The sequence below is a fragment of the Megalops cyprinoides genome, chromosome 1, assembly GCF_013368585.1.
Source record: "Megalops cyprinoides isolate fMegCyp1 chromosome 1, fMegCyp1.pri, whole genome shotgun sequence".
NCBI classification, from domain to species: Eukaryota; Metazoa; Chordata; class Actinopteri; order Elopiformes; family Megalopidae; genus Megalops; species Megalops cyprinoides.
In genome coordinates this window covers 43476445-43764802 of record NC_050583.1, presented here as the reverse complement: position 1 = coordinate 43764802, position 288358 = coordinate 43476445, and the positions used below count along the sequence as shown (strand labels likewise).

Below are 288358 nucleotides of genomic sequence, written 5' to 3'. Positions count from 1 at the left end.
CTTTTCGAGTCCACTCGCAGAGCCGCCGGGCTCTGCAGCCTCAGAAAATGAAACTTCGTCCTACACAAACAGCAGTGACAATAACCAGCCCACGCCCGAGAAGACACAACCAACCAGCCAGAAGCGTGCATCTGCTCCCTATAAATCTGTGAGATCCCGCCTGTATCAACCGCCCACTGTAGATAACCTTCCTACAATGGGCGAAGGCGGTACATCTGGCCCAGAGCACTCGTTTTCAGAGACGCATAATGCCTCCTCTCTCCCGGATTTGAATTTCTTTCCTACCGACTCCTGCCTACAGATTTCTGACGCCTTGTCGCCAAGTCTGCAAAGCTCGCTCGACAGTCCGGTAGATTTTTCTGAAGAGGACTTCGACCTATTCACTAGCACACTTTGTACAATAGATTTACAACATTTGCAGTTCTAACTCTAAGGCAATCAAATAAAGAAGACATTCATTTCGCTTAGTTACAATGTATACAGTGATTCTTGTGGCTTTTGGCTGCAGTATATGATTCTCGTATTTCTGAAAAATAACCAACACTACCTGAGTTCAATTTTAGTTTAAAAAAACCTGCTTATATTCCGAAAGAGAACGAATGTTTCCGTTTTCTACAACTGTAATCATTTACTGTATTGTATTTTCATCGGGACTGCACTGTCCAGATGTCAGGTATTTCATTGGTTTTAATTTTATGGGTTTTTACAAAATTGCATTAATTTATTGACCATATAGGAGTGCCGCAAAGGACCAGTGTAGCCTAAACTCAATCGTTGAATTCTCAGGAAAAATATTGCATAGCTGAACTGCTTTTAGATATTCTCACGGAAAGGGTGTTGTCCCTCTTTATGAGTTTTAGAACTAGTTTATTTATTCAGATTCTTTAATAGTAAATTTCAAATTATTTATTGTACATTATTTTCATAGGTGAAATAAAAGAAAGCATTTATAAGCCGGAGGAAGTGTGTGTTTGATTCTACGCAAAGAAAAAATGGGTTTTTCTTCGTGTGATTGGTACATTTGCTTTAAAGATGGTATTAATACTGGTGCTATGATTATTACTATGGTTTTCACCATTAATCAGTGATTGCAAAACAGATTTTTGATTACCCAGTTTTACGAGTTTTAGAAATAATTTTAAATTAATTTCTTTTCAGGTTTGCCTTTCAAATTGTCAGTTCAAGAAGTATAAATGTATCGTGGCATTTAGGCTCGTGTAGTAACATTGAACACTGCGTTAACATTTTAAAATGGTCGTTTTAGCGCTTCATTTAAATATTAGATTGTGATTATACCTAATATGCCTACTTGAGTTTGTTTCTCTCTAAAACAAAAAAAAGACAAAAAATAAATTTACTTGTTCATGTCCGAATATAGTTCTACATATTAGTGAACATATCTGAAAATGTTTGTTAATAAGTATATACAGGATATCAAAATGTACCGACGGCTTCGTTTCTGTAAAACACTGGCTTAGTATCTAACACAGTCATGGGTGATTCCATTTTTATATGTGGACACCCACGTGCCACGCTAAAGTGCTTCTTTCAGGCACGCAAAACTCATACATCAAACTACTTTGTGAATGAAAAGGGGGGTCAGAAAAGAATCAATCGCCATGACACCAAAAATAAATCATATTATGTCTTTGCTAAGTCACCGATGTCTCTACCTACCAGGACAGAAATTTGGTAGGCGTTCAAGTTGAGTTAATATGAGGTAGAGGTGCGGTTCATGTGACAGCAGCTGGAGTTGCTGTCGTCTAGTTGTAAAATGGCGGTGAGACCACAATGGGCGACATGAACAATAGGGGGGCAGCCATTATAGAACGCGAAGGGCCAGGATTAAGGACCAATACAACTCGATTTCGGCATATTTTGTTATTCCTCACAGATTTCAATTGATAATATTAAATAACCGACGTTTTTACTCGAACCACACGTAAATTTCATCCCACAGATAAGATATGTTAAGCAGGACATGGTTATGTTTTAAGGTTTCTTAATTTATTTCAGTTTGATACAGAATGAACGGCAACAACATTTTTATTTTTCAACATTCTAAATCAATGACAAAAATGCAAAAGAAAATATTTTAAAGTATGAGGACATATTTAATACAAGATAAAAGTGTAGATGGTTTAATGAGAGTAGGCTATAAGTAATTTAATAAAAAACAAATATATATATATATATAAAGTTAATTAGCCTGCTTAATATTATCGTTGTTGTTGTTTTATTAACATATTTTCTTTACGTAAGGGGTGTCCGTATGTGAGTGTATCGTAGAGGGGATTTATAGTAGGCCTACTATTCTGCTCGCTTTATTGAACAGAACAAAAACGCGCTCATGCTGTATTCTACTTGTTTACAGTAAGCCTCAGAGGAAGTTTTAGCCTTATGAAGTTCAGTTGGGGTAAATGCCAGTGCGAATTTCAACCGTTGATGGAGGACTTATTTATGATGAAGGAAATCGGCTAGCTTCGCTCCTGTTTAACCGCTGACATTTTATCAATAGAAATCTCTTAGCCCCTTCCTGTCGTCAGTGACAGGTAGGAATTAATCGTAAGCCTAGCCCAAAGAACCAAAGTCATAAATTGACCAGCGTTAGGTCAGTTCAATATCTTGAACTGACAACTGTTCACTATCATACCATGAAAAATCAAACATGAGGGATATGATCTTTGTAAGGAAGAAAGTGCTCATCGTGTCAGAGGAAGTGACAGACATAAGACTAGAGATCGAGCTTGCGACTTTTTGAGTGGGCCTACGATACACCTCACCGCCAAGCAACTTCCAGCTTCGACTCGGTCTCTTGCAGTTAATGTTTTCAATTCAACAAGAACGTTTTGCTGTCCTATAGAACAGTATGACAACACTGAGGTTTACTGGAATGCGCTATAGGACAAAGGATATTTTGCCTGCAAACAATTTAGCCTATTCCCTAGATTGTACTTATTCCGTAATTATTGAATCGGGTGAATGCATTATGATATTTTCCCTGACAATTGAAACTTGGTGTTGCTTCGTGCACTGTTTATGTGGGCTATATTTTGGATACTGTTAATGCTGATTCTCGTCGCAGATTCCGTTGGAGTAATGTGTTTTCATCAAATGTTCCTCCTGCAATGTTTTTCTTTTTCTTTTTTTGTGAAAACGGACATGAAGTTCGAGTTTTTCATTAGAAGGCTTTAGGTTTGGGAGAGCAGGCAGTGCGTTTGAGCGAAAAAGTGAAGCGTAGCTACTCCCGTTGGCACACGCTGCGTACAACGTATCTGCAGGTAACTGCATTATTGTAGTTTATTTCTTATGTAATTGTCGAAAAGCGATTTAATCATATTTAAATACACAGCCAAACAAAAAGAGGATGTATTGTGTTTAATCTGGCTATGAACTTTCATTCGGGTTGAATATCATCAATACAAAAAGGACCATATTCCTTCATTTTCTAAGTCCATTAAAACAGCCATGTGGTGAATAATGTTTCAAAGTAAGTTCTATTTTTTCAGACCTACGTGGAGATGAAACATATTTCTTGCAGGAAGTGGGGCTTGTGGAGAGTTTTTGGTTGAGTTTATTTGAAATTAACCTAGCCAACTCATTGTACAACCAATTGGTAGGCCTGCTCTATTCAAACTGACTACTTAAATCTCCAGGTGGTTCATAACCTTTGTTTTCAAACAGTTGGGTTAATTGAGATCACCAGACAGTTTTAATAGGGTTTAGTTTTTTTTCCAGTGTTGGCCTATGCTCATTGTTTCGATAAGTAACAAGATAACAAACTTTATAGGGTCACGTGCAAACGGTTCCCTTTGCCATATGAAAAAGATGGAGTAGACCCATTTTCTCCTGGGATCAAGGTTTTACAGGATATGACACGTTTTTACTTCTTTATATGACCCATGTATCACCTGCAGTTTATTTGTCATCAGTTGCTTTTATGTCAGGAAAACTCTCTCTTTTCAAACAGCTACTCTGTGGTTTTCCCTGTGCCTTTAGCCACTGGTGACACTGGCAATGCTACGACAGCTCTAAATTTGCACTGGGAGTCATTTGGTCCCTCCATTTAGGCACTTCTAGTGTTAAACAACATAAGCTGAATGCTGAGACACCAGCATGTAAACACTGCTGTTAGAGTTAGTCTTTTCAATGCAGTATCATGCTTTTTTATTTTCTCCCAGTTGTGTGAAAGACTAAATATCTGCAACTGTGGGCAATGCCTATGACAGCTGTAAGCTTTGCCTGTAAGGAATGTCAATCTGGTTACCACTGCCTCGCTTTGAATGCATTTGTGACGTGCAAATGTGAGCCAATATGGCAGGATTGGCTACATTTAAACTGCAACTACATAATTACTCCCGTAATAATGTTGCAAGTACTGCTCAAGTCTGGCCTAAACTGGAACCTCTTTGTGGTTATGGCACTACCTATATCCATGCTTATTGTGTTTTTTTATACATAATTCAGTGATATTGCTCACAAATTGGTGAAGTTGCTTGCTACCTTATGGTCAAGGAAGGCATCCTGCTATGTGTACCTTTGTTACTCTGGTTATGGAGAAACTACAACAAAAAGATCAGATGAATGATACTGATTATATGCAGACCTAGACATATAGCTTTTATAGGTAAAATAGGTAGGTAACTTTTTATAGGTAAAAAGTTTATCTTCTGTATGAACTTTTAATGACATGTGACCAAGTCAATGCCGCCTCGTTAGGAGAATGAGTAGTAATAATTTCTTTCTGGGAATGGTATTCCACACAATGTAAATATTGCTAGTTCGTATTGACTGGCCTGGGCTTAGGACAGGCCTACTATCATATCCAGGATGAGCAAACATTCTGTTAGCCTGGGTGATTTTGCTATAGAAACTGTTATAGCTTGTCCTAAGCTACCTTGTCTACTAGCCCGGCTTTAGATTCAAATGCAAGAAAAATGTAGTCTGCACTGTGTGAGCTTGATTGTGTGGCATGCTTCCCAGTGGCTGGAGGTGACAGTATGGGATGGCTATAAACCTACTAACTAATGGATCCAGACCTTTTAGAAAGGATGCACTTGTTTTTTTTCCTGTTTAAGAGACTTTCAGTTCAGTCTCATTTCTGCTAAGATTCTATATTAATTTGCTTTCTTACATTTCAACACAGCAAATGATTAATTTAGAATAAAAAAAAATACATTTTCATGCCAGCCAAGATAATGATTTGTACATGTACAGCATACTTCTGATCACGGTTGCAGCAGTCATATTTGGAATGTAACTAATGGCTGAGCCAGAGTCTTCCACAGTATGTTAACATCATTTTTGAATGCTTAAAACGTTTTTTGTGAGATAGGCAGTAGATAGATAGATATTGTACATTGGCTGTGGTTGTAAGAGAATGGGTCAATTCAGGGTTAAACTCTCATTCGCACCTGCAGCGTTATGTCATCAAACTCATTCATCTGCTCTTACTGCAGGGTGAGCACTTTGTGAATGGGTGCATTCTGAAAATAACTAAGGTCATTTCAACTTCTATCATTTCTCTGGAAAAAAAAACACTATCATTTGACTTCATGCCAATATTATTTTTTCAATGATAGCCGGATAGCTGAACAACAGGTCAGCATGAATGATTCCTGTATATTATGCAACAGTCTAAATGCTAAATGATATGAGAGGAGAGGACATGTTCTCAAAATCCCTAAAACAGTTCATGATTTTCTGGAAATGCTGTGAAGCTTTCCAGTACACAGCTTTGGGAATGGGAGAAACATGTCACATGACTCTAAAAGCTCCACTACATTCAGCTAACTTTGTTCAGTGCTTTTCTGGTCATAACAAAATAACAAGGCCAAATCAACTCAATGCTACCAAAGTGTGTGGCCATCCGACCGCTTTAGCCAGTAAATAGGACTGAAACCATACGAGACATTACAGACAGCAGATTTTTAGCATGCCTTTTGTCATGTCTGCAGAGTTGTATGCATTCACACGATGTTAAACTGGAGGCTTCACAGTAATCCAAAGGCTTTCACAGTAATCCAGGTAGTCACAGGCCATGTGATAAAGTGCTACGTCACTCAAATAGTACAATGCAGAGGACCCTCCACAGTAGCGTCCAGCACAACTGTCCAGTAAGCAAGTGAATGACATTTAACAGGAATCCCTTCTCATAGAGCAGGGGAAGGATTTTTCACTAATGGATTCAGGGTAATGGGACTAGACCAGCACTCAGGGGACCTCACAGCCTTCCTCTTCAAGGCTCACTAGAATGCATTAGAATCACATATATTTACGGTTTACAGGAAGAGTACAGTATCAGTAAGGAGTTGTGGACCCATGGAATGGACCTTGTGTTCTGTAATAAAATGGTGTTAGGAATACAAACCCAGCAAGCAGGTTTAATCCTCTTGTGATGGACAATATTTCCACAAAGACTTAATGGATGATTAAACTTGCTGTATAAAGTCCAGCACAATGACCTAATATGCTTTCTGGGGTTAGATACTGTATTTTCCAGTGAGTTGAACTGAGGGGAATGGCAATGTTTTATTAAGCAATTGTATAATATGTACAGTTATACAGTGTTACTGTAAATTAAATGGCCTACTAGGTAGATTTTTTGAAGACTTGGTTGGTAAGAGTTTGAAATCATTATTTGCGAAAATGCCTACAAGAAGATACAAAGCATTTGGTAGTCCCAATTTTCTTAGATAAAGTTTAATATATTATTGATATATATAAACTTTGTCACATTCCCTAGTATCTAGCACAGCATCATTATTTTTGCTTATAGTTATATTTTCAATATATGGCTGATTATTTTATATCAAGATCTTACTGCAACAGCTGTAGGAATTTCAACTACCATAGATGCCTTCACAGAGAAAATTGACTGTCCTTTTAGAAACTAGACAAATAATATACATAAATGAATACCTGAAAATGAAACAAAAGTAACATTAAAATTGATTTTTGAGAGTGAGGGAGTGTTTGCTCTTTTTGTTTAAACGTGTTTTTGGCTGTCGAAGATAGGCAGAAGTAACTTACACTTTTACTACCTTTCATAAATGTTTGAACATGATAATATGGTAAGTAGGCTTGGTAAGCATGTTGTGGATGTATCAGTTCTATGGGACTCCTGCCTTAGGTTAGAGACAGCTTGAAAGAAAGGATCCCATGAGTCTATTTCTTTCTGTGTTTCTGTGGAATGGGCTTGTTGCTTGCTATTTATGGGGTGGAAATGTGTTGTTTGTGTACTGTGCCTTTAACAACTTCCACTATCTATATCCATTTGTCTGCTTTTTTCCTTTAGTTGTATAGCTTGGTGGTTTACAATCATGCTTATAATCTGTGTATAGGTTGAGGATATGATACATGGTAATGGAAGAATTAGATATAGCACCATACCATCACATACAATACTGCAAGAATACAAACATACAACATTTAGGATATGAAAATAAGACCAAAAGGAATATGGGAAAAAAACATAGGGACATGTCCCATCCTCTACACCTCAGCTGATGTGTGAGCATTCTGATTCAAAATGTCATGCATCACGCAAGTCTCGTACTTGTACGGACAAACCAGTAGCCCAGGTGGCCTGTAAATGTAATTATTTATATATTTATTTGTTGGGAGGTGTTGTAAGCTACTTTGTGGCGGATTAAATCCCTCAATGGTACATGATAAAACATTGCAAAAGAGATGACACCCTTCCACAGAATTTATGTACCTCAAATACACAACAAGCAGTATTTCAATCAAAATAATCTCACTTCAGGCCTACTTCTAACCAAACATATAAGAGTAGATCCAAATATAATGCAGTTTACTTAAGTGCAAGGCTTAAAATTTGTATAATATGTAAGATGATATAAGATGAATAGCTTTTTAGTTGGCAAAAATGTGACATTACACAATGAATAAAACTGCTATAGTCAAGCGTTTCTTGCCTTTTCTTGATAGTGTTTGTGACCACTTCTGGGATTTTATCCCAGCAAGAGAGAAGTACATCTAGGAGTAATCAGGCCAATGTGGTCATCAGAGAGCAGTGGAACCACACACTTTTGCACATGTGTAAATTGACATATTTCAATGTGCAGGCAGGAGTCTCCCTAATGCTCTCAAAAATCATTTGTGGATTTTATAATACTACCTGCAAGTGCACACCGTGCTGCATGTATTAATTTCTTATGCAAAACACTTCAGAATGATCTCTGTGCAGTTTCAATGTGATTAAGGCCAGACTCTCAGAGGAAGCAAAAGGAGAAGTAGTGTGGAAACCCCATTTAAAAAAATAAATAAATAAGAATACTTGTGCAAATGCATATCCTCATTTGCAATTGTTAGGGACTTAAGCCACGTAGCAACCAACTATTGTATACTACCATAGGAAGTACACATTACTAATTCCTGCAGTTCTTCACTCATGATATAAGTAGTCAACATAATCTCACTTCCAGCCATATGTTAGCTCAGTTTCATCTCAGAGAGAATTACTGATGTACACCCTCCAATTAATGCAGAGTTGTTTTCCTGAGCCTGGCTAGGATGATGTGAAGGCTTGGTTCCACTCGAAGGCACATTCTCGCCCCCGGATGACATAATTTTATGGTTGTGTAGACAAGGCTAGGATTCATGACAGAAGGTCACCATGATTTTCCATGAAAATAAAACTGTTAAACAAAGCTATCATACTTATTATGTGTTAGCTAGCTGTCTTATTGTGGTTAGCTTGCTATAAATATATCAGTGTACCAAGCTGATCTTGAGAGTGATGATGTGACTGATAACTAGGTAGTTAGCTATTTGCTTATAGCTAACTTATTTAGCTAGCTAGTTACCTACCTTTGTGATTGACCACAAAAGCTTCTGAGGTTAAACACTACATAAATCTCATTGTGAATTTTTTGTTGTGCTTGTCTTATACACTATAATATCTCTTAATGTTATATAATGTTAATAGCATTGCAAAGAGTAAATTCATATTGCTCACAAATTATTGGTTTCAAAAGTATTGGTACCTTTAATGATTTTTGAAATAAATACTTAATAAATACACACATTTATATAAAGGCTGTAGGTCTAGTTAATCAAAAATTTCATATTTCTTTGAATAGAAATGATTACATACTTATATTTAAAACAATATGTGGAGTATGTCTTTTTTCCCACACCATTTAAATAATGTTCTATTCAATTGTTGAACAACTTTCTTTCCTTAACTATGTTTTTGCTGAACTATTTTATAGGCAGTTAAATTACAAACTGCTTTTTGTTATCCATTTTCTGTGAAAAAGAGCAGCTAACTACAACTTTCTGCTGCTTCCCTGTACTGATTTTAGAAACAGAACCAAATAATTGATGGAATGCTGCCGGTTTCTTTGCACTAAGAAGAATGTCTCTACAACACCACATTTTTGAATTTATAGGGAATAATTGCCTAATAAAATTAATATTTGGTGTTAATGATAAATTAATAAATAATACATCTATACATAACATAACAAACTGGCATGCATTGAAATCCAGGACATAATTCTTAATTCTTCTCTACATGTCTTTATGAACTGTTACCTTCATCTACGATTAATTTGCCATGCTCTTCAGTGTCCTTAATGTCAGACTCACAAATGATTGGTCTGAAGTCCAGGGTCCTCAAAGGTCCTCTAAGGTGGTTTGAAGAGGTGATACAGTCCTGACCCTGATGATGACATAATGTAACCACTCCAGACCATCACCACTGCAAGAATTTAAAAAAAGCATAAATGAAACTGAGTAGCATAAAGAGTTGTTATTCAATCCACTGCAGACAACCATACCAAACATAACGAGAAAATGGTAGAAAAACGAGCCCATTGACTACAGAGGAAGGAAAGTGAGGCAAGTCTGAGGACTTTGTTAGTTGGGGTAAGTGCAAGGACGTGTAATAGAGAAGGAAGGAAACATTAGGTGGCACCTCTCACTGATAGGTAGAGTCCATTGGTTATTGAAATTTGGGGTGAGGGAAACACTTTGGAAGTTACTGAAATAACTGAAGAAGATTTAATTAGATTCCTTAAATGTATAAATGTGTGGCAAATGTGTAAAGTTCTGCATGTGGGCAATAATAATTTAAAGCATGATTATTTTATGGAAGACATGCTATTATAGGGTGCACAATATAAAAAAGGTTTGGGAGGAATAAGTGATCCAAGTCTAGCTATTTCCAGACAATGTGCCAAAGCAATATAAAATGTTAAATTGGACGGTAGGATAGAGCAAACATTATTAAATATACATCAGATGGGGATATATTAATATTATACAATGCCCTTACAGTAATGTGTACAGTGCTGTGCACCATAACATAATAGAAGCTTTCAAGAAACTATGGAACATGGGAAGAAACTATGGGAACAAATGTCAAGGATTTAACTCATGAAGAGACATGTAATCTCTTTAGTCACTGAAAAATAAGACTTGAGGTGGGATTTAGTTGAGGTTTTTATAATTTTAAAAGGGGTTAATTGAGGGGATCATCCTATTTTTTTGAAGCTCAGTTTCGCCAACATGAAAAGGTGACATAGATGAAAATGAATTCAAGATAAATTTCACACTGACCCTCAAAAGTACTTTGCTACTCAGAATTATTAATGGTTAGAATATCTTATGCGGATTCAAAGTGGAAGCAGGGAGGTCTGGACTATATTATGAGCTTACATAGAATATCCTCTTCTCATGAATAAACATTTTATATTCAGTGATATATCCAAGATCCTTAGGTTAGGTACCATTAAGGGAAATAGTGTCCCAGTCTCTTGCGTTTTTGTTTCAGCCAAGCCACATTGTTGACAGATTTGACAGCCAGATCCCAGCTCTACTGAGAGGTAAGGATCTGTCCAGAGCTTCTATAAAAGTTGCCAAGTTGGTAAAATCTGCTTCATGTTTTTCTTTCATGTGTAGCCCAATGCAGCTGTAAATCCACAGTGCTAAAACATGGTTTACAACATGCCACTGCCCGCCCCGATGGTGCTAACAGTCCATTCATGAGGAGTAGAGTGGGCTAGCATACAAGCTTATCCTACATTATGACCACTGGGGACAACAGAAGTGAAGTGGATCTGTTCCCATAAAAGTGCATTTTAAATAGGTAAGATGTAAATAACTGAGAAATGGGGTAAATAACGAACATTTACATTCCAGGAAGCGATCATATATAGTTGTCTTTTTCATTGTTGCAAGAGAAGGTAGATTCTTCTAATGCTAGTTGCTCCACTGCAAGTTGGAGTGGAAAATGCAGCTGTATGCCACAAAGCAACGGCAAATCCTTTTAAAAATGATAAATTGTTGCTTTTGTCTTTTGTCACAATTTTGAATTAAGTGATTGGTTCTTCTTTCCTGAAGTTGGCAACATCAAAGGAGAATGAAACCTCTTTGTCAAGAGTTGTCACTTGTTCTTGCAGAGCAGTGGTACAATCATTTCCTCAATAATGTCAGGTTAGGAGTACCTTCTGGTCAGGTCAAAAAATATGGTAAAATGCACATTTCATTTTATGATTATCTGAAGATTGTTATTTAACTGTTCTGTCTTGCTGTTATGTGTTTCTTAACTCCTGCTCATAGATAGGTTTCTTCAAATTTTTGCCTGACTTCTGCTTTCTGTGTAAGTTTGATTTGGTTATTTTTATAAGCATAAATAATTTCAACGCACAATTTTAGCCAATTTATACTTAAATCATAGTGCTTCAACTGCTTTTACCCCAAAAAGTAGCATTCTTACACTGTTTATTCAGCCCACTGCCACAATGTCACAGCTATGTTTAGAGAATATCATATGGTGCCAAGGGTGTAGAATTACTAGTAGAAGTCCCTACAGATGCCATCCTGTTGCATGACAAATTCTAAAGAAGTATAATAGAAGAGCAGTTGGAGCTGGAGCATCTGGAGAGAGCTGTTTCATTTTCATATCTTGAAGGGGATTTCTCACCTAATCCAACAGCGAAGCTAATAATAACAGACTGAGCTGCTTCAGGTGTTATTCACAAAAAGTATTCCTTTCTCCTCTGCCCCCTGTATCATTGTAGGGTACTCAAGGCGAGCTTCTACAACAGTTAGTCAAATCTCTGTGAACAAAATGATCAAAGAGAATACAATATGCATCAATTATGAAGTCTACCCTTACTTTTTTTACTTTGATCGAGCCATCCTCTGTTCTCGATCAATGATGGTCCTCGAGGTGGCACGGTTGCCCATAACACTTTGGATCTCTTTGACGATGTTAAGCCATGTGTCCTGCTTTACTCAGTCAATGTAGTTGTATGCTGGTATCCCTTGTGCTCTGCTTCCATGGGTAGGGATGCGGAACAAGAGGTCGCTCACTGCTTCGTCTTTGCTGATAAAGCAGTGTCCTGCAAACCTATGCTTCTCCATCTGATCGTGCCAGTGAGAGGTGGTAGCTCACCACAGAGGTCTTCATTTGAGATGTGGTGCATACTTAGCAGCCTGGTATAGCAGCCATCTAGTTTGTTGGCTGCAGCAGCCGTGATGGTCCATGACTCACAGCCAAGGAGGAAGAGACTCTCAGCTGTGGCCTTAAAGACGTGGATCTTGAGGTCCCTTCTCCTTTTAGATTTCCAGACTTTGTTCATTTTCCTTAATTCTTGCCAAGCTTGGACCTTCCTGGTGGATATGTCCCTGTCAGTGCTTTCTGCATGGCCACCCAGATATTTGAAGTCATGAACGTCCTTGAGATCTTTCCCTTCTAGTGTGACATTCCGTTTTGCATCCTTCTGATTGCAAGACATAAACTTTGTCTTCTTGCCGTTCAAGGAGAGTCCTATGTCGCCAGTCGCTAGTTCTGTTCTGTGTAGGAGTTCTTGTGCTTGCGCTTGCTTGCTCTCTGATGTCTATCCACATTGAGTAAAATCAGCCTTGGTGTTATCATCATCTGAGCACTGACAAGAGTGTGAAGCCACCATTCAGATGGTGCCTTGCAGGACTTAAACCATCCCTATCAGAGTGAACACAATAGGGAATATTCCTCTTGGCTATAGCCCTGTGAGTTCCACAGTGTGATTATGAGTGACAGGCCTTACTCCTCCTCTCAGTTGTGTATATGTACATACCAATACTGACAGGCAGACAACTGAGTAAAGAATTACATACTGACACCAGGTTGAGCTATGGTTGTTATTACTTTTTAAATTTATTGGTCACTGTCACTGAAAATGGGGAGAAAAATGCCAGGTGGCACACAATGCAAGCTTGCTTGCAGAAAAGTATGTCACAGCAGGCCAAGATATCTGAATTCAAGCATCTGAATTTTGCAGAGTCTTACAATTTGTGATGCCGGCATTGGGGTTCAAATGTTAAAGCTCTGACTGCTCTGAATCTGCCAGTTCCTCTCTTCAAGATTACCACAGTGTGCTTTGTGTGTTTAGTGACAAATCTAAGGCAGTGTTATTATTATTATTATTATTATTTTGTTGTTGTTATTGTTATTATTATTATTACATAACATTTTCATTAATTTCAGAAAGCTCTGGCCTATTAAGGATGGAGAAAGCATGAATAAAGTAGCACTAACCTTAATTTGTTATTCAAAGTTACAGATAAAACACAGTGCTATTTGGAATAAAGCCTTGTGTATAGTGAGCTGGAGACTGTTCCATTGCACAGAGCTCTGAGGCATTCTATTCTGGCCAAACATTTCATAGACATTTGCTCTGTTTTGCATCTTTGCCTCTGCAATTTGTTTATTGATATCTAAGCAGTCATCAACAATTACTGGTAATATATGGCATCCAATTCAGTGGTGCAGTTAGAATATTACCATGAATACAAACTGCAAAGCAAATCTTTTGTGATCGTTATGTCACGGAGTTTAAAATGGCAGTGTTAGATTGAAATGGCCAGCTGGAGCTGGAATCTTGCCAGTCTCCTGTGGAATGTGCTAAGTGAGATTGCAGTTCTTGGTATCCTCTCTGATGTGGGGTCAAAAAGGGGTTGTGTACTTCCGGAGTCCATTCAACAAGATATTTAACATATCTTGAACCCACTTCCCCCTATAAAGTATACAAATGCCTCAAATAAAGTATGGTTAATTTTGAGGTTAAATACTGTTAAATTGAATACAAATAGCATATGAGAAAAATCTGTGCGCTTCTAACATCAGCTTTGACCTTAAATTAAAAGCAAAGGAAAAATAGCTTTACAACTACTTAAGTGGAATTTAAGGCCAGATTAATTCTAATCATGATTAAATAAAAAAATGTAACACTTTAGTCAATAGAGTGGAAAGTACAGCTATAATTGATAAAGAAATACTTACTGTTTCCAGGTAAGGAGTTCCTTTCTTGTTCATTATGTCCAAAGGTTTTACTTGAAAAAAGAAATGCAACTAGAAACCTGTGTGAATTTCCTTTTGCAGGACAATATCTTATCAAGGGAAATGAGCTAAGGTGTGGATATCTCTCTCTGTTTAAATTCTTTATTGTGGCGGCCGTACAAACGGACAAATCAGAAATGTCTATTAAAAACGCTCACCAGTTTCGCCTCTGTGTGTCTTGGGTTCTTCGGCAAAATGAAATTACCATGACTTTCGAAAGAAGTCAAGGTGATTACCCAACATGAAGGCAACCGACGCTTTGGCTGTTCAATGTATATCCTGCAGGGTTCGCTGTGGAGTGAAAATTCGTCACGTGTCACATGCTCGCATACTTCGCAAATTATTGCACTACCGAGCAGGTCAATTTACGCTAATGTAGGTAACTTATTCTTAGGTAACAGCTAAGCAGGCTAGGCTCATGTGTACAGATCGATAGGCTACATATAAACTGTTCAAAGTATTCAATATTCAATGTAGTTTTAACAGTTTTAAGATAAATTCCACGTGACCATTAGATAGATAGATAGATAGATAGATAGATAGATACTTTATTCATCCCCTTGGGGAAATTCAGGTGTCCAGTAGCTCCAGTAACATTATAACATTAACTTTTTATACTCTTAGATTGTTTTATCAAAATAATAATTTGTTGTCATTATTATTATTATTATTAATAATAATAGTAGTAGTAGTAGTAGTGCTTCTGTTGGTGAAGCATGGAATTTATTTAGCATTATTCATTGCTGCAGCTCGCTGATGGTAATCTGTCACTTTAATGAAATTGTAGTTTTGTAATTAGTCATTTTTATTTTGTATTTGTAATGAGTAATTTTGTAGTTTTTGGAGTTTGTACTTTTGTAGTTTTTTCACTCCTCATCCGTTTTCTTGTACATTGTTTTCATCGACTCTTCAGAATGGAAATAATCACATAAAAATTAAAACGTCGTAAGTACAACCTCTCTCCCGGAGAAGCTTTCATTCTCTTTAGCCTAAAGAACATGTTGCGTTGAACATTTTCGTAATAGGTAAATTGTATTAAGCTAGTTGTGATTTTAGTCTTTACAATGCTGTCATAGAGCCGTTGTGTGGAGCATATTATTAAATGTGGTCTATAAACAGTTCATCTGTCCAATGATAGATTTGATAAGATGGACCTCAACGGAGGGATTAATATTTCAGATGTGACTTCATCTAGAATGTGTCAATGAAAAATTTAGAGCGCAGTTACGCTTTGAAAATCCGTCCGTCTGGTTTAGCACCCCCTAATGGGAAAATTATCAGATGTTGCAGGAGAGTAGCTAATTTAGATCCACGGAAACGAGCATTAACACAAATCTGATATATATATAGAGTGTGTTTTGTGCGATTCTGGTGGCTGTATGTATAAACATTATAAAATATGTTATAGAATATCAACGATTGAATGCTGAATGATTTTGCTAAATCAACACTGGTAGGCCCACGTAGGGTTTTGTTGTTATTATATTAATTATATAATTTAATTATTTTCTAATGAACGCAGAAATTATAATCCTTACTCTTATTGACATTAAGTAATGATTTCTGTCTTAACTAAAGTCCACACATCGCTGTGGCGCAGAACTCGCTGAAATGAACGAAAAATGATGCATAAGAAGACAGAAGGCTTTTCATTAAACCACTTTGCTGTTCGCCTGAATTTCATCTTAAGTTTCAGAAAAGGGTTTCGTAACATTTATCATACACAAGTCCATTTTGCCAAAAATGTGGTCAGTGAGCTTTGCTAGCTATCCAATGTTGTGTATGAAGTCGTGTTAAAGCCCTCACGCTTCCTGCTGCGCTGCAGCCGGATAGATAACACAGTTACTCCCTCATTGCGGTTTGTAGACGCTTGGTATATTTATACATTTAGCAGCCTCAATTACTATGTGTGCTGAGAGGCATAGATTGCATACAGGAGATTACCGCGTGATTACTCGACATCCGATATAACAGGTTATTTCGTCTTCATGTGCAATTAGCATCCTCTAAATATAAGCAGGAATCTTGTTCAGGGTAGGATCTAGTGACGCGTGAGTGTGGTATTGAAATGCAGGGGAATGCTGTCAGAAACACACCTCTCTACACCACGTCGCAACTTCAGAAATAAGACCTCGCCCACAACTCATTTTGGCCTGTTTCACAATTTGTATCTAAGGGCAAGCTGAACAAAAACACTAACATGCCTACATGGAATTCTTTTGTATTTTATCCTCTCTTTTTGTGTTACTGTTTTACCGATCCCATTTGTATGACGTTCACAAAAAAAAAAAAAAAAAAAACATACATTCTTACAGGGTGCTCTTCATTAGCAATCTACTGGTTCAACAGGTTGAACCTACTCTGAACAAATGGACAGTGATAAGAATCTTTGACCTGTTTGAGTGTTTAGAGACAGATGACTGGGGATGCGGTTCTATGTGCCATCTTAAAGAAAATAACAATTTTCCATTCCTTACTGATTAGATTCGGTAATTATTGGCCCTCGGTGTATTCATGAAGTATGTATAGAACAGAATCTACTGCGTCTACGGAAACAAACAGGCACAGACATACACGTGCGCCTCATTAAAAGAGCGAGATGTTGCGAATACCCTTTTCGTGTAAAATGTAGGAGGTCTATAAGTCTATACATAGTCTATAAACCTCTTTGGACAAAGTAAAGTCATACGTTCGAAACAAAATTCTAAAAGAGGGACGGGATCAATAAATATTCGATAATTTTGAACAGAGACGATCTCACTGAAACAAACTAAGATACTCCCCCTCAGTCTGAACTTTTTTTCCCCAGCAGAACTCTTCCCAGAGATGTGAGCCAGCACTAAATCCCTTGACAAGAAACAAATTACTGTGGGCGTCATATTATAAGCTTCTCTTGTGCCCCAGTGTACAAACAAGTAAATAAATCCTACACACTCCTGCCCCTCCTTTGAAAAGAGATTCCTTCACGAAGCAGGAGACTTCCTTTGATGTTTAATTATCATTTTATTTCCCGTTTCCTTTTTAATTCGCCACACATGATGGGTTATTAATAATTTAATTACATTGAAAGTACGGAATGGAATGGAAACGATTACATTATGTTATGTTCTGTCACAGGGTATTATTTATTATTATTTATTATTTATTATTTATTTACTTTTCATTTCACTGTTTCTAAAGACGTTGTTCAAACCATTGTGAGTGAGTGAAAGTGGTTCTACACTAAGAAAGTCTTTTTTGTGCTTGTTACCAGAAGGCGAGCTGTCGGCCTAACCTTATTTCTGTTACAGATCAGTTTATTGATTCAATTAGATAAACCGGGTCCAGACGAGAGGCAGAGCTGGCAACCGCGGGTTCACATCCAATTCGGGTGTTAAACAGATTTTCAAGGAAAACACATATTGGATTGTACAGGGAGCCATCATTGTGAACAAAAAGAAACGACTTTTGAAATAACCACATCTGATACACACTGGTGGATCTTTGCTTGTTACATTGGTCAGTATCCTGGATTGTATGATGTGACGATAGCGTGTCCCCTACCTTTTGGAGCTTCAAGCATTCGCAGCTGTGGCTCAAATGTCTGTTCGTTCCTTGGGCTCTATCCTCCAACATAGCTAGGGATTTTTACACTTTAAAGAAACTTTTGGAGAGTGAGAGCGTGGAAAGAGAGAGAAGAAAACATTGAATTATCCGAACTTTTTCTTTTTCTCTGACTCTTGGTAAGAGAAACCTTTGAAGAAAGGCTTGACGTATATGTGTTGTTATCAGATTGATGGGTTGGATTTGATTGAAGTGGCTTTGTCATGCAAATGTCAGCGGTTTGATGGATTATCGCTGTGGACTGACAAGCTGCTGCAAGTCCATCGCCATTGGTGCAATGGGGGTCACATGACTTACCACTGAGGCGATATGTGTCTTGGGGAAACCCAAGCCAATGCATGGAGGGAAGTTCTTACAGCTTTGACATACTGCCTAGAGGTTGTAGGGCAGGAGGAATCCCCTAAAACGTAGGTTGACCCTCCTCCATCGCTAGCTTCTGGATAATACCAGAATGAACTCCTTCCTAGAATATACAATTTGTAACCGCGGGACAAATGCCTACACACCCAAGCCAGGATATCATCATTCGGACCATGGAATTGGGACTTCTTTCCACCCCAGTGCGGGTACAACAAATGACAGCTATAATTCTGATGAACGATTTTTCGTGGGAGCGAGCGCTCCATCCACTTCGGCTCAACATCAGCACCAGAACACTGCGTATCCTCATCACCAAACTCCTCCGCACCATGCTAGCATAGGCCTCCCGTATGCTAGCTCAGGAACCACGCCTTATGGGTCGCAGACATGCTCGAATCAGGATTACGAGCATCATCAATACTTTATCAACCAAGAACAGGATGGAATGTACTTCCATTCCTCGAGTTTTTCTGCCGCAAGTGTCGGTCCCAGCCTGGGCTCATTTGCCAGTGGGTACTGCGGGGCATCAGGGGCTGGTCCCAACAGCCTGTACCTGCAGCCCGGCTGTGGCACCCAGGAGCAGCAGCAGGGGTATTTGCACAGCACCTATGCCAGCATGTCCCCTGCCCAGAGTGAGGACAAGGACTTGAATTGCTGCCCCGAGCAAATCTCATCGGGGAAAACTTTTGACTGGATGAAAGTTAAGAGGAATCCCCCTAAAACAGGTTAGTGGGTTGGTGAGGAAGGAATCATGACGCCGTTATGCAACTACTCGGAGGCTCAACGAGAAAGTAAATGTGTGGATGTAAATGTCATCAGACACCTAAATGTGTTGATATTGACAGTGGTGTTGCTTCTGCCCTCCTCCTCTGGTGTAGAACAAATGCTGATTTTTTTTTTTCGCGAACTCAGTTTCCAGCGTATTACCTCTGACATGGCGTGCCGAGAGGTGGCCAATGTGCTTCCAGTGTTTTTTTCCCCTCTGGTTTCCCCGGACTAATGCATCGAGCCGACGTTCATTTCACACCTTAGGCCATACCCTTGTAGTGTTATCTTTAACTTCTCCCAGGTCTTGTTGCGCTTTTGCGACAAGTATGCCCATGTAGTCTTTCCTTACATGTTCAAATGAAACAGGGCGAATAAGAAAGTTTGCCTGTCTCCTTTTTATTGTACTTTACAATTTTAGATGCGTAATCAAAGCAACAAACTCCAATTTGTTCCTTTATAAAGCTGACAGATAGTATATACAAAAGAAAAGACACAAGTGCGCATTGGCTGTTTCCCTCTCCTATACGAGGACGATTGGCCTTTAAGATTACACCCTAAAAACAGCAACGTAAGGAGTTACAGTATTAGCATCTCTGCGAGTGTCACGTCGAGCAAACTTACATGCGAATAACCGAATGCCCGCCTGTATTCTATCCCCCCAAAACGATCTGCCTTCTTATAAGTAAGAAATACTGCTACAATCCTTGCCGCAGAACAATCTGCTGTGCAGCATCTTTTACAATATAATTTATAATATTTATCCTCATATAGTCCAGTGTAAAATCGGCAGCTTCGTGGTGAGTTTTAACAACTGTAGTGTGTCTATTGTGTTTTGTTCGATCGGATGATCACGCCCACCAAGCCATTCATTTATTTATTTTCTTGCTTGCTCACTCCCTCTCACAGCTAAAGTTGCGGAGTATGGAATCCCCGGCCAACAGAACACTATCCGCACCAACTTCACCACCAAGCAACTGACCGAGCTAGAGAAGGAGTTCCACTTCAATAAGTATCTGACCAGAGCCAGGCGCGTGGAGGTCGCTGCTACTCTCGAGCTTAACGAAACGCAGGTGAAAATCTGGTTTCAGAACCGCAGGATGAAACAGAAAAAACGGGAAAAAGAAGGCCTGGCTCCGGCCTGCGATCGGGGGTTGTCAAAAGACCAAGGAGACAACTCGGACCACTCTACTTCCTCATCTCCTGGTGCGTCTCCCTGTTCGGAGACCTCATGAATCAACAATCTTTGACTTTGAACTGCTGATTGTAAAGCAGAGTGATTACACGTGGCAAGAAATAAAACCCATGATTATTGGGTTTAGGAGTATATTTCAATTCAAGTAATTGTTTTTGAATGTGAAGGGGGTCTCCAGAGGAAATTTAAATGAAGCACAAATAAATTAAATGGCTGACAGGCTTTTGACAGTTTTCAGGAACATTAGTGGAATATGTGATTTCCCAATACATTTTGATGGTGACAGTACCTCAGAACTAACTCTGTTATTCATATGTTGAGGATGCACTTTTGCATGTTTAAAGAGCTGAAAACACGTTTGTCTCATTGCCACCATTTGCAAAAGTACTTGTACAATGTTTACAAAATTCATATTACAGGGGCCCACGGAGGAATTTGTCTTCCACTTTCCTTAAAAATATGACGCGGAATACAACACCACAGTTGAAAAGGTTAACGCTATTAAGCCTTTGCACTATGCGGTAACAGGGTATCTCTCCATGCTTTCTAATTTAAGAAAAGTGTGTGTTTTCCAATCGATTTTTTATTTTGTTGAGCAAATTTGTGCAGCCTATCCGTTTATAGTTTTAGTTGCCAACCTGAACCTGATTATGACGAAATGAAATGTATTTTGCATTTAATCAATTAAAATTATGGTGTAAAATATACATGTTATAGCTGTGATTTCACACATAAGTCAGTCGCTGAATGAAGAAGGAAAACTTCGATGAGTATTTATTTTATTTAATGTGTATGCAACAATAGTAGTACAGACATGGAATTTAAAATCACCAAGCAAAATTTGTGGTTTAAACGTGTAGCTGTCTGAAAAACGGCCTGAATTGCCTGCGAAACTGAACGTTTGAGAAGAGTGAAAATCGTAGTGGATCAACAGGCTTTGTGTAAATGAGTTTCACCTTTAGCACACATCTCTATACCTAACATCTTTACACCTATAATAGTCAATGATGGGCTGAGTTTTATTAGCTCATTTCTGTACTGCGTATTGGGTCTGTGCCTCAAAATGAAAAGTCTGTCCATCTCATTTCTGTAACTACTCAAATAAACAAACATTATACATATAGTCGTTGTTGGAGTGATTTATCCAATCTATTACATTACACATGAATTGATTGTGTTAAGTGTGCCTTATCGAAGTTGCTGAGAATAAGAGTTTGTTCATGTTGGTTTATAAAATTGTGTGTGCTTAATGTGGTTTAACTAGTCTTTTAAACAATCGACATTCAGCATTATTTATTTAATATAAAAATAGTGCACTTATGCACTTATGATTTTTTCATAATGAGGAGGTGGGAAGCAACGTTCAGTCATTTTAAGAAGACATTTATATGACTGAAAATAAAATAACAATGGTATTGTTTTCCGAGGGGTTGGTTTATGCCTATTCATATGTTGTATTTCGTTTTATGTATAAATATACGCTAATAACAGCAATGATCTGCAAAGTGTACAAATAATCACCCTTCTGCTCACCACTTTATATTGTGTACATGGCTTCGTTAAAAGAATGATTCTCTCAGGTATCATTTTGCCATAAAAATCGTAATGTTTTACATGAAAAAAAGAGACTGTTTTCCCCTGATCGCTAGCGAGTAGTTATGAAATTGTGTTTGCATCTGTGTGCTTTGTGACGTGTGGAATGTTGCAGTGCACTGCGGATGGCCAGCACTGACCTTTTTACCTCTGAATGCCTCTGGGATTTCTAAACATGTAAACATACTTCCGGGCGCCGAGACTAACATCCATCGACTCTCTATACAGGCCTCATACAATCCAGTATAGCACTAATTCAAGGCATTGTGTGCTTAGTTCCACAAACAACATCTCTGATTCTGTGGAGAGGATAGAAAGGAAACTCTCACAAGAACACCACAGTTTGGCCCCTTTGAAATCTGTAAGCAGGTGGTCTACATATGCATTCCGCTGATTTAATTCTTAAGATTGCTAAAACGCAAATACATTCAGTTGGTGCTTTTTCAAACAATTCCTGTACTATCAGTTTTACACACCGTATTTATGAAGAAAATAAGGTCTCACTTAAGTTTAATTGCGAGTCAAAGTACACACGTTGATTGAACTAAGAGGATAGCCCACTGTTATGTTAAAAATATTCATACATATAAATACACTTGCATTCCCCCATGACTTGACAGTGTAGTGCCGCTTTCTTGTTGAGTGGTTTTGTCACATTTTATGGTCCACTTAGCCTTCCAGTTTTATAATTTTATGATGTCCTTTACTTAAATAACATACTATGAAGGTTATAACATCCTTTAGTGTGCATTTAGCAGAAATTATTTACAATAGCGCTAGAGTGATAATGACTTAGGGAACGCTTGACTCGTGCGGTTAATTACTCACCGCACACACTTGAACAGAACGTTTGAACGAAGTACTTTCCTTTTCGAGGCTTTAGTGGAAAATTACCGGGGTACGCATTTATGAATGTGAAAGTTTCTTTCAGAAATATGTGCCAATCAAACGATTAAAGCCAACTATAAGCCAACTAATAACAGCTCTGGTGTTATTATGAATTCAATTGTCCGAAATAGTATCCATAAATAATAACGATAAAGTAGCGTACTTTCCCCAAAACTCTTGTTGGAAGACCGCAGGCGAATGTGTCGAAAAATATTTCTCTTAGAACGAAAACACAATACGTCGGTTTCTGTTCTCAGTAACCCAGTTCGGTGGCCCACACATACAGTGGCATGTACATGGTGTTCAATCACAAAATGTGCCTTTCTGCTTTGACACCGGTGTGCTTTTTGCACCAGCCTTATGTTTCAGTTGCTTAAAAGGACGTCATTATTCGTAATATCAAAAATGGTGTCATTAAATAAGAAACGCTACAACTGAAGCTTCTTCCTGCTAGCAGCATATACATCCGATTTGTGACTTAATGAAATGTATTAAATGCACCTTATTGTAAGATGTTCTTAATGGGGCCGATGCATGGGACAGTAGTGTGAACTCTCGCCACCGTCTGCCGCTGAGCAGTTGGTGATAATTCCAATCGTGTTCTAGCATGTGTCCTCTCCCCGTGGTGCCCTTTGATCCGCTTGGAATCCCAGTGTACCATACGGGTCAATTTTGGTCGGATTCGCTGTTGTATAATTTCTCGTTGACATTAAAGTCCAATACTTTTTGATGACACCTAACAAGATTACCCTCACGAAACAGTCCATTTATGGTACCGCCAGGACAGTGGCACACCTCACGCCGATTTAATGTTATGAATTACATTTTTGATTATATGGAAGTGTTTTATAAACTCTGATTATGAAAACAGTTCGAGGGGCTGCTTTTTACCTTGGCTGGAAATCTGGTAAATGTTCTCTTAACATGGAAGGAAAAGATACTTTAAATTATTTGAACAGTTAATTGCGTTGACTGAATAGCCGTTCGAATCAATTACCTCAAACAATTACATAAATGTAAAATAACACAATCACATAATAACCTTCGTAAGCTACTCAAGAGATGCATATATTAATGATTGCAAGGTGACAGATAATAGATCTAAAACTACATCCATGTCTTTTGCTTCAATCCAAAGTACGATGAAATTATTCAACCTCTAAAAATACAGTCGCTGCCGTGTTTGAACCATTCTTCGGTTGTCTAAACGTTTATTATGTGTTCAATTCTCTGTAAATTCCAGGGAGTCTTTTTGGGTGACTTGCACTTACAAGGAAAATGATATTGTAGAATAGGAATGAATACAAGACTGATTCTTTATCCATCCGAACCTGTATTATTACTATATTCAAAGGGTAAGAACTCTGAAATTCATCATTAGTAATTGACTGATCTTGATTGGCATTCATTTTATACGCATGCCATTCGTATATTAGCAAAGTGTAATGTTAAAACAGCAGGATTTAAATTTATGTATGACAACCTGATATTCTATTAGGCATTAAATAGCATTAGAAGCATATTATTATTATTATTAGTAGTAGTAGTAGTAGCAGTAGCAGTAGTAGTAGTATTAAATATGCATTAAATATTTGTTGTTGTTTAGTATAATATATAATAAGAATGCTACATGAAAATTTCGTACTGATGCTTGATTAAACCTAACCGCCCGCTTCAATCCCCCCTCCACAATTCAGTCCCCCTTTTCAGTAAAAAAGATCAAACTATCACAGAACCTTTAGCCTCTTCCTGAACTTTAGATGAATTATGGAAGGAAAACAGAAGTCAGGGGTTGTTTAACCCGGTGAGTTCACCCTGAAAGAATTCAACTCTCTCCGCACCCCTCACTGACTTCCATCTTCCTGGGCGCAGCTAGAGCTGAAGTTACTTAATTAACTTCAAGTTGCTTGGGCTCAGAATTTTAAGTTGGTTAAGGGGACAATAAACAGTCGAGGTAGCAAGCATTGGGGTTGCTGGAGCAAGGATAAGGTTCTTCCAATTGTGGAAACAGGTTTGCCAGACGTTTTGTGCTTTCTCTCGTGCCCTCACCTCTTCTTAAAAGTTTACACAGACTCGACAGCCCCATTTCATCCCCTGGTCCTCTGATGGACTGCTTCAATATTTACACAGGCTGATAGGTTTGCCCAGGGCCTGCCTTTAACAGCCACAGCCTGCCAGTCCACTCTCCCCAAGCCCAGGTTCATGCAGAGTTCAGCCCCAAATTAATTCATGGGAGGCATGGTTCAGGCTGTCAGGAGCCAAGATGAGCTTCCATCTCTTAGGGTTAAACGGAGGTCTCTCCACCTTCTCGCGCCCTACTGCTTGCTTTGTCATGTAACAATTCTGTAGAATCTTCCCGATACCCCCCTTTCATTTCACCGTCAACCTAGGCAAGCGGTGATACTTTCCGCACTGCCCAACAGCGCTGTTTTCTAATACAAACCCGGATGCGCGCAAACCCAGTGTTTATCTTTAAAAGGTCATAGTTCAGCTTTTTCTGAATATATGCATGGATAATTGTCCTTTATTGCGGTCGGTATAGCCACGCCTCCCGTCGCTGAATTCTAACTTGTATGGTTTCCAAATTCGGAGTCAACTTACTGGAGTTGAGTATTTTTTTTTTTAATGAATGCAATCAACATAATGGCTGCGCCAAACAATGACCAGGAGAAAAATGTACATAACATCAACGAGTTACTCAAATGAATAATTAATTCAATAATTACTATGTAGTATCTATGTACATTTACATCTATGCAGATATGTAGATATGTACATCTATTACAATGTGTTGGGGGCAGGTATATTTCTTGCTGTGCTTGAAATATTAAATTCAGCCTTTTAGTTTTTACAGTATCTTCAATTAGTATTCAAATAATAATTATTCAATCAATACATTTTGCTATTATATACTTGTTTTTGTTTTTTTATTTATTTGTGAATGGAAATGTTCTTTATATTCGATTCTAACTATGAAATGGGTTTCAAAAATGGCAGACAATAGGTCAGATTCTTACGAATGCAAAAGAGAATCTTCATATTAACAAATTGAGGAGGAAACATGAAGAAAGCTCTTTACAAAACGAAATCCTTTTTACTCTTACCATAACCTATTAATCTGGTTTTACCTTCACTACAAATTCAAAAGCCTTCCTTGTGTCCTCTGATTAACTGAGAGGGAGAAAAATGGCATTGAAACAAAACATTGATTACACATGGCAAGAAACAGGTTGTTGCCTACACATTTAGCTTCACTGCTCTTATTATTATTTTTTTTATCATATCCACGAGGAAAATAATTGCCGAACTTGTATCGCCTGTCTGTTTTGAAAGATTAATTTTAAACTTTATTGAATGAGATGGAATGCGTATATCAATCACAATGTTGGTATTCTCTTTGTTGTATTGTTTTATGGACAGTCGTTGACTGTCATGTCCAACGTAGGCAGGGCCATGATCATTATTTTACATTTACATTTATTTATTTAGCAGATTATATTTACTTGGGCTCTCTGTTATGAAAAAATACGGACAACTGTTGTGGCTATTTGAGCAGCAAATTCACGCCCATAGTTAGTGTACGCCCAATCAGCCCTTGTTCACGCCTTTCGTTCAAGGTTATTAATAAACATGAGTGCAACAGCCTATCAGTACTTCTATATTCGGCTTGTTGATTTGATTATCTATATCGTCCTTTGGGATATTCGATTATATTTCGTTAATTTTCGTTGGTAGTATGCCAGACGTAGTTGTAAAAAACAAGACCTCTAACCTCAAAACAAAAATATCGTTGAAACTTATGATTAATTAGATTATTAGGCTGCGTGTGGCCTAAAAGAAGTATTCAATTGAAGGTATTTTTATCAATTTGTATTTTTATTAAAGTTTTCAGTTGATAAAGCATGTTTTTTCCAGAAACAAAACTGTTTTATAATTGCAACATATCTGAAATGTTGAGTCATAAATTGCTATAAATAACTCCCGTACCCTTATTTCGACGATTATACGAAGCAATATTTTACGTCTAGTTCAAACAAATTCGTCAGGGTGCTATTTTCAGTCAAATCAAATAGTGGTTTAGACAAAAATCTTATTTCAACATTCATTCCATGCGCTTTTTTTATTACATACATATGAATCAAATAAGCTACACTTAAATTATGTAAATCAATTATGACAAAGCGACAAATTCTACAAAACAAACACAGAATCCTTTGCGGCGCTAAATATTCCATTGGGAAAAATGCATGACAGAGAAAAATAATAGCGTATAATTTTGTTTTAAAGGTCAAAAAGTTCAGCTACAAATTTGCTCCTATTGAAGAACAACTTCATCGTATTGTTTTTCTTTTGTTGCTTTTTCTCTTTATGTTACTGCCAATATTTTGATTACGCGAACTGCACGCGCGTGAAACCAATAGCTACCTATTGCTTTTTAAAAGCACGGGTCCATGTTAAATCAAAATCCAGTTAGACGATAAATTAACAGATACACCACGACTGCAACATCATATTGTGATATTATAATCTTAATTCGTATGTCCTACACATATTGTTACCCTAAACTGTAAATTCAAATTTGGTTATAACCTATGCTCCCTAACCCCAGATTTGAGCATATATTATTGGAGCTCTAAGAGAAGTTCCAAATCTATAATGCTGTTAAAATCCTTTGTTTCTATTTGGCTCCAAATTGTATAATAAAATGCTGGGAAATCGAAAAAAGATGCGTTCATAATTGCAAAAAATAATCACATGCATGAAAATGTATACAGTGCTTTTTTAATGAAATCAGCCCGTCTCTGCTTAATATCACATTCCTAGCTGATTTCGGATCAAAGGGTTATCAGTAAGGAATTCCTGGCTGCTGCACACGAGAATGAAGAAGTCCAGATGACATATTAAAGCATAAACGCCCTGCTGCTGCACACAGGTTGAATTACCACGAGAGCTGAGAAACAGCACGATTCTTTGGGAACTGAAAACCAACATAAATGTGAGACACATGCAGCTTGGACGCACGGAACACCTTGTCCATGAAGTAATAATTTTGTTTGCCTTCTCTCTAGAATGAATAATGATTGTGGGAAAAAAAGGAAAAGAAGAACGTATATAGGGTTTCCTCAGAACACCACAGATTTTTTTGAAAGAATTGCTATAGTCAATCATTTCTGTTTTAGATTTACTCCATTATGAAACAATTTAATGTATTTAACCTGTCGGTTTCCTCTTTGGTCTCGCTGAAACCGATTGTATTGTTCGGTAGTGTACTTATAAGTCTGTGTTGACACGATAATATTGATTGCCTCGCCTCGATCAGATGCTAATCACTTGAGCTCTGTGGTTCATGGTGTGGAACGTCCTGCTCATATCAAGTACGTCAAACAGTTAACAGGTCCACATCCTACAGTAAGAAGCAAGGATATCCTGCCTGGACCAAGCACAATAAGAAAAAAGAATCCATTGCCATAGGGAGTAGTTCTGCACCATTTGATAACATATTTTTTGTCAATATACATCTTTGTCAGTACACAGATCTGCAGGCTATATACAGTTGTGGCAAACGTAAAAAAAAAAAAAAAAAACTCAGACAAGAGAACAAAACAAAGGCAGGCAGTTGCCCACACTCCTTAATCACATTGATGGGCCTTGGTTGCTGGTTTAAGTAAAGTACTACCTAATCATACATGTATCTATGGGCCAGACCATGTTGATAAAGATAACTGGTGGTTTGAATCATTTTCTAATTTGAGATACCGTAAGTCAATCTTTAATAATACAGGGAGTTTCTTATTGTGTGACTTCGTAAAAGGCAGAAGACATGTTTTCCTCTCTTCTGGATTTGGCTTAGGTGAGTGGAAGTGTTGATGGTTGTGATGAAGTGGTTGCCTTGGTGAGGAGGTCCATGGATGTAGCCCTCCCAGCACAGACACAGGCAAGATTCTTAACGCACATTGAAAGGTGGTGGGGAGGGACTGTGTGGGAAGGCTGAAACAGCATCTGTCACCTTGCCCACGTGAAATGTTTACCTTTCCCAGGTGAGTTTACAAAGGCAGACTGACTGAAAGAACCTTGTACAATGGCTGTATTTACTGCTGGCCAATAAATTGTTTGGCCTCTTTCTGTTGTGTTTGTCCTGCGAGCAAATAAAAATTTGAGGGCATTGGAATGCCAGTCTAGCTTTGATACATTCTCTTCCACCCTCTGTGGTTCAGCTTGGAGTATACTTCAAATAGCGCTCTGGAGTCCTCTCTGCCATTGTATGTTGCACTCATTGGAAATTCCAATTATACTCACTCATTCATTCACTCACTCACTCACTCCAATTAAATTCACTCACTCACTCACTCACTCACTCACTCACTCACTCACTCACTCCAATCAAACTCTATTTTCATATCTCCTTGCCTTGACTTTAAAAGACAAACTCCAACAAAATGTATGATATGAGATGATGTGACATTCTCATAAATGTGTTTGCAATCTGAAAAGGTTATATTTCTGTTTTGGTTATGCTTGCTGGAAAATGTATAATAAACTGTCTTTTGAATAAAAACACTAAGAAAACATGATACAATACTTCTGGTCTCTTGGTCAAACATGTCTGCAGTAAATCAACACCAACAGTATGGGAGACCACCTTGACGTTCCACACATGCCCGTAACTATGAGGTCACTGAGGTCCGGACCTCGGTAATTTTTTTAGAGTTAAAAATAAAATTTGAAGCTAAATACAACTGGATAAAAAACAGTGGTTGAGAACCACTCCTCCAAGACGAGTGCATGCTTAATTCAGTTTAGAATTGTTATTTAGTGTCCGCTGTGTGAGAGTATTGTGAGAGAGGCCTCGAGCGCAGCCCCTTGCATCATCAGCACTTCCACTGACAGCAGCAATTGGAATTTACGCACGTTGGCAGCAGCAGGTGGCTTGTGTGTGAACTGGCAGCATACCATTCGGTAAGACAAAGCAATGATCGTTATGCCATTATTTGTAAGAAACGTTCAAAACAGTAACGTGGTACAGTATCTGGACCAAGGCAATTGTATGAAACATGTTAAATATGCGTACTCTGACCATGATGAAGGCTAGGCTATCTCTTTCATATTAGTGAAAAGAAGGGGAGGGGGCAATCCCCAAATCCCCAAATACAGAACTCACATGAGAGGTTATTCTGTACAATCCAGTTCAGATGGTGTACCTTACAATTAAAACACAAATAAAATTTGTTTCTTGTAAATAGCAACGGGTCTCTTTCTGTTTGTTTATAACGTTTATATTTTGACAAAACCTAACCTCCCCCCCGGACAACAACATTGACAAAACCTAATCACCAACACCACCCACTCCCACGGACCTCACTATTTTTAAAACCTTGGTTACTGCCATGGTTCCACAAAGTAACACGTATGCTATCTGAATTACTTCTTAATACAACCAGTGGCATCCCTTCTGTAACAGTACCTTCTAGGAGGAAGTCTGTGAATATGGAGGGAGAATTTCTCACATCCAGTCATAACAACCTGTCTCAGCTTCATAGTGGAAGACTTTTTGGAGCGAGAGGAGCAAATTCTATTCATTAATGTTTCAACATGAAAAAGCAGGCCTTTTCTTCAAGATCGTCTGAAGCTCAGAGCAAGGTTTTTCATCCTTGATACTGTGGCTTTCTGGTAGTTCGCCCTACCGCAGATTGAGTGATGTCATAGAAAATAACCAAATTCCTGATTGTTGCAGACTCTTCCCTCTCTTCTGACTTCACCCCCAAACCATACGCATCGTCAATATATTCCCAGGGTGTGAAGAAAGATCTCCTATTGCCAGAGCCAAACACAGAGCAGATATCCAGCTGTAGAGACGTAGGCCAGGGTGTAAGTCAGCCTTGAAGAGGACACCTGCCAAGCAAATACATAATAAGCAGTCTGCTGCCAGGCAGGCTACAACACTCTGACCTCCAACAGGTTGATCCCTCTCAGTCAAGGCCTGACACTTAATCTGTCCCAGTGCTAAGGCCAAAAAGAGAAAAGCCCATTTAACTCCCTGCCGTGAGATTGGCTCAGGCTTTACAGCGTGTCTTCTGCTTGGCCCACAGAGAGTGTTCATGTATTTTTCAAAGGGAAACGTAATGTACAACATAAGATATTATAAAATTATATGCAATATGCATCAGAATGTCCTTTGTATGATAGAACAGATCTCAACATTTTAACATTAACATTTTATTGATAACATTACCTTTGTAAACTACATTCTGCAAAAAATGCATTAAATTGAAAATTGTCAGCAGCACTAATTTGGCAATAAATGCCACACAGTGTGCCACATACTAAAGCATAGCTCTTATTTTAGATTGAAAACCTGTATAGGTATTTTATGTTTCACATTTTTAAACATGTCTTATTATTGTATGCCATTGTTTAAGTAGGAGCTATAGATATGACATCCTGTTTAAAATCAAAAATTAGAAAAGAGAAAAATCCAGAGCCATCTGAAAAATGTATTTATTTTCATCAACCGAGCAGCTGAAATTGAACTCCATCAAATCAAATTCCTGTTCACACAAATGTGTGAACAGTTAGGCAGCCAGTGTTAACAGGTCAGTCGTTCATTCACTGGTCTCCATTTAGCATACTGTCACAATGCCCCTGACTACTGGGTGGATATGTTGGATGCATTATGATCAGGTTCCATCTACCACTGTGCCTGACCTTTGCTAGGGCACTTTCTGATGTTGAATATTCGATCAAGAGTGACTTGTTTATTGGTTCACATTTTCTGTTGATTCCAGTGACTGTAAAACTTATCACATAGTGTAAGAATTGAAATGATGTGATCTTTGCTTAAATTCATTAGTCAAGGGTAAATACAGCCCCGAGTGTAACACTGAAAAAATGTTAATATGTGAAATATTTTATTATTGATGAAAAATGTATCCCCATAATCCCTAGAAGTGGAAAGATGTTATAACATGTGCGTAAAATAGGTGGGGCCATCCTGAATGTTTTCAGAGCTGCCTGTTCTTTCAAGTGCCTCACACAGACGGTGGAGAAGATAAACCTCTAATTTCCCTTCAGTTTCCTGTCAGTATGATTCAATGGAGTGTACCCTCAGCCAGGAAGCTCTCAATGGGTTCCTTGCTGAAAGCTTTAGACTTGAAAGAAGAGGGCTGGGCAGGTGCCCACTCGTCTTCTTTCACCAGGACTGTGACTGGAGCCCTCCTGGCCGGAGGTTTGGGGATGTGGGCGTAATGATTAAGCCAGCAGTGACCAAGTCAGGAGCCTGCAATAGCCAGCCAAGCAGGGGGGTCACAATGGTAGCGGCTGCAGGGGAGGTTCCAGACTCTTGAGATCCAGGAGGGCCAGACATGGGGGTGTAGGCTGGGCTGGACGACACACTCAAGAGTGACACTGAATCAGTCTGTGGACTGGAAAGGGAGCAGCCAGCATATCTGAGGTAGAACATTCAGCAACCGTGCAAGGATCAGATGTCCCATCGATGCAGCTGATGATGTCTGCTGAATGCAACAATGGCCTCCAAGGGCCTGACCCAGTAATGCCAATTTTGTTACACCGTCATGGAGAGCAAATTGGAGAGCGTCTGAGGAAAGCTGGTTGCTGTGGTCTGCAAAGACAGCTCAGACAGTGGGTTTGAGAAAAGGCACTGCAGTGTAGCAGCACAGATACAGAATGTACATTTTCATGTTCACAAACACTCAGGAACAGCAACCCCTCCCAACCCAAAATCAATCCCTACCATCAATACCCCCTTCCCGTGAGATTGCCCAACGGATACCCTAAAATCCAACTGACATACCTGCTCCCACCTCAGCACCCCTGCCAGCCCTGGCCTCTCTCCTCCTCTCTCTCCTCCCTCTGACACACTGTACCGAACTCCCCCTTCCCACTCTCTAATCTGCCGCATGTATAAACAAGACACTCTGCCTGGCACAGCCGGCCTCCAGTGATGCATGAAGTGTTGAAATCTATCCGCATGAGCTGTCAGTTTTCTCATAGCTATCGGTATCAATAAACAATGAGGTTCCCCCAATTATAGCTGTGGCCGAAACTCTACACCAGCCTGTGCTAAAAGCAGGGGAGAGAGACAGGGAGATGGGTCAAACAGAGTACGTTCCCTCTTCTCCTCTGAAAAGACCAGAGTTTACAGGATCAGTGGGAGTAATGATGCAAAGTGAGAGTATGTGTGTGTGTGTGTGTGTGTGTGGTGAGCATGTGTGTGTTTCAGAGGAATGTTCAATTCCCATTTCCTGGCCTCCCTTTTCTTGGCACCAGGGGTGTGCTTGTGCCCCTGGAACATTGAAAAGCCTCAGTGACAGGTCACTGTCGGAGGCCTGACTCTACAGACCGGCGCATCCAAACATCCTCCCCAAGCCCCCTCAAACCCCCACTCCCCCCACCCCCAGCCTCCTCTGATTGGTATTCTCCACCAGATAATGATGCTGTCAGTTACCTTTCTGAATTTCCTCATGCAATTTTTTTTCTAATGCAGCACAAGAGCCTTAGGGTTGCCTGATGGAAGAGCTGGCAAGGCAGAGCAGTATTCAAAATTGTCTATGTGCGTTAGCTTGTGTACGACGAGCCTTGTGTGTGTATGTGTGTGTGTGTGTGTATTAAGAGCTTTTGTGTGGCTGTTGGAGTCTGTGTAAAATGACGGATAAGCTTTGACCAGAATGGGGTCAGGGCTGTGTGATAGTAACACCCCCTCTTACCCCTACACCCCGCTCAGACGATGCCATGTTCCTGCCTCTTCAGCACACCTATCCGGCCCAGAGTGACACATTCTGCTGGTGCCAGAGGGAGGAAGGAACTAGGCTCTGAGAATTCTGTAAATAGACCTGGAAGTGTGCCCCCCCGGAATCCTGTAACAAATCGGGCTTGTCAGGAGCCCAGCAGGGAAGAATTAGATAGCTGGCTTGGGGAGCCAGCCAACCCAGAAGCTGGAGAGAAGAAAGATGTGCTGTCCTTCGTAACCCGGCTCAGCTGCAGACTGACGGGGAAGCCAGACCAAGCCCGCTGGCACTTTGCTGCACCAGAGGAGAAGTGGCAAGCACACCGTAAGCTTTGCTCCTGCACATTCCAGCCCACGGGTGGATTCACTCTATCAGGAGCTCCATTTCAGGTTGGCTGCCCCCTCCAGCCTGAGTCTGATGGACTGTTTTTTTTTTGATATTGATAGCACCCCTTGACTGTGCATTTTTCGGGAGTGTGGCTGGACATGTCGACAATGATGACGTGACACGTGATTGGCCCTTGAAATGAGATCTCTTCCCTGTCTGCTCAGGATCCCAGCACCTGGTCCTGTTCAGAGTTCACCACCAGGCCATCACCCCTTCCTTGCTCCCACCCCCCACCTTGTTCTGTGTTTGTGGAGGGTGTCCATTCCCTCACCGGCCCACGTGGACCCAAAACCTCACCGACATGTGATGAAAAGCGGCTCTCTGTTTCATCGCGACTTGTCGAGGTCATGTCTGTCACGGCTGCTTCTGTGCTGACGGCTCTTACTGTAGAACCACCCACCAGAGACCAGGCGCCTATTGGAAACAGACGGCCTCTGAATTGGGGAAATGGTGAATGCCAGCTCTTTTTTTTTACCTTTGAACCATTACCTTCTGTCCTCTATTCAACCTCCCCACACTTCTCAACGTATTCTTAGATAATTAACCATTTATTCGTTGTGTGCATTTGCCTCTTATTTTTACTGCCAAAGTTTAGAGTCTGGAGTATGTTTTCATGAATTACATCCATACTAGTAAAACTATTATTAGCTTAAATTTGTCTGCATTCCCATCTAACATACCAGTTCTCTCAACTTTCCTGTGTTTTGAGACATCAGTAATGACAGGTTCATCCCGACTTCTCAGTGTTATTTGAACCTTTCTTTTACATTGTAAAACATTTACATTTACAAGCAGTATTTTTGGAAGTAGATGTTTTCTGTCTTCCACAGATCACCAGCTATTTCCTTGTGCCTCTTGTGGTGTGGTATTTCTATGAGGTCTGTGCTAGTGAGGCGTATTTAGTGTCTTGTAAGGCTGACCTTTTCCCTAGTACTGTTTGTATGTCTGCACTTGTGCAGCTGATCTGTTTGCGATCTGCATTGCGTGTCTGGATGGCACTCTCCTGATGGGAGGAGCCTGCAGTCTGCCAAAACAGCGGGCCAGCTGCTGCCTGACCACTGGAGCTGGCTGGGTGTCAGCCCGATCTTTTCTTCTTTTCATCATCGCCAGCACTCTAATCAGTTCACATCTGCTTCCTGGGGAAGTGCTCTGCAGCATTAGCAGCCTGTTTCTGTCTCTCCCTCTTTCGTTCTCTCCCTCCCTCTAGCTCTGCCTCCTTCCTTGTATCTCTCTTTCTCCCGCCATTCCCTTGCTTCTCTCATCATGTTCATGGTCAGCTTTGAACACCCTGTCAGTGCTTTTAAAACAAAGGTGCAGCTTTCTCTTGAACTTGGAGCGGCACAAAAATGACCAAGTGTTTCCACATTGCTGCAGGAGTGACTGTTCTGAGATCTGCCCCATTTCAAAGAATCATTGGTTTAGATTTAGATGACTCACTGTAAATGTAAACAATTTTAACTGCTGTAAATGAAATACCAGTTAAGGGCTTTCAGAATAAACCTCAGGTGACACTGAGTTAAATGTAAATTCCAGGTTATTTTTCTGAAGTAGTGTGCTATGTTATAAATTTCCTCAATTTCCTCACGTGGACAATGTATATTTGCCACAGCTCAAGCTGGTAACTTACACAATTTGTTGTCAAATCTGTTTCGCAGCTGATTCGACATATAACTTTTACTTTTAACTTCAAGCTTTTACTCTGCAGCTATTTCCAGGGCAGTTGGGAGGACAGAAAGGGTGACAGAAGTAGGAGGACCTTCACAGCCCACAGAATGACAGTGTCCCCAGATTGTGGCAGTAATGTCCTATGCCTGAAGTGTTTTCTGGTTCTTCACCTACAGCTGAAGAACAGCAATGGTACATTTATGGAAAGGGTATAAGATGCAGTGGGGGAAGCACTGAAGGAAGGAGGTACCAAACTGTGAAGAAGATGGGGAGAAGGTCCCACTCAGTTCTGCTAGCCTGACTTGCATGGGCATGGTCTGCAAAAGGGAATTCTTAAACTGAATGTCTTATGTCAACATGGCCTCACTGCAGTTTCCCATCTGGAAGCTTGAATTCAGTAGCTGGTAACTGGCATCCTGAATAGTTTCTCCATTTTCTGCATGGTAGTTTGGGTGAAAGCTGTCAAGGTGCTATTTCACATGGCACCTTGTTTGCATACTTACCCTGCTGCTCTGACAATAATGACAATAATTTAGTGTAATGCCCTGTATGATTTGTCAGAGTCAGAGAGAAATACTGACAAGAAGCCATGCCCCTTAGCGATGCTAGTTGTGGCCCATGCAGATTGTTTTGCTTGCAGCAGCCCCTGGTTGTCCATTGCAGCAAATAACATTTTATAGTTTGCTCTGCAGCAGTAGCTATATGGTGATGTTCACAGAGGAGGAACTCCCATTGAATGTACCCCAGTAGTTTGTATTCCTTGATATGCCACATTTTAGCCCAAATGTCTCTCTTGTGTTTTTTGTGTTGAGTTTAACTTACAAATATGAAGTAGTAGTTTCATATGTGCAATCTGATGTGGTGGCCTAGTAATTATTTTGCTGGCAGGGGGCTCTGTTGTCAGCTATGTACCACGTATGTAAGGTACCAGACCTAGCATCTCAACAAGGCTTCAGTCACAAGACCTTCCCGACATGCGTAGAAGGAAGTAGAGACAGAAGCTGGGTTTCCAGACTTCTCTGCCCCCCCCCCCTTCTCCCTGACCCAGAGGCTCTGAGAATAAAAAGTGTCTTAGGAAGGCAGAATGGACAGACCACAAACACCTGCTGTGCACATACTTTGCCTTGCTGCCACACAGATAGCCGAGTTTGTGGATGAGAGTTACTGCGGAAGTCAAAGGGAAATGGAGGGACAGAGCTGTGCTAGTTTGGTAGTAGACAGTTGATATAACACCATGCTTCTCCAGAGTCTGGGAATAGAAATAGTCCAGAGAAATGGAGAGAAACAGAAAACAATATCACCATCCTCTGTCTGATCTGTCACCATTCTCACTTCTGGTTCTGGGGGAGAGTTAAACAATTGCTGAAAGTTAAACAAATACAATAAGGAAAATGTTTGGTTTTGATTTTAGATTTACAAGGAATTTTCACACAAGGGTAAACGGCTAACAATGACATTATAAATACATTACGTTTAATCATTTAGGCTGATAACACAAGAGCTGTTTTATCCACAGTCTATTTATGACCTGAAATAGGTACACCTATAAGTAGGTACAGTATAAGCATACCTAGGTACTGAAGCAAAAACAGCATATGCTAAGCCATGGGAATTGAGTTTTACACTCCTGTCATGCAGAATTACAGTAGTGGAGCAGCTTTGCTCTCATTACAAAGACTTGTTTCCTATTAGGAGTGGAGCAAATCAGACACCATGAAAGGACAATTAAAGGGTACAGATGTGGCAAAATCAGGCCCCAGTACTCATGCAGAGCCCTCAGTGTCCAACCCCCCACCCTGTGGGCGGTCTTCTGGGTGGCATAACGCCTAAGCCAAACGGAGTAGATATACACGTGCAGGACTTTTATGTCTTCTATGAAGGTGTGATCCCGTTTTCCTTGAAGTTAGCGCAATAGAACTCCCGCTGATCCTCCATCTGGAGGTGCCAGGGCAGGAGCAACCGCCACAGAGACAGATGTTCTGCCGGGGAGGGGGAGGATGTTTCACCAGCCTGTCAGCATGTGGTTAAACCAGAGAATGGAGAGAGCACAGAGGAGGGAGAAATAAATGAGTTTCAAGGGAGGGAGAGAGAGGCAGAGAGAGTAAGAGAGGGAGAGAGAGAGAGAGAGAGAGAGAGAGAGAGAGAGAGAGAGAGGGCAGCGACAGAGGGAGAGACAAGAAAAAGGGAGTGGAAGGAGGGAGTAGGGAGACAAGGAGAGAGAATAAGGAGAAAGGAGGAGGCTGAGCTGTAGGCTGAGAGGAAATGCAAAGGCACAGGGAGAGGAAAGAGGGGGGACAGGGCGGCTGAGAGGAAGATAAAGTGGGGAAGAGACAGGGGGATACGGGGACAGAGGAAATGAGCAAGAGGGAGTGGGACCTATGCCAGGTACAGCGTAAATCACAAAAAAAAACGGGCGAGGGAGATCCATGGTGCGACAGCCAGTTTCCATAAATCAGGGGGATAATTAGGTGCAAAGAGGACCTTAAGTAGGCTCATCAAGTTGATTAATACAGCCACGCTCCCCAGGCAGATGCACCTTAGGTTGTTTATGAACATCAGCTATGCAGGAGTGCAGAGTTGGTGGAAGAGGGGTGATGGATCACTGAATATGACTGCTATGCCTAACCAAACTACCATTCAACATCACCCCGCCTCCACCCCCCAAATCCCCTCCCAGTCTCCATGGGTAACTGTATCCCAGGGGCCCCAGAACCACAGGGGCCCTCTGGGGGCTACTGTGGGGGCCTGGGGTGCCGGACATGGAGACACAGTGACAGATGGCACAAGAGCTTGTGACAAAAATGGAATACTCATACTCCTCATACAAAATGATGTACATGTGCAGTTACATAACTCCCTGTTCCCCTGATCCTCACACTGTTGTCTAGTGACTTCAGTCTTGTGTGGCAACTAAGATTCGTGATTGTGGTGGAGCAAACAGGTATACTGACACCCCCACTCCCACTCAATATCAGCACAAACACACACACACACACACACACACACACACCAGTTTCCCTTGCAGTATTGCTTCAGGAACACTGAGCCATTGGGGCCAGCATTCAGCTAATTTAAGAAAACTTTGGAACTTACTTAGTTGTCAGCCAGAGGCTGCAGAGAATTGGCACCTGGGGAGAATGTGTGGGATAATCGGTATGGCATGCGCATTTTGCTTTCAATAGAGTGTTTGAAGGCCCAAATGAATGTTTTCTATGTAAGCAGGTAGTGGGAAACTGGGACAACCTTTGGTTTTCATGTGTGTGTGTGTGTCTGTGTTTACCTTTTGTCTAGTTTGCTTCACTTGAGCCTCACACAACACAGACCTTATTTTTAAGGCAAAAACACTGTTTAAAAAGCAAGAGTCACAGCCAAAGAGTAAAGTACCAAAAATCAGATGCTTGCATCTACCTGGAATTTACAGTTTGTTCCAATATTCCATTGAGATTTTGTCAAAATGTAATACCGGCAAGATCATTTTACACACGCTGCCTTGTTCTGCTTTAAACAGGAAAAGGAAGGATCATTATTATACTTATAGATGATCAATTTTGTTTTTATCATGTGGCATGAAGAGTAGCTGTGTCATTGCTAGACATCTAGTAAAAGCACCACACTGGAGGTTGATGGTGATGGCTTTTATTTCTACAGCACCTTTCAAGGATAAGGATCTCAAGGCACTTTACAGTGGAAAGGATAATTCACTGCCTCTACCGCCAAAGTATGGCATCCCTCTGGGTGGTGACAGGAAGACCATTTTGCCCTGTGAAACACCACATCAGAAAAACAAGAGAAAGCACACATAAAAAGCGCAGCTGAGCAAGACCAATCCCCATTTTAACAACATATTACATTACTGGCATTAAGCAGATGCTCTTATCTAGAGTGACTTACATCAATTACAGGTTTTTACAACATTATCCATTTACACAGCTGGATATTTACTGATGCAATTGCGGGTTAAGTACTTTGACCAAGGGTACAGCAGCAGTACCCCCAACCTTTTGGTTACGAGTGCTGCTCCTTAACCACTATGCTACACTGCCTCCCCATAGTTATGGCTTTGTTGTGTCCTCCTGTGTCCTTAACAGAAAAGGGAGCAGGCAGATAATGCAGCAGAGGCACCAGACACAGGTGAAACTGTGTCAGTGTCAGCTCTCTGCTCCCAGGCCACTGCACTTAACCAACGTGGATCAGTCAAGGTTTATAGAAAGCCTGGACTGGCGCTACTAATTGGTTGCAGTCAGGCAATATGAAGAACAATGTAATAAGGACAGAGTGGGACTTTCATTCCCTTTTGTATGATTTTTTTCTTTACTAGTGAAAATAACTGTCTCTGATTTTATCCTTGCCTATGCTTACTGTATCTACTGCTACTATTCCCACCAACCATACCCCTGACACTACAATTATAACCAACTGTGTTCATAACCTCATTGTTCATACCTAGGTTTTTCATTTAGGATTTATATTACAGCCATTGTGAATATGGAATTTCTATTGTTTCTCTAAGTATGTCAGATAACTATGCAATAAAGGGATCAGACTTGAATGTGTCAAGAGTAACGCTTGATTTCAGCCCAAATCTGGTCACTGAGAACACACACCAGCTGTTTTCTGCAGATGGACAACAGTTTCCTTCAGGAGGATAAAACGGCTATACAGAGCAATATACTAGCACAAAATATTCAAATAGTCTATTGGCTTTTCCCATTACTCCAGTTTTGCCAACTGATGAGAAAATTCCCAGGTTAGACACTGACTGCCTTGGATATAGGACATGATAACCACTCTTTGCTCAGCTTGTTTTGAATGACTAACACATCCATTATTGTTATTTCTGTTGGATGGAGTATTTTTACTCAACAGCACCTCCCTCTGCCTCCCAAAAAAAGTCCTAGGTCCTAGGGCACTTTTCGTCCCGTGACTCGAGGCCCCCTCATATGGGATGCTTTTGCCTTGATGCTACATACTGTACAGTCCTGTCAAGGAGCTCCCGCACAGCTTGGCAACTCACACTCATCCAGCTGAACTTTCCCTCACCCCCTGACACCCCCACCCCCAACCCACCACAGGAGTTCAGAGGCCAGGGCAGATCAGTCCCACACTGGCCATCCTCCCGCCCCCAACCACCCTAGGGCAGCCCTCCAGCTTGGGGCTTAGCAGCTTCCAACCCACACAATCTGGCCAGGTAAGGCACGTGAGTGAGCCCATCCTCTGGGCAGGTCCCATGCCATTAATCATGTGTCTGACACATTCCAGCCATGTGTCTGTGAGGGCGTTTGGAGTTGCTCCTGCTGCCTCTGGCCCAGCGCTCTCTCTCAGTGGAAGGCCTGCCCCTTGGGTCTCACCGGCTTCCTCAGGATAGCTGAGCCCCGCCAGAAGTGACCAGGGCATGAACTCACTCCTGACTGAGATCTTAATGACCCAAGACAATTCAGACATGAAAATTAATTTCTGAAGGCAAATCACTATGGCAGATATCAACAATTCAGGCACCAAGTGAATGTTTTTCTGTATGTAGTTGCACTGGACTGGTGGGAAAAATATAGTAATTGTGCTCACATGTGCATCGTTGACAAATACAAACAGCATTACCGGATGGATTGCATGTATGAAATGAATTGCAGGTTGATCACGTGACTCCAGTTCCAGTTAAATTAAAGAAAACGATACTCAGTGGTTGTAGCTCTGTGGAGAAGAGTGCTGCTGCCATTTGTGACTTTTAGGGAGGTGTAAGCATGGGTCTTTCCCTGAAATGGGAGCTCAGGTGAGCTGAATGTTTCCTAAAAAAATATTTTGAACCCCTTGTCCACTCAGCCCCTCATCTGTTTTGTATATAGACAATTCCTTTGCCAAGCACATACTGTATCTTGTGTGTGGGTCAGCTGTGTTCACCTCCTGCAGTCTGACCCAAACTGTACACCTACAGGGCTTTCACTAGAGTGAATTTCTATCACTTAGTAATGTGGCGATTCATGCCTTGCTTATCTACTTGAACCAATTTTTTGCTGATACAGCTCCTTAAATAGTACTTACATGCATAGATTGCCAGCATGTCTGGACCTAGGACAAAGACAGTTCTGTCCTGTTATCCCACAATGCATCTGTTCCTGCCCTGTTCCTCTTGAAATGCTCCTCTGAAACACAAAGCCATTGGAGATTACATAAAAATAGTCATCTCATATCCTTTCATGTCCTGTCATATCTATGCCAGAAACACACCAGACCTGTTGAGCTGGAGAACGAAGGGTTGTCTTTGTTTGTTTATTTTCATTAATGTTGCCTCTCTGTGTTCTCCCTCGCTGATGCTGACATGTTCGTGATATTGCTTACGGCGCTCTATTTCTTTTGGGTGTCTGTAATGAGAACCAGCTGCACTCATTCCAGGCAGATTCATCACTGGACATTTTCTATCTTGAGTTCGTGTATTTGGCTTAGAGGGTTGGCTTTTCCTTTTGTGTGGAAATTTGTTTCTTATTAGCAGAAGCCAAATTTTTTGAAATACAACTGTTAGTTTACTTTACATGGTTTGATGCACCCCTCCCCTCACATTTATTTGTATGTTTATTTGCAATCATTCAATGAGGCAAAGTCTTGTATGTAACACAGTCTCACCACCAATCCATCAAGTGCCAGACCCAGCCGACTCATCTGTGACCGCAAACACTGGGGCTTCGGCCTCATTGCTGCGCTATAAAGAGATACCTTTATCATTTGGAATATACATACATCTGAAGAACTAATTGTCCTTCTTCGCTTTGTTTATTTGGGTCTCATAGCTCAGTCCAGCAAAACGATTAAAGGCATTTTTCCTGCTGTTTTGGTTTCTGCTGTGCGCTGGGATGTTTGCTCCCTCCCCAATGATAAAATGAGAAGCAGAGAGGAGAAGGGGCCATGGAGGTAGAGGCTGTGGCCCAGATGTGGTGGAGTGGGACCAAGGGGTGCAGCCGCATCCCCAACATGGAGACAGCAACTCCACTCGCGGCTCCTCCAGGTGGGAGAGGGTCTTGGAGGGATAGTGCAAGCAGCAGATGCCCCCTTCTTCCAATTCTGATTTTGAGGGGCTAGGAGAAACACCTGGAGGTACAGAGGAGGAAGAGAGAGGGAGAATGGTACAATTAGATTTTTGTCTGAAAAACAGCTGCCAACCCTGAAAACAAGTGAAGATGGGTGCTTTGGCAGCAGGATGGTTTGGGGCGGGGGGCATTGTCCTTAAAGATGGCCCGGTGTTTGAGGCTGCTGTTCCCTAGCTATGTGGGGTGCAAGCTGCAGGCATTGTTGCCTGATTTCAGTGGCAGGCCTGAGGCCAGGGCCACTTTGTGTGTCCTTCAGCCCTGTCAGTGTGCACATTATTGATGGGACAGGGAGGCAATGGTGACCTGGCCAGCAGACCCAACCCCTGCCACCCCCACCCCCCACCTCTCCACACCCTTACTTCCGTCACAGGGAGAGCCAGAGAACAGTTCATGAACCCACCCTGTTGAATAAGAAAGAGCCTGTTGAGGGCTGGCTGAGAGAAGGGAGGGAGAGATGGCCACCACACAGCCAGATTTAAATGCAGGAGCCTTTGTGTGCCAGTGTTTTCTTTTTTATGGCATGGCAGGGTATGAGTATTAAAGAAACATAACAGGACCAAGAGCAACAACACATACTGCAAAGATAGAAAAAAGGGAAGTTTTTTCAGTGGAGTTTAACCAGTGCATCTTCTTTGAAAAAGTCACAGCTATGTAATGTTCATTTTCCGGTTTTCTACTCTCCTGGAGGGTACAATGAACTGACTCTACAACAGGATGAATCAAAGGGGAATCAAGCAATTGCATTGTTTATTCATGTGCTTCAGCTGAAACATTTTCATTATCTTTCAAATATGTCAAAGCAATAAAGTGGTCATTGACTACATACATGTCAAATATCGCTGTTTATTAGTGAATAGCATTTCACACTCATGCAAGCTGGCTATTTCAGACAACTCATATGGGGAGGCAATGGTCAGCGACACGTTGTTGATGAAATCAATACAGGTTGCTTACATCAGCTCCCATGATGTTGAGAATGATCCTCTCTGTCCTGGACAAGGGCTCATTGAATTATGTTCCTTTTTCAGCTGCCGACAAGCCAACACAATCCGACAGACCTGTCTGGGGCTGGTGGCTGGTGCTTGAATATGTCATCTTTTAACCATTCACTCTTTGTTCCCTTTCCTTGAGGTAAAGCCAAGACCAAAATCGTTTCCATCAAAGCCCTTACATGTGCCTTGATTCCCCCCCACCCTCTGATTTGGTCTTGTTGTTGTGCCTGCATCCGTGCTTTAAGTGTACCAAGTGAGTGGCTGAACATCTGCCTGTGTTTGACGGCTCTCTATTTCTTGGCACGATGGTCTAATTTTTCCAGGTCTGCTTTCAAAGCGAACTACTCTGAGCCTTTGCTGGAGAGGGTGAGTCTTCAGTTGAGATTGAAGTATAGAGAATGAATTCCAGATTATACTCTCACTCAATTCATATACATCTCTCCTTGACTTATGGCACCATAATCATAAATACAATAGTATGAATTGTGATAGTTTTACACTCTGTTCTACACATTGAGGGATACAGTACATATTGCCTACATATGCAAGTGAATTTTCAGGGATTTACTTAATCTATCCAGGTAGTGTTCTGGGTGATCCAATCCAAAAATGTTTCCATTAGGATACCAGGTGTTCTGTTCCATTTAACATGGGCACTGTGTATGAGTCTGATGTCTTATTCTATCATCCTGTGGTATCCTCTGTTGTGAATACTCTTATTTATACCAGTGAGGATGTCTGTTCATACATGGTCAATGAATGATTTACTCTCCGCATGAGCAATTCAAGGACTGAATTGTCTTCCATGGCCTCTCCTACTGCCCAAGGGATTCTGCTGATGAAAAGTTTATTGGAAAAGATTACAGAAAAGAGTTCATTCAAAGATTTCGTAATCCACATGAAGAATTGGTGAAGGCTGGAGGAAGAATTCAAACATCAGATGTCAGACCTATGTGGTCATGTTTTTTTGTATGCATGGCATATGTACCATGTGAGTATGTGTGTGAATGTGTATGGATGTGCATACTCTGCATCCTTGCATGTGTGTGTGTGCCTGTGTATTTATGTGCACACGCAGTTGTGTGTGAATGTGTTGTTTGTGTGTACACATGCATGTCTGGCTTTGTATACAGCATAGGCCCCTCTTTCCCCTCAGAGAGCGTACTGTAGTTTATAACTGTTTTATTCCTGTAATTAATCTTGCGGGTGGATAATTCATTACTGTTTTGAAGTGAAATGGTGTAGGACTGAGACAGATGCTCAGTAACGATATAAAGAGAGCTGCAGAGGGAGCTGTGCGTGACAGCAGAAGAAGAACTCCAAGTTTGTCATACAAGAGGATCATAATTGTTTGTTATTTATGACCTGGCTATCGGCGCCTGCATATGGCTCTGAAATCTATGGCTCTGGAAGTGGAAACCACTCGTGAGACTGGTTATTAAAAACAGATTTATTCCCGCAACTACAAAGTAGGCTGAAGTCAACGCTTGCCACCCTAGATTTTTACACATGAAAATGTACACCTACTGTATAACTATAAAGTCATTCAGCATAGAGATAATTGTACCAGAAAAGAAACAATGGGCCTCTTTAATATGGAAGCAATCCTGTTATGTGATAAAAAAAACATAGAGATATGTAATTTATGGCCTATTGAAACAATCCTCAGGGATTCTACATTTTCTTTCTCCTTCAAGTCAGTTTGATACATTTATATCTAACCAGCCCAATCATTTTCAGGGAGGGTAGCAGAATCTGAATTTTAAAGATAACTTCAAAGGGGTTTTTGTGTTTCAATAATCGAGTGGTGCTTTTGATGACACTATGAACAGTATGTAAGAGTGTGTGATAGCTGTGTATAATAAAATGAAAATATATAGCTTGTAATACATCACTAAGATATATGAGGTGGGATTACAGTATAATATGTTGGTGCTTTAAAAATCATATCCTTCTGAAACGGACCTTCTATTTGTCTTCTCATCTCAGCAAGATTCCACAGCATATTGCATAACCTCCCTTCTCCTGCTGTTGTCTGAGAAGCCTTTATCTCTCTGGGCAGCTAGGCTGAGAGCCTGGGGAAGATCTGAGAAATGCCGTAGAAACAGTGTACCCCATGCTGGGAGCAGTTGTCATTGGGTCTTTTACAAGTATAATCCCAGGCATGACTTCCTGGGCCTTGTGCAAGTCCCACTGCAGTAAGGGCTGTCACTCTGCAGGGAGACCCAGCTTCAAAGAGACTCAAAAAGTCTTATATACAGTATTCAAGGGCTAAGGCTGGAGAGATTTATCTTTGAACTGTGTTCTTAGACCACCCTCTCACAGAACTCTCTCCCTTCCATCATTCTACATGTTTATGAAGGTGGGAAAAGTCTGTGAAAGTAGATTGTATCACCAAATAAGAATCTTCCACCTGATGCCACTTTAAAAATAAGCAACCAGATTCAGGATCTGGTTTTGAAAAATGCAAGGTCTGATGTGACTTCATGTTATGCACCACAAAACCTTGCTGTTTGAGTTCAGCTCAAACAGGCATTCTACATTTTCTTCCAGGGGTATACTGTATACTGTATGTGTTACAAGAGTAGCTCCTCAAAGTTGTCAGAGCCACTGCTGTGAAAACTTCTTAGTGCCTCAAAGCAACAGGCACTGCAGAAGCATTGTAGAAGTATTTTTAAATTCTTTTATGTCTCTAAAATAAATTGCAATTATAACTGGGATTGATTGCAAACACTCACCATTGGAACCTTGATCTCTTCTGCCAGGTAATCTTGGGAGCAAGGATTGTAAAAGTAGAACATGTATGGCTGGATGTGTGTAAAACTTACATGAGTATCAGACCATATATTAGGAAAAATGTATTGCAGATCAGGATGCTGTCATAGTCTATATATGTCCATGCCATGTGACAGAGGCTGGCATAACTACAACCCCTCCCTCTCCTCAAGATACCTCGGCCCAGGTGTCTCCCGCTGTCTCCACCCCACCCCCCAACCTCCACCCCTCCAGGATGAGCCTGCCACCCCTCCACAGCCCTCTCCCCACAGCGGAAAGCTCCACCATCTGCATCGATCCCCGTCCCCATTAGCAGGGAAACCAAGAGGGACAGGAGAGCGGCCTGGGTTAACAGCTTAATTCAATCCCTGGGATTGTTTCCAAGAGCAGGCAGCACACAGGCGATGGTGCTGCGTGGGCGGGGGCTGATGTTTATGGAGCCGGACAGGGAGTAAGGTGACCAAGGGACTGCTCCTTAGCGCAGGCAGAGCCTGTGGCGTCACCAAAGCGGGTACAGTTCTGCAATTTTTAAAAGCCCCTGGAGTCTGCAGGGGGAGCAGCACCCTCCCACCACTGTGCCCTGTCGCTTGGTAAATCTGTTTTGAACAGATGTAGCACTTTCATTTATGAGAATGTGTGAAGCTGAAAATTGGCTACATTGAATGACAGAATGTCATAAGCTGCTTTACTTGATATTAGTAGCAGTTAAGGGATACAAAAAAGACCCCCCACACACACACACTCACACATAGCTACACTCACTATTTATGTGATGTAATGTATGTGATTTTACAGAACACAAGTGTTCCACAAGACTGGAGGTCTCCTTCAGTAAAGCAAGCAACAAGGCATCAACGAAGCAGAGAAATGTATCACTGCTATTCATTATTAAGACAAGAGCTCAGTCAGTGTCTTCAGCTTCCAAAAACTGGAAAGATGAGGGATGAGGATGAGCTGGATTTAAAAATTAATAGGTTCAGTACCTATGGCACATAGCACGGCAACACAGCCAAAATCGATTTACATGTGAGTTTAGCTCAAATCTGTCCATATCAGAAAATTGTCATACATAGCTGTGTGCAAGCAACAAGCAAATTAATGCCTTCTGAACAACAATCCAGCAGTGTCAATGAGGTCCAATCAGGCTGTTTGCTCACAGCTGACCGGAGATGGCTCAGCTCTGGGACTGGAATTAAAATCAGAAGGGCAGTGGCAGTAGAGGCGGATAGGCTGATTGTCTACGTAAGTTGAAATGATGCAGTAGCTCCATCGCATGTCTTCTCAGTTGGGCTGAAGCGCCAACCGAAGCTGAAGCAATCACTTCTGGTCAAAACTCTTGTTTGTTTTGGCAAGTCACTTGGATAGATATGACTATGGTTCCAGCGTCAGGGGAAGGGCAGGTTGGGGGCGCTAGTAAACAGTCCAGGATGTACCAGCCGAACAGAGGAAGGGGGAAATGAACAGGACCAGGCTGGGGGAGGAGGGGGGTGGAGACCGTGGGTTCCACCCCCCTGACAGTCTTCCCCCCCTCCCCCTTCCCCTAAATTGATAAGCAGCCGTACATCAGTTTGAAATGAACTGGCTTGTTTGCTGGGGCCCAGAGACGGGAGAACTCAATCAGTGCTAGGTCACATGGTTCAAAGCGGCAATTCAGCGCTGCCAGGGCATTGAAAAATGCGAGGCGACAGTTCATTTTGCTGGTGACAGTTTGTCGGTCTCGCTCGCTGGCTCCCCAGTCAATTCCGCTGGTGCAGTGAACGTTGAGCGTCGGCGGAGATCGCCATCCCCCCCATCCTCCCCATCCCCCCCAGCTTTGTATTCCAATCAGTGGGACAGGGGGAGACAGTGATGTGCCGGATCAGAGACAGGGAGCCATAACAGCCTGTGCTCCCTCCTTTCACCAACACCTCTCTGTGATAATTAATACCCCTGTCTATTGTCTCACTTCCCCTCTGCCTCCCCAGGCCCTCCAGCCAGCATATATGGATTGCCCACATGAGCATGAGCCACCTGTGCTGGGAGAGACATCTTGAGAAAGAAAGCTAAGTTCAGATCATTTCCATGGCAGCCTTGAAGTACACAGCACCCGCACGACGAAGAAGTCAAGGTTGAATTGGAAAATCGGACCTGGTTCACACTTCACAGACGTCTTGCTGAGTTGTCTGGATTTGATTGGAAGATGATAACCATGGTGACACTGATGAGCTCCTGCAGCTGTGATTAAAGTGCCAGGGGCTCAGCTCTGCCCTACAGACTGCACTCCTCCCCAAGATGAATGCAATGCACCTCACAAATCTGATCAAAATGGCTGCTCTCCTGGAGGGTCCTTTATTACTGACCTACACAGGTTTTCAGGGGAAGTCAGTGCTTGCGAATGCAATCAGCACTCCGGCTCACTCCTAGCCAATAGGGTCCCATGATGAAAGAGAGAGAACCAATTCAGAGGTAACCTCCCACCCCCACCCTAACTCTATCACTGAGGTCTTAGCTGCTTCTCTTTTTCCACAGTATTACATGTACATATAAATGAGTTTATTGATTGTGGGAGTCAGTCAAACATTTGATTTTTTCTCATGAATGGTGATTGCATAGGTGCCATCATGTTATTGAATCTTCATGATTCAATAAGGTGATTTGAGAGGCTGAGTATCAGGGATGTCTCTTAACAAGCAGATTGGCTGCTCAGAGAAGAAGCAGCCAAATGACAGTGAGGATCATGTGTTTGAATCCAGGGAACTGTTGTTGTGGCCTTAAGCAAGGTAATTTACCTCAATCGCTAGCTGTAATACAGAAAACAAGACTGCATAAGTGGTAAAACTGAAAGCATTTGAGACTGCCCTGGATAACCATCTTCACTAATTAAATAAATGGATATAATAATCTTAATGACAGGGACAGAGACCTGTGAGTTTTGGGCATGTGTCAAGCATCCCAGAGAGAGAGATGTATGCTTGACTCCTGTCATAACTTTCCGTGCTACTTGCAGATGACGGGCAAAGAGACTCCTTGGTTCTGTGTACTAGGTGTGCTGACGTCCATATCCCACATTGCAAATTGTGACAAGAGAACTCAGTTGTTGTATGGGTGAGTGGAGGTGCGATCTGGTGGTTTCAGTGCGCATGGCTTTCATAAAATCAAACTGGTCCCACAAAATTTCATAGAATGGGGATAAATGTGAGCCCAAACCCAAATTGCAAAGGCACTTTCATCAGGACTCAGAGAGAATGGCCATCAAATGAAGCCCGATCTCTTCCTCACCTCATCCCTCTGTGCTCATCCCTCATGCTCTCTCACCCCTCTCTGGTCTCATCCCAGCTGACAAATCCCCTGATAGCTCATGGATTCATTTCTGTGGTCAGGTGGTAAGCTGCCATTGTGTCTCACCTAGTTGGTAACACCACTCAGAATTGCCACTGCCACCAACAAGTGATCATAGGTCACCCAGCCAGTAGGTCAGTAGGTTACCCAACCTTAGTTTTCAAGATAAAAGAGACCTTTGGTTGTTTATATGTGTGTGTGTGTATGTGTGTGTGTGTGTGTGTGTGTGTGTGTGTGTGTGTGTGTGTGTGCACATGTGTTTTTGAGTGCATGGCTGCTGATGTGTTTGTTTTTTTATGGCTACATTAGATGAAATACTTTAACCACAAATCTGAAATTCATGTATCTGATACCTCACAAATGGCAGTAATGCAATGCAGCAGTATGCAGGCCTCTGTCGTATCTAACAGCACCTGTTTAAGTCAGCAGAAGAGCAGCTGCCCCCCTCCCCAGCTCTCACTCTGAGTGCTGGGATATGACAACATTATAGCACATAGCCCCTCACAATTTGCAGGCAGCATCTGCAAGGGTCATGGCCTGCAAGGATAGTTGCCATGGCAACTGTTGTAATGGTTAAGGGAAACATTTCCAAAGTCCTTCTCTTTCCCTCACCTGCGTCTCTCTCGCTCTCTCTCTCTCTCTCTCTCTCTCGCTCTCTGTCTCTCTCTCTCTCTCTCACTGCATCCTCCTTCTCTCTTCTTTTAAGGAAGAGGTGGAATTACATCACCTCATTAAAAGTGCTTTTTACCTCATTGTCTCACAAGCTTGGCAGTTTGGATAACCATTAGTGAGTGTGTATGTACGTACATGTGGATATATGTATGCTTGCGTGTGTGTGTGTATGTGTGTGTGCATGTATACATGTTTGCATGTGTATGTACATGTGTGTACACATATTTGCATGGGTGTGCTCTGTGTGTACTTTCTGGACGTGTGTGCGTGTATTTGTGTTAGGTTATCTTACCTCATGAAAACAGAAGTGGGCCAAAGGTCAAAGTATTAGATGTTTGCTCCTTTACTGTGACTCTGATAAGGCTGGATGAGATTGGGTCACATGACTATGTGACAGTTATCTCTCCACTGACTGATGCCTGCTGAGATGTGGGTGGTCACTGGGGGGCCCGCCAGTGCCTCCGCCGCATTGACAAGTCTAGGCCAACAACACCAGGCAGGATTATTGTTTGGTATCAAGAGGGGAGAAAGGAAAGGTGTATCAGTGTCATGGTGATTGCAAAGGCAGACAGTCTCTTTCACATTATTTATGCTGAGGTATGCAGCAAAACCATGAGTACTCCAGTGCAGCATTAAGGACCATGGAACTGGATTGTATGACCAGAGATTGTACACCTTTGCCGTGTTAATATTGATTATACATATGCATCAATTAACTCTGAGGGCACTATAAATCAGAGAGTTGTATTGCCGTGATAGCATTGCCTCAACTCTGCAAAAATCTTGAAACAACATTGCAGCAACATAATGTGCTTGCTTCTACTGATGTAACCTGAAACAGAACACACTATACTTGCCAAGGCTGAGCACTTCATTCCCATGTCATCATTGGAACAAACAGCCCATTTCTCATGTCACACAGAGAGCTAGAGAGTGTGGACAGCCACACATCAGGCTGGAGATGGCCTGCAGACCAGCTCACTAGCCTTGTGGGTAGAGCATCGGTCCCCAACCGATCCATAACTAAGGCCATCCAAATGTTGCGGATACAGATTCCAGACACAGATTTGGAGTAAAGGAATGATGCTCCAGAATACCTTCCTCTGATGCACCTCTATGTATCGAGGTCTTTCACACAGATGGATTCAGAACAATCCTAGCCCTATGAGATATTCATCTCAGGACAGCTTCTATTGGTCTGTCTAGGGAGGAGGGAGAGTGCAGAGTCCACCTGCCACTGTAATAGCTTAGGTCTTCCTGGGATTGAATTTTCACAGCTTTAATGCACAGGAGAAGCTAATTGACAGGCAGCCATTTAAGTCTTAATATTCTTTAAAATTGCTCTGTTAGAACAAAGAAGAAACGGGAGGGGAATTGTAATGAAACAGATCTACCACGGGACCCAGACTGGCTCTCAAAAGTGATTTCTGTTCTATGTACTCAAGGCGGCGGCCGTTATTACAGTGCATTTTAATCTTCAACAGTAATTGCTAGCAGCACCGACCGTAGAGCCAGAGTGTTTGTGCCTGCGAAACAGTGAAAGTCTTCCTCTCTGGGTCAGGTTCCAAGTGAATCTGGCTCTTTGCCCCCTCTCTGTCTCATTTATTCTTTCTTCCTTTCATACCCCCTTCCTCTCTGTCTCTTTCTCTCTCTTTTTTTCATAATTCCAACACGTTCACATTTTCAGGATCAAAGACTGCAAAGAACAACAGAAGAATGAGAGGAAAATAGAGATTAAAAAAATCACTATCACAAGTGTAGTAAAATCTCCTGGTTATGAAAATTGGAACAGACTAAATGAACAGCCAGCCATCTGATTATGTCTGCAAGCGTTCGCTTTCTCACTCTTTCGACATGGCTGCCTGTTTGAGCTCTGGGTGGAGACCAATGCCCAGCAAATGCCCAGAACAAACCTTCCTTCTTTAGTCTTCATTAGCAATATGGACACTTTAGCACCCAAACACCCATTCATCCTGTACTCATGGTGCCCATAAGATGGGTCCTGAGAGTAAATACTGGATTACTGTTACTAAAGTTAAGTATAAGATGGTCAAAGCTAGAATTAAGGTACACATTTGGTCCACACCTTTGTTTACCCCCAGGCTCTCCTCCCATCCTGAACCCTGGTGAATGCTTGGCCAGTCCTTCCAGAATGACCTGGGGTCCCAGCCTGGAGTGTGTTTGTGTGTGTGAAGGAAGGTGATGGGGGAGGGGCTGCTTAATCTACATCTGATCAGAAGAGCTCTTTGCCCCTCCCCTGCAGAAAATGCAAATGAAAAGACATGCAGAGATAAGAAAAATCTTCAGTTCCCGAGAGAAGAAAGGAAGAAAGAAGGAGCGAATTGTAAAGAGCTCTGTCAGGGAGATCAGAGACTGGGGTGCAGTGGTGGTTGAGGTTGAGCAGGTTCCACTCACTACACAGGGACTTGTTTGATACTGGCCTTTTGTCACTCCTTTGTGGGTGCATTGTTGGTCAATATAATCCTGGGGGATTACACAGGGCCATACTCTTTCATATGTGAACACCCAGCAGGTGGGTGACAGGGGGATTACAGCGGCACGACCGTAGGTACAGTGGAGAGAGAGGTCAGAGGGGCAGCTACCCTTTTTTGAACCTTCCTGCAAAAACAGGAGAAGAATATGTTGCTGTGTCTTTTAGACAGGTCACTCTGTGATTCATCGAATCTTTCCAATGGTGGCTAATACCACAAAGTGGGCCTTTTCCTCAGGAGCTGAAAAGCCAAGAACTGAAGATAAAGGTTAAAGTTACAATTATTAGAGATTTTGATTTCATGTACTACACAGAAACATTAAAATATTAGACTAATCTTTTGGCTGGCATGATCTCTGACAATGAAACTTTTTTAATGCTGAATGTCTGAAATGGTGTTGAGGTGGTGTTCAGGTGTTTTTTGATGTTCATTAATGTGACTACTGTTTCTTTAAGTATGTTGTGTAGGTTAGGTTCCTTCCCATACACTTCTCTGTCCCACTCTCAGTAATTATTTAGCTCCCTCCCACACCCACAAGCCTATCACACACATATACGTAAAGACAATGTTTCATTGACTGCCAAGCCTTTCTGTTTGCCTAGGTGTTGCTTTTTCTGATTTGCTGTGCAGGTGCAACCAATCTCCTTGTAATTGAAGAGACAGCCTTGCTTTGTAAACTACATCTTTCCTGTACCTCTGTGGAGGACACGCCTGCAAATTTTCCCCTCTAAATTCCATAGGATCTGCTCAGCCTCTTACGCTGTGCTTTCAGAGCTTTAGCCCCTATTCTGCCATTGCTCCCTGTGAGTCCAGTGATCCGAACAGCCCAGTGAGGCGACAATGTGAGGCAGAGAGAGTGAGACCCCATGGGGAGGTGTGTGGTGTTGTGACAACAGGGCTGTGATCTCTGCCTCCCACCTGGGCCTTGTGTTGGATCTTGTCCCTCTGATACTGATGGCGATCAGACTCCACTGCAGATGAAACAACAGAGATAGGGGAGCTGGCCCTGATGTCATTGTGATGCGAGGATCAGCCATGTCACAGTCACTCTGGGCTCCCAGCTTCTCACTCTTTTTGGATTCCTGGCCTCTCTTTTCTCTCCTTCATACATAAACAAGTACACACACCCCCTACTCCCAGTCCATACCAGCATAAACACACACACACACACACACACACACACAATTTACCTAGTGCAAAATGGCATCTGACTGCCCACTGTTGATTAGTTAACAGCTATGCTCCTGTACTGTGAGTGGTGAAAGATACTTGGTCAATGTAACACATTTCTAAATGAGTGATTTCACGATCAGGCTAATAGAGCAGGTTGAGAGAAGGATGGTGGTAGGAGTGGGACTCCTAATTTCACACTAAACATACTTTAGTTACTCTCTAGTTGATTTTCATTAAGTATGTTTGCCTTGGCTCTCACTGCCCATGGATACATTGCTATATTTAACCGCTCACTTTTACTGACCAAAGGCCAAGTCACAGAAATCTTTCAGAAGGAGGCTCTTACTTTGGAGCTAATTTACTGCCGGTTAAGGTGGATGCAAAAGTAGAGATCGCAGCACGGAGGCATTAAGCATCACTGATGGAGCTTGACTGTCAGGGGGAGCATTATCTTAAGTGCCCGGCAACACATTATGGCTTTATGTGAATTGCACTGAGGGACTAAACCAGTTTTTGTTATTCTACACCCCCAAGTCATGGCTGCTCACTCACTATCTGCATTAAACAAACACAGGATAACAGTCATCACAAATAAAAACTGATTAGAACACCCTGCTTCACCCACAAAATGTGGCAGACAGAATGCAGTATGGCTGTCGTGTCATGGAACACCGTGATGCAATGGGGAACCAATGTCTGCGAAGGAAATCAGAACAACAGTGTGTTCCAAATCGCATAACAATTTCACAGCGCTGTGGTAAATGTCACATGAATGTTAAGATAGCAACATGTGTTTCCTGGGACTGAAAGGGATTTTAAAAAGCCAGTCTTTAAAAAGGAGAAAGGAAGAGAAAACTCCAGCTACATAGGCGGTTTGTACCCCCCCCCCCCCCCAAGTGGTGTTCCTACCCCTACAGTGGTAGGAATAACTGATGGGTGATTCAGCTTATAACTAAGAATGGCCCCACGTCCTGTATCTGATTTGAAGGGTAAATCATGTTTGGTTAACCAGGCTACATTCAGATTGTCAAGCCCCTATACTTGCTTCTTCCCTTCTATAAATAGCCACTTGTTGATTTACCTTGAGTGATATCCTTAACCTGACATACTTTTTACACAACCCATAAGTTTACACTATGGCTGCCCACTTGGACTGACCTGAAACATTTGTCATCCCTCTGTTGAACTAAAGGAGTAGAAAGCAACCTCACCAACATTATTAAAATAGTTACTCTCCTGCCTCCAAACAGTCAAAATATATGTTGTTGCTGTTTTATTTTTGTCACTGTATCAGTATGCGTCCAAACCAAAATGGGGTTGTGATTTTTATTTATTTATTTATTTATTTATTTGCTCTGGTGTCTTGATGAAGGTCTTAATCCCTTCCATTAACTTAAATCGTGGAACAGATTGAAATAATATTACTTACAAAATAAGTATGTATTATTGTTGTACACATGCCTTAAATACGAAAAACTGACAAAAAATAACACATCAAGCCGGTTTTCCAAATGGCAGTTGGCGAGGGCTACAAATTTGTTCGAACGCTATGGTCCCTTTAAGGATTTGTCTGACTACGTTAACTGCATTTTCTCACCATGCTCTAATGAAGGCTGAGAGTCACAGACAGCAACGATTGCCCCCTAGTGTCTGGTGTGATGTACGTCAATGGTAAAGCCCTATCTCTTCAACAGAGGTAAATACACAAAATGCGGCAGCAATGGACCTTCAGACACGGAGTCAGAGCCTTTTGCGTATGTCCGTGAAGCTACTGGAAGTCAGAAACGTAAAAGTCGATGAGAAAAATGAGATTTCAAACAATGTTGTTGGAACCAAACACAAAAAGTTTGAGTGTGTTTTCTGATATCCAGTTTTCTTATATGTGCAAAATGCCAAATGACAGAGGCATCCAATACCATACAATGCCTTGTAATATGAATTATTTGCATTGATAACGTAAATTGCATTGACACAGTGATTCAAGGACTGAATTAAATCTGTGTCTGGCAGTTTTTTGGACTTGCAGTCAGCATGTGTGATTTAGGGAGTGTGTTTAAGTTTAGTTAGACTCAACCATTCCTCCCTTATCAGTCTGTTTACAGCCTGAACAGTTGAGTTTTTATCGCCCCTGAGCTCTTCTGCCTTCCAATGAGGATATGATATCAGCAGGCCCCTTTCAGAGTCACATCACAGTGCGCCTGCCTTTCTGTTCTGTTTTGTTGGGCAGAAAGCCTCTGTGTCTGAGGTGTAAATATGGCCTCTTAGCAGCAGCTGTGGGAGTCAAAGGCTATCAGCCTATCCTTGTAGCAGACCTCACGGGCCACACACACGCACATATGTTACTATGGCAACCCCTCTTTATCAGCCTGGCCTTAATTGTGTTCTCTAACCTCAGCATAAAAAATACATTTCAAAGGGGAATGGGGAAGCTATATGATGGGGAAGGAAAGAGCTCAAATTCTTTCTCAAGTATGGGTATACTTGCCTTTTATCTTGAACAAACCAGTTTTGAACAGAGAGGATATGTCTCCCAACAGCGAGGTTGATCCTCAGTATTGTAAGGCAATAAAGTTTCAGTGCTGAGAGTGGTAATGGGACTGGGTGCTTCCATGTGTAAATCAAAAGAAAACATCAAACATGGACATTGTTGTGATTGATCTCTTTATGAGCAGCAAGCTCATATAATGAAAGTGTTTATAAAGTGTTTCTTTAATTTCTTCCTTACAGCACCTTTCAAAACAGACTTGGCCTATGTACACTTAATTTTTATATTATCCAGCCAATAACAAGGGCAATTATAGTATGGCCACATTAGATTAAGAATATAACTCCTTATGGTTATTTGCTTGTGTTGTACTCTACCTCACATCTGCCAAATGAATAAATCTAAGTGTGAATATACGGATCTTATTTGGTCATCGCATAGAGTATAGTACTTAATGGTAATGCATCCTGATGGATTATAGAAAGATTCATGCAACAAGAAATGATGGTGGACCTTTTCACTTTAACTAGTGGAAATTCACAAGCTGGCTTCAAGTCGCTCCTATGTGCCAATCAACAAAGGATGGGGTCTGACTGGCAGTCAAAAGCAAAACATGTCAGTAATCCAATGACCTCTCCTCAAAATCTCGTTTTAGTCTAATCACTTAATTATGTGTTAGATTTGTTAGATGAGTTAAGTAGCATGATTAGAGATTAAAGTGTATTAACCATCTCCTGCATACTGTAAGTATCCCTCTGTTAGATTACCCCAAATTAGTTCTCTTATGTGACTGCCCACTTCACAAGAGGGATCCTTTCTCCATTCACCAGTGAAAAAAGCATGATAACAACATAAATAATATATATAGGCATGAAATTAATAAGCAGTGTATACAGTGAGAGGCAAATTAATAAAAAATGATTCTAATAACATGTGGCCGCAGTAATCATCCACAATACTATATGCGACACCTGAGTGGGCATTCAAGAATTTCATCTTAGTTTATATTTTGTAAAACACACAGTTTTATCTTTTCACAGCAGCAATAATGGTAGTTTAATCTGAAGTGTGATAATCTTGTTGACATAAGGATTTGCTTAGAGAAGCTAATCTGTATTTAAGTGGCTGTTATCTACAGAGGAATTATTACTCTTCTCTGATTTCCTACTATTTCACAATTTGTGACATATCAGTCCATAGGTTTGAGGAGAGTTGTTTAAGCAAAGTAAACTCAGAGCTCAGTTGACCAGAAATGGTACCTGAATATGGCATTGAAAACAGCAGTAATATAAACAATAATAAATTCCATAACAGTTGCAAAAATGATGATTCTATGTAAATTCTATGTAAAAAACCATTTTCGCTGTAATCAGAGCTGAAGATGTGCAAGACCACACAACTGTGCCATGTGTTGTGACTGTGTAAATGTAAGTAAGAGGGTTGCTATGAGAGGGGTAATTTGAGTATCTTTGCCTCAGGCAAGGACTACAAATTAGCAAGTTGCCAGAAACACTTTGCCCTTAACTATATCAAAACATATTGTTTGTGTTGGCAAAGCATTTCATAGAGTTTCATCAAACTAACATTAAATCCATGCTGCTTAAATGTAGTCACAGCCAACATGCATATATTTTTATTGGGTGCCTCAGGCTGCTGTTGCCTGGCTTGCACAAATCGTGAGGTGAGACAGGTGTACTTCTTTAGGAAACTCCTTCTCCTGCGCTAAACCACACATCAATGGGATTACATCACCAAGGAAGGTGAAAGAAAGAAAAAAATGGGGGCAAGATGCTGCGCCTCTGGAATATCATAGTTGCTCCCCTGAGATGATGAAAAGTTCTGTGGCAAAGCATTGAAGTAATTCCTGTTGTGTTCTCACAAAGAAAAGGCCACGTGAGGTGCTTCAAAAATGTGGTGGAACAGTCACCGCAGAGAACACGCAACAGAGCAGACAGGCAACCAAAACAAAGCCCCTTTGAGTCTAAGTGCTACTCAGCCTCTGTACCTCAGACATGCCAGAGAGCTGTACTGACAAAGCCCCAACCCACAGGAGGACTGAGACCATCCCTTTGACAGGTGGCTGTCAACACATCTGCATTATCTCACAGCAAACCTCCAGGCTCCATTCTTGATCTTGGCTCAGTTTGAGGTAATAAGATTACAAATGTTTTTGCAAAGTCTAGAGTCAGGCATTACCCCAGTCATAAATGCACACTTGAAAATGAAGAGAGCTACACATGCTAAAGCCTCCTCTTGGCTACTGTAGTAAAATTTAAAAGAACAGCGACAGGGAGAAAAAGTTTGTTTTTTTTTCCTTTGAGCCAATGAATTTACATGGTTACAATTTATATAGTAATTAGCTATATAAATATAATTAGCTATCGTTGTTGTTTTTATAACCTGTAGAGTGCACTAATTTCAGGGACATGACTTGCGCATTGAGGTACATAGGTAGAAGATGTCTAAATGAACGGATGGTCGAAGAAACAATAACATTATGGTTTCATAAAACGAATACTCGTTTACATAACGTCTCTGTGCACCTGGAGTATGTACCACGACTACACCTGCCCCCAGTTTGTGTTGGTTTGTGTATGTATTTGATGCACAAACCTACTTTCGCTTTCGGTTTTAGGAAGCAGGTGCTTGTTCTTGTGCACGCGTTTGGCTTGGCTCAACCGCCTCCGTCGCAAGGGCGAGGAGCGAACGTGCGTCGAGCGAAAGAAAGGGTGCTGAAGTTCACTGAACAACAGTTGCCTATTTTTTCCCATCAATTTTTTTGTTTTGTTTTATTTAAAAAAAAACTCCCTATTTGGCTCTCTCAACTCAACCTTTGACAGAAAGCAAGTGGAGTTTAATATTTCAATAAGGGAGAAGACAATGGGGACATTCTCTGAAGATATGAGGAGACTTCTGGACGGTAACTTAAATTGAACTTTTAGACTAGTGTGCAAATATGTTATATGTAAGTGTAAATATTCTTTTGCTTATGTGGCCAGATTTATTTGAAATAACAGCGAACGCAGATGGAAGAGCAGGCCTGTTGTACGTTAGAGACATTTCTAAATACGGTGTGTTGTAGCAAGTCCAAAATCCAGCTACATGCTTTAATAAAGAATTCAGCCAATTATGTAATGTCTTTAATATATCTCTGTTCATGCCATTCATTCTATAAATGGTTACCTATTATGTGATGATGCAACCTATAAGGACCATTTCACGACCACTGGCATTGACAAGTACCAGAAATGCTCGTTTGTGATGAATCACAGATAATAAAGGAAGGCAATCCGATGATTATTCAGTAATGATTTGTGAGAATTACGTAATGACAGATCTGCTTTTAAATTGGACTTTTCATTAATTGTAGAAATCGCTATTGGTTGACTTTGTTCTATTAAGGTGCGTGGAAATACAGTTACTGTACAATTAGACCTAGTGATGTTTCATGTTTCCATCTTCACAAAGGTTGCCTCTAAGTTTTGACGTTTTAAAAAGTGATAACAGAAAGTAGATGACTTTAAAGTACTTTCTGGTGGTTCACAACATGGATGCCTTTTGACTGTGGAGATTCTGGGGCATAGGAGACCTATTTCACGGACCGCAGTTTTTAATAATTTTGAATATTACATTTCCCTGACAAAGGGAAAACATAAGTAATCTTGATTTATAAGTTATGTCTTGTGGGGCTGAATGTGAGTACCATATTACCTCTATTAGGTAGTAGGTCCTTTCCAGCCATTTGTTGTGATTTACTTAAATAAAATGACATATATTTATATAAAACAGTTTTGTGCAGCATATGGAGCATATATTTCAGTGGTTGTCACTCAGTGAACAAAGACCTAAAAGACAACATTTTAAACAGTGAAATGTCATCAACACAATTTGCATATGGGCTACTGGATTTTTGGCCTTTGACAAGTATTTGCATTTCAATGTATTGATGTAACATTTCAGGGAAGACGTTTTCATAAGATATGCAGAATTATCTGAGTTTCCCTGTGACATCACTGTCAGATAACATCTTGCCACCTAGGTCTCATGCCATTAAAATCAACAGTGTGTGGAACATGCTAATTGCATGTATAGCAAGGAGTTCAACAATTACAGGCCTCTTTAGTTGCTTGAAGAAATAATGTTGAAAGCAGATTGTGACAGGGTGGTAAGGTTACTCGGTTATCTGTATTGTTCAGTTTTACTTTCTCAGAGTTTGCACATATGCAGAGAAAGAAGCTTCAAAGGCTTTCATATGATTGTGTTCCAATACATCCAATGTAGATATGTTCTAGTCTGTTGTTTTGTAGCTTTGCACTTGGCTCTTCACTGTTGGCAGGTTGGTGAGACATAAGCAGTGAGCACATTTTAATGCAAGGCCCACTGTGGAACAGTTCAGTGTTGCTTGACTGGACATGTACAGTGATATGAGAACTGTAATATGAAAATTCATATTAGGCTAAATGGCACAAATGGCACAAAATAGACAAAACTAACATTAGGTATTGCAAAATCAAAACAGAAGTCATGAAAGTTTTTGAAATGGGGGCTCCTAGTTGCCTAGTAGTCTGTGAATGGGTTATATTAACCAGTTAGCCAGCTGTTAACTTTTTTCTGATTTCTTTTTTTTTTTTTTGTAGCTCACTAGATTCATTACCCTATAATGAGAATGCTGGGCTGCTGTACACTAGATTGTTCAGACAGACCAGACCAAGGGTATGTTGTGGTTCAGTTATTTTCAACACAGATATAATGGATATACTTAACTTTCTTTCCTTATTACTCATTTACTGTTCACATTTGGATTAAACAGTCCAACATCTTATCCCTCTGTTCTCTGGAGGCTCAGGTGTTTGTTGTATGTGTTATATCTATGCAGGAGTACACACTGGGATGGCTGTTTTTGTTGTAGAAGCAAGCATTTATAAAAGCTCAGAAGATTTTTTTTTTGGGTGGAATACTTTAAACACACTATAGTAAGGCTATACTAGGAGAGGTGTTATACTCCTGAAATGGCACTACAGTGAATCATTGCTAGTTGTGGATATATGTGTACATGTATGTGCAATGGATGAGTACCTAAGCTTTTATGTGAAATGTGATTGTATAGATAATATTTGTTGAAAACAAATGATCTGGTGACAGGGGCAAGTGTCAGAAGCATTCAGAGCGTTTCAGCTGTCAGCAAGTGGAGTGTGGACCTTCTGATTGCTCTGTCAGTAATTTAACTTTCAGTGATGCGGACTGCGCAAATATAGCACTCTGTAGTAATTTTGCTGGTCAATAAATAACTATGTCAAGAATACTGCCAGCATTCTAATATGTACAACAATATGTGAAATATTTCACAAAAGAGAGGGAAAAATATGGGGACTGTTGTTGGATTGTTGAAACTCTTTTTCTCTAGAACTGCTTTTGTAAAGGGAGCATTCCGCCAATGTCATACAAACTGTACTGGCAAGCTGTTTATTTTTCTGAACTATGCACTTACAACTGTATTCTGACTCTGTTCTAAACTGTACTGTAACTGTAGCTGAATCTGCTAACTAGAGGTGTGTACACCATAACATATGGGTTTTTTTTCTTCTTATATTATAAAATGACACAGTGTTACTCTCTCAATAAGGGGAAAGAGGTGGTGGCATATCAGCTCTCCACATAGCAGGTTTTTAGGTCAGTGGTGAAGCCCAAAAAGCTACTCTCAGAAACCTAACAGCAAACCGTCTGAAAGGAGAGACACCGTGTCATGCACACACATCTTCCATCTTACGCTTAATGAGCAGGCGAGTGTGTTTCGTTTTTTGATGTGGTGCAGCTCTTGTGTGAGCATAGTTCTACTTTTAGAGAGCAGCAGCCTTTCTTATATGTATATATATATATATATATATATATATATATATATATTTACACACATTTATATAATTCTGAATGGATGAGGGCTTTGTAATTCTTTAATCTTCTTCTTTTTATTTCTGTTCCAGTAGTAGAAATAGTAATAGAAGAAATTTTCAATTGTGCATTCACATAGTAAAAATGATTATTTGCAGGCATAATTATAAGCCTGCGTAAAGAAATTAGCCAGAGGTTGATTAATGACGTTGTCCATTTTTTGACCAAATATAACTGAAACAATAGCTGTTGTGAAGCATGAGGATAACCTTGTGGATGAACTTTTCCACTGCATTACACCGGAATGCTAGGCAACAAGCCCTTTTGTGGTGTAGCGCAACAGTGATGGAGTGAGTGTACGCTTGATTCTGGGGCCACCAGGAGTGTAACAGGAGGGATGTGGTGGGGTGAGTCAACGTTAGGCAGATGCAGAGCCTGCCTGCAAACCCAGCACTCGAATATGCCTGCTCTCTGAGGGCACACAGCTGAATACATCTTCCACTCTTCTTTGTTACCACTCGAGATAAATATTGTTCTCTCCCTTAATAAGCTGCATGATATAATACATAGAGTCAGTGGGATAAAAACAATTAATTCAGTTGAATTGTTTATGCTAGTTTCTATATGATTGGCTACATAATATACGTCTGTGGAGCAACTGTTTTATAATCTTATTTAAAAAACATTCTAATGTTAAAAGATGGAACAAAGTTAAAAACTTTGAATAGGAAAAAAGTACTCAGGCAGTAGTATTCTGAAAAAAACATTGATACCATAAAAAAGAGTTGCAGGGAGGAGATGAAGGTATGGTTTCTCTGTGTCTGGCACCCTCAGAGAAGGCCAAGCTATGTATTTGAAAGAATGACACCTTGCAGTTATTGCTTCTGTGAGCTTCAGTGCTTAGTGAGAGAGGGCATGTCCAGACTGTCAGTGGTGATGTGGATATTGCCGGCGTGTTTAATCTGATATGGTGTGCCTAAGAGCACAACCTCTGGTTTACTGTCATTTAGTTGCAGGAAGTAGTACACTGTTCATGGGCTTATCTCTTCCAGACAGTTATTTGAACAGAAGATGACAATGGAGATGTCCAGTGCTGGTTGAATGTAAACTTGAACAGTATGAAAGTACATACTGTGTTATATGACCAATAACTAAGATGGGTACTTGTACTGAACCTGACAGAATACCAGATCTTACAGGGTTGACATTATATTTCCTTGGTTAATAGACTGGCTCCTATAGGAAGGGTTGGAGTAAAATCATTGTGCTAATGAGACCTGCAAGGCCTGTGAGGAATTTTAGCGGTATGCCATAGTCCATCATATCAAAAGCTCATCTGAGATTGAGCAGAATGAGGACAATGGGAGGGCCTGAATCGACAGCTATGTGTAAGCTGCTTACCTAAACATAAAAACAACACTTTTCCTGATGTTTATCTTACACTTTATTTAGCATGTATATTAAACTCATTTTTTATGGTGAAGTTATTCTGTCCTGAAATTTCAGTTGAAATGGACACCAGTCACTTCAGCATCACTGCTGTCTGCCTCTGGCCTTAGGTCCCAGCAGACATAGTAAGGTAGTTTGAGCCTCTTTTCCCCATACAAATGCAAAATACGTTCAGTGACCACTTTATTAGGTACACCTTTCTAATACTAGGTAGGACCCCCCCCCTTTGCCCCCAGAACGGCTTGAAATCTTCGAGGCATGGATCCAACAAGGTGCTGGGAACATTCCTCAGGGGTTCTGCTCCATGCTGACATGATAGCATCACGCAGTTGCTGCATATTTGTCAGCTGCACATTCATGCCGCAAATGTCCCGTTCCACCACATCCCAAAGGTGCTCTATTTGATAGAGATCTGGTGACTGTGGAAGCCATTGGAGTACACTGAACTCATTGTCATGTTCCTGGAACCAGTTTAAGATGACGTGTGCTTTGTGGCATGGCGCGTTATCCTGCTTTAAGTAGCCATTAGAAGATGGGTAGACCGTGGTCATAACAGGATGCACATGGTCAGCAACAATACTCAGATAGGCTGTGGTATTTAAACGATGCTCAATTGGTATTAAGGTGCCTAATGTGTACCAAGAAAATGTTCCCCACACCATTACACCACCACCTCCAGCCTGAACCGTTGACACAAGGCAGGATGGATCCATGCATTCATGTTGTTTACAGCTAATTCTGACCCTACAATCTACATGTCACAGCAGAAATCAAGATTCGTCAGACCAGGCGATGTTTCTCCAATTGTCTACCATCCAGTTTCTGGTGAGCCTGTGCCCACTGTAGCCTCAATTTCCTGTTCTTAGCTGACAGCTACTGCTGTAGCCCATCCACTTCTTTGTTCGACATGTTGTGTGTTCAGAAATGCTTTTCTGCATTTGACTGTTGTAATGTTATTAAGGTAAGGTTATTTCGGTCACTGTCACCTTCCTGTCAGCTTGGACCAGTCTAGCCATTCTCCTCTGACCTCTGTCATTAACAAGGTGTTGTTGCCCACAGAGGTGCCGCTGCCTGGATGTTTTTTGTTTTTCGCACAATTCTCTATACACTCTAGAGACTATTGTGCGTGAAAATCCCAGGAGATCAGCAGTTTCTGAGATACTCAAACCACTCTGTCTGGCACCAACAATCATCCCATGGTCAAAGTCACTTAAATCAGATTTCCTACCCATTATGATGTTTGGTCTGAACAGCGACTGAACCTCTTGACTATGTATTCGTGATTTTATACATTGAGCTGCCGCCAGATGATTGGCTGATTAGATATTTGCATCAATGAGCAGGTGTACAGTTGTACCTAATAAAGTGGTCACTGAGTGCATGTTCTGAGGGTTGTATGAGATTAAAACCATGAATGAATTAAATAAGTTTATTACTCAATAAAAAAATAAACAGTAAAAGTGAAAAGCAACACATACATTTATTATATTGCAATTGACATGGCTGACTAGAGCTGTTTCTTTGCTCTGGTTAGATGTGAATCCAGATTGAAATACCTCACAGACCTGGTCAGAGTACAGATTGAAGTCAAGTGGGGAGATTAACACCATCTAGAGAGGTTGAGAAAGAAAATTTAGATCAAAGGGCTATAATAAGGGACATTGGTCTCATGATTGTTTCATCATGAGATTATTGATGGCTACTGTTTTTAAAGAAGAGGGAAATAGTCTTTTTCTGAGTGATTTTGTTGTAATTATTTTTGGTGGACGCTGTTATCATATTACAAGGCCATAATTATAATGGCAGCAAAAGCAGGGGAAAATTACATTTAGGCTGACCTGAGATGTATAGAAAAATAGTGATATCAGTCTAATAAGCTGGTTTCGGTTTTCATGTAGGTTGCCATCGCAAAACGTAAGCGTCAGTATCCTACAATAGAGAGATAGTGTTAAGAGAAGGGTTTGTGATGGAGGACAGCAAGTGCGTATATCAGTAGGTTAATTGGGTCTGGTTTTATTCTGGCATGTGTTTGTGCATATTTGGACACTCGAAGGCATCACAGCCTGTTTCTGAATGTATATTTGCTCAGCTCCGTGATGCAATCCACACAACAACTGCAGTATTTGTTTGTATTCAAGGCTGCAAACATGACATAAAAGCAGCAGGAAGCAGCAGAAGCCTCCCCTTTGTTTTCCTGCAGCGCGCTGCCAGCCTGTGCAAAAAGATGCTTTGCCTGGAAATGCAAATTAGTCACAGTTCCGCCATATGAGAAACTGATACAATCATGTTAGCTTGCGTGCATTCAGTATCATTGTCTGAGTAACACTGATGATAAGTAGCAATTATGAAAATTTAAAATTTAACATTGTGTTCTCAGGTTGCGAAAGTGTCATGGGTACAGTTCGTTGTACTACATGTGTGTTTCCCGTTTTGACCATTGTGAACTTAATGCTGACCCGTATGAGCATAGGTCTGACCCAAATTACACTCATTTTATTTATTTTGATTGAATAGTACTTACTCTGATGATGAGTCAGCAGTTTTGATTGAATGTAGGGTTAGTTCATATGAGGCATATAATGTTGCAGTTACTCGTATAATAATCATATTTGAATTTTTGAACATAATTAGTGGGCTATTTAACAATATATACTTGTTCATGATAAGTGCGTGCCATGAATCATCTTTCTAAGTTGTAGAAACATAGATGTAAGTGAGGACTGAATCGAGCATCATTGTGCAGCCTTATGCCACATTACACAAAGACACAGGCCTTCTGCTTTCAGCAGACTGTCAAAGTAAGTGGCTTGAGAGCCACAGCGTTCCCAGAACCAACCAAGTAGCCATTATCAAACTCTTAATTCAGCTCCCAGATAATAAGCAGCCTTGTGTGCTTGTAATAATGCTACACAAATTATAATTTACATTACTGCATAGCAACATAGTACAAGAGTATCAAGAGTGTTACCAATGTCACATTTTAGTTGGGTTATCCAATGGCCTTCATGGATGCTTTAACACAGCATGTATTCTCAATGGCTCCTCTCCCTGACAGAGATCTTCAGCATCACTGATCTTTGGCATCAGGCCAGACTGACACTCCCTCTGTACAACTCCTTTCCTTACTTGCCAGCCCCCTTTTAGCTCATATTATTCCCACACAGCTGACTGTCTCCCACTGAAGAGGCTGAAGTCCTTCTATCGCTTGCAACGCATTGATTTCTTCCTTTTCTTCACATCCCTTTTCTTCTTATTTTTTCCCTGACGCTTACAGCTGGTGCCGAATGGAGATTAATTGTGTGTCACATATCAGTATATCAGATGTATCAAAGCTGGCACCACCTCCTGACAGGCTGCACGTAGTCAGGCCAGCACGCGCCCTGTCTGTCTGCTGATGCACAATCACATTCCACATCCCGAGTTCCATATTTCCCCTGCTGCAGGAACATTTCAGTACTCATACTCACCCAACAAAGAAATGCCTGGCTATGGCGTTTAATGTATAGGCAACATAAAGAGGATGTTGCTTACTTTATCTAAATGTGATGTTATCTTTTGTTATTTACATACGCAGTAGATACTGGATCAGTCTGGCTGACGCAGCCAACAGTTTGTGTTACACTCTTGTATGCTGCTAGGATTGCATGCCCTAGAAGACACTGAAGTAATGAACACAGTTTACAATAGCACAACAAATATTGTACATTCAAAAGGCAAGTTTAGTCTCATTTTCCTTTTTTGATTAAGATACACGATATGGGAAAACACTGATTTCAATTTTAAAGGACAGTGGTTTGGAGATAAATGAGTCTTCTAGTGTGCCAGTTCCTGATATGTCTGTGTTCGCACTGCCACCAGGCGTATACACCTTACTGCTCTCGTGCTGTATTCATGTTCAAGGCAGTAACTCAGGGAGAGGAAATGAGCGTCCTGCTCATAAATATGTAAACACCAAACTGAATTATAATGTGATTGGATGTGTTCAAGACAAAAAAATCTCATTTAAAAGGTAGTTTTCCATTTGGACATTGGCTCTATAATCCTTGTCACCGTGGGCTTGAGAGAAACGCAATTTCAATCCTCCGTATGTCCTGTGCATATTGGAGAATTGACAATAAAGTTGACTTTGACTTTTACTTTGATAATGGCTTTACCTATATTTACCTGTCATTGAATGAGAGTTTAGAGCAGGGATAGACTCGCTGGTCTCTATGTTGTGTAGACATGTTTGTCTAACATGTTTGTCTGTGCATTCATTATCAGAAATGGTTTTCTTTCTTTTTTTAAAAAAAAAAAACTGTTTCCCATCACGCTGACTGCTTTGGAAATGGTAGTTTTGCTTTGTGCTCACAAGCAATTTGAGGTGAGAATTCACACCTTAAATCTCTGAATGTATAGGAAAATGGTTTTTCGTGTGTGTGTGAACGACATGTGAATGTGATGCGACTCATTTATAGTGTATTCTGATCAGCTGTGTTGATGTCTCACTATATAATACGTCTTATTGCCCTCTCCAGACTGTGAGCTGTTTGTGTCAGAGATCCTGCAGAATGAGAACCTCAGCAAGCATGCCCATGAGACGCGTGAGATCCTGCTGCGAAACTTCCATGTGGTTCATTCCAGGTGAGGGCACGTCCTCATCAATCACTCACCCAGTTACCTCTCTGTGCTGCCACTCAACCAAAGATGACACTGACAGCTGTCTGTTAGAAGTAGGCTGTCTGTTGTCAGGTAACAGTTCAGGAGCTGGAATTGCAGCAGGTACTAGTGTTTGAAGTTATTTTAACACAAACCTTCTTCTACCTTTGCTTTATAAACACACTGACACTAGGGGATCAGCCACATCCTCATATGATCCATCACACATCAGCTGGAGTAGTGCAGTTAGTGCAGTACCTCAGCATCCTGTGCTGCTCGTTTCTCGTGACTTGAAGTTCTGCTCTGCTTTGATGGATTTCTTTCCGGAAGATTTTGGAAATAACATGGTCGGCCCCAACTCACATGTACTTATATTAGATTGCTAACTATATCCTTGAAGTGGTGCAGCAGTGCTTGGGTAGCTACAGGAGAGACATCCATGAAGAGTATGTGACAAATACTGTTGAAGAGCTTAGCTGTAGTTTACTCAGTGAACTGCCTGTTTTTTATTGCATTCAAAACATGGAGTCTGTTTCTGCCTAAAGGAATGAAATCTTCAAGTTCGATTTGTGTGTCTTCACATGGGAGATTATGACTTTTTTTTTTTGGGGGGGGGGGGGGGGCATCAATTAACATAACTCAGTGCCTGCTATTTTTAACTGCATTTTTGTAGTTTTGAAAACGTGAAAAGTATTAAACATTGAGCATATAAAAATCCCAAAGTTTTTTTTTTTCTGTGACACATTAAAGTCTTTGTAGTCCTACATCATCTTTTTTTTTTTTTCCTTATGCATACCATTTTATCAGTAAAAGTAAAGTCTTGACTATATCCACATTGAACCTTTCAACCACTTAGTGCCTAAACTGATATCAACCTGTAATTTTTTCTGCTTAGTATCAGCTTTCTAATATTGCAAATATTAGTGACCAGTACATCTTGTTTGCGACAGTTAGGCAGCGTTCCCTTTTTATTGATGTTAACTAGCTGACCAGGTGGTAGCTAGCATAGCAGTGCTGACTAATGCATCACCTATAAAAAAAAAGACTGCTTCACAAAAGAGACAATATGTTTTAAAATTTTAAACACGGACCATGATCCTTCCCCTTTGGAAGGTTGTTAATGAAACATGTGGAAGCAAAATGTAGGCAGGGGTCACGTTTCTGTTACTGTTTGTCTCCTGCTAAAAAGGGAAACTTATAATCATATTTCATATGAGACAAAGTGGCATACATGTTTCCTTCTTGCTAATTGGCCAGGAGAATTCTCTACAGCAGAGAGAAATAGTAATGGGGGATTCAGTGTAAGTTATTAACTTGTCTGCAACAGTTTTATGGGAATCATCCATCAACACAGACACACTTTTTATATCTAAAGTTACGCCCAGCCCTGCAGAGCATAGATAGATTTAAATTTTATAGGTGCTTAAGGAGTGCATTTACAAGACAAGATTTAGGGGTATCCCAAGTAGAGGTTAGAGTGAACTGCCCCTGCTGTAAATTTTCCCCAGTCTATGAATTCAGGTAGGAACTAACTTCATCATCATTACTCTAATTACCTCCAGCACTGGGAGGTGGAGTGGGGGTTGTGTGATTGCCCTTTGTTGTTTTTTGTCTGTGTCTTTATGTGAACAGGAGACTTTAAAAAAATTGAAATGATGTGGTGCAATGGGAGGAAATAAGAGGGAGGAGGTGAATGGAGGAGGAGGCCTGTTGCTATGACAACTCTTATGCCCACTACATGTCAACCAGACAGCTCCAGAGTAGCCAGGATTGGCAGTTCTTGAGGACTGTTTTCTTTCTGTTTTTAGTCCATGACAGGGCAGGGCACTTGGGAGCGAGGGGTATCTGTACAGGGAGCCTGCAGAGGGAGGACAAAATAAACTCTGTGGAATCCTTTAAAATAGCCTTCCTTATATGAAGGTAAATATGTTGCAAAATGCGAGAGCTTGTAGACTTGACTTTGAGAACTTGTAGAATACGATGTGAGAACTTGTAGAACAGAAATCTGAACTCGTACGTTTAAATTTTCACTTGTAGAAAAAATGTGAACTTGTATGTTGAAATTTTCACTCGTAGAAAATATTCACACACCCTTGTTCTGAATGTGAAGTCACAGAAAAATATTCACAAATGTGTAGGTTGGTATTTACATAAATACAATGACAGCTGCAAACTTGTAACCCAACATTAACTCATATTTATTTTTTTTACTTGAGTCTATTTTCCAGTACAACCACAACTTGGTGATTACAACCACAACTCGGTAATTACAACCACAACTCAAAGATTGTAACTATGATTAAATTTGACGTTTGCACCCTGATTATATCTATTAGCAGTAGCTAATAGTAATAATGTGATAATCATTAATAGTGATAATGATTAGCAGTAGCTGTAGTAGTACTGTATCAGAACTATAATTGTAGTAGTTGTTATCATAGTTTTGAAGTACTGCAGTAATTCTGGTTGTGCGCTACTCATCCTCGCTATTGTGATCATATGGCCGAATAATATCTTCAGCATCAAGGTTGAATTTAACGCTGCTGCACTAAAGCAACACTGAAAAACTGACTTGGATTATGATCTGTTAGAAGACATTTTTTTCTGAGCTGAGAGCTGAATGAGAAGAAGAAAAATGAACCAATGCACCTTAATGAAGCACTCACTATGACACGAGAGCTCCTCTGTCAGGGAACATCATAATTAAGTTCCAGTGGAATGATGAAAATTAACCTTTTATTTTTCAATAAAAAATCCTATAAGCTGACTGTGTTCAATAGCTGATACGTCATTACATTTTCACAAAGCATTTCTTGTGCACACACAATAAACCTATGCCAATAACCTATGTTGCTTCCTCTCTGCCTGGTTTTTCAAGGAAATATTTGCATGTTCTTACCCATTTTAGATGAATCCTATATCTCTCATGAATGTGATGTTTTAGAGGCCTCTACCAAAGGGTCTTCATGTTGATCAGTGTATGCCCTTTGATTGTTCTACATTCATGCTAATATAGCTAGCTATGTCAGCTAGCAGCCCTTTGTAGTTTATCTGTAAATTTGCATTTAATATTCAAAATGATTTGGTGTCAAATTTTAGCCTTATGTGACTTACATAGAGAACTATAATGGTAATAGAAATGTATAATTTATTGTCAGTTGCCACTACTTTTATTGTGTACTCCTTGCAGTCTGTAGTTTAAAATAGTACCTATCATATCATGTCATGTAGATTGGACATTTACTGTAGTCCTTTTAGATAATAGTGTCATATTAACTTAGATGACATGTAACATAACTGGTAGAGCACATGCTGGGGTGGCTGTTCCTTACACCTGCTGAACAGGCATAGAATAACTGAAGAAAATGATATGGCCTTAAATACTGACTTCCTTTTCTGTCCCTTGAATTTGTTAATGGCAGTAAATTCCTCTGAGTTATGGATTCATCAATGGGCCTGCCGATAAGTGCTCTAGTTCCTGCTTTGTAATGTGCAGACATAAACTCTTAATGAAGATGTTAGGAACTCCCACATGTTAATATTCTACATCTAACCCCCTGCATGTATCACACCTTCACCAGCTGTTCTCAGCTTTGTATCTAAACTTTATGTCTGTGTCTATCTTGTGCAGTATTATCCACTGCGATGCCATAGAATGGGTCTCTACCTCATGACATAGATGCACTTAGTTTATTAGTTTGCGTTTATTAGTTAGCTTATTAGTTTGCACATAACCAAGGTCATGCACAGATTTGACATTGTAAGAATCAAATCTCCCCTTATGAGCCATCATCAGTGATTCCCCTGTCAGCCTTTGAGGTGCAGTTTTGTGCTGCAGAACAGGTTGTCTTTTTTTGTCATCTGCATAAATACTTATTGTTTCATGTTACAAATACCAAGTGCCCTGCATTTTTAGTCATTTCCTCAAATACACAACCCCTTTCTATCTCCCTTCCTCACTTGAAACATACCAATATAATCCTGATGAAAATGACTGAAATGAAAAATTTTTGCCTTCTGTACTTATGGAGGTAGCACAAGCAAGTAGATCGCCACTTGTGCTGCATTTTTGTGCATTGGAAACAGGGATTTGTGATACACACAGTGCAGCCCGCTGTGCTCACATTCATTTAGATCGTCTTTTGTTTTCCACAGCTCTCTTGCTGCTTCTTGACAGAAACAGCTGCTGAAACGTTATGTTGCTGAGTGGTCATTTTTTGCATTGTTTTTTGTCAGTCCTTCTCAGCTTGGCTCAAGAAATCCCCCACTGAATGTGATTCTGGCATATCTGACATGCTTTAAATTGACCTGAATCTTGTAGGCACCCAAAAGAGAGATTATCATTGTTTATGAGCACCTAACACAACACAAGATTGGAAGTTCTTGACCTGAGGAACGATTTCATACCTTACATTTCATAAAGAATAGTAACAAACCTATGGTAAAAATGTAATGCCTGCAGTGGCTAAATCAGAATTAAAGTTGTGGGTGTTGTGAGATCATGTTTGTAGGGCACTACAGTGTCTGCCGATGGATGCTCTTTGTTCTCCAGTACCTGGATCCTCTATGCATAAGGCATGTATTGCAGATAAACGCTGTTGACTTTTGGTTGCAGTATAGCATACCATTTAGCATTTTTTGAATATTCATTAGTGAGGTTAACAATGGTTGGCCCTGCTGAGAAGCTGGCTGACACTTCTCCCATAAATGAGCCAAAAGAACAAAAGGTTTAAAACAACTACTTTTAAAACAAAACAAAGGAAAGGAACCTACACTAACCAACAGCAGGGACAGCACCCCTGCACTCCAGCCACAAATCAGCCTTCAATTACTCAGGTGTAGCTTGTTAACCAATAGGCTGGCTTCCCAAACAAATCAAAACAGGTGAACACAACTAACAAATGATTGACAACAATTTACATCCAGGTTAAGGGACAGGTGGTGATGGCTCTCATTCACAGGCCCCAGAGGCACTTCTGGAGCCAGAGGTGACAACGTAAAGGGAAAAGGAATTTTCAATTTGTAGACATAATGGATGAAGAACAATATTCACTCTTACAAAAACATATTCAATGTTTAACATGAAATGAAAGGTAAAGTTTGAAATTAGGCCTTATATTTCATGAGGTTAAACAACCTGTGGGTCTTGAGTTTGTTCTTAAATGCCTCAGAGTAGAGACCTTGCTGTACTCGGTTTAGTGTTAGAAAATAAATATGTAACACTTTGTGGGCCGGATGCTGCTTTGAGTTCAGTTGTTTGTCTTCTTTTGTCTCTCTACGAGTAACAATGTTCTTGCTGCACTCTTTTTTTCCTCAGTTGTTTGTGGTAGGAAGTGGCTTTGTGGCTGGGGTCCCGGATGTTAGTTATTATCATCAGTGGTGCTGCAGTGTATCCTATGTGTTAATAACACAGTACTATATTTACTCTCTCTCATACATGGCAAAATATTTGTGGAGTAGCACTATGTAGATTCCAAACTATTCAAAACTGCTCAATGTGGTATCACTGCTATGTCAATCACATGTGAATTTTTTTCCTTTACTGTTCCTCCACCTCACTGCCATTGCTTTCAGATAGGTTGTTCAAAATGGCCTTCTCAGACTCTGACTGTGAGATGGTTTGTGACCAGTTGTGTGTCACTGAGTGGATAGTAACTGCCCTCTTTTGTCTCAGTTCATCATAGCCTGACAGTACTATTTATTTTTCTAGATCCTGCTAACACTTCATTGTCAATATAATAGCAAAAAGAAATTATTGGGCACATTTTCTTGGATATTTTAGTTTTTCTAGGATACACCATTCCTTTCATCAAGAAAATAAGTTCTGCTCAAACATTGTTCATTGCTGTTAAGAACTCTGTACTTTGCTGTAGCACACAGCTCAGTTAAATGCAGCTCTCACAGCAATGACGCAGAAGGCTTTGTCTTGCTGTTCTCCATAAAGATGGCAGTGCACTGAGATTTAATGTAAGGCATCAAAAGGTCACACTAGAGAGTTTGGTTAAGGAAAACGCAGGGAGGTTTTTGAAACGTAATTTATGACCTTCAGCCTGACATTGTTCAAGTGTTAAGCCCTCTATGTCCATGCTTGCAGTTATAATTGTTGCAATAAAATACATTTATGTTGCCCTTGGGATGGAGAAGACATTAAATGTCCTAGAGAGGATTGGGTCTCATGGGCAGTGCAAGTTTGGGTGTGTTTTATCAGCAGGGTACAGAACGACATAGTTCTGTTAATTAAAAAGAGACATAGCCACTCTTTCCAAAAAAATTGAATATTGTCAGTTCACTGAGAAATTTCTCTAAGCTCAATATCAGTTTATCTAGTATTTCGATTGTAATGCTCCTTTGAAAATTAAATCCATTTGAAAAGGTGAAGGTCTTTGGTTTTCTGTGTTCTGAGAATGATGAGTTTATTAACCTAAGTTGTTTGTTGAGAACAAACTGCTGTTGTTCTGTGAAATGGTAAAAATAGTTTAGTTTTGTTTTAAGGAAAGCATTTGTCAAAATGTCTTTCCAGACTACAGTAATATGCATTCACTTTAAAAAAGCTTGCTTGCAGGACTCTTGCTTGTTGTTGTCGAACAGGATGTACTATGAGTGACAAGTATGTCTCTCTAACCAGAATGGGGTTTTCCATGTGTAGGTGTGTGTCTGTTCCTGTAAGGTAGAGAATTTCAGCAGGGAAAAACTCCAAATTCTTTGGAAACTGTGCTCGTTTATCAGACTGCAGAAAGATTGAACTAAAACAGTTTACATTTGAAGTTAAAGTATTACTTACCGTTGTCTGTCAATAGGGGTAATTAATTTACTGCCAATAGGGGTCATTAATATACTGCAATACCTCAGTTTTTATTGATACAAAAAGTACACACTGCACTGTTTCACCCTACATGCAAACAAGGGCTATTCACAGTTAAGGCAAGTGACTGGATTTTTTAAATACATGTTGTTCATGATTATTTTAGTAATATAAGTGAAAATAAGTTAAAATTCAGGAATTCTATTGTAACATTCATTACTGTAAATAGTATGGATCATTTTAATGGAGGACATGCCGTGATGTATGTAGAATTAGTCATTCTCTCCATGTCCTTAATAATGAAACTACTGTGAACGCAGATTTCAGTTGGCAGAGAGAGTAGTCACAAGCCTTATGGGGTCTGCTTTGGATCAGTCTAATTTTAGCTGAAGTAGGTCGGTGAAGTCATACTCCCTCCCTCTGTGGGGTGAAAGTTATTTTCTAATTAGTCAGATTCATCAGATTCTTCAGAGATTGTTTCTGTTAAATCATTCTACTGCTTAAAGCATTTAATGAGCTAGCTACATGACATTTAAATTCTGGAGATGTGCCCTCATTCTATCCCAGTACCTTCTATCCCCCTAGCCCCCTCATATACCACCCACCAATGCACCAATTCCCCAGTTGACCCAACTCAAACAAACGCAGAAATACCCACATGCACTCATGTTAAGCACAACACTGGGAGCTTCTCTGAAACCCAATCGTGGTAGAGTACCTATTATACTCCAAACACAAATGCATATGTACAGACACACACACACGCACACTATCTCTCTCACACTGGCTTACTGACATATACACACATGCAGTTTTCCTGTATTGTATGTATGTGTGAATCCTGACTGCCGTTCTTATTTTTGTAGTTTCAAGCACAGTAACACATTGACCTCCATTTTGCAATTTTACTAATGTGTGCACCTTATTTGACAAAACAACAGCCATCTCGCTGTCACAACTTCCACTCACTATGGCAATGCAGCCTGTGTTACTGTAACTGTTACTGCTTCTGTTTTTAATATTCCCAGGAATTCAGCCTTATTTATTAAACTGTAGTTTTAAGTTGGCCTGTTAGTAAGATACTTCACACAATACTAATTTTGTGTATTCCTACAAATGTGCCTAAGTAAATAATAGTGGTGTAACGGACCGTAGTTAATCCGTGATCCGTACGGATCACCCCCCCACCCCCCGGTTCGACACGCATGTGAACAGCGGATTAATTGCAAAGTTTAACCATAATAGTGTGAAATACAGTTTTACTGCCGCTGTTACTTTTTAAGGTAATAATTCCCTAAATCTCGATACAGAGTTGCTGTGAAAAGACACAAGCGCCATTTTAAAAACCAGCAACCTTACTTAGCAGAAGTGTTGCGAAGACGAAGGCTGCATCCGAAATCGCTCACTCGTTCACTCACTCACTCACTATTCACAGTCATACAATAAATGAATAATTTTCTGGACATAGTTCCCTGATTTAAGTGTTCTTTAAGTTCTTTAAGTAAATAAATGGAAAGCAAAGTTATATTTGTCTCCCTTTTTTTTTTTTGCTGATCCGAAAAATGATCCGATCCGTGACTCAAAAACCGTGATGCGATCCGAGCTGTGAGTTTTGTGATCCGTTGCACCCCTAGTAAATAACTAGCTGGCCTTACATCCAAACACTGTGTGAAAGACTGAGCTTATATAACAGTATCAATTCATCTTGGTCGTTTTTCATCCTATGCCAGCTCTGAATGATTCTGTAGCTAGCTTGTTAGCTTTGATCAGTAAATACTGTACAGAGTAAGATTCCAAGCTAGTTGGATCATATTTTCTTTTCTTAATGTGTAACTACACCGCAAGAGAGTATGAATAAAATATTTTGCCAATTTAAAAAGTTTGTCATCAGAATATTTTAGTCTGTTGCAAAAACGCTCTTCTGCATTACTGGGGAATTGGGATGCACTGGATCATCCCCTGGATTCAGTCACACACACTGTGCCATCTCGAAACTAAAAAAATAACAAAAAACTTCCCAGTTAGTCTGGTGCCATATTGGATCAAAGTGACCTTTTTCCCTTAAGATGGCATGTCGGTTTTGATAGAATACAAGGATGTTCGAATTTTTTTTATCTCCACCCTTTGACGTTATGTTAAGTTGTGTTGATTGTGAATGCAAACCACATCTAACCACATGAAGTCAAATTGATTTGATTTCAACAGCTGACCCAGCTCCATATTTATAGTGGTCAGTTATATCCCCACCAGGTCAGTGACACCTCTTGCTGTCTGCCTCCGATGTGCTACAGCACCGTTGCTCATACTGTTTATGACACTGCAGAGTCTCTTGTTTCACAGTGTGCTTTAAGACGTGTAATTTATGCACCCCTTAAGTAAATGTGCTTATCTCGTTTTCTGTTTTGCAGAAATCCCCAGGAGTTTCCATACAGATGTAAGTGACACATTTTTATATTTCAATTTTACTACCCTGTTTTGTGATCTGAATGTCATTTTATGCATTTCCTGTGCATTAGAGTTAGTTTGCAACCTACTATATGATAACAGGAAGGAACGATTCTAAGGAAAATTTGGTCAAAAGCAGGTTAAAATCCAAACTTGAATTTGTGTCTGAAAATTTCCTCCCATAAGAATGATAATAAGTATTTAGCTAGTTATGAATAATAAATATATATTCAAAAATAATACAACTTTCTGCTGTAAAGAGAGGGAAATGAAAACTGTTAATAGTGATATAAAGCAAATTTTGTTTTTGATTCCTTATCTTCAGCCTTCATAGTGAGCCCATAACATTACAATATTTATTTTCAGTATCACACTGTTGTCAAATTATCCCTGTAATTGTCAAGATGGAGTGAATTATGTTTGAGATAATACAAAGTCTACATTTATTGTTAATGCACAGACTACTGCACTTGTAATGCATCAACCAAATACTTGATGATTTTGCTTATCAATGATGCCTGAACTAAGACAATTTTAAATCATCGACACAGACTGTGCATGTGTGCATAGCTTAGTTCTGATAATATTTACGTGTGCCCAATAATTATATCCTCTGTATAAAATTTTTAGTATACACTAGATAGGGTATGGATTCCATGCTACTGATTATTATTATTTAATTCTGAAACAGCAAAGAAACAGAGGGTTTACCAGTGTCACACCTCCCCACCAGAGGCAGCCATTTTACACTGGATATTTAGATCACAGCCATGATCTTTCTTTCACCACTTGTCTCAAGTTGTGAATGAGAAATTGAGACAGTGAGAAATTGATGAGACAATCATGAGTCGGCCCTATGTGTACTGGCTCCTGTTTTTTGGGAAACTTGGATACCCATCCATCTTATTTCACGACCGTTGACAGTCTGTGCTCCTCTGACAAAAATGTCATAGAAGACATTGAGTAGACAATAGGATTTGGCCAATTATCAATGCAGTAGTATTAACCTGTAAGTGGGCCCATCTTGCTGGGCAGCTTTGAAAGAGAAGAGACAGATCGTATGAATGAGGTCATGGAGACCTCCCAGTATGTTGGGTATGTTTGTGATTCATCCTCTTAAAGTATTTTTGGCAGCACTTAGAGGTGTTGTGATAGATTGAAATACTGAAGGGATCAGGCATTATCCAGTTATCTGAGTAGGGAGTGATGACTTGTGCGTGTATGTGCAAATGTGAGTGTGTCCGTGTCAGCGTGCACATGCGCACAACTGTGTGTATCTGTGGAAATGCGCACATACGTGTGAACATTAGCTTGTGCACCAAAGTGTGCGGTGTGCATGTGAGTGTGTACAGCAGGGCCATAAAAGCTCAGATAATGAATGTTCTGTGGGGCTGAGGCCCAGCTCCCCTCAGAGAGAATATCTGTGTTACAGCCCATAGATTAAGTTAAAGTAGGTGACTGAACAGTTAAGTTAAAATGTGCAGTCAGGGAGGGGTAAAGGAAATTCATTCTCTCGCTGCTTTCCAGATCCAGTGCTTGACTTAAAAAAGGGTGTACGTGGTGAAGTGACTCATGGCGTGTTGATGTATAATGGGGCTTCCTTTCACAAAAGACTACATCATGCACAGGTTGTGAATTACGATGCATTATTACACAGTACACATTACAGAGTGCGCCAGTACCATGTCTATGTCTGCCAAATTACACTTGAGCAATGAGTAGATTTAATAAATTAATCATGCTAATTTATGTTCTGTGTCATTTTTGAAGCCCAGGTTAGCCGTATACACCCACTATACACTTTGTACCACACAATCTGTCCTCCCAGAGATGAATTGTTATACTTAATGTTCCCCTGACATAGGGCAGTTTTTCACTTCAGTCCTTGTAGTAAACTCAGCTGCACAGAGCTGCTACCCAGAAGTTAAGGAAAGAACTACATGAGTGGGATCTTTTGTATGAAGAGTTGGAATGGCTGGGGTCTGTTCCTTCTAAACAAACATTTGGGCTGCCAATTGTGGAGCTGTATCCAGCATTTTAAAGTGCAACCAGAGAGGTTGGTTTTACTTGCGCATAAATGTTTATGGTGCTTCCAGAAGTCATGACAGCTTTATGAAAGACCTTGGCCCTGAAGGGGCATGTTCACACAGCTGGCCTCAACAAGTCACAAGTTCCCCCTATTCCAACATTACAAAAGTCTCAGCTCAATGTGAATATTTCTGGCCACTATGTTTGGAGTGGAAAGCAGGCCTCATTCAGTTGCTCTTGGACTCGCTTGGCTGGTATAGTGTGCTGTTGAGTATCTGAAGATTATTTATTGAGACAGTTTGGGTTGATGAAATATAGTGATTGCATTTTGATGAAAATCTAACATCTCAGAAACGTGGGCACAGCAGACTCTCCTATTTCTGGTGAGATTTATGAGATGCTGCTCTTAGGCATTGTGATCACTAGTTTCAAATTACAGCTAGGCCTATAAGGTACACCTTGTCTTGGCTTACGCAATTAAGTGTGCGGTGAACCAGTTAAACCGTAACCGTTTTCCAAGATTGTCAGTTTTTTTTTTTCCAGTTGATTCAGTTCAGTTTATCAATACTTATTTTCAGGAAAGGAACAAAGCAATAATTTGAAACATATGCACTTTGTTTTGATGAAAAGTTTTGATGAAGTATGTATTTCTACTTGCTGCTGAAAGATAGAAACACATACGTACATACATACACATGCAAGGTCCAAAATTAAAATTTTTGGTCCACCAGTAAGGGTGGTTGGTAGGTGAAAAAAAAATAACCAGCCGAAATGATTTACAGCAAGTCAAGCTACATTTTACTTGCATCCTGTGTGTTCTGTGTTACTCCTGCACACACTTCTGGTATAGTGCAGCACATACTTAATTTCACAAAATCAACCTAATAATCACAAAATAAACCCCAATGGAACATCAACATGTTTCAAAAGTCTGAACAATCAAAGTACCTTTTTCATAAAAGGCTGTTGATAGTTGTTTTATATTCCAAGAAAGGCCTGCAGTTTCTAATACACCCCATTTCTTTTCTGGTATCCAGAGCTTGATATTACGTTATTAATGTTTCCTGATTATATGTCATGTAAATTACTGTTGGTTAAACACTGTAATATTTACATTTACCTTTATTTATTTAGCAGATGCCTTTATCCAAAGTAGTGTACAAAAGTGCATACAGTGAGTATAGCAACAGTACGGGGACAGGATGTGTGCAGTTCCACAATGAGACAGTAGTTCTCAGCTGAGAGCAAAGTTTGTTTGAGGACGCAGTACAAGCTAATTTATACAACTACAGGGTATAAGGCAACTAACAAGATCTGAATTCAGGAAAATGTAACAAGGAAAATGTCAATATTAACCATTTGAAAACAACTACATAATGGAATCCTGTCAAGCCAAGGATGTATTTAACATTTTCAGAAGGGAAATCTTTTAAGATGGATAGACATTATTACACCTACCTCTGAGTGGCAATGAAAATCATATCCTGCAAGTGAGTGTGGACTTGCTAGGGCAAAGAGTGCCCCCAGTGGTAGGAAGCAGAACTGCATTACCATGGTTCTCTGAGGCTCCAGTGGCTTTCTCTCTGGGCCTGACTGGAAGCCTGACCCCAGCTCTAACAGCACAGCACTGAGGAATGCTCCTGCTGCCCCCACCCCTGCAATGTGGGAAAAAGGCAAGGGCAGTGTGACCTGTAATGCCTCGCTCTCCTATAAGTCCTTCCTCATATCAGCGCTAATGCACTTCTCCCACAACACCCCTTGTCCACATGACCACTCACTGGCAGGAGGCTCCACAAAGTGCCACCCCCAAAAAACATTTGGGCATCATCTAGTATCATCAGCAAATATTTCTGACTTGCAGGGAAAGAAGGTCAGAAAATGACCGGTATTTACTGTTGTGCTACACTATTGTAAATGACATCCAGCTTATTGTAAATGATGGGAAGTATGTGTCCCGTCTAAAGTCATTTTGAGTATTTGAGTATTTGACAAGTTCAACAAACCCTGATATGCTGTTTCAAATGTTAGGTGTATTAGCAACCAAAACACATTGTGTGAAAAAGATGCAGTGGAACAGCTACTGTATATTTGGTGTTTTTCTCAGTACAAATGAGCTCTGACAGATTCCTGCTCCACAGCCTTAGTCAGTGCCTCTTCTCAGGCTGCAGCGCCTCCTAAGGGCCCTCCAGTAAAAGGCCATGACCCCACCCCCATCCCCCATCACCATCAGTGACTCCCACTGGTTTAGTTCACCAGAAGAAATTGGAGCATCAGTGATTTTTATAAAATGTTATCAATTTGACATGAGCAACATGTAGCGCAGCAGGACCATTGCAGCGTAAATGTAATTGGCTTTCAGGAAACATTTTTGAAGCAGACTTACACATTGTATACATATAAAATTGTCACATAAATATATCATGTGTGGCTCCTTGTTCCTTCCTTGTTTTTTCTAAAGAAGTATTAGTATCCATAAATACTTTTATTAACATCAGTTTGTGATTCACTGGAAGCTGTGGGCAAAAACACTGGGTGATCTAGCTGACTGACTCAGCCAAAGCTACAGTAGAAAGGGGAGTGCTTTGTGGGTGAGCGGGAGAAAGGCGAACCCACACCCAACCAGCAACAGAAGGGCTCCTTCTTTTGGGGAGACAGCCATTTATTACAAGCACAGGATACATCACCCAAAGAACCAATAAATAATGCCCTGGTGTAAGGGCAGAGTCCAGCTGTAGATGTAACCCTATTATGTTACAAGCAGCAGAGCACTTCCATGGCTCTCCCTTTTCCCAGTGCAGAATGCACAGTAATAAAATCTCCACAAATCTGGCCCGGTTAGGCTTAAGAGTTATTTCTGAAGAGGCGAGCATTGACGTTTCTTTAATTGCCTTATTTTCCTTCTAAAGACCTGTTTCACTTATTGGTCCTGTCTTTTTAGTGTTCCTCTGGTTATTTTTCCTTCCCCAGAATTTATTTGGCACATTGTAAATTGAATTGATGTTTTCTGGCAAGCAGTGAGACTCATGGAAAAAATAAGATAGAGAAAAATAACATAAAACATGTGTGGGGAGAGACATGGCTGCACCAATACTGTGATCTGCAAAGCAGCAACCTTAAAAAAGGCTTAAGGGGGTTTACAGATATGCTTGAAAGATATTTCACCATGACATATCATGTAATATGTGACGTTAATTATTTTCTTTTCTGCAAACATGTAATGTGCAAAATTTCTTATATACCTGTCTAATGCCTTTGTTTGAAAATGTATGAATATTATTGGCATTTAGCAGATGCTCTCATCCAGAGTGACTTAGGTTGTGAATAGTTTTGGTTTATGCACATAGTGTTCAGAAAATTGCGTACAAGTGTTACGTTCAGCTTGTAACACTTGTAACACACAGCTTGTAACACACGCAAAATTTATTTGAAATAGCTGAAGCCTCAGATTATTTCAAGTTAAAATGGTAGCCAAAAATATTTACCACTGTAGGTTGCCTGTGGTGTGGAACAATGGTTGAAGTTGCAGGATTGCGGATAGTGAATACATATGACTCTGTTTGGAAATTCCTCACTTGGTGGAATTAATGCTCCATCAACACAAAATCATTGTGGGCATCCTTGTCTTTTCTCTGCATCTTCTAGGAATCATAATAATAGGCTTGAGACCTTCAGCTGAAGAGGTCACTTTTTCTTTTACTTTCTTGTGCAAGTGCTTGTTTATTGTACAAATAAAAACCTCACTTTTTTTCTCTGACTTCTGAGATATTGTTTACTCTTGTATTTGAAAATCTCTGTGTAATTAAATTGTCTCATTCATGAGAACAGCCCTACAGTGTACCTTTAACTCTTTGTGGTAGCTAAGAAACTGATGAGTGAATTCGTTCAAACCAAATTATTTAAGCTTTTAAGACAGTTGGACATTAAAATTGATTAAATGGATTCTGACATCAGTGCTCTTATAAGCATGTTTTGAAAGCATAATTTAAACCTCCACGTTTAGTAATGGAATGTTAAATGTGAATTCACTTTACAAACAGTAAGTGTGTGTGTAATAGCATAAAAATACTATTCATCACGATACCCACTTTTATAATGTGAGTAGAAGTGTAGATGCATGCAGCCGTAAACTGGCTTCATCAATGTTTAGCAGTGATATCATATGTTTTTTTGTTTTTTTTTTCTGAGACCCCCATTAGGTGCATGAATGATTTTAAATCACTGTTTGTTGTAAGGTACTAGACTCAATTGTTTTAGTTTGTTGTCCATAAATACCTTCAGTAAAATGGCACACAAGTAGGGAGTTCTGTGTATTGAAGTATTTTTAGAATGCACAATAGAATAAATGTATAATTAGGTTTGGTACCTAAACAAAATGCACCCAGAAAAAAGGAAGCTATAAAGAGGGTTAAATTGCTTTAGCTCTGGGGATGTTGTCATCAGTTGACTAGTATGTGCTTGCCACATGCTAGAGAAGCTATTACTGTGTAGATGTTTTCCTACTGTAGACATGGGAAAGACTAAATTCCTGTCCTGAAGCTAAAAATGATCTCAGTTTTCTTCTTATGGCAGAGCCATAATTCTTGCTACGCTGACATGTCTGCATGTATATAGTTAGTTCTGAGTGTGCTGACCTGGGCCAGAGAGCAGTTCCTCTCCCCCTGTCCCTTCTCAGCACTAGTGATCATCTTTGATTCCATTTCCACACTCCTTGCCTTGTTTTATTCATAATCAGTAGGCACGTTTGGACAGTACGTCCACAGGCAGAGCCTTGATCATGATGAATGTTGAAGTAGTCTTTTATGTTCTGTGTTGGATGTTGGGTTTACGCCCCTTGCTGCATGTTCAGAATTGGGCTATTCAGAAGCCTCTCTCTGTTTTGACAAGACTCCAAGCCCCTGAGCCCTTCTGGGGAAGCAGACAAATTATTTGTCAGGGATCTTTGTTGAAGTTTGTTGATTCGGTCGCACATAATTTATCTCTGCCCTTATCAGTAAGATGACTGTGTTTGAGTAATGGTGAAAATTGCTGATCATATCTTAAAGCCGTTGTTTATTTTAGCTGATTACAAACTATCTTTGTTCATTCATTTGTAGTTTTATTACAGCTAAAACAAATGGACTATATTTTATGTCAGACTTCAGTTCTGCTAACACTGTGTGATCTTTGCCTGTCTTTTTATGCCAGTAACTACATGTATATATTCAGCTATGAATGATTTTAAGAGAGGGCATGATATCAGAGGCAGTGTGCATGGCAGTGTCCATGGCAGGGCCTATAGGCTGGTGCACACAGCAGTATTCACATCTTGTTGGCTGGATGCTGTAACTAAGTGGGTTCTCCGGCAGTGTGCTGTCCTTTCAAAGATTCAGCCCAAACAAATGAGGCAGAGGCCGACCTCTTAGCTGAATTCAATTTCGTGGGGTGGTGATATCTACAGGCACTGCACAGTCACTATGGATTCTACCTACAGGATGGAACAGGGCTGCCAACAAAAGGTGTTTATAGAGTAGACCATGAGTTTACTCAGTCATTACACCATTAAATTGACTAATCAGTATATAAGAACAAAGAGGCATGGTGTGTCCTTCATAATGAAGGTAGTGTGGTTGTGAGGGTGGTGCTGGTAGCTGTGCTAGCATTAGGGGTTGCCGTGGCCTTGGTGGTAGATGTGGGCAGTGTGTAGTTTGAGCCACTGAGTGAGCGAGTGTAGCCTACATCTGTGCACTCGGTAGCATCGCAATACTAAACAGCCTTTCTAATGACTCCGGGCTGAGCACAGCCACTTGCTTTTGCCCTTGTGGTCAAGTGGCTTTATTACATATCTCCACAAGTCTCTGATAACTGCTTGTCAAACACATACTCCGATAAGCCATTCAGTTTGTTAACTCTCTGCTTGTTCGCTGATGTGCTGTCTCATTTGAGCACTCAGATGCGTGGAAGAATTATAATCTGCTCATCTGCTCTTTTGGATGATGGAAGTTTAACAGCATATTCTCCTTAACTCATTGCATGAATGATTACACACATGTGTGGTGTACCTGATCAACCTAGAGAAGGTAAGAGAGAGTGATATTCTGTTACAAATGATTTCACAGAAAGAATCAGCAAATATGATTTTTGTAGGTAGGATTTTATCAATATTGCATGGTGTCATGTTTGCTGAAGGCCATTGAAATTTTAAGTAGAAATGTGCATTCTTCATTGGCTGCAGTGTGAGCTGCATCATCCTCTTGTGCGACACTTTCCTTTGACTGTTTGGTTTGAGTACGTATTATTTGAGTGCAACATGTCATGCTGTTGGGTTGCAGTGAAACAGTTAACATGATTTGGTGATTTTTTCCTTTTGGTCTTGTGCACTGCAACGCCCCCCACTGTATGGTTCTTACAACTGCAGAGCTGACCGGTGATACTGCAGAAACAGAAATAACCTGGCTATGATTCCCCTAGAGCCTAATCACAGGTGAGATTGTCTCCCACTCATAAATATTTCACATTAATGAAATTTTTCAGTGAAATATAATCAAGTATAACTTCTATCTGATTGGAAGATCAACAATACCTAAAGTGATAGAGTATTCATGACACAACTCTGACACAAACTATGTGTAGGATATCATCATTTCTATTTATAGTTTCCTGATGAAATCAAACTAAGGGACGTTTAGTTATCACTTCAATATCTATTTTAAATAAGGGTGAAGTAGGTTGGTCGTATGTGTGTGTGAATGTGTACATGTGTCTATTTGTGTGAGGACAAGTGCAGAATTCCATTATGGGAAATGGACACATTTCCTGTCTTGTGCTACGGTCTTGCAGGATAGGGAGATGCGATGAGTCACAGCTCTGGAATCAGAAGCAATCTGTCGGTTAATCCCTTCCAACACGCACACCCATGATCTGTCAGTGCTAAAAAACCTCCCTTTATGCTGTGGGGCTCCTCTCGTGTTCCTTTTGAACTGTCCTCTCTCTGAACAATGCCAAAGGCGCATTTAGACAAGAACAGACTGTAAAAAAACTGTCAATTTATCAAATTCTGTTTGGTATAGAGCATACAGAATTAAAATGAATTCAGCCTACTTTATAGAAGGCAACACAGACAAACTGCTTTAAACTCATTGCAATTGCCCCAGTGTCAAAAAGGCATTGCGATAAGAATAAATAAACATTAATATCATTGCAAAATGGTTAAATTACACAGTAATGATAGCACAAAGGCAGTTGCCTGCCATGGCTTTTCTACGTATAAGATGTTTCTGCTCGTCCCTATTCTCACTGTACAGATTCATGATAATGAGTATGTGGCGCTTTCTATAGCCTTGGTAAGCTAACACACATGGCTCCTTAGTAAACACTCCCTGATAGTAACATGATTCTTAGGATTAACCTTTTTTCACATGACATGGCTGAGTCTATGGCAAAGTTCAACCCATGGATGCATTAAATGTATGCTTACATTAAAAAAATACTCAATTCACAATTCTGACATCTTCTAATTAATATTATTACTACTACTACTACTAATAATAATAGTAATAATTTATTTTATTTAGTTGTAAACAGGGACCTGAATTTAAAGAAGAGAATGCAGTAGGCAGACATAACAACATGGATATTCCTGACACTGCCAGAGAATGGTCATTCTGTGTACTGAAGGCAGAGCTCATATCCTTCTGTTCCATGGCCTGGCACATGGATGTCTGGACTTCAGTGAGAGTGAGTTTCACTCTTCTCTGCCCTGCCACACTGACCTGAACACAGGTTATAGTGTTTATGTACCTCACAGTGCGTAACACACAACACAGACTGTGCATCAAGTGTTACAGGTCTTTCAGAAAACGGACAATGTGAGCATTATCACACTTGTCTGCTATGTTGTTGCCTTGTGCTGTGGTGAGAACTGTGACTGTGCAGGAGAAACCTGACTGCACAGATGGATTTGTGACTGCGCAAGGGGGTTGGTAACTGTGTAAGGAGGCTCAGTCAATGGGGCTGGCACTGGTTTTGGGTGGTTTGCACTAATGAATGGATACAATGGCTATAACACTATGTGGTCATGGCTGCAGGGGTGAGTTGTGATCACTGCTGAGACCCAGTCAATTAAAGCCACTCTGCTGGGAAGGTGAATTACAGTCAAATGAACTGTAATTGGGGGCGTAGGTTTGAGCTGAGAACCATACCTGTGGTGGAGAGCAACTGAGAAGCAAGAATTTGAGTTAGCGAGGAAGAGACAGACACAGAGAAATGTTAATAACCTCTTCAATGCACTGCCCTTAATCATCTTTACCAAACTGAGAGCCCAAATTCTGTCAATTAGTTTCAGTTCCTAGTGTGAATTGCCCCACTAGTGCTAAGAATGAGACAGCTGACTCCACTTTTCCTTGAGTGTGAGAGGGGAAATGTTATTGACTTCCTGCTAGTCAGTGGAGGCCATGAGATGAGTTTTATTTTGTAATTTTGAAGCATCTCTTTCAGTGATCTTATTATTGAATTATTGCATTTTAGATTCAAATAAGTGTATTAGTGAATTCTGCAGATTCAGTGTCATGGTGGCTTTGATGTCACTGTTTACTGTAAATTGTAAGATTCACTCAGCAGCGCTGAGGTGGCCTTGACAATTGTGGTTGTCATGTGAAAGGAACTATGGGACCACAGAAGCACAATTCAGTTCTTACCAGTGCTGTCTGCTGCTTTGTTTGCTGTATCACTTCCTGTCACATGATGTGCCCGCTGCCCTCTGTTGTCTCAGTGATACCACTTAACACATGACAGCTAATTGCAGTCTTTTACCCAGCTGGGACTATGGGGAGAAGACTGCTGTTACCAGATAGATGGGGCACAGCATGCAATTTGTAGCATCATTATCAAAAGATAGTGTATCTAATGAGTAAACTATACTTATTCAGAATAGAGATCAGAGGTTAGTTTTTTTATAATTATTTACTTATTCAAACATGCTGTTTGTTGCTTAAATAATGGTACTGTTAAATCATGCCACTAAAAACAAATACTCACCTACTGAGACAGGCTGCAGTAGTTGTCCTGTCCTTTCTGTGCTGTACTATTAGGATGTGTGTGTGTGTGTGTGTGTGTGTGTAATGTCATGTTTGTGGTTATGGTTAGTAAATAATTTCTACTTGAAAAAACAGGGCCAATGAAGCTCAACTAAAAACAAGACCATTCATTGCGCTCTGAGCGCCTGTTACCACAATTTTCAAATGCATTCATAAAGTCAACAGGTTTTATGACTTGGAAGTCATTTTTATACTTATAAATTAGCTTGTGTTTATTTTAAAAACACATATCGGGTCCCTGCAGACATCTCTGTGAATTATCTTATTCAGAACCATCTGGGTAATGACTGTGTGCAGTTATTTGGATCTTATTGTGGCATTAGGCTTGTTGACCTTGTAGATTAGTCTGATTGCATTTCTAATGCTGTTTACTGTACGTCTAAGTAGGATAAAACAGTAGCAATTGAAAGTGATAACAAGTGTGTTAAAACTCAGATTTGACTCTTCTCTTTAGAAATGAAAGAATATACAGTGCTTGTAATGCTTAATAAGTCATTGATAAAAGGAGAACCATTGGAATTAAACACAGGAGATAGTGTACTCCAAGATGAAGGTATATGCCATCTTTTTTGGTTTTTGGAAAGAGCTGCCTGTCTGACATAATTGTACTTGTATTTAACAAGTGAAAAAATAAACTTGTAAAAATATAGCATTAAGATGTTATCTGATCTATTGCACATTATATTCACCTTAATTCCAGTGTTAGTGTCTATAGTGAAAATTCAGTCCTCCATTTCCTCATCTCAGATATTCAGATTGAAAATCAAAGCACCCACAGTTTAAAATACAGTTTCTTTATTGTTTCCGGATTTCAGAGGGCTGAAATGCAAACCCAAAGCAAAACTGTCAAATGTGCCAGCTTTGTAATTTGTGATAGGTGGTGCTTCAATATTAGGTTTGAATATTGGAGGAAAATCTTTTGTGAGCAAATTCATTATTTTGCCCATCTGCAGGTCTAGTTATTGTGGAATCATTCAACATTATGTATTCAGATTATTTTACTGAATGTCCTTCAGTTTTTTTGTGTTATTTTTTTTTTCGAGAGTCGCCCTTATTCCCAATATGCCGACTCTGCTCAGAGTGACCAGTACCAGTGTGTTCCTCCGATGTTTTTAGTTTTAGTCACACTAAGCCTGTAATGGAATACAAGAATAAAAAAAATAGGTATCCATATCTGAGATTATTATAGCACTCCTACAGAATCGTCTTTCTTAGTCCTACTGTCTATCTCACCAGCATCTTTTTTTTCTATTACAAGGATGAGCTGATATCTTCCTTTAAAGGAATATAGGCCACTTGAGTAAAACCAACAAAATCCAGTGCCTTCATATCTGGGTTGTCACTTCATGGGCCATTGCTGGATCACATGGGATAAATATACTATCTCACTCTGTGTCAGTGTGGAGTGCCCCCAAAAGGCTCTAAGTGTTATTGCAACTCAGTGCTATAATGGTAAGCTAACACACACGGCTCCTTATTTACACTGTTTATGTATTGATGAATTGACTGAATGTTTAAAGCATGGGTATATTTAGCTCCCTAACAGCTCAGTGTTTTCTGGCCTACTAAAGCTCATCCAGAGACACCAGAGCGGCCGTGTTTGCAATCCATCTGCTAATGAAATTAAATTTAAACCAAAGAGGGATGGGTATGAAGGGGGGGGGGTGTTATGTCCCCCCTATCCTGTGCTCGTGCGGCCGTGCGCAGGGCCTGATTTAACGCTGCTGTGTCATGTCTGAAGAGGGAGAGAAACTCGCTCTCTGTCTGCGCTGACAGCACAACCATCCGTCTCCCTTATTTATGCCCCTGACGAGTACGGGAGGATGAAAACCCAGAGAGGAGTGAATGATCTGCTCAGACGGATCGTAATGGCATCAAATGTGTAATATTTGTATTTACTGTGCGCATGCCGGAGGGAGGGGATGGTGTCCTGTAGCATAGCACTGTCCAAACAGGCATGTCTATTTTTGTAAATTACTGGAATCAGCTGTAAGACAGCTTGCAGTTTCAGACATTTTATCATACCATCAGGAAGTTTACTGAACTTGATGGATCTCCAGGCAAGCATTTTGTTTTGCTTTAGCGACTAAAACTTTAATAATGTGCCTAGATGGCTTTTTAGGCTGCAGTAATATAGATGTACATGTGATCAGAGTGCTCATTATTTTAACATGTAGAGAGCCTGGGTCAATCTGCAGGACCTGACTCTCCAGGAACATGGTGTTGCATGGAGTACAATCACTTATCAAATATAAATTCACTTGGGTGAAATGACAGTCTGTGCCGTTGTCTTGTTTCGTCTGAGTGTTGATTTGTCTACATTGCTGACACGTGAGGCACGGCCTCCATACTACAGCTGTTCTTTACCGAACCTCTGGCAGCTCTGTGTGTAAAGAAAGACAGAGTAGAAGTAATCCCTCCAGTAGAAGTAGTGACAGCCTTGGCTGGGAGCTGTTCTTGTTTGACTGAGTGTGGGGTGCAGCTTCAGTTACGGGTACATAATACATACTAATTAACCTCTCAAGAGGATAGTGTCACACTATATGAATTCTTGCCAACCAGAGAAGCTCAACGATTTCCCTCACATATTGCCTATACTCATGTATATTGCTGCCAAAAGCTGTCCCCCCCTTCCTCCACAAACACAAACACACACACTCACTCACGCACATACACTCACACACACACACACACACACACCCGTTCGCACACATACACACACAAACACACACACACATACACACATACACACACGCAGTACACACATCCCCAAAAATATAAGCACACTAACGCACAGATTCGGAGGCTTAAGAACACATAAGGCTGTCATTGCTGCTGCTGTAGTTTGCCACTGTGAGAATGTTAGTGCTGAGCTGGGGGTTGGCTGGGCTGATGAGGTGAAGTGGACCTTGGAGCGCATTCCTATGGATCGGGGACCCAGTGCTGATGTGTGCACTGGACCCTGTCCCTCACCATCCCGGTGCTGCTGCCAGACCTAACACTGCGATGAGCGCAGAACAGGCCGCCACTGTGCGTGTTTGGTTTAGGATCCCATCGGACTTGGGCCTCTGTCTATGTTTAGCAAGAATAATATCCTCCTCCTCCTGCTCTGTGATTCTTGGCATAATTGCCTGTGTGCTGCACAAAGAGCTCCCTCCCCCCCTCTGCCCAGGGTCCAACATTCCTGATGCTGAGCTCTCCTTTTTTCCAGCTGACTCCAGACAAGAGGACAGCTCGGACGACAACCAGAGCTCCAGCCTCGGCCGCTCAGTGCCCTCTGATGACGCGTCAGTGGCCTCCGACTTCCAGGATGAAGGCTCTCAAGAATGTGAGTACAAGCCTCGCTATGTGTGTATGTTTGCGCATGTTTGCACATATGTGTGCGTGGCTCCAAAGCAAGTGCAGCATAGCATTGATATTACATTATGGACACAGTGACAGAATGGTAAGTGAGACTTGAGAGTATAGGGGTGGTAGGAGGAAACATGGGGAGCCACCCTGTGCCCCTGAGCGCTTACACCTCCTGAACTGGAACTTGGGGCAGAGCACCCCCTACTGGATATCCGAGGCTATGCTACGGCTAGGCCGAAAATGGCCCTGCCCCAGCCTTGGGGAAGGCTCACTGTGTAATGGGGGTCTGATAAAAACAAACTTATAAATGGTTGGGATTCAGAGTATTAGAGCAAGTCCAGATGTGATCAAACTGCTCTCCGGTGTCCCACGAGCACTATACATGGAAAATACTACAGCTGAGCTGCTACAGAGGGTGAAAATAACTGTAGTGAACAAGGCAGAAAATATCACTAATAAAGGATTACTGTGTTCTTGTCTGCAGCACCATTGGGTGTGCCAGCACATGAAATAAGAACAGTATTGCAAGGGATAATGAAGTGGCTGGACTGGGCAAGGCCAGAGAGCACAAAGCACCATTTTATTTACTACAGATTCACACCTTCCACTGCTGTAGACCATTTCTCGTAAACAGCATGAGCAAAGAGCACTTCTGCTTACCATTAAATATTCATGGCAGTTTATCAGCTGGTGAGTTCTGCTCACCCTCCCTGTTCCTGTCTTTCATCCCCCAACCATCCTCTTTCACTCCTCCTTTCTGTCACTCTTTTTCCGCTCTCCTGTCAAACTCCCTCTCTCATGCTCTATCTTCTCTCTCTCCCTCATTGTCTTGTGTTATGTACCATTATTTTCATGCAGTTCAAAATCTTTACCCTGCACCTTTCTGCTTATGGACTTCTCCGGTAACCCGGTGGAACATTTTGGCAGGGCTAATGTAAATCAGTAATCTTCATGTATAGCACTCATACCTAAGTAGATTAAGCTGTATTCATAAGATGTAGTGATCTGTCTGTTCCGTAGCACTAATTGTTAAACAAGCAAAGAACGTTGACCATACTTGGACTGACAAACAGAGGGCCCACCTTTCTAGCTGAATAGCTGTTTCATAACTGTGGTAATTGCCTGTGCACTTGTTTTGTCAGAATGTGGAGAAAAGTTGTGACAAGAGTATCTGTGGTAATTCTAGATACTCTTGGCAAAATTGCACACTGTATGTAGAGTAAGGAAGCTGTCACTGTTGTTTGTAAGAAAAAAACAGGTAATTTTGCACACATACACACACACACACACACATACCACCTGCTTGTCTCCCTGGGCCAGCTCAACCATCAGGTATTTTTGGTTAATTCATGTATATACAGCCATCCATTCACCCCTTTCCGCCTCAGATATGCCCGTTTAATTTTTACCTCTCTGTCAGAGTTATGGATGTGTGAGAGCCATCATCTGTCTTCCTTTGCCGTTCACTAATTCACCTTTGTGAGTGATGGCTGTCGCAATGATGGGCATGTGAGGCTAGAGAGGGGGTGGGAGGGACTGCAGGGCCTGTGAGTTTAAAAAGGGGAGGGGGGTGTGCAAGAGGTGGTGGAAGGGGGAGGCTAGATTTCTGCAGAAAGGTGTTTTAGAGCTCTCTCTAGTGGTGAGAAATGGTGAAGAGGCATGTGATGTGCCCCACACAGACCCCTTTAGCTCTCTCTCCACCTGTGGGCCTATTGGGTTTTTGGTCTGCATTCAGCATTGGTCTTCCTTTCTGCTCACATGTGTCTGTCCGTCAGACTCACATGGTTCTGCCAAATTCAGTGTTTTCATAGTTTGTTAAAAAAGTAAAACGGTTTAACAATGTGAAACTTTGATAGCAGATACACCGTGGTGAGATTTGCATAATAATGGTGTGTGTTCTGAGACAATGTAGCCCCATAATTGTTACACACAATTCTTACATACAGCCGAGTTGAAGAGGTCATGAAATGTTATGTGTGATTGAATAAATTAAAACTACCTAACTGAATTCCCATAAACCTCATATTGATCATATTGTTTATATTGTAATACCAGAACAAGGGCATTAAAGTGTTTAAGTGTGACTTAAATTAGAATGTAAAGTAAATTGCACTTTGTAGTTTTCAGCATTTTAAGCATTGGTAAAGTATATAAACTCATTGGCTAAGATGTTTCCTTGGTGTCCAGCTGAACAGCTAAAAATGGACGTAAAGTGTCTGTAAATGCGGCAGCCCATTCCAATCCTCACTGCCTGGGAGTTGTGTTGCCTTGAAAAGGGAGAGCTGTAACACGAACTGCTGGAGTCTTTTCCTAAATGTCAGTGATGAAATTGGGACAAAGGACTGCTGTTCTGAAGACACGTCATTTCAGGAGAGGTGTTAGCATTTGAGAACCCGGCACCCTCTCACAGAGTCATACTTCCTTGTGCTTGCAGGATAAGCCAGCACACAAGACAAGCGAGAACAATGCCTCTGCGTAACCATGCCATAGCTAGTGGTAATCAAAAGTCGTTTTTTTGTGTGAATTGATAATTAAGTAGATAGCCTACTGTAAGCTTCTATTTTGATAAGGAGACTTTTTCACAAGAGTGAAAATAGATTTGCTATTGTTGTGAAGAGCTTAGTTTCCTCTAACTGGGCATTGTAGTTGGTAATGCTATTGTTTAAATGACAGCACTATCAGATGCAATCATCCCTGAGCAGAGGAGCAGATATTCCCTTGAAGCTAATTGACAGCATTTCCCTAAACCCAAAGGCATTACATATTGCAATTATTTTCACCATTACGATGCTGTCTGTTGCTTGTATGTTTGTAATTATGTAAGCCAGTACTTACAACAAATCAATAGAGTAATAAAAGTCATTATTATTATTATTATTATTATTATTACTATTACAACTACTACTATTATCATTAAAGAGAATGTCATAAAAAGCAGAGCATTCAGTTACAAGAGCAAAACAGTTGTAATAAGCATTCTATCAAGAACTGTTTTCACAATTAAATACAATAAGTATTGAAAAACTACAGTTTGCCCTATCATTAGTCATGCAAGAGGTGTTTGTGATTAGCAGATGGGTGAGAGTTTATTCTGGGATGAGCTGTGACTACATGGTAGAATTTCAACGTGCTAAAATGGGAAAGAAAAGCTCAGGATTTGGTTGTGGCCTTTGGCTGGTATTATGCACGTTTCTGCACAGTTGGAGTGTAGCACTCATGGAGCCAGGATGACTGGCCTGGAAAAACACTACTGCCGGGCCTGCAGGTTCCATTGCCTCACCAGGGCAATTTCATTACAAATTCGCCCAGCCCTGCAGCCCAGCGCAGACAGCATCAATACAAAATGTACTGTGGCTGTCACCCAAACCCTCACTCTCATGCTCAGGTCAGCAGTCAGACTTCAGGGGGACTCATTCATGAAGTAAATCAGTGAGGAACCTGGATTACTCTGGGTTTATGTGCATGACCTGGTAGTGTATTTGTTCAGTTAATGGAGATGCAGAATTGAAATGCAGAGACAGCCAGGTCAAAGTGTCTACCGAAGAGAGCAAGTGTGTGGTGCAATGTCTCCCCATCAAAGGGTCTACTGAAGAAGGCAGATGTGTCCTGTGATATCTCCCCATCACACAGCGCTGACAAGCAGGGGTGAGAGATGGGACAGGGGAAGAGAAGGAAGAGAAAGCAGGAGATGTACAGCAGCGGGACAGGGTTCAGGGGAGGATAAAAGTTGTGGCTTGTTAATCCCTTAGTCCTGGAGTTGAGTGGCTGTGGCAGGACAATCAACATCATTATTCACGGTGATAAGGTTTTCCATCCGGCTAATGGCCCCCGCTTCATTAGGGAAACAAATGACAGCCACTGTACCTGCCCGTGGTTGTTACCATGCCTCCGTTCATCCCGATGTTATCAGACACTCTGCTGACAGAGGGCTACAGTGCCACGGGGGAGGTGGGCTAAGCACTGAGGAGGGTGACTGGGGCAATCTGGTCAATACACTGAGCATGCCAAGCGCACCTCTTATTCTTCCATACCTGATGCCTTAGCCCCAGTGAAAAAGGAAGTGGCAGGTCAATATGGTGATTATTAGAAAAGACACCTTTTTCTGTCCACCTAGTGTAGTGTCTCTTTTTTGCAGAGCCCTGACCGGTTCACACAGAGGCCATATCTCCAGGGCAGTGCTTTGACTGATAAATGTGCCCTCTGCTCTCTCTCTCTCTTACTTTCTCTCTCTCTCTCTCTCTTGCATTTTCCCTTACCCTGCTCCTGTCTCTCTCTCTGTCTTGCTCTCTGTTTCTCTCACTCTCATGTTGAAATGTAATACTGTCTGAGGGGCAGCGCCTGCTCCTTTTCTCTCTCGGTTCATGTGAGACACGGCTGTCCTTGTTTGGTGGGTCCCACAGTCATAAATCAGGAGAGGGACTGCTGCTGTCGCACACCTGGCTGCCTGTGGCTTGGGGGCACATGTGGCCCTCCACCCTCCTCACAGCCTTGACAGCCTGCCCCCTCACTCTCCCTCAGTGCTTCTGTCGCTTGGGCGTCACGGCCGGGACATTGAACAAGGGGCCCGTGGGTACTGCGAGCTGACTGATCGATGGCGCCACCTGTAGAAAAGGAAAAGAGGCAGCGATGCAGGTGATGCCTGTCAGAGCAGTGAAGAAGTCACCCCATCAGACATTTTAAACCATCATAGTCCACAGTCACAAGGAAGAGAGAAAGAGCTGTGGGGTGAGGAGGTGTAACAGCAGCTCAGAATGGAAGACGTCCTTAGGGTGAACATTATGTAGATACTCCTGTCCGGGCTGGTCTCATGGGAATATGGTATAAATATTTAATTAACTTAGACAATATTTTTACCCCAAAATGGGTATTGTCCTCTTTTTCCGCAGAGTTATATAAGTTTCTAAAATAACATGGGATTTAACTACATGCTGTTGTAAACTAGTCATGTAGGTTTAAGAGTTGTCTTTCTATTAGCGAATGATTTATATCTGGCACACCAGTTGAGGTGACTGCCGGTCCAAATAATGGCATCAAACAACCCATCTGAGAGCAGAGGTTGACTCCCGGGGCTCTGTGTTTGTGTGCTGATATAGAACACACAGAAATGGAATACACGGCATCGAACGATCATCAGTTCTGAGGTTTTCTTGATAAAGCTGACAGCTCACGGAGCTCAGAATGACCTTACACGTATCATACATTTTTTAAGAAAAGGAAATGGCAGCAGACAAAGAGGATGTGCACGTAATGCTCATGCAGCCTCACAGCCAAGATCCCAATCTGTCATTCTGCTCTGTTCTGAATTTCACACTACCTAACAAAAATGGGGGTATTAAGAAAACACATATGAAACAGCCCCTGGCTTAAGGTTTGGCCTTCAAAGTGGCAGGAGTGTAAAACAAAGCATGGTAGAGAGAGGACCTGACATGCAGTGAGTGTTCAGCCAAAAACTGCTCATGTGTTAGAGCCACTTGTCAGAGTCAGTCAGGCTGAAAATGGCACAGCTCCTTTCAAAGGCACATGTAGTATTACAGAGCGGGCACAAGGGAGAAGGGAAGAGCCGTGTTGGAAGGGCCTGTGTGATAATACCAGAGTGGATGACTGGCCCTGACTGGCAGCAGGAGGAACACTGTGGCACAGAGATAAATGCAGCACAGGAGCTCCATCTGCACACTTGTCACTCAGGTGCAGCACTGCCACACAGTGGGGGCGGGAGACCCGGCGGTTTCGGTCTCGATCTGAGCACCCATGTGACCTTTCACCGGGGCAGTCGTGGCCTCCAGCACAGTGGGCCGATGGATACGAGCTTCAACCTGAAAGATCTCCAGGGTCCCGAGGGGTTTACGCACCTGGATCTGAATACAGGTGTCCTGTTCAAATGTGCTGGTGGGGGTGGCGGCAGGGGATCATTCCACGACATTACAGTAAACTTCATCTCCACAAAAAAATCTGCTCTGTCAAAAGCTTTTACTGGTAAACTTGCTTACCTCTGTCTCCCTTTCATTGACTACTTTCCTTTGCCAATAAAAATGGTTGTACAAATTTCTAAACAGAGGACAGTCCTTAAACTGGGCAAGCATTTGCAGCTCTGAATCACGCCACGGCTGTGCTTTGGTTCTCATTGATGACATCACAGGGCAGGTCAACATGCACCTGCTGAACTTGGTGTGAACCCAGGTGTGTCTTCTGTGAGATTGATGCTAGACAGAGATGGAGCGGCCTGGCAGAGATGGGAGATAGAGTAGCCGGTGCCAAGACCCATCAGGAGCCTTTGGCTCACAGAGCACTCCTGATGGTGCTGCAGCAGCTGCATGCTGTGATATGTATCTCTGCACTTGTTTTTCTAATGATAAGATGGTGTTTGTTTCAAATAGGGAAGAGCATTACATTGTGAAGATTCTAATTGCACAGGTAATTATTCTTAATTCAGTTTTAGTTTAATGACAGGAGGTGAGTTTTTCCTGTATATATACCAATGTCTGTTAAAGACAAAATGTCTAATTAAATAGTAATCATCATAGTAATGTGTGGTAGCTGGATTTCTGTGTACACTGAACTCATCATAGCATGTCATGACCTGCAGGACACCTCCTAGTTGTCAGTAGTGTGAACACACAGTCACTAATCTCCCTGCCCTGCTAACACAATGCAGGAATAAGCCTGTAACAATAAAGCACCCTGAGTGTGTGTCTGTCTTGTTGCGTGTGCATGTTTTGATGACATGCTCCCTAAAGCGAAGTCACAGAGGCCATTGTAGGAGATATAACTCTATGTGTGTGTATGCCTGTGTATGTATGTGTGTGTGTGTAGGAGGAGGAGGAGAGTGGGACTTTCTCACTGTTTTTACTGTGTGTTGATCAGAGTCATACATGCCAAATACCTCCAATGCTCTGCATTCATATCCTTGCATTCATATTCAGCCATTTTGTGTGAGGGCCAGGCATGCTTCTCCTCCCAAAATGGCAGGGCAGGGACACTGACTCCTGACAGATATTGCTACAGAAGTTTGGAGTCATGGAGAACTGTATAGCAATCACATGAGCTCCCACAGAGCAGCCTCCTGTTCTGTGATGGTGCCATGCTGCAAGCCGCCAGCTTGCGCCCATCAAAACCCAAACCTACTAAACAACGCCACCATGTGACCAACCCACGCAGTGCCTTATTTTTTTCTGCTCCCCTTTTCTCTTCCTCCTTTAAAGCAAATATAATCTGACTTATGTAAAGGTGCAGGAAATATGGACTCATTATGATAATTATCCCCTGAAAAAGGGTACATGGAGTTCAGAGTTCATTTTCTGTTCACAACCCTCACAAAATGACAGATACCTTCTCTGTAACCCTAACTAAGGGGTGTTTGATTTCAGTAGAGGGGGTGTTGTGGGTAGAAAGGAAAAAAATTGCAATGGGAAGACCCTCATCCTACTAATGAAATTGACAGCACTGCAGGAAGAAAATTTCATTCATGGCTGAATTTCATTGCAATTAAACAAACAAACTGCCCCATCACCCCCAAACCACTCACCGCATAGTGCATCCTTCTTCCCACTGCATCTCTAAGAGCGGTGGAAGGGCAAAAGGGGGTTAATGACATTCCCTCTTGTTCTTTAAAATCCTACACCTCAGTGAAAGTTTTCTGAGGACCAGATTTGTATGGGGTAAATAAAGAATATGTGTCTGTCGCCCCTGCAATAAAGATAATGACCAGAAAGGGCAAGTGCAGTTCAGGGTTCATATTTTGTTCACTGGATGGGAAATCTCTCATCAGTTCCTGTGTCTTTGCCCGGTAAAGGGGCAAATAGAGGAATGTGGAACATCACATCATAACTGAGCGTAATGGGGACAATAACCCAAAGCATGTCAGGGAATTAAGACCAGCTCACAAGAGACAGCAAGCAGATAACCCCACATTAATGTTGTTTGTCTGTTTCACTATTCAACCATTGGTTTATTTTGTCATTTTATTCACTCAGGCTTCCCTGTGCTATGTAATCATAAAAATGTGTATTTATATATATTTGATTTTTATACCAACACAAAAAAGAAAAAAAGTGAATCCAAAACACATTGTATTGTTTGCCTTTAACTGGGCTGACAAAAAAAAATAATAATGCACCCACAAAATGAGCAGGGTAAATTAAGTTGTGACTATTGTACATTCTCTGTTCTGCAGTATCTCGAAATATTTGTCATCCATATACATTTGTAAACTGCGTTTGTATCTCTGTATACTCTTTTCAAACTTAAAGGAAAGCAAGAATTCACTATCTTGCTCTCAAAAATCAGTTATAAACCCCCAATGATTTTCAAAGTAATCCTTTGTAAATTATTCCATTTTTAATCACTGCACTCCATGTGTGCTGTACTGCGTATTAAACAGGCTTCAGTTTGGAAATTGAACCTGTCAATGAGCCACTGAAATATCTCAATAAAGTGTTTTACTTAGTGGTCATGACACACACGTCTGTTCCCCATATATTTTTCCCATTGCCTCTGAAAGAAAGATAAAATGGAGAGACATAAAGAGTTGTTATGTGATCAACCATAAGGAATAGTACTAGCTGATATTTTAAAAGATAATGCCTCGCAGGAGAGGGTAAATATAGTTCAATGGTTCAATTTTTGTTCACCTAGCAATTGGCTCCCGTCACTTATCAGGTTTTTAACGTGGAAATTGACTGTCTCTATTTCCCCGCGCTCTAACTTGAGTGGCAGTGAGGGGAGCTGGCCCGCAGGAGCCTGTGTTTTTTAATTTAATGCCGTGGCTTGTTGTCTCCAGCGAGGTGGGTGACACCAGATTTGTAATCACTGACAGGAACAGATGGACCCTCCATTGTCGGGCCCCCGTCTGTATGTAAATGTGAACTGAGTTTCACCCGTAAAGCACACAAGTGACCTGACCATGCACGCAGCTTTACCCCGGCCTCGTCTGGGTGACAACACCCCACATCACCACCCATCGCTAGCTCACTCATCCCCCAGAACTTTGGAAAAAAAAAAGAAATGGAAGAAAACGACAGCTAGGGAGGGGAAGGAGCTGAGGGGAAGGGGAAGGCAGTTGAGGGGCTGTATTTGGGGAGGGGGACTGGGGGGGGGACAAAGTACCAGAGTTCCAGAGGCAGGTCAAGTTTACAATCCATCCTCAAAGAGGTAAAGAGCGGCGCGTTTGTTTTGTGACAGGGTGGTGGTGGCAGAGAGGCAGAGGTCATCCTTCAGTGAGGACCCTTGGGCATTGGGCCGTGTGGCTGGCCCCTGCACTCTGGCTCAGGCCTCTGGGCCTTACAGACCAAAAAGCACAGCTGTGTGCTGCCCACGGAGCAGCAGTGTCCCTCTGATGGTGAACGTCAAGCGACAGAAAGAGGCAGGGAGAGCGAGTGAGAGGGAGTTTTCAAAATATGTCAGATTTGCCAGAATTGACATAATTCCATTTTTTTGTATGCAAAAATATCATTTTTTTTAATGATATCTTAAAGTAAAGTAAACATGTGTTATTAGTGTAACTGTGTCTGTCCCAAATGCAAGTGTCCATATTATTCTACATGCCTTTTCACAGAATAACTATTTCCTTTTAACTATGTCATAATATACAGTGACTGGGATCTGCATAAAGGTGCTAAATCAGTGTTGCTGTTGATTGAAATGGAATCAGATAGACATCAAGGATATAATCTTAGAAGCGGACATATACCGTAGCATTTTGTGTTTGTTGGCTGCTGTATTATTTTTATGTGCCATCTGATGCTCCCATTTTCCTTCCTCTGATTTAAGGTTTTGCGTAACAGACACCAATACATTGACTGCTGCTTTTAAACGCACTGTATTTTACATGCATTTACACTGAGAGTAACCATATTTTTTAACTGGAGGGAGACATGGTCTCATGAAAGCCGGCTGAGGAGAAACAGGCCAATGTGAAGTTTCAGCCTTATGCTGTCATTGATTTGAGACACCATAAACAGATTTCTGTTAATGTGACAGTGAAATTATCTGTGTGGTAATGCAGTGGGGTGGACACACGCTGCTTGGCAATGAAAGAGAGCAGCTTCATAACAGGAAGCAATCGGCTCCAATGAAATTATAGATTCCCCAGGCTAATTAAGTTACCGTGCAACTCTGTTCTCGGCTTTTGTGACTTTTGGGCTTCTTCCAGCTATGCCTCCTTACCGCACAAGCAGCCTTTCATTATTTACACAGAATTATTGAATCACTGTTTAAATCCATAACTGAACAATCAGTGTTCCTGTGGTTCTGCAGTTCTGTTACATCATTCCTATTTGGCTCATTTTATGTTGTTCCCCTCTCTGTGGTACTTATGCTGTATGTTGATTTACATTATATGCATTTAGCAAATGCATCACATGCATTTCAGGATTGCATTATATTTTGACTGTATAAATTGTTTTTCTGAGGATTTTATTTTTCTATATTACTGCTTGTCTTCCACATTATGTTAAATGCAGTTTGCTTTGGTTAAAAGCAATTGCTAATTGAGTGTTCTGAAAACATGCTTATTGTTTTACATTTGTAATGCAAAAACAGGGTGTTACAGAAAGCCTAGTATCCAGTCGTACTGCAATGATGGTAATTTAATTTATGAAACAGTAGTCATTTAAAACAATGTTTGGTTCTGGGTGTTAAAATGCATTCATTCAGATGCCTTTTTATGCATTATGTGGATATAATGACAATGGTTGAAATGGGTCAAATCTACAGGTCTACTCTGTGAGAACTATATACAAGCATTTACCATTTCACTCTATATTTAGGTTTTTTTCCAATGGTGGTGTATTATGATGGAATAGGTCAGGTGTGAATGTTTTTTGAGATTGGAAGGGATCCATGTGCTTGCTGTATTGATCCTGTCCATTGGTGTATATTGATGAGGTTGGTCCTGGAGCGCGGAGGCTGTAGGACAGGGAGAGAGCTGGCAGAGGTCCTCTGAAGTATCAGACTCTGCACAGGGCAGCCTCTGACTGTGATAAGTGTGCAGAAACATGGGTTGAGCCACTCATTCTGTTGCAACACTATCTTACATCAATTAGGGCTTTCAGCAGTGGTAAACCCTTCCGACCCTGCTGGCACAGCCAGAGCCCTCACTGAAAGACTGAAACTGGTCCAGGCCTGTGTGTGTCTGCCTTCTAACACAGATGACCCTTTATTCTCTGAAAATATCATTTCAGATTGTACTTGTCCATTGCTTCTCAGTGAAGAGGAGATCAATGTGTATAAGTTTGCACTCTGTTGTTCGACAAGATTAGTTTAAATAATTTTGTAATAATATATATAATATATATAATAATAATAATTATAATAATAATAAATAGCCTAGTAAATGATGAATAGGTGTGTGTTCTTTTGGTTAAACAAGTTACAATTTAATTTAAAGGAAAACTCTATTAATAATGATTTACTGTAAAGTTGAAAACAATAAAAACAGCAAAAAATTAATTTAAAAATTAATTAATTTAGCTTTAGCTTTTTGGACTATTCATTAATACCCTACATCAAAAGTAAAATAAAAAGAAGCAAATTTTTTTTCAAAATATTAGCGTTGTAATAAATATTATAAATTCATGATAACAGTAATACTGTTACATAGTGTTTCCAATAACAGTTAATGTTGATGTTAATTTTGATAGATATTTATATTATTCAATACTTTTGAATTAGTACCACATAAAATTAATGATATTTAATTTAATTCATGAAGTTAAAATCAAAAAGATCAAGGTTAAAAATACAGACAGCAAAATGACATGAAATTCAAGGAAAATTGAATTTTTTTCCACAACATTTTGACATTTCGCTTTGAGAGCAACAGATGCAGGGAGAGCCTTTGCATTGTGTTTGTACATGGCAATGTGCTAGATATCAGAATGGCTCATAACTCATTGATGCACCATTAAATGGAGCAATGAGACTTAAAATGACCACACTTGTTTACTAATAGCACAATTAAATGTATTGGAAAGTGCTGAACGTTAATAGCAGCGAAATGGTGGGGGAATGCCTGGGTTGATGACAGGCATTACCTGATGTGAGGTAGGGGTGAAATGGGAAATCCTCAGCAGTGATAAAATGTAAGTGTTCTCAATGGTATGAAAATTGAAAGGGTATATATGCAATATAATTTTCTATCATTTAATTTGCATAGCCACAAATTTAAGACTTTTACAGGGGGTCTTTGTAAGTATACAATGGCACCAAGCCACATACCAACACACAGGAAGAAAAGAATGAAAATTTCCCAGCATTAAAAGGATACTTTTCAAATGACCCCCAGTTATTTATGAAAGGACCCTTTAAATACAAAATTACAAGGAGAATTAATCAAAATCATGTTTTCTAGAGGGAGAAAAGGGGGAGAAATTAGTGTGCTAGTTGCACCTTGTGTGACCCCGTAGTGTAAGTGGTTTGTGTGGTGGATATTGTTGCATGAGGCAAGCAAGTCCATCTGCATCAGCTGGTGCTAACAGAATTTGCCTGCAATCTCATCAGAGGCTTCTGAAGTGAATTGAAATAAATGGAGGTGGGTGCCTCTGTGAGTGGCCATATTGGCTTTCGAGCTGCTGGCTGGTGAACTTTTGACCCAGAGGTTTCTGGCAGGTCATCCTATGACCTGTCTGAACTCTGACTAGTATAACCATGTCTACATTATTGACCTTGCTGCCATGGTGACCGCAGGGGTCACACAGAGAGTTTCTCCAGACAGGAAAGTGACCAGATCAAGGAACCTCTGTTTTGATTTTTTTTTTTTTGGTAGAAGAAAAAGGAAAACTCTGGAGGCTGGAGTCCTTATGGAAATACACAGCAAGTACATACTTTTATTAAGATGAAGTCATTGCCTGTGTTACACTGATTAAAGTTAAATAAACTCCACCAAACATGCTCACTTCCTTAATTGTTTGAATCAATTACAAGGGAGAGAAAGAAAGTTTGTTTTTGTATTACTTCAGATGCAGTAATTTATATACTTCCTAATATTAGTGGGAAGAATGGAGGAAGATGATGAAATAATTACAATAATGAAAATAATTCAAATGAAGAAATATTCATTGTTTGTGCTCTTCTCTGAGGAACCGATGTGTATTCGGCACGATGCTCGTGACTCAGTGTTTGGGCACGGCTTCACCTGTCATCTCCGGTGGAGACAGATCACCCTGGTGTTTGCAGGGTGCCTAGATCAAGTGTCATAGCCCACAGCTACCTTCTCCATGGTGGCCACTAATGGGGTTAAAATTAAAGATGAGATTCACAGAATTTTCCTCATTTCCTAGTCCCTTGTCATTCCCTTATTAACAGGACAAGAGTCCTCACACATCACTTAATCCCCTTGAAGGACCCCCAGAGACAAAAACATATTTGCTTAACACTTATATATTGCACATTTCACTGTGCAATTTTTCTTGGGGGGTGGGGGGCTTGGGGACATTGATGTAGGTCTCGTTTGGAACTAAATTTGGAGGTTTTGGATCCTGTGCGGCTAGAAGTGTTGATTTATACATGAATATTTGTCACCCATCAGCCACCCTACAAATGTCTTGGTGGGTGTTTTGTCATTAGAATCAAAATTGTGAAAAAGTTTAGTGTAAAGCAGCTATTTTCTTAGATTTAAAATTATTTGAAATGGTACATTAACAAAATGCAGATTGCATTCTTTCTCTTGTTATTATAATGGAAATGGTTGTCATTTTATTAATTTAAGAATTAATTTAAACCACAGAATTGTATTGATTATTAGAATTTAGTTTCTTATATATTTCATTTTACTAGTTTTATTTAAAATTGTATTTTATTTTGCTCCCGCAATGACTGGTATTATAATTAATTTTGGTAGAAATAGTTACAGAGGAAATGTAGAAAGGTACTATTACTACTACCACTACTACTACTACTAATAATAATAACAATACTACTACTACTACTACTAATAATAATAACAATACTACTACTACTACTACTACTAATAATAATAATAATTTCACTTTTAAATATATAAATATGGATTAACCTCATTCTGCCTTTTTAGTCTGGCCTGTGCATTTTCCAGTGACTCTAGTAAATGTGTTTTTTCACTGTGATGAATTCCTGGCCCATTATAAACACAGAACCTCAGTATAAATATTGGCAGGTCCAATCGTGTTATTTCACTCTTGGGGATATTCATTTTCATCACATTCATGATGGAATAGTCTTTTTCACATTTCACTGATGGTGTCAACCCAGAGTGGGAGATGGACTGGGTTTTGATTGAGGAAATCCTTAGGTTCTAAATTAATTCATTACAAATTGACCAGTTGTACCGTGTTTTTTTTTTCCGGTTGGACACAGCCCGAATCACCCAAACACATTTGTAATTGGAGTGCTTTTCTTGAATGATTGTGTGGCCAAGGAGGCAGCAGTGTTAGAAACACGTGTTTGACAATGAGGTCAGTGTTAGCCAATGCATTTTGCATTTCAGTTCCCTTCCAAAGAAACATCCAGCCTTTTGCAAGGTGCCATTTTTCAAAGCCGTTGTAAGGGTGGCATTGTAATTGCACCCTGAAAAAGAAACTGCTTTTTCCATTTCCTACTCCGTGGCATGATGGTCTGCTGTCTTTAATTTTTTATGACTTTTTTTCTCTTTCCCACTGAAAGAAATGGGTGTATAATCAGCCTCATTGCCCTACAGAGGGCTGCACAGCCTGAACTACATTAACACTGCGTAAGTGTAAAGACACACTGAACGCATTTGTTCTGAACGAACTTTAAGAGTGACATTTCTCAGGGCCATGTTTTATAGCAGCTGTAATAAAGCAGTTTCTAATCATCAGCACTGCTTTCCATCAGAAATTGTCCCTCTTTAGTTGGCATGGAAAAAGTTGTTGTGCGTTTTACACACAGAAATAGAGGTCAAATATATGTTGTGTAGCAACAGAGGTCAGAGTTATGTAAAAATGATAACATGGAATGAGAATTGTGTTTACAGTAGCGGGCTGTGTCCATGAGCTACAGCTGTGGTTCCAGAGAGTACCTGCTTGTGTGAGAGGCATGAACGGATTTACAGCTCTTTGTGTAATTACAGTCATAAATTGAATTTTACTAAATTACTTACTGAAGTTTTATTATGATTCTGATTCTGGTTATTGCTGAGGTCATTCAAATTGTGATCTAAAACACACAGACACTTTGGGAATTTACAAGCCATTCAGTTTCCACAGTATATTCAGAAAATACAAAATTAACAGCCAAGTCAAATAACACAGTTCAGCCAATATGGCCGTGTTGGAAATACGGCCATGGTACTGTGTGGGACAGCGCCTACTGAAGCCAGCGTTTACAACCAAAGTCAAACTCCATGTGAAATGAATCTACACAGTAACCTTTTGTAGAAATAGTTGCAGAAGAAATGTAAAGCAAGTATAATAATGATAATAATAATATTGTTAAGTTCTTCTGAGAAAAAATGTATTTCCAGTATTCAGATAAATCACCAATAACACCAATAAAAACTAATGGTCAAAAGTTAAAACTGTCAAGTCTATTTGTATGAATAAATATTGTTTAAAATTCATCTTCTCCTGAAAGTTTTGTGTAAAAGAGAGGTTTAAAAGATTAGTTGTTAACAGATCATTTGCGAAACATATCGATAACTGACAGTGTAAACCGTGCAGCCCATTGCATGCCTAGTGGTAATACAGCTGTGTAATTTCAGACAAAGACATCCAATTTTTGATGGAAAATAAAATTTTTTCTGATGATATTAAATATTTTTTCAATGTCATCAAAACAGGGAGAGGGAAATAAAGTGAACTTTTTCCTTTTAAATGTAAAAGGTTTTTATGGAGAATTATGCGCTAAAGTGCCTTCTCTTATGTTGCCGTTACACCTCGGTGGTTCTCTAAAGCAGCAAAAACAACAACCATATAAAAAACATAGCTTTTTTCCATTTTCATTTTTTATTATTCTTAATATGCCATTTATTTATTTATTTATCACCCCCCCGGTTTCATACTCTAGCCCTCTCAGAAGGAAAACAGTGAGATTAATTTTCCTGGGTGCATTCGTGCATAGATTTAATAAGCATCTGAAGGTATGATCCATCTGCAGGGTGCACAGAGCATGGTAAATGACTTCTGCTGAGATGACGCTCCCTCCTCCCCCTCCCTCTCTTCTCTCCTCTCCCCTCCCTCCATCTCCCCTGCCTTAATGAATTGAAAAAGACCCCTTATTAGACTTGGAACAGGCTCCGCGCCGTGCTGCTCCTGAGATTGAGGTTCAAAAGTTCACTCTGCTCCCTGAGGGCTACTATGCACTGCTGCTGGTGCTGCTGTTACTGCTGCTGCTACTGACAATTTTTTCCTCTCTCTCTCTCTCTCTCTCTCTTCCCTCCTCCTTTCTCGACCTCTATCTCTCCATCTTTTTGCTGTTGCTCCTTCCTTCATTTTTGATATCTATCTCTCACTCTTTTTCTCTCTCGCACGCACTTTACCCTTGCTTGGTGTGATGAAGCTGGCCGAGAGCGCGGGTTAGATGTCTTTAACTGCGGTGCATCAGTCACGCTATCTCCTCGGGTCCCCCTCCCGTTACACCCACTCTGCGGTCTTCCTGCGCCCTACATTCCCCCCTCCACTCTATCACAAGTCATCCAAACTCACCCACTCTTTCTTCCTGCCTCAGCTTGACTGATTCAAGATTGGAAAAGCTGCCATCAGGCATAGATTTATAACTCCCTGCAACTCTGCAATGCTGCAACTTTGCAGTTTCAGTCTCCAGGAGGACTAGTTAACCTTCAGTTTAACCAATGTATGATCTGTGCTTGTATGTTGTTATTTGTTTACATATCCTGGTTGCAGTCTGATTGTTTCTGCTTGTAGCCTTCCTCCTTTACTTTTCATAGTTGAGCTGTTGGAAGGTAGTAGTGTGAACTTTGGGGCCCCCTGATTGTGTATGTATTTGTTTATATCATATATACAAATACATCCTATTCACTGTGATCTCCATCCTTCTGTATTCAAGATGAGGAGAGTAATGTGATTATAGTTTGAGTAACAGGCAATGTTTTGTGCTTTGGGCTTCTGTAAAGCATCATCCTTCTTGTGTTGTTGTTTCTCTTTTTTACCTTGCAGTGATTTGTGTTTTATTCAGCACATTTGGTGCATGATTCTTCACAACACATCAGATTCCACCCCAATCTTCATAGCTAGCAGTTCGCATCATTTTCTTAGTCGTGCATTTAATTAGAGTTTTTCTTTTCAAATTTTTAAAATATCCCAGTAATGAAAAAGATACTTTGTGGTTGATTTTGCCACGTGTAATTGTTTGCTTGCAGGCAGTATACACAAGATATGAATGTTCTTTTTTTCACACTCTCACTTTCACACACAGTAGGCAGGGTCGCAATGTGAGGATCCTGGGTGTTATGATTGCACGCTCCGTTGAGTGTCCACCTCACATTTCCACAATGCAATCACCTGGGACCTTAGGGACAAACTGTGCTCAGAGCACTTCCTTCACACAACTCTTCTACCTGGGTTAGGATGATGCAGCTGTAACCTACACAGCAAGCAGCCTGTGCTCACGCCGCTCATGCCTTAAAAACACAATTACTGTGGTGTTAAACTGCATTTCAAGTACTGCAGAGTACATTTAACCCACAATCTCAGCCCCACATTGCAGCCATTTGTCCCAGTTAAGCCACTATTGCAGGGTTTCTGTCTTTTTTATGGACAAGCCTTAGCTGGGCTTTTCCAATTTGGTAGCACTTATAGTACAGAATGTCACCTCCTTTGTGTGCTGGAGAAGCAGCTGGGAGAGCCCTCAAAGTGCTCCATTTGGCATCAGCACAACTGAGCAGTGGCTGCTGGCCTCTTTCCAAATGGAGGAATTACAGATTAGCAAATGGGTTATTATTTGTCCATTGTTGATGTTAAGCAAGCCGCAGGAATAGAGGTTTAGCTAGCACTTCACAGAAACATGCTTACGGAATCAATAAGAAATTTTGGCCACTCTTCAAAAATGGCAAAGCTAATGATGCTGACTTGTACTGTGAAGCTTGAAGTTAGGCAAGTGTTTACAAAGTATTTGTATAGTAATGTACAGTAGCATTACTGCAAAAACCCAAAGGTGATAGTTATGATTTTTTGACTCTCCATAACCATTTGTCCGTCTGAATAAAATATGAAATGATATTCTTTTTCCCTAAAAACCTTTTTTTTGTTTTACTGAAATCCTTACAAAAGTGGGTAGTAGGAAATGAGAAATGAAACTGGCTTTCTTTACCTTGATTGCTGTTTTATTATATCATAAATTAGTCTGTTTAGTATCACTGCAAATCTTTAACTGTTAAGCTGACTTTAGCCGTCTGATGTATTGTGTATGATTTTCTTTTTCTTGTTTGACTGCAACATTGAACTGTCCTATAAACAGTTCATTTTTTTTGCTTCGTTACTGTTTTTCTGTTATTGCTTCCTTGTTTGGCTCAGCCTTACTTTTAAAGGAGGATTCAACCTCTGTGTCAAGGCTTGACAGAATAAATTGTGAATGTTATTTTACATGAACACTGTAAATAAAATGAGCTCATGAAAAGCAGTTGCTTTCTGCAGCTGCCTGTGTTCCCCTGGTACAGCTGTAAGACAAGTGGGAAACAGGACATGGTAAATCTGAATTAATCACCACCAACCGGGGCAGATAGAAAACAGGCTTTCCAGCCCCTTGTTACATATTCTCATTTACATGCTTTTCAGCCTTGAGAACTCTGCAGTCTGCGTTGTGTGGAGAAGCAGTGGAAATGTCATTGTCTCCCTTGCGTCTTCAGTGGACAGGAAAAGCAAGAGACCAGGCAGCAGAAAAAAAGCAGAATCCAAATCTCCATCTGTAACAAAGAACAGAATAAAAAATTCAAGCCTAGCGGTTCTAATCTGCCTCAAAGCTGTCTGTTTCACAGACTAATAGCACAACTATCAGAGGCAGCGGGTTCACCGAGAGGTTAGTGTTCCCAGGTACCTTCTGCACCCTCTCCCCCTTTCCCTTCTCCTCGCAAATGAGAATTTGATTTTTCTCTCCTTTGGACTCCCATTCTTGGAGATTAATGAAATTTCAATGCAAGGCCCAGGTGCCCCTGCAGCTTTGTTAAGAAAATAAATGGGGATTCTATAGGCATGACAGCCTGCGCTCAGACAGTGAAGAAGGTGTATACGTCGCCACATTGCCAAAAAGGGACTGTATTCGCATTGATTTTTTTCTTCTTTTTCAAGTTTGTACGTGGAAGGGGGTGAGAAGAAGCAATTGGATTTTTCTTAATTGTAAATGATTGATCTACAAATATTCCTATATTGTGAAAACCCATTTTTCTAGTGGACTTTGTGGAAAGTCAATTTTTTTCCAATGACATTAAAATAAACAACAACTAAATGTTGTTCTCATATGTATGCAGATGTTATTGGGGTGCGGATTCTTTAGATGTGTATGAGTTCATGTTTCTGTTAAGAGAGGGGGCACGTATTTGATGCTGACCATGCAGTGCTGTAATTATACTCCAATCTGACCGATTACTGAATCTGCCCCCAGTGGATTACTCAGAGTAAAATGGAATGGCCAGATTACCTCCAGGTTTTGTTTGTTTAATTGTAGTTGTGTGCATAGTGGGGTTGTTTTTTTATGTCTTTAATGTGTTTACAGGATTGGCTGGGCTGTGCACCACCTTTCACTCAATACATTTAATGTCCTGCCAAACTTAGCATGCAGTGTAGGCTACTCTTGATGAACTGGGTGTTTTTAATCACTGAAAATCATTAATCCATACTTGATACAATGTGCGGCGGTAGATGTGTGAAAACGAACTTTTTACTATTAAACAACGCCATTGAATGCATTTGTGTGCACAGAACATGGAAGAGAGGGAGCAAAGTCCAGCATATTAAGTTCCAATATGTAAATGTTTAATAAACATTAAACGACAATGGATGGCCTTCCATTTGAACCAGAGTGATGACTCATTGCGGGTTGTAGGGTGTCTTGTACAGATCAGGTGGTGCAACAGAATCGCCTCATTGTTTCATGTTCCTCAGTAGTGGCTTTTTGAAAGTAGACTGATGGGAATTCGTTAAGCTGTTGGTATTTATGTAAGTGAGGCATTAAACATATATTTGAGATGGCTTTACAACCACTGTATGTATTTAAACAATAGACTTTTCCATGCCGTGCGGCTTGGATGAGTCTCTCCTCGCTCAGCCTGCTCCAAATGGGCATACATTTTGCATTTACTGCAAGTAAGCACAGTTTTATTGGAAGGTTCATCTAGGTCGGTAAAGAGGCTTAAGGGTTTCAAATTTAATAAAAAAAAAATAAACAGGAAAACACCTCAACAAGGAATTATATATTTTCCTTCATTTTCTTTTACCTGCCACTGGATGCTGTAAAGGCTCACTGGCCCAGTGTTCTTGTATTCCTCCCCTAACTCCTCTTTTAATTGGACAGAGAACCTGTAATTTCTGTTATTAGCAATAAAGTGATCTGTGTTGTCTTTCCTTAATCTCCTTTTAGTACGTGGTTGAATTATAACAGTAAACTCAGCATAGGACTTTTTATTGCATTCACATACATGCACACACACACTATAACACTGACATACACACATAAGCACACAGAATAAATTACCAAAAGGGCCCACATGCCACTGCTAAAGCTAAAGCTCTGGGTTATTACAATATTAGCACTCTTGGTGCTTTTAAGATTTAAGACTAGCTCAACCTAATCTCAGCCCAAGCTACTGAATGTAAAATTTTGCCTACATAAAAAAAAGTACACAAAAAAGTAGCCTACATACATCATTTGTACAGCATTCATATGAATTGGTTCAAACAATTTGAAAGAGTCAATGATATAGCTACTTAACAAAACAAATAGCATTTTAAAGTGTGCTTTGTGAAGTTGACCCTAACAGAGAAATTAATTTTAAAGGTGCTATTCAGGACTAGCTTGCTACCTATATTAGTATGGCAAGCTGGTTTAACTGTCTGATCAACAGTTCAGTCACTTGTGTACTTAATTATGTTTCTAAGCCAGATAGCTAGTTAGGTAGCTTTAGCCAACACTGAATTTAAATAACTTGTCTATCTACCTAGCCAGTACTAATAGATTTGAAGGTATTCTAAAATGGTAACCTTAATATTTGTTCAGTTGACATTTTCAGCTATCCTTTATATGCACTGTATGTTTTATTTAGCTGGGTAGTCAGCCATATAATATAGCTGTGTCACTCTAGGTTAAAATCAATTTTAAAAATATGCAGTTTTATTATGTAAGTGGAATCCAGCCAATTATGACAAGGTGGTCTATCTTAAATGTGAGGGATCTGTGTTTTATCAACAGACTGCATTGTAAAGTGTATTTTTGTATTTCATTTTTTTTTTTTACAATGACTCCTCTCTGTGCTTGTTCATGGGCATCTGTCACTTCACATATCTCTATGTCATCTGGATGGACAAAGGTTCACAAACTATTAGATTAATGCATCCATATAATATTAAGTAAAATGGATCTGAGCAATGCTTAAATGCTGAATATTTTCTAATTTTGACAGTGATGTTTTCCTTGATGTCATTTTCTTATTTCAGTTAGCTGGCTACCCACCAAAGAGGTTTCAGATTTGCATATAGTGGTCATGTGATCAGTTATCCCCATCAGCAAGGAGTTCCAGCCTGTGAGGAATCAGTGTCCATTGTACAACAAGCAGGGCAAGGCCAGTACTTTATAACATCCTTAGCTGGAATTCAAACATTGCCCAGCAGTCATTATTGAAACAAGGCTATGCAGTGTCTTGTTTTAGCAGTGTAATTGGCTATATTATCCTACCTAATGTTAACTTTTTGTTGGGTATTAGGCTCTTTCCTTATGGTTGTTGGACAGTGCCTTGACAGGAAATATTTCATTTCCTTTTGTTGTTGCTTTTATTGATTCCTTGTACTGCTTGTGTAATAACGGAATTAAGTTGCTATTTGTTTTCAGACCAAAAAGAAGGTTCAGTGTTTTTACCTACATTGGGGTGGAGTAGGGCTTGGTGTGGTTTGGGGGCTATCCTGGGCACATGACTAATGTTACTCTTCCTGGACATACACTGCACATATAGACAGCAGGGGCTATGCAGACAGAGTTTCAACTTCCATAAGGTTTGCGAGACATTGGGGACTCTTCTTGATTGCCCTATTTAGTCTTTTATAGAGCAATTATAGGAAAAAAGGCTATCAGAAACATGATGCAGTGGAGATGGTAAGGGCTGTTCATAGCCACAGCAGCTTTAAAGCTGCCCATCTCAGCGCTCGAGAAGTGTGTGCAGAAACCCCCCAGCATGCTCTGTGTGGGGACGGATCCCTGGTGGCGGGGAGCAGTTGTGCTCCTGGTATCATCAGCTTTACAGCCTGGCTGAATCTGTAGGGAGCTGCACTGCTGATTAAGAAAAAACACCTGGCACAGAATACAGGTTTTAGCCATATCCTTTCTGTTCCTGACAACAAAGTGGTTTAAATTAGATCAAAACAATATCAGTGATTATTTGGTATGGATTGTAATTTTTGTAATTAAGACTTTAATGTTAGCTGAATTCACAGTGTAAGACAAAAATATAACCATCCCTTACACATCTTGTTCAAGCACATTGTGGTTAGATGGAAAACAGCTCTTATTCTCATTACTGTTCAAATAAAAGCTTTATTATGGTGAGCTTTAGAAATAAGAGTTCTGTATCTACAATGTAGACATACCACTAATTATTGAAGACATTAAAAATAAGTTATGTTTGGCTGCTTTTCATGCTCCTTTCTCTGTTTTGTAGCATATATAATTAATAATACTGTATGCAGTATTATTTGTTAAAGTCAGTAGATAGACCTACGAATAGTTCATTAGCATAACAATATAATATTTTGTTTGATTTTGGGGACATTTTGGGGGTAGTTGATTTGATATCTGTTTTACATATAGCTCACTGTTTTAGTTCAGTTTTGAACTGTTGATATAATTTTATAATTTTAATATTTTTATGTCAGTTATGTCTGCCTATATATATATATGTATATATATATATATATATATATATATATATATATATATATAAAACATCTTGTGTGAAAGCAGTAAATACGGCACTTACGTCTCTCAAAGACAAGTCCGTAAAAGACAACATTTATTTTAAATCAAATGATATGTAATATTTTTAAACCCAAATATAAAAGCAGATTAACACAGATACAACTGGAGCTATCCAAAGGCTTAAACAAAGGCTTTTATATTTCATACTGCTATAAGAGAACACCTGTGTTATGAAAATGATGATTGATTTTGAGTATTTTTATCATTAGGTAAAACACATAGTTAATAGTTTTAAATCCCCTGAACAATTGTCCTCAACAGCGCAGTAGATGCCTGTGCTAAATCTAAATGCACCACTCCTCAAGATTTTCAGGAAGAAGACAGCATTCTGGAAGACTCCCTAATTCTTTAATCCCATCTCAGATGTTGCCATGGGAGAGCACTGGTGGGAGTGCTCTGATGTTATCTACACAAATGCTGATAACACTTAAGTAGACCGTGCACAGAATCCACAGTACAAGTCTGTGAGACTGAATTAACTCTCAAGGAGTAATGTGAATGTAGTAATGTGGCATGTAAATACATGCCACATAAAGATGAATGCAGGTGACTACTTCTTTGCCTGGACCATGAATGACCTTTTTTCCATCAGTGGAGGTGGGGAGGGGGGTGGCAGTGTGGGACTTATAAAGGGATATTACATGACGAATGTATGAACTCAGGCGGCCTGTGCCAGAAGGGTGGGGTCTTTGAGATCTCAGACTGTATAACAGTTGTTGACATTAAGGGTGTGTGCAGTTCGATGAAATAGCTCAACCCCTTTCGAAGTAATATTCTTTTGTGCGGATGGTTTAAATACATAATGCTACAGCAATGCAATTTAAACAGAATTATTAATATATTTTTCAATGTCACACATATCCTGAAAAATATTTCAAGGCAATACCTGATTATTATTTATGTTCCTATCCTTTACATTGGAATTGTGTATTTTGTAATCCGCTGAGATGGGTTTTAGAATTAATCTGTTTTCTCTGTAGTAGTGAAAAAAAATAAAATTATGCAATGTAGTTACTCTGCAAAAACTATAAACATTTCAGATCTATTGCAGTAGCCCATTAGATGTAAGCTTTTAAGTTAAAACACAAGTGCATGGATTTTAAGGTAGTAAAATAATTTAGAAACATATAATCTAAAATTAGACTTTAATACTATCTGACATGAAAATAAGATTCATATATTTTTTTTGGTACAGACAGTGCATGATATATACCTCAGTTGTGTTCATTTAAGAAATAATCACTAAGTATAAATATACACTGCATAAATCAAGAAAAACCTTTATTATTAAAATATTTATTGAATTAAAATGTTAAAGAGAAATCAGCGCATTATTATAAATATCCCATCCACTGAGAATGCATAGACAGTACTTGGAAGGTAATTCACCAGAGTAGGATAAATAAACTGCAATATCATATTAATAAATAATTATTTGTTTAAATTATAATAATATACTATGTCGTCGTTTACAAACAAGAGTCACCCAGCTCATACCTGGTGTTTGTTTTTTTCCTGCTGACAGCCAGTGGGCCTGAACTAGGTCCAAGATTCTTTTGCTTTATATTCAGTTGTCAAATTAAAGCGTTTTTGTATTCTGTTTTTGAGAAGAACAAAAAACTTTTAGAAAGTAAATTAAATCTGTCCATTGTTGTTATAACAGATAATAATTATTTATCTCTGACTAATACTGTACTTGTCCCTGTCATAAAATGCAGTAGTTACCTGGCATAGTACTTTTAAATTTTGGCCTTTTGGTTGTTGATACACTCGACAGTCAGATCACAACCTGTAATATAGTGATTCCCCACTCATTTGTTACAATAAGGATTTGTTTTTAATATGTCATTTTGTGCCTCATTTTTAAATGTCAACCTTTCTTTTATTGGAATGTACAGTATGATGGTGATATTCAAACAACTTATAGATTTTTGTACTGTGTTAGTACCTGATGTATTCTCCTATTGAAAGTAATGACTCATATGTGAGCCATAAAAGAATGTAATTGTTAGCTAAATGTTGCAGAAAACTTGTTTCACTATAAGCTTTCCCACTCAGCCCCAACTTATTTCCCATCCTTGAGGACACAAGTCTATTTCTTGAACTGAAGTCCCTTTGTGTCATGTGTCTGTTTCAGTCAGATAGTTTATTGGACTCATTATGGCTTTTCACAAAATACACCTAAATTACACGGGCTTTTCTGGAAATAGGTATGGTTTGTTTGATCACAGCCAATTCAATCACCCAGCTAAAACATTTTAAGTGTTTTTTTCCATCTTAAGTGGAAAACGTCAGACTACTTCTGGCTCTCAAAACATGTTCTGTTGGCGAACAATGTGCTACCTTGCATTACGCCAAGGCAATGGGCAAACACTTTACTCTTTACGATTTACCCTTTAGGTCAGCCCGCTCTGGCCGTCCGCCAGAGTTCACGCCCTGGCATGTGAGCAAGGATCCCCCTCATTCCCCTCCGGGCTGCAGTGGCTGTGTGGGTTTGTTTAGCAGCCAGCACTCTCTCTGTTTTCCGGCAGAGGAAGGATGCTGAGAGGCTGGGTGTGGATCGCACAGGGGCAGCCAGCCATGTCGCCTGAAGAGGAATGCCTGGTCGAGGGTCACTCTCTATGCTAACAATAGGTGGATGGGGACTGGGGGACTCCCAAACTGTCATGCTTGTGAAATATGAACTTCCTGTCTGTTCACAACAGCAGGAAGGAGTTGAGGAGACCAGAGCCACAGTGTTCTTGAGTGCACACTCACCCCAGGAGAGAAAGAGCAGAGGTCCTCAGCTTCAGCAGGCATCCTGCTCTCTCACATTTCTGGCTATGTGTTTGTTTTGGCTTGGGATTAAATCTGTGCCCATGGTTTAAATTAAATCAGGCTGAAGGTGTACAGTAAAGCAGACTGTTTATCTAAAACATCAAATGTAGATATATGTTTTCTCTAAAGGATTGTAAGCTATGAGGGGTATGCTAGGGACTGAATTATCTATAAAAACACTTCTAGTATGTTGTCTGCACAACATAATTAGTTCAAGTTAGGATTTTTTTCAAAGCCTATGTTTTTACAGTAAGTTAATGTAACAATAACAACAGTGTGCTAACATCCAGTCAAACTGTAAAACACTATGTTTATTTTCCAACTTCATTGGTGGTTAAAAAAAACTTATGAGCGTCCATTTATCTTCCTGCATGTGATTCACACATGCATGTCTTTACTTGTGATCTTATGTCTTGCAGATGGTGGCTATTTTTGCCAGATCCAAACAGGATTATTAAAAGGGATATCCTCCATTGTTTTACTTTTATATTAGCTCTTATACAATATATTAGTATTAATTTGTGGTGTTATTGCTACACAATTGTCAAAAAATGGCCATATTTTTCAATCTCCACATTTTTCCAGGTTAAAATTGTATTTGTTCTAAAGTACAGTTGAAATAATGCACTGCATTTTCATACTTATATTAGTGTTTACAGAAGAGAACATTTGTATTTATATCTTTTGGAGGGAGTTATTTTATTAAGCTATCTGTTTATTTCCTTGATTGTAATTTCTGTATCAGTTTTAAGACCAAAAAAGACTTTATAAATTACTGAACGTTATAAAACCTGCAGAGAGGTCAAGTGAGTCCAGCCCAGTTTCACTTTTGTCAAATATCTTTTATTATTCATATAAAGAGCATACTATTCATGTTCTGAAATGGTTATTTGAACTAGATGGTTATTTGAAGTAGAAATAACATAAGAATAATAAGAATAATCAAATGATCATAAACCTTGAGTGACAAAAAGTACATCACACTTGTTCCAAAATGTCAGGCCAAAGATAAACTGTCTTGTGGGCCAGGCAAACACAGGTTTGTACGGAGTGAGGTAGGGAGAGAGGGAGAGCAGAGATGTCTCTGTTTGGGTGTGTTGAGCTGACCTGGCAATGCACTGCCCATGCCCCGCTTGTTCAAACACGGCAGGCATAGATGGTCCCTGAATCACATGATTAGCACAGTGGCGGCAGGGTAAAGCGGTGAGAGGGGCCACAGTGGAGCACAGGGGTGGAGGAGAGAGAGGCCAATGTGAAGTGCTGGTCACGGCATGGCAGGGCGAACATTAGTGCAGAAGCCAGAGTGAAACTCTTTTTTCAGCCTGACAGTGCAGGCAGCAAGTGTCTGTTCAGCACACGCCTGCCACACACTCTAGGAACTCCTTGGTCTGTCTTCTGCAACTCCGCGGCCATTTCGGAAGCTGTGTATGCTGTGGAAACGCACATCGACTTTGTAGATCTTTGCCTTGTTTTTCAAATTGCAGATTGAGGATCATTCTGGATGCTGAGAGAACTTGGGCACATACAATCCGCATCGAGGTTTTATCTGATTGTGTTGGTCTTTCTGGATAATCTGAATGTCCCGTCCAGCATACCATGCCTAGAGAGATGTTGCCTTGCCCCTAGGCTGAAAAAACTTCAGCTAGAATTTGTATTTTAATAAAACATTGAAGATATTTAACACTCTCTGACAAAAAAACAGCTGTGCATGTGCAGCTTGCACCCATATTGCTTTTATTTCCTATCTTAAGATATTAGATTATTAGAATTGTATAGGATGATGGCCACAATAATGATAATGATGACTATTTGTTTGTTTACCCCTTTATCCAAGACTTGCATTTTACACATACTCAATTTCTTTACCAGGACATTTATTGAAGCAGTTCCCATTGAACTCCTTGCTAAGGAGTGTCTCCACTGTGAACATGGAGTTACAGGTTCTTGAACCACAATGCCACCCCTTGATATCATTCACATATTTCTTTATATCATTCACATATTTCTCTAATGTGTGAGTCCTCCTTGGTGTTTGCTTAACTAGCAGTGCATTTAAAGCACAATGAATTAACAGATAGATGCAACGTCATAGGCAGAGCAAAATATTCCTGGCAAACAATTTCCTCCGTTCAAAGTCATGTCGTGAATAATTTGAATAATTTTTGTTTATTACACTAAGAAAGAAACTGACATTTTTTTCCAATGTCTAATTGCAATGTCCTCGAAAATACTTGAAAACTTGATGTAATTAAATATTGAATCTACTTGAAAGAACTGTTCAAGGTCAAATCTCACATAATCTTAGGTCCTACAGTATTTAAATGCCACCTTACCTCCTTAGTGCTAATTGTTTTACTCTCAAACACAGTTTTGATGTGCTCATACCTACAGAGGACTGCAGTGCACAGTATTGTTGCTGGAAAAGAACTTTATGGCTGTCCTCATAATTCAGTCTCATTCTTGGTTGTAAGGTATGTCAATGTTAATGATGTCAGTCTATAGGTAGGTGTTACTCTCACACATAAAATTTACACATGCATACAATAGATTAAAACCCAATGTAACAATGGTTCATAATGATGTATGTCTATGGGTAGGTGTTACTCTTACACATAAATTTTACACATGCATATAAAAGGTTAAAACCCAATGTACAATTCTTCAAAATGACTATAAAAGAAACAGGTAAATCTTTCCTGTTTAAACAGAAGACTTTGGGGGCAAAGTAACCTAAGGGATTACTATACCATAGAGTCTGTGTTCTGAAGTGAAAGCTGTGCACTTGAGTGCAAGGACCCCTCCATTGTGCAGTGTCCTGCCTCCAGGTCCTCCTGCCATGCATTCCTGGAGTAGGTGAAGGCAGTGTCAGTGAGACATGAAAGAGACTTGATAGACACTTTGCCTGATGTGGGGAGGGTATAAGGCTGCACTTAATGTATGAATTTAAACTGCTCCTCAGTGGTGTGCATCATACATCAACTCTTGTCTCCTCCTGACTCTTGCTAGCTTTGAGGTTTTGGACATTAAAGAAAAAATTCTCTCAGTTTTTCACTTCCCTGATCTTTCTTCACCCCCCCCCCCCCCCCCCATACACACACACACACACACACACACACAATGGACATGAAGTTCAGTGTGTAGGTCATTAATCCCTGCTTAAAGCCATTTCAAGTGGCTGAAGGTGGTGCTGGAAACAAACTGCATTGTAATGAACCCTCCTCATATCAGGCTCACTATCTAATTAAGCCTGCCTTAATCGGGAATGGAGAACAGACACACACGCAGAAAGAGTTATAGTCCTGACACATTTTGCAGAAAAAAAAAATTCCCATCACATCATTCTAACACTACCAACGCGGGTGAGGTTTGTCTGTCAGATTTCTGGTCTGGTGCTGGTGTGAGGACATACATGTGTGTGTGTCTGTGTGCGTGTGAGTGAGTGAGCTGGTGTGAGTTAGGGAGCAGAAACAGGTGGAGGTTAGTCTATGCACTGGTGCACATGCAAAGCATTGTACTACTTTTAGATGCTGTGAAGAGCTGAAAAGGAAGGAATACTGAAAAAAACACAACCCCACAATACTCATACACACACACACACACTCACAAACACACACACACACGCACACACACACACACACACATATCCTCCTCCTGTGCATTGATTGTGTGGAGACGCATGTGCGTGACAGCGATAACAAAATCAATGGAGGGATGCTGGTCTGTTTGTACCCATATCGGTAAGGTGCCTTTTTCAGTGGGATGGCCTCCCTCCCTCCCTCTCGAGGCGCGAAAAGCATTTCACTGTGAGGCGAGCTCAGATAGCAGCAAATCAGGGACATCCAGATTGAAGGGGGCGATCATTGCCTTCAAGTGCCTCCATAAATCTGATTGCCGTTTACAATGCAATAGAATACATTTATTGCTCGAATGCAACTGCTTCTTCTGCCATTGATCTCCCTGATACCATGCAGTGCAAGTGTTCATGCCATCACCTTTTCATCTGTTTGATATTTGTGTACTTCCACTTAAGTGTAATTGATGTTAGTGCTGTTTGCCTTAGTAGTATTACAGTATTGTTTTTTCTTCATCCACCATACATTTGAATTAATCAATTAATCAATTAATCAACAGCTTGCATTTTACACTTAAGTTCTGCACAGTTCAGAGAAAAAATACAAAAGAGCAAAGTGTGTCATTCAGAGCCAGCATGGCAAAAATACAAAGGAAATTTGACCCCACTCTTCTTTTTGTGTCTGCATCATTATCAATGTGTGATTGAATTCCCCCCAATTGCTTTTAGCTGCCAAAAGAAGAGCCTGGCTTATAGCCCCACATCTCCATTGTTCTATATTGTTTTCAGATTCAGCAGGGGTGTCTGGTTTTAATTGATTAATTGATTTATTTATCTATCATTGATAGAGAAGCCAGAAGTTTATTTCAAAGGATGATGTCGTAAATCAAAAGGGGTGCTATCCATATGGAGACCATTCTTGTAGTGTCAGTCTTAAACCAACCGCTGTTTCCTGTCTGCACCTTATGGTTCAGAGAACTATCTTTTCCAAAAAAAAAAAAAGAAAGAAAAACACTTGGCAAGAAAGAAGAGAGGGAGCAGGTGTCTGCCATACCTCTGACAGGCTGCTTATTTTAAAAAGCACAGAGAAGAACATGATTTATAGATGAAAAGATAACAATAATCCTGTGAACATTAAACTTTTAAAATAGTTGATATTGTACATGCCGAGGTTAACTCCTTGTGTGGGGGAGGATGTAGATAGGAACAGAAAGGGCCAGAAAGAGAGGAGAAAACAGAGGGAGCAAGACAGAGATGTCGGTGCTGTGTTTGGGTGTCAGTGCCAGGACTTTTTAACACTTCTACACATGCACATTTTTGCACTTCTGCACCAATTTATTATCATTTTCAAAAGCAATTAAAAGCATTTTGTGACATGCTCAAGTTGCTGTTTTCTTCCTCTTACTTATCCACTCTCTTTTTATGCTTTTATATTCACAATTCCTATAATTATTTTCAGTAAGCAGATGTTTTAAAAAAAGACAACTTAGTTGCCACCTAATGGTGACAGAAAAGGATGATGTGTTCCAACGTAAATAACTCACAAGGTATGAGGAATTCCCTGTTTCTGTGCTCTGGATCCACTTCATAATAAGCCCTTTCGACAGGACACCAGCTCACCAGAGGGCCATTGCCCAAAATCTGCTCAACCAGCAGAACACAACACATGTTGTTTTTCTAGGATTTTGGTGAACTGAAGTAATACATTTACTTGTCCCGCTCACACAAAAATAATTTATTGTCATGCATATAATTATCTTCTTGTAAGTCCACAAATCCAATGCTATTCATTAGTGTGCCATGATGTATAATTTATGCCCCTCGAGCCAGAATTCAAGGAGATACGGCTATGTAAAAAAAAAAAAAAACATTGTTCAAAGCCAGGAGTGAAATCCTCCCTCTGTTCACTCCTATACTTTTGAATGGGGTAAATTTAGAGCATTTTAAAAAAAAATCTTTAAAACTATAGAAGTACAAAATTATAAATGTATAAGCACAGGGGGGGAGACAGCAACTCCAATAGTGATATTAACCCTTTCAAGTGTATGGTCAATAATGCAATCAGGCAACCACATATTGCATTTTCTTCAGGAAACGCACACAAATCTAGTTAATTAATGTTCTCTTCACTACTTTATGGGAATATTACATTAAGCCCCATCCTGATTAGAATATGGCTAATCATTATGGTCAATCAGTATGTTCAGGCAATGAATGATTGCCATTTTCTCCTCAATGTTAAATATTGAAAAAGTTTTTTAGAGCTGGAGCAATTAAAATAAATTCATTGTCACTGTTGGACTGACACCAGTGATAATGGTGGGGATGTCTTTCCTTGTTGTTAATTGCATTATTTGTGTTACTGTGCCATAAGTAGATTCTTGTGGTGGAGATTTTGCAGTTATTTAATATTAGGTAGGGAATCAACAAAGTCATCATAAGTGTTCAGTCCAACTGTATGGCATTGACAATACATTACATAGAATTTTCCAGGTAGGTATTTAGGCACAATTAATAAGGTTTCACTTAGGTCATTCAGAGAGGAAGCATGTTTCCTCATGTATGTGGAGCCTTTGGTAGGAGCTGTTTCTTGTATGTGTTTTTGTGAGTCCTGTGAGGTGATTGGGAGTTCCATAAAGGAAACATTTTCTTGTGCAGGTTGTACATGGGGTGCAATATATGACTTGTTTAACAATTTGGGAATATAGCTATGGTTTATTTGTTCCAAGTGTAATTTTTATTCATTTTATTCTTTCAAAAGAAAAATCTTAAGCAATAATAGTGACACCTTATCAAATCAATAATGAAAGGGACTGTGTAATTTATTATTAAAATACGAACCATTTCATTACTGCTAGTATTGATCAGCATTTGTTATGGAAACAGCGTGTGTGGGGTGGAGTCCCTGTTGGATCAGCCTGACCCTGTGTAGGTTCTGAGATGTACAGTGTGGGAGTGCCAGAGCACCAGAGATCCCCTCCCTCCTTCTCAGGCAGCGGGGGCAGCACTCTGCTGTCTCCCATTCAGGTGTCAGAGTCGCCCATACTGACAGGTACAAGTCCACCACTTCCTTTTCACCATGTTTTCTTCTCTCTAATGATTGTGTAATTGTAAGATCCGAACGGTTTGCTAATTGTAAATTGTGAAAGAAAATTGCTTGCAAGGGTTGCTGACAGCTACTGCAGAGTGGCTGCCGGTGATGCAGACCGTAGTGTAACCAGTAGGGGCTGTAGTGTCATGTGGTGTAGACGATAGTCTCTGGACATTGGCCAGGCTGCACACTTTTGGAATTGCCTGTATACCTTTGTTGCGTCTCTACATACAGTGATTTTAGGGGCTGGGTGAGATGAAACAGTTGGATGGTGTAACTATGCTGGATGCACCTCACAGGGAGGGTCGAAAGGCCCTCTGTCCACTGTAGTATTTCACTGCGCATTACATGCCGTGGCTTCACGTTCACCCCTTTGAAATGACAGGGCCACAGAGTAATGTGTTTGCACCACTGCATGTCTAACATACCCAAGGACATTGCTGCCATTCTCAAACCCAGTGACTGCAGCAAAGCACAACCCCCCTCCCATGCAGTTTCAGGCTGGGGCTACAGTCATCTGCACAGAGGTGGACTGGAACAGCAGAGCGGAAACATGGTACAATATATAATTTTCGTTAAAAAAAAAAGGTCATATTAGGAAGAGAATGCAATGATGGTCGGGGGGGTAGGGGGGGCACTTTTACAGATAGGGCAGTGTGCCTGCATGATTAAAAGCTGTTAGAGAAAATTAACCTGTATTCACAAAAATGGGATCTTCTGTTTACTCTGGCTGGGAGCCAGGACCCGGGACCCAAATAGCAGTCCCTGTGTGGCCCAAGATGATCACTGTATAAATAGACCAAACCAATCCATCTGCTCACAAGGCCTGGGTCATGTGTTCACCACCTACAATGCAGGATCAGTTGCACTGTAGATGCACAAGGGACTACAGCTGTGACTGGCAGCTGCTTGTTGATTATTGCTTTTGCATCTTGTGCGTAATAATAATCTCAGGACCTAAGCCCACTGGTAAATAAATGTGCTTTGTACCTGCACGTTTAGATTGGACTGTGTGAACTTTGATTCACTGCTGATCAAAAATGGCAAACCCAGTGTTACTACTGCTTAAAGTTTTCTTAACTCCTGAGATCAGAAAGGTTTGGGTAGTGATTAAAGGCTGCTCTGAAGCTTTATTCAGGGTTCGATCGAGTCTAGTCTGTATTTGTTTAATGATGGTTGTAGAAGAAAGGAAGGTTCATGGCCATGCCTCTCAGACTACACACTTGTGGGTGATGTTGGGGGCCGAGGGTAAGAAGGCATTTTTCTCCCCTGCAAGGCAATAAGGAAATGCTTCTAGCATGTTTAATATGGTGTCAGGACAGCCCAAGTGTGGCTGTGGATGGATGGCGAAGGGCATAAATTGACAGCCCAACCCACAGTGCAGCCCTCAGAGGTCCCTGATCTGCCTTTCACAGCATGAATATGTAAAGCAAATTCATTACTGGACTGTTAACTCCTTCATTATGATGATAATTTTAACTGGAAATCAGCGGTTGCCTGGTATTACCGCCCACTGAACTGTTCAGGCCAGATCACCTCTGAAACAGTCATGTCAGCCAATGAAGACATATTCTTCCTCCATGATGGTTATCATCCCCCCAGTATCATGCGTATTTTATGGCCCTGTTGAAACTCATTCTCTCTCTTTTTTTGGGCAAAATTCATCACAGAAGATTAAGGGAAACTATTGCCATATTTAAGGCAAAGATACTGCAGGCTGGCGTTTTAGCCTGTTCAGCCTTTTCTCAGTGGAGTAGGAATGGCCTGGAAATGTGAATAGAAACTTAACAAAGGCAGACAAAATCCCCAAGGTTTTAAGTTGAAATCCTAACCATAAAAACCGGTAGACAAATTATTATTTTTGCAGGTCAAGTCATTCAATTTCCTGTTACACATCTGCATTACATACATATTGTAGGCAGAGAGAAACTGAAGAGAAACTTTTGATTTGAGCAAATATTAGATGTTTCTGTCATAGGAAAAAACCTTGTTTTCATTAGGGCTTCATATTCCCCTCACTTTATCAAAGTAGCCATAGATATAAAATACAGGTCTGGTTTAACTATATATTTGAAACAGCAATGACATGTTTATGCCCTGCTCTAAAATAAAAGGAACAACAAAAATGAGTTTCTGTTTTAACATTAACTAACAACCATGTCTGAGCCTCTCTACTTAAGTTCATTGTCTCATGTGCTGGTCCTTGCGTGGTTGAAATATCTGTATGATCCTCTGCCTGTGTTTCATGCTCTACGAGACACCTACAGGCCACCTGCCAGCAGTGTAAATGCTGTCCTGTACGGGGAGGAGTGGGATCCCCCCCCCACCCCCCAGTTCAGCCGGCGCATCGGAACAAATTCCCATGGAATTCCAGCCACAGTGTGGAAGGGTCATGGCTAGTTTAGGAGGTAGTCTGTGGGTTAGAGGGGCTCTGTGTGAATCAGCCTTCAGGAAAAGAATGTACTGTGAAGAGCCCCCGCCAACACGCAAACACACACACACACACACACACACACACACACACACACACACGCACACACACACACACACACGAACACACACACCCACTACTCAGACTCTATGTCCAATAGTCGAGATGAGGGGGAGGAGAAGGTGGGGGGGGGGGGGTGTTGTCCAGAGGGGTCATTCACCGGTCAAATCCATCTCCGGTCACTCCTCCTCACAGTCCCTTGGTATTACTGCACGCCAGCTTCCTCTGCCCTGCAACCTGCCACCAGCTAGATCTAGAGGAAGGGAGGGAAGACAAAAAAGCACATTCTCTTTTTTTGCCCCATAGCAACAGAGCTGGCAGGACGTAGACCCTGAGCTATGCACTAGTGCCGCAGGTTTTGGGCTCTCCCATAAAAACACACAATGATTCCCTCTTCTCTGATGAATGCACAAAGACTCTTCCAGCAAGGAGTATCAGAAAAGATGACGCTGTGTGCTCCTGCATACTGAAAGGTCTTAGAGCCTCTCAAAAAATAATAATAAGCAACGAGTGTGGACTTTGGCTTTGCTCCTTCCACCCATACCTTTGGGCTTACTTATTCAAGCACACCCACAAATTAAACCCCATGCCAAAAATGTGCTAGAAACACTTCTACATCTTAGTCTTCTCGTGCACGTCATTGAAAAAGAGACCCATTCTCTTATGTTGTTCTTTCTAATTCTTCTTTCAGATTCAGCCTTTACTAACTATGCCGCTATTGTCCCTGTGGCTCGGGGGAAATAAGACACACGGCCACAGTGATTTAAGCGTGCTAATCAGTATTAATCCATCAAAGCTAGTGGAAGCTAGCAAGCTAGTTCCAGACCTCGTTTTACTATATTTACTTTTCCCTGTATCCTGCTTTAAGGTTTGGACTGTAATGGATGACTTTCAGGTGCATTCCGTGCATCTTCTACACCCACATGGGCCCCACTGCAGCTACCCTGCTGCACCTTCATAATTAAGAAAACGTGGATTTTTTTACAAGGGCAATAAGAGCCGTGCTGCTAGCTCTCATTGCTCATCTGTTTGTTTGTTATTCTGTTTTTGTCTTGATTTTGAAGGGCCCATCAGTGAAGTAGTCTGACCCCTGCACAAGCGCAAACACACACTCACACACAAATACATACAAACACACATGTGCGTGTGCCGAGTTACTCAATCTTACAGATCTTTCCAGTCTTCCACAGGTGTTCACTAAAAGAATAGGACAAGTGAACTATGAAACAAAGACCAAATCTTATATCACAGTCGTCTCCTATTAATCCTTTGTATGGGAGTGGGAGTGGGCAGATTTTTTTTTCATACTGATCAAATTAAATTTCTGTTTCAAACATTTTTATTCTTTAAAATGGAAAAGATTACACTGTGATGATGCAACAGAGCTGACAAATGTTTCAGCATCTGTCTGCACTCAGATCATAGATGGAGTGCACCCCGTTATTGATGGCATGGGATTATCCTCCCAGATCAAACAGACCTCAGAGACAGGGCTGAGAGGGGTCAAATTCACCATGGCCATTTCTTCAGGGATCAGATGCCCAGCTTTATCTATGCAGAGTATCAGCTGTTACGACACCTCTGCTGCAGTACAAAGGAAATGCCCTCCTTTTAATCTGTAGCGCCTTTGCCAATGTCAAAAACAACCTGGCTGTGTTGCATCTGGAAACAAATTAAAACCTTGTCTACAGTGCCCTGAGTAGCCTTCAATAATTGTTTTATAGGGTTATTTTACATGTGAATATGAGTAGCACTACTTGTGTCTGAAGAGTCCCAACAACACTTTTAAAAGGCCTCTGTGTCTTCGACAGCTCAGCCTTGCCTGTAGACATCTGTTGGCTGTGTATTATGCAAAGCACATACTGTATCTCATAGAGTGGCAAGGCTGACAATTAATTACACATCTTAAATGAACTGCATTTTTAAAGAATAGAAAGGAATTTGAAATTACTATGATCCTGCAGTACAGATGGTGTTTCAGTTTCATATACAGGAAGGGCTGCAGAAGGGGAGATTAATTACTGCAGAAGTTCTCATCTCACTCACTCTGCTGACACATACTTTCTCCTGCCATGTATCTTTTTAAATTACTGCCACAGGTCTGATTTTATATATATATATATATATATATATATATATATATATATATATATATATATATATAGTTTTACTGTTTTTATTGTTGTTAATAATACACATTAGTAACATTCATTACCAATTAACTAAACCAGCAATTAATCATTGCTACAGCTGTTGATGTATGATTAATGTATTTATGGATAATATATATTTCGAAAGGTAGAAAAAAAGCCATGAAATTACGTCCACTTCTCAATACGTCATAATACAAATGTAAACCCACCTTTGAAAAGTAAAAAACCAGCTTTTATTAATACACTGTATGTTACACAATATCACACTTATATTACAAATAGTCGTCCTACTTTTCATTTTTTAATTGAAGTGGAGAATATATTTTTTCGTTATATGTGATTAATTTCAGCACATTTGTTTCGAATAAAATTGTTAAAAATAATATTTGTCAACTGTGTTCCGGATATTTAGTGAACATGCATCAATACTTTATATTGGTAGTGAACGTTGCCCATGGGTGAACGTGCTCGTGGTTTACCGCCCTCGGTCCTGTTTCTTTTCGAGAAAGGAATTGATCATCGAGAGCGCTGGAGAAACTGAGTCAATGAAGTAATGCAGGTCAGAAACAACAACTGTGCCGAGTTTGTATCTTGAAACCGTTCCCTGTACACCGAATATAGTGCTTTGCGTGTGTACGCTGAGCAACAATTTATCGTAACTTACATTTTACGACAATAATTTAACCATTACAAAACAAAAATGTAAAATATATTTTGTTCAAGTACGTCAAGACAGACGACCACGCATAAACATTGGCATCGTTTAAACATATCACAATAAAATGATAAATCTCGACCTCGGGTTTGTACGTAAGTTCAGTAGGCCTATAGATGTTGTTTAATGGGTAATTAATTAAACATTTCATCCCAAAAAAATCAACCTTTACATGTGTTCTTGATCTTTCGCGCTTATTGTGTGACTATATATGTTCAGTTAAATTGATGCCGAACCTGTTGAGGGTTCCGAAGAAGCACTAGTTTATGCTTCTGTAGCCTACATATCGAGTGCTTTTTATGTATTTTAATTCAACAATTCTAACGCTTGCAAATGGTGAATTTTACATTTGGATGCTTCAGGCTACGATTGTAAGCCTTTTTATTTTCGTTCTTTTCATCCAAAAACAGATTTTCTTTATTGGCAGATTGGCAGTCTCAGAAAGCACCCCTAGACATGCTAGTAAACATGTTGTAAAACCTACCTGCCCATGCTCATAATGTTCGAAAGCTCACGGAGATTTTACACCAGCAACGCTGGATATATATTTGGGTATATTAATATCTAGTAAGAATTTTCTTTGAGTTGTGTTTTTTCCTCTTGAGTTTTGCATGAATAAGTAAAAGTTTTAAGATTGGCAGTGTCAAACGATAATGAAAATAGTAGTGCATTAAAATATAACGAAATGCGTCAGTGTCTCTTTACTCTAAGTCGGAGGCCATTAGATTTCGCTAATTTTGCAATAGATCATATACGGTGCACATTTCCGAAGAATCCCGTTTTCAATTAAAGCAGATTTTTTTGTAACTACAAATGAGGACCGTGTAGTTTTCACCTGAAACCCAATCTAGCGCCACCTGCTGCGTGTTAGCTCAACTTTAGCCCTGTTTTAAAGCCCTATAGTCTCAGCGACCTTTGTGATAAATGGCCTAACATATATCAATAATACGTCCATAGCACAGATCACATACTTGTCGGGTTTTGGTGATCTGGTAATATAGCTACCGAGAATAATGATGTTTCCTTTCTGTGTTATTAATATTGAACTTGCTCTACAATATCCAACATTCTCCAAAACATATTTACCCCTAGTGTTCATTAAGTAGCAATAAATATGTCGAACTTGTTGGACACTTAGAAATCTGGAATGTCAATACATCAAGGATTGCAATCCACACCGCATTCCTCTTTGTGATAACCTACATGTATTGCTGAAGTCTTGATGTACTGCTTCCGGAAAACGACACGTGCCATTTTTGACGGCAAAGCTATAAATTATGGCCTTTGGGTATAGAATACTAGTGTTTGTGGTGCAGTCATTGCCATGTTTTCCTTAATAAACAAGGTCAATATAAAAAGAAAATTAATTATTATACGGCCTGTCTACAAATGAATGTTCATAATTTCTTTGTAAATTAAGGCCGACCTATGTTGTAACACTGTACATTTTAGTGAATTCATAATTACCACCTTTACTTTGTAAATTAGAGTATTCGTATTCGATATAACTTTGTGATTGCTGAAGTTTTTATGTATTTATTTATTTATTTTTGTAATTGTACCGCTGACAAACTAAACTCATTAAGACAGTTTGCATTTTTGTGACTGTGTAGGGGTATTTAGTTTTGACTTCAGAAATTGCATTCGATTTACGTTATTTTCAAAGAGCAAATATTTTATCTCCTTCCTTGGAAAGTGCGTGTAGTATTCATTGAGGATTAATTTAATCTTCCTTATAATTATTGATGTTTTTTTTTCCTTTTACATTTTCGTCGAAAAATATAAACCTCTATATAAACTTATATAAATGCGTGTATAAACCTCTGGAAATACGAAAGTGTTTAAACGTTGGTATGGGATCAGTTTCATCAATAGAAATGTAACTGTTTGCGAATGTCTGCTCAAATTTTATTATAAATTTGTTTTTGTAGATCGACATATAACCACGTATACAAACACAAGCTACGTAGATAATTAAATATATAGCTTACCTGTTTGTCTTTCCCCTATCAACGCACAATTACAGCACATAATGGCAATTATTCCTTTTTTAAAAAGTGTATGGAATTTCTTTTGAACAAATGAATGAGTAAGGGCACGGGATACAGAAACCTCTACTGCCACCTAGCTACAAAACTCATGTTGCTACTTCGGTTTACCAACTGTAGTCAGAGCACTATATTTGAAAACGAAATGAAAGCTGTTTTATTGAGAATTGCTAAATATACATCATACTTAGTAATATATGATACAAAAGATTTTTGTGATTTGGGTGGGATATGCCTCCTTTTTATTCTTCCTATATGCCCGTGTTTGGTATACGAAATACGAAGATAATATGTTTTGATTTAATTTCATTACAACTAAAAATTTGTCGTTTTTTGTCGAATATAAATGACAAAAAGAACATAATTTTCTAAACAGACTGCACGTCATTCGATATAAAACCAACTAAAAAGGGATAGACTGCTTAAAGTAAATTATAAATAATGCGAGTAATGCTCGACTATAAATGAGCGTTAAAACACTATAGCGCATAAGAAATGAAACATTGTTAATTTATGTAAATTAGAAGAATATAAAGTAAACGGCTGTCTTGCAAAATAATAAAGACGGTCGAACGGAAGGGAGAAGCAAATGAAAGGAATTACAAGTTGTAATAAATCGACGTAAATAATCATTAGAAAATTGCCATGTTAAATAAACTTCATTGTTTCTTAACGGAGGTGTTAAGTAAAATGTATTGAAATGACGTTGCAGTAATGTAGCCTACTTACAGTAATTACAGTAACGCAGATAGTTGTTAGAAGTGTGTGTGCGTGTATGTGCGTGTGTGTGTGTGTGTGTGTGTGTTTGAGACGTTATCGCATTTATAATACCCATGACATTATCCTCATCATTTTTGTTAAATCATTTGTTGATCCCGATTCATGCGAAGGAGTAGGAGCATGTGTAACATTTTCATCTCATTGGCATTTAAAGCTGTGCTACAGAAACTACATATATGATAGAAAAACAAATTTTTATTATTTGTATGCCTTAAATATATTTTTCATATTTTAGAAAAATAACGATTTGCATAACAGTACATGAAATGTAAAGAAGTGCTTTGTTTTATGTTATAGTATGAGTGTTTTCCAGTAAATTTACACTCCTTCTGTTGTATCTGTACAAGTTACTATAAAATACACTGTCTAATTCATTGCTCCTGTGGCTAGACTATCTGGAATGCATTATGAATGATGGATCCCAGAAGTTCCACATGTTCCTCTTGTGTTCACTAAGAAAACAGTATTAATATAGTTAGCCTAAACTTCCCATAATAAATCATTTTGCTCTATATTTACAAACGATTCTGTAACCATTAAAAATGTGATACACCTCATTAAAAAAATCAATGACATATTTAGAAGGTTTGACTACTGTTTTCAAGTATTGTGGCTGTAAGAGTTTATTTATTTATTTATTTGATATGTCTATACATTTGAGGTTGTCACATTCATATAGTGTACTCATGTGAATGAAGTGAATATTTTTGTCTGTGAATGAAGAACAATCTTACATTCCCCATGGATGCTGCAAGCATTTTAGATCTACATAGCACTCTAGAACATAACTTGTGAAACTGAAGTTGGCTTTATCAAGACTCTGCAACTGACTGCCTATATATCCAATATAACAGTGTTTTGAGGTGCTGGGCTGATTATAGGCACCGGAGCCCCTTGTTTTGGGGTGACTGTGGTGGGGCAGTCCGGCCATAGAGAGTACCCAGGCAGGGTCACAGATGGTGAGAGTGAGCCGTGTCGGGATGTTCTCCCTCTGCGCTCCGTTTCTCGGGGAAGCCAGGCATGCCAGTGGCTCTCATGCTCTCAGCTGAAAGTGATCGGGGGGAGGATGAAGCCATTCACTTTTTTAATTGATCAATTGGTTTTGGGTGTCATGTTTCTCGTAATAGCTAAGTGCTTGTCGGTAAGTTGGATTTTTAGATTGTTGAGTGATTTAAAGTTCTCTGTTTGACTCAACTACATGTTTAAAAGTAAATGTTTTGTCCAAAATGTCAAAATGGTTGTGAACTGTAGGTCAGTTAATATTTGCCTATAATTGTTATTATTTGCACTGAACAGTAAACGGCTTTATAAAGATAGTCATTTTTTTTAAAAATGTTTATAGTTTTTAAATAGTTAAGATTGTCAGTATAATGTCTGTGCTTTCAAGAATATAAATTAACTTAAAATGTAATAAATTAACTTAAAACAAAGTAAAATTGTTCAGTTTGATCACATTCTCTGAACTCTACAGAATGTCACTGTCATCAAGAACAATATAAAAATGACTGTTTTGCATTAGATCTGAAGAGCCAGTGTCATTTTTTCAATCACTACCTTAAAATAATTCAGTGTTTAATGTAGTACATATTATTCAATGTATTTAATGGTGTCAGTGATGACAGTATTGTAACACATATAGGTACGCACTTCTTAATCCTCAGGTGAGGGCATTGACATAGTACAAACACAGCTTGGAGGAAACAGGTAATTCCCAATGTTCGCAGTATTTTTCGCAGCATTTTGAATATGATGAATAATATTTTTCTGCCTGTTTATTTCAGTTAAATGATTTAAGATTAATTTTATTCTTAAGATTAATTTTATCTTTTCTAGTTACATTAAATGAACTTTACATGAATTCAGTAATTTAAATATGAGATTGATGTGGTTTTTTTCCACTTCATAGTGTTTTTGTTTGCATTTATGTTTTTTTTTTTTTCACAAAATGTGTGGAGTCTTTCCCAGGTGGAAATTTATCAATGAGTTGAGCCTATTTATAAGAGAATAATTTGAATGTGAAAAAACCATTAGTTGGAGATGAGAATTCAGTGCAAGATTAGTTTTTGTGTCCTGCATTTCTTACAAATGTAGAAGACATTAAGTGTTTATTTATTGTAATAGCCACAGTGCTTGTTTTTAAAAGCAGAGGGACAGAGATCTGTCTTGAAAGGTCTTTATGAATTTGAAATTAAAAAGTGTTCTCTACATTATTTTCTCTTTACATGTAATTGTGATTGGAAACTACTGCAATACACTTCCACTATTCCAAATGGGGCATTTTTATATCAGAAACAGCATTGTTCTTTGAAGGTACTTTCATGTTTATGAATATTTAACACCTGATATAACAGAAAAAATAGATATCAAATAGACTTATAGATAAAGCAGTATTTTTACTAAAATGTATTATGATAGTAAGTGTGCAAGAGCACAGTAAAGTTCATTACTGCCATTACATTATAGTTATATTAATAAATCCATTGATAAAAATTAGGAATCCAACTTACTTTATCATTTAAGTGTGTCATAACCTGGCAGCTGCTAAGGGATCTGTTGACATTTTCCACGTTACTACTTTCACAGAGCTCTTATCTACATCAAACATACAAACAGGCATACAAACACACTTAAACTCATGCACAAATACACACATGCCAAATACTGTTGATAAATAAGAAACATGGGAAAATAAATTTTAATGACTAAAGTGCAATCTGCTAATCTCCTCGCATCCATATATTCCCACCTGAGAAACAGTGATTTGTTTTAATTAGCTGCAAATGATGGAAAGGTCAACATCTGTGATTTTCAACCCAGGACAATATGAGTTATAGCTGATGGAGCTGAAACATCTTGCCACTTTATGGGTGCATGCACACGGACATATATTAGCTTTTGTTGGCACAATGAAATGTTATTCATTTTATACCCCTCTGTTTCAACATTTTCATTTGTGTATTAATTATTGTAAGGGTTTTTTCTTATCTGATCAAAGTCGCTCAAAGCATTTTGGGACATGTGTCCTTTTCATCTTCACAATAAGAATGGTTTGGAATGGAAAGTCCAATAAACTAAATGAGTTACCTCTGGCAGTGATGTTTCTGTCAAGAGCTACAGTGAGGCGTAGCACAGCATCTGCTCAAATACGCACTGCTATATTGTGCTTCATTTCCCCTCAGTCTACCATATTCACTGCCTCTGCCTTCACCCAAAGTGAGATGGGAGACAATTCAAACAGGACACTTAATATAACTGCCCAAAAACCATGAACAACCAGTCACCTGGCTGACAACCACCCCCAGCTGGGACAGGAAAACAAACCAAACATGAAGTTATTCACACACAACTTTTCTTGTATTTTTTTAAGCAATCATAACTGACAGAAGTAATAACTGCCTGTGTCCTAGGGTGCTCCTTTCCTCCCCTGGAGAGCATTGCGGTGGTCAGAACCAAATTCTGTGCCTGGCCATCCCATGTGGAGTCACACACTAGAAACAAAAATAAGCTTTGAGTTCTCAAAAACAGATGGCACACATTATAAACTTGGTTAAATCAGTGTAATGCCACCAAAAACAAAGGACTCATTTATGATAACTTTGAGGTGCTAGTAATTTATGTTTGCAAGAGCAAAACAGAAAAAGTGACAAAGAGTGCTTTTCTGTCTGCCAGTGGGATACAGATGCTCTGGGTTTTGCAGAAGGACCGAATGGCTTTGGAGGGACATTAAAGTTTAAGCCCTTGTAGACTCAGTGAATACAAAATCACTTTGCTCTTAGATATTTATTTTTCTGAAGAAAAATAAACAATTCTTGCTTTTCCTTGAATCAAATTTCATTAAGTAGTGCTGCAGAATCATCTTAAACTGTGTATCAGATACATTGAATTTCAAATTAGTCAACTAATCACTTATCACAGTCTCTAACATCATACACCTAGTATTAAGACATGGTGGTGAAGCTTAAAATCCCAGCAGTGAAACAGGTGGGCAAGACATTTGCTGATGTGGCCAAACTCCCTGGAGCCAAAGTTTGTATGACTGTAATTTGATTGGTGCTGCACGTAGGAAAAAAAGGTGTGCTGGTTGTGTGTGGCTCTTTCCCTGGCATCTGTGATATAGTGTTTGTAGCAGCGCACCGACAGCGAGCATGCGTAGGCTGGCTCTTCCCCTTGTTTATTATGTCTTCCCCAATGCACAGCAGATCACATGCTGGTCCTAAATCATCTCCTGAGGGAAGCACATAGGCCGGCAAAGGAGTGAAATAAATCCCGATGACACACTGGCATAGATACACACACAACACACTCGTTTACATACTCAAGCGCACACGGATGCACACAGCACATGTATGTATACGCGCTCATTGGTACCCCTCTGTCTGTTATCATTGTTCTTTCAGGGGGAAGATAGCGCCTTTGGTAAGTGGAGAGGGGAACATTCGGATGGTGCAAGCCCTGCTGGCTCTCATATCTGACAGTGTGCATGTGTGTGAATGTGTGTGCACGCACATGGGGGGTGGCGGTTAAAGGGGGGTGAGGTGACAGCAGGGACATCTGACATTGGCCTCATAAAGAGATAGCCCTTTGATTTAAAGATCCTATTCGGAAGCACACATAAAGGAATAAAGGGCTATAGAAAGCAATGATGACTGTAATCAGATACACTGCTATTGAAATGGCAGTGGTTCATAGAATGATGTATACCAAACACAGTTTTGATATTTATGTTAAATATTGTGTTCTGTTTGAAGTGATACATATGTCTGCAGCAAAAGTAGTTTGCTTCATTGAAGGACCTTATACAAAGAGAATTTAATGCTTATTTATTTTTAGATGATTCAGAAATGAATAAGCATCATAAGGACAGAAACCAAGTCTGGTAGAAGGAAATCATTCTCATAGCTTTGTGTTTTGAATGATGTTGCAGGAGGACACTTTCTTTTCAGCTTATTCAGGTGATTCAGAGTAAGACATGCCACTTCATTGGTTCTTCTTTGTAAAATTGGACTACATTTAATGAAGGAGCCCCTTTATGTGGTTCTGGAACCAATCATTTTCTCTAATGTTAGTGTAATAGTAGATTCTCTAACGCTGGCCTTGTAGAGAATGGGAGGAAGGTAAAGATGTCTGACATGAGATGAATGGCCACTCTGGGAGCAGTTCTGTTTCCACATTCAGGGTCTCCAAACAGTTGGATAGAAGCATGAAAATGCTGCAAAAATGAGGTCTACAATATACAATTTCTTAGGGCAGTTTTCCCAGCATTGCCGCAGCATTGCAGAAATGGTGTGAGATTGTTATGGGTGAACCTGTGGAGGTGCTGGAGGGAATGATCGAAAAACAGACAGATGAATATGTCACCAGTGCCATGCCACACCTGTCCAGGACCCTGAGACAGGCCTGGTGGGTTCCTTCTGTATTTCTGTCCTGTTATAAGTAGAGAGGATGCACCTGGATGCCCTGTCCACTGTCCCCAGGATCACAGTCCAGCTGGGTCATCTCTTCACACACAAGCGTGGAACTGCCCCACCAATACTTTGCACATTCAGGGATTATCACTCTCCACATCAAACACAACACAGACAGATTTACACTCTTTCCTGAGTGCAGTACACCTTTTGTTTCTGATGGAGGCACTTACTGTAAAGCTGTTGAATGATGCCCTTCTTTTGCCAGTGGGCAAAATGTTAGACAAAGCTATCACTGGTTTAAGAGAACTGCTGAGGTTTCTGTTATTTTCTCTTTATATTTTCCTTTTAATGTTTCCCAGCAGAGAATTGTAACAAATGGCCCAGTTTACAGAAAATTTATAAATGTGTGTTTGTGTGTGTGTGTGTGTTGTGTGTTTGGGGGGGGCAGTGTGGTTAGGAAGTGCCAGACTGGGGTTACACAGATGATGTAATGCTTTTCCCCCGCACAGTGAGGCCTGATGCTCTCTTCTTGTGTCACAGAGGAAGTGAAACAGCCTCATTTGACTTCTTGTGCTGTATATCTACTCTGACACTTTTTTCTCTAACATGGGACACCAAAGTGTTGTGGCATAAAGCACAGCATGGGACTGCTCACAACCAAATTATTCTTCATTGTTGTGGTTTTCAGCAGCAAAGCTCACACGTTTGGTTCAGACCTGAAGCCCTCATATTTACTTGGCTTTTGGTTTAGTTTGTGGTGTGTGCTCATTCATTTAAACTGCAATCGTAAAGATGGAGAACGAATGTACACACTTCAAACATGATCGTGAAAGCTGAAGCTGGTTTTACTGGAGAGCACGGTATCTGGTCATGTTTCTTTTTTTCTTTTTCATTCATTCTCTCTCTTTCCTTTATTATCCATAGGCCAAACGGCTCCCTGGGCTCTTGTCCGCTATGGAGGGTTTTTATTTTCCCAGAATAGTTTATTTAGCTGATAAGGGTTTTGTGTCATTTCTGCACAGCAGCACCCAGCCATCTTTTACAGCTGTTCTACCATTACAGGATTATTGTATTTGCCGTTAAACATTTGAATGGGTGCTGTAAATCTGCGCGGGGGAGATTTAGGGAGCTGTAGTCACTGTTCAGGGCTGTCCAAGGGGAGCCTTTTCTCTCCCTGACTCAATGATGCACCGTAAATTCCTCTCCAAACCCCAGATCAAAGGCAGCGGCCCTGCCTCGCTCGTCAAAGCGTTTTCCCAACACAGAGGCGCACAAAGGCTGCTGCTCCGCACCCTCTCACCCGCTGAACACCAGGTGGAGGTCTTGCTTATGTGGCTTTGTTTCAGTCACAGTCACAATCGTGTGCACCTCCTCTGTGTGCATGCGTGCATGTGTGTGTTCCTTACTCTGCACACTACTCACGAACTCACTAACTCCAATAGAAGCACACAATGGTCAGATGCAAGACTCACTCCAGTCCAACAGAAACCATCCACCGATGGGCCTTCATACAACTTATATTTCCACCTTCCAGTTTTCCTTTCATTGATAAATCATTTGTGTTCTTACATGATGAAACATTATTAACTATTCCTCTTAATGGCACCTGCTCTGTATTTAATAATAGGTAGACATTGTGACATGTTAAAAGATGCAAATTAGATATGGTAGTTATGTACAGTGTAATGCTTCATAAAGTCTGAAAGGAAACAAAAAAGCACTTCTGGACTGTGATGGATTTATTAGGCACGTGCGGGTTTCTTGCCACGCATAGATGCAGTTGAAGCGGGCACAGAGCATATGTGCTGGAAGGCATCTCTCTTCCTGTGCTGTATTTGGCTGACATACAACAATACTGTATTCAATATTTGAGGTTAACACATCACCCTCTCCCAGTATATCTCCCTCTAGAAGTTTATTATTTGTCTGGTCCACCTTTTTTCTGTCTCACATTGCTTTCATCGGTGGCTTTTCAGTCTCATAATGTTTCATTGAAGACACAGAAGGAAAACAGCCATTTTCAGGCAGAAGATTAAGTTGTACTAAACCATCATGCAGAATTGTATATCATCTAATTTTCTATGCATGTACATGCAATATGGGTAGAGCCATGGTCATTTTACTCTCTCCTTCCTTCCTTCCTTCCTTCCTTTCTCCAACTCCTGCTCTTTTTCTGCTTCCCTTTCTGTCTGAAACAAATGTATTACCATTTTAGGTCATGAGCATGCAGTGTATGGATGATCCTCCCTCCCCTCCCTGTCTCTGTGCTGCCTCCTGATGGCTGCTCTAAAGAGGGATGCACACTTACTGTAGCCTCCTCCTCTAATGAGGAAAAATGTGTCAATTTAGCCTTGGTCGTATGCAGATTGAGCTCAGGGAGGAGAGGGTGCAGGAGGGAGGGGGTAGGGGTGGGGTTGAGTAGATTTTATTTTCCTAATGAACAGCAGCAGTGGCAACCATTGCAGTCACACTTACTCTCTGTCTCTCAAAACCCCATCCCCCCCCCCCCCCCCCCCCCCCCCCATGCCCCACCCCACTCTACTCCCAGTTCCCGGACCCTGGGGGCCCCTGCCGCCTTCTGTTTCACCTCATCAGCTGGGTTCATGCAGAGGTCAGGTTCCACTATGCACTTCCTGTAGGAGCAGTAGCTTTCCTGGTGAAAAACAGAGGAAGAGGCTGTTAGCATGGCAACCGGGCTCAGGGTGGGGGTATGGGGGGCTATTGCTCTAACCTCTCCACATCCAGCACAGAACCATAAATTATACCCACCCCCCAACCCCTACAGCCCAGCTCCCGACAGGACACTTCACTCCTTGACACACACCCCACAAAAAGATTAGCTGTGGTGCTGAAAAATGGTCCACTCCATGCAGGAGCTGATGTGTGGAGTATGCTTTGTACAGAGGAGTTACAGGGTGATCCATCTATGCTCAGCCAGAGGTGAAGCTTAAAGCCTTGTTGGATTAGTTCTTAGTGCTTCAGTGTGAAGGGATGCTGAGGCCAGCGTTGACGTACGGGAGAGATCCGCAGTTCACTCATGTCACAACTGTGTACACTGGCCACTGTAACCACCACTTCAATGGCCGGTGCCACCCCGGGAACAGGGGTAATTAATTGGGTCTAATGTTACTGCTCCCCTCCTCACAGCACCCCTGACTGAGCTGGCGCCTGTTGATACCAGGACGCCAGCACCAGAGCTGAGCCCCAGCCCCCTAGGTGGAAAAGCCTGACAATAACACTGATGATAATAATGATGGTAATAACAGGGACAACAGTGTGTAAGAATTAGCAGAAAGCTTTGAAATATGGTTGGGAGCAGAATATAAATCTTCTTAGCATTGATTTTTCAATTTTGATGAAAATGCACAATGTACCTTGAGAGCTTCCTTAAATCAATTGTCCCAAGCAAAGAGGATTTGCATTGTTTTTATGGACAGAGCTGATGCGATCTTGCCAGACTTCCTAATCATCCTCCTCCCTGGTTATGACGCCAGCTGTGTTCTAGTTACAGGACAATATTGTGTATGTATTGAGCACGGTGGGCAGTTCGGCAGAGTTAAATGTTCAGCAGACATTTTCAGCATTTCTTTGTGCTGCCCCGCCAATCTCTTGGAAGTACTGTAGACTCAATGGCTGCAGGTTTTGGCTCCAGAGGAAATATTGTGTGCGTGTGCATGTCTCTCTGTGTGTGGGTGAGGGAGAGAGGCCATTTGTGAGCATGTTCTAGTATAACCTCTGAAAATGCTTACTGTTCAGCTGGTAGCAATTTTAGTGCAAATTCTTTACTGTTAAATGTGTCTACGGTATGGCAGGACAGATTAATTTGGCCTTTAGTGAGCTGAATTGAGTAAAATAATACAATTCCTTGTTTCATATGAGCATGATCTTTTGCTGATTTATTTGTGTTTGGTGCAAATTAGTTGTATTAGTGATTGGTTTAAAACACAAAGCCATTATCTTTTGATGTGTTACTACAATCATATCATATTGGATTTGCCTAAATAATGTTGTGCACTCATTTCACACTGTATGAAGTTAAGCAGTTAGGGTGGTTCTTGTCTGGAGCTATGTGAAGTGCTGCTTCATGTGACCTTCCTGGCATGACCTCTCAGTGACTTGCTCTTGTGCCCTGTAAGGATGAGGACAGAGGGGAGCAAAAAAAAAATTGTCACACCCCTGTGCTCACAGCATGCCTCTTACTCTGAAATATACTGAAAAAATGTAGCTAGAGATATGTGCATAATTGAACACAATTGTACAATGACTTGTCTAACTAGTTATTTTAACATATACTGTGTTTTTAGAGAGATGTCTCCTCATCTGGTCTTAATAACAGACCTCCTCCTCACTGTAGAAGTATTGGATTGCCCGTTTTCCTCCAAGCCACAGCCACCAGCTAACGCAAAACACTATCACAACATTTCTGTAACATTAAATTAACACTGTGACAATGTTATGTGTTAGCTGTGCACAGGAATACTCCCCACGCATTGTCCCCCTTCATTTTAATTCACTCCAACCCCAGTTCCTGATTGACTTGCAGCCCAATTAAAGTGGAATTTAATAGAAGAATACATTAACTCCCTCAGGTCATCATAACATAAATCACTTTTTTATAGCAGCAGCAGCCATTGAGCTCATAACGCCATGCTGAGAGTATAATAATAACTAGGTGAAACAGAATAGCCAAATTTACAGCTGTCTGGGTGAGGAAGGTGAGCATTGTAACTGCAACTCAGACCCAGTATATCCACTTCTAACCAATGGCATATGCATATATGTATTTCTCACAATGTCAGGACATGACATGATATATAACCACAGCTTTTCTCCCTAACTCTTTTTGCATTTTTCAATTTAGTTTCTTTTGCATTCACCCATGTAAGGAAAGGTATTGGTCTCAGAAGGGCCATGAACAACGTGTGGACAGATCTGATCCTAACCACTATCACGCAGTGCTGTTACAAGGGCTTGCGGTATATGCACTGTTTGAGAGAACGAAATCAGCCTCCACTACTATATAGGCTGAATATGCAGCGTCTGTGCGGGACCTCTGACAGGCAGACACCATGTCACTGTCAACAGTGATACTGTGGAACAGTTTGTGGAGAGGCTGTATGTTACTTATGACGGCCTCTGGTACCACGAATCATTAACGATTAAAGAGGAGTTTCTGTTGTCTGTGGTCTGCATATATCAATGTGGGATAGTGCGCCATTCTTCTTTAGACAGGCACACACAAAGGAAGCATGCTCAGGAATCCTGTTACCACTAGTAACTGGTAGGAAGACACCAACCATGGGGCAGGGGGCAAGACGACCAGACTTGTAATTGAACAGAATTGTGATCATCTCAGCTGAAGACCATTTTACTCAAGGCTGTGTAGAAAGGTCAGAGGGAAACGGAGAGGAAGAAGGCAGGGTAGTTTGTTAAGCCTAATTCTGCCATAACACAAGGGTAAAATTTTAGCTTCTGTTTTATTTTATTTGGATTTATTGCACACAAAGAATAAAGACTCAAGGTCAGAATGTATCAAGCAGCTCAAATGAACATTCTGTAAAACTCTTTTTACAGGGGTGGTCTCAGACTGACTGCGTGAAACAACATTAATAAGAATATGACAAATCTACAAAACATAGCCACAGTAGTTTTGACAGTAACAACCTTGAACACAGCTTTTCACAAAGGAAAGGAACCTGACTATGATACAGTCTGAACATCCATCACATCTCATTGAGAGCAGCACTGTCAATATATGCAAATGGAGGTGGCAGTGCATCTTGAGGCGTGAGGTGACAGCTATGGAGGCGGGCAGAAGCAGGACCGATAATTGGAGCCGTCCTCCCAGAGAAGATTATGGATGACTCCTGCGCCGCGCAGGCGACTCCCTTGAGGCCAGTCCCACGCTGGTCACTCCATGTCAAGCTATCGAGCAGCCTGACCCACCCACCTACCCCCCACAGCTTGTTATTAATCCAGACCACCATTGGATGTGATGTCAGGACAAGCTATCTGTGTCTGAGGGTCTGGGCAGACAGGGTTCATCCCTAGATTACTCCACAGAAGTAACGGCCATGCCTCTGTCAGGTTCCCCTCACCGTGGAGCAGCACAGATCAGGATGTTCACAGAGCTTAGAGAACCTGCATATTCTTGCACAGCAGCAGCCAGACCCAATTCTGCACATCCCAGCCCTGGATGGAGACACAATTAAAGCTGTTCCTTTGCAGGCCTCTGATGGCCACATGCCTTTGTGTTCATCCCTCACCCTATGACAGCACCTCTGGCCGCATGGAATGCATGAAACAGAAGCATTGTGAACTATCCTACCTTTTGTCATGTATTAGCATAACTAAACTAGCGTACGTCAAGACACGCACTTTCTTCTTATACTCTCATCACAGCATAACCTACGTCTGCATTACTTATCAATAGAAAAGGCATGGCAGAAAAAGACACATATTGATTGCACCATTTGCATTTAGTAGATGGCTGATGCTTCAGTATACAAGCATGCTGTCCTTTTAAAATCCTAATACTCTGTAAGAACATATTTAACATATGTGCAGGTTATTTAGAGGTTGGTGAAGGAATTTTAATACATGAATTAGGGTTGCTTATAATCAAATCAGCCCAGGTCTTTTTCATTTGGGTGAAGAGGAGATAATGCGTCTATTATTTACCTGTCTGTAAATGGGTGATAAAGGGGAGGTCTCATTCTTTTCTTTACTCGAATTTCCCAATTCAGCAGTGGTACTAAAACATGCTAAGCATTTCCCAATTAAGCCATTTTAAGGACTTTTAATGGTGCATTTGGGGGTCTGATGGGGGAAACAGAAGGAAAGAAAGAAAATCAATCTAATTTTACGAAGCTCAATAAAGGTGTCTCTCATAAATTGCTTTGAGACCCTGTGTTCTCCGGGTGCTCTGCACGACAGCCGCCGCAAACCAATAATGAAATAGCACCTTATAAGCAGAATAAATCTCCCTGCCTCCACTTACAAGTGTGTATGCACACATACACGCCCACACACAAACACACACACACAAATAAAAGAGACACACATACTCTACATACACACATTCCCACAGTGATTCTCAGGTGGTGGTGATTCTAGTTGTAAAAAAGTGACACAAAACAATGGCTTGTACTTCCAAAGCGGACAAAGTGTGTTTTGTATAAGGGATCAACATAGATACATAATCAAGATCTGTAATGTAATACATGGCATGTTAACATATCCTACCCTCGCTGTCTGCACTCCTCTGGTAGCCCATATCAGAACCCAAGGGGCCTCTAGCTGGATGAAGTGTGTGGACTGGTGCCACCCTACACCCATTAGAGGGGCATGCACGCTGCCCGCCGGGATAAGTAGTGTAGTTGGGACTTCCCAATGCCACAATTATTGCTGCATAGTGTGGCTTCATTAAGAAGCAATGTCAATCTGTGTGCCCTTTGTGTGATGGCAGCCGCATATCTTGGAGCTCTACCCTGTGGCCCACAGGAGAGCCCAGCGTCACTCACAACTGCATTGCCAGTGTTACACTGATAAAAATCACCAGCAGGTCATTTCATTGAAACGCATACCCTGTCCCCACCAATCAAACTCCACCATATCCCTGTAGCCATACCATGTATCACGGCCCTGCCTCTGGCACACACCAAGGGCTTCTGTAGAGGATGGAGTCCTTATGCTCCCCTCTCTCCCTCTCCCTTTCCCCCTCTCTGTGTGTGTGTGTGTCTCTCTCTCTCTCTCTCTCTCTCTCTCTCTCTGTCTTTCTCTCCCTTGGGATTCAAATTCAAATTCAAATGTCCAACTAGCATGGCTGTTTCAATGATTTCAGTATTGCCAGAGCAATAATTCTTACAATCTTTCTCTCTCCGATCTCTTGTTTTTCATTCTTTACACACCGATTTGTAGGTGAGTCTGCATTGCACAGTTTTTGCCCAGATAGTGTTGATCACAGAACAGGGGCAGCAACGTCTGTTATATGTCCCAGAAATGTAGGAATGTTGCAGAAGTTTCTTAGCTGTCTTTTCACCAACACAGCTAGCAAGTAAATCATAAGTTTCAGATGGATGCATACACAGATTCACTGCTTTAAACTCAAATAATAGCACATACCCATGTTGTTCCATCAAACAGTTTCCATAAACATTCTTCCCTTAGAGGCACTTCCCTTATCTCTGAGGCACTTCCCTTATCTGTGCCCCGCGGGGTCCTTCTCACACACTTCTAATGATACAAACCCAGCCTCTGTAGAAGTAGGACTATTATTTTTCCACATGGCATTTTAATCAATGGCTCAGTAATGCACATAAGTACAAATCACCAAAAATTAAGTTTAGGGTATGCTGATGAGCTAATGGGAAAGCAGTCTGATGTTATTGCACTGTATCACTATCACAATAAATAATAATGGGATTATAGCCATAGGTAAAGACTGATTGAGAATGTAATGTCAGGGAGAGCACAGAGAGAGAGAGCAGTACTAACCCGCCAGTGCAGTGATATATGGCCACAATACATATTGATGTATCCACTTCCTAAGATCTTTTTCCGTAATGATAATAAACAAAAAGAAATGGGGGATAAAAATTAAGGCATGGAGCAACAATGAATAATTAATAATACAATTTACAATTTAATGCAAAAAAGCACAGCACCATTTGCATTTTCAATGATGTGGCCTCCCCTTCATTACATAGCACATAGCAAAAAAAAAAAAGTCCTTCATTCTCTCCTGCTTGTTTCCCATGTATTTCTCTCATTACCCTTTGGCAGCACTGTCCGAACTTTAAATAGACTGGGGCTCTGTTTTTGTTTTTTTCTTTGTGGGTTTAATTAGGTGAAATTTCATACAGTTTGAAACTGTCGCGTTGATTTTAACCATCTCCTCATGCTTCCTTTACGTCCCTTTTTCCAAAATGCCCACAGCCCTGTCTTGCAGAGTTGATTGATAATGTTGGTAATAGGTAAACTTAGATTGTGATTTGTTTGAAAGAAGCATTAATAAAGATGAATTATTTGGGATGGGAGGCTTTTTTTAAAGTAGGCATGATAGATCACATGCTGGTTTTTCAGGGACCTAATGGCCTTTGGTCTGCTTGTTGCTGGTGCGACCCCCCCCCCCCCCCCTCCCCGCACTCCCACTCCTTGTGATGGGGGGGTTATCTCTGGGACCCCATTGCCTATGTGTGAGAATACATGCTCACCTCTTGGCCAGTTGCTGGCAGGCTCAAAGGTGGCCTGATAACCTTGCCTTGTTAAGAAGGACCTTTTTAATGGGTCTGAGTAAAACTGTACCGAGTAAAATTTGGACTGAAACAGACTGCAAGGTCACAATGACTATTATGTAGATTACTTGAAAAACACATGAACAAATTGACAATTTATATTCAGTATTCTCCTTATGTGTCTCTTTAAAGAACGTACAATTTCTTTGTTGCTTGAGAATAATAATACCATTAACATCACACTACGACAGGGATTTACAGACAGTTCTGAAATTGTTTTCATGCTGTAAAAAGCCATTTTGTGATTGGCTGGAGTTGGGTAAATGTGAGTACCTGCTGAGGAAGAGTGACAGGATGAATGCTTGGTGGGGGTGTGGTCTGTGTGTGAATATGCATGAAAAGGGGATGTGTGTGTCAGATGTGGGGGAGGGCGGGGTTAAGAGCACATGAACAGCAGGGAATTTTTTGAGGAACTCTGAAATTTGAGGTTACACTGCTACCCTGTGGAAGAAGCAAAGAATACAGTGTCCCCTTATAGTCTAAATTTTCTCTCTGCATTTCATTTTATGCAATATTAAAGGATTTTCTCATGCACAAAACTTCAAGACTTTGTGCATCCCTATGTATAATGGAAGAAACGGTCATGATATACAGCAGATATTGATTACAGCTCCTTTGTTAACATGATCCTTGTCTGAACTTAGATCAATACTTCCCACTGCACCTTCTACACTGTTTTTGTGTTATGCACTGATTATTTTCTTTTTGGTTTGACTGACTGAATTACTATTAGTCTTGCAAACCCAGTAGCAATGCTCCCTGTGTTTTTGAGGAATATTTCAAAGAAATCAGAGCATATGTTTCTTAACACTAATAATTAACTTTTGAACTGAGTGGTTTCAGTTTTCAAGTGATTTCTGACTTTTTGTGTGAAAGTCTACATATGTTTGAAGAGTTTTTACTTATTTAATTGTTTTCATTTTTTCAGATCTGGTAAAGTTTCAGAAAGGAGTTAGTCATGCTATAGACAAATCATAACTTCAGTGAAAATATGTTTTTCACTCATATTGTGACTCTGTGAATAACACTGTGTTAATGAAGCAAATCCAATCGGACTGTGCTGCTCATTTAATCCTTGTAGATTTTCTATTCAATTAGACTGTGAAGACACTCATACATTTTAATTATCTCTATTGTGGAAGGGATGAGTCAGGTTTTGAAAGAAGAAATCTGTTATAATTCATCTTTGTATTAATCATTATTATACCTTCAGGCAAGATTAGTTTCTTTCCTCTGTTCCCGATCCAGTACAGTGTATTGAGAGAAAAATTGGATTCCCATATCAGGCAATATATCCATCTTCTTTCGAATCCAGTGATTCAGATTTGGAAACTGTACATTTAGCGCGGCAGAACGGTAGTTTGTATTGTGACCTGCAGGGGGTGCTGTGAAATATCAGAGTGGGGTTAAATTGCAGAGTTGGACTTACAATTAGAACACTTTTCCAACAGAGCCATACTAAAAATCATCTTTCATTAAAAAAATCTCACCTCTGCGGAGACTGTGTGCTTCCTTATGTTTTAAAATAGATCGTCAAACGAAGCTTTCTGCATGAAAGAGGTGAAGAAGACGTGGGGTGTAACATCTGAGAGTGTTTCCCACCTTGCTCAGTTTACACTGTTCAGATTAAACGTCAAACATCCACCTCTCGTCCCTGATTGATGGCAGCGCTGCCTTGTCAGCGCTCGTCAAGGTGAATTTTCAAGTGTGAGAACAATATTTTTTATCATCATGTTTCAAACCATGATTTATTGCCCCTTTTAACTCAAAGGACTCGATTCTCACGCATCTCACACAGGGCTGCAGAGATCACATGCAGCCGGACAAAGCTGATGTCAGTCCTTCTCCCGGCACAACAGCCCTGAGACAAACACAATTTGGGTATATGTCTTTTCTTTGAAAAGCGAGGTTCAGAGCATGGAGAATCAAAGCAAAGGAGAGGGCTTATCTGTTTTGATTGGAAAAGCAAGGAGGTGATGCTGTCCTTCTCGCCTGCTGATGGATGGTGTTGATCTAATCTTGACCATTGTAATATTCTTTTTTAGTTGGTGCTCATTACTGGGAAAATACAGGATGCCTAAAGGGAGGACCATAAAGAAAATATGCTAGAATCTACAAGCACAATTTAAGAATAGTTAGCCAGTACAACATATTGGTCTATTTGTTCATTTCTTTGCTGGAGGGTCACAGCGCTTTCATCAATGCCAATGCCATACTGAACTGGGACACTAGTCTCTTTAAGGTATGGGCCCCTTTCTTCATGCCTGCGTCCACTGTATAGTTGATTGCAAGCTTTAGCTGTTGTTTAACATATGAAATAAAAATGACATTGTTGGGTGAGTGCTGTGGTGAGCATGCTTGGTGCAGTTGTGAAAAGATCAGGGTGAGGGTCTCCTTGGGCCACATGGAGATCCTAAGCAGTGGGACCCTTGAGCCTAAAGGAGTCCTCAGCGTGCACCACTCCTAATAAATCTTTAGCAACATATTTCCTCCAAAGTTGTGGAATAACTTCCTCTGGGGTAGCCTAGCTCTCAGTAGCTCCCGAGATGGGGGCCTTCTGCACCCTTGTCCTGGTGTGGAAATATTTAGGTAAGCCCAGAGGAAAATATTAATAATCTCTAGCTGTACTTCAAACACTGACCATCACTTCAGAGCAAAGGTTCAATGGATCAGGCCCCTGCTTTGATCTTGCTGCCTTCTTGTTTTTAATTATTTGAATTTTGGATCCATCACCAAAACGGCACCCTTTTCTGTTGCAAGGCCCAATATTTGAAGTGAGTGTGGGTTGCGGAGGCGTCTTTGAGAATGACTGCCCCTTTCACACAGGTCCTGGGGAAGAGGAGAGGTCCCGGTGTGGAGGGGGCTGACATAGGCAGAAGAGAGGGCTGATAAAGCAAGGCATTGACAGGGTCAGTGATTGGCTGAGGGTGTTATCAGCGTGAAGTGAACATGGTGGCAAGCGGCTGTGCTCCTCCACTGAGATAAGCCCATCACCAAGGTGAAGGATATGCCGGTGGTGATGGCCTGCCTCTGGGGGCCTGGGCAGAATACTGGGATGCTGCCAGGTAACATCCTCATGTGATCAGCGCACTTCCTTCAGATACCACCCAGTGATCCTCACAGCATTGCTACAACTACTACTTTCATACCGTTTGTAGTCTTTATCCTTTGGCCTTGATAGGAAGAACATTTACATTTATAACTTTCATTTAATGTCCCCCACTAATATTAAACCTGGTGACTCCAAATGATCTCATGAGTATACATTCAGACAACTTACAGTAATTCTGACAAAAAGAGAAAAATGGAGACATGCTTGATAATAAGCATACATCTGGATGCTGAAATGTTATTGCTGTGACAGCTTTTGAATTAGCTCTGATATTTATTGCATAACAGAATGCAAATTACAGCTTGTGTTTGGATGTGATAGATATATATGATGCAAATTACAAATATTATGTAGTTTGCTATACAACCTATTCATTTTTGTTGTTTATGTCCTTATGTGGAGCAACTTACAAAATTGACAAAAATCAATATCTCCACACAATAATACTCTCCAGTAGAATTTATGTGCAGCAATTTTTGTTACATGTTAATGCAAAAACACAATATTAGTTGTGGATGTGGAACTGTAGTTGCCCTCTATTTCTCATTCAAAAGTTTGGAAGAAAAAAAAGTAATGCCTCCTTTTTTCTGAGCATATGTAATCTGCCACATTACACCCTGAACTTTCACCCCCTCCCAACCCCTGCCAGATTTGAAGTCAAGCCCAGGTATTGCTCTGGAGTTCCCCATATCCTTCAGCTCCCCCCCCTCCTGTGTTTTTGATTTTTGGGCTTATCCGTAATAGGTCAAGACATTTGCGATCGATTGAGACTAACATTTAAGGACCCCTGTGGAAGACCATGTAACCCCCAAGTTCAAATCCCACTTTCTGACTCAGGCCTCTGTCGCCACAGTGGTACAGGATCCTCTCCTCGCTCCCAGAGCAGCAGTAATAGAGGGAAAGAGGATGCCAAAATGCTGGGGCCTGGCACTTTATAAATCTCTCTGCCTTGTTATGACTACAGGGTTAACAGATAGGCTGGTCATGCTACACACAGTGAAGTCCTGGCACTAGCTAATGGGGTGAAAACATCTGCACATCAGACCCGTACCTCACGCCTCTCATGTCTCCTCTGAGTTCAAACAAAGGGCTTCCACCCCAAGTGCACTGCCCGTCCATATAATATCTTTCACCTTCTCTCCCTCAGCACTCACTGCACTGAGGGATCCTTAAATCAACCAGACTGGCATTGCTCATCCCTATTTGTCAAGCACATCACCTGAGCCAAATCTACATGGAGAAGCCCTGGAGGGCTGTTCAACCACCACTCTCTAAGTCCCTGGTGTGAGATAGAGGACACAGAGGTGTGTGTTACGGAGGGTTCTTTTGTGGCCCACTCTTGGCATCTCTTAGCCTGATAGAGCTGATGTTGTCAAATTTGTGGAGATCTGCTGGCAGCAGGAGGCTCCATGACCATCAAGTGGTTTGCCAGTACCCAAAAAAGTCTTGGCTAAAACAAAATTATTTGATCTGTGTTGTGTGTGTGATATTGATTGGCTGACATTCTTTACATAACTTTCCCTTCATTGCCAGTATTCCCACCTTTCTCCTGCCATGTGCATTCATTTTTAGCAGATCCCAACAGCCCCGTGTTTATTTTTTTGGCCTCTCATTTTTCCTGGTGAGATAGATGGCAAGATGCAGATGTAGACAAATGAGGGGATTAGAGGGCGTCCACACACAGAAACAGGATAAGAGTAATCAACCTACTGGTGGATGGACGACACGGAGGGCTTATCACCCTATGTTTGTGATGATATATCAAGGGGTCTCTGAGAAATCGGCTTTAAGACTGCTTAGTAGAGCCATATTTATGGTGACACAAATCTCACTGTCCACAGAGGTTGATGTGTGGATCTGTGAGTGCTGTGAGGAAGCAGGCCTTTCACCCCAGGGCAGCCATCTGTCAGATCAGCAAGCTCTCCTGGCACAGACTGATGATGTCACATGGTGTTATGCACAGCTGCGTAGAGTCCCAGATGAAGATGGCTGATGTTTTTCGTAGACTACGTCAAAAGTTCCAGTTAATAAGGGGCGTAGATTAAAAAATAATGCCATCTTTTATTTGAGCAAACCTTTCCAATGGTTAACAATTTTGCATAACTATGGACTGTTGGGATGGTTTGGGTGAAAATGATGTGTAATCTTACAATGTGTGAACACATATGCCTGATGATTAATATTCAGTGTTATCAGAATTCTTGACTATTGTTTCATCACACTCCAGTAAATGATTCTCCTCATGAATGAAATGTAACTTTTGACAACTGTGACTTAGCAGTTACTCTTTTCCAGAGCATCATATATATGATGACCTCCACTTAAAATTGTCCCATATCATGATATTGTGTTTCAAACCGGAGGAACAGGCTATGAGGCATGTGGTTCCACAAGATGCACACAGATGTGTAGTGGCCCCAACTCCCACCCGACTATTCCACAGATGAGAGGGTGATAACCCCTGATGTAGGGAGTCATTCGTTATCTGCTGTGCAAATTTCAAAGGTCCAGGGCTACATGCAACACCTTTCTCCAGCAAATTCATCCTCCTGGTGTCTGACTGGTGAGGGCAGGGTCAGGGGAGAGTCATCTGTCTCTCCCTGGAACAGGAGACGTTCCCAAGGTATGGAGGTGAGGCTCCCCCAGGACAGCACTTTCCATCAGGAGCTTGTGAAGTGAGATATAGATATCTGCTCAAAGTGCGATCATTCGCGAGCAGAGGTAATCTACTTTTCTGTCTGCTCAGCTGGAACCAGCTCATGCAAGCTGTCCCCCAAGGGGCACATGGAAAATGTATGTGGGGCTCCTCTGCCTTTGTCTGCCTTGTCCTCTCACTCTGTCTGCTGCCAAGAACCCATGAGAGGAACTTAAGTGGCTAATTAAACCTGAACCAAATGCTCATTTCAACATTATGATTGTATTGATTCAAATGGAGCTGGCACTACGCTCTTTGACATTGAGTGAAATATTTCTTCATTAAATTTTTTTTAGCAATTTCAGCAACTCAGCAGAACAGGTTTTGTTGATATTGTGTGAATACCAGACAGAAGATCATTCGTGGATACTGTTTTTCAATTTGTGCTGAATTTCGCAAATGCTAAAGACAAATACTTTTGCCTGAATTGCAGAACTTAACAAAAGATGTAAAATGTGACTCATGATCAGATTTATGTTATTGTTATTTTTTTTGTTGTCATTTTAGGGGGAGGGGAGGTGGACTTTGCATTTAAATTTTGAAACAAAATATTTATATGTAATATACCAGTTTTACTTTTAAAATCTGAAAAAATGACATTTGAATAAACTGCAGATCTATCTATCCATAAGCCCTGAGTCAACAGTCTCTCTGAGGATCTGCTCACTCATTGTTGCATCCTAAATCACAGATGACTCTCTCTTATCCAGAGGAATGTGTCACTCAGTACTGGCCACAAAAGCCAGTCCAGGAGGACAGTTACGGACTATAGCCAAAATATACCTCTCACTGTGTTGCCCACTTGAGCTCCTCTACTTCTGCACTATCCATTTCCTGCTGTCTCTCATATGTGTGTGTTTTAGTCTCCCCAGTTCACAGGTGAGAAAGGTGACAGTTTGTCTGGTGCTGTTGGCAGAATAATAGGCCTGGTGCAGAAGTGACAAATGCCAGGCAACTCTCTCTGTGATCCATTGTTTGGCGGGAAGGGAGTGTGGGCAGTAATGGATGGGCTTTAAATCGCGCCTGTCCTCCTCAGCAAGGGGGCCACCTGTTCCTCCACGCTCCTCTTCCTCAAAGGCCGCCATGTGACAGGAAATGAAAAGTGGGCCGGCGGGAAGAGAACTGAGCTACCTATTCCCAGTCTCACAGCGGCTGGCACTGTCACCTCTGCTTCCTATTCACCTGCAGTATTGATGCTGTGCCTGGGGTGGTACTGACCCAAGACATGGGAGATCAGTCATCTACATGCCATTGACCCTTACTGAATTCACTCCTTAGCTGCTAATCAATGCATAAATCTCTCCAAATGTTCACTTGTCTCTCTGTTCTCCGTGTACATATCAAAGACAGACCTCCATCCCTCATAGGTGTGACAGCGTGGTTGCAGTGTGTGCTTGTGCCACTTGGTTCCCATGGAAGGGTGGTCGTGGCCTGGAGGCTCTTGTGGGTTGCTTTGCACAAGGAGCCCCAGGCAGAAATCAGGCCAGTAGATGAAAGGGCAAGAGGCAGAGCCTTCACAGCTAGGGTCACCATAACATCACAGGGGTCAGCTGACCCCCTGTCACCTCCCTGCAAAACTAGCCCCGCTCCTTCTGCTGCTCCACAATGTGGTCAGTGTGAGTGACGCTACCCCTTAATTCAGTCGTCTGCTTTATCTCCCCATAAATTCCACCTGCATGATATCTCTGCAGAGCTGGACATGATTGATAAGTCACATTGCTGAGCCAAGCCTTTGTTTCTTCGCTGGTGTTGGGAATGACCAGGTGAGGCTAAGCATTAGATAGACATGAGGCTATCCCAATGGTGGAGCTAAAGGACCAGAGCAAAAAAGTAGGCCTGGCCCTGTGGGGAAACAGGAGGTCTCTGCATTGTGGATTGCTCCATCCCTGTGGGGCCCAGACATTCGTAGCTCTTTTAATTATAAACAACTTAAGAGCTGAAAAGAAGATACTCTGATTGAGGAGATCATTAGTCAAAGCTGGGATTAAAAGGATCAGGTTGTACAAAAGTCTGAAGGCTATCAGGATGTGACCTGCCTGCTAATTCACAACAGCTCAGTTCAGTCATAGATTTGCTTCCCAGTTAATTCCCAGTTAATTAGTTCCCTCCAGAGATGGACCAACACATCCATGTTATTTCTGAGCTTTTTATTTGTCTACTGTGTGGCCATGGACTGATTGAACCCACTTGCTTTAAAATGCAGACATTGTACAGGTGAAAGAGAGGCAGGAGTAGACAAAAGGTGGTGACAGAGTCCTTTGGAATGAGCGGATTCCTGGGTGTGAGCAGACACTGCAGGCTCACGCTTGAGCTGCAGCAGAGGATGTGCAAGCCACATAACTCTATTCCCAGCTCAGGCCAGGGGACCTGTCACCGCTCTTCCTCATTGGCTGGGTAAATGGGCTGTGACCCCCCTCCCCAGCACCGGCTCAGTACTTCCTTCAGCACGACGCAGAAGGGGGGGGCAGCCCATTGTGCCCCAGTGCCATTCATTAGCAGCCTGGCTGATGGGAAGACTTTAACCTGGCCGCAGGTGATGACATGCGGGGGGGCCATAAAACAGAAACGTCTGGGCCACAAGACAGCTAGAAAAAGGGCTGTGGAAAAGGGCTCTTCCGCCCTGGCTGGCGTGCCAGACTGGAGCAGGAGTACATTGTTAGGCTGTTTGTCTGACTGAAGGTCTGACAGTCTGGTCAACATGGCTCTGTTTGCTTACCTTGGCAGAGACAGAAAGGAGTGCTTCAGTGTCCGACAGAGCATGTTTGTATATCAACAACACACACTTAGCCACACCATTCCTCGAATATGTTTTTTTTTTTTTTACTGCTGCTAAATTGTGTTTTCCCCCCCATATTACCATATTGATGTTATTACACCAAAGAACAAATATGGCATTTGAACAGGCTGAATGGTCTAATTTAATTCCATATTTTATCATGGGTGTGCAACAATGAGATTTCCAGTATAGGAAGGCCCAACATCAGATTTCTCAATACAGATGCATATTAGATTTAATGTGCCCCGTGTTTCTATGTTTCTGCTGTATTCCGTGATTAGATGAGTGAGAATTGAGTATCCTCTGTAGTGACTGTGACAAAGAAATTTTCCCTGCGTTTTTTACTGTCAGCTCGAACGAAGCATGACTTCAGGGTCCTGTCAGTCACCCTCTCTGCCTCCCCTCAATCCCCCAGGATCACGGAAGCGATGATATTGTTCACCTTCCTCCAGACTAATAGACTTTAAATGTTCTGGAGAAAAAAAAAACATGAGTTTGATTTTACTAACACAGCACCAGAAATGTTCCCTCCAATCCCTCGTATGGCATTCGCTGTGTAAAATGATGTGCATAAAGGAAGAGGAGTGATGATTCTTGTCAGGTTTTACTAGCAATTCATTGCTGGCTGTACCTTTCTATGGGATCTGCTTGCTCTCTGCATGCTTACATGTGCACTATATTAATACAACATTAAAACATTTATCAAGAGCATAGCCATCATCGGCCAGACAGGTGTTCACTAAATGAGCGATTGCTACCATATGGGTTCCTGCATATCTGGTGGTCAGAATTATATTAAAACATGGTAGTGTACAGAATAATTAATCACTCTATGCCTTGATTAAAATTCTTATCTCCTTCTAGTTCTCTCATGTCTGGTTATTTTCAAAAATTTACTCCATATGAGCTGCTTTGTCAGCCTCTTGAGGTTACTTATCGCCTTCCAGGTTGAGAGACAGGAGCTGCTAGTGCAAAATTCTGTGAAGTATACCAGAAGTAAGCACAAGCTCACAAGTCAACAATACCCCAAAAAGCCAGGGAAAGTTGCAGTGTGACGTACGACCCAGAAGGATTCGAGTCCTGCCGATCCTGACGTTTTCGCTGATTATGGCGCTTCTTCACTGTAATGCACCACAGCAGAAAATGTATTGATCTATAGTTTCCCAAAGCTGCGGTAGAACATTTGATCCAGGCTCAGGGATGTATTTACACCTTGTGTCTGCGGCAGCAGCGCCCATTTCTGCTGTCTGGCTGGGACATCAGTGCTTTTAAAGAGGGACATGACCCGAGCATCCATCTTGTTTATACTGGCTGCATCGTGTGTTATGCTGCAAAGGAGAGATTGACTGTTTCTGCACTGCCTGGTGTTTTGTGATGATGCTTCAGGTGAAAGACATTAACAGTACCCCCTCTCCTGTGTCAGCACATGTGTCACACAGACACATTGTTCATGTTGTGGCAACAGGAAAGTTTATGTGTCCATTGTAAGAGTCTGTAAAAATGATTTGCAACTCAAAATGAAGCGAATAAAAAGACTGATGTAATCAATAATACACATTTTTTTTCCTTCATAGCATATTGTTATCACATAATTGCCCAATGTAGCAGTCAACAAGATGATTTAAATTCACCAATAAGAATATGGAGAAAATTGTTTATCATTTATTCTTTTAGCTGAATTTCTTCACACAGTATATGTACTGAAAATTGTTAATAGCATATATATTGAGCATTTAAATCATATGCTGTTGGATTTCTCAATTAAACCATTTGTTCCATGCTAATAGGTGTATTTATTACTCACAGACAGTGCTGCAGCGGGCCAACCAGTGCAAGGCAACAAACTATTAGGCCTTTGATAGATTTCACACCATTAGGGAGGAACACAGGGAACGAGGTGCAGTGGGTTTTATTAAATAACCTACAGTCCAGGTGCCAAATAGAACAAGAGCTTCATCAGCCATTTTATAGCTCAGAGATTTATATCTGTGTTGAATTTGAGCAGCAGACAGCCTCTCCATACTGACATAATTGGCTAGCTTTTTTTGTTTATCGTAATTGCTTGATAATGTGACCACAGTTAGGCGCGGTCCCTATGAGGATGCTATGTGTAAAGAGAGCTGTCCCTGACTCCGAAAAGAAGGTAAAATTTTGTAACCTGACTGTATTGGAAATAATGAATTGTATCTTAGGAATAGCATCCTAAGTGTGATATGTTTTAAGAGCACTTGAACTATACTGAAGAGGGTACACCCCATTATAGTCCAGGGCGGGTACAGTAAATATGGACAGGATGACAGAAGAAGAGACATGTTTAGACACAGATTGTATGCAGTTGAAACCCAAAGAAGCTGCACTGTGAGTTCAGTGAATTGGAAAATCTGTAACAATCCCAAAATGCTTTGTGCCTTTGCAGCAGTGTTTTTTGCCAAGTAGATGCTGTTTTGCATGAAACCTGCAAGTCTGTTGGACAGCTGGTGTTAGTACCAACTGAGTCAGTAAAATTTGTGGTGTACAGTAATAGATTTTTTGATGTGGAAAATGAGCTTAAGTTATCTGTCCTCATTTTAATTTCTCTAATTCACAGTTGCAAACATTTAAAATGCACCAAGATAAGGGTTTTACTGAATTCTGAAATAACTTATTATTTTGTCATTTAGAATCTTTCTACTCTGCTGTTTCGAAAATTAGGGTGTGTATTTAGCGTACCCGCGGATCATATGGTGAGATATAATATTACAGTTATGTTTAATGGAATACTGATATCCTTCCAAACCATGTGATTGTATTGAAACATCAAAGAGGGTTTTTCATTTTTCATTGTGGGCATTTTTTGAGTTCTGACAGTGGATTCAGGTTTCTGAGGGAATCTGAGGCGTTCCCTTGTATTATGACCCAGCAGGACTCCAATATCCCTCAGAGATAGCAAGGTGCTGCTCCTCTCACAGTCTACTGGAAGAAGGGGAAAAAGAAAACAGTGATTCACTTCCAGAGCTCTTCAGAGACTCCTCCTGTGCGCTGGTCATTAAGTACTTCCAATTACAGTCATTATTATTAGGGCATTATTAAATGACGTCGTAAAGGGCAAAGCTTGTCTTATTACTAAGTGCCTGGGTAGGGCTGGTGTGGAGGGGTGGAGGGAGTACTGGGGAGATAATAATGAGGCTTGTGAGCCTCCTGTTTATTCACTCTATGAATGTTTAGATATTGGTGCGGTCCTCACTCACCTCATTTGTTTGGATGGTGAGTGAGGAACATGGATCTCCATTGGTTTGAGGAGTGTGCATCATTGGATCTTATAGAAGGACAAATCTATTCAACCATATCAAACCTATCCCCATGTTCTGATGAAAAAGCCAAACTATGCTTATTCAGTTTACTGTTTTTTAATTGCATTTCAGCCTCTGTGTTGATCTACATTTTCCCTTTATAAGGGCGCTAATATGGCATGTCTCCTTACTTCCGTTTGCTTGTCTAGTAAATGAGACAGGATTGGTAGCTTTTTGGGTGCAGTTAATATTTATACTGGTACATTAAAGGCATCTTTTCCAAAAATGATTCATATAGATTGCCAAAATAATCAGCTCATACTGTGTGACTACGCAGGTAAAGATATGTCCACGTATGTATTGCTTCTTCAACTATGGAGCTGATTATACTGTATTGTGTCTACAAATCTGTAGTCCAGAAAACAGTTCAGTGTAATAAACTGATGGCTGAAAGATTTGGATATTGCTGTACATTCATTTGACTGTATGCCAAAGATAGCTCAGGGGTAGGACAGGAATGCACTAGAGTAACATTGCAGTGTACAGATTATTGTTTATTCTGAGTTGTACAGCGCATGAACATAGTGTAACACTTATATACAGTAGTATGTTATCCACAAGGCTGACTATCAGAATATGCATAGCAAAAAATAGAATTAACATCGGGCACTTTAAAAAGTGCTGCTGTTTCTCATTCCATCCCCTCTCCATTTCCTTGTGCGTCTCTGTTTCTGTGCACTCTGGGAAACAGCATCCCCCATGCTGCTAATGTTCCTGAAAGCAATGAAATTAAACCAGTGAACCAGCACGTGTCACAGATTCAGTCCCCCCCCTCCAGGGTAATTGCATTCTGGCATGCATACTGATGAAGGCTGGCAGCCTCTTCCTCGAACACCCTGGTGGGTCTCGCCAGCATAGCATCTAAATAAAACTCCATGCGGAACGTTCCCCCTGTTTCCCAACAGCAGGCTTCCCACAGCTGGAGGGGGTTTAGCTAATGCAATATTCATGCTTAGAGGGGATGGAGGCAACATTGAACATTTGGCCACTGAAGTTTGCAGCTCCTGTTTAGGATTCCTGTATTGTGTATGTGTATGTGAGGAAGAAAGTGCACTCAGGAGTGAGTGCAGTGATGTACACTGCTGGATCGCAGTCAAGGGCGTGACCCCATAGTCACGCTGACGCCCACTGCACTCCTCCTAACCCAGCGTGGGTGAGCTAGACAAGCAGACCAGAGACATACAAACACACACACTCTCTCTCTCTCTCACACACACACACACACACACACATGTGCATGAACCAACACACAAAAAGCAAAATATACACACCACACACATGCAAGTACACACACTGGAATACATTGAACTCAAGGCCTACACAAGACAATTTTTAGTACTGATTTATGATTTTTTGGTTTTAAGGGGTCAATGTACAAAGAATGTTAAATTGTATAGATTGATCTGATTGAGGTTAGTTCATTAGTGTGTTGGTTGTCTATCATCTTGTCTTGTAATAGCAAAAGAAAACGTTATGCAAAGCACAATTTTTGAGCTTAGTGTAACAGTTGCAGGCTGCAAATAAACCTACAGTACAGAATGTACACTCTTCAGTAAAGACAGTCAGAGTCACAATACAGACCACACCATCCCTACATTTTTATGTGTGCAGGTTAATATGGAAGTGCAGTAGGCATCTTTTCAATTTGTGTTAAATTCATGACTTAATGGATTTGGAATCTCAAATCTGTGCTTTTGTGAATCCTACTTAAAAATGCAGTACCCATCCCTTTCTAACAAGATGTCCTTAACAGACTTTGAAGAGATCCCTGTGGTGGCAGCTCAGGAGCTCAGTAACATCTTGAAACAAGGCTACTTGGAGAAGAAGCGACGAGGTAGGAAAACCTTTACTTATGCAAGCGAATTGTCACATTATTAACCAGATATTATGAAAACGTCCTGAACAAAGCTGCTCCCTGCTGCATGATGGTTACCTGGCATAGTGCATAGACAGGCATCTCGATGAAGCAGGCCCTGTAATGTAATGTAATGAGCCCCTGACAATGTGTGAGGTTTGTATCTGCCCCAGCAGCACTGCTTGTCTGTCCCTTGAGTGTGTTAGGCATACACAATATGATCAGAGTGCTGAGAGATGAACTGACTGGAAACAGATGTAGCCACTGACAGCGGTCGTATTGAGACTGACTGCCTTGCCTCTGGGGCTCTGCTGCCTTGTCTCCTGGTGTGAGTGTGTGCCCTTGGAGCCAGACCTTTATCAGCTCTACGTCTCTGCGCTACTGAACCTTTGAATCCGCTAGCCTCTGCTGACTGCATGCCATGCAGAGGAACCATCATCCCTGCAATCCTGTCAGCAGCTCTTCACTTGTCTCTCACAGTCTGCTGCCTTTCTGCAAGGAGTTTTGGAAACAAGCTACTTAAATTTGGGTCTTACATAGCCCACATAGTGTCTCCAAAGGCATTTACCAGTATATATACCCACTTCGGATGACTAACAAGAACAGACACAGAATTAGTCACAGCCATTCCTCTTACCTTCACTCAGGGTAGAAAAAGAGCAGCGGTTAGGGTGTGGTTTGCTTTATAGCAAAGTATGCCACTTATCAGGGGTGGATACCTATGGAACCATCTGTTCACTCCTATGAGTTAAATCATACAGATCATAAGTGTAGGTTATGTAAGCCATGTATGACCTGCTTAAAGTAAAATGGAGATGTTAAATAAATTAAGGACAACAGTGTCTTCACCTCAGTACTTTCAGTCAAATACAGAAGGCCTCTCAGAATGTAGAATGTCCTTAATACATGGTTACTTAGGATGAATGTTGCCTCTGAATGTCAGAGTACTTATGCATGGTGACCAGACATAATCACAGATTGAGTGGTATGACTTCCTTACCCTAGAACTTTGGGCTATGCTTGTGTAGATAAACACCTCCCCAGCAGCAGCTGATGGCTCAGTGGGAGAATCTGAGTTTGATTCAGTTAGAATTATAATAGTGGTTTACTCAAATTGTCAATGGAACATTAATAGTTTACCAATAGGATATGCAGTAACAGTCCTCCTAATGCAGTGTCTCACATAGGCATAGTTTGTCATACATCATGTCTTTAAATTATCTATTGCTTTTAAGGAAAACATGACATGTTAATCAATAATTATTCATGTTTGCCTTCCTGAACTAATTTCTTCAACTTAACAGTGCTAGTTTGGTGCAGCATTTTTAATTATTGAAATGACAGTTAAAATCAACAGATAGCAACAGTGTTCAGTGGTCAGACGCACCTCACTCAAACCTCTGGACTATGATGACCATAGTGATAGACACCTGTTTTCATTGATTGTTTTGATGTTTATCAGTTCATCAGTGAGCAATACAGATCTGCCCCTTAAAGGAGCAAACCTACAGTGAAGTGCTGTCAAGGCATTTTATAAAACAGTCTCACGCAGTGCTATGTTCAGAGCAGTTCCTGTTGTTCCAGCTGGCAGATGTGCGAACTCATTATTCTGCAAGGGTATGGGCACCAGATCTTTTTTTATATTAAGGTTTTTGTGCTTCTTTGCACTGTGCTACATCATTGCAGGGATGCACTGAACTGCCTCAGTCATGTTATGAAACAGAAACCATCTTTCTTTTTTCTGATGATTTTCTTAAGCTACTTCAGTACACATCATGTTGTTTTGTCAGTTCTCATGTGCTCAATAATGTTTTCTTAACAATAATGTAATCAAGACAATAACTAATACTTTTTTCATGATGCTTTTAAAATTACAAGTTAAAGCTTAAATTAAATGTTCTTGTCCCACTTATGGGGTGGCCATATTGGTAGTAAAGCTGAGAAAAATAACATGTATGCAAAACATGAAAAAATCCATTTCACTGAAAGTACTGTATGTAACTCTAGTCTAATGTTATACTTCTTGTACTGTGTAGATCACAGCTTCTTTGGCTCAGAGTGGCAAAAGCGTTGGTGTATCCTCAACAACACCATATTCTACTACTTTGGGAGCGAAAAAGGTTTGTCTTCTTTTATTTTTTTTTTGCATAAGCCTTACCAGCTAGTAGTATCTGTACAGTACTGCTTACTTTTATCATTGGTTAGCAGGTGCTGTTACCCACTATGCAACACTGCTGCCTGGCTGAAACAGTTACTGATGTACTTGCGCCTGTACAGGGGTATAGACAAAATAGTGGAAACGCCAAATGAAGACTGACTCATATTTTGAAATAGCTAAGTCACAGTTTAAAGGAGTCTACACATGTGTTTCATGTTAAGGTCAATACTAATTGCCAACATGTTTCTGCTGTAAAATACATTTTAAATTCAACAATTTATTATGTAAGTTTCTGAAGCAACACGAGAGATCTAATAGATTTTGAAGAGGTACAATAGTTGGTGCCCGAATTGCAGGTGTGTCAGTCACAGAAATGCCAGAAATACTTAATGTTTTAAGGAGAACAGTTTCAAAAATCATGACAGCATATGGCAAACAAGGAGAAATTATGTGAGGAACAAGGAACAGTGGTCAGAAGTTGAAACTCACAGAGAGGGATAGATACGCACTAAACAGGACAGTTTCTACTGTACAAACCACAAAACAATGGCCTTAGAAATTACCACTGAACTGAATCTTCACCTCCATGACACAGTAACAACAAAAACTGTACATTGTGAGCTGGTCTTTCTTGTAGGGACACCTTCAGATAGTCTAGCTAGTGATCCCAATGCCATAAAATGAATCATTAGTATGCTTGATGGATGGAAGAATTTGTAAAACATGAGGCTGATGAGTTAGTCACTTTGTCCCATCAGACAAGCAGCAGAAGGGCTCATTTTACATCAATGGCTACAGTGCAGAGATGGTGACTAATCTGCGCAAAGACTCCAAGAAGAGCGCATGCTTTGAGCTGACTGCTCCCGGACGACGCTCCTTCCAGGTGTGGACACATCTCTGTAACACTTCATTTCAATTGATTACTGTACATGGCAGCAGATAAAAAGCTGATTTTGCCCCAAGTTCTTTGAAGCATGTAGTGGAAATGTTGACAGGAAATTACTTTTGTCATGATTGAAATCATATACAATATGACAATTTGATTCTGCTACATGAAGACAATGCAAGTCAACATGGTTGATGGTGTGATATCACAAGCAGCATATGCAGCGTTGCACCAGACACAGATTATGTTTCACAAATTACTAAAAGTTGACAAAATTTTGACATCAACAAGGAGAGACGAATGTTAGTATTGGTCCTTTTGAAGTGCCGTTCAGCTGAGGTTTTTTAGAGGTTTGTCTGGTCGTAGAGAAGCACAGCAGGGGAGCCCATTACTCATCTCTGTAACCATTGTAAATGGGTTTCATCATGGCAATGGGACATTAACCATCTTTCTACCAGAGGCCAGTGCTAATGCTACCATCAGACCAACATTATTCTGTAATTAGTTCTCTTCTTTTATCTCTGTCAGATGAAGCCGTAATGATGCACCAATATGTTCACTCGGCTAGGAAGTTTTTGGGAGGCTGAATGAAGGGCTGGTGTTGATGAGTTGCTTATTGTGTTGCTCTGCTCTGTCACGTTTATAATTTGTGAGATATTACGAGATTTGGAGAATACTATATGGCATATATACATACAGTACATTGTGAGCATGTAGGTTGCTATTCTAACATGCTGAGGTATTTTAGATTTACTTATTTGGCACCATAATAGAGGGAATTGTTTTATTACTCAAGGAAACCTGATTGCATTGTTCTGTCCCCTGTCTGTTCTGCAACTGACATATGAATGAGTACTCCATTATTGCTTTATTATTGCAAAATATTATGTAAGGGAAGATATTTCATTAATGAAAAATAAAAATAAATACTAGTATATACTCATGAAAACTACATAATGTGTCTATACCCAATGACAATAATGATGATGATAATGATGATGATGATGATGATGATGCCCTTAACAGTTCACTGCTAGCAGTCCACAAGAAGCCAGGGAGTGGGTGGACCAGATTAACTTTGTCCTTAAGGGTAAGTCACAACCACAGCATCTTCAGAAACTCTTTGAAATATAGAAAATGATATCTTATCAGTCCGTTCTTTAATGTTGCAATGGTAGTCTCAGCTGTTTCGCGAGTATAGTAAGGTTTGTTTATGGCAAAGAATTCAATTCTCTGCTTATGGTGTTAGGGCAATAAGATTCGGCTAATATAGCAATTAACAAGTGAATTAGCAATAATGATTTGTATTAATTACATTATTAATCATTTGTCATTTTTCTCACTTGCTGTTTTTTTCCCCCTACCTTAGCTATATGAACTGAGCATACATTGTCAGTTTCAGTGATAATGTGTCCTTGTCTGTGTGATTTGAACTGTCACTCTGAGTTTTTTATTTATTCACAATTTGTTACTGTATCAGTTCCAGAATGGGAAACAGTTATGTATTAAAGCAAGAGGATATCCATATCAGAGGGTAACTGTATACTACCTCATCCTTGTCCATGATTGCTCAGTTTATTTCATAACCTCAGCTATAGTTTTATATAATGAGGCTTTTTCCTCACAAAGTAAAAAGGGGCAGTATCTTTCTGGTCATGAGAAATCTATGCCCCAGTCATCCGATCAGACTTGTGCTGAACCTCCTCATCTTCTGCATCATCAACTGCCCAACCCACACATGCCACCCTACCTCACCAGCCTCGCAGCCCCCATCATCCCCCCCCCCCACCACCACCAACGCTTTATTTACTGGAAATTGATTTGCAAACTTTCTGGTTATCCTTGGGCCGTATTGATTTAGCTCTCCATGGCAGTGTATCAGAGGGGATCTGATACCATGTGTTTCAGTGCTCCAGTCGCCCACAATCAGCACCCCGCTCCATCTGCAGGATCCGATGACTGCAGCTACAGCTTCAAAAATGGGCTCAAACCAGCCCACCGATTTGCGGGAAGTAACAGACACCTCCTCATCTGTCTCTTTTTTTTTGCCTTTGGCTCAAGATCCCGTGCCATTTCACTGAAATGTTTTTATATTTTTTTGGCCCGTGTGGTTTGTTTATTTATTTCTGTATTTTTGTATATTGAAAAGTTCTTGCTTCTGTGTGTTTTTAATTTCTCTTTCCTTTGGGTAGGCTAATTTTCAAACATTCATTAGACAAACTAAAAGTAGATAAAATTTGCTGTGTCTGAATCTGTTTACTTGTCCCCTTTCTGTGAGGGTTAGTCTGTGGAGGGATGTTTGTAGGAGCTTTTGAGGGTGGCCTCCCTCCCTGACCTCTTGTTCTGTAGACCTGCAGAGATTGCATGACCCCTCTGTGGCAGGCTTATTTCCACTCTGGGCCTGGAGTGAAAGTCTCCCCTGATTATTAACCAGTAAATCACTGGCTGTCCATGTGCTTTTCCATTAAAGAGGTGTTTTTCCTCGTGCCTTATAACATAGTGCTTCAGTAATGCACAGTGAGAACTCTCCATAGTAACTCCCTACATGGCATTGCAGAGAACTTTGACACAACACAACATCCTCTAAGAATTTGTTTGCTGTTTTCTGTCTTTGTATGTCATGTGATTCCCAAATCTATAACTAAAATAGCATTTCAGATTTCAGTAGCAGCTGATGCTTATTTACCACTCCCAGGGTAACACCAAGACGCAAGCAGTCAGTAGCAGGATTACGCATTATAACTAGGATCTGGCGTCTTTGTGCATCTGCTTGTGCACCCTGCAGACCTGAGCTCCAGCTTCATCCCCTTTGATGATGATGAAGAGGAGGAGGAGGAGACCTACGATGACATTGACTCTTTGGCCAACCCTCCACCCCCACGTCCCACTGCAGCCACAAACCTCACCCCCCACAGCAGCCAGGAAGAGTGGAAAGGCATTCAAAGGGCAGAGGAAGAGGAGGAGGAGGATGACATTTATGAGGTTCTCCCAGGTAAAAGAATCCTAGCTCTGAAACCACACTGCTTGCACGAACACTTCCAATGGAATACCGTCCATTGATAAGCCAGAGTCCACAGAAGAAGGCAGGATTTTGAACAGAAAGTGAAGGCATGCATTCACTGCAACTTTAACCAATCAGTGCTTTAAAATTATTTCAACAAGCAGTGTTTAACTTTCAATCTGTGATATTTTTGTAGAGATATATGTACATCTATATAAAACATCTATGTAGCTATGTTGTATCTGCTGATAAAAGATAACCAACAGAAATAACAAAAAGACAGTTTAGTAATACACATTTTTTTGGACATACCATGGGTAATTGTTGGATGACCACAAAAAAGAGCCCACTGTTAAATTCCGTTTGGCTTGATTTTTGTAGGGCGATGATTTTTGGCAGTGGGTTCTTGCTGCCTACCACTAATAGTTGTACAATAGATCTCTGTCTGGCTTATCACAGCTGTCTATCTGGGATGTCACATATGAACTATGCGTTTCTAATGACCTCCTCTCTGAGTACACCACAGGCACATCATACACTGACCCTGAGATGAAATACAGCACTGATGATGTTTGTGATAATCATGAGTGTCATATTAGGGCTGTCAGAAGCATCACAGGTCAGGAGATTCATTTTACAATATCAAACACAGTCCCTCTGTTAGGATCACGCTAGGTCACCAGTGTCAAATCAAACAAAGTTAAGAGCACAAGGAAGGTACGTGTGGCTGCTGGAACGGGAGATCAGCGGTGAGGCTGTCTGCCTGTGATGTCTGTCGCGGTTTTGTGGAGGCAGGAGAAGGTGACTCTGCAGAGCTTCAGTCTGTCACCCTATCTATAAAAAGACATAAAGATATTGTTTCTCAGAGTGAGTGCGTTACCTCTACTGCAGTTAATAAAATGAAGGGAGGGAAAAGCATAACTCTTGCAGGCTGTCATTTTGCCATGCCAAGCCACATGGGGTGAGGAAAAGACCCCGACCACAGATATCACATGACAGACTCACTCTGTTCTTGGCCCTGTCTCCATGTCTCTCTTGCTTTACCGTTCTTTCTTTTTCACTCCCTCACACTTTAAAAAAGTGCTTTGTTGACATCACTTGAAGTATTGTGCTCGACTTTTTCGATCTACCAACATTCACTTTCTCACTCTTTATTAAAGAGTTACTATCCTGTTTTCAGTTTTCACACTTCCAATTTATCTTGCTTTACATAAAATAGTAAATAGTGATACTAGCAGTATCTAGCTTTATAATCATAATAATAACTTTATAATATTATTAATATTAATATCTTAATATTTAAAGAAGCTGACTGGGGGATGTCAGAGATAACAATGTCATAGTTCATTTTTCACTCACACTGTGCTCATTGCCCCTTTCTTTGTCTACATATATTTTTATTTTTTCAAGCTAAATGGCTGGTCACTTTGCACTATGGTCTAGAGCAGAGGTTTTCAACCTTTAGGGGGTTAAGGCACATCAAAGGTCAAACCAGAACATCAAGGCACACCAACTTAAAGTTGGTTATCGAAATCGCAGTGACTTATGCACACATGGAACTAATTTTTGCAACTTTATTTTTTGCAACCCTTATCTTTATTGTGTTTACATATGTGCTGAACGGCAAATTTCGTTTTAACCCTTTCACATGTAACTTATTTGTTATGGTATGTAGCGCACAAAAATTTGCCATTCAGCACATCTGCATTTGCCACGCCTTTCAGTAATTCAGCCAGGTAAATATCCGCGCTGGAATTAGCAAATTGCGGTCAAACTTGATAATATGATTAATTTGCGTTAAAACATTAACACGTTAAAGTTTCGCGATTAATCGCAAATGAGCGTTAACACGTTAACGTTGACAGCCCTAGTTATTACAGTTTCAGTCTTTTCATGTATGAAACCTTATTTGAGGTACCAAGAAGCTCTTATATTGGATACTTTTCAAGTGTTTCTACATTGTAATTTATCTATATATTCTTTTGGCAAATTCACAATAAATAGCAGCAGTGTTAAATCTGTGTTTTTGGTAGTTCCACAGCTCTCCCTGTAGTGGGGTTGAATGGATGAGCATATGGTGATTCAGTGCACTGTGTTTACGAGGTTCCTCAATTGATGAGTGCAAGCCCTTGTACTGTAGCTCTAGCAAGATATATGATGCTGTTTGCACTCTCCTGGCAAGTTAATTGACTGTGTTGAGCTATTAGATGAAGTGATGCTTAGTGGGGACCAAAACCGTGCCAGTGAGGTTGTCCTCAGAAACCTTTAGGTGCACTGAAAGATGACTGGGATCTTTTGGAAGCCTAGGTTTGGGGCGTATTCACCCTTGACATTGATGATATTTCAAGGGCAAGTACAGTCAGTCGAAAAAGAGGGAGGGATTTCCCTGAATTCAAGAGCTGGTGCATCAAAAGCGTAAGCATCTGAACAGCTGCACATTTACGAAAGCCATTCAGACAAAGCACCTTGTTAATCCTACTCCAGCCGGTCTTCAGTCAGCCTCCCTGCTGTTTTGGACTCCAGAACTAGTTTCTGAAGACCTTAGTGGTAAAGCGAGTGTGATTTGAAAGTATTGTGGTAAGCTATGCTATAAGGGCATTGCAGTCCCCAGCCTAGTCACTTTGTGAATTCCTCTTCACCGCTGACTAAGATGGACTCCATTATATCAAACTGCTCTGTATTAATGTGCTGAGCCAAAATTTACAGGGGTTTCCAGCCTCATCAAGGATCTCCATATACTCTACAGTCCCCACCCATGGCTACCTCCAGGGTTTGGTTAGACCACAACTGATTATAGGAGGAGCCCATCCTCAACTTCAATAATTTCACCACACAGGGCTCCTGTTATCTTTCTGTATTTGAGCAGTCTTTCCTTAATTTGTCTGTTTTCCCTTCTGTGTGTCTTAATTGCATAAGTCCCATTCAAATAGAGACATGCAGAGAAAACATCTGTATCGGACATTGCGAAGCAATACATCTCTTCATTGAAACTGCACAGGAATGCCCTGAGGGTTGTGCAGATAGAGTGGGTATAAGAGAAAAAAATGGACATTTTAGGGCAGAAAAACACAGAAAATGTCATCCATAATTCACCTCATCCACTCCAGAGTGGAACACTGTTTTCTATTATGCAAATGTTAACAATTTAATTTCATAGTCTCTCATCATTTTAATGAAGTTTTAAAAACGCACAGCCGGGGAAAAATATAACATTTTCCAGGTGATAAATTTTTCCAATTTCCATGAGACAAGTACATAAACTGGTTCAATTAAGAGTGGAATCTGGAAATGAGGGGGTCTGGACGGCAAAAACAACCCTCACTGATGGGTAATTTTATTGAGTGGAAAATTGAATCAAATTACTATATTGAAACAATTCTCCTCTCTCCCTGTCTCTGAAACTTGGCCCTCGGCATGTTGTCTGAGCACCACCCTGACTGGCACAATCTGCCTGGTACCACCTGTACCCACCTGGTCAAGTGCTGGGTTTTCAGATCAAATGTAATGGGGACTTAACACAGGGGGTTAAATCTCCCCCATGGAGTCCCTCCTCCTCTCTTCTTGATTGGGGATGAGTTTAACCTTCCATGTCACATACTGCATGTATGTGTGTGTACATACAGTATGAATATGTGCAGTGTATAAATTTCTGGTCAGTGTATGTAAAATATGTGTATGTGTACATCTGTTGTCATACGTGGGGCAGGAGTGGAGAATATATGGGGCGGCAGTGTAGTGGTTAAGGAGCAGGACTTTTAACCGAAAGGTTGCCAGTTTGATTCCCTGCTGGGACACTGCTACTGTACCCTTGGAAAAGATAGTTAACCCACAGTTGCCCCAGTAAATATCCAGCTGTATAAATGGATAACATTGTAAAAAAAAATTGTAACTGATGTATGTTGGTCTGGATAACAGCATCTGCTAAATGGCAACAATGTAATGTGCTTTAAATTATCATTCAGACCACATCAGTCATTAATTCCCACGGTTTGTAAACATACTGTCTGTTAACCTACAAGACAGCAGACAATTAATTAATAAAACACATGGGAGTTTTATGTAGTTAAACAGTCTGCAGCCATGTCAGAGTAGCAGTGTTCTGTTTTCAGTGTTAATGGGACTTGGTCTGTTTGTTCAGATATTGTATAGCATTCTGAAAATAGAAGGATAAAGTAGCGGGGTATCATTTTTTTCTATGAATTCTGTTATAAGGTGGGTGGAAGGCATTGGTGCCTTTAAACTCAACGAAGCACTGCCCTGACTGCATGCCACATGTGTATGTACAATACAGTACACACCATTAACTTTGGGCTACTTACAGTATCAGCTATCCTTGAGAAATCTGACGCGCTCTAGAATACACACTGGCGTCACTGGTACCCATCTACAGTGAACAGAAACGTTATTCTGTTAATTATATCTTTACAGAGATCAATTCCATATTGTTCCCAAGAATTGTAGGTCAACAAATATTACACTTCACACAGGTGCTCATGTAATTTCTGCTTGTCTTGAAAAAGGCCCCATTTTGGCTTTTTTTTTTCCATTCCTTAAACTGGTTTTCTGCTCGCTCAGATGATAACCATGTGAAGTGCAGTATCAGGACGTTATTTTCACATTCACAACAGGATAAACTGAAATCAAATAATGCTAAATATTATTTTACCTATCCCTGTCACAATGCTTAACCTTACGTCTGTGGAAAAAGTTACAGTGCAATTACAAAGCAAATGATAGGACTTGTTTTATAAAGAATCGCTGTCTCTGTGGTCTGTCCTCTAAGATAATGATTGAGGTTTTCATTTTGTGCTTTGCTAAATGAGATGCTGCCAGCACAAATGGCCATCCAGAGGGCCCGACACTTTCCTCTTCTTACCGAGCGAAAACAGACATGACAGAGCGATAAATCTCCATTAAGGCCTCCTGCATCTTAAAGTGACTTTGAAACTTTGTGTCAGGCGAATGGTAAGAGAACAAAGGAAACCAGAATAAAGGAGAGGATGCTGGAGAGAGAGCAAGGAAAGAAGTAGGGGGAAAAGTAGAGATGGAGCACGTATTAGCAATTGCTAATGTATTAAGGAAAAAAATATTATCTCACATGTTTGGGAAACTGTGTGTGTGTCTGTGTTTGCGCGTCTGTGAGTGTGTTTGTGGATGTGTGGGTATGGGTGTGGGTGTGTGTGTGTGCGTGTGCGTGTGCGTGTGCATATGTGGGTGTATTTTGCAGGGTCAGAGTATGTGTCTCAGATTGTTTTTTTCTGCTGTTCCGGGAAGCAGTGGGAAGGCTGTGTGGTGGGAAGTATAGGGTTGCCGAGTGGCGGCTTTATCGGCAGGCTGACAGGAGGAGGATGGATGTGGGAGTGGGAGCGTGAAGGTATCACTGTCAGCTCAGAGACCGCAGGGGGCCCCGCCCGTAATCAGAGTCTCTCTGTCCGGACGCGGTGCACTGGGCCCCTGCAGAAGCCACACGCAACGCGGGCTTGACAGCGGCATCAGCAACAGTGTGGAACAATAATCAGAGCACTTGAGCCCAAGCGGCTGTGGGTTCAAATCTCAAATGGGACATTGCTGCTATCCATTTGACTGAGTGCATCTTACGTTGGGGGGGGGGGCTGTCCAGACCACAAAAAAGATTGCTTTCACATCACAAAAATCCTGACCTTACTGTGAGGCAGAACATGATTCCAGCCACCATGTGTATGCACGCAGTAGTGATGCGCGGGTCGACCCATAACCTGCGGGTCGGGGTGGCTTCGGGTAAGCTTACTAGAAAATATCATGGGTTCGGGCGGGTCGGGTCAAAAAGTGAAAAAGCAGCGTTCCGACAAAGTTATAAATAACTTACAGAAACATTGTGCGTTATAGGCTCTTCGATTTGTGTGCACCAGGCTAGGCCAGTGCAGCCAAACACTAGGCTAAAAAAGACAGTATACACCTACACATGTATGCTACTGTTTTGTTAAAGTTCGCCGTTAAGATGTGAAGGATGCATCGTTTGTGTGTGTGTGTGTGAGAGAGAGAGATAGACAGAGTTCATGTCTTTAATGAAGCGTTACTTGTTTTGCTGCTATTCAACAATAAAGAACACTGTTTGGAACAAATTGTCTGTTTATTTAGTAGCCTAGACCCAGACACTATTAGGCTAAGGTACAATAGGCTATGCCTTGCAATCAATGTATTATGGGCAAACAGCCCAAAAATGAAATAGTGCAACACTGCTCACTTTGCAGTAGCCTACGGTGGCTCGTGCAAAACCTTGTTGTCTGTCCTTTTTGAAATGTGCACTAAATAAGAAAAAGTTATCTCTTACTCTATCATATGGATGCCATCGCTATACAGGCTAAAGTTGGCAGTTTGCGGGTCGGGTCGGGTTCAGGTGGTTGATTAACACATATTTTTGCGGGTTGGGCGGTGCAGATTGGCTCTTGTAACGGGTCGGGTGGGTGCGGATATTGAAAAACCCTGACCCACACATCACTAGCACACAGCACTGCTCCTTTGCAAACTGCAGAAGCTTGCTAATGCGCAACTTCACATGACTTGTTATACTTTTTAAAGTCCTCTCTAATTTGCTTTTTAAAGTGTGTATGCTCAGGTTGTGAACAAGAACATTATGAAACACTCTATGTGATTGTGTGGAAAACATGTTACCATTGCTGGATGTACTGTCTCTAAAGTTAATTTCTAAATGCATTTTTACCTTGAATGGTCAATTGACCTTAACTTAATTGTTAACTTTGTTTAAAATATCAGCATAATCATGGGCAAACAAACTATCACAGTATCCATCTTCTTCTGTTAGTACAGTTAATATTATGCAATCTTTATGAATGTATGGTAGAAAAGTATGTAAGGTAAAAAAAAATCTGTGTCCTTTTGATGGAGCACTTTTGACACAAATGTTTTAACCCATATTCTCATAAAAGAGGTTCAGTTCTACGAGGGTCCACTTTCAGTAAGCAATTGCAATATCATTTGCGTCTTTCATTGCTAGCAATACTTGTACCCATCAAAATAACAAAAACAGGTACAGTATATCTCCCTTGGAAGTCATATCCCTCTCAGCAGGCAGTGATGTAAGCAGAGTATTCGGATGCAGTCATGATGTGGTTGTGATAACACGTATACCAATCTAAAGCATCTTAGAGGTGCTCTGTGGGGTTCATGTTGGATGAATTGAAGAGACAGTCCATCACACGGATGATGCCAAATGAGCCTGACAAAAATAGGCAGTATTTTGCTGTGAATTGAGTGTAAACCTTTATTTTGTGCAATGTGAAACTTGTGGGGTGAGAAAATTATCTCTACTGTTTTGCAGTCAAGGACTCATCAATGAACACTACATGTTACTGTATCCCATATGATAATATCTCCAACCAGTCCACCTGGACAACACAAAATGGTGGAACTCACTGAACCATGGAATGTAGCATCATGACAAAGTGCATTTGACCAGGTTCTTGTGACATATCTGCATGCAGAGGCTTGATGTGTTTCCCTTTGCTGGTCATCTAGCAGTATGGTGGGCCATGATGTCTTCATTCTAAAGCTAATGTCTTAGTGTATGGGAGCTGGTTTGGTCACTGTGATGTACAAGTATATCTGTGGTAGTTTGAGATGAAAGAAGATGCCAAGACTAGACATGGCCGAATTCTATATATCAATTTACTGTTGTTGGTGAGGAGATGACCCTGTCTAAATGTATCAAAACTGCTGATGTTGTTGCCTGGAGTGCTCCCATGTATCAGGCAAGCACTGATGTCGAAATTCCTGCCTCAGTGATTCAAATGATCTCTTCCCTTTTGCCTTGTGTAAATCTTGGCATTTTATTTTCTGTTATAAATATTGTACATATTTCCTGGCGTTTTGGGTCAAGAGCGCAGGCGAATGTCTCCACAAATCTCAAATGTGAAGCAGATAAGTCCACCACCATATTTCAGAGAGGATGAATTTCGTTTTAACATGAGCTTGACCTTGTAATATCAAACATGTAGTTGATGAGAATGTTCATAAACAGATGGTATTACATCTAACCATAGAACATAGTCCCATGTCAGCAGGTGCAGTTTGACAAATCTGGACCGGTTCTTTTTGTGCTGTGATTTCATAAAAGTCTTCTTCCTTGCAACATTGCCATGGGCAACATATCCATGCAGCTCGTGTGCAATTGTATCTTTTGAAATAATCCAGGAAAGATTTATCTAGAGGGATGAAGAGGAAAAGAAGTGAATAAAAACTGGTTGGGGTAACAGAGGGAGGCCTAAATTATGCCCGTTTAAAATTTCTCCCTCAGCTGTGAGAAGTGGTTGACATCCCAGCTGTTTGTATAGATCATTAAGAAATTACAGGAAATCAATACTACATGGAGCATGCAGCGTGACATACTCTGCTGCATTCACGTTTGTTTTGTGCAAATTCGTTTTGGCTTCTTAATTTTAGCTAATTAGTGACTAATCAATAAAGCAAATTGCCTATTGCATAAACAACAGGCGGACAGAACAGGCCTTTCTGCAAGTGTACAACAACTATAAGATGCCAAATAAATTACAGCAACTCTAACAACGAACTAAATGTATCAATTTACCACAGATTACCCAAAAGTTTAATATCAAGCTTTGAATTTTCACACAACACTGCACATATGTAATGGTCCTTAATGTACTGTAGATGCAGTGATTAAGGTGGCAGGCATATATTCTAATGAAGTATGCATGATTATGAGAATAAATTTTAGGGACAATAAGCTTGGAATGCTAAGGCACTTTGTTAAGTCTGAAAAAATCAGCAGTTTTTTTCCCCTCTGTCCTCATGACCTCAGTCAGTCCTGCAGGAAGTGGAAGCCGGCAGCCACTTTCACTAATATATTTAAAATCAATGCTAAAGCCATCAGAGCATTTCAGTCCCAGATACAAATAAACCTTTTAGGAAAGATCCGCTATCCAAGGCTGCCTCTGTGGAGCTTGTGTGTCAATCTGTATGTATGTTTGTGTGTACAGGAGAATAATATCCCGAACCAGCTTTACTCAGATTGAGTTTGACCAGTTCTCCAAATCATTCTCATCTTAATGAAATTTAATTGAATGGATTATGAAATTGGAGCCACTCACCAAAAGGTAGAGATGCAGAAAAAGGAATTTTGAGAAAATGCAATGAGACGGCATTCATTTGAGACAAGCTCACTGTGCCAGATCTTTACAGCACCGTGTCAGTCACAGTCAGGGAAATTATTTGCTCAGGGTGTGAGGTGGGGACTGCTGAGGGCATATGTTTCCTCATTCATCTTCCACCTCAGTGTGTTTCTGATATAAAACAGATTACTCAGAATATTTTATGCTTAAAAATTGGATTGTGCAGTGCTGAAAATATGTAACATTTACATTGGGACTAACAATGCACTAAAATCTATCTGTCTCTGCAGATCTCTCTCTCTCTGTCTCTGTCTTGCTCTCTCTTATTTGCTTGTATAATGATATTATTTGATTCACTCTATAGTGTAATAATAATAACAAAAAGTTAATGTTGTGTATCACTTAGCATTCATTTTTTGCACTTCAGAGTGCTTCACAAGCATATCCAAGTTGAATTAATGGCATGAAGCTGAGAACATGACATATGTAAGATGGTAAAAAATGACAAAAATGTGTGTAAATACAAATGTAAAACACGAAGATGGTCACAGAGTGAAATGCAACTTATCAAAATTCAATAAAAATACAGTAAATATTTAAGTATAAGTAAACTGGAAATAAAAATAGCATTAGTAGAACAGCATTTATTACACGAATGGCATAAAAGTATGTGCAATTATGTTTTAAAAACTGTGACTGAGGGTGAGACTCTGTTGTGGCAGACAGTTCCAAAGCAACAGTGCACCAAAAACAGCTTGTCCTCATTTTTCGTTTTTTTTTGTTTTGTTCTTGTCATTTGAATGAAAAGTGACCTAGCATCTGTTGAACTAGGTGCATGATCTCTGTCCCTCAAAAAGCAAGCAGTAAAGGCTTAAAATAAATCCTATAATGTACTGGAAGCCAATGTAGAGATTCAAGATATATCTTTTCTTTTTTGTTCTTGTTAGAACAATTTTGGTTCTAATATTTCCACAGAGGAAAATATTCCTAAAATATTTGTACAATCATGTCATTCACCTCATTTTCTAGCAATCAATCACCTAGACCTGACTTTGTTACTCACATTTCACACCGTATATTGTAGATTTAGAAGCAGAAGTAGAATTGTTTGCAGATATGAGATGGTTATCAATGTGGTGATTTTCATATGTGTCTCTTCAAATGTGACTATGAGAACAAAATAGCCAAGGAAAATTACACTAATGCCATAAAATGGTGGTACCGTTAGAAGGGAGGAAGCCACAGGGGTGCTCAGAGCAGGAATGTGAATGTCCAGAGTGCCTAGAAATTTCGTTTGCATGTACATGAATCCCAAATAACCACATAGCCAACTTAGCTTGCATACAGTAAGACTCCTACAGTTTTTGGGACCAAACTAAAATTAACCACAGATGCTCTTTTTAATTTACATTTTGTTTTTTTATTTAATGTTTTTATTGATGGGACACAGTATTACTTGACAGTAGGTATTGTGTCTTGTAAGAAAATTCTGTTTCATTGCCAAGAATTTACATGGACTCCAGAGCTGGGCTTCTGGGTCCAAATATAAAGGAACTCATGCCTTGTACATTCCACATTCTAGAGAACCCTAAAAGTAAAGTATCAATTTTAAAATGAGGTCAGCTTCATAAAATACTTTGTAGTAGTCAACATTTACAGGAGGCATTCCTCTTTGTCTCTCATTTGGACTCACACTGTATAGTGTCTTCCCTCTCTTGTTGGTACCGTTTTCCTCCCACACTGCACCAAATATAATCTGTCCTCATTTCCCTTAGTCATTTGTGAGGAAATAAACCTAACTGTATCTGAAATTGATCTTAAGTTAATTTGTTAAACACAAAAATTGATAAGAGAATATAAATTAGGGTGAGATGCCTCAATTCATCACATCTCTCTTCAAGTGTATGTCTGTTTGTTGCTATCTGTATGTATTTTTTTTTTACAGTGAGCCCTAGTCAAAACTCTAGCTGTCCAATGAGTCTTTAACAGATGTGTTCTAACACATAGCAGGCAACTCATGTGATGTTGTCTGTGCCCGCTCCTATCAGTCATTTACAGTTAGTGTCACTTACTGTATGTGTCCCTCCTCTGACTATGACTATGAAAGTATTGGTTGAAAAGTCGGGGTTTGTAGTGCCCAGTGGTCTCAGCTGCTGGAAAGCAGTGGTTATTGTAAATCACTATTACACACAGTTAAAGAGGCTTTGTTAGGACTTCAGAAACACAGGTCTTAGCCATTTACACTACACTCTAAATGACTGTCTGGCAACTGTTCTTTGATGATCTCTCTATCTCTCTTCTCATTATCTCTCTCTACATTGTTCTTCTGTCTCACAGAAGATGACTTCCCAGACTCCACTGAGGAGGCTGCTGACAAGAACACAAAACCAGGTGAGGGTATCTCTCTGCAAGCCATTTGGAACTGGGAGGTTTTAATAACATATGTTCCAATTAGAGAATAAAGAAGTGGCCACAGATAACATAAAGTAGAGGTGATAAAAATGTTTGTGCATAAAATATTCAATGCTAAATAAAACACAGAAATCTTCTAATCTCACTGTATCTCTGATAAAAAAAATCTTATTTTCTTATGTTAAAAATACATTAGAGTTATCCAAGTCCATCCCAAAACAAAAATGATAAAAATCTGTAGGCTGGCATAGAATGTGTGTTTCTCTGTTGTGAATGCCACCTGAGATGTGAAAGGGCAGACACCACGTGTGTGAGAAGTACAATGTTGTCCACATTTATTCATGACACTCCTTTGCCATTCATATGGTCACAGTCATGATACACAGTCATAGCACATTCTGATGAAGGTCGTAGCCACCTATGCTTGGCTCTTAGTATATAGTACAGGTCATACACTATAGTGTATATACATTTTCAGTCTTTGTGTGTGTGTGTGTGTGTGTGTGTGTGTGTGTGTGTGTGTCTAGCTACTTAAAGCCTTGCTGTATTACTGCCTTACTGAGTCCACACTGCATCCACTCTGTTCTTGGGTTTGCTGAAGTACAATATTCTACCAAAACTCATAGGACAGAGGTAGTTATGAATAAAACATGTTTATTTAAAGAAATGAAAAACATGCTGCCTGCCTTATGCCTTAATGACTGCTTGCATGTGCTGTGGAAGACTGTCTACTAATTTCTGTTAGAAAGCTCATGATGTTGTGCTCCACTCCTCGATTAAGGCATTAAACATGCATTTTCCTGCAATCATATGGGATATCTCATGACTTTTAGTAGGATAGTGTAGATATATAGTGGGGACTCTCAGTGATATCACAACACACACATCCCAACAATACAAAAATTCTGGAAAACACCACCACTGAATGTCACAGAACTTTCCACGATATACACGCTACTTAATAAACACAATATAAAATGTTGAGATCCGTCAAGTCCCAAGATCAAATAATAAGAATTAAGACTGTCTGGGAGGGAAACTGTAGAAACTGATTTGGGTAGAAGAAAACTATGGAAACCATAGGATCAAGGCTTTATTCTGCTGTTACCCCCAAAAAACCACTAGTGGCACTAAGTAGCAGATGTGCTCAGCTGAGACAGTATATTTCGTTGCTCCACAAAACGAATTTGTGTGTCTGGGCAGCTGTTTAGGCCTTGTGATGAGACTGATGGAGTAAGACTGCTGGCAAAGCCTTGCGTTGGCAGATGACATGATAACAGTCGTGTGTCAATATGCATGCATCAGTTTGTCTTTATATGTGTCTGTGTTTGTCTTTCTGTGTGTTAGTGCCTGTGTGCGCCTGTATGTATATGTGCGTGTGCTTGTGTGTGGTTGTTTCTATGTGTGATTGCGTGCATGCATACGTGTGCTTGTGTGAGGATTCTGTGGCTGAAAGAACAAAGATCAGAGAAACAGGAAACACCTGCTGCCCTGCCAGAGAGGAAACAGCCGCATCCCTTTGCCAGGGTGGAAGCGAGGGGAGCAGGGGGCAGGGCCACCAGGAAGATGGGCAGCTGACATTTCCCCTTTGTTTGGCCCTGTCCTCCACTTGAAATATGTCAGCTTGTGCCACTCAGCTTGCAGTCCTACATCCCTGGTTGAGAGTAATAAAGGACAGAGAATCATCAGTAGAACGTAAAGAAGACTGAATATGTGACCTGCTATTAAGAGGGTCCCCCAATGTTACATAGAGATAATAGCTGTGAGCATTTTTCTGTAGATAGAGCTGTTTCTCCCTCACACGGAAACAAATGGGATATTAGCAGTAAGATTCCCTAATTTTCTGGTTTCTCTCTCTCATGTCAGCCACCATTTCAGTTGGCATTGAAAATTTTTGGTATATAATTTGGTATAACATGGTATTAAGTTTTTGTTCTCTCCCTCATTCTGGGCTAAAATGGACTGTTAGAGGATAGCAGAGCCCGTTGCACAGGCCTCTCAGTACATAGGAACTATGTTGCTCCTTCCTGATCCAGTATAAGGCTGTGTCTCCTGGGTTTATAAAATGTGCTGGCAGGTCAGCATCAGACTGCCCCATGCCAGCGGGTTACTTCCTGGAGATGTCCCATCCTCCCGCATCTGTACAGCACAAGGTTAATCCCATTCAGTACTGCTGCACTGAAGCAGTCTGGGCTTCCAAACCCTCTCCTGGAGGATCCGGGTTCCTGTTGGTTCCCAGGCCATAAAACAGGCCAAATGGTGTTTCTAGTTCTACGGATAGCGTGTGAACCTTGGTTGCAGGGAGCTGACCCTCCCAGTTCCATGTTTGCTTTGAGCTTCTTCCATTTTATTTTAGGGACAGGATTATAAAGTGGATTCTAAGCAGAGAGGAAAGTGAAAATAATAAATCCTTGGCTGTTTTGAAGTTTGTTGTGTTTCGGAAAGAGGAAATTCATGGAGTGACATTTTTCACCTCTCTGATGAAATGTTGTTTGTGGACACGTGGTGTTTTCTTTTGTGGTATACTGTATATGCCAAGTCTAGTATGCTGTGCAGTATACCCGAGAGTTCATTTTATTAACACTGGATAGTACAGCACTATCATAGCAGTTCTGTCTGCATTAAAATTATGAGTGAAACTACATCGCCCCTTCAAATCTGATCTAGCTTTATGCCCTGGATGGTAAGCTCCAGCATCATATCCTTATGCTTTTATACTTACATCAGTTTTCAGAAATGATTTATTGAACTGCCATTATGAAGTGATTGCACTTTTTTGTAGATTCCTGCTCTGTTTTTTGGAATGTGTAGTGCCCTTTTACACTGCTTATCTGTTCTCCTCAACCTTGTGAAAGGTCTCTGCAGTGTTCTTGCTGACTCTGGATCAGTGGGGGGGAGGAGAGGTACTCGTTAGTCAGAAGTGCTGCTTTGGGGAGGTTTGTCAGATTTCTCAGTAAATCGGACAAACATGCGATCTTCCTCATCATCACCCACCACCACGCCCCATTAGGCCCCGGCTCCTACACACTGACATAGGGCACTACAGTCCAGTCCAAAACAATTCTTAAAACTATAATCCAGAGACACAGTTCAGGAGGACAGCCGTAACACAGTCTCCGACATACACAGGATGCTAAGGCTTTCTTTTTTAAAGACCGTACGTGCATCGTGTACTGATACGGTATCTGTAGATAGGTGTTATTAAACTAATAACCTATCGGTAAATTATTTAAAATATTGATTGTGTGGAGAGTTGCAGTATTACAAAGTTCATCTGTTTTATTGACCTGGCTGCAAAAATTACGTGCTGCGTAAACGTAAAGTGATCATACTATTTGTTGAATAGAACAATCATCCATTCATTTATTACTAATACAGTCTTTTGTTGCAACATGGGGATTTAAAGGGCAGACATCTCAGTACATAGATGAGGAATTTGATGGTGAAATAAATGAGGAGCATTGAAAGATAGGATTTACTTTCTCTGTAGGATTGCCTGCCTTTCATTAGACATGGAAATCCCAGGTATTCTTATGAAAGTTAATGTGCCCTATCTGTAAGTCTTGATATATCAAAAAATGCATAGTAGGGTATATCTGGCAAGGAAGTGCAACTGCTGAACTTAATGATAATTTCACATTGAAGGCTGCACTGTGGGTAGTGAGGCTGTTGACCCAATGGAAGATTGTGAGTGGGAGGGCAGCAGAAGAGAGGAAAGAAGAGTTGACAGATCCCCTCACAGTTGGAATTATGTTCTCTAGAAAGATGAAAAAAGCTTTTTTCTCCTCAACAGCCGTATCACTGATTTCTTAATGGCCTTTCTGTCAGCTGTTGAAGTTAATGTAAGATAAATGAGGGTTTCGTGGAAATGTGATATCAGTGTGGCAAGGAGAGACGTGTGTGTGTGCATATGCATGCATGCATGCGTGTGTGTGTGTGTGTGTGTGTGTGTGTGTTTGCGTGTGTTAAAGTACAGATTCTGTCTTTTTAAAATTAGAAAAGTGGAATATCTGCAGTGGTGATTAGATATCCTCTTGATATGCAGACACTAATGTGGCCACTCCAGCATGTGATGAGCTGCAGTTCAACACCACAGAACTTTCATATGATTGAGATTTTCTGTCCACTCTGGATGTACCTCTTTGAATTAATCTCAGAGGCTGTGCTTCTGTTGTCCACTCAGCACTCGGTGTGAGACCATTCTCCCCTCAGAGACCTGAGTTACGGGTCATTTCCTCCACCCTGTACACTAACCCCAGTCTGCGGGGCTCTGCATCTTTTAAGAAAGCCACACACAGGAACCGTACCCTCTCTCCGCTCCCCTGCCTCTAATGAAACAGGAGGGGAATTAATTAAGCACCCTCCCCAATCGTTTCCTGTCTGATGCAAGTGCTTCCCGAAAAGTAATTAGTGAAGGCATTTATTACTGAGACGCATGGGAGCTCTGTGGTATGGAAGTGTAAATATTTAATATTTACTAATGAGAGCCTGGATGCTGAAAGCTGCTCATCTAGGAAGGCCTAAACCAGAGTGATGCGTTTCCTGTCACAGGCAGACATGGGGGGTCACAGCCGCAGTACAGAGCCAGGAATAAGCCTGTTCCACCCTGCAGATCCAGGTCTTTTGGATAAACTCAAACAGCACACTCTATACATGCCATTAAGGACTACCTTGAGTCTCAAAGGAATAAAGTAACTAGATAAGAGTCACTGGACACCAGATTCCTGAGGCTAGCAGAGGTAGAGAGTAATGTATATGCCTTGAAGAGATGTGGATGAACCTGAATGCAGTTGAAGAGGTTCAAGCATAATACATTATACCCTTGCAAAGCAATCATTAGATATTGAGTTCAAAATGGCTGTCTCCAGAGAATGGTAATATATATTTTTTATATGATTCTGTGAGAACTAAAATCTCCACACTCTCAACATTATAATTTATTTTAAATTTAAAAATCCAACTGACACCTCAAACTGACTGTGACTTCAGCTTCTTAATTCATGCATCATCCCCAAAAACACTACTGAAAAAGTAGTTTTTATAATTCAGCACTGCAAAGTCAGGTTAAATGCATTAGTACTACTGGAATTATTGGATCTGGTTACTCAATAAATTAACCTAGCATGTGCTAGTGTTGAGCACACAGTAAAAGGTAAATATCCTGAAAATACCAGTGTAAGTAGCTGATAGCTAAAACGTGTCATTGTTTTGTCACTGCCACTGTGTCTTGACTGTGAGTAAGATGTCCATCTCCATTTCTCCTTAGCGTGGTCCATGGATTATGCCAATTACTACCAGGGCTTGTGGGACTGTGATGCCGATGAACCAGATGAGCTGTCCTTCCAAAGAGGCGACCTCATTCACATCATCAGCAAGGTGAAAACAGGAACTCATAACCATACACAACATACACACAAACAGTACTCATACATGCACATATACAAACAGCACACATACACACACACACACACACATGCATACACACTCACAAACAAATAAATTACATACTACATCCACATATACACACGCAAACAAATCTCACGCAAGTACAGTGATGACACAAACACACACAGGCATAAACTACATATGCAAAAAAACTCTTGCACACTGTAGGAACAACTGCACACTCAGTGCAGGTCAGACACAACTAGTGTAAACAGGAAAGCACTGGTTAGAGGCACATATGAAGACCCAGAGTAAATCAGATATATTTATAGGGTTTCTTGTAGGTTGGGAGTTTCAATAATCAGTGAAACAGTGAGTAGGGTGATCTTTTTAGTGTCCAATAGATGCTGATCTTTACAGGGTCCCACTGAGGGGCTGGCAATGATGTGTGGACTCTCTCCTCAGCTCCCCTCTCTCTCTTTCTCTCTCTGATCTTTTCTGAACTCCCTACTATAACATTAATGATGAATTATGTGTAGCTGGCCACAACATGGCAGAGGCATCAATCTGACCTCGCTAACAGACTGACATTTTATCTGTTTTCTATGTGTCAATATTTTATATATAAAGAAGGTCAACAAAGCATTGCCACTTAACTCCTGTTTCAAATGAATCTGATTTGCCTATGATTTCTATTAAATCATAACATTTCATATTTCAGCATGTTTTCAGATTTAATTGCCCATTACAGTTTTCACTCGATGCTTTTTCTGAATCAATATTATTTGTTCTGAAAACAAGTAACACAAAAATCTAAGCAAAAATCTAAGATGTTTTTTGTTGAAAAACTACAGTAATTACAAATCTCCAAATCAAATAGTTCCATCAGAATTATGTGTTTGCTATCACATGGATAGTTCACATTATCAGTTGTCTCCAACTGATCTTTATCTCACACGTGTCCCTCAGTGAAGTTAGGCACAGGTGTCACAGCAGACTTGTGGGTGATTGCTACATTGTAAATTTCATTGAAAAAACTTTTTTCGACACAAGAGTTTATTTGACTTTCAGCCTTTGATTTCTGTCAGGCTGCATGTTTTCCTCTGTATCACAGAGAATGTTCTCTCTGACTCTAAAGCTTGTGAAACAGAAGCTTACATGGTAGAGTCACCATTGACAAGTAATATCTCCTTGGTAATATTTTACATCTCTTCCATGGCTTGGTGAGGTTCTCATTGGTCCAGGGGATCGTAGTCATAAACCTTCCAGCTCCAAGAGGAAGGAACCCCATGGGGTCCAGGAGGGCAGAGCTGGGTGTGAGAAACACAGCTGAGAAGCATGTGTGATCTTCAGTCCAATCACAGACCAGTAATCAGTAATAAATATTGTTAAGTCTAGCCATTCCTTGTGGATGGGAAGAGATTATGATATAGTCTGTCAAGAAATAGCAGGAGCCTTGCTGTGTTGTGAGGTCCCAGTGTGGTATTATGAGCAACACACCATTTCAGGAAATGGTATCACAAATTGTTATATTCCCCTTCCACATACTTAGGAGATCCACTGTGACACAATGACCAATGAGAGTTAATCAAATTTTTTTTAAGTAGGCTATATCACTGTATAGTACAGTAAGGCTTGTAGTCAGTTACTTGCTACATTCTGATATTGTATTTCCTTTAGTCTGTCTGTATTGCTGTGGCACCCTGTGTACCTACTTCATTATTATTTGGTCCTCTTGAGGACATGGTCATTTTTTGCCCCACTAACTCAATATTAATATTTTTGAATGTATCATTTTCTTCTATGATCCTGCGTTGAATGTATTTTAGAGAAATAGCACTCTTTGCTGTGACCATATCAAGACCAAGACAATTGCTGTGTCTTGTTCCTCTGTGAACAGTCATCCTCTGCCACCAATAAGAGATCTTTCAGCTGTAAAAATATATAGAATTTGGACACTGTGTGTAATTGAATACATAAATGCACATCTATACTATACTTTCTCCTTTTATGTATTGTAATACAGTATACTAGATAGTAGAGATGTATACCTTGCAAAGGTCACTTACCTATTCTCATTTCTACAAGTGATTGATTCAACCATTGATCTGTTCAAATTCGGCTATACAAGCTGCCCACTGTCCCTCATGATCAATCTGTGATTGATTATATGATCAGCAATGATTGATCTTAATTGAAAGGAAATGTGCTCTCCCTCTTTCTCTTGGCTTGCTTCTGCCCCTAGTTTTTCTCAAACTGGCTCCAGTCCCTTCCAACATGGACAGCTCACGTGTGTCCCCTTTTATGATAAAGTTCTGATGGATTATTGTAAAATAAAGCTATATATAATTGGCTTTGCTGGGGAAGGGTGGGTTGCATCAGCCAGGGTCCCCTTGTTGCTCTGTTCATTATTACCACCCCCTAGCACAAGCCCTATCAGGCTCCTGTGATTCACTCAGAAGACACGAGTGTGATGTGCCCTATGCTTCAATTGGCATTCACTCTTCTTTGTTGGGATATGGGACGTGTAATATGAAAAATATACTATGGCTGCATGCAACTGTACTGCAGGATTGCTTTTATCATGATTCATCTCTCTGCCAGCGTAGAAGGTATTGCATTGAGGTGAGCTTGAAAAGTAAGACAAATAAATACAATGATAAATCAATTTGAACATAAGAAATTTGAAATAAAGAAATCAGCATCAGTCTCTTCATAATTGAAATGTGCTTTTAATGGAGTCAAGAAACCCTGTTGGGGGTTTTGATGGATTCTTGTAACCACACTCTTAGCTACAGAGCAAAAGCGATTAAGAATGAATACCGAAAGAAGCATATTCTGTGCATTTAGGATGAACAGACTCAATCAGGAACGTGCTTAATATGACAGTAACAAAAACAGACCCAAAAATCACGTAAATCTTTTAATAGGCACAGATTTAGAAAAACTATCCCACTGTAAACTGTTATATTTTGAGTTGCAGTTTCAGTTCCATTATATGTAGCAGACTTTGACACTGGGTCTGCTTTTAACATTTTTTTTTCTCTCCTTCTGTTCATTACGTCTTAAGGCAGTTGATTGGGTTTGTTTCAGGATTGTCATACCTCATCTAGTCTGATGACAAACACATCTGAATGTGACATTGTTCGTACCCTGTTCATTGTAGTGCAGTTTAGTTTTTCACACATGCATGTTTCTGTTGCTCTGTCGCATTGCACTTTTGTTCGGCTTCTATTACCTGTAAAAAGCAGGGCTTCGTTCTCTTTATGCTGCTGGTATGAAAATGCCCAGCAGCAAGATTTCCTGTGTAATGGGATTTGTGTACATTATTGCTGTGGTATTATGAGGCATAACTGAGTTGTTCATCCAGGCGAAACTCCCTTTGTGTTTATTAGAACATGCAGGTGAATCACTTAAAGGTACAAGGGGCTGTGTTTGATTCTTCTCATCTCTTTTCTCTTAATCTTTTCTATCATTTATTTTATGAGCATAATTTCTTCCCGAGAAATGATCACTGGATCTGTCTCATATTTTCGCTGTACTGGAAAGCATCATGTTTTAATTTAGTTGCTTTAGTTGCATTTCTGAGTGTCCCCTTCAATGTACCAGATTGCCATGTTATACACATTCTACTTGTAAATGTTTGGATGTCACATTACAAGGCAGAGTTATCTCAATGTACAGTGAAACCTGATTAAGAGTTGTGCCTTTCGTCTCCATATAAAACATAAATATATGTTTCTAAAACATATAAATCACAAAGGGAGCCAGTACAAATTACTGATACATATGACATTAGCATCTACTCGGTGTCTGTACAGCTAGAATCTTACCTGAAAGACATTTATGCAAAGTTTACAAGAAATACTTTTTGAAATTAAAGTGAGTTTTAACCTGTCACCTTTGTTTTAAATGCTACATTAGGACCAGTGATATCTCAGCTGTATGTGTATGTGTATGTGTGTATATATGTATGTGTGTGTATATGTGTGTGTGTGTTTGTGTTCAGTTTTAATTGTTCTAGGACAGGGAATGCTGAATATTACAGCATTCCCCCACCACAGAGGCAGGTGAGGATTGCATGAATGCGGGGCTTTTGACATTGCGTTAAGACCTTCTGCTCCATGGTGTCAGATAAAAGGTGTTTCTCTTCCTGCTGCAGGCACAGAGCCACCGGCTGGGCAGAGTCACCAGCATAACACAGTGCTTGTCAGTCTGTCAGTCACCTGCAGTGTATGAAGCTGAGGGCACCCATATCTATATGCCACACACACACACACACACACACACACATACACACACTCATACACATATTCCCCATTCCTCTGTGCCCTGGCACTATGTAATTATTACGCTGTGTTATTATTACATTACGGACAGGGAATGTGCTCTCTGGAGTAAGCAAATATGAGTCTGTTTGTTCCCTTATGAGGCAAGGGCAATATACCACACCACTCACAAGAGTCAAGCTGTTATGATTCTGTTCGTTCGTCGAGGAGTTGAGACTCGACAATCCTGTGGCATGCGTGAGGACATACTCGCTGCCTCTCTGTGTCCCAGCTGCCAATAAAGGCTGGTATCTATGTTTTACAAGTGCAGCCAGAGAACTCCAACCTCTGAGAATGAAATACAGCGCTTTGGCCAGAATTCATGCCTGACTCAAGCAGGACACATTGGAAAAGCAATAATAAACCAGGGCCTATAAATTCTGTGGGATGGAAGCACTGAGGAGAGGCTGACTACTTGTGTGTTAACACTGAAATAATGAATAGGAGGCAAGGACAGGTTTCAGGAGCTAAATCAATGGTGCTAATAAACACTTTTAAGTGGCAGTTTAATTGACAGGCACAGAGTTGCAAATCAGACAGTGGGTGGGGTTGTCAGTGCAGTGGCATTATCTGGTTGTGAACAGAACAGAACATGGAGATTATAAAAAGCTTCCATATCGATAGATATTGATCTCTCATTTACTGTAAAGAAGAGCTGCTTTCCATGTGTTTGTGTGTGTGTGTGTGTGTGTGTGTGTGTGTGTATGTGTGTGTGTGTGTGTGTGTGTGTGTGTGATCGAGAGAAAGAGGGAGAAAGAGAGACACAGAGAGAAACTTATGGCATTTTGTGAACGTACCCCCACTGAATACACATTCCTAGCTACAGGAACTGGTGTAAGAGGAGGACTGTATTTGTGATTCATTAAATCCGGCTGCATACTCTGAATGCTCGGGATGCTGTAGACAGTTGACACACAGCAGCACACTTTTCCCTCTGCACTGTGCGGTGAGATTTATGAGAGTGTTGTGCAGCCATGGGTGACAGGTCACGCTTTTGAATTTCCTCTTATATCCTTGGGCTTTTTGAATGTTCCCTGGGGGTTCTGGAACAAGTCTTGGTTGTAATCCCCAATCATGCATAAGGATCAGAGGATCAGCATCATTAAAGCTGCGGTCGTTACCAGTGCCTGCAACTGTGTACCCCTTCACTAAAACGGCATTCTGCAGGCTGGACGAGGCAGGCTGGAGAGGAAAGAGTGAAGGAGAAGAGAGGGAGAACAAAATAAGGAAGATGAAGACTAGGAGACTGGATGATGGAAAGCAAGGGGAGTGCCCATGAGGGAGAAGGTAGTGCTGGAGAGAGGGAGGAAAAGAACAGAGAGGAGAGGAGAGAGGGAATGAAAAAGAGAAGCGGCTGTCCCTCCTTTTCTGAGGTGCCAGATTGTAGAGGGCTCTCCCCATCCTAGGGCTTAACAGATTGTTCCTCTGAGGCTGATTTCCAGCAAATGAACCAGCCTTGACAATCTTCAACCCACGACAGCCAAGAAACTGAAGTCCCCCAATGAAAATAAGTAGTGTGTGTGTGTGTGTGTGTGTGTGTGTGTGTGTGTGTGTGTGTGTGTGTGTTTGTGTGTGTGCGTGTGTGTGTGTGTTTGTGTGTGTGTGTGTGTGCATTTAAGTACAAGGCGAGGCAAACAGGGGAAAAAATAAATGAATAAAGGCAGAAAGCCTGTGCACTCAACTGCATCTTAGTTTCATTTTCAATCTTGTCCCAATTAATTTTGTTGAATTAATCTCACGTAGGCCACCACTGCTCCTGAAACTGCACCCAGCTCTCCCACCGGGGCCCCCTCCCTCGCTCCTCTCCCTGCTGCTCTCTCTTGCCGTGCTCAGCACTGAGAAACATGAAATGGTATCTAATCTCAACATCCATCTGGCATCTTTATACCCTCTCCCCATTTCCCTACACTGGGTTTACCTTTGCCTTCAGAGAGCAGGGTGGGGGGATCAGTTACTTTCCTTCACAATTAAACAGCCCCTTCACTCAGAACATGGCAGAACATACTTGGTTTTCTTTCTCAAAAGGAAATACACAATCTCCACTTCTTTCTGCTGTCTCTACATCTTTTCCCTGGTTGTGGTGAGGTTCTCGATTGTACATCTCAGTGGACACAAACCTCTTTCGTGCCCCAGTGGACATGTGGCCAGAAGGGTTCCATGGGTAGGTTTTTGTTTTTTGGTGGTAATAAGGGCTATATTTTGGGGATGTGGGCCACTCCCTTGTCTAGGAACTGTGCCTCCTGTTTCCCTGGAAACATGAAATTGCTTTTCTGGGAGGTTAGTCAAGTACTCCATGCTCTGCATTGGCACACATTGGTGTTGTGTTGTGCTTGAATATAAATGACACTTTTTTTCCATGCTATGATCTGAATGTATTTCACTGATTAGCTAGCTGTCTTTTAAAGTTGTGGGCAACAAATGTTATTGTTCTGATGGACATAGCAACCGTGAACCAAGAATCCTTGTTGTTGGAGAATTTGTTTTGTGTTTGTGTTTTCATTTTTTTAACAAAATGTAACCCCAGTGCAAAAGTTTGATACATGGTGACTTCTAAGGTTTCAAGGGGGTTTTAAGGCAATGTAATAATATTATTAAATAATTTGCCATTAAGTGTAGTAGCAGAGATAGAATGACTGAGATGAAGGTTTATGTCTAGAAGGAATTCAAAGCAAAAGGAGTATGGCCATGCACTCATTTGGCATTGGACCAACACAATCGGTGAATGTGCTTTTGGTGTTGCTGTGATGTTGTAAGGATGAATAGAATGTAAGAGATGATAAGACGGGAAAAGATGTTAGGATAGAATGTGTTACCTGGATTCCCTCTGTTCTGTGGAATCCTACATTTGGCACTGGAAGGTTCTACACAGACTCTGTCCTCACTATGCTCCTCGCTGAGTCTTTTGGCCAACTGTCTTGCCAGGATTCTAATTTATGTGCCCAGAATCAAAAGACCCGACTCTAAAGGTCAGCCCTGTAGCATTCTTCTATTCCCCCAGGCCTCCCTGTAAAAACCCTGGGATGGGGGGGGAGATTTACGATGGAGAGATGCTTCCCTCCTCAGAAGGACGCTTTTTCATCAGGGCTTGTACAACACTGCTTCCTTTCTCTTTGCGCTGTGGCCACCCCAGAGCCCGGGGCTCACAGTGAGAACAGAGGAGAGCAGCGAGACGTGGCCACTGGTAGCCATAAAGCAAGCTGTGAAAACAACCTACACACACACATCCAAGCCCTTCACACCAGCTCCCTGTTCCACACTACACCAGGGCCTCTTCCAGCACTACGCAGGAATGGGCCACTGTTCCTCCCCTTCAGCCTTCGGAGCCAGCTAGCTCTGTGTTCCTGTCTTACATTCTCAGTGCATTCTTCATCTGAGTCACAGGCACCTTTACCCAAGAGTACATACAAAGCATTCAGTTTTCTCTTTTGTGTGTACTGTCAGCCACACATTTATACAGCTGGATTTTTTTATTCACTGGAGCAGTTGCAGTAAATTGCACAGCAGCAGTGTCCCACCAGCGATTTGAACCTATGACCCTCAGGCCAGTGCTCCAACCACTAATCCACAGAGCTGCCCATTCAGTAGTCTCCATGGGCTTCATGCTGCAGGAATGTAAATAAAATACAGCCTATTGGCCAGTTTCTTCTCATCTGTGACAGAGTCAAAAATAATAACTTGGTTTGGACTCAGTCTAAACTATGTATAATCCCTCAAGGTTGCTGTGTGGTAGATTTCACATGATCTAAATGCAATAGGATGCCCTCGGGTGTTCTCTGAAAAAACAACCTCAATATCCAGATTTGTTTGTTTGAATGTACTTGAACATTGATATTAGGCTTGTTATGTGGCTTTTGCATCGGTCCAAACCAATTCCTGTATTTTATTTATCAAAACTCATTGACATATTCCAAAGGCATTTGTTACAGTTATATATAAGCAGTGTTTTGCTGATATATGTTTTTTTCCCTCCTAGAGACAAATAAAACAAACACAACAATTATATCAAGGCTAAGAATTGACATTTCAGGAGCATTAAGGGAATACTGACCTTCATTATAATAGGCATTAATTTTTGAAGCATTTAGAAACGGAGGTGGGTGTCCAAGGGTGGGTGGCTGTGTCATTTGTATCTCATAATGAGTGGGTTTAATTATAGGTATATACCATGAAATATTCATGATTAAAAGAGAAAAGTTAATCAATTCCATGATTAGGCAGGCGGTTGCTTTGTTCATTAGATGCAGTCATGCCCGTCCACTGGCCTGCTCTGTCTCCTAGTGCCAGGTTGCTGGGGCAACGGTGGGAAAGGTAGAGCTTTACTCAGGCATCACAGCTCCAGTACACCTCTGAAGGAGATTACTTTATTAACACAATCTGGCTAATACAGTGTTCTGCCAATTGCTAAAGCTCTCTGAACCATCTATATGGGAACTGATTGTTTGAGCTCATGCCTCCCTATCCTTAAACAACTCCAGGAGGTCTTTTCGAATTGAAATGCAAGATTATTTTAGCTGGGGGATTCACGGATGTTCAAAATTATTTATTAAAATGTTGTAATTAATGTCAGTGCTCACAATCAGTTTGTGCAGGTACTTCAGATTAAGAGGGCTGGAATATTCTATTAATACTCCGTGCAGATGAATGACCTTAAAGGACCTGTGACTACATCATCCATAACTCTGGATATAAAACTGTATATAGTTATTCATTTTGTAGGTCAAGCAAAAATTACGTGCTGAACCTAACTGTTTGAAAGAGACTCACAGATGAAAGCAAACAGTTCTGACTGGAGTGGACCTGGCAGCATCATATGTGTGGGTCTGGGGATGTACAGTATGTCATGCTAGTCATATAAGCCTCAGATGTCAAGCATGAGCATGAACATGGTGTCCTGCAGCTGTCTGAAATCTCAATGAAACTTTACTGCGCTCCTGTCCATCGGTCTGCCAGGAAGTCTGCCAAGCCAATGGACATGTGCAGTTATATGCAAACAAAACTATATTTTCAGTTCTCAGTTTGTGGTATTTCCCTCTCTGCATCATTTTCTGTGCATTTGAATTGTGTTCTGCTCACATGATGATTATTTGAAAAAATGTTAAGGCATCAGACTTGTGCTGTGCTATGTTTTCATAATGAATAATGCTGGACTAACTAACATGGTTGAATCCAAGTTGATCCTGACTGCTTAATAATTTAAATCATATGAAATGAGTGATACATCATCGTTTAGTGTAGATGATTATTAAAATTTCTGTCTTTTGATGAAGGAAGGAAATGCCATTATCTGTCACAACAGGGATTTTGCTCATTTACATTTTATGGTGCTTTATTAAAATTAAAAATTCTCCAAGTGGTGCTTATTAATGTTTAATTTCTGACCATTATGTGCCTCTGATTGGTAACAAATAATACAAAGAAGATTTGAGTTAACAACTTAAGAGTCAGATAATTCACAGCATTTATGGTTGCATACATAATGGTTATGTTGGGAAAGTAGTTGGAATTTTATAAAGTATACCATCTGTGTTGCCCTGATCAATCAGAAAGGGACATTAGCGGAATTTCACTTTTACAGTATCCCTTGTTGTTTTGAAAATCAGTAGTAACATTTTTAATTACAAATCAGACTTTAATTTTAGTGTATAGTCAAGTCCCCTTAGTGATGTAGAAGAAATATCATATTAAGAGCATAAGTGTGTGTATGTGTATGTTGTTGTAGGAGACATGAGTATCTTAATGGGAGGACAGAGATGCGATCAGCAGGTTAATTCCTCCCAGCAGTCCATCCATAAATCTCTCACAGCATGCCAGGCTATTCATTTACACCATCATACCTCAGTTCCATTTGCATGTTGATGAATTCTGACTGCTCACACGGATCTCTCTCTCTCTCTCTCTCTCTCTCTATCTATCTATCTATCTATCTATCTATCCATCTATTTATCTACCTATCTAGCTAACTATATATCTATTTCTGTATTTGCTATTTACTATCTCTCTCTATTACGCTTTATCTTTCTCTCTTGCTCCATCCTTTTGCTTGTTACATTTGACTTCTGTGACTCCTTTATGTCTGTAATTTTCTCCTGCGTTGTTATTTATGCTTCTTTTGACAGCTGTTGAAGAGCTTTTAAAAGTCAAAAAGTCTCTCTTTTTATCCCCTCTTCCCTCTTATCTGTCTGTGACAGGCTCATGTCATGTATTGCCATGTTTCCCAATAATGGAGGTTCAGTTGGCTGCTAAAGGTGTGGTTCTCCCATTATGCCGTTATGTGACTACTGCCTGCCTCTTGTGCATATTCTACTTGTGTATTCTCCTGTACTCTCATTCTTTCCCCTGTTTCTCCCGCCCTCTCTGTCACTCTGTCCCACCCATCTCAGTTCTGTCCAATTCAAATTTATTTGCATGACAAACATATGTCTGTTACTGTATCATGTACATAACAAACAAATTGAGTTTGTTACTACAGTACCAATACAATAACAATTACAATAACTTACAAAGTGAAATTCACAATAAATTGTTCACAATAAAAATTAAGTTCAAAGATGTCAATTAAAAAGTTCAAGTATGAGTGATGGACTTTATGTCACGTGCTCTTCCTCATGCTTTCACAGGCTTACATCCCTGCCTGCCATGTTAGGATGGGTAATTTATCCCTGTTCTCCAGGGCACGGAATTATAGTTAGATTTGTATTATGCTGGAAAAGTATGTGTTACATCAAAGAGCTTTGTATATTTTGTAATGAAGTGTACCTCTCACTTTTTGTAGACTGCAGTGTGAGTATCGTCTACGTAGCCTGATTTGCATGTGTTAGCTCTGTTTCCTGGCTGTGTTCACAGAGTCTTTGTCACAGTCAAAATATTTATTTGCATAAGATCTTTCACCATTAACAGATAATCTTCCATAGCAAATTTGATTTGTGCCTCTCTCCTGGCTCTCTCTCTCCTATGCACTTCTCTCTCTCCTATACCCTCTTTCTTTCCTGCTCTGTACCTGTGTCTGTCCTGCCCACACTGGAGCTCATTTGCACTGTGCATCATCTGGGCTGTAACATGGCACCAGGTCTGTCCACAACAGTGCCTTAATAGTTGTTACATATTTAATGGGGATGGGTGGTCGAATGAGTCCCACTGCATTGGTCTGAGCGCTGGGCCAGGTGGCAGTGAAGGCCAGAGGCAGGAGAGCCCAGCAGAGGTGCGCTCAGGCGGGGACAGCTGGCTCTTCTGTGATGTCTTTTGCTGGGTGGCCCCCAGTTCTCTGCTCTCGCTCTCTGTCTCTGTCCATCTCTTCCTCTGAATGGTCTGGTTGATAGCATGTAAGTAGGGGTGTGGTGTGTGTGTGTGTTGTCCTGTATAATATGTGGGGCATGTGTGGGTGCATGCCATGATGAGAGAACACAGTGTACACAGTGCAGTCAGGATGGCGACGCTGGTTAGTGAGTCAATGTGAAGGTTCGCAGATTCGCAACTCCAGCAGACACCACTGACACCTAGTGGCCATATTGTAATGCTGTTTTCTTTGTCAAATCAAAGCTGCCAACTTTCCCACATCCCGTCTGTCAGTGAGCTTCTCCGACTTGGGGCTTGGGGTTAGATGTGTCACGGAAAGCAAATTGCATTCTGGGGGTGGATTACACTGTAGCTCTAAATCCAAGTCAACCCACAACCTTCAGTCAGGCATTTTACAGTACAGGGTTTCAGTAAACAGGAAACACAATCATAATACTGTGTTCCTTTGAGCAAAAATGTTCATCAGTTAAAAGAACAATGACACATTTGTATTGTGGATGTTTGAAAGAGTTGTTGTGCTAAGTGTGGCCGTAATGCTTGTACAAACAGGTGGCAGTAGTGACAGGAGCATTGTGTATGTGTGGCTGTGCCGTGCAGCTTGTGCACTGTGGACAGTAAGAGAAGGGCAGAGGCCTTGCAGGGCCTTTTTCATGGAGGGGTTCCCTGCCACATCCTGTCCAGCTCCAGACGAATGGCAGCCCCAGCCGGCCCGGTGACCCGAGGTCACACTCTAATCACTGAGCCCAAAGAGAAGGGAAAGCTGAGAAGAATAGAATAGGAAAAGCCGGGGTGAGAGAGACAGAGGGTGATCTTTAGCCCCTAGTGTGCACCCTTGTCCCCCTTTCTCTTTCACACACACACGCATTCACATTTAAAGACCTGGTTGCTTTGTGGCGATAGACACCTAAGGCATTCTATTTACCATCATCAGCCGTGGCTGGGGGTGAGTCTGGGGTTTGGGGTCACACAGAAGGCAGCGGTCAGCTCCCGGTCAACTACAGTAGCTCATTATTCAGCCACAGCCCCCCAGTCAATAGCCGAGAATGGAGCGTCGGCAGCCTCTATCCATTCTCCCTAATCATTATAAATGAGAAGCCACGTAAACAGCTATCATTACAGACACTCAGCAGCACACACAAATCCACTTTAAATGGCTATTAAGTTAAGGAGCCATCCGTAATCCCAAGTGCAGTTTGGGAAAAGTGCGGGTCCATTTTCGTTATTTTGTTTGTTTCTGTTCACTCTGGCCATCCTGGCACTCCATCAGTTCAAAGCGCTGTTGTCACACCGCCTCTCACAGATTGTGCTTTTCATTTACAATAACACCCGATGTACCCTACAAAAAAATGTTAAAATAGAAGGGAAATATTATTAGATCTTAAATGAATTGCATCCTTTTTTTTTCATTGCAGACATTCCAAGCCCTGTCTTAAACATCGGGGCACAATTGTCACACAATGGAATTTGGTTCCAGTATAGATGCTCTGTTTAATTTGGCAGTTTTCCTGGAAGATACAAGAAGGTTAATTGTTGGAGGCAGTGGAAAGTCAGCCCACGCATCTGTTGACTCTAAAGAGACTGATGAAAATGTGGGGTTTTGTCCATGTCCTTGTTTGTGTGGTGGGGGGAAAAGTGCAGCACCGCTGTGCATTGCTGGTGATCTCCAGTGAGTAGGAGAAGCAGGGGAGGGGGGAGTGTGCAGCATCCAGGCAGCGGGTTCAACAGCAGGGCAATGAGACACTTCCTGCTCCATCATTCTGCAGGCCTGCCTCAGTCAGCTGGTGGCCATGTGTCATTCCTATTAACACCTCTGCCGGCTTTACATAGGGAGTGTGTGTGTGTGTGTGTGTGTGTGTCTGCCATCCACACCACAGTTGGGAAGAGAGGAGAGAAAAAATTATAGAAAGCATAAGCAAGTGAGGATTCTGTATGGTAATGGCCCTGCTGATAGAGGGCAATGGGGAGGCAGCGATATGGAAGGAGAGAGGAGAAAAAGCAGTTTTGGGATTCTGAGAGCAGTATGACGCTATATGCAGGAGGGACTCACAACATGCCCTTTTACAAGCTGCACTAGATTCACCAGCAGAGCATCTCCATTCTACTCCATCATTAACAGTCACCCTGCCCCTGACACAGAGACCAGTGGGCCATTCTAAATGTCAGTCAGCCGCTGCCAGCCAGTCCTCCAAGTGGTAAACAAGTGACATCACTGGCACACCACAGGCGTTGTCACAGCAACCGCACCCCCCCCCCCCCCTCTCCATTTTCCAGATGCCCTGCAGGGGTCCCCCCATTACACCTCCCTCCCTCCCTCCCTCCTTCAGTCCCTTGCTATCTGTCTCTCTATCTCTCTCCTTCTGCCAGCTCCATCCACCTGCTTCCCACCCCATCAGCGGCGGAGTCATATGGAGGTCAGCAGGAAAAATGAAGGACCCTCGCAGCACTGCGCCGCTCTCTCCGCACACTGCCAAGCACACGGCCTGCATCCACTTAGCTCCACACCCCCGCCCTCCTTCACACTGCACTTGATTTTATCCCCCGCCCCCCAATACCTCCACCAAGAAAAAACAACATCCAAAAAAAAAACATAACTAACAACAATAAAAGCTTGTGAGATGTGTGGCTGAGAAGAGAGCAGTATAGCAGAGCCTATTCCGGATGCAACTTTGCTACCTTTCGAACTGGCCATTGAGACAGATGCGAGAGAGGAACCTTTGCCCCTGTCTTCTTTATGGATGTTGCTCAGCAGGGTCATTGCAGTGCCAGCTTGTGCAGTCAGCATTTGCCCAACCAGCAATAGAATGTGGAAGGTCAGAATGGATTTATTTCCAGCTCATATAAGAGTCCAAAAACTCATTCCCGTGATTTGCTGCAGAACTGTCAGTTGTCCCTAGTGTATACCCATGTTCCTTATCATAACCCTGGTTTAGTCAGTGTCAGAGGAACGTTACTGATCCCTGAACCTTTATTGCCCATGTCCTGAATGTGTGGCTGTAGGAGGCCTTGACCCTGTTCTTGGGCTGACCTGTAACCTGTAACCTCTCTTAACCAGGCAACCCAGGTTATCATGTAAAGTAAGTTCCAGTTCCAGCTCCTGAAAAAGAACAAGTGCAATCACCCAGGAAATATCTCTAATAATGCCCTGCTATCTGCTGAATATAAAGTATTCCATCTTGCTTGCACAGACAAAACCAATAGCTAGAAAGAAAGGGGGTTAGCGAGGGAGAAAGGGGGCAGCAGTCGTTGGAATGCATCAATTCCAAATGCAACACGCTCTCTTTTCCAACATGTGTACTCTGTTTGAACTTCTCCTTTTTCCACTGCGTAAAAAGAGAGAGAGAGAGAGAGACTGCTCGCTTGAAAGTTGCATTCGGTGGCTGGCACACTGGTGATTTAGATGTATATTAAAATGGCAGTGTTGATTATCAAAAAGACCTTTCTCTGGGAGAATTTAAGAAATGCAGCACAGATGGGCAGGGGAGATAAATAAAAATTTCCATCACATCAGTTGGGAAATTACATTTCAACGCCCCCAAGGTAGAGAAGCTGTTCCTCTCCTTCCCTCTGTTGCTCCTTTCCATCTCTTATTTTTCTGTTTTTTTTTTTTTTTTGCTGTTGTGGCACAAAGTGGCGTTACTTCCTTCTATGTCCCATCCCTCTTGCATTAAGCCAAGTTTGGCGGAGTGAGCGGAGTGAGAAAGCTCAGTTGCCAGGAGCTCTACCAGGTCTGGAAGACAGCCTGCAGGCACCACCACACCCTGATCCATTCACCATTCAGACAGCCAATAACGCTGTCTCTGCACACTCACTGGCTCCTGCTCTCGTCTGTCTCCTTCACACTATACCCCCTTTCATATTCTCTAATTACTCAAGCGCTTGTGTTCATAAATGTGGGTGTCTGATCGTGTATGTGTGTATATGTTCATTTGAGAGTGTCTGTGTGTGTGTGTCTCTGTGTTTGCATGTGTCTGTTCATATGTGTGCATGTGACAGCGTGTTTCTGTCTGTATGTACTTGGTTCTGTTTGTATAGGTACGTGTGTGTGTGTGAGTGTGAGTGTGCGTGGCATGATGCTTAATAGCCTCCTAACTCAGGCACAGAAAAAACAGCAGTTCAGACTGAGGTACAGAAACAGCAGGGTCATACTAACTGCAAAATTCCTTACTTACTAGAGATTGCTTGTCTATGTTACAGTGAAGGAGACACGTGTATGACACCATGCTCTCTGTGGGCTGGAGCAAACATCTGTAGTCTCTGAATGTGCATAGATACTTGTGGGTTAAAGGTGTAGACCCTTGAGGTACCTCAGCACTAAACACCAAGGAGAACAGCAGAAATTCCTTGAGATGAAGCCATTCACTGCTCCCCCCAATCCTTCACCCAGCAGGGGGCGCCTTCCAGGCCTCATCCATCAGGGGCAGGTCTGTTTCTAATTCCTGCTGCTCCAGTGCAGTATGAGGCATGCTTTTAAAGTTGTGGGTCTGGATGAGCTTGGTTCCCGGAGTGGTGATTTATGCAAAGAGTTCAAGGGTACACCAGGGTCCAGTTGGACCTTTCAGAGACCCGTCCCGCCCCCTCTACCTCCGAGCAGGGCTACTTTAGATCAGGAGCTCCCTCCCCTGTGGTGTGGGGTGCCTGAAAGAGTGTGCAGTCTGCACCCGGAAACCCACCACCCAATGATGCAATCACAGTCAGCTAACAGGCACTTACTGTCTTGCACACAGAGCCAGAATAGGTCTGCTGTGATGAAAACTTGAACTCATAACATTCAGCATTGGTGTGGTATAGTGGTAAGCAAACATCCTTATCCAGGGTGATCTTAATTATTTTCCCTCTATATTGGTGACATTTTACCTGAAGTCAGTAAGACCAGTGTCCTAATCTCTCTGACACAAAGCAGCTTGTCTCCTGTACGCGAGAGTGTGTGTCTGTGTGTGTGTGAAACAGCGCTTTGGCCTCTCAGCCCTCAGTCCTGCCCATCACCTGTCAATGACAGGCAGGGAGATGAACTGTCCTCACACACACGTCCTCAATCACACTGAATTGGGGAGCAGATAAGCGCCCGGCTCTCCACATTGTCACTGTCTCCCCGTGCTTCCTCCTGTCTTCTCTATGAAATATTTTCCTGATCTTTAGGCAAGTATCGATCCAAGAGCCCAGCCATCGTGGCCCCATACCCATGGCTCCAGAGGCTGGAGCACTCTGCATCACAGCAGAATAAGCCCAAATGGAATCATTGTCTCCGAGTGTATAGAGTGTCTCCAATAAATATCTCCAAAGAAATAAACATGCAAGCAAGAGCAAAGTGAGCTGGCACACATAGATAAGCCTGACTTACATGCAACATAAACCAGACATTTAGGACTGAGTGATTGGCATGATCTGCAACACTTCACATCGTGCAGTGACTGTAGTGGCTTTTACACCATTTAGATGGTGACATTATAATAACAGGTTAGTTAACAGTAACGGGCTACCAGGCACTCATCTGGTCTTGCACTCAAGGTCTGGCAAAATATTTTTTCTACTATATTTTCATCTTCTACCCATACAGAATCCTTAACTTTATCATTTATTTGGTTCAATTTAAAATCATTTGCTTCACTGGCAGTCTGCAATTAGCCTTTGTTAGACAGATAACTGTCCATATTTATCCCAAGAGGAACCAACTGCCAGGAATCTGTAAACAGACAATTTACACTTTTAGGACATTAATATTAGTAATAGTAGTAGTTGTTGTGTGACAGAGGAAAAGTGGAAAGCTAAAGAAATATTGTGAAGCAGTATTAATGCAGCGGACGGAATTCTAAAGGGAAATAAGTCAGCAATATTATGGCCATCTGGCTAACAACGTCCAGTTGCTGGCAATCACCATGGTGATGAGAGCCATTTAAAATCATCATAATAACTGAAATGATGAAATCAAGGTCAATGGGGTGACAAAGGGAAAAATGAGCAAAATGTGTATTTAAAGGTTGACTGGTGCTGGAAGCCTGTGGGTGGAAGGAGTCAGAGCACTGCAGATGACAGGCAGTGCTGTCACATGTGTCACATCCAGGAGGCTCTCTGCATAGAGCAGGCCTTAGGGTGCATGTGGCAAATGGGAGGGTCAGCTTAGGAGCGAAGAGTACCCACGGAGATCTGAGATACAGCTGTAGTTGCCGTGAGAGAGTTGTGGAGACGTAATTGTGTAGTGAGAGAGGATGTCCTCCAAGTAAAAGGGGCAATGGACAGCCCCAGCAGGGCAGCAGAATACTTTCCATGCGAGTCATCCACGGATGAACGGTAGTAGGGGTGGAACTGAGAGTGGGTGAGTACCTGTGCACTGGAAATTCAGGGGGACCCCCCAACCCAGAGTGTGGCCAGAAGAGTGGGGTAGAAGGGTATAGCTTATCATTGGATAGCAGTTCTCACTTGCACCACTCCCTGCACTTGGGATAATCACTTGTGAAGAGGAAAGCAAACAGTAAAGTTAGTTTAGCAGTAGAAGTTTGTGCTGGGCCCAGCTTGATCCTTCAGTCCCATAAAGCAGCCTGCAGGACCCAGAGGCCCCTGCCGCTGCCCAGGGTGTCTGTTCATTACAGAGGAGAGAGCCACTACCACCTGATAAATAACCAATGAAGAAGCTGGAACAATGCCTGGACACATCAGCTCCCAGCTTTATTTTTAATAGTTTAATAAAAATTACCATAATTAACCAACATCTGTACTATTCCGGGTGGGTGCAATTTGGCACCCAGAGATGGGAATTTAAATATTATTGCTGCAGGTTTAATGTTGTTTTAATTCATTCTGGCAAGCTAGGCTGGTACAGGGGAAAGGGTCCTGTTTTTCGAGGGCCAGGCATCGGGGCATAGGCCAGCTGTGGTTTTATAGCTGCTGAAGGGGCCACTCATTGTCTTTTTACACCAGTCATCACTTTCTTTATGTGCTCTTTCATTTATTTGCTCCCCCTCCGCCCAAACAGGGTGGGTCCAGCAGACTGGAGGAGCAGTAGCATCACAGCCCGCTTCTTTCCAGATACCTGCAAACAGCACTGTGCTCTGTGCTTTCTGCTGTGTTCTGTGCTCGTGTCCGGGAAATGCAACAGTCACCGCTGGAATAATCAGCTGCTTTCAGCTTGTCATCTTCCCATAAAGCAGCTCAGCATGAATCCCTCATATGAGCTTCTTGCACCCGATAATAAAAGATACACACTCCAAACAGATGCATTCACCCTCACAAAATTAATTGATGTAATTTCTCCGAGAAGTTGTGCATCTCAGTTTTCAGGAGTCTCAACATGCAGCCCTGGGAGCTGAAGTAATTTCTGACTGTTTACCATTCAAAGAGAAATGAAGCCATCTCTCATTCAAGTGGGGGTGTTGTATGGGAAGAGCAGGCCCAAATCCCCATGTAGCTCCTTGAAGCCCACGCAGTCTGAGGAAACACATTTGTTGAGTCATTTGTTTGTCATAAAAATTGTTTGTTTGGTTTCTTGCCGAAGTTGTCAGGGGAAAAACTTAGATCAAGATTCATTTTGAGTGTTTGAGAGTGTTTCAGGAGGTTCATTTGCTTCCTTATTTTGTGTCTCATTTTTATTATTTTATTTCAGTATCACCACTACGAGGTAAGTATAAGTAAAGAGACAGGAAGCCAAAAGAACAGCCTAAACACACTGCAAATGTGGGGCGAATCTCTGCGTCGTTAGCTCCAAAACTGAGAGAACGACAGACTTCAGATCAGAATTGTAGCTAGTTGTTATTGTTCACATAATGGCACATGTATGGCTCTCTGTATACAAATGTTGAAAGACAACACTTCTGAAATATAAAGGATGAGATGCAGTTCTCATATGTGCTGGCATACACCTAATATTCTCACAACAGCCAACAAATAATAGCTGTGACATTGCAGCAACATGTCACTATTACAGTTTGGTATGAGAACATTTTCTTCTGCTCTGGTAGTGCATGTTTCAGTGCTCTCCCAGTGTAATTGGATTACTGTACAATAAAGGCAGGTAATAAAGAGTGTAGTAATGCCACTGCACAGAGAAATATGGTGTTGATCAATCCTCCAGCCCTAGGCCCTCCCACACTCACGGTGCCTGTATCAAACCCCTTAGCCAAAAAGGGAAAATATATCACAATCACTAAGAATGACATGTCATTTTAGACACATATGCCATCTGTGGCTGTAGCCGCTGTGCTGCTGCGTGTGTCACGAATAGTACATGCTCTAACATGTGCGTGTCTGTGGTTGGGGGGTGGGAGGGGGTGTGTGTGTCCTTGGTGTGTGCACATGTTCATGAATAGGAGGCAGAATCTCTGCTTGTCTTCTTTACAGGAGTATAATATCCATGGCTGGTGGGTGGGTGAACTGAACGGCAACATTGGCATCGTCCCCAAAGACTTCATGCAACCTGCCTACATCCTGTGAGCTCCAAAAGGTACCACAACCAACAAAAGAAATGCATACAACAATGTACTGCAATCAAAGCATTAATACCCCCTTACATTATAGTGCACATAGTACACATACCCCAGCACTGCACTACAACTTGCTTTCGTAATCCCAATGCTGCACTACAGTACACGATTGCTACAGCTGCTATTTCCTCACATTACTCTGCATTATTGCACTACTTCTGTCTTGGCTGTTAGGTACAACACTTGGCACCTGCTCAACAGCTAAACTGAGAGGAGGGTTTGTGAGCTGTGATGTGAAATGAACCTCACTCTCACAGCCACACGCTTCTGAACTGTGACTCATTGTCCATACGCTCCCCCTGGTGGCTGCACGTATAATGCCAAGGGGTGCAACAAACACCGCAGACCATACCTTTCCTAAGAGGTTTCTTATCGTTTTACTTTATTAGAAATGAAATAGTCCAATTATAAATGTTACTTGTAAGCTCTACATTTTATCATATGTTACATTTTATTTTTTGGTATCCTTAATCATTAAAGAGTGTATTTTGTTTATTACCCAAAGAACAGTAAAGACATTATTTTGGGGAAAATAAAGAAGGTTTTAGACAATGAATACCAATATAGAATAACACCTTCATATGCAAGGTATATATGCACAATGTTTTTACGCAATTCAAAAAAATTCGCCAATACTGTCATTTGTCAGTTTTATATGTAACTTTTATATGTCATTTTTACATTTCAGGTCTTTTAATGGTAATCTTTTAATGGTAGCACTGGGAAATTGTATCATTAGATACAGAAAAAAATAAAAACCTAGCAAAAAATACATATATTGTAGATCTCAGCCACAGAACCCGGCAACCTGAAACTCTACCTCATGTGCTAGACATGCTAACGGGGTCATGGACTCTAGAGGGTCAGCCAATAAAACATATTAGGCGAGGAGGAGAGATAATCATGTTTTGCGGCATAAGAGGCTCAGCAACAGAATCACATTAATACTGCTGTATAGGTAGCAGCTCCACCATGTGAAACACAAACATTTACTCTTGAACCGCAGTAATGACATATTGATTTTTACAAACTGAACAGCAAAGGCCTGTGATGAAAGCACTCACAGCCTTCTTCTGCACACACATGCACACACACACACACGCACACACACGCGCACACACACGCGCACACACACACACACACACACGCACCCTTATTCACTCTATTGACCCCTGGCCCAGTGGGAAAGACAGAGCTCAAGGAGACAAACACAGGCAAGGTTCCACAAACAGAGTGTCCTCACTGAGACCTCCTCAAGGGCACCATGAAATTCCAGTGCTTGTGTTACCGTGACCCCTGCTTCACCCATGTGTCAGAGAGGGGGAACAGGAATCACGCACACAGGCACAGATGTGCTTTGGACTGTAGAGAGAGATGCAAGAGTCCTCAGTGTGATCAAGAATAGTTCATAATAAGGTACTACCACTGATAAATAGTTTATTCCTTATATAATTCATGCCTATTTGTTTAATTTGTGACTATTAAGGTAGTAACTAAGAAATAATACACCTCAATGGATTTCAAGCTCTATATGATCTCCTAAAAAGATTATGAAATGTATTTTGTGCTCATCATATATGTTTGCAAGATTATCAAATATCGTAATACAAGATTTGACATTTCATATGCATTTGAATTCAAGAAGAACAACAAGGTAGTTGGTTTTGTTTCTGTTTGTTTCAGGTCTCACTGTGGGATGGTGGTATAGGAGATGTTGAGTGATACTCCAGAGACCCCTTAACGGAACACTGGAATGCTGAGGACAAACTGAGATAGCTTTTCTAGTGTAGAACATAGTATCTGTGTCTGATCAGTCAATAATCAATCGTTGCTTGCAGGTTTTCATTTGTTAGATGTTATTGATTTTCTATTTATATTGGACATCTCATCCTGCCATAGCACATTGTGTAACTGTCCTCCCCCACTCGAGATATTTATAATAATATTAATTCAAGATTTGCTGATTTGTCTAACTGTTTATGTTGTGTACTTTGGTATGTAAAATTGTTATAAGTTTATGCCAGAAAAAAAAATCCTGTGGAAAGCACAATTCAGGGCAGTAGTAGTGACTGATTTTCATGATTGTATTTTTAGTTGAGTATATATCTTCTGAATGAGGTTGATTGTGAATTTCTTTGCACTAATAGTTTAGAAATAGTCAATGTTTTGTTGCCTTTTTAAATGAGTAAAAATGTTTAAAATTATTATTATCTTTGCAATATTTGTGTTTTCTATGCAATAATCATTTCATGACATATATTTTGTGCTCATGCTAACCACTAGGTGTCAGGAGTGTTCTAGGTTACAGAAAAGCCAGCTGCTTCAGTTCCTGGCCTGTCATGATGTCAGTGCACACAAAACATAAAAGGAGAAATACCATACTATATATCCATTTATGCTATTCAAAAATTAATCATAAGGGTGTTGAGTTTTTTTGATTGATCATTCATGATTGACTAGGACAGGTTTGTCCTATTGCTGCATAAGCATTACATCACTTTACATCTCAGAGGTGACTGGACACAGGTTCAGAGGTGATTTAACACGTTGAATGTCTAGGCTCAGGAGGGAAAAACAAAAAGGAAATAAGTGTCACATTTATCAAGAGAACACCTTTATTCCATCATTATGTTGGAGGCAGTATCACAAAATACAGTAGATTTTACATTTACATTGTATCTGCTATTGTAAATGTGTCGGCATTTCCTTTCCTTTCCCTGATTTATGTGTCCTGGTTCCAGACTCACCTGTAGTTTTTCCCAAAGGCCTTGTGTTTCTTGCCTGCTAGTATTAGCCCTCTGCAGATGACAACTCTTCTCTCTTCTGCTTTTTAGGCTAGTGTGCTTTGTCCTAATTTTAGATTTTGGTTCATCAGTATATCTTGATTTCACTACTAGTCTGCTGACTCATTTTAAAATACTGTTACATTTGGGTGGCGTTTAATGCTGGTGCTTTCCATTCATCAAAGCAAGGTCTCACTCACATACATTACCCAAGCACCTGATTCATTGCCCATCATCTCAAAAGATATTTTGACCATATCTCTCCCCTATGGACTAAAAAAGGAACAATCTCACTTTTCGCTGAATTGTCTGTTGTTAGTCCCCTCAGTTGCATACCTCCCACTTCTCCTCTTCACATCAATAATCCTTCTCCCCACTCCTCCCTGCATTCTATGTGTGTGGGCATGCCCTTGTCTATATCTCGCCTGCCTAACACTTCTTCCATTGATTTGATTCTCCACCACCTTCCTCCCTCTGTCACAAGAGGAAGGGAGTGATAAGGAGACTCTCCTACAGAGCAGTCCTTCCTGGTCGGGTAGCCTGTATCCTGCGAGAGAAAATAACATCTGAGGGCCTGCTTTTCTTCCCTCTCCCTTCCACCCATTCTCACAGAGCACTGTGCTCTGAGACCTGGGGAGTCAAGGGTTTGCATCCCACAGGGGATACTGCTGTTTGTACATTCGGGCAAGGTGCTTTTCCTTACCCCAGGAAAAAGCCAGAGCTATAAATGTGATTATGTTGTAGGTATTGCAACTCGCCATAGAAAAAGACATTTGCTGAGACTATAATAATGAGGTTCACCTGCTGTTTACTTATCTGTCATTTAAATAAATACAAAGCATTTTACTCCTAATTTCATATATATAAGGGATGTTTGATGGAGGAGGTTTACACAATCCAAATAAATAAAGATTAATGATTCCACAAACTCTGTATGGAAGGATGTTGCAACTTCAGACCCAAGGGTTAAGGGTCTAAAGGGTCTTTATCTTGCCAAATTTGCTGCACCAATTAATCAGTTTAACTGTGGCTATAAACAGGAATAAAAACTGTGGTCATATACTTTAGCACCTGGTCACAGTGAGGGACCTCATTTGAGGGAATGGGCAACACTGTGACTTCTCAACTGGTCTCCTTGTGGCTGCTGTGACGTTCCTACAGTGAAAACGCCAGTGGAATTACCCACTTAATTGATTATTAAATTTGTTGAAGAAAATTCCCACTAAGTTGGTTCTGTTTTTTGCAGTACATACATGGTATCTGTTTTGTTTGGTTAGTTAGCAGTAAGGTTGAAAATCTGGTTTGTAAGTCCAAAACACATCAGCCATAGAGCCAGCAATTTTGCCACATAGAATGTATTGCACAGGAGTTAGTTTTTAAATTGATTCACTTGAATGAGGCAATGCATCTCACTGGTGACTGTTTCAGTTCATGGACAGCGCAAATTATTTCTAGCAATATTTAAGTTTTAGGTAGACAGGCCCTATAGATAGATCTCCTGCAGTATACAGATTGGTGGGACAATTCTATGTATATGGCATACAATTGGGTAGACTAGTTGAAATTCACTTATGTATTTGAAATATGATCATATGATAAATGGTAAATGGTAAATGGACTGCATTTATATAGCGCTTTTCTACTCATTTGAGCACTCAAAGCACTTTACAGTTATATGCCTCACATCTACCTACCAGTGGCAGAGGCTGCTATATAGGCTTACCAACTGGCCACTGGGAGCTGTTGGGGGTTCAGTGTCTTGCTCAAGGACACTTCGACACTCAGCCAGGATGAGCCAGATTCAAACCAGGGACCTTCCAATCCCCAGTCGACTGCTCTACCTCCTGAGCCACTGTCGCCCCCATAAATGTCATTATATTTTCCCTAAGCTTTATTAGATGTTGTTTTTCCTCTTCTGCTGTTTGTTTTGTCAGTTGCTGCAGTAGAGATCAATGGCATGTTAACATGTTTTGGACTCTGAACGAACCCTGACCATCATGACAGTGGGTCACAGCATGTGCACTGCAAAGAGCATTGGAGACACATAGTTTCCACAGAAGTCATTTTAAAGCCCAAGAGATACAAATGCACTGAGACAAATCTTCTGTATCTACATGAACTGCGCGATAATATGCAACACCGTTAAAAATCAATAAAGACATTTACCATTCACACATTTTTACAGCACTCATTTAGTTCCTCCCTCTGAGCTAGTTTTCCTGACTGTAGTATAAATATTGCATGGTAATTATACGATAGCCTGCACATATAAATCATGCAGTAAAATATGTGAAATGAAGTAAAACTGTTACCAATATCACAGCAACACCAATTGAATGTTTTTAGTTATCTAATTGTGAAATATCTGAAGGAATATTCTAGATGCAATCCTGTAAATGTAATCCATTAAGTTCTCATTGTCTGAAAGTTTATTTAAGGCACTTCTGGAACCTTACGGAACCGTCACCTGTGTTAACACTCAGGATGAATGTGATCCAAACAGAAGTAATCCAATCCTATCTTCCATCATCATGCTTAACTTCAGACAGCTGTCTGTACATTTCATCATATTTCATCATCAGTGGCACATCAACAAGTCAGGTGACACAAATATTAATAAACAGTGATGACTAAAGTGTCATTTTATCATTTGGGCCAAATACCTCATTCCCTCAGGTGAATAATATGGGATACAATGAGGATTCCAAAGTGCCCATCCACACATCTACAGCCTTCAAGAAACGGATGAACGGATGAACGGATGAACACAAAGTTGATGTTCTGGACTAAACGTTCCAAACTCCTAATCCTAATGTAATTAAAACAAAGGACACACAAAATTGTCATTTCACTTGTGTGGTGTCAAATGTGAATCATTTAGATCCTTATGCTTAATGAAAGGCATACAATTATTTCCCATGCTATTGGTCTTTGCAGTGTTGAATCTTTTATTTATCTGTGAAAAAAAAATTCACAAAAGTTTTTTCTTCCTCAAAGTCACCTATGCTTTGCATCTGGCTAATTCAATTCAATCGGTGAAAAATGAGATGGCTTTAAAAGCCCATAAACCCCTAATGAAGCCTAACATCTTGTTTGTTTCTTCCTTCCCTTTTCATCTGGGAATGGGGAAATAAGACTCCTGGTGACAGATTCCAGTCCCCGGGCTGGAATGCATAACACGGCTCATCCCACTGCTAGATTTGTTTTGCAAATCTCAGCACAGTAATGCCACATACTAAACAGGCAACATGCATTATCTACCAGCGGGTGAGAGGGAGGGGACTTCTGGCCACCAGTCATGCTCCCTAAGCCTGACACCACCAAGGACACTGGGGTTGCAGTCCCTCGCGGTCAACATGTCAACAAAAGAGATGGACACAAGCACAGTCAAAAATGGTTTATTTCCCATAAGTGAATCTCAGGCTTCAAACAAGTGTTGACAAATGCAGACATTGCAAGAGGCCTTTCTTAACTGCCCTACATGGCTGACTGCAGACTACAAGCAGAACTGAAAAGCCCCCATAAATAGAGGTACAATAAAACATAGATATAATTAAAGATAAAAGCAGAGTGAATGTGGCCTTTGTTTAATTTAAACCATATGAATTCAAAACAGCTACTTTTCATTATTTGTTGCCTTTTTTATCCACACAGGCAGAAATAAAAGTAGAATAATCAATATGTTAGTACAGTAATTTAAAAACAAATCTAAAAACAATTTAAGAAATTACATACAGCATCATGGACAAAAAGGGTACTACAAAAGCATGCTTTCACATCCAGATGCACAATATATTCTGTCTGTCATGACAGGCAGCTGAGTCAAACAGAAGGTCAGACACAGTGGAACCTGCACTGTTACTGCTGACCTCAGTGGTATCCTACATACATACACAAATGCGTACATACACAAATGCACATGTACACAAATGTGCACACAGAAACATCTGCACTAGCGTGCACGCACACACACACACACACACACACACACACACACACACAAATGCACTCAAACATTTGCAAACAAACAGACTCAAGCATAAAGCATTAATGCATGTGGAGTTCACACCTTTCAGTATGTGAAATACTACAGGCCCATTGTTGGTGTATTAATTCATTCATATTAATGTGCATATGCCTGCACACATTCACACATTTTTAGGAATATTTCAGATGAATACAGCATGAACCAACCACTGTGTGTTTTAGTTTGTATTTTAGTTGCTGTGACATAATAACAATCCCTTAATGTCAAGACAACCATTTTTCACCCCAATGAGGACAGCAGCTCTTGAATTAAAACAAAATCACATCACTTGACAGGCTGTTCCTGGTCTGAAAGGCTATTCCAGTTTACACTTATCATTCTCACAAGGTTTCAGTAACATTATGGCAATGTTACACTGCTGCCATACCACAGTCACAGTGAGAGTACTCTGCACCTACAAGGACCACACCCTGCAACCAATATTCCATAGAGCCAGTGGCACTGCAGCACAGTGTTAGAATGGGCCTGAGAATACACTACCACGGAGACCCCTCTAACAATAGGAAAGATTTAAGTGGATTAGCCCTCTTCAAACTCCAGCCTGTTCTGAAGCACAGAGCAACAGAACAAAGAAATGGATGCTTCAGCTCTGGCCCTTCACCTGGACAAGAGAGACTCCCACTTCAGTCATCAATAAAATAAACCATTACTCATTCTGCATGTGTGACTATTTCTGCAAATATTGAGCTGTCAACACCAAGCTGTTGTAAACCACTCTTGAAGTCATGCTTCATTCCAGTGACACCTGAAAATAGCAAATAAATAACCTAGTAAATAGTCAACCCAGTAAATGTCGAACAGCTCAACCATTAAAATGTAAAACCCTGAGGCGTGTGCATGCCAAGGGGACTAGCAGTTCTCTCTTCTGAGCAAAAAACTAGGAAAGGGTAACAAGCATGAATCAATATTACCCTAGCTGTATCTGACGCTGAAAACAAGACAAGGTCCTATACAGTGCAGCACACAACTGTTTCAAGCACCATCATAGGCTTGACAGTCAGACTGATGTTACTGGGTAACAGCTGTTTTCAGCAAAGAAATGAACTGGCATATTCAACATACAGTGGAAATCTCTGAAGTATTCCTGGTGTGCAGATAATGCGGAGATAATGTGGAGATAATGGTTAGAAGGCCCACTATATACAAAGGAGATACATGCACCAAGACTAGATCCCTTTTTTCTGACAGCCTGTCCAACAAGCTACAAAATGGCACGCATACTTTGATTCCCATTGTAAACCTGAGTGTCCGCTACTTCTCTTGAAATTTCAGGCAAAAAAGGGGACATGCTGCAGTCCTGGTGAATATGTAACATCTACATACACCACTGGTGACCAAGCCCGATTTACCCACCAATGTAATTACCCACTCATGTTTAGCTCAACAAGAAAGTGTTGATGTTTCAGGGTAAACCATTCACAAGTAATGAAGTGGATAAACAGATCAGCGTTATTTGCCATCCCTTGTGCAAATTTGGAAACTGAGTGTGTGGGGAATTGCACAGACTAAACAAAGGAAGATTTAGGAGTGTGGAGAGTAGTACATCAATACATTATTTAGTGTCCGTTCAAAACCGCCACTGAGGTTCATCTGGACCATCAAGACAGCCTATCTGCTTAGCACAGGGGTTCTGTGACTAAGAGCTCGGCTGCAATGAGAGCCATGAGGAATATAGAGTCATGGAGAGCAGGAGTGACTGTATCCCTGTATGTTGTGAATGGCACTACCACTCTCCAGGTCTCAGGGATCCTTAAATGTTGCCTGCCGGGAGTGATTGTTCCTGAACCTTTCAGGACTTGTGAAAACCTATACCAAGCTGCTTAATTCATTCATCATTTAGTCCATGTTTTCCTGTTGGCCACTGGACTCAGTGTGGCTTTCTGTCTCGTGAAGCTTGACCTCTTGGGTTTTTGTCTGTGCGTCAGCCTTGTACCCATCCAGCTGGTGTATGATGGCTTCACTAGCGTTGAATGCAAAACTGTTGGCACAAAGAGAGTTGACATTGTCACTGTTGGTGTCTTGGGTATCCTCCTCAACAGCATCAGCCTCACTGTCGCTGACATCGTTACCAACATTTGAGTTGGCTATGCTGGCGCCATTCTTCTGGAGGTCGATGTCACTCACCCTAATCAAATAAGCGTTACTGTCTTTGGTATCAACTATGTCTTCAGTAGTCTTCCTAGAGTCCTCCTCTTGGGGATCAGCCTCACTGTCCCATAGCACAGAGCTATCAGTACCTTGTGTATCAGGTTTTGGGCCATTAGGCTCATGGACATTCTCCTCACTGCCATCCTCTTGCAGGGTATCAAGTTCACTGTTCCTTAACACAATGGAATTGTGGTCATGGGTATCAGCCTTATCCCCATTGGTCTCACACATTTCCTGCTCCTGAATGTCAGCTTCAATTGCCCCAACTACACGCCCATCAGTGTCTTGGGAGTTGGTTTCATCAACATCTTCCATGTGAATACCCTCATCACTGATGTCCTCCCTGTGAGACTCCACCTCGCTATCCCTGAACATAATGGAATCATGGTCATGGGTGTCAGCCTGGTGAGTGTTGGTTTCATGGGCTTCCTCCTCCTGGATGTTGTTCTCAGTTGCCATAGTTACAGAGGTATCAGTGTTTTGGGCACTGGCTTTATGAGTGCCAGTCTCATGGGGTTCCTCCTTCTGGATGACAGCCTCACAGACATCCCCCTGACTGGCATCCATCTCAGGGATATTCACTTCACTGTCCCTTAACACACAGGTGTCAAACTCTTGGCCGTGGGCTTCATGGGTGTTATTTTTGTGGGCCTCCTCCTCCTGATCTTCGGGCTGAGTTGCCTTAATCAAACAATCATCGGCTTTGTGGGCATTTATTTTATGGGCATCTTCATTATTGGCATCAGCCTCACTATCCCTTAACATCAAGATGTCATCGGTGTCTAGGGCATCATGTTTGTTGCTGTTGGTCTCACGGACGCCTTCGTTGTGAGTGTCCTCCTTGGGGGTGTTGGCCTCACTGGCTCTCTCAAAGCTGTCTGCACATTGCAAGGATGCAGATGGTAGATGAGGGGCAGGACTGAGAACAAAAGCAAAAAGGCAAGAAAATCAATCATATTAAAAGTCACATTAGGGCATACTACTCCTAGAGAAGTCCCCTGTTCTCTTAGTGAAAGCCAGTCTTTCTCTGCAGCTGCTTACAGCTGCATTAATGTCTTCAGTAGGTTTATTTACTAAGCGAGGGCTAATTCTCTCTTTGGGATTTCCAAGGATGTAGAGCTCGAGTGCTAATTAGGGCAGCGGGCAGACTGGATTCTTTGTCTTGTACACAGGAAGCCAGCATGTTGTTTTTCAGAAATAAAGCTCATTAAAACTTCAACACTCAATGGAGCAAGTATCTAAAGTGCTTATGTACATGACAGGTAGCTGCAGCCACTAAAATCAATTAGGAATAATTAGAAATACATAGGTGATTCAGGAATCTACTGCCGCGGGCCTGCATAGAGGCCCTTGTATTGATACACCCGGGAGAAACAATTACAATATGTGGTGCATGTCTTCATTACAGACCATGTCAGTCTCCTCTCATATAATAGAAACAGATGATCCCTGCACTATTCCCTGCTGGAGAAACATACACTGTGCTTGGTTTGTTATTGGTCCAGGGATACGTCGTTGTCGCAGTGTTAGGGGACCACAACAAAAGAATAAGTACATGGTAATCAAATTGCAGCAAATATTTTGAATCAAAGAGACAGAACAATTCTTTGGTTTCAAAGTATTGAGGCAATTAACTGTGTAGCTCCAAGATAAAATGAGGCAGACAACTATCTTTTAACCACGTTTTTACAACTAGGAGAGTCTTATGCCTGAGGAGGACTGACTTTTGTACAGTGTTAAGTGTTACACTTGGAAAAAAAATTCCTTTACATTTTTATTTTCAAAAGCATAATATTATTAATAATAATATTGCCTTTTTTAACAAAAAAAAATGTCTCCTATATCTCTACTAAACAAGATTTTGTCATTTTAAGAAATACTACGATAATGATAACGCCATATGATAAAAAAAAATATATATTGTAATAACATGCACAGTACTGCAACACATTAATTTAATATTTTAATACTTAGGATTTAAGTTACACCAACTAGCATTTGTGTCATTTCTACTTTTTCATATTCCTTTCTTGAATTGAACCAATCTGTAATTGAGTTGTACCTGTCCACGGATTCATATGGAACTGGACAAGGGCTGGGCTCCAGGGTCACATCCTCCTCCTCCTGAGCCCAACCCCGATTGGAGGATGCATATGTGAGGATAGCATCTGTCACTGTGTAGGGGGTGTGTCCCTGTACACAATCTTCAATGTGCCCCACTGGGAGCTGGGTTTGCAGGAAGAGGTGCAGCTGGCTGTCTGACAAGCACACTGTCAGGTGCACAACCCTGCATACACACAGAACAACAACTTAACATTGCAATATTTACATGGCCTGCCTGAAAAGTGAGCAATCCGTTGCAATGTATCAAAAAGCGGTGACAAAACTGCCATGTTCATGTAAATGAAAAGTAACTAAATTAAAGTACTTAAATAATTTTCAAAAAACATGACAAACTGACACTGAATAGCCAGAAGTCTAATTAGCTAGACGTTAGTCAGGTTAGAGGAGTTCTACTGAAACAAAAATAGCAGAGCTAGTATAAACCCACGAACATGAAATGAGTCCTTAACTGAACTTGTTTCACAAAACTATACATAATGGTTGCAAACAGATAAGTAGTTAGTATAATTAATGTCACGGGCATTTACCTAAGCATCTGCAATTGCTTGGAAGAATGCAGATCATATATTTATACATAAATTTATTTATATATATGTATTTATATGTGTGTGTGTGTGTGTTCTCCCTTTATCCACTGAGTGGTGGTATCAAATTGGTGGTACAATTATGCCACTAACGTCCTTTAGTATCCTCTAAGAGAAGTCATATCGGAGTTTGTTTGCAAAAAGTAATGATAACGGTCTGCAAATTTGACCTCATTGATGTGAATTTGAGACCTGAGTTAAGCACAGCAGCATCACAATGACAACAGCACTGTCATGGGGCAATACTCTTCTCTCAGCTCACTGCAACAGGGCCGCCGAGACCAGATATACAAATGCACAGACTGCTATGCACACAGCACACACCAGTGAGTGATATGAAGGTTGCATCCCTTTCCGAGGGGGCTCCAAGATTTATGGCGTTCATTTTCACTTCACGGGTCTGCAGAGAGTGCATGCAGCCGTGCACAGCCACGGCAGCTGCTCTCCGGCTCCATCCATCTCCATCAGCTGCTGCTGCCCTGTCTGCGCAGGCGGGAGACACCCGCACGCCTCCCTTTCATTACTCCACGCGTCAGCACCATGACCTATGGTCCCCGCATGGCAAGCCGTGGCCAGAGACAAAGGGAGATATTGTACCCTGGCTGGCAATGGATGGCAGGCTCTTAGTCAACACCAATCATTTAGTCATCCAAAGCTCTGAGATGTAAAGGGTCCTAGGTAAGTGGTGGCCTTGGTTTCAAGGGCTGCTGAATGCTTTACATGAGTGTTTTGTGAGTGGGCGTGTCTCATTGATGCAACATGAGAGGAGCCACTGACTTGTCCAGGAAGTGCTGCAGGCCCTGCCTCCGCCTTTCAATGAAGTCCTCATTGCTGAAGGAGAAGAAGGGCATCTTGCGGGGAAGCTCTGGGACGGGCCTGCCAGACCAACAGGGACAGTACTGTCACGTTGGGACAGCAGACAAACAAGGCACAGCACACCGGACTGATGAATACGCACACCGCCTTAGGGATACTCATCTCTTTTTAGATCAGTGCATAAAGTAGCTACAGGCCATACTTATGGTCCCCTATCCATAACGCCATTGACATGTTAGCCTCAGAACAAATCAGCCCATCTATCAAATTAATGAAAAAAGCAACATCAACTCTTTTGCAACTGATTTATTGTGCAAATTTTCAGAACTTGAGTTTTGGCAGTGGGTTTTGACAGTTCAATTTAACTGTTGGTAATCACTGTTTACTAAACAAATGGTAATTTTTTTGAACCCGATATACTTAAGATGATGCGGATATAGGGAATTGCACTTGTAATTGCACTAAGGTTATTGCAATGTGTTGTACATTATAATACAGTATAATTGTGACTATGAATTGTACAAGAGTTATTCACAGGGGAAATATTTTAGAGAGTCCTGTGAATCAAGAAACACCCAAATGATGGGCCAAACCCCATTTAATGCCATGTAGTAATACAATAATTAAGTAATTTATATACAAATTTCTATAATAACACAATACAGATACATTTTGGTTAACAAAGCCTCTGAGAACAAAGCTACTTAGTAAGGAAATTACCATTTTTAATAATTAAAAATGGTGTATTTGTTTAAAAAAAAATCTCTAGGTGACCCCTGCAGCCTGGGTTCAAAATCAGCTACGTCATTCGCTGACAATGACCAGGATTCCACAGGTAACTCAAGCTGGTAACTCAATTGCCAATTCCAAAACAGAGTTTCATAAAGGTGGGGAGGAAATCAGTGAAAAATCTCTGGAATCTCAGGTGCAGGCTGAGCCCTATGACCCAGGATCAATCCCCACTGTGCCATCAACCGAGAAGACAAGAATCCCACAGTGGCAAAACAAACTGATTTCATTCTACCGGGTTACAGATGGGTAAGTCAGCAGGATCTCCTCATCTCACCATTCTCAGACAACCTGTAACTCATCAGGCACCTGAACGTTGCTCAGATGAGGTTAGTACAGCTGCACCTCTCCTTCATTGTGGTGCACCCTGGGACACAGTGTCAACACAGTGTACTTGGGAACAAAGAGTGGCACTAGGAACAGGAAGTGCTGCCTGGGACAAGAAGTCAATACTGCAATAAGGGATGCATGAATGGTGAGGGCCTATTATTACTATAACTGCCAAATTTAATAGTGATTAAAAAATTATCCTGTGATTAACTGCAATTTTTAAATGTTATGTTGTACATATGAAATAAACAGAAAACAAAGAAATTGTGCATCCCTGACATCTGTTTAAAATCTTTCATTTAGCCAAAATAAATGTTTTTCATGTCCATTTCACATTTTCATCATTTTTAATACCACTTAAAATGCTTTCCTGAATCGATTCTTTACATTAAAGAGGTAATCCTTGCTTGGACTTAGTGTGAATTCACTGTAGAAAAAAAATTCTCCAAAAAATCAATGGGAAGTACTTTTAGACATGAATTTGTGGCACTGCTCCATAATAGTACAAGTACATAAAATTGACTGTGGTTGGATTCATTAGTGTTGCAAGTACTCTGAGGACCAGATGGAGTTGTAAACTTCAAGTACTTTGATGATACTGCAATTCAATCCCGCTGGCAAATTTTGTAAAATGAAGCTTGCTTTTTAAAATCAGGCCAAATGACGTGTGAACTGATTTTTCCCCTGCAGTTGATTAGTTCCAATTAGTTAGTTTGCAGTGACAGTAACTGATAGCAATTACAGGACACTGTTAAGGTCAAAATATGGTCACACAATTAATTCCACAAACTAACATGTTAACATTGATAACCCTAATAATAATAATCATAATCATCATCATCATCATCATGGCAAAGTCCCTTATCCATGGCCACTTGTAGAGTTTACATTTCACAAATGACCCATTAATGCAACTGAATATTTACTGAAGAAATACAGTAGCTCAAGGGCACAGAAAAAAAAACAATTTAAGTTCATGGCATCTTTTGGTTGGAAGCCCAGTTCCAGAACTGCAAAGTCACACAGTAGGCCATTGCAGCTCAGTAATGCACCAGGCCTCCACTCGTTATTGGTGCAAAAGGAAAGTCTAACTCACACAAGCCCAGCATTCTTCTGCAGCTTCTTCCTCAGCCACACAAACTCGCTGTAGCGTCGGCGCACACAGGACGTCTTGGCTGTGAAGGCCTTACTGTTGGTCTGAGGAGGACAAGACAGGAAGGAATGCACTCAGCACTTTCAGAACCCAGGGCATCACTAAATTTTACCGTGGCAATTCTAACATTGTGCACTGCTCAGTGTACCCCACCACCCCATTAAAATGTTAAAAGCTAACTTCACCACAAATTGCCCTATGGGTCCATTCTTTTACTTCAGTAGGCATCCACATTAAAAGGCTTTTCAGTTTTTTTAATAATGACAAACTTGGGCTGATTTCAACTGTGTTTATGGTGTTGTAATCTGCTTCAGGCTAACTAAGCCTCATACAAATCCCAGAATGTACTGCCCCACCTCTCTTTCCCTCTGTTGACTGCGGTCAGTTATATTTAAATATCATGTTGTTCTTCCTTATTTAAAAGCATTCTTGATCTCCATTAAGATAGGCTGACATATTACACTTAGATATTGTCTGTTTCTTGTAAAGCTATGCTAATCTGTTTTACTGACTGAAATGTGAATTTATGGACATTTTAGCTGCGTTCTTGCTTTGTATTAGCAGGCAAAACAGTTATGATAAGAGGTTCATAATATAGTCTTCAGACTGGTGTCACAGTGGATCAAAGGGAGACATACTTCAGTCTGTAAGATACCTGTATTTATATTGACAGTGAAAAGGTTTGTGTGTGTGTGTGTGTGTGTGTGTGTGTGTGTGTGTGTGTGTGTTTGATACTGAATATTCATCAATCCTAAATCACACAAACGTTCATCAATTGTAATTAATCAAGCAATTAAAAAAATTGATGACAAAGAATTGTAATTTAGTATCTCCATCTTCATAGACCTGATCAATGCCCCACATCTCCAAATGCTCCAGATACAATGAGATAACCTTTAAAATGTTGCAACGGTGGCTTTTGTAGCCTCTGCCTTCACAACTTAATGGTCCTCCCCTTTACACACTTTGGAATTACCAACAAGGTATGTTATTTACATCTCACAAGCAGATCTGGCCCACAGTGAATGCAATCCTCCGACACACTCACACACAACTATTTTTCACACTGCAAGGTGCTCAGTGAATAAGTCAAACGTCAACTGGAGGAAGGGTCCGTCTTCACTGCTAACATCCAGGCAACCTGCAGATGCCTGATGAGTTACAGTGTGCCTGAGAGCGGCAAGACAAGCAACCCCTGGCAACATTACCAGCACTATTTTCAGCAGAACGAAGCCAATTTGTTCTGCTGCTGTGGGCTCCTGGTCATTGCTGGCTGATACCACAGCTGGAACTGAATCTGGAAAACCTGAAAACAAATGCTTTAACCACTGACCAGCTTGGGAACTCCTAGGTCAAACTTATGCAAAATTTGTAATTTTTTAAAACCATTTTAGTGATGCATCTTTATACACCAGCTACATACAGTACCAATCAAACGTTTGGACACACCTGCTCATATAAGGGTTTTTCTTTATTTGTACTACAGAGGGGGAATGTCACACTCTAACATGTGAGTATGAAAAAACAGAATCGTAGATTTCTCTGCTGACGCCCAATAGGTATACCCACTGGACTGAAAGATATGTAAAGACGCACTAACTGACAGCTTTTTCTGCTTTTTTATAACATGGGGATTATAAAAAGCTATTTCTGTTACCCTGAAGGAGCTGCCTGTTTAATATGCAGAGCAGCACTTCTGTTACCAATCACCTCATTCCTGATAAACAGTCTTGCTCCCAAACTGGCCTTGAGTGACAAAAAGAGAACGACTTACATACAAACCGAGCCAGTGAAATCTATCGTATATCCCCACATTTACAGCCAATAACACCGGCCCTACTTACCCCAGAGGAAACTGCATTCAGTAGTACAGAACATGACCACAAACTCCACACTGACATTGAGGACTCCTGTCTCTCTGAAATTGATTGCTGATAGCTACAGTAGAGTCTCCTAGAAAAGAATCCATTCTACCCTAACACCCTGACTTAATCAATCAACCAATTTAAACAAACCTATTCCAACTTCAAAGATGTACAGTGGGTGACACTGTTTAAAAAATAATGCTTCAATGCAAATGTTTACCAAAAGGATATAGCCTTGATAAATACAGATACTGTATTAATCATTTCTGTAGTTAATGAGTACAGACAGGGAGAGACAGATGTGCCATCCCCAGAGAGGTCTCTGCAGTTGTCTTCATATCAAAAATGTTGCCATTGCACAGACTTCATTTGCATCAGTGACTAAAGGCACAAAACTGTTGGTATGGGCCCTTTCACATTGCACTAGGTCATATTTACATCTGTATTCCAAAGGTGATGCATTCTCTAACCATGAAACACACCAAAGGAAGAACTAAGGTCCACTAGAGGACTAGAAGCATCCAGCATCTCTGATGCTTTTTACAAAATCATTTGTTCTGCTTTCTTCAAAACTTATAATAAACTTGAAATAACCAGCACTCAAACACCGAATATTCTCATGTGCAACATTTAGACTACATAGTATTATGGCTGTATTCGTAAAGCTTATATGTGTAGCAAATCTATAAACTGGCATTTGCCCAGTGAGAAACATATCATGAAATGTTTTGTGGCTTTTCTGGAAATCTTTAAACAGAAGTTGAGTGACTCAAATAAAAAGCCCTAACTGACCAGCTCATGAGACTAGACTTTTCAGTGTACTGACAGAAATTCCCCAAAGTTTATTCAACAAAGTCTACCTTTTCTAAGATTAAGTTCTCCACTATTTGGTCTTTGGTATTTAAGACTTTCAACAGCGGTCTCTTTATACAGCTAGCAATTAAATTAAGCCTTATGGCAATAAACTCACATGCAGAAATATCTTGAAGTCCACATACGAGTTCCAAAAGCCCTCATTCTGAACCCGCGGGTCTTGGACCCGAACAGCAATAAACTCCTGAAAAGAAAAATGTTGTTAATGTGTTAAACAGTAAATTCAATGATACTCCCAGAATGTTTACATTGATATTTACATTTGATATCTGTTAGATACACAAGACAGAGGCATTGCACAGGTAATATAACAACTCTGAATGCCTTTCATCCCATCTCATTATCAGTGTATCTGCACTACTGATAGTTGCAACTGTTCACATCTCAATGTTAAAACCTGACACCTTGGAACAAATCTCTACTTGAGGCAAACAGGTCTCTTATCAGATATTACCTCCAAACACTTTAAAATCTCAAGGACGTTCACTGATTTTATAAGTAGGTCCTATGACATACACCCTGTTTCTAAGAAGGCTATGACTTAGGCTGGATTGGGATCATACGAGCAATCACAAGCTCTCAAAACATCTGTATGGTTTTCTTACCAATAATATTCGCTTTAATATGCACAGTACATGCTTAAAATATGCCTGACAGCAGTAACCAGAGAACTGCTGGGGTACTAGCTGTGAAAAAGGGTGCAGTGAGAAATAATGTTGATATTTATTATCTTCTGCTGCTGCAGCGATAAAAGATCTACAGGAGGCAGTGATCAGCAGAGAGGAATGGGGTGGCAATACAATGAGACTAAGATTACTTTTGCTTTCACACTTGTGCCTGTCTGCTGTCTTGTAGCACACCATCCACTGCTCAGTTTCTGAATGTGAATGTTTATGCCAGAAACATAACATTTTTTTTCCTACTTCTTCAGGATGATTTTGAAGTATTGTTAGAATGTTAGGAAATGCAATTATGAAATGCCCAATTTCACATTTCTTTGGTAAGACTCATTTCTGTCATCAGACTGAGTAAGCCAGCATTTTTTATCTGGTCTGTATAAAGTATGTTCCTCATTTTTGGTGAGTGGCATCCAAGCACTTGCCAACACAAACTGTTTCTCAAAATATTTTATATGATAGGTGCCTAATTAATTGGCATATGACACAAATTTGAAATAGAAACGCAGTCCAGTAATAAACAGCATTTTTTTACTAATGTGCCAATGAACTCAAATGATTATCATATTATTATATCATACATCAGTGAGCCCAAAATGTTTTCCTATAAGCTGACCACTTGATTCTTACAAGCACGATATTTAAGCAGCTTCAGTACTGGAATGATTCTGTTCCACCGTTTTAAATATACTAGACTATAAGAAGTTGATTCTTATACCAGTATCTGTTATAAGTGGAGTACACCGCACTGTTTCAGTTCATGTTAAACAGACTATGAAACTTTTAGTGATGTGCACATTCTGACACACAACCCCCGTGAATCTGCAAACCAAAACATTACCAACACAGCACGTATTAACATTACTCCAGGGCACTAAGCTTGTGAAGTTTTTGTACCCCTGAATACACTTGAACATGAATTTGGCTTACAGGGGTTGGTGTGAAAGCAAAAAAGGGCAGGGCATTTACAAAAATGGGTTTTAAAACTGTCGATGTATTTAAGAATATAAATTCAGTTTTTTTTTTTTTTTTTACTTTTTACCCAACAGTGTAGTACTAAAACAGACCATCAGTCTTCAAACAGAACTGTAGATCTATACCACGGCCTAAATGTAGAGAGGAGAAAATAATACAGAATCTGGTTCAGCTGCTACCTTTAAAAGCGGGAAAGGGATGACTTACGTCTTGTTCCTGATTTTTGCTCATTCTATCAAATTTTCTGCAGCACCAACGACATCTGTCAAAAGGGAGAGAAGAGAGAAACATTAATAACAACAAGGCTTACCCGTGAGTGGTTTTCAGAAACAAACACAGGCAATGTGTCACCCATTAAACTCTCCCTAGTTACATTCTTGATCAGTTTGTTCTGCACAGTATAATACATGCATGTTTGACATCAGCACATGGTTTACCAGTTCGGCTATTCAGATCATTTGTACTTAAGTGACCAGAACCTGAGGAGCGTCAGCAGTTTAGCGACAACAGCGATCAGAGAAATCATCTCATATTGAAACAAAGAATTTCTTTGCCCTAACTGTTGGCTCCCCTGCCAGGTTGCTGTTTGAGAACAGCACACTGAGGGGTTCAGAATGGGACTCCTCCACTTTCTCCCAGCTATATAAACTCAGCTTCAACATTTTTCCTGTACGTTACACAATCCTTGATCACTCTTATCCCATCCACATACACTCCTGATTGAATCACTTGGCGTTTTAATTTCACACCTCTTCTGAGTGCACTGCTCTCCCAAAATACAAACACAATCTATACCGTTTAGATATACAGAATGTCATTAGAATGTTATCTAAACCTTGCTCAATATATATTGGCAGAGCCATGTAAATAATTGCCCATAGGCACACCACTGGTTCTGAAAGCCAACTTTCCCTAAAGAGGTGTAGTGTGTGCTTTCTGATTTTCATCCATGGCCCTGCATTTTATCAGCAAGAGAACATAATGGAATAGCATATATTTTGTCTGTAGCTTCTGATTTTTAAACGAATTCTAATAAAAGTAGGGTGGATGAAACACGTTCTAAGGGGACATAATATTGAAATAAACAAAATTTGATTTTGTTGTTTGTTGCTTTACATACGGGAATAACCGGAAGATTATGAAATTAATATAGGCGAGAAACTGGTAGCACCGGTTTTTATCAGATGGAACTGATCAAAATGAAAATGAGTGTTGTAACGTCAACGGACAACAACTTTGTTGAGCCATTCAGGATTATGAACCCATATCATCTCTGCTCACTGAACTCTGCACCAAAAGCTATTTCAGCAACAAAATCAGCGCAATTGAAAAGGTTTTATTTATTAACTTGAATATTTCAAAACAGTTTAAGCAGTCATTTATTGTTCAGGTAGATTGTAACATCAAGGGAGCTGGCGTGGCAAATAACGAGTCAACCACGACAAAAAAGACGTCGAATTTAGTGTGCGAGTTACATGGCCAGCGTTCGCCAAATCAGTAACGCCGGTGGCTAACAGTTACATTTTGGAAAGCTAATTTAGGCTATATTACCTCGCTAACTACAATTTCGATCGTGTTCCTGTTATCTAAATTTCATGACATAATCAGATCTAGCTAGCTGCTGTCTAATCTTGAGAACATCTGCCTTGATAGCTAACGTTAGCTAGTTTGTCGTGACTATGCACGTAGCAATCTGGCTATCTAACGTTAGCCAATGATATAATGACTCAGTAATGCTACAATAACAGCTAACGTGATTATCCTCTTGGGAGCTAGCAAATATTCGCACCTGTTAGACAACGGGCTTCATACAGCACAACCAGCAGCCTGCAACAGTCCCTAATATTTACTTAGCCAATACATTTTAAGTTAGCCAGCTTGCTATCAGGCTAGAGCTACGTTAGCTGACGTAGATTGTCTACTTACTGTCTCCGATGTTCAAAACAGTGTCGGTGTTTCTTTCTTTATTTGTTTTCCGTTCTGAATGACTTTGTTTATCAAATTAGGTAAGTACAACATATGTAGGTACATGAAAAATCTCTTCTATAACTTTTAGTTAGCTAGGCAGCTAACTAAATGTCTCCACAATCATTTGTTCCGTTTCACGCTTCGTCCCATTTTGCTAGTCAGCCAGCCCTGAACCACTTCTGGGGTTAGGACAAAACTAAATAGACAAACCCGACTGCAATGACGTAGTTTAGTACCGAGGGAAAACCGGCATTAAATATGACGTAACCATAAATGTTTACCGCACAGGGGTTTAAAGGCCATCATAACAAGCTCAGTTCGATGAATATCACATAACGAAGCAGAATCACAACAGCACTATGAAAGAACAATGACGAGCATAGAAAATGATCATATGTCTGAAATACATAAACAATGGCGATCACGTGTAACATTTAGAGCATGTTTACAACATGTTTGCATCTTTCAGATCTTTCAGGTGTTTAATGTAACCTAGTGACATTTACAATTCTTAATTTAATTTATGTCAGTAGTACTGACGTGCTGTAGTTTGGTAGGGAAGGTAATTTGAATCAGGAATCAGGAATATTCCGCTGTCTTCGTTCACCACGTGATATCAGTCACTGTTGTCCGTTTAGTCTCCAGTTTCACTTTCCGTAAATGTACTGGAACTTGTAGTTTCTCTTATTTCTGCGGGCTGTACGCAAAGGCATGAATCCGAATTTTGTTAAAGTGGCAATCGTGTATATCGTTAACTAAAGTTGTCTTTAGAGCGTTTTGACTTGTATGTGGATAGGCACAGCAGTCATTTGTAGTTCAAAATTACATGATCTATCATTACACCAAACGACTGATCTGTTTACGTTTGTAAATACTGTATGAGCATATATTGATTGATTTAAGGGTCACGCTGTTCTTCAAGGATTTTTTATGAGACTGCATGTTACTATCGTTAAATATCAGGATTACTCATAGGTATGATATCCTACAAAAATAAATAAGTAAACAATGTCCTGTTCTAGAGCTTTGAAGCCACAAACGGCTTACTTGGCATTTATAATGCTGTAGTATGTCTAGTTTAGTACTATGCGTTTATTTAGAAACTTAATTTACAGCATTTAATATTGTTTCCTCTTTTGTTGGCAATTGTGCATTTTCGAAGCAGCCGTTGATTTTGAAATGCCCTCTTACTTAAGCGTTTGGGAAAACTAAAAAGCTGCACCATGTAGCTTACTAGCTAGCTTTTAATAGGTTTTAGTTATTTATATATTTTTGCACTTCAAAAGTACCTTGCTAGCATGTTTTACTGATAAACTGTGTAAAGTCTCAATTATTTCCCATGTTTAAAGTGAATGCAAAACATACATGGCACATTAGGAATCTAACTCACTGTCTGATCATTGCAAAATAACAGAAACCATTTTCCGTGATCTAGCTAGGCTAGATCAAGCAATCTACATAACAGGAAGAGTCGCTAGACACCACTTAGTTTACAGAAAAAAGGAAAGAAAAAGGTGGAGAAATAACAAGTAGGCCCTGGGGGAGATAAAGACCACAACAATATGCTGTGCAATCTAGATGAATGGTGTGCTGCTGGACCACAGAGAGCAGTGGGCAGCCTACACCATTCACCCCCTCATCTGGCCTTGTCTACTTTCATTTCATAATTATGATCCCGCACCATACTTTTCTCCATCCTCCCAACCTCTGACTTTAATGTGCTCTACAAATTTGCAGACAGGGGAGTTGACAATGTTGCAGCCATTTTTTGTGCATATGTTTTGTGCACCATGCATTTTGTGCTTATGTGCTGTGTTTTTTTGTGCATATGTACATATAGTGGCAGTAGCCTAAGTCATTTCAATGCCATAATTAAAGTCACTGCAGCATCAGTGTTACTTGGTTAATGCAGACTCTCCACCTAAAATGAATGCATAGAACCTAAGTACAATTGCAACCAACAATATTACAATTTAGGAGACTACTGGAGTACACTAATATTGGAGATAATCTCAAAAGTTAAAATATAATATCTTTCTGATAATACTGTTGAGGAATAGAATAATAATATTGAATTGTAAAATGTGAGTTGCTCTTCATAAGAGCATCTGCTAAGTAAAAATGTAATGAAGTAGTGTAATAGCTAAATCAAACACCATTTACTGGTGTCAGGATTAATGACGACATTACATTATATTACATTACTGTTATTTAGCAGATGCTGTTATCAAGAGCAACTTACAGATTTATCCCTCTATACAGCTGGATATTTATGGAGGCCATTGGAGGTTAAGTACTTTGGTCTAGGGTACAGCAGCAGTGGCCCAGCAGAGAATCCAACCAGCCACCTTATTATTAACATAACTTTGTTTTACATTAGTGTTCAGGTAGAATAGTACACCTACAATAATACTGTTAATATGCTACATATGCCCTCTATCATTTATCTTGCCCTCATATTACCTTTATAGTTAAATGAATATAAGAGAGAAACATCAACTCCCGGGATCCTTTTAACTTCCAATCGCACGCTTGCGTAATAGAAGCTGGCGGGTTGGTGAGGCACTCGTAGTCGATCGTGGATGCATTGGATGCCTATTGTTTCAAGAACAGAGAAATAGAGGGAAACAGCTAGCTTGCTAGTTTGTTACCCCCCGATTTTTTTCTTAAACCAGTGATTAATTACTTAACCGCCCAACAGAACAAAATCCAGTTTTTTAATGATAGCTTATAACACTAGTTGACTGTTTTGTTTTCTTTTTTTTCTTTCCTTCTTCTTTTTTTTTTTTTTTTTTACTATCGAATACAAACTGGTGTTTTGGCTAGCTGAAGGTAAGATGCATTTTATTATATTCTGGAGACGCCGCGATGTGGTGGTATGCAACTTTTTAATGCGATGTTTGAAAGCGCTGCATTGATTTACTTTGCGTTTAACCATGCAGCTAATGTGGTTGTGGACCAATTAAACATGGAGGAATACAGGCGGGTAGTAGCCCACCACGCTCCATCAGGAGATCGCGCGAACCGAGCTAGTGCACGTAGTTATATCAGACAACGAAACAGAGATGTTTGGCAGTTCTGGGGCACGTGAGTCCATAGAAACGGTTTTAGATCTGCTTGAACAGTTTCGCAGGTAAAACAGTTGCTGTTGTCTGCAGTTATTATCAGTAAGCTGAGGAAGGGCTTCTTTTAATTTTTTTTTGCCAGATGGGTGCCCCAGAATCTTTTGCTTCCATGTTTCCCGCAAGAAGTACATAGCCGTACCGATGTTCTAGTAGTGTTCATTATAAGATGCTCAACGTTTGAATATAAAACAATGTAACCCTCAACGCTCTATCATTGCTAATGTAACAACGGGAAATTCAGTGATATGTGTGCGGTGCAGTCCGCTGTTAGGTGCTGCAACTCTTGACCTAGCAAACTGGCGATCCACCACCATCCGATTTAGGTACTTTTAAATGATAATGTGCTTTGTTAATATACACACGTCGGTTGGTTTATGGCTATATGTTCAGAATTACTGTGGTGGAAAATAGATGTCAGTTTTTTTTTATTTTAACCACAGTTATTGACATATTAAATCAGCCATTTACTCTATTTTTACTATGTATGTGGAGGTCTGGAAGTGTATAAGGAAACCAGACAATCCAATATGTTAGCCTTAGACAAACAATATGTATCCTATTATACTTTGTTTGCATGTGAGCATAAACTAAAACAGGAGACTGTGGGAGGGGTATGCAGCTGTGAGATATCTGTATGCCGTAAGTTGCAGAGTGCGGCCTTTTGTTGGGGCTGTTAATGGGAGTTAGACACTGTCCGGACATTGCCCAGAAGATGGATATTGAGTTTAATATTAAAATAATAGAACTCTGTGATGAAGGGGTTGCAAATATTGGGATTCTTATTTTGTTCAGTGTTATACAAGAGACTGCTTAGTGTCATATCTCAACACCTGTCAACACCTGATGTGTTTTCTACTGAAGGGGTGTGACTTGTGGAAATAATAATGCCAAGTAGATGTCAGTTAGGCCAAAGTAAGTAATCAGTTATTTTTTAATATAACAGATGTGTGGCCTTGGCAATACTGGTGCGCAGCCAAGGCAGGACTGTTAATTTTTATTTATTTTTATATTTTAGATATGTGCAGCCTTGAAGATAATGGTGTACAGGGGAGTGGGCACGATGCCAGAGTGGGAGATAACGGTGTACAAGGCGATGGGGTGTGAAACTGAAGAAGAAGTTTGCGTTTGAGTTCCACGACAGGAGGGGTTAGGAGAAAAGTATAAAAGAGAGTGCATTCAGAAGGTGCTTTGGATTTGCTCCGCGCAGACCAGCCTGGTTTATTGTATGTGAGTTGAAGCATATGCAGTAAACCTAATTACATCAGACTCTGTGGATTTTACTTGTTTTATTGAAGAAGTACTGAAAAGTGCGGAGGGAACCCTGAGCCCAACTGGCCCGCACTGAGTCTAGTTTTCCACCACATATATGTGGTATGTTTTGTCATTTTGTCATTAATCGATAGCTGTAATGTGAGTGTGTAACGTTTAAAAAAAGTTGTCAGGGTTCAATAGCTGTGTGCACTTTCAGTCCATCACTCATAATGAAGATCTTTTGTTTACTGAGAGGTGTCAATATTTGCTCTTAATGGCATGTACAGGAAATAGCCAACTGCCAAAAGGAATTTTTGGATCTCCTTTACCTGATTCCAGTAGTTCCTAACTAAACATTTACCCACTCTCTCGCACAGTGATAGTTAATCAAATGTTATAAAGTATCATAAGTTGCAAATATAACTTCTGACAAAGGTTTTTGGGGAGTCTATAAAGTAAATAAACGTGGCTACTAGATCTTAATACTAGCTAATAGAAATGAATACTTTAATCTGCATATGATTAAATGCATAATTAATGTGTACAGTTTTCTTATTGTCAGTTGTGCAAAACGCAACACTGGATAGTAATTTTACATTGTGTATGGATTTGACATGATATTACGTGACATGAGCTGATCATATGCATCTGTAGGGGTGGCAGTGTAGTGTGGTGGTAAGGAGCAGGACTTGTAACCAGAATGTTGCTGGTTCGGTTCCCTGCTGAGGCACTGCCATTGTACCTGTGAGCAAGGTCCTTAACCCAGAATTGTCTCAGTAAATATCCAGCTGTATAAATGGATAACATTTACAAATTGTAACGTATGTAAGTCACTCTGGCTAAGAGTGTCTGCTAAATGACAATAATGTAATATAATGATATTACACCTGACAAAGGGAGGTGTCATGAGATCTATTTTTGTGTGGGTGTGATTTGAATATGGGGCTTTGCCCTTATCACATGAGCATCAGTCTTTTTTTGAAGAGTGTATACATGGATAAAAAGAACAATGCAGATCTGAGCTTAAGCAATCTTCGTTGACTTTCTGATTGGCTTCTTCTACACCGTAATGACCTTGGTGTTGCTAGTGACTAGTTAATGAGTTAACATCATAATGTCACAAAATGGGTAGACATCTTTAGTTCTCTTGCAGGGCATGCATATCAGTTCTATACATGTGTTGTAACCCCACTCTGACATAAACTGTATTCAGCTTGGGGTCATTCATTTGTGAGACACAATTTCATGTAGACAGGAGGTGTCCCAGTCTCAGAATATCGGCTGGAAAAGTTACCGTTGAGTGTGAAGGTCAACCACTTAAGGACCAGGGCAGGTGTCGTTGTCCATTATACTATTCCTTTGACCTAGAGAAATGTTTCCATTTTATGCTGCGCTCAGTGCGTGGACCTCGGGGTTGGGCCAAGCGTCGGACATCAATCGCAAAATGGAAATGAGTGAACAAACTTGTGTCCTACAGCAAAGCAAAAACATTTACCTGTCAGCATTTGCAGGGATTTCTCCAACCCGAGGTTGTGGATGAAACCAGCTTGATGCACAACATGCTGACCCAAAGCCCCGATGACTGAGATGATGCCATGTGTTCTTACCACTTCATTCTCTCCATCCCTGTGCTTTTCTCCTTGCTGCCGTGTTGACCCCTGACCCCCCACCCACAGTGTTGACATTGACAGGGAACCTGCTGGTTCCATTGACTCTGTCCTGCTGAGAATGAGCCAGCCCTCGGAACCCCCTAACGATGCTCCCACTCTTACAGAAGGTCTGAGATAACTTTATTCTATGTACAGTCTGCTCCAGTGTTTTGTCTTTTCAGTGTTGGGGAGTGGGCAAAGGATCGGGGGGTTGGGGTGGGGGAGCGGCGGCCTTTGAAAAAAGATGGCTCTTGGCTCTTCAGTTCAAAACATTTTGACACCTCTACTGCATTGGATAAGAATTTGTTCTGTTTTATCCCTGTTCCTTTGGCACTGTTGTTGCCACATGCTGGCCATCTTTCACATTAACTGATTTCATTCTTTAGAGTTTTCTGTGAAGTCATAAAGCTTAAGCGATGCACTTCTTAGGCTCTAGCAGAAATGCCCCCTCCAACTACAGCAACTAGAACATAATGTATCCCTACAGCTACTTAAATCCGAATGAAATGGTTATGTTTATCAAGATACATTCTGTTTCAAATGCATGGACTGGTGAAATAATGGTGGTTGGATTCTCTGAACTGATATACATGAGACTAACTCAGGGTTAAAGGCAGTCATTACCATGTACTGCCTTGAATTTTTAGTGATGGGCCCAACCAGCTGCTTTATGTGATGGTGAAGTCTGACATCAAATGTAAAGTGATATTGAGACACATATGCTTGTGACTGTTAATAGTACACATATGCAGTGGTGTCGTATATAAAGTAAAAATGTATTGTACGTGTTGCACAAAGGTTTAAGTTGCGTTTTGACTTTTGACTAGAAAATGGCAGATTTCACAGTGTACAAGAATATTGTTTTTGGCGTAGACATAAATTGGTTGCTCTGTCGTTTTTTTTTGTTTTTTTTTTGTCAACTTGGATGCCGACAATTGGACAAAAAACACTTCATCAGCATAAAAATATAATTGCATCAGTTGTCCACAATTTAAATGCACAGGTCACGATCCTACTGTTAAATACCTCTCTAATTTGAAAACAGGTGAAATGTTTTGAGCTGAAACCAGGGAGAATACTCCTTTATGGGAGACATATTTATGTAGTGCAGTGGGCACAAATGCATAAAAGCCCATTAATGTGCCCTTGCTGTAGGATTTTTGTAGGATTAAGTCCTATTTTAAGGCTATTCTGAGCCTGTGAAATGGGTCTCCCCCTACCTTCCATGCATTGTAGTGAGACAGAAGATGCCAGTAGAGTAATGCTTAGAGTAATTTAGTCTGACTTGTCTAGCAGTGTTTGTTTGAATGACAAACAGTACACGCTAGTTGAACAAAACCCTTAAGATGTAGTCTGTCTGGGGTTATGGTTTAGGCGTGTTCTTGTCCACATGAATAAATCCATACTACCTAGGTGAGGCTCTCTCATAATAAATTACAAACAACGATTTATGGTGACCCCAGGTCAGTACCGCACATAGCCTAACAGGGTGTTTAGTATGTGTTTTGTCACCCTTTAATGGCTGTCTTGTTTTTACTGTACAGTGTCATTGTTGTCCTATTTGATGCTAATGTGTTTCCCTAAACTATTTAACCTGATGTTAGCGGTGGAGGCTTTGTGTGGACTGCAAAATTCAACCGCAAAAAAATTTTGAGCTTACAGTGTAAGCTGTAAGCTCAAAATTTTGATAATTTTGATAACACTGTAAGCTGTTTAGTTTGAGAGGCAGCATTGGCACTTCTAGACCAATGATAGGTCGCCCTGTGTCATTTTGCTTTCCTCTGCAGCCCCCCAATCAGAGGCCAAGCTGGCGGCGACCACCGGGAAGAGGCAGAACAAGAAGAAGGTGGAGGAGGTGGTAGAGGAAGAGGAGGAGTATGTGGTGGAGAAGGTGCTGGATAGAAGGGTGATGAAGGGCAAGGTGGAGTACCTGCTCAAGTGGAAGGGCTTCTCTAAGTGAGTATATAGAAGAACACTGTGTAAAGCATACTCACAGTTGACTGGTTTTTAGTGTGATTAATAGATGCCATTTTACACCGGTTTATTTGTGCCTTGCTTTTTATTCTTGCCTTTTTTAAAAGAAGTCAGTAAAACTATTTTCACTCTGCATGTATCACATAATTTTCAGTATGTGGTTTGATATGAATATTGTTAGGCTTTGAAGATTTGCAGTAATGGCACTGGTTATGATTCATAACAACTGTACTTGAGCACTGTACTTTAAGTGCACCATGAGAGACCTGAAGTAGTTTCCATGATTTTTTGAGCTATATTATTGGTTGTGTTGAGCTAGCCTGGATTCCAGTCAGCCTTTCAGTCCTGTGTTTAACTCCCAGTTAAAGTACCGTCTCCTGCAGTTGTTGCTGTGAGCACTTCAGTTTTCTTACCTCCCCAAGTTTATCCTCTTATTGTGAGATTATCATCCCCCTTTTTATATTTGAATGCATAACCTTTGTACCAGTTCTTTGGTGCACAACACCACTGAACAAACAACCCACAACTAACCCAGTAAGATGGACTTCTGTGAAAATGGGAACTGGAGCTGTCCCCAGTACTACCATGTAGTCACTACTGCACTTATTACAAATCTTGCTGTTCGTTCAAGGGAGGTGTCCATTTAGGGGTGGTGTTAATTAAATGGTCGAGCAATAAGGAATGATAGCAGTTTAAGGTATTCTGTGGCATAATGTGCCTTCACAGTATTGACTTTTCAATGTATGACATTCTGAGAAAACTGTGTAAAATGGATGTGTGTGTATGTGTGTGGACACTCCAGTGAGGATAACACGTGGGAGCCAGAGGACAACCTGGACTGCCCAGACCTGATTGCAGAGTTCCTGCAGTCCCAAAAGACGGCACATGAGACTGGGGGCAAGAGAAAGGCTGAGTCGGACACAGAGGGGGTAGGAGAAGAGAGCCGACCCAAGAAAAAGAAAGATGAGGTGAGCGCTCACCGCCCGGTGGAGGAGGAGGCCAAACAGTATTTCTTTGTCTGTCCCTGGTCTGCAGCAAATTGATTCACACTACCTTATCTCTTCCAGCCTGAGAAGCTCCGTGGCTTTGCTCGAGGTCTAGACCCAGAGCGCATCATCGGGGCAACTGACTCCAGCGGAGAGCTCATGTTCCTCATGAAATGGTGAAATATTTATTGAGATTGTGCGAGTTAATATTTCACGTGGTCGCATTCGTGCGAGTGCATGATGATCATTAGGCTGTTTTGGTGCCCCTCTGGCACAGGTACTGCGTTAGCCATTGTGGTTGAAAGTAGTCCATTTAGCTGTTACCGTGTTCCAAAGATGAAGCGGTCTATAGCTGATTATTTTTAACCCTTTTCTCACGTAACTTATTTTGTGCTATGTAGTGTGCGTTACGTTACATGGTTTGTTATGTTTTCATTAGTGTTGTTAAGCTTCTCAGTTTTCACTGCCGCATTTGCTATGTTTTTTAATGTTAAATCACTGTTTCCTCAAAGCTAGAATTGGCTAGAATTTTTCCAATCTCGTGTTCTAATCGCACCGGTTTTAGCATACGCGCTAAATGGCTAATCACACCGGTGTGACCATACACGTAAAAGGGTTAAAAAACAAAAGGAGGAGAGAGAGGAGGAGGCTCAGACACAACTGATGATGAGTGTCGGCTGCAGGGAGAGTGCAGGTGCAGGCAGGGAGAGACCGACTGAGCCAGTGAAGAAAAAGTAGTACTACTTTCAACCACAATAGCTAACGCAGTACCCGTGGTTCAACCACAATAGCTAACGCAGTACCCATGGTTGCGGTACGAGGGAAACTTAATGTTCCGATTAAAATGTTTTGCAAATATCAAGTCTCGAGTCACTGTCAATTAGGGCTGCAACTAACGACTATTTTGATAGGTGAATAATCTATCGATTATTGAAACAAATATTCGACTGTTCGGATTATGAATTACTCAATGGTTTTTATTTTTCTATCGGCTTTTAAATTTAACTTGAGGTTGTTTTAGGCATATGCTAACTGACAATAAAGACAATAAAGATGAGAACTTCATTCAAAAATGTGTCTTTTAATGAATAGTTACTAGGGCTAATTCAGTGAGGGCAGTTGCTTCAAAGTCTGCTTCCTTTGAAGAGAGCATCTATGGTAGCATTACGAGATTCAGGAAAACCATAACTTGTTCGAATTAATTCGAATGCAACACGCATTGGGCATGCATTCATAGACACGAGTTGTAGAAACTTTCGCAATTTAGAAAGTATCAAATTCTCTGGGGTTCTTTAAACTTTTGCACTTGGCAGCAACAGTATCTCCAGCCATCAATGTCGCCATGACAACGATGCAACGTTTAAGCAGAGAATTTCTAAGTAGCAGACAGGCTCTGGTTATTATTTGCTACTTATGCTCGAGCATAACTGATGTGCTCCCATGCCAGGCAAGGTTAGGTTTGCAAATGTTGCAGTTCACAACCGTCTTGGCAGAGTTAACCCTTTCGCGCGTACTGCCACACTGGTGTGATTAGCCGTTTAGCACGTATACTAAAAACGGTGCAATTTGAAAACTAGATTGGAAAAATTCTAGCTAATTTTAGCTTTGAGGAAACAGTGATTTAACATTAAAAAATATAGCAAATGCTAACTGAAAACTACAAGAAGCTTAATAACACTAATGAAAGCATAATGAACCATGTACCGTAACATGCACGCTACATAGCATAAAAAATCAGTTACGTGCGAAAGGGTTAAGAGTGGAATGCTGCTACACCTTTGAGGTCTTTGGTCGTGAAGGTGTTGCCATCTCTATTGTTCAGTTCAGTAAAGCAACATAGCTTAGGCTACATGTCTGAGCATTCCGAGTCAGCACGGAAAACACAGGCGATGATGTCACCAACTAAACCAACAAAAAAGGGTGCGACCAAATCATGTGCTGGTGCGACCACCTGAGAAAGGTTGTAGCACCAGTGCTGCCAGTATAAAAGTTAGCCTGGAGCCCTGATGTTTTAATGCAGACATATGTTGCAGGGACTACTAGAATCATCATACTGGTGTGATTGTATGCATCAAGGGGTTAAATCAAGCATTTATGACATGCTTTAGAGGAGGTTTCAAAATATCGAGATATTTATTGTGTATCGCGATATAGCCCAAAAGTATTGCAATATTATTTATAGGCCATATCGCTCAGCCCTAATTACTGTCTGACCCTTTGTGGCATTACAGTTGCATTACAGTTTCTCTCTTCTCTTCCGTGCTCCTTCCCTCCCACAGGAAGAACTCAGATGAGGCAGACTTGGTACCAGCAAAGGAGGCAAACGTGAAGTGTCCACAAGTGGTGATTTCCTTCTATGAGGAGCGGCTGACGTGGCACTCCTACCCCACTGAGGAGGAGGAGAAGAAGAATGACAAGAACTAGGTGGGGGACGGAGAGATGACACAGGGTCACAGAAGCCCATCTTTTTCTTTCTTTTATCTTCCTGCTTTCTCAGAAACACCGGACTGTGGAAATGGGCTTCAAAGCTTAGAGGCCGTGTGGAGTTTAGGGGCAGGGAAGGGGCATGACCTGCAGGTGGCAGTACCATGGCAAAGCTGAGACTGACCACGCCTCTCCTTTTCAGCAGCTTAGTTGGTGGGGAGCCGGAATGCAGTATCCCTTTTCTGTCTTGGATACTGAATCTGTTGGATGGCTGGCCATCTCTGGTCTTGGAGAGCTGTAGCTGGGGCTGGTTTTGAGATGCTTCTCAACTGGCTCCGCCAGTAACGGACAATACAAGTTAACATCTAACAGATGACTTCCAAGCTGTAGCACATATGTGGCTAGAAATGGGTGTGGAGAGTTGAAAGGGCAAAATCCTGTGCTCCCTGAGACTAGTGGCCGGATTCCTGAAATGGCTCATAAAATTTAATGGAGGTTCAAATGAGAGTATTTGTATTGTTCATAAAACTTTTACAGATTTAGTTCTCCAAATTTTCCAACCAACTTTATAAATGTTTATCTTAAAACTTAAAGTTTTGTAAAGTGAAAAGACATTGAATAATGGTGTTCACAGTGTAGCATGAAATAATGAAAACTTACTTAGCTAATTAAGTAATTGAGTAACACCTGATGCTTTCCACTGGTGGCCAAGTTAACTAATGAGTTGTATAATGCACTACCTTGCTAACATTAAAAGTGCAGGTTAAATGTGGTATGAAACACACAATTTAATTGAGGAAAACTATCCTCTTGGGAAAATTAGACCTCGGTGGAAAGGTTACTTACATTTTACCTATACTTATAGAAAACAAAATTGAATTTTTTTTGTTATGAATCTATTGTAAGCTAAACTGTGCAATTTTCCAGGAAAAAATGTGCCTAAATTTTGTATTTTCATAACTTTCTCCATAGGAAGTAACCTGTTGGTGAATTACTGTTCTCTTGAAAATTTGCTAAGTTCAAATATACAAAACAGAAGAATAAGATGATCTTTTTTCTCAAGAACTTTTCAAGAATCTGGCCCTAGAGCTGGCAACCATTTGCTCTCTGTACTTGCAAATCCATCTCAGACATACAGCTGTTTGGAACTAAATGGTCGTCAGTAGGAGAAACGGTGTGGCAGTGAACAACGTAATGCAGTGAACAGTGTGTTGTGCTGATCATCCATGTGACCCTTCAAGAGTTTGAGTGGATGAGATCAGGGTACAGCGGCAAATGGGAGCCCACGGATTCCAAAATACCTGCTGTCCTGACCCTTTCCAAGATCTAACTCCTCTCAGTGCAGGTGTCTTATTTTAACAAAGTGTGAAATGCTGTTTCACCAATTCCGATCATGTCATTATATGTATATACATGTATATAAGCTTTTTATTATATCTAAAAAAAACACTATTTTTTAATGGATGGCAAAGCAAAAGAACAATGCCCATAGTTGAGGTTCTTTTGGGTGTAGATATAAACTTGCTATATATTTTCTTTTAGGTAAATGTATAGTAAAGCATGTTTTAGTAAGAGTAAAGCAGTCATGTCAGATTAATGCAGTATTATAGGTGGTTTCACAGCTTCCTAATATTTTCAAATCCTGGGAAAAGTCATACATCCTGTGGGCAATACTAGCATTCCTGAAAGAACCCTAACCCTAACGTGAAGACTTTAAAAACCAATGATGCAAGTGGAGCTACAATAATAATTGCTCAAGTCCTTTCATACACATACACACAGCGTGCTGTGTGCTGTGCCATTTCTACAAATGAACAGTGCTGGGTATTCCTCAGGAGCGTAGAGACTGTATATTGGAAATACTCATAATTTATTGTGCTTTTATAAGTGAATATGTTTTTTGGTAACTGTTGGGAAGTAGTTTCAAGGAAAAACTACAAAGCTTTTTGTGGATTTTTGTGACAAGCTCAGCCTCTGGCTTTACCTGCCAGTGACATCTTACTTTAGCAGAGCTGTTTAAAAACAAGTACAACAGTAAACAAACTTATCTTTTTAATCTAGTGAGTGTCATTAAACTTCACAATTAAAATGAACAATTTCAGTTTGTTTCTCTGATTTGAAACAATTTCAGAGTAGACTAAAACTCAACCAACTCTGGCTAAAGTGAAAGATCAACTCTCCATTCCATTGTTACTTTGTGATTTTGACATGTGCTTAGTCTCTGTGCTAAAATGATCAGTCAGTCAGGCCAAATCTGTCCATGCACTTGGTTTCCTGCTGAAACACACTGGCCAGAAATATCTTTCATTTTTTTTTCCATTTTGTGGATTCCCAGATACCGGTGATATATATATATATATATTTTTTGTGGTTTCCCAGATACCGGTGATATATTTTTGAAGAAAATCAGGAATTCTAGGGAATCCCAGTATAAATAAAAATATAGAACATTAAGTGGTAGTAAAGGCCCGTTGCAACCAACAGTGTGTGTTAAAGGCCTTCTTGACCAGGGTGATTTACCTCAGCTCAGACAAGAATAGAATGATCCTAAAAAGAGTGTATGGAGGATTCTCATGGTGTTACTGAACCCTGTTAATCAAATTTCCAAAACAAACACGCACCAGTAATTCCCCACAATGCTATCCCATCAAACAATGTTTGAAAATCAGGGAAAATATCTGTCCTATGTGTAGCACTAAATGAATCAAACATTACCTCGCCTTGGATTACACCTGGCACTTCCACATTCATAACTATCACAGCAGAGGGGTTCCATGGAAGTTTTCAGCTGACTGTCCCAGCTTGTGGTGGTGTGAAGCTTCTCAACTTCCAGCCACATTCAATAGTATGTACCCAATGCATCCGAGTAACTTATGTGGCATACCTGGCATCCCATAATGATTGTCCGTGATTATATTTTCATTTTGTTTTTTGTGTGTCTAATAAAATGAATTATGGGCATGCCTTAATACAGGAAACTTCATCATAAGGGGTTCAGTAACTCTTAGTAATTCTACTCATGTGTTAGAATGTGCCATGTAGCATTGTTGGTGCCTCAGCTAACTCATGTGTTGACTCAATAGAAGATATTGGGCATTATTTCTACAATTAACACTACCAAATCTTGTTTTCATTCTCGACCGATTATAGACTCTCATTTTCAGTATTTTGATATTTAACAGACTGTGGCATACTCATGTTCCCTTTATTTTTTGCAGTTCTCATAGTTTCAAATGCAAAACAATGCAAGGTCTTTCATTTCTAATAGATTTTGTCAGCAGATAAAGGCACAGAGGAACGGAAACACTTGTTTAACTTTTTAGAGTACGTACTATGGACATCTGTTCTGTTGCATGAACATCTGTACCGTCATCCTTGAAGTGTTTTAGCAAATGTTGACTTGTGTATGTGTTTTTGGACAATAAACCCTTTTTGGTATAGCAAGGACTGGGGTTTCATTACTTCAGTTTCCACTTTCTCCACCCACTTGGGCATGTATTTTAGCTTTTCAGTCTAAATTGTCAGTGGCCAAATTCTTGCTTTGAGCACTTCACTTGTCTTGTACTACACGACTTGCCATGGCATTCATGACAGTTTAACATCAAGTTAGCTCATTTGCACATATGACCGCTTAAAGGAAGGAATCATGGCTTACATACTTTGTGGAAAAGTATCAAACTATTCCTCTCTCACCCACACAAATTCTATGAAATCTTAATTTTATACCTGGGGGACAGCAACAGGTGTTTCAAGTCTGCAAAACAAGCCAGTGTACTATTGCAGTAATGGAAAACCTCGTTTTAGTTGTGAAATACATGTCGCTGTTTTCAGCAGCACAGACCCAAGTCAGATGTAGAGTAACAAATGACCCTTAGGTGGTGCTATGGCAGCAAAGGCCTGAGGTTTCCAGATGGTTCAGTGGTGGCAGCAGTGTAGGTTTGAATGACTAACTGTGCCATCTTTTGCAAACACTGGATCAAAATGCATTCAGTCCAGGGTATTACAGGACAAAGAGGTAGATCAGCCAACAAATGGCATAATTTCTTTTGAAAGTCTTATTGGAGTAATGAAACATAAGGTCATATGTGGGTAACTAATGGTGGCCTGCAAACTCAGCTAATTCACCTTGCATTCACCTCCTAAATGTAAATTTCTGTAAAAATAAAAGCATAATCTTTCATTTTCATTGGCGTTTCATCCATCAGCAGAATGCTCCATGTTACTTCTCAGTGTGTTCTCATCACAAAGGTCTCCAGAGAGCTTACAAAAGAAATAGCTATTTTATCCATTAGAAACCACCACCAAATCATGATTTTTTTAATCATTGGATAAATGCTTCTGAACAATTATATAAACTAGTGAACAATAATCATTCTTGGTAGGGGTCTTTTGCCTTTTACTGGAGAAAGTATGTCACTGATTGCACACCCTTGAATAATCAGTTCTCAAATGTACTCTAGATTTATGAGACAATGGGTGGAATTCATTTTGGTGAATGTGCATTGTTTTGATATTTTTGGCCAGCAGCTTGGACATGAACTTAGTCGGATTTGTCAGAAAAATGCAAAGCAAAAAGGTATTGTGTACAAGCCACAAATTGTGCAAATCTGTTAGAATCACAAGTCAATCTGGAAGTCATTTTGATATCACTGATATTGTCTTGTAGCCAGTAAGATTTTTTCACCTGTCATATGAATTAACAGGCAGGTGAGGAGGTAACTGGTGTTATGGTGGAAAGGGGGGGGGGCGTTTATGACACACAGAAACTGCTGATGCAACATATGTAATATTAATACCATTAATACTCAGGTCTGTGGTTCCAAAGTACACATGGCCCCATGTGAAACCTCTTCAATGAATACACACCCGACAGGCAGTAATGCAAAAGCCATCAGCATGGAGAGTGCTGAGATTCATGGCCACTGAGCAGAATTCTGTTCATGGGTACAGCCACACTGCCTTTGGGTACTTCACTAATGAAATGTCAGCCCTTCTCTAGCCATTCGGAACCCCAAGTGGCATCAGTTTTTTAAAAGACCCTTCACCTTCTACATGTAGCCTATTTGTTCCAGATTACATTGCCATAAAAAAAGAATTATATGTTGTTTGCATATAATGTCAAAGGAACAAGTGTGTTGAGTTGACCTCCTGTTGGAGATTTACAAAGGTAAATAATGGAAAGGATCTTCTGTGTGCTTTTTTATATTAAATGACATAAATCATAATATCATAAAAGTAGGGCTGAAATGCACATCTTGTTTACAAAATACTCATTTTACAAAGAGGTATTCTGTAGATCCAAGAAGACCAATTTACTACCATCTCAAATCAGGATGAGAGTTTTATGAGAAAATTCACATCTGATACCCTGTACCTGTCCAGGTGGCACACAATGCTTATGCTGTCTATCTTTTCAATGTACGTATAATAGTAATATTCTTCAATCATGTTCAATTTATAAAGCTAACAATGACTAATATATGCATTTAGCTCCAGTCCTTGTCACTATTTTTCCCACATTTCTGATTTTACAGTAACATACGGTAGCAGTCACACATGAAAATAAAAACATTTTATTAATTAATAAAACAACAATCCCAGATTGCCAGCAAACTTATCAAAGTAAAACAAAGGGAGAAAAATGTACAACCAACATCAAAACAAGGGGAAAAAGGCTTTGTAAGACAACACGCTGAAAGAAGTACACAGAAAAATCTTACACAGAATTCATGAAACATAAAAATATTTACAGAACTGGACAAATGTAATTGAATGTCATAACAGAACAAAGTAATCTAAAAAGAAAATACTGAGAAGTAACAATCTTAGAAAAGTGCTTTGGTATATGTACAGGTACAATCCAAGTGTATATTTTTTTTCAAGCAGACATACAAAATCTAGAACTGAAATTTTCAAATATTTGTTGATTTCAAGAAATTCTCTTTTTTGGTAACAAAATGGAAACCTCAGGGAGCTTCCGTTAAAGTTTCCATTTTGTACTTTTCATTTTTATTTTCAAGATGAATGTGGAAACAACCACAACAAGTGACATCATCTTCATTTCAATCATTTTAACTGCATATATCATCGCATCACACCAAATTTCCAATTGGACGCAAACTGTCACTTGTTTGTGGTCAGTGATGAGGACAGTAAAAACAGAAATGAGGTGATCATGGGTGAAGATGCAGTAAAAAGCAGATTCAATCATTTCAGTACTAAAACTAAATCTGCTGTTCAGACCGTTTTGTTTTTCCTTTTTCGAGAAAAAAATAAGCAAGCATGACATTGCAACCTCTTCAGTACAATGATAAGAAGCTCTAGTCCACACACCAAGAGCAGATCTATAGCTTCACAAACAGTTAGACAGCACTGCTATTCGATTTGCTTGCACCTATCTCAACAAGCTATCCAGCCTAAACCTAAACCTACAGATGTCATTTCAGTGGAATGCAAGATAATGTAGTGTCCTTCTAACAGCACGACTAAGAGCAGATGCTCCTGCAGTGTTTCCAGCAAAGCGCTTTTGACAGCAAATATCTTCGCCATTGGGCTTAGGTGGCAGCAGAGTAGAAGCAAGCTTGGGGTAAAGGGAACAGTCTTCTCTGTCTAGCCTAGGCCCTTCCCCTGGTAGCCGACACATCAAAGGAGGGCCTGCCCATCACTCATTGCAAAGTCAGAAGTAAGCCCCCCTTTAGGCACCTGTTGGTCACAGACACTGAAGACTTGGAGCCCGGCAGCTCTAGACCAACACACCAAATTCTGTTCCTGCTACCACACATTACATCTTGTGGGTCTGTTGGCAATAACTGACAACTGGTGACACAGGGTGTACTGTACTGAAAGTGTGCAATGCTTGCATCAATTTGAAGCCTACACATTTCCAGTTCTTAAAATCTTCCAGATGAGGAGTGCTATGCAGCATTAAATACACTGAAAACACTGGGCTTTCAGAATGTAAGCTACTGTCACTTCACTGATAGCACAGAATCGGTTCAGTTCTTCTGAATGAATTTAATCTCAAGACAAAAATTTATACTTTCAAACATACTGTAAGCCACCAATTTATTTAGTTCACTTGTGAATAAAAAGTCCACTGTTCATGGCAATTAGCAGATACAGATTACAACTTTCTCAAATGATGTTGACACGTTGCTTGGGCTAGTGCTTCCAAAGATACTGCGGTTCACAGTAGTCTCTTGGATACCTCACAGCTGGGCAATTCTACCCGTAACACTGAGGCTGGTCAGGACACATTTGAATGGCAAGAATTCTGAGCATTTTTTCATCACTTTGTGTTCATCTCTTTGTACAGCATTGTAACCAAAGCAAGCAAAGCCCGCTGTGGCTACACAAACCTCGCTGCTTTAATGCATCAATGCAACATTACGGTTCTGGCTAAATAACGGACAAGGTGGGGAGTGTGGGTTTGACAGTGCATAGATTCACTGCAGAGGGGCACGGGCACTACGATGGCGTAAGGCACAGGGCTCCATGCCCCAAAAGCTGGCGACGAACGACATGCAGGTGGCAGGAGTCTCCTCAGACCTGGGAGGGGGTTACTGTCACAAAGTCACAGCTCTGTGACTGGCAAGACAACATGGTGGGACAAGACTCAGATGGACACAGAGGGACAAATGAATGTAATACACTGACAAGCGGAACCAAAGCAGGAGCTCCACCATCCGACTCCTGACAATCCCAAAGCCAAAAGGGCATCCCGTGGGGAAAGCCAAACTGATCTACAGCCCAGCTTGACCAGTTATTGACCTCAATTTGATGTGTGTGTATGTGTGTGTGTGTGTGTGTGTGTGTGTGCATGTGTGTGAGAGAGAGTGCAAGACAGAGTCCACTCTCGAAATGGGTGCAATGACATCGCAAACGCAGCTGTTGCTGAGATTAGCAGCGATGTGATGGTAAAGTACGTGTCTTCAGAGAGCTAGAGCAAGGTGCATGCTGTACAGCCAAGTCATTTATAGATACCCACAGTGCCATATATGGGTATACAAAAGCTATTGCGCACTGCTAACATGGCATGGGCTTCCTCATTCCACTTCTATCTCCTTTTAAAACCATCCTCCAAAGTCCAGCCTCCACGTCCAGTCCGAGCTGTCCAAACATCACCTCACTTTCCTGTTCCTGTTTCCCTGCTCCAATCTGAAACAGCCTTGGAGCTCCTCAAGTCCAGAAAGCACTGGAGCTCCCAGCTTAGTGTCCTTGCCTGTCAACAAGTACAAAAACATGTCTGGAACGAGTGCAGTCCTGCTAATACAATTCAAGTTTGTCCTGGGTTAAAGAAAAAAAAAGTACAGCACACAACCTTTGGTAAGTATTGGCCGTATCAGAGAAAAAATGGTCTTGTGCCATCTGAAAACCAAATGATGCCGACCAAGCTTATGAAACCACAACATTGGATCTCAAGGCCTACACTTGGCATGCCACTGGTGTGGGGGACATCAATTCCATTTACCGCAGGGGTCACAATGATACTGGGACATCACTGACAACTGGCCACCGAGTGATATCAACAGCCCTTCAACGCTGATTTACAATGTGCCTGCATTGCAGTAGCTTGTCCCATGCAGACGCAGCAGAGGTCCACAACCAGTACCCTGGGCCAGTCCCTTCCTCCTCCTAGCCTGCTGGCTGGCTACTTCTGGTTCCAGGAGAGATTCGTTTTCACACGGTCAGTTCCACAAATAAAAAAAAAAACAATGTTCTCACTACCTTCATCCTCGTAATCCTTCCATTCCCCGCATCAAAAAAAAAAAAAAATCGACAAAAGAAATCAGACCCAATAAAAAAAGCACTTGTGCTTCTTAGTAGTTCTCCCCATTTGGAAGACACCCGAACTGAAAAAAAAGAAAAGGAAGAAAAACTAAAGCAGGAAGAATAGATAAATCCCTCGCTTTCTTTTTATTGACCAGAGTCACGTCAAAGAAAACATAAACGCTTTGCTTGCCTCTGTAAAGTTGTCATTTTTTCATTGCAAATGAAAGGAAAGCTAAAGTGGTGCGTTTCCCCACTTCACTTCTTCTTGTCCTTCGGCTTCTTGTCGGGCTTGCGGCTCTGCTCGGCGGCCAGGCGCCGCGGCATGACCAGGACGCTGCCGTCGCTGCTGTACTGCAGCGCGTACTCGCTGGCCGGGTAGGGCCGGCCGTGCTCATCGCGGAGCTGGGAGAACACCTCCTGGTACAGGCTGTGCACCTTCTGCTTCATCTGGCGGATGGAGCGCAGGAACTCCCCCTTCTCCTTCAGCAGCCGCGCCTTGTCCCGCCGCAGGCTGTCCACGCCCTGCTCCAGGTTGACGATGGTGTCCAGCTTGCGCTTGCGGCAGTTCTGCGCCGCCATCTTGTTCTTGCCGCGCCGGCGGATGTCGCGGACGAGCGCCAGCTGCGCCTCGCTCAGGTGGTGCTTGGCGAGGAGCTCGTTGAACTCCTCCACGGGCAGGTTGACAATGCGCTCGTTGGAGAAGGGGATCTTCATGGCGCGCGCGCGCCGCTCGTCACGGCTCGACTGCTTGTCCAGGAGGTCGTGCTGGGACGGGGCCGGGGGCTTCGACTCATGACCCGGCCACTTCCCCCCTCCGGGAGACAGGGGGCGCTCCACGCGCAATGGGGAGGACGACGGCGGGAGGTTGTAGGTGTGGTTGTGGCCGACGTGCTCCAGCTGGGGAAGCCGGTGGAACTGGGACGGGTCCTGGTAGCTCATGCGGCAGAACTTGCCGTGCTCCGGCTGGCAGCCCCCGACAGCGCCCTCCTCCAGCTCCCCCGCTGGCTCCGAGTCAGTGCTGTAGCCCACGGCACCCTCCTCTGAGAAAGTGGCTGAGGTGGAGGAGGAGGAGGCAGCTGATGAGCATGAGGTCTCCGAGCTGCTCGGGGATGCGGGGCTGCGGCTGGAGTCCAGGGAGAGACCCGAGTCCGAGTCCAGCTCGTCCTCCAGCTGCGAGGCCTGGGCCTGGCTGAAGCCCTCCTCCATCGCCAGGTCCAGCAGACTGATCTCGTCCAGCATGGCCTCCTCCAGCAGGCTATTCAGTGGGTCGGGCAGTACGGTCGGGGCACTGATGTTGCTGGTCCCGTTGAGCGACGCTGGGAGGAAGAGGCCCGTCAGGTTGGTGGCCCCGAAAGTGGAGTTGGCGTTGGATGAGTTGCTGGAGGAGAGGCTGAGCAGGGTAGGCCGGTGGGGCCTCGGAGTGTCCAGCTCGGGGCTGAAAAAGACAGGGAAGTCCTGGCTGCAGCTGGGCAGGGAGGCCTGATGAAGGCTCACATCCTGGTTGATGGGGGTGGGGCTGGACAGCCCAAAGCTCAGGGGTTCCAGCTCCAACCCACTGCTGCTGTCGCTGCTGTCAGAGTTACTGCTGAGGAAGGAGCCGTCTGCTGTACTGTTCACATCCATGTCCTTCAGAAAGCAAATGAAACGCTTGGTTAGAGACAGCTGGCTAAAAAACAGAAGGATATACTAACGCTGAGGGAAGGGCAAAGAACCACCACTGACCTGCAGCTCCATGATGGCCATAATGTCCTGCCACTGCTGCTCCAGGTCCAAGGAGGGCTCGGTCTGGGGCAGAAGTGGCAACCCCTGCGAGGTGGATGGGCCGTCCTCACTGGGTTCCCTCAGCTCCAGGGCCACTGTGCCTGGGAACTGGCAGCACAAAGCGAGAGTCAACACTCTTGGACAACCTCTCACTGGACAACAGCTCTGCAGAGGTGATTGATGATTGATGAGATCACTGATGATGTGAGAAGCATTTCGTGTCTGCACAGAAGCACAAGCTCCTTGAGAAACACTGACATGAAGCTGCATTTCGGAAGTGTCAATTCCTGGTAGCTGGGCCAGCCGCTCATTCTTAATGCATATTAATGACATGGAGCAGCAAGCAAGTCTCAGTCATTATAGAATATATGGAGGACTTCATACGTATTCAATGTCAAGACATCACTATTATTCTTTCTGCTATTTCACACATCTTTCTCATTTTCACATACTCAAGTTATTCATATTAGGAAATTGGGAAAATGAACAATTTCAAGCAGCCAAATCATAGCAAAACAGGTCACAATTTTATTCCTGCTGTTCTAAACACATTCCTGTATAGAATACAGATGCTTTCAAAAAAGATACCCACAATTCTTCTGGCTGGCTGGCCACCGCCACTAATAACACTTAAGTAATGACCACAGGACAGAAAAAAATCTTCTTCCGTACAGTAGTAATACCCCTTTTTGGCCACTTAAAATCATTCACACGTTTAAACAATAGCAAACAACATCAAATTTGCTGTTTGAATACATTATGATTATCTTCAAATGGGACCAACTTCCAATCGTAATCAATTATGATTACGACATAATTATGATTATGAGATATATCTGTATTTGGCCTTTACTACGTCTGTAGCTGTAAGTGTGTTTCTGCATGTCTGAGGGCTTGCGTTTCCCAGCCGTTACCTCAGGCTCCTCTCCAAAGGGGAAGGTGGCCTCCAGCAGCCTCAGGCACTCCTGCAGGGACAGTGAGGACTGGGCTCCAAGGCTCAACTAGGGCAGACAACACAGAGGTCACCCATCTCACAGGGAAACCAAAGGACTGAAGCGCTGCCCTCAACGGGACAGCAACTGAGACTGTGCCGCCTGCAGTGCGTACACGCGCTGTGGGCCACGCCGCAAGCTATGTCACCAGGTGTCCTGTCAGGCTGTGGTCCTCATGAGAAATCACTGAAATAAGGTGCTGCAGGTTTATCTATAGCTCCTCAGGGCACTCTCACTTTAGCCTCTGGCATTTTGGGTGTTCGAATGTATGCTGTTTCTTCAGAAAGACACAAGTAGGAAATAGTACTGTGTTTCTCCCATGGATCGAGAAGCAGGCACCCAGAGTCAGTATTAATTAGGGCTGGGCGATACAGCTGTTGCGATATATCGAATAGCTATTTTTAGCGCAATAACAGCTATCCCCAGCATGTGGCGTTAGGTTTCTTCCCCTATTTTTTTCCCTTTAGTCATACCTGATGCAGGATCACACCTCCAGTTTTCTGAGGCCATATGAAATGCTTCCGGGGCAGAAAAACACCACTCGAATCTATTCAATGCTGATATCACAGCAGCAGTACTATGCTGCTTCCATGGGGCAGATGGAAGCACATGGCTACAACGATAAAGAGTGAAAACATATGCTATGTGTTTGTCAAAGCTAATAGGTGAGTTAACCAACATACAGATACAAGTGATATTTTTCTGCCCCTGCACTGAACTTTGGAGGTGTGCTCCCACACACCTTAGACCATCAAGGGAAATTAAAAGGCTTCCAGCCAAAGAGTTTCCCACTCTTTTTCATCAATTTCATCTTTCTGGGTGAGTGCAGCACTAATATTTCTAACACACACTCGTGGCTTTTCACCCCAAACGCTGGTTTTATTATTTTAGGCAGATACATGACATGAGGACGCTTGGTTATGGGTCTTGCGATGTGCTGCACGACAGACAGCCGCTGACGCTGCACTCTCATCGGCTGCACTTGTGTACGACTGGGAAAGGAGACGGTGACGGCTGCTTTAGTCAATTTTGTACTCAGAGGCTCAGCTGAGCATATCTGCCTGGGATGCAGTGCTACCTTGAGGGCTTCCTTGTTCCAAGAGCGGAGCAAATTACAGCTGGAAAGCTGCGGGAGGACCGTAGCTCGTGCCCATTCCGTCCGTAAAGGGGGACCACTGCCAATGACAACCAAGTGTCACCCACATACCAGGAACACAACCCAAACGCGGAGCAGTGAACACATCAGACTGGTTGTCATGTTTATTTGGGGAAAGAAATAAGTGCCCAGCAGAGTAATGCATAATGCCGTATCATATTATGCTGGATAAGGGCTTTCCTGAAATCACGAGACCGACCACCCCAGAGCCCTGGCGGGGAGAACACGCACAGCAGTGTCCTAAAGAAGCTCTCCAGCGGCCCCGCAAGCGGCACGCAAGTGTTTCCTTACACTTAACCTGTCATGTCACTTTAGAAACACGCCTCCCAGCAGGCACATATTTCCTTGTGTGTGACAACTATGGGGAGTTTCCATCACAAATATTCTCCTGTTGAGAATGCTGACCTCTGTGCTGTATAAATACCCTGATAGTACAGTATGTGGATGTTTACAAGACTAGTTTACCACACAGTAGCCTATGCTGGTCTGCCTGTAATTGTTTTATATTGTAAGTGCAATGTCGTGAATTAGAATCACCTCCTCTGTATTGCAGCGATCATAAAGTGAACTGCGGCTAGGAATGCTGAGTCCAAAGGTTGCTGGGAATGTCAGGTGTCAGTGCAGGCAATATTATGCCCGAAGGTTTTCTGTGGTGAATCTAAAAGTGGGCTAACACACGCTCAGAGCACTTAAAACTAATTCAACTCATTAACGCTGGCAGGCTCTGAGTAAAGTGCCAGCAGACCATGTTTTCAGTATGTTCAGGTAGCCTCACAGTGTGCATTTTAACCCCTCAGATTGATGAGGGCAAGTGTTGCAGTTTATTTCTGCAATAAACCATTTCATGGAGCTTCACTTTAGTACAGTGTGGAGTCACGGTCTGACCAGTGGATCCTGTGTGTGAACTCTGGTCTGGTTGCTGTTGTTGTGACCATGTGAACGTTCAGCTCTGAAAATAGGTAAGACATGCAAGCGCTGTAGTTCACCATGATTGTGGCCACCTACTTGGTGTACTCAACGATAAATGTCATGGAGTATTCTAGGAAGGTAAGGTAGTGTCTACCACTAAGCCCAGCGGTGCAAAGCTGAGGGAGAGGCGGAGCCTCACCTCTTCAGGTATGCTCTCGCCAGTCTCCCCGTCCACCTGGCCATGGGCTGGCCCCGCCTGCACATTAAGGCTGTTCCTCCAGCCCTCGTCCTCCTCGGTCCCCTCCGGGGAGCGCTTCTCTGCCTCGCTTTCCTTCTGCCGGCTGCTGTAGTTGAACACCTCCCGGCCCGCGCCCAGGTCGATGTCCTGGCGCCACAGGATGTCAATCAAGTCGATGTCCTGAAAAATGCAGCAAAATAAGAGCTGTGCATGTCCGGAGCACAAACGATAAAAGCTCACAGTACTCCAAATGAATCCTGTCCATTATCACACTGCTCCGCAGGCAAAACTAGGGATACCGGGTTAGCTGTGACTGTTTGTGTGAAGCAGGCAACGATGACACAGAGGTTTTCAAAGAACTTGTTGTGAGAGGCAATCTTTAATTCTTTAATTTTGCAGGCAAGTCAGTGACCTAAATACATGCTTTTAAGAAAATAAGCATATCGGTGCCAGACTACAGCATACAGCACACAGCATGTTACACTGGCTTCCTCCAAACATAAGCTTCATTATTTGGAAAGTTGGAGAGTACCATGTGAAGTAAGGCCAGGCTCTGAAACATAACAGTGGTTTCTGTTTCTGCTTGTTTTATTTGGGGCAGGACCAGGAACAAAGGGAGCCAAAGGGGGATTGTGATGCACAGCACTGGCTATGATGAGGCCTTCTGAGCCTGGTATGAGCTCAATACTCAATATAACTCATTCCAAAAAGCAGACCTAAATTAAAGGACCTCCAGTTTCTTCTTTACTGATCTGTGTACTGTCTGTGTTTGCACATCTGGGTCTGTGTTACATGCGTCCAGTGTACCAGTGCCCACTAATACTGCGGCCTGGTTCCCTTCTCTTCAGCAACCAGCACCAACACGACATTCATCGCATGCAACCTGGCAACCCGGGTCACGGCGGGAACGCATCTTCACCTGCAACACACCAGCAGAGGCATTCTGTGCTTCCAATCACACATTGGATGCAAAAATATTGGATCCCAAAGATGTATCTTCTGGCTGACGTAATTTTTCTGATTTTAAGCGGGGACTACCGTGTCACCTTGTGATCTGGAGCGGGGGTGGAATCCAACAAAGGGCTGAGTGTGGACCAAAACCACAGCCCCTCTGGGCTTCAGTCCTGTGACCGTTAAGGGACCAAGTCTCCATCTTCCCTGAGGGTCTGCACTAAATCAAAAACAGCTCACCTCCTGAGATGACCACCCATGACCAGTTGTTATAGAGAACAACCATTCCTGGACAGCCTTTATAAACTTCATTCTCTGATCAGAGGCTAGGGAGAACAACCATCCTTGAACAGTAGTTACAGATGACATCAATGCCTGAACAGTGTTTATTGACAATAACCACCCCTGTAGCAGTTACCACCTGAAGAGCAGTGATGTAGGCGGTGCTGGGCACAGAACCCACCTCCAATGTGTGACAGTTGGGGAGGAGCGTTTTAGGATGTCCTGGAAGTGCTGGTCCGCAGCATGTGGCGGTGCAGAATAGAATGGATACACTGTAGGTGGGCGGGGGTCAGCTCATGGTAGACTCACCCAACATAAATTTGTCCATAAATCCCTAGTGACTCGAGGCCCAGCTTTGGCCTAGTTCGTGTAAGGAAATGACCCACACTCGGAGGTAACCGGAGAGCAAGGAATGCACTCATTCCACTTTGCACCAAGGCCTGGCCGATTTGACGGGGGTGGTAAAATTCGCTGCATGCCTCCTGTTTTCACAAAAAACAAACGTTCATGTTCTCAAGTACCGCTGGATCCCAAGTCCCAGTGGCTGTCCTGGAAACAAATCTGATCAGAGCCTGCCACTTGATGAAAGAATTATGAGCAATGGTGTAAGAAATGAAAGTGAAGGGAGGCTGAGAAGGGTTTTGATGTTTCAGAGTTTTAGTTAACTCAGCTGGGTTTGGACATAAAGGGGACCATTAGTGGCTGGTGTGCGGGGCACTGTTTACACCGCAGTCGGCAGTAAACAAGATGTGTGTTGTGAAAGAGTGCGAGCCTGTGTGCTACCCACCCAAGCTCACGTTACAGATTGTCCCATCCAAGTTCACAACATAACTGTCTGAAGAGTGAGAAGTCTCTAAACAAACACTGCCTGTACAAGTTTAGCAATCCTACACCACACTGCCTTGGTCTGTCTATAGGGGAATCCCTTCAGCAGAACTGTTTTAAAAAGCAATTTGAAGATGAGAATGCACTTTCGTTTATAAAGACGTATTACTATTTGGTATCATTTAATATACTAAAATAAACAGTAATACTAAGAGTCATGGCCACTTTGGATGTAGGCAAGCTCTTTTTACTTACGTAAGTCACATTTAAGTGAAGTCACATTTATTTCCTCAATCTGAGACACTACTACCGAGACACTAAATATATACTGCAAACAATGCAATTAGGACAAGATGCTGATCACAGCAAAGGGTTATAAAGAGCACCTACTATACATTATATATATATATATACAATGTAGTATATGTGTGTGTGTGTGAGTGTGTGAGAGGGGACACTGTGAGGACAGCGGGGTGTGGAACACGTGCCTGTGTGGCCAGCAGCTGCCCCTCAGGCTCATTAGGTGGCAGTGGCAGATGGGTACCGGGACAGGGACGGGCACCTTCCCCTTTGCCAGGAACTCACGGACCATGCTGGCCAGATGCAGCATCCAATTTACACTAAGTGCCCCCTGTCACTATAAATGCTCCCGTCAGTTACAGTGAGGCTGCTTTGGCTCTGTCACAGGAGACTGTCAGACTGCGAAGGCAATCTGCTGGACAGTCTTACGCCTCGTGTCCAGGCTGGGAGGTGCTGCAATGCAGTCGTGTGAAACGTCCTCGGAGATTCATGGCCGGATCCTCAGGTTGGAGGAGCCCGCCGGAACAGGTCTGCACGTGTGCGTGTTGCCGTGTGTCACACGGCAGTACGCTGTACGCTGGTTGCATCTGCTCTCCTATGACTGTGTGGGATGCCTCGGTGAGGGCAGGTGGCTCTGTCTGGCAACAGCACAGGGCTTCCTCTTAGGTGTAACCCAGCCCACACTCGGGCCTCAGTGTAACAGTAATCACCTCTGTGATTAAACAGCAACTGTGAGTCAAGAGGCTCACCAGTGTGAGTCATCATGTAGGAAACTTTGCTCCAGTCTCTCTCTCTCCCTAAAATTCACGTTTGTGCATGCACACAAACACACACAATCACACCCTGGTGGAAAAGGAGAGGAGAAGCTGAGACACCCTGTCTCTGCCCAAGGCTGCTTCCCCAGCTGTTTGTGAATGTGTGGAGCATTCCCACCAGCAAAAATATTCCATCTTCTTGAAACCATTTCATTATTATTTCATCATTCTTGGTGAAAGAACAACCAGGCTGATACACAAAATCCTTATTTTCATAGTCCAATGCAGAGCCCACAGCACACACTCTAAATGAACATGCATGAGGATGCCTGTAGTTTCTAATCTGCCATAAGCACAAGTGCTGACATACGCACAGCTGAAACCATACCATCTTAGAATCGCACACCACCACAGGCCGATGGTGCTGAAGAACTATGACTCCACAACTGACCCAGAGAGCTCTGTCTGATCATGTTTGTGATGAAATATTGCAGCAGTAAAAGATTAACCGAACATAGCCCCACAACTGCCAGTCTCGTACAGTGGAGCTTTATTCACTGTCATATGCACTGAAGAATGCATGCTTAGTGTTTCATTTGGCCCCACTTACTGTCATATTCACTGGCTCACATTTAAAAGGCTTGCACAGATTTAGATGTGCAATCACGCTTTCCCTTTCCTTTTGGCGAGAGGAATTCCCTGATGGCAGGAATGAGAGGCACATGCACAGTAAGCTTGCCCAGCACTGGCCGAAGCACAGAATGCTTGTGATGTGCTGTGACCTTTTTTGGCACCTGTTCTCATGTGACCCTGTGACTGCGGTGCTCACCTGCCACCCACAGACAGAGGAAGATGAACGCAGAACAGACACAGGCCTGGGAGACGATGCCACTGCGTTACTAGGCTGAGCAGGACGTCGGGTTCGTGCGCCACACGCCCAACCAGGCCTGTAGTCCCTGTTTAATTGAAGCTGCTTTTGCTATGTTAAACCCCACAGCTTGCGCATCCTCCCAGATGCATGCGCTCCAGCTCAGGGGAGGATCATTCCCATGGAGCCGTTTCCACAGACTCAGGCTCCACCCACATATCCCTCAGATGGAAGGCCACACCCACACAGGCTCTGCCCTACAGCCAGGCAGCTCCTGGGTTAGGAGGCATTGGAGACCAGACTGGACTTTGGCTGATGTTTTTCAGTCCGGCGGTGTATGAAAGTGAGATAGTGACGTAGCGGATCTCTAAATCCACCTTTGCTTTCCATAGCAACCGTATCGCCTCTCTAACAGTCATTCTATTAAAAATGCTCCCATCGATTCTCCCTCTGGTTTGTTACAGGCCTGTGGCCATCAGGGATCAGATATGGCAAAAGGGGTTTCATCAAAGACCTGTCCGGTGCATGCTGTAGTTAAAGTCATGAGAATGACGTAGAACTACAGCAGTTTCCAGACAGCACGTTAGCCCAAGCCTCTGAAGTCCATTCTGATCTTGAATGCAGAGCTGCTCAGGTGGGGAAAGTCTGCAGGCAGTTGGTGGTACATCTCTCCTGGCTTCAATGCAAATAAACACACAGTCAGGACACAGCTGGAAATGCTAACACCCGGTAATGCATTACGGAGCAACGACACCCTGGAGGATGAGCACAGGTCAGTGCAAGGATCTCCCCTTCCCCACTTCCCTGGCGGTGGGGACAGCTAGCACTCTGGGCAAGCTGACACCAGAGCGATGGGGGTTGGACTGGGACACGGCCCCTGTGCTCTCCCACTCCAGGTTATTTCCATCTCCCTGTTTCCAATATCTCTTCCCATCACGCTGACAAACAAGCGCAACGTGACAGAAGGCGCCTCAAAATAGACCCTGGCCAGAGGGAGAAAAAGTCCCCCACCCCCGCCCTGTGCGACGGCACAGGGAGAATCAACAGGTCAGATTCCTGTAAACACACGAGCTTACATAAATGTGTCTGGCTGCTGCCATTTGACAGGCTCAGAGAACACACAGTACCCTTACCCTTTACAGTTCACTCATGTATTAGGGTGCTTTTCTTCCTGGAGACAGCAGTCCTTTTTTGGAAATTGTGCCTTTAGGTTGCTGAGAGTCAACTGGGTTTTTTTTTAGTTTTATTTCACTTTGCTGAAAGTGGGCTTTGAGCCTAAACAAACATATTCAAAATCTGTCAGCAGCACACAACAGTGTACTAGTACAAGGAACTCAAATCAGTCATTACAGAAATACACAAGGAAGTGGAAATGACAGAAAAGTATCTGTAACACAAAAAGTGGAAAATGATTCATTCACTCTATGTAGTGTCTGCATGTCTAAATAGCGTGTGTGTAGTCTTTGCCCATGCATTCCTCTCATTCTGGGTGTATGCCCAGTTCTGTGCACTGCAGTGCCTGTCCCTGTATATATGCATGCACATCTCCTGTGTGCTAGTAACTGTATGTACAGTATGTACCTGAGCTGTGTCTGCAAATTTATTTTTGCAAGCCTGGGAGAGATGTCATTACATAGGTCTGGAGGTACAGACGCACTCTGCCCCCCCCCCCCCCCCAATGACTGAGTTAACTGAGTTAACTGAGTTATCTCAGTACCCATCTTAAAACACAAAATTACTGAGGTTAGGATCATGTGTATGCTGATCCTGGATCAGTTTCTGGGGCACAGACTGTGTGGAGCTCTGGTGGGACAGTCTCTGTTGGCATGTTGCTCTACTCCTCCCAAGGCCCCACAGCAATCACATTTCAGGGTCGGACTCACATGTGGTACACACTGTATTACATGGACAAGTCCAGCCAGGCTCTTGTTATTCAATGCCCCTCTTGCTCAATTCCCAGCTGCCATAACACAGTCCTGTAACATGACTCAAATTGGGTCATGACAACACTGTTTATAATGAACAGATGTGTGTGGTGCAAAAATAACCAAGAACAAGCAAGTACCCCTTTCCTTGTCACTTTTAATTGAAATGGCAGCAGCTGCTGACGACCTCAGCCAGGGGGAAACACACTGTTGGCTACTATGGCTCTGCATGAAAGCGGAACCCGCTGACTTTGGCCTCAGACCAATAGGCTTTGAGACAAACATTTCCAACGCCACAACAAAACTGGCTGGCTATTATTCCTCCTTGTGACAAAGCTCAGTCAGTGGAGCCTGGGCAGACAGCAGCAGCACAATGAGGTGGAATGCACTGGAAACCACTTGGCGTTACTATGCATCAGCAACATCTCCATAGCTTGCATATTTTTCCCTCCCCGAAGTTCCTGCCTCCCCACGTACAGCCTGAGAAACAGCTGTGAGGAACAGCATCAGAGAGTCAGCCGCGGTCTTGCCCAGAAACACCCTCTTCCTATCGTCTGACGTGCTATTTTACATTTATCTGAGTTCCATCCCAAGTGACACTATGCACTATGTAACATGCTCAAATTATGCCAGATAAGCACTATATCCTCAAATGTGTACTTCACATTACAGGGGTTTGCTAAGCATTCATCCTAAATCAGAAAAATTTACATTGCTCATATCATCTCATGAGATTTCAGAGCAGAGCAGGATTTAAATCTCACTACTCTCATTAGCTCAACCTACCCCATCCTTGCTAAAACAGCCAAGTTGCATTTAGGGCTATGGATACTCTCTGCTGCTGCTGTACGCTACCATACCAATTGCATCAGTTTCAACACTCCTTTCAACCACAGTTCAACCCTGGCCAGCTCTAGTGCTTCACTGACCACTACAGGAGGGCAGGGCAGAGGGGAAAGATGTGGGGTGGTAGTGCAGTGTACCTCTTTAGTGAGGTCATCGTTGCCGTTGCTGTGTCCGTCCCCGTCACCCTGGAGGGCTACGGCACCGAGGCTCTCCTCCCCGCTCGTGGCGTAGCCGGACTCGGGCGCACCACCCCTCATGGCCGAGCCCTCGGGGCCGCTCACGTTGTCCAGGCCGCCACCATCGTCCAGGTCGACACCCCCGGGGCTGGACTGGCCGGCGGCTGACACCGCCACGCCCTCAGGGTCACGGTGCACCAGCCAAGCGCTCAGCTCAGTGCTGGGCACGTGCAGGCGGTCCAGCGAGCGCACCTGGCTCAGCAGCCGGCGAGAGGCGAAGAAGTAGTCCAGGTCCACGCTCTTAGGGTGTATGCCATAGCCGTCCAGCGTGTTGCGCAGGTTGTGGAACTGTGTCTGCGTGTAGGCCGAGCTGGGGCCCAGGATAATCTCGCGCAGTGGGGGCAGCTGGGAGCTCAGGTAGGTGTCCACATCCACACGCACCCCAATCAGACTCAGCAGGATGGTGAACTGAATGAGGCCCTCTGTGAAGTACTTTTTCAGGTAAAGCATTTCTTTGCCAAAGGGCCAAAAAGAAAGTTAAAAAAAAAAAAAAAAAACAAGGGTCGAAACAGGAAAAATTTCTACAGCAGTGTCCCTCTGTCAAATCATGAGTGAAAAAAAGAAAAAGAAAATGACACTTGAAAGGAAGGAGGAAAAACAAAAAAGCCTCTTCACTTCCTTAGGATGCTGGACAGAATGCCGATATCCATGGAAAGTATGGAGGTACTTTCTTTTGTTTTAGCATCAACTGATGAAAGGCAGACAGTGTACAGGTAAAGTCAAAAATAAAGCTGTTTCACACTGCCCACTCGAGAAGTCCTTCTCCTTGCAATGTTTTTTGCCACCTGCCCAAAATGAGAAGAGAACACCACAAATAGTTCAGCTCTATGTGCTTTTCTTCTTTGCTCTCTCATTACATTATTCATACTTGAACTGGATGACAACACATAACTTTACATTTCACAGTAAAATTATATCCTACTTCAAATGTAGATGCAGAACTTGAGCAGCAGGAGGATGTGTCTGCTCTGGCATTAATTTTGACAGGAATATACAGCATTAATCTGACAGTAACCAACTGAAGCTGAACCGTTATTATCTTGAGTGTAGAGATGCCAATCACACCCTATACGACCTACTTTTAACAAGTCTGGTCAGTTGGGGCTTGTTTTGAATTAAGTGTTTGGCAGTTGCCTAGATGATGCAATTTGATTGTCTCCAGAGAAATATTTTACTTTCCCCACTCCTTAAGGCAAAAGAATGACAAACTTTCCTCAGCCCTGTGAATGCATCAACCTTTCACTCAGAAAAAAAATCCATAATAATGTTTGACTAACTGAATGCTGGATTACCGTGCAAAGAACGGATAAGCAAAACATACCAATGCGTAAATCGACTTTTCCAAAGAACGGGAAATTACACTGTGTAAAACTGAAGTTAACGGGAATAGCACGCGGTCAGCGCCTCTGAAACAAACTTCCATAATCTTATTTTAACAAAACCCGATTAGCCTAGTTCCCACGCATAACCGATGAGATCTTAAGTGACATCGCCAGCTACCACGAAACTGTCATATAGCTTCTGTTTCAAACTCGTATATAGTACTGATTTTGTGGTTACCTACATCTTTAACATCATTAAAAACGTGCATATAATCAACACAATGCAATGACACCGGGAGCACTTTGCAATTATTAAACTGGGATAGTTAGAAAAGACCAAAAATAAACACTTGCAGGACTGCCTAGACCAGTTTTTAAAATGACTACATTTATTTCCAAGCCAGTAATTTAATGTAACAGTGGATAGAGCGTTGAAATTGACAGTAATTCACCCAATGTATATGTAATTCAACAAACACTATTAAAATCAGTTTAGGTCCCACAATCAACTACCGAGCGGCACTGTTCTTCCAATTGCCTGAGGAGTATCCAATACTAAACTAACTCTTGACAGCAAGTAAATACTTACTTCAGTTTAACAGAAACTAACATCTAATGTGCATGAACTAGCTACGACAAATGAACGTTTAAAAATTCTGCTGATAAAAAACTGATAGCATCTGTGCGAATGGGACAAAGTTCTCGAGGTAATGGTGACAGAAACAAACAGCTAGCTACCTTACGGAGACATTCTCACTTCAATCTTCTTTCCCTTCACAAACATTCTGAAAAACCTTTTTGTCTGGCGAACGATTAGACTGCCTCCGAGATACGCACAAATACTGAGCAGTTGTCGTCCATTCAAGGTAGAAACTTCGTTTTTCCTGTTCTTTTCCTGATCTGATGGGCAATTTCTGCTGTTGATCAACAAAATACGACTAGTGGCTGTCTGTCTAATTAGGTTAATAACTAGTTCTGCTTGAATTAATTAGACTAGAAGATATAAGTCAAGCTAGCCATAAGATGACCAGATAAAAACAATAATAAACTAGCAAACCATTTTATTCACTAATTAGCTACGTCTGGCTCTTCTTGTATTCTTAAGTTGGCGACGTTGTTATGAAGGTGAACTGGCAGGGGTGCGACTTTATAAGCCAAGGTTTCTTTTTCAAGGCATCCCCTCCCTAACCCTACGTGACGTACAGTCTCGGTTTTATCTATCCCGTTCTCTCACTCCCCTCACCATGTTTTCCATAGCCTCGATTCTACTGAGTTTCAGTATCCCTCCCCCTGCGAAAAGCAGCAAACAATATGTAGCTAACTATAGTGCTTCGACTGATGTTAGCTACAGGACGTTCATCCACTTTCTTCATAACACACCATTCGTCAAACAATCAGGAAGTATGGGGCCGGCTCACTTCCGCCATAGCTGCCCAGCAACATGACTAGCAACAAGTGGCGCCATAGTAACTGACATGCTGGACAGCTATTCACAAGCCGAGATTGCCAGGCAGCTGCCGATTTCTCACGAATTGCAGCCGACGACCAAAGGTAAGGGGCGGGACATTGCCGGTATGGGGGGTGTGTGACGGGAACAAAAGTACCAGACTGGTGGTTTTATTGTTTGTAGCCAGCTTGCTTAATTTAACTTAGTTATTCCTGAAGTACAACTGTGTTACTTTATTACATAAAAGTTCCGAATTAAACAAGTACCTTGATAGTTCTGAAAACACTATAACAGGCGAGGTAACTAGCTAGCGTGCTATGGAAAATATCCGTTTTGCTAGCTGGCTAGTTAAGAAGTCTTTATCTTTTCATACTTACGAGTGAAGATTTTGGCAAGCGGTAGTCTGAAAATCTTAGGAACTGGCCTCTCATGCTATAATCCTCTATAACTATCCAGAACTTAAACGTATTTAGTTGAGCGTTGGGGAATGATGTTCTTTCCCGTTTGAGTGGCCCACCATGACTTGCAAAATTCCCAACCACACTACGATACAACTGCACACGTTTTTAGAAAGCGCATGCGTGGAACATTCTAGGGCGCATAGCAGGTGAAACCATAGCATCACACTGGAAAATCGCAACGCCAACTTCTCTCTATCCAACACCATTCTGCATGACAGCAGTTGAATTAGGAAAATGGTTATGGTTGACAAAGAATGAGTTTTGCAATTTTTTAAAATGGCTGCAGAGCGGCACACAACTGGGCATATTGCACGTAGGCTCAAACACAACGTGCCATGTATGTAATGTGTAAGTCCAGCTATGAGAATCAAGCCATTTTGTTTTAGGAATAATTTTGGACTCAACCACCTGTAATATGATGTTCACCTGAGATCAGTGGCACACGGCAATATGTAAAACAAATACCATTTAGAATTTGAATAACTTTTTTGTCTTTCACTAATTACTTAAGCATCTAGTTTGTCAAATATGTTGAGAAAAAGGTGTTTGGCTAAAGCCTACCATTTCCATAGATCAACAATTATACTTTCTTTAGTCTCAGTTACCTTCCCAAAGAAGAAATGCAGCTGTGACATTAGGCATTCCATAGATTACACCATCTTAATATTTGAAAAGACCATGAGTATGAAAACCAGAGCGACATCTTTTTAGTCTACACAGTGCCAACTATCACAGAGATGCTCTAATACTAACACAAGTAAAATTACTTTGTTTTCTGATTTGGTTAAATGTGTTGACTGTGCCACTGCATCGTAGACCACACTGCTCTGGAAAATTGTACAGTAACGTTCAAATAATTAATGTAAGTAATGCTTATTTTATTTATTAAAGAATTGCACCATGTACTTTCAAAACCATTTCTTCCATGTTTGAGACATTTGCCTATGGATATTCAAAATATTTTGGAAATATGGGGAAAACTTTTGAAAACATAAATGTCAATTTCGTTCATTCATTTAGAACTCTTTGAGTCTACTGTTGATAGGAATCAAATCCTTCTGGAATGGTCTTATTCTTATGGTTGGGGTGCACTGTATAAGCATGAGCAGTAAGGAATTAAACTGAGTTGAATACTGCCACCTACTGTAACTGCAAATTCATATGTACTTTGTATAAAGTCTTTTCAAGCGATTTCCCATGATTCAGAAGTAAATCTGGGCAAAATGTGCAATGCAACCCATTTTAAAAATGCTACAAGTGAAAGAAAATGTGTATTTGATGTGTGTTTGATATTTGCCAACAATTTTGCAACAATGTAGGGCAGCAGTGTAGCATAGTGGTTAAGGAGCAGGACTCGTAACCGAAAGGTTGCCGGTTCGATTCCCGCTGGGACACTGCTGCTGTACCCTTGGGCAAGGTACTTAACCCACAATTGCCTCTGTATATATCCCGCTGTATAAATGGATAACATTGTAAAGAACTGTAACCTATGTAAGTTGCTTTGGATAAAAGCGTCTGCCAAATGAATAAATGTAAACAATCGAAAATCATCCCTTCATGAACCACGAGACTGATTGATGTGACACATGGCGTGAATCCTTGGACAGCCCTTTGTCAAAATGTGTTAATGAGAAATTTTTAGGGAGAGCAATATGGTTGACATGAGCCAAATGGTTGAAAGGGGATACATCGTACACCATGTGTTTGCATTACATGGTCATCGAAAGTGTTTACAATGTATAAGTGAAGCACAATGACCGTAGCAACAGTAACTATTTATCTTTGAGTGACACCATACTTTAGCCAAACTGCTTAATCCCATATGTACTTTTCAAACTCTCAGGCAGATCAGTGTAGGTACTGTGTTATCTGTTGGGAAATAGTACTGAGATCCATGGCATTTGCAGGCAGCCATTTATTCAAAATTGTTATGCAGATATCAGTAGGTAAAACAGCATGGTTACAAGTAGCAGTCAATTGGCAGATACAGTTGAAAGGCCATGTTTTTATTTCTTTCATTTAGATTGAGTAAAAAACTTTGGTTTGACTGCCTGTTGGCTTATTGTAATGTGTTTGTCATTGTGAACCAAAGACTCATTGTAAATCTAGCATAGACTGATCCCTCAGAAACAGTTCTAAAAAGATTCTTTGAAATGAACAATTTTAGAAAATATAACTTGCATGTGTCTCCATTTTGGATTTTTACAAAAAATATTAATGCACTCGTAAAAGTTGTTTCGATTAGTTGTATTGATCTTAGTGGAAACCAGCCAGTTAAAATAACACAGGTATGAACAACTTTTCAACAACTGAGGCAACTGCTAGGTAGCAAAAAAGCACAAAGAACCTACAACAGCAACCAAACATTAGCTAGGTAAGGGAAAGTGTCTAACTTCACCAATTTTAATAAATTCCTGCGCTGTCCAGTCTGTGAGAAAATCTATGGCTCTTTTTTACTTGTGTTAGGCCATTTGTAATTTAGAGTGGTCTTTTATGTTCTGTATGTGCTGTAATTAAGCACACTTTTGTACCTTTGCTCTGGACCTCAGTTTCTATTAAATGAAAAAAATGTAAAATGTACATTGTAAGTGCAGAGATGACCCCACTGTCAATAAAACAAAAACAAAAGTTTTTACACAGTGAACAATATTGTATGGGATCACAAGGTTTTATTTTAAAAAATAACTTGTATTTGCAGGAAATTGCTAAATTTGCACCATCGCACCATTGTGCAAGTAAATTGTGTGTATTTCCTCTTTGTTTGGTTCCAAGTTGCTACATTGCATTAGCAAAAGTTAAGTGGAAATGGAATTTTTAGCGTGGCCACATTGAAGTGCATCTGTGAAATGAGAGCAGAGAAGTACTAGACTGTTTGATAAATTCAACTTTTATTCATTCATTCTCTGAACACTTATGGCGTTCCTCACACATTCTCTTGCCATACTTCTCCCATCCCAGGGTGCCCCACTCACCAGTGCTTCACCCATCTCTGGGGTCCCTCACACCATGCTTCACCCATCTCTGGGGTCCCTCACACACCAGGGTTAACTGAACCTGGGGGTCCCTCATACGGCTCACACACCGGGCACGCCTCCGATGGCCTCGCGGCAAGCTGTTTCACTTCTGACACCATTTGTAGCGAAGGGCAAGAGCAGTCACCCCACCCGGCCTTGAGCCCGGGTCTATGGGGTACCAACCATGCGACTTTGACCGCGACACCAAAGAGCCAGGCTTGTTGGTATGGCAGTCACATGGCACTCCGTCACAGATGCAATGCACCCCTAAGCACCTTCATAATACCGGGCCTGCGTAATTAGCTGCTGAATAACAGATCAGATAGATCATTGTTTGCCAACTAGCTAAAACAGCTGAAAAATACCGTACTTTCTGAATGAACTCAGCAACAATAACACTACCCAGATACCTGGATTAATATCATGTAAATAGATATCTGTTAACACAAAATTTAAGCTAGAGTGCGTTTATCACCTCTCATTAAAAACAAATCACTTACCCTGATGTGTACCAACAACACATTTCACAACTGGATAAAAAAGAGTAAGATTTAGTTAATTTAATAATGACATCCTGTTATCCTTCCAGCAAATCCAGTATGAATTTATAATTCCAAATAAGTATCCTTGGTAATACTTGTGTAGAGGTGAAAAACAACTGCTTGGTTGCCCATTATATAGAGACTACACCACCCTCTGTTAGGGGAGGAACCCTTTAGTTTCAGGTTCGTTTTTCTTAATGAAATGTGCAGTATCCTGTAAATGATTCACTCAATCAGAGGAACTGAGTAACCGAAATAACAATTTAATGTCACAATCATATTAAAACACAGTTAGACAGTAGGCATTCCCGGAGGTAGCCACCCTATGCAATTGCACAAGTGAGTGTACGCTGAACACCGGGCCCTGTGAGCACACGAGAAAAAAACACTGTAGTACGACACTTTCCCAAGACCCAGAACACCGTAATCCTTGTGAATGATACACACAGTTAAGAAGAAAAGAAAACACCACACCATGCCAAAACTCACGCATGCTTACCAACTAGCCTATATGCTCTTGCCTATTATGGGCAAAGGCATCAACTTCCCAATGCATAGGGACGCTGGTATCGCTACTACTGAGGTCAGTAGACCTGCAGTTTACTGATAATTGATAAAAAAAAACGAGACATACAATGCAAAATACATTGTGAGAACGGGGCGGCAGTGTAGCATAGTGGTTAAGGAGCGGGACTCGTAACCAAAAGGTTGCCGGTTCGATCCCCGCTGGGACACTGCTGCTGTACCCTTGGGCAAGGTACTTAACCCACAATTGCCTTAGTAAAACATTGTAACATTGTAAAGAATTGTAACCTATGTAAGTCGCTTTGGATAAAAGCGTCTGCTAAATGAATGTAAATGTAAATGCGAGCTCGCTGAGCTCAGCGGTGAATGGAAAATAAAGCCCATAAAATCAGAAATTCGCAGCAGCTTCTCCCAGCTCGCGGGCTCCTTACAATTTTACCCAGCCAGCCCACCACACACAAATGTTTGCTGCTTCCATTTTAAAAGATGTGTTTAGTTCAGTCATCGTCTTATTGGCTGACTGTCCCACCTACTCCCCCATTGCCTTGGCGACACCAATCATTCACTTCCGGTCGTGTAGTGATGCTTGTGCATGTGAGGGAGGGAGAGCGACCACAACAAGCCTCCTCTGGGCTATGTTTAAACATCAGTAAGTGTGAGCTGCTGGCCCTCAAAAACTTCAGTGTTCCCTCTATTTCTAACACTCCTGTGAAAGATTCAGTCACCTACCTTTGAACTGTTATTAACAAAAACAAAGACACCAGATGCTCTTTGACTTTCAACCCCATTATAGGAAAGGTGCAGAAAAAAACTTAATTTATGGCTTCAAACAGATTTATCCCTTAGAGGAAGAATTTTGCTAACCAAAGCAGAGGGCATATCCTGACTTACCTATGCAGCCTTATCTCTAGATGTGAACAAACAGACCTATATCGCCATTGATAACATACTTCATAATTTTGTGTGGAGAAACAGAACACACTATATTAGAAAATCACTTTTAATGAACTCCCATGAACATGGTGGCCTAAACTTTCTTGATTTTTCCAATCATGACAATACTTTCAAGATAAATTGGATTAAACAGTTTCTTAGAAACCCGACTCCAATTTGGAATTTTATTCCCAAATACTTGTTCTCAAAACTTGGAGACCTTAAATTTGCCTTACTGTGCTGCTACAGTGTTGAAAAAATCCCCTTAAAATTGTCAAATTTTCACAAACAAATGCTGTTCCAAATGTGGGTCCCTACTGGAATAACCTTACTTCAGACCTGGACTGGAAGAAAATCTGGTAGGAAGTGACTTTTAAAATGATTCATCGTTTTTATCCCTCCAAGGTATTTCTACAAAGATATAAAAAGGACATTGATGTGGAATGCTCTTTTTGTCATCTGGTTCTAGAAGATCTATATCATTTATTTTGGTCTTGTCCCCAAACTAGTACTTTTTGGCTAGATGTCTCTACATTTATTTCCCAATATATTGATTCTGCATTTTCCCTTTCCTATGATAATGTATTGTTTGGCTTTTTTACTTACTCTACTACCAAGGCAAATCAATACGATATCATCAATTTGATTTTATTACTTGCAAAACCACATATTCATAAATCTAAGTTCTCCAATCATAAACCTTCTTTTTTAATTTTTGAAAACGAAATCAAACAATACATTACATCAGTCCTATACTCTAAAAATAGGAAAGCTATTAAAACCTTGAATTTATGTACCCTGTTTAATATTTTTGAGCTGATTTATGATTTCTGTCAGTCTTCTGATCCCCTGGCATCATCTGTTTATGTATTTTCTGTATGTTTACCTTGCTGTATGTTAATAAAAGTTAAAAAAAAAAAAAAAAAAAAAAACTGCACCCAGTAAAAAAAAACCACAACAAGCCTGAGAAAGATCTACACCAATACAAAACACAGTCAGGAAAATGTGTACTCCAGTTACCACCCTTAACACTGGCAACCTCAGACAATTTTCCATTTTGCACATCTTGCCCTCAGAACCCGAAGGCAATGCAAATAACTATACTTAAAATCAGGGAAAGGGACTCAGATAGGCAGCCTAACGTTCAGTCCTGGGCAAATGCACTGCTGGATAAAAGGCAGAGTCTTTTCTTGTAATGTTGCACTAAAGTTACAATTAAAGTTGCACAAAATCACAAATTACTCATTTACTCAAAAACTACTTTTGAGTATTACCTGTATAAACTGTGTGTAACAGTATACCCTGTGTGTGGGAAAGAAAGAAAGAAGCAAACACGCAGAAGAAAAAAAGACCTCAGAAAATTCACTGGTGACATGAAAGCCATATGTATTGTCTCATAGCTAATAAGGTTACTAGCCAGGTAACAAGCATAAATTATACACATTAGCTAGCCAACTAGACCATTGCCTAACTTCATGGGATGTGCAATAATTAATACTTTTAAATAAAGATTTAACCTGTAAATGCTGCTGTTTTACTCTTTCCTGTCGGTTGCTTTCATTGTAATTATTTAGTTATACTGTTTTGACGTCTATTGTTTTCACTATTGTTTCGGAAATGTAAATTGAAGCAGTCAGGGTGTTGCAGGAATAGGTTTTTCAGCAGTTTGTATACATACTCACAAACCACTTAAAAATCGAACTGGCTTCCTGCTGTCTAACTAATGCTGATTAGAAGCTATTTAAGATGTCTGGAGCAGGATTTGTTGAAACTCTTTCTACAGAAAGCTCAAATACAATACCTCCATGTGCTTTGTAATTAAAGTGTGAAAATGCATACATTTTTCTGAAAAAATATTGTTTTACCCATTTAATGTATAATATACGAATGAAAACATGGCAGCAGATATGTGTCCTCACATTAGGCACCTTCATACTGTGCCGTACAGGCCACTACGAGTAGATAATGCCACGAGGGTTAGCGTCCTTTTTGAACGACCGTACATACTGACGCCATTGTGGCGCAACCCGTTATCGGGCCGACACATAAGAAAAGTTATACCTTAAGAACCAAAATGGCCGACACAGTAATTCAGTTTCGCTTGATCGCAGAAGGCCCGCCCACCTATGACTCAGAGGGATCTAAGAGGTCTACTGAAATGACAGCTCAGGTCTGTCCACGTCAACACAGAAATACACTATCATGGAGTTGACGGCTCTGGTAAGGAGTTCTTGCATTATATTTATTTTCTGTCAGTTCCTCGTCCTGATTTGTCTCCAATTTAAGGGTGTCCCTGGCATGCGCTGAAAAATAGTAGTTTTGTGTCCACCGGACAATTTTCTGGGTTCTGAGATGTAGACCCAACAGCTGGCATGATATTATGGTCTGAATCAGGTTGCATCATTACTTTATCAATTGTATGTTCCTTAAGCACGAGCGGCGTTTTCAGAAGTGCATTCAGTTTGTAATATGTTTTTTTTTTTTTAAATAATATCTAGTTCTTGAAATGTATTGCAGCAGCATGTTTTGGTTACACTTTTATTTCTTGAGAAATTAACTAGGTAAGTGTCTTTTGAAAAACTTTTGGTAGCAGCGATTGTGGAAACGCGATAAATAGCAAGGTTGTTGTAATACCCAAACACCCAATACCCAATAGATCATGGACACGTGGAACCAGTATACGTGTCTAGAAAATACACTTTCATGCAGATGTGCGGTTCAAAAAAACCTGCTGTTTTGGTTTGCAAAGCTCTGTCAACTATACTGTCGCATATGGCATATAATGATATTATGATAGCATCGCACAGCCGAGAACTCAGTGCCACGTCTTGTCGTCTGACTGTGTCGCTGGGCACGCTTTGAAACAGTGGATCGAATGGTCCACAGGTAGCCTTACGTTTCACGTAAGCGAATTTTGGTTTATTTTTGCATTAATATTGATTTCGACCAGAAAATCATCTGAAAGTTTTACCGTGAAAAACAGTACGTCGGCACAAGGTACAACTACCTTGGCTGTATATTTTCTTTAGCGTGAGCCATTTATTCTTTGATGTGCTCTGACTGAAGCATCATACTTATTAAGTCCCAAGAAAACCAGGTTTTTTTAGGTTTAATCCGCAAGCTCAAGATAGGCAGACACTATCCTCAGGATTGTGTATTCCTAGGATGACGATGACAACTGAAAACAGTCTGTCCTTTCTTAATGTTGCCACATCCAACTGAGACTCCATTCAGAAAGATATTTAATAATCACTTACACACCACACACACCCTAAGTTATTTTGTTTAATGAAACTGAAGCATTACAGTTCAGGGTCAAATGCACTGAATCAAGAGTTTGTAGGGTGATCTTTCCAGATTATGCAGGGTTCATCTTTGTTTGTCATGTGCTGGCCTGTAGGCTCTCCGCTTATGTGTCCCCAGGCCCAAGTTCTGTGATACACTTTGGCTCTAAGTCTGAGGCGGTCAGTGCATAACAGAACTTTGGCTCGGGATGGCTCTGCTGCTGAGGAGAGGTAAAGAGTATGGAATGGAGCTCCTGGAGTTGAATAGATGGGCACAATTGTCATGGTTTCATCACTATATTTGACTGCAGTTCTGGTTTGTTTAATAATGCTTTATACTATGCTTTAAAATATTTTGTGTCTTTGAAAATATGTATGTTTAATTCAGTTATTATAATCATAATAATCATATCTTTTTAGGAACCACACAGTGAAAGCTGTTTTCATTCTAGACAATGATGGGAACCGTCTGTTATCAAAGGTAGAGAACGCAAGCTTTTGTTTTGTGACTTGGAGTCTCCCCTTGACTTTGAATAAAGGCACAGACCTTAAAATGCAATCATTTGCCATAAAACACTTTTGTTACATCAAAATAAGATATAGCCTCTTTAGTGGAATGCATTAGATATACAGTAGGCAAATGTTCCTGACTTGTCCTTTTCTGTGTTTACAGTACCCTGAGCTATACCCCTCCATGAAGGAGCAGAAGAACTTTGAGCAGAACATATTCAACAAAACATACAAAGCTGACAGTATGTGTATACTCGTCCTTTTGGGTTTCACTTATTGGCCATTCTTACTTTGAGCAGTTTCAGCACCAAAGAAGAATGGAACAGGCAGATAGAATGTTGTAGGTTCCTACTGTTTATGGGATTAAAATGCTGACACATTCCTTATATTTACTCCTTGGTTCCTGTTAAGGATCTGGTTCCTGTTAAGATGGTGGCTTCAGAAAGTACTCAGACCCCTTCACTTTTTGCAATCTTTGTTGTGTTATAGACTTAATCTAAAATGGATTAAATGTATTATTTTGGCTGTCAATCAAATACAATAACCCATACTGACAAAAAATATTCAAGAGAGTTTTGCGAATTTCTTTTTAAAAAATCATAAACTGTAATATCTCTTTTACATAAATATTTAGACCCTTTGCTATTTAATTCCAAATTGAGCCCAGGTGGATCCTGTTTGCTTTGATTATCCTTGAGATGTATCTAGAACCTGATTGCAATCCACTTCTGGAAATTTGAATTGATTAGACAGGATTTACAAAGGTGCATATCTGTCCCACAATTCACTGTGCATGTCAGACCAATAACCAAGCCATAAAGTCCAAGGAAATCTCCGGAGACCACCAAAATCAAATTGTGTCAAGGCATATATCTGGGCAAGGGTATAAAACCATTTCTAATGCTTTGAATGTTCAAAGGAGCACAGTGGGCTCTATAATTGTTAAATGGAATAAGTTTGGAACCGCCAGGACTCTTCCTAGAGCTGGTCCTCCAGCCAAACTCAGTAACTGGGCAAGAAGGGCCTTGGTCAGGGAACTGACCAAGAAGCTAATGGCCTCTCGGACAGCTTCAGAAGTCCTCTGCAGAGATGGGAGAACCTGCCGGAAGGAAACCATCTCCGAAGAACTCCGTCAATCAGGCCTTTATGGTAGAATGGCTAGACGGAAGTTACTCCTGACTAAAAGGCATATGACCGCCCGAGTTCCATGGCACTTGAAGGACTCTGAGGCCATGAGGAAAAGGTTTTTCTGGTCTGATGAGAAAAAAATTGAACTCTTTGGGCTGAACTCCAAGCGCTATGTATGGCAAAAATCAGGTACTGCTCATCACCTGGCTAGTACCATCCCTACAGTGTACAGTGTACAGTACAGTGGTGACAGCCTCATGCTATCAGGGTGCTTCTCAGTGGCAGGGACAGAGAGAGACTGGCCAGAATTGAGGGAAGGATGAGCCATACAGAGAGGTCCTTGAAGAAAACCTCTTCCAGAGTGCATGCAGCCTCAGATTGAGGTGGGGGTTCACCTCTTGGCACGAAAATGACCTGAACTGAAGCATACTGCCAAGACAATCTTGCCACAGCTGCTGCTGAGCAAGATTTAACATGCATATAAATAAATGAGGAAATACCGTCAGTGAGGACTTACTGGAGCTCAAAGTATTTACTTTGTGTCTTGTACACCAATCTCTGCTTCATGGAGTTTGGGATTACTCTGCAGAGCTCTGTCTGGATTCCCTTCAGGTTCTCCCATTTCACTGCCTTTTATGGAAATATGCTGGCTAGCTAACAAAAGGTAGGAGTAGCTAAACACACAGTGTCTCAAACCACCATGCACACGGGCCTTCAGCCACATGCTCACACACAAGGTGTGGTATCTGGATACACAATAGATTAATGAAGGCTCTCTTTCATTGTTTCTTTCTTTCTTTCTTTCTTTCTTTATCTGTCTTCCTCCTCTCCTTTGATCAGATGAGATGGCATTCTTGGAGGGGATGACTGTCATTTACAAAAGCAGCATTGACCTCTTCCTCTGTGTGGTGGGCAGCCCTCAGGAAAACAAGGTAAATTCAGGGTGATGATAACAATGATGATAACTGTTACATACCACGTCAGTGGCTGGTTGGCTGCACGGTTGAGATGAGATCCTGTTTTGGGTTTGTTAGACAGCCAATGCTCAATAACCACTGATTTTCTCTGTCTTATTAGCTAATGCTGATGCTGCCTGTTTGACTTGCTCAGCCAGATCTTAGGGTAAGTACTCCATACCCCCAGACATGGTTTTGTCTGCTAAATGCAAGATCCTTACTTTGCACAAGCAAGAACTGAACAGGTAATACTCAGGGGTCACGGCTTCTCATGGTTGTCTAGTACTAAAACAAGGTGCTGTCAATCACTGCCACATGACCTGGTCACTCATTGATCAAGTCAGGGAATGAGTAATAACTAAGCTGGTGAATGAATGAGTAAGAGACAGGCTCTATGGCTGCTTCCTCCACTTGCATCCAAAAACAATCTGTGTCATATTTATGAACAAGTGTGATCAACTTGTGCACTGGTTTTACAGTTAGGGGCTTTTTGAATTTGCTGACTGTAGCAGGGGGAAACAACTTATGACAGATGTAGCCCATACATATTACATATTTGTTTAATGTACCTAAGGCTAGTTCTCAAATCCATGCGGGCTGAGTTGAATGGTTTGTTTGCAGCGCTAGTGTGGTGTGTCAAGGGTTTGTCATGGGGGGCCTTTTCTTCTTCTCATAAATTTACCTATTAATGTGCTTACATATTGGCTTATATACTTCATACAACACTTTATAATGTCCTCAGAGGTGATTACATTGGAAACCTTGTGTTTTGCAGTGTTGTGAAGGAGAGTTTCTTTCTGCGGTCGTTGAAGGAAGCCCCCTAAGAAGAGCTTTTGGTGCTGATATTGTTTCCATAGAAACCAATGCAGTGGATGTGCAGAATACAAATGGTTGGCAGTAGCCACTCTCCCTCCTCTCCCAGCCATCTCTTTACTTCTGAACACTGATGCACAGCCCATGCTGATGGTACGTGCGTGTGTGTGGATGCAGTGGTATCAAGATTTTTTTCCAACATCATGAGTATTTTGCATGTCAGTACGCCACATAGTAAGGCCCTGTGATAAACTGTGGCTCGTTGAAATTGTGCAGTGTTACTAAAAGTGACTTTGAAGATTGTAATAACCCATGCTGATCCTACTTCGTCATGCCTATCTGCAGAAGGAATGTGGAGAAGAGGTGTCTGCTGGACAACATGGATGCAGTGTTCCTGGTCATGGATGAAATTATAGATGGAAATTGAGAGAAAGAGAAGGGGGTGTGCGAGAGAGGCAGCATGTGCAGATTGAGTAATGTCACCATGGTACACTCACAATAACATTTTTGTGGGCCTTGTTGCCTGAAGATGACACCGTCTCTTTGGTGTCAGGGTGACGCTGAGGGTGACCCCCACAAGTCATTCAGAAGGTCAACTACAAGGTAAGGACCAGGTACACAACTGATTTGTTTCTGTCACCCAAGTTATGACCCTCAACAGACATTAGTCTCTGTAATAAACAAACTGTATGTTACATTACATTATCTTAACAGTTTGGTTTGGAATGTTGCAAATGGCAAGCCTCTCTCATGCTGGTAAAAACAAATAACTGCCAACCAATACAGTTGGTACAACTGCTAGTTTGTTGCTTACAGCTGGCTTGCTAGCTAAGTGTCCAACTGAAAAAGTTAATATCCTCCTGTATCCTTCTGTCAGTAATGTTGGATAACAGCAGGTCTTGTCTTGCATTTTGCCAATCATATTCACCTCTAGGTAGCTAACTTACAAGTTAACATGAAGGAAAGACAAGAGTTAACAAAACAAACACTACACACAGAGAAGGTGTCCTTCTTCTCTGCGTGTAGTGACCAGTTGTCTCCTTTTGGATGAACATGTTCAATGTTTACTTTAGAATTTAGGCTAGGCTTCTTCATCACCGATTCCATGAACACACCTACTGAGGCCAAATATTGTGTAATCATGCCCTGACCACATTGCATACTAGTTAGCCAGCTGCCTCACTTTTATTCTGGTATTATTAGGGCTGAAATCTTTGAAAATTAAATTAGCCTACGTGTCATGTGATTGTTCAACCTTCTTGGTCATACCACAGCACCAAAGTCTTGACTGGAAGATAGGTGAATCAGTGTACAAAGTTTATGGAGAGTTTGCCGCACATCTCTTCTTCTCTTGCACTATTCCTTTTTCCCACCTTGTGTCTTATTCTGCCACAATTTCACCTTTTTGCTGGTTCAGTTGCATCCCTTCCCCCACCATCTCTCACCAGACTTTCTGAAAGCCATCCCAGGGCTCTTCCTCTGATTACACCACTGGTAACTTTTAAACAGGGGGACAAGAGGGAGGACATGTAGCCTAAGAGAGGCAGAGACAGTGCAGGTATGTCTATGAGAGAATAGTGCTAACTCACCAAGGGCCTTCAACTACTGAGTTGGTTGTGTGTGAGTCTGCTGGGAAAGAGGGCCCACTCCAAACACAAGCACGGGTGAACGGACATAATTGGTTAGTCCTGTCCAGGGTACTGCTCTTTGAAATGCCTCATGACTCACACACAGGACACAGGGTATCTGTGGGTATCTGTTTGTGTGTGCTTACAGACAGGCTATCCACAATTTTTCACAGTGTATGAGATTTTCATGTAAGCCCAGTCCAACTCTCATAAACAAAGCTCTTAATTGTTTCATTTGATTTGTTTGTTAATGGGTGTGCATTAACAAACAATGTATATGATCGAACTTGTCCTGATAGCATACTTTGTTCTGGTCATATTTAACTGATGTAGATGGTATTTACATGAATAATACTGTTTTAAATATTACAATGTGAAGTGATTGTAAAGAACTGTGGAAATATTACTTACTAGATTAGATCCTTACTAGACTTTACATTTTATTGATGACAGCCTTGTTGCTAATTTTATTTTATGAGCTCATATTGAATTCTAATTAATATTTCACTATGGTATTCATTTATATATAATTTATTATGGTGGCCCCCTTGCTTCAAAGCTGATTGTCCTAATGATGAGCACATTTTTGGTGGCTCGCTGCTCTAATCTCTTTAGTCACTTGTCTATCAGGTGAATGAGAACCCCCTGTCAGAGCAGATCATGGCCCAGGTAAGCTCTGCCATACATTTGTAGCTTGTCCCTATTCACATGCTCAACCCTGTGTTCCTGGGCAATTGATATTCAAGCCAAGAGAGCTCTTGATTTCCTGGGACAGATTGGAAAATTTTGTTATAGATCATTAAGAGGAATGTCTTGAAAGTCAGATTTTAATAGTATCTGAAACAATTACATAACATTTCATTATGCAAACAGTCAGTTTTTTTCATAAATGTAAAATGTGTTAAAGGAGTTATTACTGTATGTATAATTGTACAGAGAGAGATGCAGAAAGAGTCATAGGTTCTTTCCATGTGGATTGTTTATTTTAAAAAAGCTGCTATGAAACTTAAGCTGTTGCAGTGTTAATTTGAAATTTGGGCCCAGTGTGAGGGCACTAGCCTTTGTTTTAAAATGGCATTAAGTGCAGTCTCAGACAAATGTGCTTTTTTTGTTATAATATTGGCAAAATAGGTGCATAATGCATTTATTGTTCTTTTGAGATATAAAATATATTGCATGCATACATTGGAAAAGTACTGTTGTGTGTGTATATTGATATGAGTATGTTGTAGACATATCCTCAGATCTGGTCCATTGGGTATGTAGTTGTATTAGTGTCTGGGCTTAAATTTTCTTTTTGATTTAGTCACATAATTAGGATCTTTGTGTGAAAATCAGAAAACCTTTGGCCCTCCATGGCATTCATTGACCTTTAATTTCAAACACAGTATAATGATTGGAAATCTGGTACAAAGTTTCAGTTCATCTGCTGTTTTTTTTTACATGACATTCTGTCATGTTTAAAGCTGAGACAGTGACTGCCTGGAGACTGAAATAAGACTCCTGCTGCATTTTAGTGGGAGCTGCCCCAGGTCTTGCCAGTTGCTAACTGATGCGTCCATGTGCAGCCACTTATAAGTGCTGGATGGAATCACATATGCAAGTGTATGTAGACTCAGGATGTTGTCTTGCTAGTGAAACATGTTGATGAGCTTGCACTGTTGGAACTTTGATGTGGATCAGATAGCTTAGGAACGGCAATCTACAGTATTCCTGCAGAAGTCTAACCCCATCCTAAAAACAGCCCGCTTTGCTGTCATAGTAACCCTCTGCTGTAATCCCATGCAGCACATCTCACAGAAACTGGCAATGACCTCCACAGTAAGTCCCCCTTTTATAAAAGGGGGACTTACAGCAGACACCAAAGCAGTCTGCTTCATATCAGTTGATAGAGAATTCAGTCTTATTTCAGAGCTTGTTATGTGGAACACATTGCTTTGCTTACCGGCACATTCTGTTGGTACGAGAATCAATACTGGAATGATTGAAGCTACCCTCGAGTGCAGCTGTAGCCATTTTTGATAAGCATTACATGATATCACCACAGTGGTGATGTAATGGTGCTTTATTGAGATACTTTCTGTTTTTTTGCAAAAATGCTTGCTGAAGGCCATTTAACCCGTCACAAAGGGTGTAGCGCTGTGAGTACTGGTGGCAGTGTATGGCAAACACCATAGATGTAATATTATATTAAGGGGTCTGAAGGCATTCTTCGGCTAAATTAATTGTGGACCACTTTTAATGAGCTCTGATTGGATGTCTGTGGCCTGTGAAATACCTGTTACTGCTATTGGTAAAAATTTATTATTATAAACACACATTAATTTCAAATGAATAAATGAAGCTGGTTACACTAAAAAGACACTGATAGAAATGACATCCAACAAAAAACGAGAGCATTGGCATTGTTTATAGAACTGAGTATTGGTGTTGAACAGTTTATTACATCAGATTGCAAGTTGCAACTGACTGCATTTACTCTCAACACTGTTCTGTTGTACAGAGGTTTGCATTAAATTGCTTTGCTAAGCTTTCTAGGTATGTATTATTGTCACTGGCAAGCTAGTATTTTTTAGTTTCAACAAAGTTCTTTCATAATTGAGTGTAGACTGGTTTTGCAAAAAAAAATATGAAACAATGAGAATTCAAATGCAAAGGTAGTAAAGAAATAAAGGTAAAGACAGTTTCCTTATAAAAGGTGTGAATCTGTCTTTTTAAAGGCTGTGTCTCAGTTCACTGATTTTAAAATGTTGTGAATCTTGATATGTTTATTCATCTTTTCAGTACACTGCTATATAAAGTGTAAAAATGCAGTATTGTGTCTGATTGATAGAATCCCCTTTGCACAGGTATTCAGAAAGTATAGGCATCTCCCTAAAACCTCCCTTGTGTAGATCTGTTACTGGGATCCCTTAAAGAACCGACGCTAGGCTCACGTGTATTGCATTTTGACTAGAATGCAAGAGTACATACTGGAGTGACATATATTAGACCTATGGGGACATCTGCTGGCGATTTTTAGTCTTTATTCTTCACTGTGGGTGGATCAAATGTCTCAGCAAGGAATCTTGATCATAAAATATTATACATGATGAATATAGTTATTGTGATGATATACAGCTTTTGGCATATATCATTGAAAAATGATCATAAAAAAAGGATTTAAAGACCAAAGCCTGCCGGGTGTATGTGAGTGTGTGTATAAAACACTGCTCTTTCGCAGTGTGTGTTTTTACATGTTTTTTTTATTCAAAATACTAATTTTGTTTATGTCTCCTTCAGGCCCTGCAGTCGGCAGATGAACAAATGAAATGGCCATTAGTGAACCAAATACAGCTGGAACGATAGGCAAGACCAACCTCATTGTCCCGTGCAGACCTTACTGTATTATATATGTGTTGTGTAGTAATGTAAATCTTTATGTGGGATGAAACAATCGTTTTATTACCTAATTTGTATAAATAATGTAATTTATAAGATCTGTCTCCCGAAAATTGTTTTGTACTTTCATAAACCTGTCTTTGGAAGGAAGGAAATTGATTTAATAGTAGTGCCGCATAACATTACCATGTGTTTCTTCTCTGTTAGCTCATTGAAATGTGGCAAAACTTTGTACACTAATGTAAACTGATGCTTTCCAAACCTGTCTTAATGTTGCCAAATTTAGCTGTTTGTTTGACGAATCACGCGGTCTCTGTTCTCCGTATGTTCTTTGGTAATTGAAGCTTCGCAACGTCCAAAGACAATTTACAACATGTTTGTAAGTTATTGACCATACAATTTCTGAAATATAACATTTGTTCAATGTTGGGTGATTAACAACGTGCCAAAAAAAAAAAAACATGTTCCTATAATTGACATATAAACTGAGATATAAAAAAAAATAAGTTTCTAGTAATGTCGAAAACCAAACACACGTGTGGTGGAGAACGAGCAAATAAAACGCAGACCCAGAAAATGAGCATTTTTGGCTTCTTATATATATATATAAAAAACACACCTCTCCATTAATTTAGACGATGACTATATATGTGGAATTAATATTTATGAAGCTTAAACGCTATAAAATACGTTTGCATCGAGTAGACCCTGTCTTGTGGAGACAGTCTGCTGGTGAGTCGTCACGGGGATTGGTGGTGTCATACCTGTGTCTAAGTGAAAGTCTTTTTTTTTTTCTTCTCCATTTCTAGCGATGCCGGAGTTGTCCTGTCGCACGGCCAAGTAATATTCTGACATTATATTTATTCCTTGTCACAACATTGCGTAAATGAATCAGATTGTACGTTTTTGTACTTGCCTACATATCAAATGTAACTGCATGTATATGCAAAATATATTTGCACGGACATTTCTATTGACTGAGAGTTATGAAAGACTAAGAAGGATATGTTTGCGCACCATGTCTGCCTTTTAACAGTCAGATTTAAATTTTTCGTTCGTTTTCAATATAAGCATTCTTATCTTGCAGCAGAGAAAATGTAAATGTTTTGTTTATTGGAATATTTCACACAAAATAGCCCATTTGGATTTAAAGTTTAACTCTTCTACTGTGCTTCATCTGGATTATGCTTCTGCTCAAAGTGAATAAATACTAGTTAACTACAACAGTGTCTGTTTTTAAATTGTCTTGTATTGCAAAGTTATATTTTTGCCTTATATTAGAAAGCGGGTAGCTAGATTATTAACCAATCATATTGAGCCTACTATGAATATTGAATATGATAATAAATTATATGAATATTAAAAAGGATTTTGAGGCTGGGCAAGATGGTAGTCTGTTTGGATTGGCAAACACTTACAAACGTCAGACCGAAAGGAGGAGACCTCTAGTCATAAGTCAGCAAAGCCTATGGGACTCGTTGCTTATGTAAACGCGATAGCTGATAGGGTAAGCGCGCTGGTGGGTGGAGTTCTGTCAGTGACGCTTCAGTACGTCGGTAGTCGAATACTAACTGCATCTGGACAGTGTTTTCGCAGCTTTATCAAAATAATGTTAAATAGACTTTGTGTACTATTGCTGACGAATATGGGGCGTTGTTCCACTCAGACGTATTTAGCATATGTACATTACAGTTTCATTGCAAGAGATACTTGTCTTTATTACAATCACGACAAGTAAAACAAGAAAGATATTCGTAGATAAAACCACGACATAATGTATTGAAATAAAAAGAATAATAGCCTACATATAATGAATTGGTAGTATCATGCCATAGTTTTTGCTGTGCCATAGAGTCTACTCCTGTTGAATCTTTAACCACTTCGCGGTCAACCCGTAAAAAGGTTCTTGATATGAACAAATTGCTTATGAAAGATATTTCATACTGTCCACGGGAAACGGTGATCGATCTATCTGCAATATTTAGGCGGCATAAGAGCGGAATGATATAAATAGGCCTATTCATATTTTTCGTAAAGAAGTAAAGAAGGAACTGATGTACATTGATCATCTTATGCATTTAAAGGTCGTGATAAATCTAGCTTTATATGTTTATTATAATGAGAATTAAAAAAAAAAAAAAAAAAAAATATATATATATATATATATATAATATGTATGTATATATTATTACTACTCTTTTATGGTCTGAAAAAGTTTATTATACTATTATCTTGCAAAATATTTGTCAAATGGAAAGATAAATTAGGCTTCATTTCAATGTTTTGCACAAACGTTAATAATTATTTGGATTCAAACCCTAAATGAACAATGTCTACATGAGGGTAATATACATAACACTGTGTAACGTTCTATTATACATGTTGCTACAAAAAAGGCCAGTGGTTCATTCATATGTCAAGAGCCGTAAATGAAATTCTGCGTAAAACTATGCAATAATTAATGCCCATGATATTTGCCTGCCTAGATGTATTTTGCATAGATGTTTCGAGCCGAAAAATACGTGTGTTTAAATGAGATCATTTTTGTTTTTAGGCTGCTGTACACACAAATTTGGTTTATTTTTCAGAACCTGTCATCTAGTAGTAAACTCAGAACACGCTTTTTTCGTTCACATGTATGTTCGATAAAGACGCCAAGATAAGTAGACTTGGAGACAATCATCGAAAAACCAATTTAGTGAATTCAGAACTGAAGTATCACATGTATATAAATTCTAAATCAATTATACGTCTTGAAAATAACCTTGATAAAATTAAGAGTAAACAACATATTTGATAATAGATTGCTGTTCAAACCGAAAAGGTGTCTGAATCGAGCAGTTCCATAGGAAGAAAGAATGCGCCATCTTGTGGTAATATAATGTAATATAACACACAGCACGGTCGTAGATCTAGAGTGCCAGATGAATGTTCGTAAAACACACTGTCCAACTTAAAATATTGGCACGTTAACAAGCAAATTGTTCCTATCCGATACATGTTAAAGAAATGAAGAAATGCAACTGAATTTGTGTTTATCGGGAATACAAGTCCACTGTCAAATTCAATTCACTTTTCCCTAATCCACTTGGTGTAGCACACAAACCATAATTCATTTGCTTTCAGGTATTGGTCCTATTCATTTTCCCTCGGTTCCCCCACTCCCTACCTGCTGGTTTCTTGCTGTGTGTGTGACTTGAGGATTTAGCTAATCAACTGCGATATAAACAGCATATATGGTGAAACGTTGCATTTATCTGTGGAAAACAATTCATTAGCACTGACTCTGTGGTAGCTGCTGCGAAGTCGAAGCGTCACCCCAGGAGACTAGCCTACAGTTTGTTACCCTTTTACACGGTTCATTTCCATTTGAACCTGCCTGTGTTTGTACAAAATCACAAACATTCAAGTATCGGTTCGGTATCACTATGGTATAGTCTTCTGAATAATTGCGGATTATGGTGCGATTAAATTAATAATAAGGTTTTGCATATTGTCGTTTCAAACAATGTCGACGCGAATAGAAATGCTCAATTATTCGAGTTAAATGCTCAAACAAACTAGGTGTGAAACTGCACATAATCCTCTTTTTATTAGAAGTATTGATGTAGTATAGGCTAAATACCGGGGCCAGAAAATTACTGGTTGGTGGTATATAGGCCTACCTCATAGTATATATATATATATATATATATAGTAGGTTACATTTTACACACACACACAAACACACAAGAAGAAGACCTATTTAATCAGGTGTATCTCCGGTAAAATTGAAACTGAGAGGTAGGCCTATGAAAGTTATCTTACAATGGAAGATGAAGAGTAGCCGTAAGGTCAGAACAGCAAAAGTGAGAGGAACTTGTAAAGAGAAGTAAAGAAGAGCCATGAACCAACTCAGTGAGTCATTTCTGTGTAGTATGTTGGTAAGAGAAAGGTGTTTGTAAATCAGGTTTATAGGAAAAAGAAGTGTGTTGAATGAAAGACAAGGAGGAGTCTAGAGAAACCCCAGGTATTTAGCAGAACGAGAAGGAGAGAGAGCAAGAAACGGACAGAGGTAATGACGGAACAGGATGAAGGAGTAAAAATGAATGACAGGTCTGATTTGGAAAGTTTAAACTTAAATTGTGTACCATGGTGAATAGTTTTGACCATACACTGTGAAAAAAACTAAAATGGTTTGTTTTGACCAGAAAACTGACAAGACTACTCCTTAATAGTTAAACAGTCTGAATTATAATTTACCACAGAAGATTCCAACAGCTGTGGAATATCCTAAGGTTAAAGTGGGAAAGTTGTACACTACATGTTCCTTCCGAAAATAATATTGAGGACTCATCCAAATTACAAGTGGAACGTCTGGTCATAATGCTTAATATTTAACGTTAATACCCTACTGAATGTTTGGGTGGTACAATTTGAAATCAGCAGCTTGTAGACAATGTGTTTGACTGATCTGCAAATAAGGGTGACATTTAAAAAAAAAAAACATTAGAATACATTGTGCATTACTACACATCTGGACATAATATTACATGATTACATAATATAATAATATTTATATTACATTTGCATTTGTTCATTGTTATACTGTTAGCCATAAAGACACTGAAACATGAGTGCTATGCTTGAAATGCAATGTCATTGTAAGAAATATTAGCACAATTGAACTTCGGTCATAGGACTCCCAACCTTAAGATACTACCACCAATTTCCAGCCACCAGCTTAGCATCAACACAAATTTGTAACGCTACACTGGAATATATCATTATTGAATAATTTTCTTCTTCCTCCAGGCCCGAGTTGCTTCTTCTAACTCAAATCAGTTCGTTGTATTTACGTTTATGACCGTAGGATTTGAAATCGTGTTATACCTTACACCTCAACTAACCTCAGCTATTCTACGCGCCCATGGACCCATACCTCGGGAAAAAATAACCATCTTCTAATAAATAATTGTAGTGAATCCTGGTAAAACAGTAGCATCTGAAACTTGGCCGTGAGTGAACCCAGCTAGTGCATTATTAAGAAAGTCCTGGCTTCTAGTCCATTCCTTCTTATCACTTCGAGCTCTGGGCAAGGATCAGACTCTGATGTCTATGTTGACAGAATAACATGAATAGAACAGCCTATACATGATTCCAAAAAAAGATTCGTTTTGTGTAATACTGCCATATAATATAATTACATAACATATTTGTTAAAAATATTTTGTATCCTAATACGCCACAGTCTCCAGTCAGTACTACAGCTACGTTTGTCGTTGCGCCCGAGTATTTCTCTACTGACTGCGAATAACGTGCACCCCCAGCTGTCGGAACTGGGGTTACTGCAGACGGCAGCCACGCGCGCTTTTGGAAAAGGTATAATGAAAAGGCCCCAGGGAAGACTCGCTATTACAGCCTTTGCTGAAGTCCATGAAAGGTCAGTGATGAAGTCAGGTTCAATGCTCAATGCTCAGGCTCGGTGTGCAAAATGTGGTCGTAACAACATATCATGGGATACCACTTGGTTACGGTATACCCCAACACCCCTTGGCGCGAGGTGAAGAGGGTAGAACCTTGTAGAAAACAAATACACTGTGGCTGTCACAAAATGTATCCTTAATGTAATACAAATTCGGTGGAAATATCAAGGCCCAAAACATGTCACGTCTCAGCGACGACAGTGGCAATCTCTCTGCCTCACCGTCTTTGAAGCTTTGAGTCTCGATACGATAAACATTGTAATTTCAGTGTACAGCTGTCCCTTTATGTAGCGAAACGCTGATGGTATAAAGGTGTCCCAGCGAAGGATGTTATATGGGACTGTTTGATTATCCCGGAGAAGAGAAACCAAGAATTCTGCATAATCGTTTAATAAACATATTTTTCCGGTGAATGAGTTCTATTCTGTTCACGGAGTTGTACATTCCCACTGTAGATACACTCTCCGCACGTCGCAGTAGGCTGAAAAATTTCGGTGGTTTTTATAATCTGAAGAGAACGTTAGCTAACTGCAATTGGCTAGAAACTTTGTATTGGCTCCATATGATTGGTATACAGTGTGACGTTGAGGGATGGTCATTTGACTGATTGGCTATTCAACAAACGGTGTCATCGTGGACGCTCTTAAAATGAGGGAGGGCTATGAGGCAGAAAAACGTACATTTTCATGATCTATTTAATGTCTTTGTGCTGTAAACGTGTGATTAGAAATGTATTATCCAACTTCTTATAATCAACAATATTTTCTACATGTTGACTAAATTATTTTAAAATGTAAAATTAATTCGTAAACATGGTGATTTCCTCTATTACCAGACGACATTGCTTAGATGTCATTTTGTTTAAATTATGTTGGTGTAAATTTATGTAAATGTATAAATGTATAGCCCATATTTAAGAATTTATGTTTATTTCACTAAGGTAACATATATAATTCTTGAAAACAGTGAGGGGAATACGTCATGTGTTGTTTATTTCCTGGTCGTCTGGTAAATCTGGTAAGTGAGTCTGGTAACCACTTCATTATAGACATATTACGATTTCATGTATGTAGCGTTTCTTGACAAACTAAAAACAAAAAAAAAACTTTTATCTAATACAACCACCACTGTTACTACTGTTAAGGCCTACAAGAAACAGCCTAACGATAGACTGATTTTAATCCAATTGATCTAACTCCATATGTTGTGCAGATAAAATAATGGTACACGTACAAATCTATATCCAACATTTTACGCAAAAAAATATATTTACTTATACATTAATGACATTAACCAATATGAAAAGTTGGCGCACAACCGCCTCTGAACTGGTGTCTGATGCAAATAAACAAAAATAAAACCCCGAAATGTTTTCCTGTTGTCTTATGTTTTAAGAATAGCCGCATAGAAAGGGAAGAAACGGCTGGAAGCGAAAAGGTCTATTGCGACAGATTACGCATCTATCATAACTGTACTGCTGTGCGCCTGTCAGCATCCCATAAAATCTGAAAACTGCTGAGGAACACAGGCTTCCCATTAATGATCACCTAGGGTAGGCCACACTCTCCGTTCGGGACTAACCCAAAGATGAACCCCTATAACAGGCATGCCAGTTCTTGGCTGCAAGACTCCGTTCACGTCTCCTGCATCTTGTCAAAGCAAAGGCACGCTGCCTAATGCATCCCGCAATCAGCGCCGAGAAGAGCACATGGCCTTCGCATTTCAAATAAACACACAGCCGCAATGCCGACGTCTGCCCAACAGAGACGCCTAGTTATAAATGATACCCTTTCCTCAACAAATAAACTCTTATACAAGCCTAGCTCACAAGGACGCCTTTTAGTTAATGTAAAATTAACAAAATGAAACTCAGTTAAATAAAAATAGATTATTCCAATTAATATATAGATTTAACATTGAGGGTGTTTCGAAAACTCACACAGACAGATTGTCACGCGGCGCTGGTAAGTGTTTTAAGGGGCTTTCAGTAATGTGGAAGGAAAGCCAATCAGCCAATATGAAGTCAAGCCTGATGTGGAAAAGCAAAAGAAAACAACGCAATAGTGACTTGATTAATTGTTCATGGTGGTATAGGGTTCCCACGGGGTGCAACGTAAGACGCAGTCGCTAAAAGCTTTATTTTCCACCGCTCGGCAGGACTGTTTTCAGCGCCGGCTCAGCTTTGTTTTTAAGGTCTGCTGCTGCCAACCACAGACCGTTTGAGTGTCTACGCGATCAGGATGTCTATGCTAGCATCCCACACCATACCAACTACTGTATCTTTTTAGTATCGGAAAGTGTGAGTTTCAACGGAATTCCAGTAATATGTCAAATCATGTGAATAATGTTGATTTTACAGATATGCGATCTGGGGTATTACACGCGAACTCCATCGAAATGTTCCTATAGTAAATGTCACAACAATGACATGACACGGTGATGAGAAGAAAAACTAAAGGCAATGATGGCATATTTTTATTTGCTGCCCAGAATGTTGTTTAAAATATGAAGACAGCAATTAATAAATATTGGGGATTACCAATAGCCACGAATACCCTGTTGTACAACGTTATAAAAATATTTAGGTTTTGTTAAATAGTGTCGAGTCATAGGTAGAACGGATTGCACCAAGAGAAACAACCCGTAATATATAAACTCAGACTAAACCCACGCAATCTAATCAGTTCTGTTGCTTTACTTAATATAAAATGAGACAATATATCAATGCTTTCATGATTAAATGCAGTAAATAATATCAGGTATATGGAAATTTAATGGGCCGTTCACAAATTTTCATATATATATTGGTATTTTCTCTTTGTGCACTTTTTGGGAACTCATGTTTTAATTTAAATTGAATTTGAAAGAGTTTGTTACAGAGGAGAGAGAGAGAGAGAAAGAGAGAGAGAGCGGGGGGTGGGGAAACAAAAACAGCCAGTGGTAGATAGGCTGTTACTAGCGGGAACTAGAGTGACAGGTTGACAAACGATAGGAAGGCAGAGAGAAAAAAGGTGTATAAATGGGTAAATGTTTTAATGTTCTGCACTGCTTATGTTAACAGTGTAACCTACTCATAGTCTTCAGGCAACTCTGAAAAAAGAAACACACACAAACTCAGTCCTACAAATCCGATGTTGCCTAAAATGGTTAGTACAGAAGAGGTACAAATAACATTTTATAATCTCAAGTAAGAAGCTCGATTTCAACTTCGTTAGTTACTGGAACTCAGTTGTTACTTACCTCAATTACTCACGTAATTTTGCAAAGATTTAAACGGAGTTTTTCCACCTTTCTACAGTTAATATTAAACCACATGCAAATGCTTTGGCGCACGCATAAACAGACATGCAACATAATGATATAACATGTTTCATCCTTACATATTTTGAATGAAAAACATGTTTAAATTTTACTTGAATAAATTGGTTGAAACTAACTATGAGTCATTTCAGAGAACAACTGCTGAAACAAGAAAAACATTTAAAACGTATTGCACATTTGCCACTAGATGGCGAAAAAGCACCAATGTCAGAGCATTGAAAAAGTGCCAATGGCTTCTGTGGAACGGTATGCTTTTTGTCTCCTCTCTGAGCATGCTTGTACATTACCGGAGCAGTCAGATGACATGCCTGATATCGAGTTCATGTGCCCTTTGAAATAAAGTGGGCTTCATCTCACTGTAAGATGTACTTTTCATATGCCTGTTCTGTTTCTGTTATTGTAGACTGTTTCATGTTCATTGACATGTGTCTGTGAAACCTGTGTGCCAGTCACCAAATTTAAAAGTAAGTGGAAGTTTCTGATTGCAACATCAGTTTGCATGCACACATACCTCACTCCCATGTGACAAAGATTTTTTATTTTTATATATCCTTTATTTAACCAGGAAGGTCCCATTGAGATACAATATCTCTTCTGCCAGGTAGTCCTGGTCAAGATGGGCAGCAAAATAAAATAAAAAGGTTTCATAAAGGTACAAACAAAGACAGATAACACCATGTCAACATGTCAAAAATACAACAAACAGACACAAAACATACAGGGATCAGAGGATAAGAAGAATCATGGAAAATAATGGCACGTGTTAAAAACAATGACATTGTTCTGTAAAAACTGATTTTAAAATATTTTTAAGCATGATGAGAAGGTAAAGATTCCAAGTTAACTATGCCTTGCAGCTCATTCCAAGCTTGCGGCACATTGAAGGAAAAGGCAGATTTACCCAGCTCTGTTCGGGTGGTTGGAGAATTTTCTCTGATGATCTAGTGTTATACCTACTGAGGCAATATATCAGGAAGCTAGATATGTACTGCAGTAATTTATCCAGTAAAGCTTTTGCAATAAAAATTAACATATGGGTGAAATGTGGGTTCCATGACACACAATGTCATCTCATGTGGAAGGTTTGGGGCCCTCTGGTTTCGAGAGGTGGAACTGGGATTTTGAATTAAAAAAAGTGTCCCACAGTGGAGGGTGACACAGGAGTGAATGACACAATAATGTCACCGTGGCAGCTGCATTTGGGGGTTCATGTGGTCAGGCATTACCTAACTGGAGAGCTGTCTGGGGGGAGACCATTTTGCATCATCCTCTCAAAGGGGCTGCCATTGCACTATTTGGGCATTTGTGGCAAGATCTGCTTTGGCACAAGACAAACACCTGTGCCATCTTTGCATGCTGATCTGAAGACAGGCAAACAATTAATGCAATTTTATGATCTCGCACTCTAAACACACTAAATGCCCAGTGATCACTGTCAACACATACACTTACATGAGATGGCAATGTATAGCATTAGCTCTAGTACAGTTAGCTCTGTAGCATTAGCTCTATTAATAATAGCTGTTTGATTCTAAAGTTGTGTATTTCATATTCACAGTGTTATTCTTTTTTCAGATTTGCTTGTGTCTAAGCTGTTCAAAAGCTGGATGTATTAAATGCTTCACAAGCATTTAATTAAATGCATAATACCTTAAGATGAGGATAAAATGGGCACAGTCATGAGTTCATGGGCATTTTTTCCTGTTACGTTAATAAATGCTACATGATCTTAACATCAAT

The 288358-nt window shown here is 40.9% G+C and overlaps 6 protein-coding genes and 1 pseudogene across 7 annotated transcripts in view; 5 read left to right on the top strand and 2 right to left on the bottom strand.

Annotated features, from left to right (window-relative positions):
* Positions 1-427, top strand: part of LOC118775148 (homeobox protein Hox-B2a-like) — a 2396-nt gene extending 1969 nt beyond the window's left edge. Inside the window, exon 2 of the mRNA XM_036524898.1 lies at positions 1-427. This exon is cut by the window's left edge and continues 286 nt beyond it. Coding sequence (XP_036380791.1) covers positions 1-427 — 427 coding nt within the window.
* Positions 428-18401: 17974 nt separating this feature from the next.
* LOC118789306 (homeobox protein Hox-B1-like) lies at positions 18402-20319 on the top strand. The gene is made up of 2 exons (XM_036545657.1): positions 18402-19044; positions 19994-20319. Exons 1-2 carry the CDS (start codon positions 18411-18413, stop codon positions 20317-20319), a joined length of 960 nt encoding a protein of 319 aa, XP_036401550.1. The 5' UTR covers positions 18402-18410.
* A 38932-nt stretch (positions 20320-59251) lies between these two features.
* On the top strand, positions 59252-206580 carry skap1 (src kinase associated phosphoprotein 1). The gene is made up of 13 exons (XM_036539013.1): positions 59252-59457; positions 68390-68495; positions 77721-77746; positions 92068-92184; positions 161367-161447; positions 163505-163588; positions 164385-164509; positions 165539-165602; positions 167298-167504; positions 178979-179032; positions 184320-184429; positions 204388-204490; positions 206214-206580. The coding sequence occupies exons 1-12, from the start codon at positions 59418-59420 to the stop codon at positions 204478-204480; spliced, it is 1107 nt and encodes a 368-aa protein (XP_036394906.1). The 5' UTR covers positions 59252-59417; the 3' UTR covers positions 204481-204490; positions 206214-206580.
* Positions 206581-211297: 4717 nt separating this feature from the next.
* snx11 (sorting nexin 11) lies at positions 211298-225840 on the bottom strand. Its single transcript, XM_036548361.1, has 7 exons — positions 225622-225840; positions 223903-223957; positions 222141-222227; positions 219249-219349; positions 216995-217093; positions 215572-215796; positions 211298-214428 (listed from the first exon to the last, which is right to left on the bottom strand). Exons 2-7 carry the CDS (start codon positions 223924-223926, stop codon positions 213198-213200), a joined length of 1767 nt encoding a protein of 588 aa, XP_036404254.1. The 5' UTR covers positions 223927-223957; positions 225622-225840; the 3' UTR covers positions 211298-213197.
* Positions 225841-228439: 2599 nt separating this feature from the next.
* Positions 228440-237626, top strand: cbx1b (chromobox homolog 1b (HP1 beta homolog Drosophila)). Its single transcript, XM_036531669.1, has 6 exons — positions 228440-228495; positions 231716-231816; positions 233476-233644; positions 234465-234630; positions 234730-234824; positions 236928-237626. The coding sequence occupies exons 2-6, from the start codon at positions 231768-231770 to the stop codon at positions 237070-237072; spliced, it is 624 nt and encodes a 207-aa protein (XP_036387562.1). The 5' UTR covers positions 228440-228495; positions 231716-231767; the 3' UTR covers positions 237073-237626.
* Positions 237627-243210: 5584 nt separating this feature from the next.
* nfe2l1b (nuclear factor, erythroid 2-like 1b) lies at positions 243211-261185 on the bottom strand. 2 transcript variants are annotated; one of them, XM_036526776.1, is made up of 6 exons: positions 261035-261185; positions 257790-258673; positions 250862-251080; positions 248520-248606; positions 247567-247713; positions 243211-247470 (listed from the first exon to the last, which is right to left on the bottom strand). In XM_036526776.1, the coding sequence occupies exons 2-6, from the start codon at positions 258336-258338 to the stop codon at positions 246100-246102; spliced, it is 2373 nt and encodes a 790-aa protein (XP_036382669.1). In that variant the 5' UTR covers positions 258339-258673; positions 261035-261185; the 3' UTR covers positions 243211-246099. The 2 variants fall into 2 exon arrangements, with proteins under 2 accessions (XP_036382669.1, XP_036382678.1); XM_036526785.1 differs by lacking the exon at positions 248520-248606.
* An 8440-nt stretch (positions 261186-269625) lies between these two features.
* Positions 269626-273250, top strand: LOC118786545 (annotated as a pseudogene).
* Positions 273251-288358: the final 15108 nt, after the last annotated feature.

Excerpts from the sequence above, each read along its gene's own strand:
- LOC118789306 (XM_036545657.1), top strand. The coding sequence starts at position 18,411 with ATGAACTCCTTCCTAGAATATACAATTTGTAACCGCGGGACAAATGCC. Across the intron at positions 19,045-19,993 it reads GAGGAATCCCCCTAAAACAG|CTAAAGTTGCGGAGTATGGA; the intron begins GTTAGTGGGTTG and ends TCCCTCTCACAG.
- skap1 (XM_036539013.1), top strand. The coding sequence starts at position 59,418 with ATGGGGACATTCTCTGAAGATATGAGGAGACTTCTGGACG. Across the intron at positions 77,747-92,067 it reads CCAGGAGTTTCCATACAGAT|CTGACTCCAGACAAGAGGAC; the intron begins GTAAGTGACACA and ends CCTTTTTTCCAG. Across the intron at positions 165,603-167,297 it reads GATTAACTTTGTCCTTAAGG|ACCTGAGCTCCAGCTTCATC; the intron begins GTAAGTCACAAC and ends TGCACCCTGCAG.
- snx11 (XM_036548361.1), bottom strand. The coding sequence starts at position 223,926 with ATGAGCAAAAATCAGGAACAAGAC. Across the intron at positions 222,228-223,902 it reads GCAAAAATCAGGAACAAGAC|GAGTTTATTGCTGTTCGGGT; the intron begins GTAAGTCATCCC and ends TTTTCTTTTCAG. Across the intron at positions 219,350-222,140 it reads ACTTCAAGATATTTCTGCAT|ACCAACAGTAAGGCCTTCAC; the intron begins GTGAGTTTATTG and ends TGTCCTCCTCAG.
- cbx1b (XM_036531669.1), top strand. The coding sequence starts at position 231,768 with ATGAGCCAGCCCTCGGAACCCCCTAACGATGCTCCCACTCTTACAGAA. Across the intron at positions 231,817-233,475 it reads TGCTCCCACTCTTACAGAAG|CCCCCCAATCAGAGGCCAAG; the intron begins GTCTGAGATAAC and ends TTTCCTCTGCAG. Across the intron at positions 234,631-234,729 it reads CCAAGAAAAAGAAAGATGAG|CCTGAGAAGCTCCGTGGCTT; the intron begins GTGAGCGCTCAC and ends TATCTCTTCCAG.
- nfe2l1b (XM_036526776.1), bottom strand. The coding sequence starts at position 258,338 with ATGCTTTACCTGAAAAAGTACTTCACAGAGGGCCTCATTCAGTTCACC. Across the intron at positions 251,081-257,789 it reads ACGATGACCTCACTAAAGAG|GACATCGACTTGATTGACAT; the intron begins GTACACTGCACT and ends TGCATTTTTCAG. Across the intron at positions 247,471-247,566 it reads TGGCCATCATGGAGCTGCAG|GACATGGATGTGAACAGTAC; the intron begins GTCAGTGGTGGT and ends TGCTTTCTGAAG.